Consider the following 283,205-nt stretch of genomic DNA (forward strand, 5'->3'; position numbering starts at 1 on the left):
CAGGTAGGCAGTGAAGGTTACATCGTTGTCTGGGGGTGAATCCCGGGTGGGTGGGGTCTTGCTGGCTCAGGGCCGACCCTCTCCCTGCCAGTTGAGGGGACAGTTTGGGTTCCCATCAGGGGACGCTTTGCCCACAGGGTCTTGCTCCTGAGCCCAGACAAGCTGAAACCAGAACCGAACTAAATCAAAACGCAAGCAGCCGAAGCTCCTCTTGCATCCCCACCCCTGCTGGCCCCGGGTCTCCCCCCCCACACACACACCCAGGCACATGTCCCCCCAGGTCCAGTTCTGGGACAACTAGCTGACTTTCAACTGGGGGCAGAGACCATCCTAAGGACGCTAGTCAATTCCTGCACGCTCAGGTCTTAACATATTTGATCTTCTAAATAGGCCTCTGAAATAGACACTATTTCCTCTACTTTTTTTTTTTTTTTTAAGATTTTATTTATTTGGGAGAGAGAGCAGTTGGGGCAGAGGCAGAGGGAGAAGCAGACTAGACTCTCCACTGAGCAGGGAGCCCGATGCGGGACTCGATCCCAGGACCCCAGGGTCACGATGTGAGCCCAAGGCAGATGCTCAACCGACTGAGCCACCCAGGTGCCCCTACTCCCTCGACTCGACAAAAGAAAGCAAACCCTAAGATTCCAAGGGGCTGTGGAACTTGTCCGGGGTCACGGGGCTGGAGGACGGGAAGCCAGGTGGTCGGATGCCAGTGCCGTCATGCAGGGCGGCTTCCTGCTAGCCTGGGGGCTCGGGTACACGGGCCCTGGGCGCTGGGGGGAAACACGGTGGGAACAGCGACGATGGCTGCAGGAATCCCACGAAGGAAGTGTGGCAACAGACAGTAAATTCAACCACACTGACCTGGGGTCCCGGATCCCTTCCCCGGCCCAGCTGCATGTCCTGCCCTCGGTGTGGGGTGCTGAGATCAGGTGGGGGGCATCCTGATTGGGTGGGGGCTGGTGGCACAGGCGGTGGAGTGATTCACCCAATGCAGAATAAAAGAGAAGCTTGTGGGATACACCAAGGGATCAGAGGGCTCAGGTGGTGATCTTGGGGTCCTGGGATCGAGTCCCTCATCGGGCTCCTTGCGTGGGGCCTGCTGCTCCCTCTGCCTGTGTCTCTGCCTCTCTCTGTGTCTCTCATGAATAAATAAATAAAATCTTAAAAATAATAAATAAAATAAAATAAAATAAAATAAAATAAAATAAAATAAAATAAAATAAAATAAAATAAAATAAAAGGAATAGACTAGAAGCAGTCTGTACATCCTGTGCCTTGGCTGTGGTAAAGCAGCAGCTAAGTAATCTCAGCATCTCAGACATCCATGGTATGACGGCTGGTGGCCCTGCTGAGACTTTCCCGGGGGGCTTCTAGCTCCCCGCCTGATCGTGTTAGGGGCTCAGGGGTGCATGTGGGCTGTGATTATGGTGCAAGTTCCCTCTCCCTCGTGGTCCCTCGGGGGTAACAGGCCCAGAGGGCAGCGAGCGGCAGCTGGAAGTGGCTGAAAGCACAGCCTGGGCCCTGGTGGCGGGGCCTCCGGGCCACAGGATTGATGAAGTTTTGGAATGAGGCGACGTCTGGTGGGGGGAGGTCCGGAGCCGACGACCAAGAAAGAATTCTTGAGACATTTTTGGTGCAAAGTGGTGGTTTTATTAAAGCCCCGGGGACAGGATCCCTGGGCAGGAAGAGCGGCTGCCTTGATGGGTGGCTGATTACACCCCTGGGAGCTGGGAGGGGTTTGAGGACTGAGAATAAGGATTCCTTATTCTCTAAGGAATTTTGGAAGCAAAGTTTCCAGGACCTTGAGGGGGTCCTAGCTATTGTTGGAAACAGGTCACTTATTACCGTCTAATAAAACCTGAGTCATGGGACACCTGGGTGGCTCAGTGGTTTTGCATCTGCCTTTGGTTCAGGGCCTGATCCTGGAGTCCGGGGATCGAGTCCCACATCGGGCTCCCTGCATGGGGCCTGCTTCTCCCTCAGCCTGTGTCTCTGCCTCTCTCTCTCTCTCTCTGTGTCTCTCATGAATAAATAAATAAAATCCTTTTTTTTTTTTTTTTAAAGGAAAGGTGCTACTTGCTACTCCAGCAGTGATTCTAACCACCTCTTGTAGGAAGGGGAACAGACACGAATTGTTTCCCCCCATTTTGGGCGAAGAAAGCGGGTCTGCATGGAAGGGATCTGCGTGGAGTTAAAGAGCAAGTGAAAGGAGGGGCACGCTCTGACCCTGGTCTGTACTTTTGGCCTCATTTCTCTGTCAGCTTTGAGCCAGACGCACTTGTTTAGGGCCTTGTCAACAGGTTATGCAAGTGAATCACCTGAAAACCGCCTGCAGCAAAACACAGCAGAGCCAGTCCTGGAGGTGTTGAATTCTGCCCCTAATTTGCGTCCTGGGTGGAGCTGTAGGGTGCAAGGTGCCGAGCACTCCCGAGCACCCCCGCAGGGAGATTGGGCCTGGCACATCCCCCCCACGCAACCAAATCTTTGTCCTGCCCTTCCCTGACCCCTCCCAGCCCTGCTCCTTCGTGGCTTTCATACCTACCAGGCTCTGGCACTGAGGCTTCTAGAAAATCTGAAGAGACCTCCTTTCCCCTTGGTTATGAAGTTCAGTGGGTGGAGTGGTTTGGCTCAAAAACTTGGCTCTTAAAAAAAAAAAAATCTCATGTATTATTTTTTCCCCACATTTACCCACGAGGGGTCAAGGGAGTTTGAGATTCCCCCCACCCTCAGGCTTTTAGCCAAACCACAGAATTTCTCAAATACAGCCGTCACACGGATGCTGAGGGCATTCCCCGCGCCCCCTATAACTCTATATAATTTGTATTAGAAAATACATTTACGGAGAGATCTATAAAGTTTTCAAAAACAGTTTGGGGATGATGGCATCACAGAGTTACATCGGTTTATCGGGGCTCCTGCAGAGTCAGGAGTGGAAAAAAAAAAAAAGACATTGTGGGGGCAAACCCCATAGCAGCAGCAGCTCCCTGAAGCTGAACCTGCTGGGAGGGTTTCGCAGCCAAGCCCAGGAGGACGACGAGGTGCAGGCGGCCTGAGCTCTAGTCCTGCTTCTGGAGGCTTCCTGGTCCTCTGACCAAGTGCAGGTGCCGGGCAGAGGGGGACAGCGGGGGTGATTCCCAAGTGGCTGAAGACATCAAGGTCTCCCACGGGCTGCCTTGCTCTAGGCCCAACAGCAGGTGGACACAGGTGCCCCCCGCCCTGCGGGGAGGGGAGTCCAGAGGCTTCTCTTCACCTGCCTGGGCCATCGTGATTTATAATAAGAAGCACATAGTCGGTGTTGGTCCTTGATGATGGCACAAGCTCCCAAAAAACCCCTTCGGAATTTCTAACTCCAGAGGAGAGCCAAGGTGTCTTGTTATGCTAACGAGGCAGGCCACCAGGTTGGCAGGAGAGGCCACCCTGTGATTAGAGGTTTGGAACTTCCCTCCTGGGAGGGCAGACAGACGGGATGGAGATTGAATTCTTTTTTTTTTTTTAAAGATAGATAGATTTATTTATTTATTTATTTATTTATTTATTTATTTATTTATTTATTTATGATAGACATAGAGAGAGAGAGGCAGAGACATAGGAGGAGGGAGAAGCAGGCTCCATGCTGGGAACCTGACGTGGGACTCGATCCAGGGACTCCAGGATCACGCCCTGGGCCAAAGCAGGTGCTAAACTGCTGAGCCACCCAGGGATCCCTTGGAGATTGAATTCTATTAGCAATGGGCACTGACTTAGTCATCCTACATAACGAAGTGTCCATGAAAACAGGGTTCGAGGGACTTCCCAGGTGTGTGGACACACTGGAGATTTGGGGAGAGAGACTTGGGAGCCCCGTACTCTCTCCTCAGACCTTGCCCTGTGCATCTCTTCCATCCAGTTATGTCCTTTTATAACGGAGTCATATCCTTTTATAATAAACAGGTACTAGTGAGTAAAATGTTTCTCTGAGTTCTGTGAGCCCCACTAGCAAATTAACGGAAGCCAAGGAAGGTGTCGTGGGAACCTCCGATCTGCAGCTGGTCAACCAAAAGCACAGCTGGGGATCCCTGGGTGGTGCAGCGGTTTAGTGCCTGCCTTTGGCCCAGGGCGCGATCCTGGGGACCCGGGATCGAATCCCACGTCGGGCTCCCGGTGCATGGAGCCTGCTTCTCCCTCTGCCTGTGTCTCTGCCTCTCTCTCTCTCTCTCTCTCTCTGTGACTATCATAAATAAATAAAAATTAAAAAAAAAAGCTTTAAAAAAAAAAAAACAAAAGCACAGCTGGCAACTTGGACTTGCTAGTGGGGTCTGAAGTGGGGGTCCGTCTGGTAGGAGGACTAAGCCCTTCAATCTGTGGGATCCGATGCTCTCTCCTGGGAACGGTGTTAAACGGAATTAAACTGCTGAACACCCAACCGGTGTCAGACACCTGCTTGGTGGCATCGGAAGACTCACAGCACAACTGTGTGCAGAAGTTTAGTGCCGCCTTCAGCCCAGAGCGTGATCCTGGAGACCCAGGTTCAAGTCCCACATCAGGCTCCCTGCATGGAGCCTTCTTCTCCCTCTGCCTGTGTCTCTGCCTCGGTCTCTCTGTGTGTCTCTCATGAATAAATAAATAAAATCTCAAAAAAAAAAAAAAAAAAGAAGTACTTGTTCTACTGCAAGCCCTTTCCCACCGTTTCTGTGGGGACTCAGTCAAAGGGCAAGTTACAGATGCCCTACATGGGACCCGCACCTGCCAGCCACCACCACCCCCAGACCTGAGACTCCCACCTGGGGAGTCTACTGGCAGTTGCAACCTGCAGCACCCCCCACCTCCCACCCCAAGGGCCAGCATTTCCCAACTCAGAGAGAAGGAACAGGTGCTTCACCACCTCCTAAGCCACGAGTGAAAAGCGCAGCTTCCTGGTCCCACAGGAGGCTCTCAATCAAAACCCTGCAATAGGGACATAAAGCTCGACTTTATTATTATTTTTGTTAAATATTTTTTTAAGATTTTATTTATTCATGAAAGACAGAGAGAGAGGCAGAGACACAGGCAGAGGCAGAAGCAGGCTCCACGCAGGGAGCCCGGTGTGGGACTTGATCCCGGGTCTCCAGGATCACACCCCAGGGCAAAGGCAGGCGCTAAACTGCTGAGCCACCAGGGATCCCCTGGACTTTAAATTGAACCAGTCTTTCTCTTCCTTGTTCCTGAAGCCTCTCCCCCTTCCCCCTCACAGTTTTTCTGTAAAATCCTTTGTTCCAAGAGCTCGGGATTGGGATAGACGTTGAGAGTTGGTAACAACACCCCATGGTCAGAGCCAGTGCCAGTCGCCAGGCCACCTGGAGACCTGGTGACCACGGCTCAGAGCACGGCCCAGGTTCCTATCAAATCCGCCCAGATCCTGTATTTTCCTCTAAAAACCCCTCAGCCTTTCTACTCTGGGTGGGCTTGGGGTCTGGGAGGCACCAGCCAGCTGCAGCCTCCTTCCCCCAGCAAAGTGATACACTATCTTCCTTCTTTCCACCCAGACTTGGTCTTCGAGTTGCATTTTTTTTTTTTTTTTTTTTTTTGGCTCCAGAGCACAGAGGGTGGTTTTTTCAACAATTGGAGGTTCTAGCAATTTTCACTTTCAGGACTGTGGGCCGCTGGGGTCCGTGAAGGATCTCAAGATGGCTGGGCGAAAACTTGCTCTAAAAACCATTGACTGGGTAGCTTTTGGGGAGATCATACCCCGAAACCAGAAGGCCATTGCCAACTCCCTGAAATCCTGGAATGAGATGCTTACCTCCAGGTTGGCTACTCTTCCTGAGAAACCACCTGCTATCGACTGGGCTTACTACAAGGCCAATGTGGCAAAGGCTGGCTTGGTAGATGACTTTGAGAAGAAGTTTAATGCCCTGAAGGTTCCTGTGCCAGAGATAAATACACTGTCCAGGTGGATGCTGAGGAAAAAGAAGATGTGAAAAGCTGTGCTGAGTTTTCATCCCTCTCAAAGGCCAGGATTGAAGAATATGAAAAAGAGCTAGAGAAGATGAAGAACATAATTCCATTTGATCAGATGACCATTGAGGACCTGAATGAAGTCTTCCCAGAAACCAAATTAGACAAGAAGAAGTATCCCTATTGGCCTCACAAGCCAATCGAAAATTTATAAACTTGAGTTGAGGAGAAAGCCCTGGCCCTCATATTATAAACGTTGGACATTAAAAATAATGATATGGAAAAAAAATTTTTTTTCACTTTCAACCGATGCGTGAGCTGAGGCTCCTCCTGCACGCCGAAGGGTTTCTAGAGAACTCTCCACCCCCTACCTTGACACCTCAGCCGAGTTCTAGAGGAATCTGGGCCTCTCTTCCTCCCCCAGGGCCCCTGGGTGGCACAGGTGCTCCAAGGAGGTCCCTGACCTCTCCTGCCCAACAAGGTCCGCCTCACTGGAGGCTGCAGACATCTCTTGGGCAGGGCTGGAGAAAAACTCTGCACACACAGAAACATTGTACAAATTAAGGGTTTTATTTACATCATAGGGCAAGCAAAGGATACAAAAGGAGCCTCTTGGTCAAGCACTAAAGGCAAAGCTCTAAACCTCAATCCTCAGTAGGGCGTGGATCCGGACATTTTTAAAAAATCAAAACTGAAGACAGAGAAAAAGGCAAAAAGGTAATCTGCAACCTGCAGGTCCTGTCGGCGGGGAAGCAAGCACCCGGTGACCCTGCGGACAAGCTCATCACTGTACATGTGAATCTGGCTCCCGGGACAATCCCCGCAAGGCTCCGACTGGTGAAACTTCTAGGTTAATTCCTAATCAGACTACTCGGGTTTTAGGGCCTGGTAGTGTCTCCAATTTGGGGGTGGGGTGGGGAAGGTCTCCGTGGGCCAGGCCTTGGCAGCTCCAGTCTCTTCCCTGGTCACTTTTCCATCCCTCTGGGGACTCAGGGGGGCTTCTCCGGGGCGGGACTGCATCGTCCTCCAAGCCCACCCTGAGCCCCTTCCTCCCATCTCCCATCTCCCGTCTCCCATCTCCGGTGGCTGCCCAGGCCCTGCTCTCCCACTAAACTATGCTTGGCTTTTTCTTCCACTGAGGTCTCTTTCCGACACCCCCCGCCCCCCCAAGTCCCAGTGTGACCAGGCAAGCTGTAATTATCTTGTGAAAATGTGCCACTATCAACTTTGATCATTTGAGTTAAAATAAGACCATCTGTTTTCTCTTTTCCTCACAAATATTAATGATGCAGAACGGGATCCAAGTTCATCTTCGACATGGGCCTCCAGAGCGCCTCGCTACCACCTTCTCCTACACGGGGGGGTGCCTTTTTCTTGTCCATCTGTCTGTCTTTCCTACCTTCTCCACTCCCTGGTGCCAGCTGGTTGGCCTGACCAGCAAGGCAGCAGCCCTGAGGCCTCCTGGGCAAGGCCCGGGAAACTTCTTGGGGCAACACGCAGGTGTTGCCACCTACCCTGCAGACTGATCAGCAACGACTATCCAGACTTCTGGATATTCTGGAAACGGGGGGACGGGGCCTCTCACGGGGGTTGGCGGAGGGGTGTGGTAAGAGGAGCCCCCTTGTTCTTTCACCTCCCTTGCCAACGAACGGTCCGGTGGCAGTCCCTGGGTCATCTGCGGGGGAGCATCCAGCCCAGGACCCATGAGGCGCCAGCCTCTGAATCCAAGTGAGATGCGGACAAAGGTTGGCAGCACCAAAGAGGAAGGATGCCACCAAGGCAGCCAGTGAGAGCTCATGGGCCTCAGGGGGGTTTTAAGCACCAGCCATGTCACCTGCAGCCACCCAGCATCCCTGGTCCCCACCTGGAGCCAAAAACCCAGTCACCTAAGAGTTTCCAGGGCTGATAAACCAGGCCTGGTTTATACTTCCTCTTCTCCTCCCATCAACTTTCTCGTTTCAACTTCCAGCACCTCAATCTCCTACTTACTGGGTCCTTGTCTAAATCACACACTCTCCTTGCCAGACGTAGTGTCTCCCTCTCTCCCAAGACAGAGCACCTTTGGTGGCTTGGCGGAGAGGCGGCCAACAGCTGGCAGGAACAGGCGACAGTGGCCCCCCCAGCAGCCAGCCACAGGCGGGCAGCTCCCAACCCCCAGCCAGACTGGGCCGGACTGGGCACGACGGGGGCGACTCCTCCAAGCACCCTCTCCAGCCCAGCAGCCTGCACCTGAGCTCCCCGCTTCCCTCACCGCCAGCTGCACATTCGGGGCCCGGGTCGGGGTGGGAATCACAAGCTTTATCTGCTTTCCACAGTCACACGGTGTCATCAACAGTTTTCAAGGCATCACAACCTTCAAAGAGATTTTCCTTCCTTCCTTCTTCTCAAGCCCATAATTAAACTCCTGGCGACAACGGGGTGGAGGAAGGAGATGGGGCGCACGACAGACGAGCAGCTCTGTTGCTGCCCCCAGAACCGAGGCAGCCGGGGACCAGGAGTGCTGAGCACTGTATCAGCCCGTGATCTTTCCAGAACATAACAGATCATCTTAGTCCAGGTCTAAATCCCTTCTCCCCGCTTGTAAGCACTGCTCGGCGACCCCCCCCCAGAGTGCTCCCATCTGTCAGGTGTCTGCCTCGATGCCCACCCCCCACCCCCCACCCCCTGAAGGCTCCGGTGCTACCAAACCAGAATTAGGGGCCTAACTCTCTGCGGGATTGTCCGTCGGAGCCACCTGTGTCCTGGAGTCGTGCAAAGCTCAGCGGATGGGCAGGGACGTCCCGTTCACAGCACTCATCCAAGTTCAGCAAAGAGAGACATGGTTTTCCTGCGAGGATTTGGTGGGTTCAGGTCGGAGATGGTCCTGGATCCGCGGGGCTCCCATCCTCAGGGTACGTCGGGGCCCGGGCGCAGCTCCATTAGCGGACGAACGAGACCACGCTGGTGGCCACCCCGAATGGGGCGGAGTAGGCGGCGGCGAAGCCCTGCAGGCCCAGGACCACGTAGCGGCAGCCTTTGATGACCACCTTCCCGACGTTCTATTTTTGAGAAGACAAGAGAAAAGCAAAGGGCCGGGTGAGGCAACTCTGATCCCTGCACAAAGGACCATTCCCCCTCAGCCTCTCAGGGCAAATTAGCACATGTTCCCACATCCACCCCACTTCGAGAACATGTGGGGGTTCAGAAGACACATTACCATCTTGCAAAGTACTCTTTCTTTCTTTTTTTCTTTCTTTCTTTCTTTCTTTCTTTCTTTCTTTCTTTCTTTCTTTCTTTCTTTCTTTCTTCTTTCTTTTTTTTTTAAAGATTTTATTTATTTGAGAGGGAAGGAGAGAGAGGGGAGAGAGGGATACTCCCCTCTGAGTAGGGCGCCCCGATGCGGGGCTGGATCCCAGGACCCCGGGACCATGAGCTGAGCCAAAGGCAGACGCGTAACCCACTGGGCCACCAGGTGCCCCGCTGCGAAGTCCTTTCAAGCACTGCCTATGTCCAGGTAGTTGGGACATCCTGGGAACAGTGGTGAGGGTGCTAGCTCTAAAACCAAGCCAGTTGTGTCTTTTTGCTGTTTTCACAATAGGCTCCATGCCCAACATGGGGCTTGAACTTGTGACCCTGAGATCAAGAGTCACATGCTCTAGTGACTGAGCCAGCTGGGTACCCTTGGTTTTATTTTTAAACCAAAGCCTACTCCTCTTCTCTGTTCCAGCCAAGTCACTGCATCATCTGAAGGGGGGTCAAGGGTCCCCTCCTTGACCTTATCCGAAAGCCCACCCTGCCGTCCCTCCATCTCCCAGGACGGACTCGGGTCCAAAAGGCATGTTTGGCTCTAGAGGCTCCCGCTGTTCTCTGATTGCTGCATCCTCCAGCACAAGTATAAACTCCTGAAGGCTGAGGCCTCCACTGTGCTTTCTTGCTACCCACTCCTTTTCTGCATGGCCTGGCTCTGGAGGGGGGGGGGGCATCCACGAGGTTCAAATGGAACAGCAACAGAAGACTCGAGACCACCAGCCCACCAATAGCAGCCGTGCTGCTGCCCACTCAACCCTCCTTCCTCTTCCCACCCCTAACTCCCATCGTCATTCTCAATGTCGACATCCCTGCAGGCTGATCACACACCTTGTCTCTCAGCCCCCCGACTTCTCCAACTCCGACAAGCACCTAGCATCCCTGGTTTCACTTACAATCCCTGACCATGATCACAACCCTCAGAGCCACCACTGCCCAGCAAACCTGTCTGTCTAGTAGGCTGACCCTCCCCCTCTCCCGGACGGAGGGACTTTCTTGGGCTCACTACTGTATCCCCAGCACCCAGAAAGGGCCTGGGACTTTCCATTGGAAACTCTCAGGCTAAGTAAGAAACCAAACCTGGGAGAGAGCCAGGTAACATCTATGGCTTCTCCAAACCCTGACTCCTGGCACGTGGCCTGTCAACTTCTCGGTGGGGTATTAGGGTGCATGCGGAGGGTGGGGGGGGGCGGGGGGAGTGTGATGTTGCCGAGAGACATGTCTATAAATGTGTAGGAAGATTCAGTGGGAGAATTTTACTTACCTCCTTGAAGTAACAAAAGACTGTTCTCTGGGAGCAAGTACTGTTACGCTTTACAGTCCTGTATAAGCAGTACCGCCGGAGTCACGGATGGCCTGCGTTAAACTTGACATTTTTGGCATTTGTACATCCATTTTCCCCAGCGTGATATTTTCAAAAGCTGTGAGTCACTTCATCTTTGCAATTTAGAAAAAAAGCTACTAAAATAGCTCATTAGCTGGAACACTGTCAGAAGAACGCAGGTTCGAGAAAAGTGATAGAAAGAAATGTGAGATGTCCATCAAAGGCCATCTCTGTGTCCTTTGAGGGAGGTTTTGAATTATTTGATGGGAGTCAAGTTTTCAGACCAAATAATCTGTCAGAGAAGCAGTGGGGGACGCAGGGGAGCGTGGGAGGCTGAAGAATGCCCCCCCAATCCCAAGAACCTATAAATACGTGGCTTTATATGGCAAAAGGGATTTTGCAGATGTGACTGAATTAAGAGTCTTAAGGGGACGCCTGGGTGGCTCAGCTGGTTAAGCGTCTGCCTTCAGCTCAGGTGTCGTGATCCCGGGGTCCTGGGATCGAGTCCCTCTCGGGTTCCCTGCTCAGTGGGGAGCCTGCTTCTCCCTCTCCCTCTGCTCTCTCTTTCTCTCAAATAAAATAAAATCTTTAAACATTTTTTAAAAAAAGAATTAAAAGTAATAATGGATAGCTTACGATTTAAGAAAAAACTAAGGGTCTTAAGATGGGGAGATGCTCCTGGATCATGCAGGTGGGCCTCCTATATATTTACACGGATCCGAAGGAGCACAACTGTCCTTCTAAGAGGAGTCAGACAGGAGGCAATGTCACGACAGAAGCAGAGGGAAAGATCTGCAGATCGACGCGGCTGGCGGTGATGCTGGAGGATGGGGACCTCGGGAAGCAAGAAAGAGCAACAAAACTGGTTTTTCCCTGGGCCTCCATGGGAACCGGCCTGCTGACGTCAGCAGGGGGGAGATGGATTTCGGACTTCTGGCCTCCAGACATGTGCAACTGCTGGTGTCCTAAAACCACTGTGTTGGCGGTAATCTGTCACAGCTGTCACAGGATGTCACACTTTCTGGGGGTCCTCTGTATTCAACTAACCCCCAGGGAAGCCAGGGATTCCCTGCCCTCTCCAGTTTCAGAAAAACCAAAACCAAAAATGCCTGGGTGATTCTGTCCGTGAAGCATCTGCCTTTGGCTCAGGTCATGAATCCGGGGTCCTGGGAGGGGGCCCAGAGTCGGGCTCCCTGCTCAGAGGGGAGTCAGCTTCTCCTTGTCCCTCTGCCCCTCCCCTGCTCGTGCTCTCTCTCTCTCTCTCAAAATAAATAAAATATTTAAAAAATAAAACAAAAACCCAAACCAAAACCCATCCACAGGGGGAAGGATCGCTTCCGCCTGAATATGAAGATCACGTCTTGGGTTCTGAGATGTGGGCAGGACGCAGGCACAAAGCTGAGCTCGGCGGTGGGCTACAGACCGAGGTTTTGCTCTGAGCTGCTGAGGCCTGATTAAAAAACGAATCAGAAAATCAGCCGTCCTGAGAGGTCTCTCCTTCACCCCCTGGGACAACAGCCAAACAGTCACAAAGGCCTTGGCACGAGCCAGGTGAGCTCGGAGATCTCTGCGTGCACGAACCCGCTTGCTCCTGCCCGGAACCCTAGTTTTAGCCCATGTCTCAGATGAGGAAACGGAGGCAAAGACGTGGGCCCAGCCCAAGGTCACAAAAGCAACAGGCAGCAGGACGGGGCTTGAGCCGGGCGGCCTGGCTCCAGCGCTCCTGGCCTTACCTGCTGCCACCAACTGAGGACATGCGGACAATTTTTCTCCCTCTTGAGCTAAAGGCTATTATTCCACACATTGTATCCCCCCCTCACCCCCTCCTAGCTGCCTGAGGAACAAAATTTACTTACTTCCCTTATCCACACTGCCCCTGTGGCTCTCAGGGGTGCCTGGGAAAAGCCAGCTCTTCTCTTAAGCTAAGTTTTGGGGGTGAGTCGCCTCAACCCATGTGCTCCTGCACAGGCAGTGCCAGGCGAGACTCCTGCCTCACCCTCCCAGCTTTCCAAGGTTTTAGGGGCGCTTCAGAGGTCCCACACAATGTGCAGCAGAGCACCTGGCATGCTGAAGCAGAACAGTAAACATCTGCTCCCTTCCCTTCCCTCCTCCCAGAAAATGGCACTTCCACGACAGTGAAAGCACCAGGTGAACACTAGTGTCATTCCTGACAAGTCCCCAGGGAACTCAGACGGATGAGCCAGAGGCCAGGACACAGCCCCTGAGCCCCCAGCCTCCTTCCCGAGGCTGGAGCTGCAGGACACAGGGACGGGCTGGGACCCCTGGGCAGCAGGAGAGAAGAAATCCTTTTGTGGCCCACAAAGGCCAAATGCCTTTCTTTAAACAGACGCAGGAAGGGACTTGGGTGCAGGACTTGAACGGTTAACACATGAATAGGAACTGCAAACCCCCTTCCTTGAAGGAAAAGCCACTCGTTAACAATGGGGAGCCTTTGAGTCACTCCTTATTCCACTGGGCCCCGAAAGGGAAAGACTCACCTCCCCACACTGCTAGGGAGGCTTGGCGGTTCCCCTGGATTTTCAGCAAAGAGGGGTGGGCTATTTCCTTCCTCCGTGTTGGAACCTAACCGGGTACCTTCCCCGACACCTCCAAGAACGCGGAGGGGCGCCTGGGTGCCTCAGTGGTTGGGCGTCTGCTGTTGGCTCAGGTCGTGACCCCGGGATCCTGGGATCGAGTCCCGCATCAGGCTCCTGCAGGGAGCCCGCTTCTCCCTCTCTCTCTGCCCCTCGCCCCTGCTTGTGCTTCTTTCTCTCACTCTCAAATAAATAAAATCTTTTAAACTAAAAAAAAAAAAAAATTTCACAAAACAAAAATTAGCCATTTTAAAGTGAAAAATTCAGTGGCATCCAGCACATGGACCGTGTTGTGTGACCAGCACTTTACCTACTTCGGAAACATTTCCATCAGCCCAAAAGGAAGAGCCGCACACACCTGTTACCCACTTGCCCATCATTTTTGCTTCTCCCCAGGCCCTGGCAACCACCCATCTCCTTCCCTCCCTCTGCACTTAACCAATTTTGGATCTTCTTTTTTTTTTTTTTTTTTTTTTTGGATCTTCTATATAAACGGAATCCTACACACACACAGTATGATCTCGTGTGTCTGGTTTCTTTCACTTAGCATAATGTTTAAAGGTTCGTATGAGACAGGGAAATAAAGGGGTCCCATGAAAAAGTGTTCTTTATTTTTCCCGCTTCTATCTTCGCCAGGCCCACACCCTCGCCCTACACACACCTTATAGAACAGATATTGTATGTCGTCCCTGTAAAGGGCAAGCATTTAATCATTGCTTTGGAGTCTTCCAGCACAACAGGTAACACCTAAGGAGGGACCCGACCAAGACCACTGACTCATCGAGATCCCTGGCTCCAGGGTCTACCTGTCTAACGGAGGAGGACACACAAACACACCTGTTTGTTCCTGGATTACTGAGAAGACACTTGCACCAGACCATTATCCTCAGGCTCCAGGCCCCAAGCACAGACAAAACTCCTTTTTCTTCCCGGGTCTCCAAGACACTCTGTATTTATCTATATTCTCTCCATCTTCAATAAACTCTGCTCTGGGGACGACTGGGTGGCTCAGCGGTTAAGCATCTGCCTTTGGCTAAGGGCGTGATCCTGGGGTCCTGGGATCGAGTCCCACATCGGGCTCCCTGCATGGAGCCTGGTTCTCTCTCTGCCTGTGTCTCTACCTCTCTCTGTCTCTCGTGAATAAATAAATAAAATCTTAAAAAAAAAAAAAACAACCCTCTGCTCTCACGACTCTTCTTGGCTCGGGTGTTGAGTGTCATCCTGCACAGAGCCAAGGACACTCCTTGGACCCAGCCAGCCTGCCTCTCACCCACGCTGTGGCACAGAACAGTAGTTCATTCCTTTTTACGGCCGAATAGCATTCCATCCTATGCACACACCACATTTTGTTCATCATTTATCAGCGGATGGACATATGGGTGGTTCCCATCTTTTGGTTACTCTGGGTAACGCTGCTATGATCATGGGACTGTTCGATATGTTCTCTCTCTCGAATATATGTGTGTATACATCAGTGCTTCTTTCCGATTATTTGGGGTGTATACCTAGGAGTGGAGTTGCTGAATCATGGCAGTTCTATGCGTACTTTTTTTTTTTTTTTTTTTTTTTATGATAGTTACAGAGAGAGAAAGAGGCAGAGACACAGGCAGAGGGAGAAGCAGGCTCCATGCACCGGGAGCCCGATGTGGGATTCGATCCCAGGTCTCCAGGATCGCGCCCTGGGCCAAAGGCAGGTGCCAAACCGCTGCGCCACCCAGGGATCCTATGCGTACTTTTTTGAGGAACCTCCAAACGGTTTACCGCAGCAGCTGTACCATCTTGCATTTCCATTAGCAATGGAATTCACAGAATTCCAATTTCTCCATATCCTTGCCAACATTTATTCTTTTTAAGATTTTATTTGTTTATTTATGAGACAGAGAAAGAGAGAGAGAGAGAGAGAGAGGCAGAGACACAGGCAGAGGGGCCCAACGTGGGACTGGATCCCGGGTCTCCAGGATCATGCCCTGGGCTGAAGGCAGGTGCTTAACCCCTGAGCCACCCGGGCTGCCCCATTTGTTATTTTTTAAATAGCAGCCATCCTAGTGAGTGTGAGTAGTACCTTGTCATTTACCTGTGAAACCTCAATCCTCTCTGCCAAGTTTCATGTCACCATTGATTTCAAAATGCTCCTGACTTTAAACCCTCATTCCTCAGGACTCTGGACTATGAGGCTCTGTGGGGTGCCCCGGCTATGCCAGGAGCTCCCCGGGAGGCGTGGACTTCACTAGGGCAGGTGGCATTCCATCTGTTTTTCTACCCCGAGCTGTTAGCACAATCCCTGCTCGAACTGAGCACTTGAAACCCGTCTTCAGGTGTCAGCCCCTGACCTGAGACGTCCACCTTTACTGGTTCACCGGCCAAGAGGCCAACGGTGGCATCTGTGCTCCACTGAGACCAGGAAGAGGATGGTCACTTCCAGCATGACCCTGAGCCTGGAAGTCCCCACTTCGGAGTTGCCGCTAATAGACTGCATCACTGCCGGGGCCGTATATTGCGCCCAGAGCTGCTGATGTGCTTTTATGGGGGATGATGCATGGAATTTTCTAGGCGTGGAGACTGGATGGTTTTAGATAGGATAAGAGAGGCCACTGATGGACACAGATAAGGAGAACTGAATCAGATGAGGCCTTTGGCCAGGACACAATGAGTTCTGTGATCTTCTGGGTGGCCTTGTTCAAGGCCCCAGGGAGCGGGGCCAGAAGTAGCCTCCAGCGATTCCAGGCAGAGGGACCTGGGCACTGCCTTGGGCTTTGATCCCTGCGAAGGACACTGTCCTTTGATCCCATATTCATATTCCCTCTCGCCCCCCTCTACATCCCCCCTCGCCCCCCATGCTCCAAGGCAAAAGGCCTTGCAAGGACGTTGCAGGTCCCAGAGCACCCCGACAGCCAGCTGCCAGAGGGAAAAGTAGATCCAACAAGCGCCTCTCTGTGTATTTGCTGAGCTCCCAGGCCCTGGAAATAACCTCGGGGAACGCGCTTGGGGGGAGAATGACCCACACGGCTCCGGGCGGGTGGGATACCCTGGAGAGGCTGTCGCCGGAGACCCGAGGGCCCGACGGGACCGGCCTGCAGCTGCTCCCTGCTTCCCAGCTGGGTCACCCAACCGCTCGAATGCCTCCGTGCTCCCAGCTGTAAAATAGGGACGCGGCTTTCTGTCCTACCTAGTGCACCTGGGGGGGGGGGGGGGGCTCGCGGGGGCTTGCTGGGAATGTCCCAGGGGGCCGGCTCCCGGGCACCCCCCCCCCCCCCGGGCTCTGGTTTGGCTCCTCTCCCTACCTGGACTTGCTGCCCCGTCACCTCCCGGCGCGGGACGGGCCCTCCTCGGTGCGCGGGGACGACCGCCGGCGGGGGCGCGACCCCGGCCCGCCCCGGCCCGACCCCGACCCCGGCCCCGGCCCCGGCCCCGCGGCCCCACCTTGCCACACTTCTTCAGCTTCTGCCGGTACCTCCTCGCGGGCCTCCCGCCGGGCGCCGGCTCCTCCAGCGGCTCGTAGCGCTCGGGCAGCGCCGCCAGGTGCACCGCGCGCGCGCCCCGGGCCCCCGCCCGCCCCTCGGCCCCGCGCTCGGGCGGCTCCAGGAGGGCGGCCGCCTCCTCGTCCGCCGGCGTCCGCGCTCGGCCCCGGGGCCCGCGGCGCAGGAAGCCGCTCGCCGCCTTGCCCCGCAGCCGGGCTCCCGCCGTCATGATGCTGCGGCCGCTGCGGCCCAGGGCGCGGCGAGAAGACGCCGGGCTCCGCGCCCCGCCCCCGCCCGGACGGACGGACCGACGGACGGACGCGGTGGGGGGAACGCGGGGGGCAGCGCCCTCTGGCCGCGGGGCTCGGAGCTGCGCCGCCGCCCGGACGGACGGACGGACAGACGGGGAACGCGGGGGCAGCGCCCCCAGGCCGCGGGGCTCGGAGCTGCGCCCCCGCCGCGCCCCACCCCCACCGCACCTGGAGACCCCAGCGGGGGACCCCGAAGGCGGGGCGCGCAGCCAAGTGCCCGACACGCCGACCCCGCCCTCCAAATAACGAGGCGTCGTTTGCCACGTTCGGGTCGGCAGAGGCGGTGGGAAGAAGAGGGGTGCCGCCGAGGCCGTGGTGGGGCGCGGGTGAGGGCGCGCTATGCGCGGGGTGCGCACCGGGACGGACTTCGGGGAAGGCGGTCGGAAATTATACACACGGAAAAGGAAAGGAAAAGGAAAAGGGAAAAGGGAAAAAAAGGGAAGGAAAAAGAAAAAAGGAAAGGAAAAAGGAAAAAGGAAAGGAAAGGAAAAGGGAAAGGAAAGGAAAAAGGAAAAAAAAGGGAAAAGGAAAGGGAAAGAAAAGAAAAAAGAGAAAGAAAAAAGAAAGAAAGAAAAAAGGAAAGGAAAAGAAAGGAAAGAAGAAAAGAAAAAAAGAAGAAAAGAAAAGAAAGAAAAGAAAAGGACGCCTGGCTGGCTCAGCGGTTTAGCGCCTGCCTTCGGCTTACGGCATGATCCTGGAGTCTCGGGATCGAGTCCCGCCTCGGGCTCCCTGCATGGAGCCTGCTTCTCCCTCTGCCTGTGTCTCTGCTTCTCTCTTTGTGTCTCTCAGGAATGAATAAATTAAATCTTAAAAAAAAGAAAAAGAAGGAAAGAAATAAAAGAAAGAAGAAAGAAAAAGAAGAAAGAAAGAAAAGAAGGAAAGAAAGAAAGAAGGAAAGAAAGAAAGAAAAAGAAAGAAAGAAAGAAAGAAAGAAAAGAAAAAAGAAAGAAAGAAAGAAAGAAAGAAAGAAAGAAAGAAAGAAAAGAAAGAAAGAAAGAAAGAAAGAAAGAAAGAAAGAAAGAAAGAAAGAAAGAAAAGAAAAGAAAAGAAAGAAAGTGGTTTAGCGCCGCCTGCAGCCCGGGGCGTGACCCTGGAGTCCCAGAATCGAGTCCCGCATCGGGCTCCCTGCATGGAGCCTGCTTCTCTCTCTGCCTCTCTCTGAGTCTCTCTCTGCGTCTCCTCGGGACTCGATCCTGGGACTCCAGGGTCATGCTCCGGGCCAAAGGCAGGCACCAAACCGCTGAGCCACCCAGGCGCCCCTTCACGGTGAATCTTAAACTTCTGGGGAAAGCCTTACTGTTTTATGCCAATAAAAGCTCTCTTTTTAAAAGTCGGTTCCATGCACAGCCAGGAGCCCAAGGCGGTCCTTGAACTTCCCACCCTGGGATCAAGACCTGAGCTGAGATCAAGAACCACCCAGGGGCCCTCTCTGCCAGTAAATATCTTTTAATGCTTAGAAAATAAGAAGTATAAAATAATATGGGTTCTTTATTTCATTAATATTTTAATAGTATTCAAGTGCATGATACATTTAAGAATGATTTGGATATGTTGCTATAACTACATAAAATATTTACAATTTAGCTTATTGGGATATTCAAATACTAGTTTTATGATTCCAACTTAAAATGTATAATCAAGTAATTGATTTAGACCTACACGTTTGCATTCAAAGGATTATAAAAGTAGATTTAATTTACTAGGGGCACCTGGGTGGCTCAGGTCATGATCCCTAGGTCATGGGATGGAGCCCCACAAGCCATCTGGCTCCCTGCTCCACGGGGAGCCTGCTTCTCCCTCTCCGTCTGCTGCTCCCCTGGCTTGTGCTCTCTGTCAAATAAATAAATAAAATATTTTTAAAAATAAATTTAATTAACTATATTTGTAAGAAGGACATAGCCTTGTATACATAGCTGAAATACTTGAAAATTAAATATATTAAGCTTGTAAAAGTCATTTAAAATGTTTAAGATAATTAAATTGGGTGAATGGTAAAAATCCTCCTTACAGTAATTAGGTTAGTAAATAAAACAAAGGTTAAGGGAAGCTAGATTTGTGGATTTTTTTTTAACTAAAGTAACTATTAATTTATATATACAAAAGAAAGAGGTCTTAACAGTCCTTTTTCTGAGTATAAAACTGACTTCAGGGGTGCCTGGGTGGCTTAGTGGAGCATGCAACTCTTGGTGAGTTCTAGCCCCACACTGAGTGTTTAGAGATTACTTAAAAAAAAAACAGAACAAACAAACAAACAAAAAACTTGACTTCAGAAGCCCCTCTCCCCACAGACTGCATATCAAATACAAAGGTAAAATATGCAAGGTTTTTGTTCATACGAAATACTATTCAAATATCACATTTCCTTTTTTTTTCTTCCAAATTTTAATTTAAATCCTAGCTAGTTAACATAAAGTATAATGTTGGTTTCAGGAGTGGTTCATCACTTATATACCACACCCAGTGCTCATCACATCAAGTGCCCTCCTTAATACCCATCCCCCACCTGGCCCATCCCCCACCCACCTCCCTCCATCAACCCTCAGTTTGTTTTCTTTTTATTATTATTATTTTTTAAGATTTTATTTATCTATTCATGAGAGACACAGAGAGAGAGAGAGGCGGAGACACAGGCAGAGGGAGAAGCAGGCTCCATGCAGGGAGCCCGACGTCAGACTCGATCCTGCATCTCCAGGATCAGGCCCTGGGCCGAAAGCAGCACTAAACCGCTGAGCCACCCAGGCTGCCCTCAGTTTGTTTTCTATCATTAAGAGTCTCTGCTGGTTTGGGGGTACCTGTTAGTTAGTTAAGCAGCTGACTCTTGATTTCAGCTCAGCTCATGATCTAGGGGTCCGTGATCAAGCCCCAGGTCAGGTCTCGGTCTCAGTGTGAAGTCCGCTTGAAGATTTCTCTCCCTCTCTTTCTGCCCCTCCCACCACTCATGTGCTTTCTGTCTCTCAAATAAATGGGATAGATCTTAAAAAAAGCGGGGGGGGGGGGAGTCTCTTAGGGTTTCCCACCTTCCTCCCATATGTTCATCTGTTTTGTTTCATAAATTCCACATGAGTGAAATCCTACGATGTTTGTCTTTCTCTATTTTGCTTTGTATAAAACATAGTTCCATCCATGTCATTGCAAATGGCAAGATTTAATTCTTTTTGACAGCTGAGTAATATTCCATTGTATATATAACACCTCTTCATTATCCATTCATCAGTTTTCTTTAAAAGATTTTATTTATTTATTCATGAGAGACACAGAGAGAGAGAGAGGCAGAGACACAGGCAGAGGGAGAAGCAGGCTCCATGCAGGGAGCCCGACGTGGGACTCGATCCCGGGACTCCAGGATCATGCCCTGTGTCAAAGGCAGATGCTCAACCACTGAGCCACCCAGGTGTCCCTCCATTCATCAGTTGATGGGCTTTTGGGCTCTTTCCATAATTTGGCTATTGTTAATAATGTTGCTACAAACATTGGGGTACACATACCCCTTCAAATCTGTATTTTAAAAAATTTTATTTAAATTCAATTAATTAACGTATAATGTATTATAGGGTTCAGAGGTAGAGGTCAGTAATTCATCAGTCTTACATAATCCCCCGTGCTCATTACGTCATGTGCCCTCCTTAATGCCCATCACCAGTCACCCCATCCCCCCACTCTTCTCCCCTCCAGTGACCCTCAGTTTGTTTTCAAATCTGTATTTCTGCATCCTTTGGGTAAATACCTAGCAATGCAATTGCTGGATCATAGGGTAGCTCTATTTTTAACTTTTTGAGGAACCTCCATACCGTTTTGCAGAGTGGCTGTCCCAGTTTGCATTCCCACCAACAGTGCAAGAGGGCTCCCCTTTCTCCATCCGCATCCTTCCCAATCCCTGTTATTTCTTGTGTTGTTGATTTTAGCCATTCTGACAGGTGTGAGGTGATATCTCATTGTAGTTTTGATTTGATGGTGAGCGATGTCGAGCACCTTTTCATGCGTCTGTTGGCCATGTGTGTGTCTTCTCGGGAAAAATGTCTATCTATTCATGTCTTCAGCCCCATTTAATTGGATTATTTGTTTTTTTGGGTGTTGATTTTGATAAGTTCTTCATATATTTTGGATACTAACCCTTTATCAGCTACATCATTTGCAGATATCTTCTCCCATTCTGTAGGCTGCCTTTTATTTTTTTTTAAGATTTTATTTATTTATTCATGATAGACACACACACAGAGAGAGAGAGAGAGAGAGAGAAGCAGAGACACAGGCAGAGGGAGAAGCAGGCTCCATGCAGGGAGCCCAACATGGGACTCGATCCCGGGACTCCAGGATCACGCCCTGGGCCAAAGGCAGGCACTAAACCCCTGAGCCACCCAGGGATCCCCTGTAGGCTGCCTTTTAGTTTTGTTAATTGCTTCCTTTGTTGTACAGAAGCTTTTTATCTTGATGAAGTCCCCAAAATTCATTTTTACCTTTCAAATACCACAACATTTAGCTTGCCTGTTAAAGGAAAACACTGGAATAACTGAAAATTGATCCACAAGTAAATCTCTACAACCAGTGAGCAAGCAGGACTTGAAGAGGTGTAGTCAGAAACCATCTTTACGTTGCTTGCCATCGTCTCTTTAGAGGTTATTCAGTATGGAAAGTGCTTCCTTTGCTCCTGGGTGAGAAGTTAGGCAGTCTTTTAGGTTTTTTGATCACACAGTGGTAACAAAAAGTTCCAAGGTTGCAAACGTGGTCTTGATTTATATAATTTTATTTATTTATTTATTATTAAGTAGGGTTTATGCCCTACATGAGGCTTGAACTCGTGACCCAGAGGTCAAGAATTACATGCTCCTCTGACTGAGCCAGCCAGGTGCCCCTTGGTTTACATAATTTTAAATCTTACAATGTTCAATGCCACGTAATACTCAGAGCCTTGACCTTGAATTTTGTTTTAAAGATTTTATCCATTTATTTAGAGAGACTGTGTGCACACTTGTACACGCAAGCAGAGGGAGGGGCAGTGGGAGAGGGAGAGAGAGAGAACCTCAGGCTGGCTCCCTGCTGGACTCAATCTCAAGCTCTGGACCCGAACTGAAATCAAGAGTGAGATGCTTAACCAACTGATTGAGCCAACCAGGTGCCCCACCTTGAACTTGATTTAAAGTTCATCCCTTAAACGAACTAGGGGTGGTAGAAGGGGAGGAGGGCGGGGGGTGGGAGTGAATGGGTGACGGGCACTGGGTGTTATTCTGTATGTTAGCAAATTGAACACCAATAAAAAATAAATTAAAAAAAAATAAAGTTCATCCCTTCTCCTCCTTCAGACCTGATAGAGGCTCTGCGTGTGTGTGTGTGTGTGCGCACGTGTGCGTAAAGGGGAGTGAGGAAGCATTAAGTTTCTCTTTTGTTTCCCCCACCTAATGCCACTGAGCTCCCCAAGCTTGCAGACTGGTTCCTGACCCTTCCTAGGCCAACACAGAGAAGAGAACAGAAAAATTCCTTCCCTGGCACGTGCCCACGCTGCTGTCTCCGCCCTCTGGGCCTGGCAGGTGTTCTCCGTTCTTCCCTTAGTTCTGCAGGAGCCCCCACTGGGACCATTCTATTCTGCTTCTCCAGGCCCAGCAGGTGCCCTCTAGGCCCCCACTGCCCACTCCCTCCTCAAGCCCCAGGAGTCCTGTGGTTCGTCTCCGGCTTTCCCACCCACCGTATGCCCGTCTGGATGGCCACATGGGACAGAATGCAGCAGAGGGAATTCAGGGCTTCCAAATGACCAGAAGGGCTGGGAGAGCAGGCTATATGCTGGGCCACTTCCAGAGTAACTGCTAGAACAGAGCTGTCACTTGTGCACTGTCAAGGAGCCGGGGCAGCAGGAAGCCATCTGTGAGCTGTTGGCTGCAAGGACACCTCACCCCCCACGGGGAGCTCCGGCTCCAACCACGGACACACCCCCCACACACACCTGTCTCTGTGCCAGACACTGGTCTCTGGCACAGAAAAATCCAACACCTGCAGGATTGTGCTATCAGAACAGCAAAAATAGCAGAAACACAGCTTTCACCCCACTCTGCCTTCCAGAGCTTTCCAGGGTGCACCTGATTGTAACTTGCCAAGTTCCCTCTAGTGCTCAAAACACTCTGGAACATGGCTTCATCTCTTAGCCTCTGCCCAGGAAGAGGGGTAGAAAGGATGCTGAGTGCTAATCCACAGGAATCTTTCCTCACTGATAAAATTAGATTGCCCTCTGGAGAAGCAAAAATGCTGGAGACTTAAGGTTCATGAAAATATATTATCAGTTACTGAGTAAAAAAAAAAATCCTTACAGCTTTAAAAATAACTGCATATTTGTATTTATTTATGATAGTCACAGAGAGAGAGAGAGAGAGAGGCAGAGACACAAGCAGAGGGAGAAGCAGGCTCCATGCACCGGGAGCCCGACGTGGGATTCGATCCTGGGTCTCCAGGATCGCGCCCTGGGCCAAAGGCAGGCGCCAAACATAAATAAATAAAAATTTAAAAAAAAATTTAAAAAGGGATCCCTGGGTGGCGCAGCGGTTTGGTGCCTGCCTTTGGCCCAGGGCGTGTTCCTGGAGACCCGGGATCGAATCCCACATCAGGCTCCCGGTGCATGGAGCCTGCTTCTCCCTCTGCTTGTGTCTCTGCCTCTCTCTCTCTCTCTCTCTGTGACTATCATAAATAAATTTTAAAAAATTAAAAAAAATAACTGCATATTTGGAATAAATTGCAAGATATTTAATTGAAAACAAAGTTTCCATTTGTCGACATATAAAGACTTTGTTTTATTTTATTTTATTTTTTTAATACTTTGTTTTAATCTTTTGTAATGCATGTGTGAATTTAGAAAGAAAGAAAATAGAGGGGGATGGAATCTGTATAGACCTAAAGTTTTACGAATCCAAGTTGTTAAAAACCCTTGGTTTATTTTTACAAAAAAAGCTTAGGCTCGAGAAGAAATGTATGTCTGGGGGCACCTGGGTGGTTCCGTAGGTTAAGCATCCAACTCTTTTTAAAAAATATTTTACTTATTGGGATGCTTGGGTGGCTCAGCGGTTTAGCACCTGCTTTCAGCCCAGAGCGTGACCCTGGAGACCAGGGATTGAGTCCCACATCGGGCTCCCTGCAGGGAGCCTGCTTCTCCTTCTGCCTGTGTCTCTGCCTCTCTGTGTCTCTCATGAATAAATAAATAAAATCTTTAAAAATATATTTTACTTATTAATCATGAGAGACAGAGGGAGAGAGGCAGAGACAGAAGCAGGGTCCCCAGTGCGGACTTGATCCCAGGACCCCAGAATCACGACCTGAGCCAAAGGCAGATGCTCAACCACTGAGCCACCCAGGTACCCCAGCATCCACCTCTTGATTTCAGCTCAAGTCATGATCTCAGGGTCCTGGGATCAAGCTGCATGTCGGGCTCTGCGCTCAGTGGAGAGTCTGCCCAAGGAATCTCTCTCCTCCCTCTGCTGCTCCCCCTCTCTGCTTGTGCTCTCTTGATCTCTAAAATAAAATAAATAAATCTTTTGAAAAAAAGAAATATATCTCTGGAGCAGATAATAACTGGTTAGAAACCATGAAACAGATGTAACAAGTTTAATTTTCCAAGGACTGAACTTGAAACAGTGCAGGAATTTCAGCCATGTCTCAGTTCTTGAGCTGCTCAAGAAGGGAGGATGGTCAACCTCCACCTCTTCTAAGGTTAAAAAACATGTTTTCAAGATTATTTTTACTATTTTTATTTTTTTATTTATTTCATTTCTTTCAAGATTATTTTTAATTTGAAGTCTTCTATGTTAAATATTTTGTAATTCAAAAGGTGATAAAAATAAATGACATAACAGAAGGGAGAAATTTAACGTCTGCATTCATGTTTTATTTTATTTTATTTTATTTTTTTAAAAGATTTTATTTATTTATTCATGAGAGACACAGAGAGAGAGAGAGAGAGAGAGGCAGAGACACAAGCAGAGGGGGAAGCAGGCTCCATGCAGGGAGCCTGACGTGGGACTCGATCCCAGGACTCCAGGATCACGCCCTAGGCCAAAGGCAGGCGCTCAACTGCTGAGCCACCCGGGGATCCCCACATTCATGTTTTAAAGTATTTTCTTTAAAAATATCTACCTGTGGTTATTGTGCAGAGCCCACAGGATGCAAAATTGGGAATTTTTAAATAATTAAATTTTGGGGGGGGATTTTTTTTTTAAAGATTTTATTTATTTATTCATGAGAGACACATAGAGAGAGGCAGAGACACAGGCAGAGGGAGAAGCAGGCTCCCTGGGGGGATCCCGATGCTGAACTCGATCCCAGGACTCCGGGATCATGACCTGAGCCAAAGGCAGACTCTCAACCACTGAGCTACCCAGGAGCCCCAAAATTGGGAATTTAAGGCACATTAAAAAAAAAAAAGATTTTATCTATTTATTTATTCATGATAGACACAGGGGCAGAGACACAGCCAGAGGGAGAAGCAGGCCCCATGCAGAGACCCCGACATGGGACCCCATCCCAGGACTCCAGGATCACACCCTGGGATGAAGTCAAGTGCTTAAGCGGCTGAGCCACCCAGGCTGCCCGGCACATGACATTTTTATTTCCCTTCCGGGCTTGGGTTTCTTCACCAAAGCTAAAGAGCGATGACTCCAGGCAGATACAGCAAAAACCACGGGATCTCCCTCGAAGGATGCTACGGCTGAGATTTGGTACAATCATAAACCATTTGGTATTCATAATCTTCTATGAATAGTTTCTCTTGAATTCTGAAGTCTCTTCCGAAATTTGGCTTTCCCTTTCCCAGAGAGACCAAGTGTTCCCGGGCTGGGGCTACCGCCAGGGGCTGACTCGGGAGCCCAGCAGGTGCAGCGAGCCGGCCTGGGCCCGCCCGCGGCCCCGGTGAGTTCGCCCCCGGTTAGTCCCACACCCCAACTCCTAGGCCACCAGGGTCAAGGGCCCGGAGGCCTGGATCTTGTCGGCACCCAGTGGGTGGGCGGGCTGGGAGCACAGCCTCAGGGTGCGGCTCCGGCCGGGCTGGGGCTGGACCACTGTGCGGGATGCTCCGGGGGCCGGGATGCTCCCTCCTGTCTGCGCGCCCCCTGCGCAGGGGAAGGGGGGCAAGCACGGGGCTGAGCGCTGCGCGTTCACTGAGAGCTTGGCTCTCTTCTCCTCGCTGCCCCGCAGGAGTCGCCTTTGGGTGCCAGGCGAGCCCACACTCAGCTCGGTGACTGGCCCGGGAATGGAAGCTTCGGAGGCTGCGCACCTCCGAGAGCCTGGTCTGTCTCTGGAATGCCACTCCCTCCCCAAGGCTTCCGTGCACCTGCTGCGCCTTGACACCAGCGTAGAATAGGATTGTGTGTGCACAGATTTATATCTGCCTGATGGAGATTGGGGGTCGATTGAATCCTCCTACAACAGAGTCAGAAGTCTCCTGCGGATAATGCTTCAGGGTGACATATATGACAGTTTGAATAATCCTTCAACGCTATGGCGGAATTATATCTAATCTGGTTGCTTTTCCCCAAAAGCCACTGAAGATGGAAAATTAGTTAGCTATTTTCACTTAATAATACTGATAATAGAAAAACGTATGTGTACTGTACATTAACTGGAATTGAAATTAAAACTGAGAAAAAAAAGGAAGATATACGTGTAGATGACTAAGGCCAGAATTATGATCTTATGAGTTAAAAGAATATTTCTTTTCTTTTTTTTTTAAGATTTATTTATTTATTTATCCATGATAGACAGAGAGAGAGAGAGAGGCAGAGACAAAGGAGGAGGGAGAAGCAGGCTCCATGCCAGGAGCCCGACACGGGACTAGATCCCAGGACTCCAGGATCACGCCCTGAGCCAAAGGCAGGTGCTAAACCACTGAGCCACCCAGGGATCCCCTAAAAGAATATTTCTTTTTATTTTATTTTATTTTTTTTTATTTTTATTTTTTAAAATTTATTTGTGATAGTCACACACAGAGAAAGAGAGAGAGGCAGAGATACAGGCAGAGGGAGGAGCAGGCTCCATGCACTGGGAGCCCGACGTGGGATTCGATCCTGGGTCTCTAGGATCGCGCCCTGAGCCAAAGGCAGGCACCAAACCGCTGCGCCACCCAGGGATCCCAGAATATTTCTTTTTAAAAAGGCTTTATGGGCAGCCCAGGTGGCTCAGTGGCTTAGTGCCACCTTCAGTCCTGGGTGTGGTCTTGGAGACCCGGGATCGAGTCCCACGTCAGACTCCCTGCATGGAATGGAGCCTGCTTCTCCCTCTGCCTGTATCTGTGCCTCTCTCTCTCTCTCTCTCTATCTGTGTGTGTCTCTCATGAATAAATAAATAAAATTTAAAAAAAAAGATTTTATTTATTTATTTGGAAGAGAGAGAAAGAATGTAGGAAGAGAGGAGCAGAGGGAGAGGGACAAGCAGACTCCGCGCTGAGTGCGGAGCCTGATGCAGAGCTCGATCCCTTGACCCTGAGATCATGACCTCAGCTGAAATCAAAACAGTTAGATGCTCAACTGGCTGAGCCAGCCAGGCACCCCAAAAGAATATTTCTGACAAAATCTGAAAAACCCACATCAGTGTATATATTGCCCTTTGCCAATAGTATGCCATTCTAATAATACATAAAGAAATATATTCCAGTATGTGTGTATTTTTCCTGGAGGTATATTAAGATATCTGAATAAATGGTATTATATTGAGAAAACAGCAACACAAAACCATCGTGTCTCACATATATTGTAAAACTAAAGAAAGCATCGTTTAGACCCCTGGCGTGATAGGACAATGCTTAGCACACACGATATATGGATCAGAAGGGAAAGCTATCATATATGACTGAGAGAAGAAAAGCTGGCTGGGGCCGGGGGTGGGGTAGGAGGCAGATGATCCAAAAAGCTCTCATATTAGAAGAGGATTTAGTACAATGAAAATCTAATCAGAGACATGAAACTGTAGATTCTAAGTATATTAAGAGAAATTGGACAGTGGAAGTCTGAATAGGCTGGTCCGGCCTTATTCAGAATGCGCATATATAAATCTTGCACTTATAACTGAGTCATTGTGGGGGAGCCAGACAGTGTGAAATTCTCATTTAGTACTTTGAGGATGGAGCTGTTGAAGTATTTCTATTTATCTTCATGATGTGAACTAATAAAATGATCCCTTTTGCCAGTGGCTGAAAATAGAAGCTAAAATAGTGAGAGCTCCGAACTGTCAACCTCTGACCCCTCCAAACTGAAAACGAATGGAATCATTTAGACAGAACTTCCATGACCCAGGAGTGAGGAATTATTTCAGAGTTCTCTGGACCAAAGTAATTTCACTGTGTATCCTATGCTGTATTCTAAGAAAGAAGGCAAGAACAAATACAAATTTGAATTTTATTTAGCAGTTTTATAATAAGTGCTAATACTGGCATCGCTATTTTGGATCTGATTCTTTTACTGGCAAGTAAATAAATCAGTCATTCTGTTAAGTTTGTTATAAATCAAGAGCTTCGGAGTGATGATTACATGTGTCGTCTATGATCAAAGAAAACGAAGTGTAATTATAGTTTAACTATAGGATTAGGAATGTAAATATTGGGGTCTGGAGGTGGGATATAAAAAAGAATTTAAATATTATGGGTGTGATGTACAATTAGGACTAAATTGAAAATGACAATGAACAATTTTTAAAGATGGCTTTATTTATTTATTTGAGAGAGACAGCGAGAGAGCACAAGTAGGGGAGGGCAGAGGGAGAGGGAGAAGCAGACTTACTGCTGAGCTGGGAGCTCGATCCCAGGATCCCGGGATCATGACCTGAGCCAAAGGCAGATGCTTCACTGACTGAGCCACCCAGAGACCCCTGAATTTATTATTATTCTTAAAGATTTTATTTTTGACATAATCTCTACACACAGTGTGGGTGGGACTCAAACTCACAACCCCAAGATCAAGGGTGGCATGCTCCACCAACTGAGCCAGCCAGATGCCCCCCAAAATGGCTATGAACCTATTGTGTGTATTTCCATCTCTGTCCCTGAACCGCCCAACAAGTCACACCATCCCAGTGGCACAAAATCAGATAAACACCCCCCAGTCTTCACAGTTTGGTCTCTAATATCAATTGGGATTTAGGAATCCAGCGGATTGTATTTCTGGGACGTGTCTTGTTACCAGAAAGCGAAGGTACTTAAAAAGAAACGCACAGTTTTGTCCAAAGGCTCCATGGGCAGTTTAAGGGTGGCTTTGGCAACCTATGACATTTCAAACACCAAAAAATAACTAATGATTACAAATACCTGAAACAAATGAACTCGGCAAAAAGCTGTCAGTTCATCACAGTATTCTAATTTAAAAAAGCGTATGGTATAAAAAGTCGGTTATAAAAGACTATGTTATTTTTGGATGTCATTTTAGTATCTTTATGGAGTTTTGGCCCTGGTGGATTCATACAATATTTTAAAAGTGCAAAATTCCATAAAGTTCCAGGAAAATTTATGAAAGCATCGCATTTGGATACGAGGGATCCCATGGCATGAAATTAAGGTGTCTTTGTAGCCAGATGGAAGGATTTAAATAATCCAAGAATTTTTAAAAAGTGCAAAATCCAACGGAAGCAGTGAAGAACATTAGCCCCGAATCCGTGAGTAGGCAGCAGAAAGAAGACTTGCTCTTGGTTAAATCTAGATAATGTGAGCCAGAAGGCAAAGCACTTTTGGGGGGCGAGGGGGCGTCTGCTGTAGGGACAGGTCTTAGGGTCCCCCTGTTGTGGGTGGTAGGCCCTAAGCACGGCATCCAGGGGAGTTTGCTCTGACCTCTAGTGGATCTCTCCGGTAACACCTGGAACTAACAACCATTCCCACTTACCAACAATTTTGAAAGAAATGGTACTGCATTTTGGTGCTTTTGCTTGGGTTTATATCCATGCAGCAGGGCAGCAGGGATTAACTCACACAGACCAGAGTCTTTGATTGATAAATGCTTCATGACTTAAAGGCCGCTTGATAGACCAGACTTTTCTAGGATTGTGTCCACAAGGAGACATGAGAAAGGGGTCGCTGTTGATGAAAATGTTGGCGAGCTCGTCTTCCAGAACCCCAAGTGTGCAGCCTGCCAGGGTCAGACTTTGTCACTTGTAACATCTTTGAAGCCAGCTGCTTCTTCATCAGAGAGATGAGGGTATAAACGAAATGATTTATCAGGCCGTTACCTGTCCCTGATATTTTGAGAACACAAAGTGGACAAGGATTTAAAAATCTTTCAGTCTGGATTCATTTCTCTCTCCCCTTTTTTGAACTACAAGAAAGTATTTATTAAATCTCAAGATTAAAGAAGACTTTTTATGGTTGAGAGTGATGAAGAAATTATAAAGGAAAGACCAGTAATTCAGAAGCCACCATTAAGAGTAATAAAAGACAAACAGCACGTGAGAAATATTTTTTAAAAAATATTGTGGGCAGCCTGGGTGGCTCAGTGGCTTAGCACTGCCTTCAGCCCAGGGCATGATCCTGGAGACCTGGGATCGAGTCCCACGTTGGGCTCCCTGCAGGGAGCCCTCTGCCCTCTCCCTCTCCCGTGTCTCTGCCTCCCAATCTCTCTCTTTGTGTTTCTCATGAATAAATAAATAGAATCTTTAAAAAATATATTGTATTTATGAGAGAGAGTGTGTGTGCACAAGGTGGGGCAGAGGGAGAGAGAGAAGCAGACTCCCCATTGAGCAGAGAGCCGACCATGTGGGGCTCGATCCCAGGACCCCGAAATCATGACCTGGGCTGAAGGCGGGCGCCCAAACCACTGATCCATGCAGGTGCCCCGCAAGTAAGAAATATTGGCAACAAAGAAGAAAAACAGTAACAGCAAACTTCTATTGTATTTAGCTAGCTAACATGACTAGGGGCTTACCAAAGTGCCAGACATATTCTAAGAGCTCTACTTGGTTTCATTTCATGGATTCATTTCTTTCCATAGTTAAGTAAAATCCCTTTAACAAACAGGATCACACTTTTAAAAGAGGACAAAAGGAGACGTTACGAGGCTACCCCAAGGTATACAAATTTGGGGTCACCTATCTTGAAAGAACATCAAAAGAGGCCCACTAGGCGAACCTGCGGACATTGAGTGATAGATTCTGATTGTAGGAAACAACCGTAACTCTTGAGAATATATATGTCCACTCACATTGTCGTGCAACCAGTCTCCGGATGCTCTTCATTGTACAAAAGTGGAAATCTGTGCCCATTTAAACACCAACTCTCAACTTCCCCTGCCTCCAGCCCCCAGCCCACATCCATCCTACTTTGCGTCTCTACAAAATTGACTACGAGCTACATCACTGAAATGGAATCTTCCAGGTTTTTTTTTTTTTTTTTGTATTTTTCTTTTTTTGTGACTGGCTTGTTTCAGTTGGCACGATGTCCTTCAAGCTTCGTCCGTGTTTCCTCCTCTGGAAGGCTACTGTTCCAATGTACGCGTGTAGCAAGTTTTGTTCATCCGTTCACCTGTCAACGGACATGCCCACATTTCGACTCCTGTGACTCTTGGCTGCCATGAGCTTGGATGTGCAAGTGCCTGTTCTGGTCTCTGCTTTCAGCTCTTTTGAGTATGTATATCCTTTGGGGTGGGACTGCTGGATCACGTGGGGGTCCTTCTCTCTTTTCTCTCCCTCACCAGCTTTATTAAAGTACAATCGACAAACCCAATTTAACACACACACATATATACATATACATATATATATATTTAAAGATCTTATTTATTTATTTATTTATTTTTATTTTTTTTTAAAGATCTTATTTATTTATTTGAGACAGTCAGGGAAGAGCAGAGAGAGAGGGACAGTCTCCCCGCTGAGCGTGGAGCCCGACTGGGGGGTCCTCCATCCCATAACCCAAGACCATGACCTGAGCAGAAACAGAGTCAGATAGGTCCTTAACCAACACACCAATCAGGTGCCCCCAATTGTAACATAAAGTGTACGACATGATGATTTGATATATGCGTATTTGTTCTTTGGATTTGACTTTTTTCCTTTTTTTTTTTTTTTTTTTTAAGGTTTCACAGGTAAGTGGTGCGGTGCTGTAAGACTCCCGGCCGCTGCTGCGGGCCCAGCTCTCTGACTCAGACTGCATCATGCTGCTGAGACAGGCCACCCTCCCTCCTGACCCCTCTCTTCTCTGAGAGCTCCCCTTTCTGGGGGGACGCCCCCGGATGCAGCCTGGGCCCCCGCTGTCCAAGCCGAGCTCAGTCCAAATCCAGCGCCGTGGGGGCTGCCCCTGTGCTCCTGCCTGTCCCTCCATCGGGCCGGATCCTCAAGCTCACTCTAGCTACACGCAGAATTTTCCCACGGAAACAGACTGGGGGACACTCAGCAAAATAGTAACAGTAGTTTCTGGATGGCGACGTGTAATTTTGTGTGTGTGGCGTATCCATGTTTTTTTTAAAAAATCGAGATATAATAGGCATAGTATTACTTTCAGGTACACGACGTCAGGATTCAATATTTATATATAGTGTGAAATGATCACCGCAGGAAGTCCAGCTAAAATCCATCACACACAGGGTCACACTTTCCTGTGATGAGAACTCGAAGATCTCTTAGGAACTTTCAAGTACACAGTGTTGTTAACTATAGTCACCGCGCTGTAGACTGTCTCCATGGCTTACATGTTAGAACTGGAAGTTTGTACCCAGGTTAATACATCTTCACCCCTATCCCTCCCACCTGGCAACCACCAATCTGGTCTATGAGCTATTTTTATCTTTTTTTAGATTCCACAAGTGAGATCATATGGTATTTGTCTTATTTATTTATTTATTTATTTATTTTTATGTTTATTTTTAAAAGATTTTATTTATTCATGAGACACACACACACACACAGATAGAGAGAGAGAGAGAGAGAGAGAGGCAGAGACACAGGCAGAGGGAGAAGCAGGCTCCATGCAAGGAGCCTGATGTGGGACTCGATCCCAGGTCCCCAGGATCACGGCCTGGGCTGAAGGCAGTGCTAAACTGCTGAGCCACCCAGGCTGCTCATTTTTTTTCTTTTTTAAAGATTTTATTTTATTTTTTATTTTTATTTTTTTAAAAGCTTTTTTTAAAAATTTTTATTTATTTATGATAGTCACACAGAGAGAGAGAAAGAGGCAGAGACACAGGCAGAGGGAGAAGCAGGCTCCATGGACCGGGAGCCCGACGTGGGATTTGATCCCGGGTCTCCAGGATCGCGCCCTGTGCCAAAGGCAGGCGCTAAACCGCTGCACCACCCAGGGATCCCTAAAGATTTTATTTGACAGGGAGAGAGGATACGAGTTCACAAGCAAGGGGAGCTAAGGAGGGAGGAGCAGGCTCCCCGCTGAGCACGCTCAATCCCAGGACCCTGGGATCATGACCTGAGCCGAAGGCAGTTGCTCAACTGCCTGAGCCACCCAGGCGCCCCGGTGTGTGTCTTTCTGACTTATTTCACACTATTTACACCCCCATTTTCTTTATCCACTCATCCACTGTGGATATTGAGGTTGCAACCTTGTCTTGGCCATTGTGAATAAAGCTGCAATGAACATGTGGGTGCAGATACCTTTTCGAGTTAGTGTTTTTGGTTTCCTTTGGATAAATACCCAGGAGTGGAATCGCTGGATCGTAAGGTAGTCCTATTTTTAATTTTTTGAGGAACCTCCATACTGTTTTCCACAGAAGCTGCACCAGTTTACATTCCCACCGTCAGTGCACAAGGGCTCCTTTGCCTCCGCGTCCTGGCCGGCGTTTGATGTCCTCCTGATAACAGCCATTCCAAGCAGGTGTGAGCTGAAATGTCACTGTGGTGTTGCATTTCCCCGATGAATAGTGGTATTAAGTACGTTTTCATGTACCTGTGCCCCATTTGTATGTCTTCTTTGGAAGGATGTCTATTCGGATCTTTTGCCCATTCCTTTTTTTTTTTTTTTTTCCATCATTAGGAGAGTTTTATTTTAAAAGTGTCACCTTAAACTGCAAGGATGTCCGTTAAACATCACAATTAAACATGCCAAAGAAGAAGCGATGTTATCAAAATGCCCACTTAACCCCCCAAACATCCTCAAACCCACCCTTTGCTGACCTTCTGTAACCCCATTTTTTAAAGTTTTTTTTCTTTTTTTAAACAAAAAGTAGACAGGTACATGTTGGTAAATGCTAACTGTCCATATTCACATAGAGACACAGTGTAATCTCTGAGCCCAATATACAGAGAAAGGAGGGAAAAAGCTAGAATTCTATGCACTACTACACAGGGGCCTGGCATCCTCCAGCTTCCGGCAGAGCTAAGGGAGCAGAAGGTTTTTCTTTTTTCACACAGAGCACGGTGGTGTTGATTCTATAAAGTTTTTGTTGAGACAGGAAGGAATAAAAATGAATTTGGAACAGAAAGGGGTAGAGATTCTTTTCCTGCTGTATTCTGCTCAAAGTATTTCCCCCAAAATAAGTTGAGAACCATGGTATAAAGGGAGAGAAAAGAGACTTCAAAAAACAGGGCGAATGAGCACAAGAGGAGGGGAAAAAAAAGACGCAACTTGCTCCTAGGGACTGGAGAAAATTAAAAAAGGAAGGTTGGAATCCATCAATGTTCCATTAGTCATCTTCTCCTTCATCCTCCTCTCCTTCCTCCCCCCCATCATCATCTTCTTCACCTACATCCTCATCTCCTTCTTCATCAATATCTTCCAGTCCTTCTTCATCATCATCATCATCATCTTCTCCTTCTCCATCATCCATATCAGGAACCAAGTACCTACTGTAATGGATTTGGCCAAATATCATCTTTGATGACGTCTCCTAACTCATCTGCACCTGCATCGGAATGGGCAGTAAAGCAGGAAAGCAGCTCTCTGGTTCCTCGTGCTGTCTCTTCCTGCTGGCTTTATTCTGCGTTTGACTTGAACGTTTCGTCAAATCCATTCCAGATTTCCATTTGATTTCAGTGGGCTTTGAAGATGGATCACCACTCTCATGATGAAATTCTTTGGAGAGAACTTTATTTTCGAAGTGAGGGTTTTTATCAAAATAAAAATCTATTCTGTAACCTGATTTAATATCTTCAAATTCTGTCACTTGGACTCTTGTCAAATAACGCAGGGCCTCTTCATCCTCCTCCCCCAGCAGTGCAGACTTGTGGATGATTGACAAATGTTGTTGCCCAAAAATTGGGGATTTTGGCGATCAATTCTGACCTCTTCTGAAAAAATGGTTGGCGGAGTTTGTTTTATTTCTGTTCTACTTTCAAAATCTCCTCACTGGCTTGTTCATTAAGTGTGTCTATTTCATTTTGTACTTCATCAATATGTTCAATTGCTTCTTGCTGTTCTTTTTCTCCCTTCGGCAAGTGCTGAGAGGTTGACGTCTCCTCTGGCTTGGGGGCCAGAGGCAGCCTCAGTTTCTTCATTTGAGGTGTAAGCAAGGACTGGCGCTTGGGGGCCATGCTGTGAGGAAACTCCATGAAACCAGGAAAGGGGCACGTCAGGAGGAAGCTCTGATTACTGGGTTTTGCCCATTTCTTAATCGGATCTTTTTTTTTTTTTTTTTTTTTTTACTACTGAGTTTATGTCTTTATATATTTTGGATGTTAGCCCCTTATTAGATATAATTTGCAAATGTTTTCTCCCATTCTGTCGGTTGCCTTGTCACTTTGTTAATGCTTTCCTCTGCTGAGTTGAAGCTTTTTAGTTTCATGTCCTCCTTGTTTATTTTTGCTTTTGTTGTCAATTCCGAAAAGTTGTCACCAAGACCTAGGTCAAGGAGCTTACTGCTTTTTCTAGTTTTATGATTTCAGGTCTTAAAAGCTGGGGTTCCAGGTGTGGTTTTCAAACTCTTTGCCTCTTAGGGAGAAGCTGCAAGTGGATTTTTTTCTGACCGTGGGCTGCAGAGCAGGGGGTGGGGTGCCTCGCATCCCCTTTTCTGCCCCATGTGTAGGAGTCACTCAGCTGGGTTTTGGTTTTCCTTCAGAGGGAACTGCTCTTGTGTGTAGTTGCAGATTCTGGGAGTCAGAGGGAGCACTTGAGTGCAGCAGCCTCCCACCTTGCCATCCTGAGCCAGGCCCAGCTTTATTTTCTAAATACTCATTGAACCGGTCATTTTTATAAGAAAAGGAAGAAAACATTTTACCATTTCTTTAAACAGGAGAAGCATAAAGATTATTTTTACTACCCTCCTGTATTATTTTATGACTCCTGGATGGAAAAATCAGTCAAGGGCACAGAAGAGTTCAAAGGATGACATTTCCGAATTGCTCTAAGTGTCCTTTGCAAAACTGAACCAGACGAAGAGGCAGCGACAGACAAAACAGTAAATACTGATGTCTAGAAAATTCTTTGACATGGGAAGGAAAACGAAATATAATTATGAACAATAAGCATGGATTCGCTAAGAAAAACATTATAGTAGGTAACCCTTCCCTCCTTCTCCTTCCGTTTTTGATATTATTGAGTATCATGCAAAGCATTATCTGATTTAAACGAAATATTTGGCAAAGTCAAAACACGGGACGAGTGAACTCCATGATAACACACTTGTCCGACTCATAACTGGCTAAAGGACCTAGAGGCAGATTCATCAACTGTCCACATACTCCTGCTTCAAGCCCCTCCTGCTGCAGGATGGCGCTGCCGGGGTGGGGGGTGAGGGTGGGCTTTACAACAATGATCCTCTGCTCTTGTGTCTGGCCCTGTGAATATTTAGGGCAGGCTGGCCTTGTCCCCATTGCTGTTGAGGCAGCAGGGCATGACCAGTTTGGGGAGCCAGCCGATAGGAGATTCAGCGTCAGAGCAGCCCTTCCTATGCACGGTATTTTGATTTTTGGACTGTTTGTTTTCAGTTACCCTAGGCATGGATAACAATAATTGTACAAACCAGAGTTGAAAAATTTGTCCCAAGTGGGTATAATGATATCAAACTGAATACCTCCTGTAGAAGAATTTAACGATGGCATAAAGAAAAAATAATCAACTTGACAAAACTCAGGTTCCACTTTGATCATAGTAGCTTTTTGAGAATCTGTCAGGAACTTGGCCTTGTTTATATATGAAAAGATGCGAGTCAGACATAAAACGTTCAAGGAAATTTGATTTCTCACAAACGTTAAACAGGTGGGGGTTTCTATTGTTTTTACCTGTTTTACAACTTTCATGGCACCAACTAGATTAAAATACAACTTACCCGAAAAATGATCTGAAACTAGTGTTTCTCAAAAGTCAGTTTTTTTTTCAACTTCATATTTCGGCTTTTCAAAGTGAATATCGCTAAACTTTCTTTTAAAACTACTTTTCCTTAGAAAAATAACAATCAAGATTGAAACATTTCCCCAAATTTGGTGTGTATTTTAAACATGTTAGCATCCAAACCACTGAATGTAAGCCGAGTGAGCTGCAATGATTTAGGAAATTTTATAGAATGTGTCCATTTGCAGTGATCATATGGTAGAGCTGTCATTACTGGGTAGAAATTTTCCTTGTTCTTACATATGATTCCATATGTACAAGTGGGTTTTGGGGCTTATTGTCATAATATGCAGCATATGCTAAGAGCCTTGGAAAAAGTTGAAGTATGTACTAGCTCTATTTTTTTAAAATTTATTTATTGGTGTTCAATTTGCCAACATATAGAATAACACCCAGTGCTTAGCTGTATTTTTTTTGAAATGCACTTTTCCCCCCCAGATAATCCACTCTCATCGTGTTTTCTTCTTTCACGTACCTCTTATTTTATACTCATGAAACTGTACTGTGGTGGGGAGCCTGGGTGGCTTAGTTGGTTGAGCCTCCCACTCTTGATTTCGACTTAGGTCATCATCTCAGGGTCCTGGGATCGAGCCCAAAGTCCAGCTCCATGTTCAGCAGGGAGTCTGTTTCTCCCTCTGCCTCTCCCCCTGCTCATACTGCTTTCCCTCTCTTATAAATGTTTTTAAAATGTGTTCAGTTATATACACAGAAAATGCAAATGATGATAGAGGCCCATGACATGAGTTAAGAAAACCATTTAACTTTTATAGTGCTGACTTTACAAAAAATTATGTCATGTAGACAAGTGTCTATAAAAATACATAATCTAAGTTTTGAGAATAATTCAGAATATTTAGAAGAAGAAAAATATTAAATGATATACTCTCATAAGGAAGAGACTCCATTTTTCATGTTTCCAAACCCACAGACACAGGGTTTATGATTTTCATATTCGAAAACATCTACAAATTTACTTTCTATTCCCCAACCTAAGTAGTAATCATTGAACTGTGATTATATATTCTTTATTTCATTTACTGATCACATCTTTGCTGGTAAAATACCCAAATAAGCATTTACCAGCTTCTTACTCAGGTTACACGTTGTTATCTCCTACCTACAGGACAGCTCCATTCTGAGCCTCTGAACCTCAGCTGGCATCTAAGTTATTGTGCTGAGTTGCGATTTATTGACCTGTGAAATAGAGTGGTTAAGCTTGATGATCTTTAGTCTATGACTTCAGGATTTTTAAGCCTGAAAGCAAACATTATTTTACCTCTAAACCAGGTAGCTCGCCATTCTTTGACCCTTTTAACTTGTGTCTTTATATTTCAAGTAGGTTTTTCTTAATTAGCACAGAGCTCTTTTTTTTTTTCTTTAAATAAAATTTGACAATTCCAGCCTTTTAGTTGGGGCTTGTGGTTGGGGTGGGGGCCAGAGGGGGAGGGAGAGAGAATCCTAAGCAGGCTCCATGCCCAGCACCAAACCCAATATGGGGCTCGATTCCATAACCCTGAGATCATGACTGGAGCTGAAATCAGAAGTTGGACACTCAACTGAGCCAGCTGGGCACCCCTAGGCCATTTATATTTAATGTAATTATTGATATGGTTGGGTTTAAAGCCTCCACTTGCTGTTTGTTTTCTATTTTCCCATCTGTTGTTTTGTTCCATTTGTTTTTCTGTCTTTTGTTCTTTAATTCTAGTTTATCTCCTCTGTATTTCATTAGCTGTAACTCTGTTATGTATTTTCAGTGTTTTTTCAAATGTTTATAGTGTACATCTTTAACTTATTAAAATCTATGCTGAAGTGGTATTTTACCACTATATATAAGGTATAAGAACCTTGCAAAAATCTTCAGATCTTTGTGCTACATTTTCATGTAAGTTTTAATTCTCTGTTACAAATCCTACAACAACATCGTTACTATTTTTGCTCTAAACATAGTTGTTAATTTGGCTCTCCTTTTGTTCCTTTATGTAGATGCAGATCCCCATCTGGTATATTTTTCCATCTGCTTGAAGGACTTCCTTTAACATTTCTTATAGCATCAAGTTGGTTGGTGATGCATTTTTTTAGCTTTTGTGTGTCTGAAAGTATTTATTTCATGTTTGTTTTTGAAAAATATCGTATCTGAGTAGAGAATTCTGGTTTGACAGTTTTATTTTCTCCAGTACTTGTTGTTTCACATTGTTTCTGATAAGAAGTCTGCTGTCATTCTTCTCTTTGTTCCTCTTTCCATAATAGGTCTTTTTTTCTGTGACTGATTTTAAACTGTTTTATCACAGATTTTTAAATTTTACTTTGATTTTTTAAAAAATATATTTATTTGAGAGAGAGAGAGAGAGAACAGAAGAGGGGCAGGGCAGGGGGAGGAACAGAGGCAGAGGGAGAAGCAGACTCCCCACTGAGCAGGGAGCTGACACGGGGCTCCATCCCAGGACCCCGAGATCACAACCTGAGCCAAAGGCAGATGCTTAACCAACTGAACCATGCAGGTGCCCCTATTTTATCATTAATTTAAAAGTGATTAAATTTAACATGCCTTAATACCATTTTCTTCCTGTTTCTTGAAACCGGAATTTGCTAAATATTATGGGTTGCTGATTTATAGTTTCTAGGAAATTGAGAAACATTCTAGCCATTGTATCTTCAAGTGCCCCTTCCCACCTCAACTTTCTCAGACACTCTGCAAACACTGGGCTGCTTGAAACTGCCCTTTAGCACATTTGATGCACTGCTCATCTTTTTGCAGTTGGTTTTTTTGTTTCATTTTGGATAGTTTATATCACTATATGTCTTCAAGTTCACTATCTTTTCTTCTGCAATGTCTCATCTGATTCCATCCAGTGTATTTTTCTTCTCAGAAATTGCAGTTTTCATTTCAAGATTGTCAGAATTGTGCTATTTTATACCACTCATATCTCTTTTTTCCAGCTTTCTGAACATAAGAAATATAGTTATTACAATATATTCTTGTCTACTATATCCTTATCTACTAATTCTACCACCTTTGCCATTTCTGGTGTCAAATGAACTTTTCTCCTCATTAAGGGTTGTACTTCCCCTCATATTTGCATGCAGGAAATCTTTTGAATGGATGCTACTAGATATTGCGCATATTACCATGTTGGTGAATGCACATTCTGTATTCCTCTTAATACTCTCAAACTTTGTTCTGAGACACAGTTGAGCTACTCAGTTATCCTTCTGAGTAAGTTTTGTCATGCAGGACCCAAACAGTTTCCACTACTGAGGCAAAACTTCTGAATACTCTACCCACTGACCCATGAGTTTTTTTCACTAAGACTGGTTGGAAAGGGCACTACTGCTATATGCTTCAATTGTTCTAATACTTCCAAGTGGCTAGAAGAAAACTAGCCTATGCAGTTTTCTCACATGCTTGATCTCTGCAGATCTTTAAGGTTTTTATAAAGCTCTCCCCCTTCCAGACTCTAGCTTTCTCAATGTTCCTGGTCTCTCAGCTCTGGCTTTTTAAAAATTTTTAAATAGGTCTCATTTATTTGTTTGAGAGGGGGAGCGAGAGAGTACAAGAGCAAGGGGAGGGAGAAGCAGGCTCTCCTCTGAGCAGGGAGCCAGATATGGGGCTCAATCCCAGCATCCTGGGATCATGATTTGATGACTGCCTTCATGACTGAAGGCAGACGCTTAACTGACTGAGCCACCCAGGTGCCCCAGCTCTAGCTCCTTAAGGAAGGTGAATGCTAGGTTCCACTTGGGTCCCCTCTCCCTGTGCCACAGCCTGGAAACTCTCTCAAGGGAAATAGCTGGAACAACCATAGGGTTCACTTCATCTGCTTCTTCACAGGATTCACTGTCCTTCCTTGACTGATAGCCAATGTCCTGAGAACATTTCATCAAAATGGAAACACTGTATGCATCTGTTGTTTCATATACTTTGTCCCTTTTTTGTTTGAGGTGAAGGGTGACTCTGGTGCTTGTTACCAATGTTGGATGAAAGTTGAAGTCTTGGGGATCCCTGGGTGGCTCAGTGGTTTAGCGCCTGCCTTTGGCCCAGGGCGTGGTCCTGGAGTCCCGGGAATTGAGTCCCACATCAGGCTTCCTGCATGGGGCCTGCTTCTCCCTCTGCCTGTGTCTCTGCCCCCTTCTCTCTCTGTGTGTCTCTCATGAATAAATAAAATCTTAAAAAAAAAAAAGAGAGAAAGTGGAAGTCTTGATATGCAGGCTGAAACTTGAATCACATGCCGGGAAGCTCTCCCTGCCACCCACTCATCCTTTTATAGTACACATCCTACTCCTGCTATCTTCTTGATACATCTTTTGAGATGTCTCTCAAATATTCTACTTTCACCCTTTCTGACCCTGAAGAGATCTCTGACAAGATCTTCCTGGCTCTAGCATTCAACCAGCCCACAAATTCCTATTCTTTCTGTTTTTTACTGCTCTTTTCCCAGAACCTAGAATCTGGTGGCCCTTAACAAAGCTGGTCCTCAACAAAGTTGATAAATTAATGAATTGCTTTTCTTTAAGACACAATTTAATAGTATCTTTTTTGGCTTGAAAGGCCTCTCTATTGCTCCCCTCTAACCATAAGTAAAGTCCAAGCTGAGGCTGCTGATCTGTGCTTTAACATAACCTGGTATTTTTTTTTTAAGATTTTTATTTATTCATGACAGAGAAGGGGGGGCGCAGAGACACAGGCAGAGGGAGAAGCAGGCTCCATGCAAGGAGCCCGATGTGGGACTCAATCCCGGGACCCCAGGATCACACCCTGAGCTGAAGGCGGATGCTCAACCACTGAGCCACCCAGGCATCCCCAAACCTGGTATTCATCAACCTATGTGAATGCTACCATTCACAGAATAAGTGTTTAAAAAATTATTTATTTATTTAAATAAACTGTACCCCCAATGTGGGGCTTGAACTCATGACCCCGTTGTGAAGAGTCTCATGCTCCACTGACTGAGCCAGCAAGGTGCCCTGCTAAGTGGTTTGTTTTTAACATATGTCTTACAGCCACTACTAGCTGCAAACCTTTTCTCACACGTTCCTTCCTGAAAGATCTTTTCCATCCTGCCTCTTAAATTTTATCCATCTTCAAAATCCTCAAAAGGACTTTCTTTCTCCCCCTTATGCAAAACTCACCTTTCCTTGAATTCCTATGGCATTTGTTGTCTGTGCTTGTTTGAGCACTTTCATTGTTCCTATCAGGGTGTGCATTTTTGGTTTTGTGTGTTTTACACTTTGTCTTTCCAAAATGGACCAAAATCTTGGGAGAAGCAGGAACTACCTTTACAATTCTTTCATCGATCTTAAGACACAGTGGGTACTGCAATTAACTTAAAAAGAAAGGCAAAGACCATTTTGATTAATGGATATATATTCTAATGGGCTCACTTACAGTAAATTGGTGTCTCATGCATCACATTGTTTTTGTTGCCCACATTGTGAAATGAATGATCCTGTTGGTGAAAAGCACTTTACCAAAGGTCTTTTTTAAAAAGTAAATTTTACTTCCAACGTGGAGCTTGAATTCATGGTCTTGAGATTAAGAGTTGCATGCTCCACCAATTGAGCCAGTCAGATGCCCCACAGTTTTTTTTCAGGTTTAAAATCAAATCCTACCTGAGACAATATTACTGGGTCAAGGTTCTAGAGTATATTTCATCCTATTATTTGTCAAATTTTTATTTATCAAATTAAATACTGTATCCCAGCCTCTATAAAATAATTAATTTGATATTAGGGATGTTATGTCAAATAATATTTAAACAGAAACCAAGGAAACCCTGATATCACATAGCCAGTGAATATAACTGGTATTTATTTATGCAAACGTATTGTAAAATTCCTCTAAACCTTCAAAAAAATAGCTATTTGTCATATAAAATGGGAAAATCTGAAGCGAATATCAAGATTTCATTTTCAGTTCATAAAAAAATACTGAAGTAAAATTCCTTGCTACAAACATACAAGAGTTAACTAGAGTGAGAAAATGTAAAACAAAACAAAAACAAAAACAAAAAAACAAAACAAAACAAAAAACCCAAAAAACAATCCCCATCCCCATCAGTTTGCTACATTGGAAAAAGCATGATGGCTATTTTTTTTTTTTTTTAAGTGTTTTGAGGATAGGAATTCCTATAAAAGAGCCAATTTTTCTCGTCATAATGACATTTTGGAAACCTACATAGCTTCACCCCCTACTAAATTTAACACATGAAACAAACTCCCCGTACAGAATACTTTTGTGCTAGAAAACAGGTAATTCACATTCTGATAAAGAGCAGAAGACAAGTGCTTTATTATGAGAACTGTTCAAGTAAAATTTCAGTGTGCACCAGTGAAAGTGAATAAAGATTTGCATCAATTTTTCTGAATAAACACCAGGTTAAAAGGGGGCTACACAGTTTTTTTTTTTTTTCCAAACACCATCCTTTGCTAAGGCAAAAATACACTTCATTTTAGAACAGAACCGTTACAGAAGAAAGCTACGTCACAGTACAGTACAGAATGTAAAATCCACCCTAGTCCGGAAGCCACTGTGGAATGGCACGTCACCTACACGCAGAGCTTTCTCATGTAGGTCAGAATTACAGTATTTATCACAGCTTTATTCTCCTTTAAACTGATAAAATTTGAACACACTTTCTATTTCTCAGGAGTGTGCAGATGGGGCCCATATGTTGATATTACAGTAATTACAACATTAAGTAACATTGCACAGTCAACCTCCAAGGCTAATTCAGTAAAAAATAACAAGTATTAAAATGTACCTTTACTAGTGGTTTTACATCGCATAGATCACTGATCATGAAAGAAAAGGAGGCGAATGCCCAATTACAAAGCTGCACGGTATAGGCGTAACGATGTAGAATAAATACAAGAAAATCTGGCAAAGTATTAAAAACAAACAGGCTACATGGGAACAAACTGAAGGACCACATAAGCATAAATCAATGATACACTGCTATAAATAGTAGGTTTTGCTCAAAAGCCTCCTAAGTACTTACAGGTATTACCGTGTCGGGGGTGGATGAAGAGGACAGCAGGAGAATGGGTGAATGTTCCCAATGCCAGTTAGTTCCTGAGGTGGCATTATGTCTTAACTGGATGCATTGATCAACACTGTGAAGATGAGTTTGTGCTACGAGACAGTCCCCATATTATCATGTTTCCAGAATGACACTGCGGGATTCGGAAGGCAGCAAACCTAAGTGACAGTTTACATTTATAATAGCCAGATGAAGTATTGATTCTTTTTAATTTTGCTGCTACATTTAGCAGTGGGCCAGAAAACACTTTAAAGTTTAAAAGAAATTTGGTACAGGTTGAACTTTTTCCCCAGTACTTCTTAGCTAGCTCAAGGCAAACCTATTTATTATTATTTTCATGTAATTTATTTTAAAAACTCTAAGTGCCAACACTGTAAACATTTTGTATTTTCTCAACTAAACCTTGTCTGAGAACAAGGATAAGAGCAAAGATAAGCAGGAATAATTCTGTGTATATGAATAATAATTCAGATCTATTTATCAGCTTCTGGTTTAAATTTAAATATGGTTTAAAAATAATTTTTAAAAGTCCATGCTACAATTTTAAAGACTATTTCTGTGCACTTTTAATTCTGGACACAATTTTCAAAATTGCATGATGGAGGTAAGAAGTTAAAAAACCCACCAGGATGTAAATAACAGGAAGAACATTTCCAACTGAGAGCATCAAACATACATTTATGTGCAGAAATCTCGACAACTATACAAGTTTTTTAAGCAATCATCTGTTTTATTATACAACTCTATGAACAGAAAATGAACAGAAATCCACAATATACTTACCTGTACATGGGAACCTACTTTTTTAGCTACAGGTATTTACTATACTTCATACTGACTTTAATTGTACAGTTCGTGACTATGTATATCCTTATTGCGTTAAGGGCAGATTCTACGCGGGGAGATCCACAGGCCAATCGCGCTAGGCATCACCAATACATTCAAAAACTGTACCTCGTCTGTGAACGTATCTTCCCTGATCCTGTACGTCTGAGTTTCTTTACAGCTTAAGCTCATTTGCTATTTTAGATGCAATGTTCTTAAAGGCGATCGACGTCCCTGAGATCCGCTTGAAGCGGACCCCGTTCAGTGACAGTCGTGGCAACTTGCAGACTTCCATCTCCCACTGCACGAGGCTGTCCTGCCGAGCATCTCCGTGGACACAGAAAAGCAGAAACCTCTCTTTTTGTTCATAATCACAGTTATTTGCATCTAACACTTTCCGGATTTCTCGCATCATGTCATTGGGGTCCATTGAACTAGTGGTCTTCATACTCCACGTGAATCGCAAAGAACGTGGCTTAGAATCTTTGCCCTCTTCCTTGTCTCTTTCTTTTGGTTCCCCTGATGTACTTCTAGAAGAAGAGGGCAGAGGGAGAGAACGGAAACAAAAATCCCATTCAGCCAAGAAGTCAAAGCGCACACGAAATCTTTTTTTTTTTTAATATAGATTTATTTTTTATTGGTGTTCAATTTGCCAACATATAGAGCGCACATGAATCTAAGGGGTCATCATTCAGTGCCTAATGGAACTACCCCCTTTACAGACTACCTTCAGGTAGGTACAAACGCTTGCGTCCTCTGGCTTTCACACAAACACACCCCAGGACACCACCTGCTTTGGTTTTGCTTGTGGGAAACAAGTTTACAGCTGAAAGTGAAGAACTTAACGCTTTGTCAGTTCCTTCCATAGTTCTCTGTTTAGGCTGCAAAAGTAGCTTCTCCATTTTTCTGTACATTTACAGAAACAAACTGCTAGCATTCTACTTGTACACATCTTTAAAAATATGAATTTCCTTTTCTTCTACCATTTTTGGGTAGGAAAAAGACTGGGGACAAGGACAGTGGTAATGGCTACAGAGGGATCATTGACATCTGATGACGCCGACAAAGGACGTTGTATTGCAATGGAGGTGAAGACGTCAGGTCGTACCACACGTGGAAGTGTAGACGGCAGGCCCTCTCATGCTTTCAGCATTTCGCTGAAGACATCCTTCAAGTAGTCTCCGAGGTTCCACGTGACTGCACTCCCACTCCTACCTCCAACCCTTCATCTCGTATTATCTTCGCCCCTGCTCACTCCTCTCCAGCCACCCTGGCCTCCACACTGTTCCTTGAACTTATGGGGTGTGTTCTTGCCCCCAGGCTTTCCCCTCAGGGAGCTACATGGCTAACTCCTTTACCTCTTTCAAATCTCTGCTCCCTTTCTGTGTGTGGTCTACCCCGAGCACCCCAGTACACCCCCAGCTTCTCCCCTGGAATGGCCATCCCCCCTGACCCTGCTCTATTTTTCCTCTATGGCACTCGCTATATTCTAATATATTTTTCTAACATACCACTTAATTCAAGTACGTATTATGTTCATTATTTGCTGTCTGACTCTACCCACTAGACTGTAAATTCCAGGAGAGCAAGAGGTTTGTCTGTTTTGCTCACTGATCTCTCTCAGGCCTCTAGAACTGTGCTGGGCACACGGGAGCTGATGGACACATGTTTGTTAAGTGAATCGATCTTATTAAATTGTCTTGATGGTAGGTCTCCCATAAACAGTATAGAACCAGAAAACCTATTTCAAATAATCGCAGAAAGGTAAAATAGATTATTTGTGATTCAGAAGACCCTGGAAAATTGTGGAGCAATTTTCCATATATAGATGTTGCAATTTTAACTTGTGAATCTATCTCACTTATTTAAAAGAAAAAAAAATGATATACTTTGAAAAGAGTTTATAACCTACTACATAAACATTTTGTATTCATATATAATACTTTATATCAATATTATCTATAATACATATTCCTGCATATATTTGTATTTATGAATCTTTATGTATATATATATATATATATATATATATATATATATATATGTTTTCCTCTTCATTCTTAGGTACCTGAGCCCAAAGCTCTGCAAACTATGTAAGCTTGAGAAAATCAGTAAAGGAATAAGTAGAGAAACTAAATTTCTAAAGACTATTAGATGAATATGGACAGTGTTTATTTCACTGTCTTCTCTATCATTTTTCTTTTTGCTCACGGACTCTAAGCCACTGCATCACAGGCCTTGGGCATGCAGATCTCATGAGAGTCATTTATCAGAACCACATGTACAATTCCAGTTATGGAATCGGCACGCTAGGCCTGGACGGGACCCAAGAGAACATGTGATTGAATGCTCATTTTAAAACCAGAACTGATGGCTAGGAAACTTACATTACTTTTTCTAAGGTCATAGAGCTAATGAGCTGAAAAGCAAAGACCAGGAATCAGTTTTCCTTCCATTCCACCAAGGTCACCTGGCGACCTTGAGACAAGAGGCATATACAAGACGTTTTTCTACATGTATCTCAAAGACATCACCACTGGTGACATTAACCGTAGAAAGCTCCTGAAAATGTTAATACTAATTATAATAGCAAACATTTATTGGGCACTTACTGTTCCAAGTGCCTAACATGCATTATTTACTCATTTACTCTGACTCCAGAGTTAAGTCGCACAGCTAGGCAAGTGGTAGGACTCAGCTCAAACCCGTGGGGTCTGGCTCGAGAGCCCCTGCTTTTCACCATCACGCCAGGCTATGCCTCTGACATGACAGGACCTCCTGCTCTTTCCTGTTTCTTCTACTGTAGAATGGATACTTTTCACCTGGCTCTTGTGAGAATTGAATGACCAGCTAGTTATAGGTAGTAGGTATTCAATAAGTTTGCTAAAGAGCAAAAAGAAAAAAAAAAAAAAAAAAAGCAAACAAAACCCAACAACAACCGAACAGAAGGGACTCAGAATCCCATGAAAAGGATAGAGTGCCCACAGGTAAGCGGCAGTTATCAGTGGCCACCTGTGCCACTCACTATACTGTTAGGTGTCTCAGAGGGAAATTTAGCGGAAAGGCAGGATGAGACACACACAGGAAGAGGCTCTGAAGTGAGGGAGGGGCTAAAAACAAACGTCCTTCATGCTCATTTTGTAGGCAGAAGAAAAGAAAATATTTGTTCTGCCTCTCTCTGGCTGCCTATTCTGGTAACTCGAACACCTAACTCAATAAAGAAACATTTCAACTACTGGGACAAATATAGTTTGAAAAAAAAAAATATATATATAGGAATAGGAATGCCTAATGAAGGTTTTCCAAAGCTTGTTATGTTTTATATTTCAATTAATTTTAAGAGGTAGAAATTAAATTGGGGCTTGTGCTCAGCTGGTCAAAAATGATTCCTGAATGAAGCCAGGGCATCTGTGTCCTACTGAGGAGCTGCTTGTCAAGGTTCTGTGATTTATATGGGATCCTTCAATGCAGGTGTACATTCCAAATAATTTAATGCCTTCCTTTCTTCAACTTCCCGTTTGTCAATATGAACACACATACTAACAAGTCATTAATGTGGTCCCCTGACCAACAGCATCAGCACCTCATGCCGCCACCCCAACCCCAATCACAATCCCTGGAGGAGGGGCCCAGGCACCTGTTTTGTCAAGCCCCCCACCTGATTCTGATTGGGCTTGCCCTGGAGATTCACAACCACAACTGATTGTCAAAAACCAAGTATGTAAGGCAGGGCGAGAGTCTTAAAATGTGGTCTACCACTGAACACTCACCTAAAATACATTACAAATATCAAACCTTCCTATGTTATTTGGGTACCTCAGTGTTCTGTGTTACCTAATTTAATATCAGTTACACCACTTTAGCGAGAAAAGGATCATTATATTTTAATTCATTACTTCTGCTAGGACATATTTTATAGGACAGGAAGGCTAAAACTTCTCTACAAAGCACACACGTCAAAATAATGTTTAGGAAACACAAATTTCAAGTTAATTAACTTAAACTTCATTAAACACTAGGCAACATTAAGAAAACCCAACCCAATATAAAAATGTAAAATACACATACTATCTAGTTATTAGTTCTATTCAAGTTTATTGGGTCCTGTAAGTATTTCAAAAGCACGTTTCCATACACGGGGACCTAGCAGCGAAGGATTAATAGTGGCTCCTCACCTTGAGGTGTCTGTTCTGCCACTGGCTTCGCCTTCACTTGGATCCCTCAAAACAAAGTGAAGGATGAGATTTAATGATAAGAGTGAAAAATATATCAAGAAAACCTATATCTAAAATGATTTTAAAGTTAACGTGTTAAGCAAACTTCTAGCATGACACTTTCTGTTACTATTCAGTCTGACACTGCTTTGCACGTTTTCATTGTCACCAGCTTAACTGACATTTTATTGAGCGTCTACTGGGTATTGTCAGAGCAGAGATGCTAGGTTGATGGTTTTAGGATTTTTTTTTTTTTTTTTTTAAACAGGATCTTCCAATTCCCAGTCACAATTTTAAAGTCAGAATTTATCTTTTGGTTGAATGCAGTTCAAATCTATAGTTAAAACTATTTAATAATTTTCAGCAGCAAGGTCCAACTTCGTATTTGTTATTAATTGTAATTCTAGTAGTCGCTCAATTTAGAAAATATATAAATTAACCTTGTAGTTAGAAATAAAGTTCAACATATATAAGTGTGTCTAAAAAATAAGTACCAATTTTTAAATAAGCAATTAACTTCAGATGTTACACTAATGATTCATGCACATGGTAAAATGTTATAGCAAACCAACAGCCTATCCAAGCAGGTGAGTGTAAAAACATGAAATCAATCTTAAGCAGAAACATGGATCTTACCTGGATATCCACCTGTGAAATAAAACCAGGAAAACTCTACTAATTGTCCTTCTGTTGAATGTCATGAGTATTTTTTTAGTCTACCAAAATTTTAACTACTCTGTCATTTTCAAATGTAATTAAATACTGACACAGGAGTGCATCAAGCTATATACCAGTTTGAATGCATTAAGAGATGGCATGGGATAGCAAAATACTGTTAAATCGCTGGGAAAAAAATAATCCAACTTACACCCTCAAGTTACTGTTTTCTTAATATTTTAACCATTCCAGGAACATTTAATGTCATTTACATAAAGTGAATGCAATGGGAATAAATCAGTGCCACTTTCCTCATTCCCCAAATTAATGAAACACACCCATAGGCTACATTCTAAAACTTAAACTGGCGGTTAAAAACATGAATGCCTTCTGCATCGTAGAGTCCTTACCTACAGGCCTCCCTTGGCAAACATATTGTGTAAAAACCCTTTTCCTCTCTGAATCAGAAAGGACAGGTAAGATGTATTCTTACACCCAAGTGACGTTTCTTAATTTCGATCTGTACTAACTGGCATTCTCATCGGGAAGTGTAACGATTCAGTGTCTATCTTTATTAGAGCGCACAGACATAAATTAAACATTGAGATGAACCTTTTCAGCCACACGAAGCGGTGCTGACATACCGGAGGGCAGCCCCATCCCCTGGGGAAGGGCAGCGACCACTGCTTCAACGGAGAGGGGCGTGCATCTCATGGGTCTTGTCTGTCCTTTATATTCTGCTTTCTAAGCTGCTGTTAGCAGGCACCTACTCTGCAGCTGCTGAACTTTAAACATTAGGAATGAAACACTCCTTAGGGTCCACCTCTCCTATTGGCTATTGTTGAAATAGCCAGTGACTCATCACGTCGTTCCCACCCTGTTCCTGCCTTCCTGGATGCAGACAGAAACTCGGACTCAAGGAACATCTGCTACCTGGTAATGGATTCAAACAGTCCAGCGGCCACAGAGAGGGGCAGCCGGGGGGGGGGCAGCCAGCCAGCTGGCTGTAACAGTACATGCAGTGTAGCAGGGCTCTTCAACCCTGAACACTTCAAAACAAAACAAAACAAAACCAAAAAAACCTCGGCCAAATATACATAGCAATATATACTCAATTGAACTGATTTGGTTTTTCCCTAATAAGAGAGCTGTGGCTAAAAAAAATCATAAATTGTGATACCATCTCCAGTTTAGACAGTGGTTCTATGGACTATCCAAAGCAAATGGTTCTCAATGCTACTTGAAAGGCCTTTTTTTTTTTTTAAGGCTTTTCAAATAGTACATCTATATCCTCCCTTGATAGAGAACTCTAGTGTAAATCACTTTCCTAATTGGAAAGTTCTTTCCTAAGACCAGAAGACAACTCTCTCATGTGGTCATTTCGGCATACAGCCTTTTTACTGGCTCAGGAGAACTTATGAACTGGCTTCCTCTTTGTAATAATGGTTTTCGAGGACATGAATGATTAACTCTGAATTGTTCCTTATCCTTCCCTTCTTAAAGCTTAACAACCCAAATTCCTTTACTCTTCTCCCTATAAAATCCTATTTTTTTAAGCATTTAGTGGCACATCAACTTAGTTGGTTCTGGAGTTCATGAGGTGTGGCTCCTGCCCTGGAGCACTCCCAGTGGGGTGCTGGCCACTAGGACTGCCAGCATGTGGGTTCCATCTTTTCAGGCATTAGGCATGGGGAAGGGAGGGAGGCAAAGGAGAGAGGGAGAGGGATGGGGGGGGGGGGGAGAGAGAGAGAGAGAGAGACAGAGAGAGAAAGAAAGAGAGAGAGAGGCAGGGCTTGAACCCAGGGTGGCTTTAAGAAGAGCCAGGTGGGAAAGACTGACCGTCTGGGAACTCAGTTGAGAATAAGAAGGCTGGAATTGCTCCTGAACATCAAGAAATTCTCCCAGTTTGTCTCCAAGCCTCCAACCCTCCCAAAAGCTCAAGATGCTGAACATGCAGAAAGATCCATTGCACTTCCAGTCTGTCAACTGCTAAAGAACTCAGCAGGTTCATTCCTGGTATGGAAGCCAACGCTCTGCTTGTCTTCCTGCATGAAGTCGTTTGTGGGATACTCCACAGCCCCCTCTTAGGCTACAAAATGCTGCAGAAGGGAATACTGTGTGCACGGCGGTGAACACAAACATATTTATAGAGCCAAAGCTGTTCACATGGTGACAAGTGACCTCAGAGGAGAACTGAGAATGTCTTCTCTTCTCTAACCAAACCCAGAATTAATTAAAATATGTTAAAAATCAAAAGACACTGAAAAATCCACTGCTGACAAAGGATAGCAAAGAACCTCCTCCCTGGCCTCTTCTCTCCAGCTGCCCCCTCAAACCCTCTATTACAAGACATTGTTCAGAAGTTGATAAAACCATTGTAGAGCTTTAAAAATGTTCCTGTTGGCTTCCCTCAGAGGCCAAACTCAGAACACCCTTAACCCTGGCATAGTCACTGTTTCAGGCCCTGCTTCCTTTACAGCACGTACTAGGATTCATTATAACCTTATTTATTCGTTTACTTTTGAAATTTGTCTCCCACACTACTCAACCATTCATTCCACAAATGTTTACTGAATGTCATATTCTGTGTCACTGGAGGCACTCGATTTGCAGAAGACCTAGCAGGGGACAAGCAGATAAAGTGCGATTCCATCAGGCAGCGTCAGGTGCTCTGGAGAAAGACAAAGCAGGGAGAGGGTGTGCTGGAAGAGGCTCTGATTTTCAAGAGGGGGCCGAGGAAGGGACACTCCACTCCAAGGTGCAGAAGCGGCCAGCCGTGTGGGAGTGGGGGGAAGAGGCTTCCAGGCTGAAGGAATAGCAAATGTGAAACCCTGCAGGGGCGGGCCTGGTGTGCTCGAGGACCCTCAGGTGCCCCATGTGGCCGGCGTGCAGCCAGCAAGGGGAGGTGGGGAGAAGGTGAGGCCACACCATGTAGGGCCTCCGACCACCACGCGGGCTTCAAATTGTATTCTGAGGGGGATGAAAGCAAGCCGAGGGCTTTCACGTGCAGCCCGACGTCACGGAACGCAGGAGAGGACAGGGCCTAAGTGAGGAGCCCTGTTAGCAGGTGGAAGACGAGCAGCAGGTTCGGTGACAAGGCTGTGGTGGCAGTGACAGAAGCAGCTCCGTCCGGGAGATGCTGGGAAGGCAGAGCCACGTCACGGCCCAGCAGGTGTGTGGTCTGAGAAAGAACTCGAGGCTCTGAGAACCAGAAGGCAGGTGTCACCTTTACCTAATGTGCTGAAGCATGAGGGAGGATGGTCTGGGGAAGAGGGCGGGCTGTGTGGGAGCCTGTCACACATCTGCGTGGATAACTGGCCATGTGAGGCTACAGGGCAGAGGTGAGATCTGGGCCAACGACCTCCGTTCGGCAGTTGTTAACGTAAGATGGAATGTGAGGCCATCGGCCTGAATGAGGTCGCCCAGAGAGGAGAGAGAAGGCCAGAGCCGCAGCCCTGGGGCGGTCTGATACTGAGAGGCCAGGGGCCCGAACGCAAGGGAACCTGAAGAGAACCAGCAAAACGGCCTGAGAAGGAACAGCCAGTGGGAGGGGCAGGAGGAAAAGCAAAAGCCACAAGCGAGCAGAAGGTTTCAACGGTGTGCAGTGCGGCCCAGAACGTGCGCCCCGGAGGGGCCCCGTCACCGCGTCAGTCTCACTCCGGGCTGGATCAACCGTGCCAGCGGGGCGCCCTGCAAGCAGCAGGTCCTCACATATTTTTTTTAAAAAAGATTTTATTTATCCATGAGAGACACAGAAAGAGAGGCAGAGACACAGGCAGAAGGAGAAGCAGGCCCCATGCAGGGAGCCCGATGCGGGACTCGATCCTGGGACCCCGGGATCACGGCCTGGGCGGAAGGCAGGTGCTCAACCCCTGAGCCACCCACGTGCCCCTCCTCGGGCAACCCTCCCTCCCAGAATCCCAACAGACCGTCTCCACAGCACTTTCCTGCTCTGGCATTCTGTCCTGACCTCTCGTCCAGGGCTCTTCCCTATGTTCCCTCTAGAATCCACACTTCATTGCAAAGTAAACACAAATATGTTTGTTACATACTGCTTAATGTACAATTAGTAATCAGGCTTTTAAACTCAGAACTATGTTCCTTCACTTCAAAACTAACCCTGGCTTAACCAAGAGAAAGTACCAGCTTTTCAAAAGGGCTTTGAAAAGTTAGCTGAATTCCACCCAATTTTTAGCAGAAATCTAACCAGGACTCTGCGGATGGCCAGGCAGCACCAAGCGTCCTGCTGGTTCTGGGGTGAGCTTTTGGGGCTTTCTCTCTCAAGGTGTCATGCTGCATGGTCGCTGCCCAGACGGTACAACATCACTGCTGACAAGGTTAGAAACTGATGGTGCATTTGACTATTTAAAGTTTTGAATTCAGCCGTGTGATCCTGGGCAAGCTGGTCCATGAATAGCTCCAAGAAAAGGCAAGAGACTAAAGCTGCTTCTTCTCTTTTCTGCATCCATTTTTTGAAATCCTAGGAACATTAATAACCTGGACAATTAAGTATTTAATTAATATTTCTTCAGAGCATGTATAATAAAGCCCACCCCGTAATTTCTTACCTGCTCAAACAACTCTATGGTATGGAGCTTTAGCTTTCCCCCCAATACAGACAGCCGTGCCTTCCTCTGGCCTCCCCCGACATGCTGTCTGAGCTGCCTCTGCAGCACGCATTCTGCTTTCTATCACAGCTGGCTGCTTACAGTCTGCCCCTTTCGGGACTGCATGAGTCTGGAGCACACAGATGCTGTCTTATTCATCTCTGTATCCTGCTGGGCACCTAGCACAGGGCTTTGTACATATAGGATTTTTGCAGGCTTTTAGGAGGACTTGATAATAGATCAAATGGACATCCACCTGAACTGTGTTCAGCAGTTCCTATAATCAATGTGTGCTGTGTGCTTAAGCTCACTTTGGAGAAAAGAGCACAATTCTGCTCTTTGATTAGAAGTTTACTAGCTCGTATTCATTTTGTGTTTGCTGTGTTTTGATGTTAAGCTTTTATGATGTTAAATTATATGTGTAATCTATGTGACTCCAGTACAAAGGCTTTTCACAAGGAAGAAAAAAAGGGTAAACTATATACTACTAGAGAGCGATTTAAAAGTATTCCTTTTTTTTTTTAAAGTATTCCTAAAAAAATAAAAATAAAAATAAAAGTATTCCTTAAAAGGAAGGAAGGATAAATGGTCCTTATTCTGAAGGACAAATGGAAACCCATTATTTCCTTTTTTGAAAATCAAGGCTTTTGAGAAGGGGATAATCTGTTTATTAAAAACACACTTTTTTTTTATGTCAAGTTTTACTCTTTCTCTATTCTACAGAACTAAAAAAATTCTTATCTTGCTCTTTTTTTTTTTTTTTTTTCCTGAGGGAAGAATACTTTATGTCCTCGATTTTCTTCTTCAAATTTCTGTAAAAGAGGAGCTCTAGTGAAATGCCATGAAACCATTTTGGAAAATTATCACAAAGGTGAAAGAAAAAACACGAAGTCTCCTTTGTAATTCCTAGAGGAAACAAAACACCACAGTACATTGGTACTGACCTGCGAACGAATTTGGATGTTATTTTGCTTATTATACCAGTTGACGTGCCCCTCCTGGCATGTGCAAACGTGCCCGTTTCGTGGGAAGGCGACGCGGGTGGCCCGTTGTAAGCAGCGCTGCGACGCTCCCGGAGCTGCTCACCATGAAAAGTGCTTCGGCTTGAGCTCCCCCGGGGGAAGCGGGTTCGGTCTGGAGTGGTGGCACTGATACTGTGAGCAGATGGGGAAGCAGCAGGCACTCTCTGGGTTGCACTGTTGGGACGAATTAAGAGATCTTAGAAGAACGACAGAGAAAACTTGCACTCATTCTAAAAACTACCACAACAAAAACAAAACAAAAATAAATTAAAAAAGTAAATAAAAACTATCAAAAACTTGCCAGAGCTACCTTTCCGAGGTTCTATTTCACCTGTTCCCATTAGAGAGGCACGGGGGGTAACTGTATTTAGGGTATCGCTGTATGGAGGGGGATAACATTTCAGTTTGAAACTAAATGCCTTTTTATAAAAATACAGTTATTAAGACGAAGAAGTTATTGACACCTGGATACAAACACTCTTCAGTATCAGGAATGCCAAACCGGGGATGCTGCAAAAACTAAACCATTCAGCACTGTGTAACATGAATGTTGTCACTCCTCAAAAAGCATCTGAATGAACCATTTCGTATTTACACGCAGGCCTCATGGATGGCACAATGCTACGTGCGACACTACGGACGTCAGTAACAAACCTAACTAAAGGTGGTCCTGAATTTGAGGAATCCTAACGCAGACCAATCCTGGAAAAACAGGCGTATAATTTCATATACCTAAAAGGGTTCTTTGAGATCTTCTCTTTCCCTGATAAACAAAAAGGCTGATTAAAAAAAAAAAAAAAGAAAAAAAAGTAACTGGCAGTAGCTAGGATTACCCAGAGGTCTCCATTCCCAGTCTCCTATATATATATATTTTTTAACCATAAACAAATTCAATTTACCTGAATGACAAATTGGGCAGCAATACTTTATGGATGGATTTAAAACAAAATCCTTAAAGAAAATTCCTCTAGAAAATTATTTAAATCATATACAACATTTTTGAAAACAGGTCGAGTGTGGTGTGTTCAGGTTACAATTCCACCTTTCCCTCTGCTACAAACACCGAATCTTCTCAGAAAGCTCTCGATGTGATGGTGCCTAGCATGTGTTTTTACACGGTGCTATGTTTTTAAACGAAATGCACCCAGCACGTTACCCGGGCCGGTAAGCTTCAGAGCCGTCTTTAATGGTTGGCAGTGTAACTTTAATAGGATGGCCAGAAGTGGACATGGACTTCTGGTGGCGGGGTCGTGCTGAGGGGACAGCAGAAGCCACAGCAGAGCCTGCAGAAGATATGCTACTTGCGGACATCTCCGTAAGGCTTTCGACAGAAAACAGTTGAGAAGACCATAGAAATGTAAAAGAGAAGAGAAATCACAGTTTACTAACATTTAAGAAATAGATTTTTAAAAAACTAAATTGACTACACCTTTCATGATTGAGACACTTAAAAAGAAATGAACACTAGTGGCATTCTTAGTGACTAACAAACCAATATTCTTGCCAAAAAATGTACAGAGTGAATTCATCACCACCTTCCATGGAAAAGATCGCATACGCCCTTGCTCTATAAATGTGAATCTGAGAAGCTATGAAATTAATGATCGGAGGAGACCTTTTCCACTTTCCAAAAGTCGCAGTTTGGTGTAATGTGTTGCTGTGGTTTACTTTCCCTTATATAATAAATAATTCATAATTATAGCAAAAATACTGTCTCTGGGAACATCATCAAGACACTTTCAGCTCGTATTATTAATCAATAGGTTAAATGTCATAGATTAGGACTTGGTATAGGAAAAGTAATAAAGTCAGAAATCAATCTTCAGCTCCTTTTCTAGCCTCAAGGATCTTATGTCTGAGGAAGATATACGTTTACCTTCATGTGCCTTATAGTAACACTTACTTCATGTGTCTATTAATTGGAAGGAAACAAATGTTAAGCATGGTCTGCCCAGTCCACTGAGATGACAAGGGACGGAGCTAAGAAGAGAATTTTATGAGAACAGGCTCCCGGCTGTTTTGTACTATATCGATGAAGAGCCCTTTACAACTCAAAATGAAAAGAAGCTACATTTTTAAAATAGAATATGATTTGTTGTAATTTAAAACATGTTGGGAATTCCATGGTTCCCAATGATCAGCCAAGACAGCTGCCTTTCTTTAGAGGAAGGAAAACAGAACCTTCATGGTTTCGATACAATAATGACTTGATGGGAAGGGGAAGGATACCAAGAAGTGAAGGCTGAAAAAAGAGGATACAAAGGAAGCAGTAGGTATATAATAAGACTCAAATTAAGAAGATCAGATGTGGAAGGTATGATCTGCTTTGTTACAGGGAAACATTTACTATCAGATTTTATTCAGCAATTCTTGGGTTAAGAGATCCTGTTTTCCCAAATATGTTCCCACTCTTCTGTGCTGGTATAGAAGGGAGATGCCCTAGTAAGAATGGTCAGTTGCCACTGTACTCTCGAGTTCCCTTTCCTCTTGACCCATTCAGCTGTTTACAGGTGTTTTAGCACAAGCAGTAATGCACGATGACAACCAAGTTGGTACCACATGGCACTGACATTTACCTGCTGTCTTTTCCATTCTGCAACGCCGCATATCGATCTGTGGTCCTTTCACAGACATATGTGTTCCTTCTTGCCATGCTACCTCCAGGATATACATTGCTCTTTAAAAAGAAAAAAAAATCCATCTTAAAATTCTAACTGTAGTTGTGGAAGGTCAAATAAATGAATTTAAGTTGCAAAGGACTTTGAAAAAAAAAATCCATGATAGAGTTTTCATTTATCAGAACCTTATGTTAACAAGCTCAATCTCACACGTCCCTCCCTCCCTCTCTCTGTTAGATGGCAGAAGTGACTGGCAAAGCATGACAAGCTCATTAAGGTTTTAGCTTGTTGTCCTGCAGGTGCAGTGAGCAGTTGTTTGGAAGCAGCAAGAAAGCTGGGCTTTTATTCTCTCCCCTATGAGCTGGTGGCAGGGAGAAGGGCAGGGGAGTGGTACAGGCAGCTCTATGGGACCAGGAACAAGAGACAACTCCCCAAGAAATATTATCACACACTGGAAACCTGTGGTAGTGACAGTGGTGGCTCCTGGAAGCCTGCAGGCTGCCATTCACCCGCTCAGGGAATCCCCCAGTCAATGGTAACGTTAAGGAGGCTAAGTTCCCGGGGTCAGAGGCATGCCCTGCTGCGGCCACCGACAGGGGTGTGTGGTGCCTCAGGATATTCTCTCGTTGCAGGTCTTAGAGCCAGAGGGCAAGCCAAGTCTGAGAAGCAAGCTCTGGAGTAAGAGAATAAGCAAAAGGGACAGGATCTCCTTATCATGCACACAACAGTGATCTGTATCCCTTGTTGCTGTGCCTGCTGAAATCTGGACTAGTTACTAGTACTAAACTATATAGGAATGATTTTTCTTTTTTTTTTTTTAAAGATTTTATTTATTTATTCATGACAGACACACACACACACACACAGAGGCAGAGACACAGGCAGAGGGAGAAGCAGGCTCCATGCAGGGAGCCCGACGTGGGACTCGATCCCGGGTCTCCAGGATCATACCTCAGGCCGAAGGTGGCACCAAACCGCTGCCATTGGGGCTGCCCTAGGAATGAGTTTTAAAAGGGACACATCCTCCTCTGTTTAATCCTCACTCCAAGAGAAAAACAATTCCTTATTTCTGGCTAATCTAGCTTTCACTGTTCTCTGGAATACATAACTAACTTAAAATTTGCTTACTCAAATTTAAGTTCGAGGATTAGTAGATATATGCCTCGACTAAATTTGGAGGAACAAAAAAAAAAAGCCTTATTTAAAAGCCTTAATTAAACAAAACTGTTTAAGTGAAGATTCAAACTTTTCAACAGTGCAGTTTCCTGGGTGGAAGGAATTTTGTCACCATCTACATAAAAAAACACAAAAACTGTAAAAGTATAGCCAAACAGAGGAATATTATTAAGGATATTTTTTAGGTAAGACACTGTCCATGTTAAGTGAAGGCAAAGAAGCAGGTTTCGTGATGGAGAGATCCATTATGAAACTAGCTTGTGTAACAGTTCTTAAAGAACCTTTACTTTCAATAATTTCATCATTTTGGCTAAATTGTCAAATAAGTAACTTAAATGTGAACAGATTCCTGGTTGATTGTTTCTGGCCATTTTCAGTAGCACTACTTTGCTTCTCAGAGTGACAGGTGACCGGTTTGTCCTGCAAGACTGTGTCTTCTGGGCTCACCACCCTCATGCACCACCTCCCTATCCTTGCCCCTCAGATGCCAGTGATACCAGGTGCAGTAGCCCCCCGGGCACACTTAGGATGTGATCATGCAACAGTTACAGAAACACAGGCTCACTGATCCCATGTGACAGAGGGTCAGCTACAAAACTAACCTTTAGAATTGATCTTCAGTAAGGTTCTGTCTGTTTAGGATTTGGGGACTAGATATAAAACTACCCTTGCAGACCTCTGAATTTTCAGTTTGGCAACTTCCCTAAAGTGGATATACACATTTTCCTGCATTTCCCAAGAAACCAGCCCTGTGTAGGCAATTTCTCTGGGCTAATTTTATACTAAACTGATTGCATTTTATATAATTATACTATAATTTTTATATAAAATGTTTTATACTATAATCATTATAGCATTTTCAGCCTTTCTGAGTTTCCCTGAAAGTAGCAGCAGCTCTTTCCTCGTTTTTTGTTTTTTTTTAAAGATGATCTTTTTTTAAAAAAGGTGATTGATAGTATTTTTTACAGGATACAAAATTTTATATTTTGTATTATTTACATACAATAGATAATATTGAAAATCACATTTACAAGTTTTATTGTCTTTCTGATGAAATAATAGTGTAATATATTTGCATCTTCCAAACTCAACATTTGGCTTCCAAGTTTCTAGGCTAGCCAAGAGCTTATTACCATCAATTCCTACATGCAAAATTTTTGGATGGGAATTTCTTTTTTTTTTTAAAGATTTAATTTATTTATTCATGAAAGACACACAGAAAGAGTCAGAGACACAGGCAGAGGGAGAAGCAGGCTCCTTGCAGGGGAGCCCGATGCGGGACTCAATCCCAGGACTCTGGGACCACGCCAGACCATGCCCTGAGCTGAAGGCAGATGCTTAACCACTGGAGCCACTCAGGCATCCCTGGATGGGAATTTCTTGAAGGGAAAAATATTAAGTTTGTTCTTCCTGCGTATTACTGCAGAAAGAGTCCTAAGATCTCTCACAAATACAAACACTCCCATCATTTAGACTCTCTAATATGGGTGATGAACAATAAAAGAGGTGATTTCGATCACCAACAAATTTCACCAACCATTACATCTATTTAACGACTTATCTCAGAACTCATTCCACTGCCAATATCACCCTTAAGTCATGCGGTAGACTAATGTTAGGTAATACTGTCAATAAATCAAGCTTACAAATAAGAGCTTTTACTGTTGGTTTAAAAAGCCTCCTGGTTTTATACACATTAAAAATACTGTTAAACTATATCACCTACTAAATTATCTATGCATCTTAAGGGTATTATTTATTTTTCCATCAGAAAGTAAAAAGCCATCAGAGGAGAGAGGTGGGTGGGGGATGGGTGAAACAGGTGAGGAGGATGAGGGAGGGCACTTTTGACGAGCACCAGGTGTTGTGGGAAGTGCTGAATCACCCTATGGTACACCTGAAACTAATACTACACTGTATGTTAGCTAACTGGGATTTAAATAAAAACTTGAAATGTGAAAAGCCATGCCACGCTATTCAAGTAAATCTATTAGATCTCATTTATAGACAAGTAATACTCACTGGTAAAAATGTTAATTTTTTCAATCAATATTTTATAACATGACAGAGCCTAGATTATAAATGCTCAAGGTCCTTCCTCCTGGACATCGCCTCAAAGAAAAAGGATTAAAGCTACGTATTTGGCTTTTGCACTTTGGGGTCAGCAAACTTTCTGTGAGGAATCAATGACAAACATTTTACGCTCTGTGGGCCACGCCATCAATGTCACCCACAGTCTGGGAAATGCAAATTAAAAACAAAAAGGATATTTTTTTTTTTGTTTTTTTGCCCCTCAGGCAAAGATTTTAAAGATCGATAATATCCAGTTGTTGATGAGCTTGTGGAGATATAATTACTCTCTAATTATTCCAGCCATTAAAATCACCCTGGCAGTATTTATTAAAAATTTAAATGTGCATATTCCAAGGATACACACTTAGCCAGGAGCATACATTTGCACACATTAGCACCCGGGCTCTGGATTGGGGGGGAAGGGAGTAAGGATGGAGGCTGCACACTCAAGGGGACCATGTGCCACACAAACTGAGGAGTCGGATGAGCCACCTGAGGTGAAACATGTCACCCAGAAACCAAGCTTCTGAGCATGTATTTAACAGAAATACAATAATAGCCTAAGTGTACAAGAATGAATACTCTGAAAAACAAAATTCTGAACACTCCACAAATAATTGAAGAAATTATGATACACAGGTTTATTATTAATATAGATGAAATAATGTGCAAGTTTTAAGACTGTAGGAGACCTAGGCGTTCTGCTGTAAAAGGACTCGATAACATTTTAAGTAAGAAAAATTAAAATGTCATAGATATAGTATGATCTCATTTTTATAAAAAATAAATCTTGTATGATGTATATATTCATTTTTGTTTTCCTTAAAAAGCAAAATCTATAAAGGAATTCATCCCAAATGATAACACTAGTTATACTGGAAGCTGAATATAGAAGGTAAGAGATTAGAAAAGGTAAACTATTAATTTTACTTGAGATACTTCTGAACTGTTAAAATTAAACAAGCTATATTATTTTGGCTTCTCATACTGCCAAAATTAATACAGTAAATTAAGATAAATTTAGTACTAAGTGGCTCAGAACAAAATTTTTCTACCAGAATCTTTTGGTATGCATGCATGCATTCATTTGAGAGAGCAAGCAAGCTAGTGAACAGGATGGGTGGGGGCAGAGGGAGAGAAAGAGAGAATCTCAAGCAGATGCCCTGCTGAGTGCAGAGTCTGAGGCAGGGCTTGATCTCAGGACCCTGAGATCATGACTGACTCTGAGACCATGACCGGAGCTGAAATCAAGAGTCGGATGCTTAACCAACTGAGCCATCCAGGGGGCCCCTCTACCTCATTTATTCATTCATTCACTCATTCATTCATTCAAAGACTTTATGTATTTATCTGAGGAAGAAAGTAAGCGACAGAGCATGAGCAGGGGACGGGCAAAGGGAAGAAGCAGATTCCCCACTGAGCAGGGAGCCTGACTCGGGGCTTGATCCCAAGACCCCAGGATTGTGATCTGAGCTCAAGACAGACGCTTAACCAAGTGAGCCACCCAGGTGCCCCTGAATCTTTTTAATATGAAGTTTTTTCATCTTTCTTTGTTATTATTTCTTCAAATATTTCTACCTCTTCATTGTGTGCCCTGTCCTTTCTAAATCTGTATCATCTAGATGTTTCCAATTCTACTTCCATCCTTCATATATCTTTTTTTATATTTTCTCTTTATTCCTATAAAGAATAGTCTTACAAGAGAAGGCCTCAATCTATCTTCTAGCTCCCATTAAAATTTCTAAAATTTGCTGAGGTTTTTTTTTTGTTGTTGTTGTTTTAAGATTATTTGAGAGAGAGAGAGAATCCTCAAGCAGACTCCACACTGTGTGGGAGCCCGATCATTAGATCATGACCTGAGGCAAAATCAAGACTCAACCAATTGAACCACCCAGGTGGCCCCTACAAATTTGCTATTTTAATTGGATAATGTGAGCTAACTTTATAAATGAAGTCTTCCTTCATTGAACCACTCACTTGAAATATAAAATTAAGTGTACCAATACAGTTTTTAGTAATTATTACAAACAGGAAAAATGAGGCAGGAAAGTTTAATGTACCATTTTATGGTGAGGTTTCTAAGTCTTATTTTGAGGTAAGTGTTATTTTAAGAATTCATGGGGGTTTTTTTGATTTTTTTTTTTTGTTGTTGTTCTTAAAATGCAATCATGAGAAGCTTGGCCTCCTTTGCGTGTTATTTAAATGTATGACTCACTTTAAAATTTTGAAACGTGTTTTTAGAAAAGGATAAAGTTTTTCAAAGATTGTACCAAAAATATCTGACAACAACCACAACAAATTGCAATATTCTGGAGTATTTACTCACACTTGGAATAGTTGAAGATTTCTTCCTCTCTGGCCCCACAAGAGGGCTTGCAGTCATCTCGCTTTTTGAACCAACTGTTGTGCTGCCAAGCTTACGAGCTAGGTCTTTGTCCCACTCCTCTTTCTGTTCACTTTCCACGCTATTAGCCTGAGGCCTTTTGGTATATGATACAGCAGGGGGAATGGATGGACCAGCTATAACAAAATTAAAGAGTATAATGAGCTGAAAATCAACTGACACAGTTTTGCCTCACGAACAAAAACTCTAAATTAAAAATATCTTTATTTGCATATTTTATACCCAGAACTCACATTAAACTGTTTGATTACAAAAATTAGGTCAGTCCCTAAAAAGGGGGTTACATTAATCATGCACTAATATAAATCTGTGACAACGGATGACACAAGCACATAAAGACGTGAGTGTACAATGCTCAGTGAATACAAGTTTGGGTAGTATTGATCTGTCTTTTCACTTATTTGACTTTTCCCCCCACCATGATCACTGAAACGCCGCTGCTTCTGGTTTGCGGAGATGCTCCGCTGGACCTTCAGGTGAGCAGGGGACTGGAGGCTGCTGTTGTTCAGGTCACTGCTGGGCCGTGACCTCTGACACAAGCTTCCGCTGGACAACGATTCACCGCCTTCAAACTATAAGAAAAAAGAGCACAAAGATGTTAAAGTGTTTATGCAAACAATATATACTCTTGATTGATGTTCTAATCTATTCCAAGCCATACAAAGAGAAATCAGCATTGAAAAGAAAAAAAGTTTTGATAGAGAACTGCAAGCTGGCAACCAGGAAGGCAGGGAACTGGCCAGCATGTGCTCCCATGGGTACACGTGCTCTTCTGTGATTTTGTACAAATGGCTTTGGATCTTTAGTTTAGTCAAAACACAGAACATAGCTACCAATTATTGAGTGGTAATTATATGGTAGGCTAAGGTAGCTACGGTAGCTTTCCATATGTTGCTTTGTTTAGTCATTACAACAATGCAATTGTTTATTAACCTCAACTTTATAGATGGAAAGCCTGTGGTGAAGAGAATCAAGGGACATCTTTGGGATTCAAACTTAGGATACAGTCTAAAATTTTAACTTCACATGCATTTTTTTCCTACATTTATGGAGCAAAATTGGATTTATTGGCTCTGATTAAGAAGTGTATCTATTTAGATAAGCATGGTAAATCAGAGATTGATACACTATCCCTCTCTATGTAACACAAAAGATGTTTTGTTGCTGGCAAACTTCTCACTGAATCACTGGCATCCCAATGGAAAATCTAAATTCATATGTAAAGATACTAATGGCAAATAGCAAAGTAATATTGATGAAATTGGTAACAGACAACACAGCACACTGTAATGTGCCAGGAACTGTTCTAAGAACTGTGGAAGTATAAATTCATTTAACCCTCTCGATGACCCACAGAGGTAAGTACTATTATTTTCATTTCATGGACTGGGGATCTGAAGCACAGAGAAATTAAGGACAGCATCCAAGCTGCACAGTCAGTGTCTGTGCTGGGATGGGGGAGGGGTGGGGATTCAAACCCAGTGAACTGGCTCCAAAGTTCAGGCTCTTACTACTTCTAGTAGCCTCATTAGTTTATACTCAATACAATTCAAACTTCATTTTAATTCACGCATGGGCTGGGTTGTATACTTGTAATGCTAGTGCTTCATTTATATTTCAATTAATAGGAAAATTAAAGCTACCAGGAGTACAATCTAAAACCTAAGTAGAAAATCAAAGACTTTAGACATAACCAATTATACTATTTCCAACTTTTTTAAAGATTTTATTTATTTGACACAGAGAGGGTATAAGCAGGGAGAGCGGGAGAGGGAGAAGGAGGCTCCCCAGAGCAGGGAGTCCAATGCAGGACTCTATCCCAAGACCCTGAGATCATGACCTGAGCTGAAGGCAGTTGCTTAACTGACTGGGCCACCCAGGCGCCCCTATTTCCCACTTCTTAAAATTCTCTTGATTTGGTTTCCTTGGTACCACTTCTCCAACTATTAGTGCCTCCATTGAGACTTCTCTCCTCCATTGGAGTAACAGTACACACTTGGTAGAGCCAGAGAGGATGAGATGAATTAATAGGAGTGAATAAAGTCCTTAGAACAGCTGTTGGCATGTTAATGGGTGTGCTCCTCTGACGACAGCTCCCAAATCTATTAATGCTGCTGGAGTCATTCCCTCCAAGCCAGACCTTTAGAAGCCAAATGTCTCCTGAACAGCCCTGCCCAACAGGAATCTCAAGTTCAACCATCCCAAATAGAATGAACTTCCCATTTTCCCCTTGAAATCCACTCTTTTCATATTCTGGGAAATATATCGTATAAAACCAGTCACCTATGCTAGAAACCTGAGGGTCTCTCATATCCTCAGGTTACCACACCCTGTTAATTCTACTGTGGGTGCCTGTCCTTCTCTATGTCCCAGAGGACCCATGCCTGCCCCTGATCAGAGCAGCAGCACACTAAATCACCCTGCTGACTGCACATCTCCCCTCCAGATCAAGGGCTCCTTGAGAGCACAGACTTTCTCATCTTCCTGGTTGCAGTACGCAGCATAGTTTCCAGGACAGAACAGATTCAATAAATGTCAGCTGAATGTACTGCTTTCACTAACAGTTACTATCTAATTAAAAATAATTTCAGTCTATTCTATAAAATGCCTCCCACAGATGTCTAATTGTTAACAAACTGTCCATGCCCTCGGCTCTGTTCTTGACTCTCAATTTATACCTTTGTATTTGTTGTCCTAAAGGATCATTTGCTTTTATGTTTCAACCACCATCTGTACAGTTATTTCCTGAATCTATCTCCTTACTATAGATCTCTCCTGGCCTTGCGAATTCCCAACTGCAAGTATCAAAGCCACCTGATGCTCCCTCTACAAGGTTAAGTGTCACCAAACAACCTTTTCCTATTCCCATTCTTTCAAATCATTTCAAATATATGTTTCGTTTTAAATGCTGTCCCTTCCTCGGTTTCTCTTCCTATATTTCCTGCATACCCAGAGTGACCATGTTACCTTTGGCAGGCCCGTTGCTTTCGGACACACAACTCTGGGGGATTTCATGCTCCAAGACTAGACTGTGTGTGCCTCTCAGAGCTAAGCAAGGCACCTGGTTTGCTCTTTCAGAGCAAAGTCTCCCCTGGCACTTGAAAATGAAATCAGTTCCTAACTTAGCATCTTGAGTTTGAATCCTAAAAGGAAAATGTTAGGGTCTTTATATTATTTTTGATACCACACAGAATAAAGGTGCTAACATTAATTATATCTTAGCTGTCATTTGTCTCCAGAAATAATTAGCATTAACCTTTTTAAAAAGGTAAAGAACTTACTTCAGGTGGTTTTCTACCTAGAAGAATATAAGTAGCCATAACTTCATCATATTTCTGATTTATTAAGGCGTCATTTATCTCATCTCGTGCAAAACCCATGGTGACCATGATGTCTAGAAATAAAAAGAAATTTTCTGAAAATGGGTTTATTTTCATAAACAAACCAAAAAATATAAGGAAGCTTGCCAACATAAAGTCTGAAAACTAAGTTCTGAAATTTTAAAGTGTAATGTTAACTATAAAAAGTTCTGGATTAATATACAGATACTGCATACTTAGATCCTATACATTCAAAGTTTTTCATGCAGAAACCATCTGTATCATGGGACCCATACTCATGCGCCTAGCGTACTTCTCACCACCTAACATGTTCCTGAGTTGAGTGCCTCTGTCCAGCCAGACACACTATCTGTGACACTCCCAAAATCCCTTCTTCTCTCTTTTTGTCAATCTCGTAACACACCCTCAGCCACACATGGAATCATTTCTCCCATCTTTTAACATTTCTGCTTTCTGATCTGAAGGCAGGTTGATTCTTCTTTGAAAGGTTGGATTCCACAGTTGTTGTTCTGCTCGGATTCCTAACCCCCTCGAATACCCTTCCTTGCTCCTCTGCTCTCGAGTCAGGAGCACAGTCAAGATGACTCAGCTGTGAGTTTCTGAGACTTTGGTAGTGAAGAGAACAGGTTGGAAGCAGAGCGCTGGATGGGTGTGGGAGGAAGCACCCTGCCAAGACACTGGGAAATAGGAAGGGGAGCAAAAGTGTTCATCCCCTTGGCTCAAGTGCCTCCACATTTTTGGTTAAAATACACACTATGTTTTACTGATACTTATTAATCTGATCACTGCTGACACTTAAACCAGTCATTCCTCCTGTTGGGGATTGCTGAAAGAAAAGAACAAGGTTCATCTACATTATTTTAATTTTTATATTACTGTTGTCAACAACTGAATTAGATTATAATGTACATGTGGACAAACTTGAAATTTGTAATGTTTGGTGCATATTTATGGAAAGAAAAGATGACAATGCAACTATTTTTCAAATAAGAATTGTTTCCTATTTATATTTCTAAACACTATTTTAGTAGACTACAGGTCTCTTATAGCATAGAGACCGCACATCTCACAGTATTTAAATACTTACCTATTCTCTTCGTGTCATTGAAGTCCGGTTCAGGCTCAGCATATGGCTTTAGTTCTTCCTCTTCATGACCAACATTCATCCACCGATCTTTCATTATTTGCTAGGAAATAAACTTTACATTATGTTTGGCCAATCAGAATATTCCACTACTTATTTTAGGAAATGTGAAATTTTGGTTCACTCAACAAGAATAAGGTTTTCAATCTAAAGTTAGTTTCCAGTTTGATGGGGTACCTGGGAGGCTCAGTGGTTGAGCATCTGCCTTTGGTTCAGGGCAGGATCCAAGGTCCTGGGATAAGGTACCACACTGGGCTCCCCCAGGGAGCCTCCTTCTCCCTCTGCCTATGTCTCTGTCTCTCTGTCACTCATGAATAAATAAATAATATCTTAAAAAAAAGAAAGCAGAGATCATGGGGAGTAGAAGTCAGGGTTTAGTCAATAAAGACAGCTCAGAGAATATGGCAGGGGAGAATGGTCAAAATGGAAGCCTAGCGTCAGGGATGAACAAGAATCTGGGTGAAGATAGAGATTGGTGTGAATTACCAGAGTCAAATTTAAGTGATGCTATAACAAGAGTCAGTCCTACTTTGTTAAAAGGCACCATAGTGGGGGCACCCTATGGAATGTGAAAATATTCACAACCATTAATACTCACAATATGTAGAGTAAATCCTACAACTCAGTAAAAATAAAAACTGTCTGATTAAAAAAGGGTAAAGAACTCAGATATTTCTCCAAAAGAATATATACCAAGAGCCAATAAGCATATGAAAAGATGCTAGCATCACTAATCATCGAAGAAATAAAAACCATGATGAGGTGTCACCTCCTATCTGTTAGGATGGCTACCATGGAAAACAATGAAAATAACAAGCATGGGTGAGCATGTGGAGAAACCGGAACCCTTGTGCACTTGTTGGTATGACTGTAAAATGGTGTCACTGCTATTGTCAACAGTATGGGGGTTCCTCAAAAAATTTAACAGTACAACTATGTGTATAATCTAGTTATTCCATCTCTGGGTATATAGTCAAAAGAACTGAAACAGGATACTGAAGGGTATTTGCACACCCATGTTCATCGAAACATTACTCACAATAGCCAGGATGTAGACCAACCGACACGTCTGATAGATGAATGACACAGTGGAATGTTATTCAGCCTTAAAACAAAATGCAATCCATACATATATTATGGATGAAACTTGAGGACATTTCTCAGTGAAATAAACCAGCCACAAAAAGACAGATAATCATTACATGAGGTATCTAAGGTGACTGATCTCCTAGAAATGCTAAGTAGAATGGTGTTTGCCAGGCGCTGGGAGAGGGGGTGACAGGGAGCTGTTCAATGGTACAGAGTCTCACTCATGCAAGGGGAACAAGTGCCAGAGATCTGCTGTCTAACAGTGGACACACAGGTAACAATACTGTAATGTATTCTTAAAAGCGTAGAGTATAAATTCATGTGTTATTTACTACACATACACAAAGACAACTAGTGGGGAATAATTCTGGGGCAATGATTCTCTATTAATTTGGAAAAATTTTTTATCATTTTATCACTACTGAGTCCTAGGCTTTCATTCAGGAACATTCTAGGTGTTGATATATTGATATTCTTTGCCCAGGCCCTGCAAAGTATATTCTCCATTTTTAGACTTCACTTGCTAATGTTCTACTAAACAGAAAAGTAACATTCCGTACAGAGATCCTTTTGAGGCTAATTGTTTGCCCAGATACTTTCCCCTTACTTAATTATATTTAGTTAAAGTCATTCACTAGAAGACAGACCTCCAGAGTGTGCCTCTAAGAACTGGGATCTCTAAGAACACTGCTGTTGTGGATGGGAGGGATTTTCCAAAGATTCTGGTCATATGATATATATTTCAGTGAAAAATATGCAGATAATTCATATATGTTTAAAATTATGCAGACCTGTAACTCTTAAAAGATCACCACTAACTTTCTTCTTCCTCCCCCCTCATTTTATTGAGATGTAGCTGACATATAAACTTTGTATTAGTTTAAGGTATACAACGTAATGATGTGATATATAAACATATAAATATTATGAAATGAGCACCACAGTAAATTAACCCCCTATCGCTTCATATAGTCATAATTTTTTTCTTCATGATGAAAATTTTTAAGATCTACTCACTTAGCAACTTTCAAATACACCTACAATGCAGTATAATTAACCACAGTCACTATGTTGTACATTAACACCCCTGTAACTGACTCAACTTATAACTGGAAACTTTTACCTTTAGACCACTTTTACTTATTTCATCCACCCACAATCTCCCACCTCTGGCAACCCTCGATCTGTTCTCATTTCTCAATTTTTTTTTTTTTTTTTTTAGATTCCACATATAAATGAGATGATATGGTTTTTGTCTTTCTCTGAGCTAAGTGTTTACTGGCAGATGAATGGATAAAGAAAATGTATATATTCACATTTAAAAAATTAAGTATGTTATCCAGCTCATTTTAATAGAAGTAGACCCATTATAAACTCAAAAAAATAATAATGCTGCCACTAGTCTTTAGTGATTATTCATCAATAAAGGAAAGTATTGGGGAAGGTCCACACTGGGGGAGGGGAAGGGAAAAAGCAGAGCTGCAAACACCAGCTACATGATTTCCCAAAATGTTAAGGTCCTTCCTGTTCCTCAACTCCCCCTTCTCAAACAGTATGTCTGGCAAAAGCCTAGACAACAGCAGTTGGGCCCCAGTATCTGCAGAAGTAAAATTCTGCTGTTGGTAGAATTTCCTAGGTTGGAAGGAGAATATGTAAAAATCTTAAAGAATACAAAGGACTACGTCAGGACAGCTACACAGTACGTGCAATCCCACCAGTACTTGGCAAGCTCTAATCCAGCCCACCTACTCCCTGACACCTAGAGTGACTCACTTCCACAGCTGGACCCCGCTGAGGGAGGCCCACGGAGGTGGCAACTCAGTTGAGGCTTAAAAATGAAAGCCTTTAAACATGTTCCAAATAAATAGAACCAACTCCACCGCGCTCCACACACATGTGCACATGTAAGAGTGAGACAGCAAGTGCGCACAAGTAGGGGGAGAGGGAGAAGCAGACTCCCCGCTGAGCAGGGAGCCCAATATGGGGCTCGATCCCAGGACCCCAGTATCATAACCGGATCTGAAGGCAGACATTCAAACATCTGAGCCACCCAGGTGCCCCACAACATATTACTTTTTAATGGGAATTCTTTGCATGTTTTTTGATACTACGATGAATGAGTCTGGGCAAAGAAGGAAACTAACAGACATCAGCTAGACATAAATTCCTGTTTTTTTTTTTTTTTAAAGATTTTATTTATTAATTCATGAGACACACAGAGAGAGAGAGAGAGGCAGAGACACAGGCAGAGGGAGAAGCAGGCTCTCCATGGACAGCCTCATTCGGGACTTGATCCCAGGACCCCAGGATCATGACCTGAGCCAAAGGCAGATGCTCAACCACTGAATTACCCAGGTCCCCCTATTCTGGTTTTTCAATAAATTCAAATTAAGTCCTCAGTGATGTTCTCAAGTTTAAGATGACAATGTTAAGAGTCTGAAAATAACAACTAATGGAGAGAGATTTATAAATGGCCAAATTTTTGGTGAGTCAGATTCTGGAAGAGTAAGAGTTCATCACTCAACAAGGACCTGGAAGGGAGAGTGTGAGGGACCCAGGCAGAGGGCGCAGCAGGTGTGAAGAAGCCCAAGGGCAAACGAAGGTGGTGCTTGTCTGGGTTGCAGCAGGTTTGGTAAGCCTGGAACATATGTGGTGAGGTGGCTGGTGAGGCAAGATGAGGGGAGAAAATTCACAGGGACCGGAGGGTTTCTTTCAATCACATGAGGGACATCTTTGGAGGGTGCAATTCTGAAGTCTCTCTGGGCAGTGCGCGGAGAGTGGGTTGGAAGGGTTCATCACTGGAAGCCCAGAAGTCAGCTAAGAGGCTTTAGCGAGAATCTAGGAGAAAGAGGGTGCCAGTCTGACTCAAACAAGGCAGTGGCAATGGGAAAAGAGACATTTTCAATATCTGGCTGGTAAAAATCAACAAAACTTTGTGACTGGATATGAGGAGGTACGATGAGGTGAGACAATTCAGAAAAAGATGGAGCCAAGGTTCCCAGTTGACAACTGAGCAGCGGTTGACAGTATTCATTGAGAAAGCACGCTCGGAAGGAGAAGGAGGCCGGATGGGGAAGCACGCGGCTGACTTTTGTGGTAGCTGAGTTCGAGATGCTATGGGTTATCTAAACAGACACATTATGTAAACTCCAGAGAAGCTCAAGGGAAATCTGGGCTGGGGACGGAGATTCAGAAACAGCCAACACACATGATAATGGAAGCTGTGGAGCGGGTGGGATTCTCAAGGAAACCTAATAGAGTCCGAATGAGCGGAAGACGGCCTGATGGCAGAGTCCTGTGGAACAGTGACATTTAAGGGCTAGGAAGAAAAGTAACCCACCACGTCAACGGAGGAGGAAAATCTGCACAGTGGGACCTGAAAAACAAGGTAAGAGTCTTTAGAAGAGGGCACAGTGGTGTCCTGTCAACGCAAGTGACTGCTCAAAAAGCAGGTGCTGTGTTGAGGAGCAAAGAGGAGGTGGCTTCATTGGGGTGGTTGCTGGGGGCCTGGCACTGCTGACTCTAGGCAGAGATGCTTCTTTAAAAGGGCAGAAAAAAATGAGTGGGAAATATCAGAAAGGGAGACAGAACATGAGGGACCCCTAACTCTGGGAAACGAACTAGGGGTGGTAAGAAAGGGAGGTGGGCAGGGGGTGGGGGTGACTGGGTGATGGGCACCGAGGGGGGCACTTGACGGGTGAGCACTGGGTGTTATAAAATATGTTGGCAAACTGAACACCAATAAAAATAAATTTATAAAAAAAATTTAAAAATAAAAATATTTAAAAAGAAAACAAAACAAAAAAGTCAGGGCAGAAAGAGAGGAACAAGAAGGGAAACTGGATGGGCACTGTGGGATTGAAGGGTGTCTTTGTCTAAGTGGAAGACACAAGTACAAAGGCTGAGAGCTAAAGGCGTCAGCAGAGAGGAGGCGAGGAGGTCCAGAAGAGGGAGCTTCTCTGAAGGCCTGAGATACTGAGAGGGCACTTGCATGTCTCCTTCACTAAAGCTGGAGTCCTTGAGGATCAAGACTGTATCTTTCCCAGCACACGTGCCTGTTGTCGCTTTTGAACTGGGCAGTATTTTAAAATAAAGCTGCTACAGGAGTTCTGGGTATAGTGAACTGTTGAGAGGAGCTTAGCAACGACGAGGACTGAAGAAGTTGCTAGAATGCCCGGGACACAGACAATCGCGGGCTGCGGAAATGGAAGAAAGAAAAGCTTGAGGTACAACTCAAAGCACTGGATGACAGGATTTGTTCTGGGAATGAGGGAAAGAAAGGCGGGCATCTAAGAGGGTTCTAAGGATTTAATTCAGGTGTTTGGTAGAATGAATAGGATATCCATGACTTAGGTAAGAAACACAGGAGCAATAACAGATTTGATAGCTGGGCGATAGGCAATTAAAAGCAAACTAAAGATCATCCGAGTTTTCTGAGGTTTCTCGATTACACTGTGTTTATTTGGTGTTCATTTCATGACCATTAGGTATCTGTCCACATCAAGGAAAAATATGTATGTGAATCAAATCCTCTGGCAACTTGTCTTTTATTTGGGGAAATGAGATTTACTCACGAAACCTGAAAAAAATCTGAACACACAACAGAATTAACTATTCAAAAAAGTGTGCTAAAAGAGTTTTTGCTTTGAGGCCAAGGCAGAAATGCCACCCCCCCCTTCCGAAATGGAGGTACTGTGGCACAGGGGCGTGTTCACAGAACCTGACCTGTGTAGTTTCAGGCAGGGTACAAATCACCAAGCCAGCAAACTGCACTAGACCAGCTGAATAAACTAATCCATTTTAGATTTCCTTTGAGATCTCTCTTTCTTTTTTTTAAAAAAGTAATCTCTATGCCCAATGTAGGGCTTGAACTCATAACCCCAAGATCAAGAGTCACATGCTCCACTGACTGAGCCAGCCAGGTGCCCCTGAGGTATCTCAAAATGAGAAATAAGAGGTCAAACAGCATTCCAAACCGAACAAGAGAGAGTTTAGCCAATGAACATAGATGACTACTTGCTGAGAAATTCTATCAAAATAACTGATTCAGATGAATTATAAAGAAATAAACTAATAATGGAAATATACACCCTACACTTAAGGTGCACATTAAAAATTTATGGACTTTAGTAGGATAGCCAGATGGAAATAATTTTTCTTAAATGGTTTCAACCTCTATAAAAGTTCACCATATGCTTCTGAATCTGTACTTAGAAAACCTGCATTAAAAACATTATTATTTTTACTATTATTATTATTATTTGCTTTATTGCCTCTTGTATTTGGCAGACACAAGCAAAATTTTTAAGATCATCTTAGCAGCAGCGGAAGAGGTGTTAAAGCACAAATAAATATTTTTTTGCGGAGGAACACAGATGATGGAGAAAGGGCAATAAAGAGGAGTTTTGCCTTTGCTTCAAATTTTGCATTATTTTGAAAGGTAACATAGTCCACTCCAGTTAAGGACTGCAAAAATTAAAGACATACATAGAGGGGATAGCAGAAAAAAATTGTTAGTTTGTTTCTAACAAAAAAATCTAGATATACCAATATTCCATTAACTAGGGAAAAAATAGTACATAACATAAACACAAATCCTTTTAAAATCATGTGTGATACTATCCTTCCCGTTATTAGTGCAATGAGCACACTTTGCCAGCTTTCATATATAGAACCTGAAAAAAATTATGTAACCGTTTAGTTCTAGAGACAACAGGTCAAGCAAGTAGAATGTGAAACTAATTTCATTCGTTTTATTTTCATGGGGGATAAATAAGGTACTTAATATATAAGGCTTTAAGAAAGACTTTAATAAAGTATGTAGTCTTAATTTGAGAAGCAACAGGAGGATATCTGAGTTAAATCTGAAGTTTAGTAAGATAATAAATAGCCACATAAGATTCTTTAAATTGAATTTCAAATATTAACATGTTATATGGTGAAGAAAGACTAGTAGTGTTTGCTCTCCTCAGTTAACTCTTGATATTCATATATATTTTTTTTAATTTTATTTATTTATTTATTTATTTATTTATTTATTTATTTATTTATTTATTTATGAATGATAGTCACACACAGAGAGAGAGAGAGGCAGAGACATAGGCAGAGGGAGAAGCAGGCTCCATGCACCGGGAGCCCGACGTGGGATTCGATCCCGGGTCTCCAGGATCGTGCCCTGGGCCAAAGGCAGGCGCCAAACCGCTGCGCCACCCAGGGATCCCCAACTCTTGATATTCAAAAAACACTGAAAAAATTACATACAGTTCCATTCTTTTACAAATATAAGAATTGAGAGGAAATATTTCATATTAAAATGTACAAAGCTGATACAGATTTGCAAGGCTGATTAACTAGACTCCATTAGATAAGCAGCTCAGAGACAGAGAGCTTATATACAAAGAAGCAAAGTTAACCTAGTCATTAAAAATATTAAGCATTGTCTCTGATGAAGTAAATACAAATTGAAGCAATTATGACAAACTATGTAACTACCTTAAAGACATCAAATATTAGAAATTATATCAAATACTGATTCAAGCTGTAAAGAATAGAGACCTTCAAATACCTTAGATCACACACAATCTTTTAGCAATGAATACCAGACTGTTTATACCCTTTGATGCACTAATTACACTCTGGAGAATATATCCAAGCATATATCCCAAAGGGGAAAAAAGTATATCACATTATTTTTAGTAAAAACAATGAAAACAACTGAAATGTGCCACAAGCAGGGGATGATACGTAACCCAAAGAAAACAACATTGCTACTGGCAAGGAAGGAGCTCATGCTTATGGTAAAGCAGAAAGTACATAGCCCCAAACTTTTAAGTCAAAAGAAGAAAAAGAATGCAACATGACAGGAAACATTACTACTGTACCAAAATTTACGTTTATACACTCAAGACCAGTGTTTTGAAAACAGCTATTTTTTTAGAGGATTTTTTTTTTTGCTGTATAGTTGCTCCTGAAGTTGGTATGAAAGATAAAAGAAGATTAAAATAATTTTTGACATCATTGCTATTTCAAGGGGAGTTTCTCAAGGTTTAGTGTAAGAAATCTTTCTTCCCTTTTTTTTTTTTTTAAACAGTGTCAGGCTTCTCTGGAAAGTTATTTCTGGGAACTGTGAAGCAGACAGCCTTTGTACGGCCATAGCTGCAATTTTATGATAATATTTCCAATGCACACTCATGGGTCTGTGGCTGGAAAACTTAGTTTTGATAAGCTGGAACAGAAGGTTCCAGACTATATTCAAATACATCAAGTTGAGATTCTGATGATCAAATGTTTTAGTATAATAATTTGGCTTTTAAGTTCAACCCAGAATTCTAATACTTTAATCCTTTGCATTTTAATGCTAAGGATGAAAGACTTAAATATGTGGCTACTGTAAATTAATCATCTTTAAGTGACTAAGTACATCATACTTAGACAAACTAAGAGATTTACAACATCTATAATAATTTTGTCTGTTCTTTTTGTTCTTCTCATGAGTTAGGCTGACGCCTCAACCAAGGACATTTTATTAAGTGACATTCGGATAAACTAGATTCCTATGATAGAAGTGGGTCATAAAGCAGGATTAAGAAAGACTCAGGTTGCCGTAAAATTTGACTTATTTTTTAAATAGTCTTTATTTTTTTAAACTAATAAGCTCTACATCCAACATGGGCTTGAACTCACGACCCCAAGATGAAGAGTCACATGCTCCTCCACCTGAGCCAGCCAGGGTCCCCTGTTGCCATAAAATTTTAGAACTGAAGTGAGAGTCAACAGTTTTAACTTTTTCACTGTTTCACATAACTTCCTATGAATAATGGTTAAAAATAAGTTTAAAAAAGTAGTAACATTAAAGGAAGCTTTTCTTTTTTCACAGGCCTCTCTATGAAAACATTACTAACATATCCTTTTACCCACAAAGGACCAAAAAAAGAAAAAAAAAACCCACAAAAATTATGGGAAGGAACTAACTGCATTTAAACAAATAAGTCAGTAAAAAATAGCCGATATGTGATTCACTGATGTAAAGCATTTAAAATAATCTCCCAGGGGAAATTATTTTATATCACCATCTTTTAACTTCCACCAAAATACATTGTATATTTTAGTGGAAATTATTTGTGGAAATAAAATTACAAAGCCCAAACTAAGCTGAGAGCTCTGTACACAGGGATGGCTCACTACAAGGTTGTCTCCTAACCAGCATGAAGTCTGTGCCAGAAAGCCCCATTGCTACACTAAAAAGTACGGTTTAAATGAGATTAATTCTCTGAATTTTGTACCCCATCTACTAAGGCAAATAAATGAAGACAAAAGAGTACCAGTGAACAATATATGCTGGATCTCTGAATTATCTTAGTATTGGTTAAAATATCATTCTTAGATGGGCGAAATACTTAGAAAGAAGTTGTTTAATTGCAGTGTCAGCAGGAAAAAAGGTTAGATATTTGGGTTGTGTGAACCTCTGATATTATTTGGCTATAACATGTTAGTACCTTTGTAGTATAATAGCAACTATTATAAGACACATGGAACGTAGGTAGACAACAGAACAATGTGTTAAGAAACAAAATTCCTGTTTCTAGTATGTTCTACTTAAATTGTACATTTTCTGTTATCAGAGATTTCTTTAAATTTTTTAAATATCAGCTTCTAAGTTCAGATACAGTCATGAAATACTGGATTAGAACTTCAACTAACTTTTTAAAAAATATTTTAATTATTTATTTGAGAGATGGAGCCCGACAGAGAGAGAGAGAGAGAGCACAAGTGGTAGAGAGGGAGAAGCAGGCTGTCCATTGAGCAGGGAACGTGATTGCAGGACTCGATCCCAGGACCCTGGGATCATGACCTGAGCTGAAGGCAGACACCTAGTGGCTTAATGGACTGCGCCACTCAGGCACCCTTTCATCTGATTTTTTTTTAATCTTCCAAATATCTATACTGCTAAATACAAGGTTCTCATATTGGTGCAAGCAATTTCTCACAGAGGCCAGGTTTTCCCCCTTCTTCAACAAAAAGCCAATTTTATTCCTATTTTCATGTTGTCTTAATTTGGTACTTCATTGCAGGACAAAGAAGGAATAACTGTCTTTAAAGAAACAGACTGTGACAACTTTTGAGTAGCGAAAGAATCATGTTGCCTTCACTAGTTCTAAACAGGTTGCATGACTTGCCGATTTTCCAAACAAAACAAAACAAAAACAAAAAAACGACCAGGGAGGAATTATTGAAAATGTGCTTCAGTTCTTAGAATATTTTAATTGTTGAACTTTAAATCTGGAGTACAAGAAAGTACTTACTTCTAAGCTGCCTCTCTTTATTGGATTCAGCACCAATAATTTCTTCAGAAGATTTTCACAGTCAGTGGACATATAGAAAGGAATACGGTACTTCCCTCGTAAGACTCGCTCCCGTAGTTCCTTAAAAAGGCAAAGGAAGTACTCATGACTGGCTGCTGAAGTGATCACGCCTGGATATAAAAGATTAGCACTGAATTTCACGGATACCTTCAAATTCTGGCCATCAAAAGGCAAGGAGCCACTGACTAGTGTATAGAGAATGACGCCGAGGCTCCACACGTCCACTTCAGGCCCATCGTACTTCTTTCCTTGGAAAAGCTCAGGGGCAGCATAGGGAGGGCTTCCACAAAATGTGTCCAATTTGTTCCCAACTGTAAATTCATTACTAAAACCAAAGTCAGCAATTTTAATATTCATATCAGCATCAAGGAGAAGGTTTTCAGCCTAAGAGAAAAATAATAAGAAGGACAATGTAAATGCCTACATCAAGCAAAATATTAATTGTTTCAGATCAACATATATTTCTTGCTTCTCTCTCTTTTTTTTTTTTTTTGAGAGAGAGAGAGAGAGAGAGAGAGAGAGAGAGAATGCCACTGGGAGGAGTGGGGCAGGACAGAGGGAGAGGGAGCAGGCTCCATGCCCAGCACAGAACCCCACGGAGGGCTCAGTCTCATGACCCTGAAAGCACGACCTGCGCTGAAATCAAGAGTCAGAGGCTCAACTGACTGAACCATCAGGCACCCCTTTTGCTTTTCTTTCTTTTTTATTTATTCAGAGAGAGAGAGAGAGGCAGAGACACAGGCGGAGAGAGAAGCAGGCACCATGCAGAGAGCCCGATGTGGTACTCGATCCCGGGTCTCCAGGATCACGCCCTGGGCTGCAGGCGGCGCTAAACCGCTGAGCCACCCAGGCTGCCCTGCTTTTCATTTTTAAGCATATCATCAAATTAGAAGCCCAGCATGGTGCTTCAATCCATAACTCTTCAGAATCACATCTATATAAGATTAATTTAATTTTATTTTTTAAAGATTTATTTATTTATTTATTTATGATAGACATAGAGAGAGAGAGAGAGAGGCAGAGACACAGGAGGAGGGAGAAGCAGGCTCCATGCCAGGAGCCCGACGTGGGACTCGATCCTGGGACTCCAGGATCGTGCCCTGGGCCAAAGGCAGGCGCTAAACTGCTAAGCCACCCAGGGATCCCCTATAAGATTAATTTTAATGCTATAAAAAGGAAGCTCTCGTTTATAAGGGTATCCTGCAACTATTTGAAAAAAGTTACTTAAAACACTTTTTCTTCCACACATTATTTTTTTTTAAGATTTTATTTATTCATGAGAAACACAGAGAGAGAGGCAGAGACATAGGCAGAGGGAGAGGGCAGGCTCCCTGCGGGCAGCTTGAAGCAGGACTTGATCCCAGAACCCCAGGATTGCAACCAGAGCTAAACACAGACTCTCAACCACTGAGCTACCCAGGTGCCTCCTTCCACACATTACGGTAAACCCATTTTTTTTTTCTTCATGGTAATAAACATCCTGGAACTGTACCTTAATATGACCTATTTTTAAAAATACAAGTTAACATAACACTAGCGCTTTGGGGGCTTAAACCAACAAGTTTACTCAAAAGTCCTCTATTTTAATAGAGTATCATTGGTTAATGCAAAGCTCAAGAGTATACTTAAAATAACTGCCAGTCAGGGGTTCTCTGACTACTGAATTCAATCCTTTGTCTTCTCTTATAGAATGCTTCCCCAGCAAAGTTTTGTTCTTTTAGTAAAACTAAACAATACAATACAGCCTCCACTAGACCTTGTTTAAGTTTCCTTTTGCTGTTCTAAAACTAGATTCTCAAAACAAAAACAAAAATAAAAACAAAGGGATCCCTAGGTGGCTCAGCAGTTTAGCGCCTGCCTTCAGCTCAGGGAGTGATCCTGGAGACCTGGGATTGAGTCCCACGTCAGGATCCTTGCATGGAGCCTGCTTCTCCCTCTGCCTGTGTCTCTGCCTCTCTCTCTCTCTGTCTCTCATGAATAAATAAATAAAATCTTAAAAAACAAAACAAAACAAAAAAAACCCTAGATTCTCTTCTGGAGGTATATTTTGGTAGAAAACAGTGATTTCCACCCCTATATTTTTAGAAGCTGGTTTTCCAAAATCCTGAATCATTAAAAAAAAAAAAAAAAAGTTTTAAATGTGCCTTTTGTAAATACAAGCAATTCAATATAGTCTTTGCTTTTGTACATGTTTTATTCCAAACTCTTTTATAACTGATGGCCTAAGGAATTATATATTATTTTGTAGATATATTTTATGGGGTTACAAAAGGAGTAAAATTTAGCTACAATGAAAACCAGAGTTCTCTCTATTGCTCCAGAGCCAGGCACTCTACCCACCATACAGTTCTTCCCTCCCTCACCCTCCTTTTTTCCTTTTCTAAGGCATGCTAGCTTGGGATATCGGTTTTGAGAAATGGAGGTACATCTAACATCCAAATATATGTGATAATAATGAGGTTCGTTTATGACATAAATAGCACATAAATTTGGGAGATTCATCTTAAATTCTAACACTGATGGGCTGTGTGACAAAACCAAGTTATTTTGATGTTCTGATGTAAGGGCCTGGTCATTGTAAATTTCTGGGACCAAGTGTGAGCAAGCTGGACTTTCCTAGTTTCTGTGATGAGGTCTGGATGGATACTGAAGCACGCAAGCTGCCCTGCAAGAGCTGAGCTGGGAGGGACTCTGGGGTCTGCTCCAGGAGTGCACGGGAAAACGTGTCCCCTGACTGGAGGGAAACTCAGGGTGTTGAACATGATTCATTTTTTCCTCAGATTTCTGTTCATATAGCAAATGAGACGATAGGTGGGTGTCAAACACACAGCCAGGGAACAGTCCTCTCCTTTCTCTTTCTCTGTAGAAGTGATTTCTCCTTAAAATAGTTGCAGGAGGAAACTAAGAAATAGAAAATTTTGGAGCAGTAGAAAATCTGCAACCTCAGAAAAATGGAGCCAAAATACAGGATTAGATTTCTGACAAGTGCTTAAGACAGTCGTTTTTTTGTGTTTGTTTGTTTGTTTTTTTAAGTAGCTCCATGCCCAGTATGGAGCCCAATGGGGCTTGAACTCATGACCCTGAGATCAAGACCTGAGCTGAGATCAAGAGTCAGACACTTAGCCAACTGAGCTACCCAGGTGCCCCTTAAAACTGTATTTTTAAGTAGAATACAAACTAGTATTAGTAACTGACAGAGGTCATGGGGAGAAAAGTAATAAAAGAAAAATAGACTCCTAGGTAAGGAACGATGAAAGTTAAGTTTGGAGGAAGAGAGAAAGAGGGAGGGAAAAAAGACAAATATTTCAGTTCCAGGACTTTTTACTTTTAATAAAAGAAAAAAAAATCACACCTATTCGGTCATACCATTTCTTTCTTTTTAAAATTTATTTATTTATTGAGGTGAGGGGAGTGAGCACACAGGCAGGGGGAGGAGCAGAGGGAGAGGAAGAGAGAGAATTGTCAAGCAGCTCCCTGCTGAGCACAGAGCCTCAGGTGAGGCTGGATCTCCCAACACCAAGATCATGTCTGAGCCGAAATCAAGAGACGGATGCTCAACCAACTGTGCTACCCAGGCACCCTTATTTTATATTTTTTTTAAAAAAATTATATACATATATACTTAAGGTATGTCTCAAAATTATTTTATATACACAGTGAAATAATTACAACAACCAAACTAACTTATTACCTCCTCACTTAGTTATTTGTGTGTGTGTGTGATGAGGGCACACTCATATAAATAAATCTACTGTCTGAAGCAAATTTCCTAGCATACAATATAGTATTAACTTTTTGAATGTGACACCAAAAGCTCAGGAGCCAAAGCAAAAAGAAATGAGAGACTTCATTCAAACTAAAGAGCTTCTGCATAGGAAAGGAAACCATCAACAGAAAGGTAACCTGTGGATTGGGAGAAAATATTTGCAAACTTTACATCTAATAAAGGATATCCAAAATACATAAGGAACTCATAGAACTCAGTAGCAAAAAAACAAACATCACAATTAAAAAATGAGCGGAAGTCCCTGAACTGACATTTTCCAAAGACATACAAATGGTCAAGAGGTATATGAAAAGGTGCCCAACATCACTAACCATCAGGGATCTGTAAATCACAAGCACAATAACACTTCCCACCTGTTAGAATGGCCACCACCAAAAATATAAAAGATAATAAGTGTTGGCAAAACTGTGGAGAAATGGGAACTCCTGTCTAGTTGGTGGGAATGTAGGTTGGTAGAGCCATTATGGAAAACAGGATGGAGCTTCCTTGAGAATATAAAAGTGGAACTACCACATGATCCAGCAATTTTTCTTCTGGGTATAAACCCAGAGGAAATGAGAGAGTACCCTGAAGAGATATCTGTGCTCCCATGCTGACTGCCACAAACTTTTCCTGACTGTTAAAATTTCTTATTCCAAATCTGTTAATTTATACTCATCACATGCGTTTGATGTTTGCAAAATCATTTAAAGGCTCCCCCTGTTTCCTTGAACTTTAACGTAGAGAATGAACTCTGGGACTTACAGCAGACAAACCTGGTCGTATGCCCTACCGTGCTTCTGACAGAATGGGATCTCAGGCATTTTTAGTGGGGACAAAGTTCCAGATTTATCTATTAAAACAAGCTTATTAATGGTGAATCAAATCCTCGAGCCTTTAACACCATATAACTTCTCCTTCCTATTTTCTTTCTTTTCTCAGAGAAAATACTGCCTTTTATGATGTTGCTATGAAGATGATGTAAAAACTCCTTCCTTGGAGTGCTAGGCACAATTAAGCAACTGCAAAGATGGCTCTAATACTAAAAAACATCTGTTCATGATTAAGCTTTTTGTTATCAACTCAGTGGCTTACCTTAAGATCACGGTGAACAATGCACTTTTGATGGCAATACTGCACAGCAGATACAATCTAAAATAAATATTTGGATAAAAGATACATAATTATTTTATGCTAAAAACACTGCAATTTTCCCCCAATGATCATCTCCAATTGAGATAAATTATCAACTTAGATTTTAAAGTAGCACTGAATAGTTCTTAATAAAGTTAAAATGAGGAAAAGTTCACTTTTAAATGTGGACAGTATAGATAAGCAGCATTCTCTTATTAAAACAGTAAAATATTTGTCAGAGTCCATGAAAATTTTTATGGGCTGCTACATTTCTCTACTGACATGGACAAGTGTGTAGTTTGCAGTTCTGATCAAATGGTTTATTCCAACATTGGGATAAGAGCTTTGGCACACATGAATCAGTCTATTTTAGGAATTATTATCAAATGTATTCCAGGCATGTTTTTTAAGTAAGGCCAATTTACTAAGAACTTATCAGTGGGGTATTTGGCATCGTCCTGTATTTGTTCATATATAAAGAAATGGGAAAACTGTTCAGCCTTAAGATGAAACCCAATTATCAAAAAAAAAAAGAGGGAAAAATCAAATTAATATTAAACCTGTTATTAGGTCAATCAGGCAAAGTATTCTTTCCCTAACTAGATTTTGTATGTAATTGTAATTTTTAGCCATTATATAGGGCTCTTTGGGGATAAAAGACTATAAGAGGAGGAACCCAACAGTAAGAGCCAAAGATACAAGTGAGAAATAGATTATAGACACTTTTATGATAGTTGTTCACTACATAAAATACAGAAATTTAAAGAATCAGATAGCAATAAAAGTAAGAACTACTTTGTACATTAATTGTAGCTGATGTACAAGAGGACGGCCATTTTAATGCACAGCAGAACATTCAATCCTGTGGATTCAGTTAAATGGAAACAGAATATGAATTCTGAATTTTGGTTAGGCATTTACAAATGGAGGTAGAAATTAGATTTTTAAAAGTCTAAAGATGATGTGAAGTATGACCATGCTAATAGAAGTGTGGGTTAAAAAAAACCTTCACAGAAGGGAGATTGATAGTTCTGTACAACATTATTCTAACATATATCAAAATAGTTCAGACAGAAACATGAATTCAAAACAAAATCAACACACAATGAGTAATATATAATTCAATTAAGTTCATTTTGATTCAATAGTTTATTGAGTACCTGCTATGTGCAAGAAAATGTGCCGGTCGCTAGTGGAATACAAAATGAGCACTACATGGACCCTGCCCTGAAGGAGCTGAAAGTCTGGTTATGAGAAAACATGTATAGAACATGCATATGAGCAACTATAATACAAGGCAGAAGCAGAGAAGTAGAGGTACAGAGAAGTGAGGGGAATCATATCAAATAAAGAACAATTTCAGTTAGAAATGCTGTCTGGACTAGGTGATATTTGATCTAAGCCATCCTGAATGAGAGTAACATTTGAAGATGGGAGATCGGGTGATGGGGAGGCAGGGGTAAGGTGGTGAAATACACTGAGGTTGAAGCAACATAATATATTTAAAAAGCAGGTATGAAAATGGCAATAGTGGGAGTGCATTCCAAACTAAGCTGGTACTACAGAACCACTCAATGTTTTTAAGCAAAGCAACTGTGAATGTTTATGATCAATCTGAAGTGTAAATTCCCCCCAAACAGCAGAATCTTATGATGCATACTTGTAAGTATTAGCTTTCTTAAGCAATATGCTTTAAAATTCTAATATCCAATTTTCATTAAAAACATTTATTAGCCAAGAGATATATACCCTTACATATAAATATTAACACATCTTAATGAATATACTACAAGGTTATTTTTAGTAATATTGGTTTTCGAATCACTTTGTCTTGGTAACAGGGAAGAAGGCATGCTATTGATATTGATTTGGTTATCAAACATGCATTTCGACATTAGACAGAATGGTCTCCATGAAAGCAGTTCTACAGGCATTTCTGGAATAAAAATCCCCTGAGCCTTAAAACCTTAAGAATGGAAAGATAATTAAGAGAATGCTCTGTATTAAGCACTTTATTCTCCCCAAACTCTATGACCTCTGGCTTCTATCAGTTAAATGTGGTGGCTTATAATATTACTTAACTAGCAGGGTACAATTTCTGCTGTGCAAGAGTTCTCCCTTCTGTCTGACTCACTGCCAAGAATCAAGAATCCCCATGCACAACCTAAATTTTACTGAATTATCCTATGGTCGGATTCTCCTATCCCAAAACATTCTGTACCTCATCAAGTAGAATATAGGAACTTCCTTTATGATTGTTCTTCTATGGATCTGAAAACACGATTTACAATCAACCCTGCACTGACCCTAAAACCAGACCTGTCAGTGTTTTGCCATGATGTGCGAATGTTGGCTTGCTTTACAATTAACTTATAATTGAGTCAGGAATTCCCAAGCTTTAAGGAGTAGTCTTGATATTGGAAGAGTTGAATCAATATTGTGATTTTCTTTCAGGTCCTCAAAACTTCAGGAATGCAGAGGTACTTGTATGGTCCATGGCTGCTGAAGTGCTCTTAAATTGTCTTTGGCTGTATCAAATGTAGAGTCAAGGACATATATACATATGTACTTGCTAACACAGTACATTCCTACTGTTAAAAGTTTAAAAAATAACTTCATGATACAGAGCAAAAAAAGTACACATTTATTGTCTTAAATTTATAAAGAAGAATATGCACCTCAAAGGCAAATTAAAAAACATGACCTTTTGTCAAATGACTACAAAATATACATTTTAATATTTAATATATTTAGTATTTAAATACATTTAATATTTATAATAAAATTATAAAGAAAATATTTCCTATTACATTTTAAATAGCATTTGACACTCAACCTCTGCAACATGAAGAATATTTCAAAAAATAAGTCAGACTTTATTTTCCAAAAAAGCCAATTCATAATTATTTGGGTCTTTAAAAAACATCTGTGTTCCAGCCTCCTCTCCTGTTCCCACCCAACAGAAAAGATGGGCAAGTTCTCTGTAATAGCAGGCACCGTCACCTTCTCTAATTCCAGGGTACCCAACACAGTTTTCTCCACACAGTATGATTTCAGTGAATCAATACAGCCAGCCGACTAAAAAGAACAAGAGTAGTAGCAGTCTATAAAATGTAGTAAGATCCCAGTGGAAATATTTAACGTCGAGTGTAATTTTCACACTGGTCGGCTACTAACTACAACTGCGCGACTGATACCAAGAGAACCATGACATTCAAAGTGATGGCCAGTGCTTCATCTAAGGTGAGCCTCCGTCCCGGACTGCAGAGGACCACACAGTACGTGGCTGAACGCCACTCAGGTCTTCAATGTTCTGAGCTCAGTACCAGCTGCCTTTAGATTTCCGGTATTTTAGGAAGAATGTTTCTACAAATCTATCCTGAATCTAAGGGCTATGCCTATCTTTGGTATAAAGCATTTCATAAATTATGTTCCAAAAAGAATGACTCTATGAGATATCAACAATAGTTTTATCAAACTCACTTCATGATCAATGTGGAGAACACTAGGTAAAAAAAACAGTGAAACAGGTTTTTTAATTGCCTTTCCTCGAGAACTTTCAACTTTTTTCTAATTGTTTATGTAACATAAACGTAATACCTCTTAGAGGAAGACCCTATATCCATGTTCGGTGTTTCCCAAACCTACTGATCACAGATAGATCAGTAGCCATGCTTATAGAAGTACTGAGCTATTTTTAAATGAAATATTTTAAATTCATTAAAGTTTGGACTATAGCAAGTTGCCTGCTGAAATTTTACTTTAGTAAATTTTCTGAACAATTTACAATTCATTATTTGTCACTTCTACAGTAATTTATAAAGTATATTAATTTTAATCACTTCACTCCTAAAAATTAGAAGTAAAATCCTAGATTTTTACTATTTCCTTCTTTCTTTCTTAAAGATTTTATTTATTTATTTGACAGAGAGAGAGAGAGAGAGAGCAAGAGCACAAGCAGGGGCAGAGACAGCGGGCGGGGCTGGGGAAGCAGGCTCCCTGCTGAGCAGGGAGCCCAATGTGGGGCTGGATCCCAGGATGCTGAGATCATGACCTGAGCCGAAGGCAGATGCTTAACCAACTGAGCTACCCAGGTACCCCTTAAATTACTTTTTCTTATTTTATGATTTCTATAACAAGTCATGTTCAATTTGAACCGGAAATATACACATTTTACCTTATTCTTTCACATTTGTAAGGTTTCTTGCCTACTTGACTAAATAAAACTGACCACAGGCTTTAAATCTACAAAGATATGAGTTCTAATACCAAGACGTCCTTAATGACAAAAGAAAATACAATACCATCTTTAAGTAGTATGTGTATATACTGTATACCTGAAGCAATTAATACTTGGTAATAATTATTGGATAAAGGATTAAGTATTTCTTTTCTTTCTTAATCTAGTCTGTATTTCCAAAACTATCAATGAATTAATGAGACTCACCTACAAACATTCCACTATTTATGAACATCTAAAAATAACCATATGCAACTATCTTAAATTTAAATTCAGGAAGAACAATTTCTTCTTCAGTTTCCCATTCTTAAAAAGTGTAAGAAAGCAGGAATTTTTCTTTTTAAAATACCACATACTCTGAAGTCCAGTTTGTGATACTGTCCATTGTATATCACTAAAAACATTAGCAAAACAAAGTTAGAAACTACTTTCCATACCTGCCTAAATTTTGCACGGGCCTCTTTTTCTTTCATTCTTCCATGGGCAACTAAGTAATCAAATACTTCACCTGAATCAGAAAGGTAAAGCAGGCAGTAAAATACACATCGATTAACAATATAAGCAATGTCAAGTTGTGGCCTTGTTTTTAGAGAAGCTCTGGCCCACAATTTTCTGGTAGTTTTACATAAATCACAAACTATTACATGAAGAGAAAAAGGGGGGAGGCTACACATAAAATTGAGTATCCGTAGCAGCTTATGATTTAGCAAAACTCTTTTAAAGTCACAAAAACATAACCGAGAAAACTTGCTTTCTGATTTCAAGTATCACACAAAAATACAGTCAACTCTTTATTATCCATTCTAATAAAGGGAAGCCACAGTGTGAGCAATCAAAAATTACATCTGGCTTTGTATTTGGGGCCTACGTGTCAGACAAAATAACAAGAGTCCTATTACGCTGGATCTCTCTTCAATTCTACTTGTCATGGAGTTATGATCAAATTCCTTCTCACTACTTCCATTCACATTGATTTCATCATCTTTCTTCCTATACTCTGACTATGCTATTCTCATTATACTCATTTCATCTATTTTGGTACTTAACTATTTATACAGAATTAAATCATCCTGTGTACATCTTTCATTACTCCAAGTGAGCTTCAGTCATCATATCTTCCCCACACCCATGACAGAACACAAAGTGGACAGACAATACATACTTGTTGAAATAATTTAAACTAGAAACTATACAAATTTCCTATTAGTTCCATTACTTTAGATGGCTGGAAGACTTTTTTTTCATTTGCCTATAGTCAATACTAGTAAAAAACCCAAATTATTTAGTTACAATATTAAAAATACAATATCTCAGTGTAAGGGAGAAATTTATTTTTTACGCCCTTATAATTTACACTACATAGGTATATATGTATATTAAAAACTCACAAAATGGCTTGAAGAGTTCTTGTAAATACAGGACAGTGGTTAAAAACCTAGGCTTTAGAATCAGACCAATTTTGGTATGAATCCTGGTTTAGCCCTAAGTAGCTACTGGGAGACATTATGAAGACTTAACTTTATTAAGACATACATATTAAGCATAATATGTATGCTGTTTATCGTTAAACGGCATACATATTAACACAGCCTTGTGGTGGACCTTCACAAAAACAGAAGCGTCCACCGATTTTTAGTAGTCTGTAATTTCTCATACCTATCTAGTGCCTATCTCACACAGCTGTTGTAAGGATTAAATGAAATAATGCATGTGCTTATTAGCACAGTGACTGACATATAGTAAGCACTCAATAAATTATATATTTGTATCTATGCATACAGAAAATCATATATATGCAATATCAATCCTATAAATATATAAGTAAAACATTAAAAACCAAATATGTAATGAATGATGTACATCAGATGAAACTAATACATCTACAATGTCAGACAACATATGATATCAAGCATACTTAAATGATTGAATGGGATGATTAAAACAGAATGAGTGGAGCTCTAGTCGACTCATCAATAGTAAATTCTAGATATGTGAATTTAGGCTGGGAAAGATATATGCAAGAGTTCAAAAATATGGACTCCTCTTGAAGTTCTGCCTAAAACATCCACACCCCAGATGTTTACAAGACTTAGTCCTTCACTTATAATGTATTATTTGTTTATGATTTGCTTCCTCAAAAGAATATAATCTTCTTGAGGGCAGGGACATTCTTTGCTCACCCATGTGTTCCTAGCAACTACAATAATAACATCTGGTACAGACAAACATTTAATAAATATTGTTTGCATGAATGAAAAAAATGATCATGAATGAAAAAAAAATCAAGACACCAGAGTAGCCCCAACACCTACTTTTAATAGGCTCTTCTGGATTTAATGTGGTTCAAAATCATATAGGGGTTCCCTGCCTACCTAATCACCAAAGATCTTTTGCCCCATTAGTGAGCCAGAATCAAATGATCTAAATAATACTGATGAAGAGGCAGCTGTTTGACCCAACTCTTCATTCGTGTCAGATTCAATCCTAAAATGTTTAGAAATTTCGGAGGAAAAATATTCAGTGTTGATTACAAAAGTTACCCTGCCATTTATAGATTAAAAAGGCAAGGAAACAATTCTAGATTTACCACCACAGAACCATGATGGTTTGTTAGAGGATCACTGATGGCCAGACTCAAAACCTATCACTAGAAATCAAAATTGAACAAGAGAGCACCTGGTTTGGGCTGAATTCCAGTGTGTATATGCACCTCTGTAGGCTGTACCCCATGACCCTCCCAACTACGTTACTGAAGGAGAAGAGTGATGACACCCTGTGTTCTCTGTGACTCTTAACTATTGCCCCCCTTCATTAGTACCAATAGAGAGTTGACTGTACTTACCATTTATCGTTAAACAGCATACATATTAACACAGCCTTGTGGTGGACCTTCACAAAAACAGAAGCGTCCACTGACTTTTAGTAGTCTGTAATTTCTCGTATCAAAGCATGTATAGCCCTTTTCTTTCTCTAGACTTTTTAGAGAAAGAAAAGAAAGAGTCTAACTGAACTAAAAATAACACCCAGGGTTCCCACGCCGACAAACTGTTACATAAATGTAACTGAAGGACAGAAAAATAGAGAAATAGTTAATTATGTGGTACCTGTAGGTTCACTAATTTTATTACAGAGCTACCTTTTGTGCAAATTCACATGGCTGTATTAATATTTTTTTTAAATCCTGTAATAATAAACCTTGATGACATAGATTTTCAGGTTAAGTCAAAAAACCTACATCAAAATACTTTCAGGAAACCAAACCCACTAAAACTTTCAATCTGCATTAAAATACTTTCAGGAAACCAAACCCACTAAAACTTTCAATCTGCATTAAAAAACAAAAAAGCTATTAAAATATATGTAACATTTGTAGTAAAATTTTCAGAACTCTAAAAACGTATAAAAATACCTAGTTTAGGTACAACAGACTAGAATAAATCCTCTTTATCCCAGTTACATAAAATCTGAATTACCATAAAATCTATATACTTTTATTAGCTAAAAGGAGTCAACACTAAATTCAACTCTAAGTTTTTCTACTGATTAGCAAAAGAGTTAATTAGCCAAAGTGGTTTAAATAATTTCAGCTGCCCTCCCTCTTTTTTAATTGCTTAAATTCTTAATTTTTCAATTGCTGAAAACCTTCAGGCATTCTTTTTTTACTTAAATGATTTATCTCCAAAAAATTTTAAATGTGTTTCTAAGAAAGCCCTATGCTTAACACAACAGTGATTTTGAGCCAATGTACCTCTCGTTTGAGGGAAAGTGCAGAAGATGATTATATACCAATGTTTAAAACTCACTTCCACTTTTGACACCATGCAAAGTATACATTCTATTCTACAAATGCATCTTATTTCTTCTCTGTCAATTCAATCTTCAAATCAATACTTGTTTAAATTCAAACATTTTATGGATTATCTTGAAAATGAATGTATATTGACAATCTGTCATATATGAATCAGTGAAATAAAACATCTGGCCTAAAGCATACTTATACTATAAACTTTATTAAATACATTGTGAATTTGAAATTTCCTCGTAGCCAAGCACTTCTAATCACAATAATAGACTATTTAGATAAGAGAATCAAAACATTCATAGATAAAATGCAAATTTTAAAGTTTAGGAAAATATCCCTAGGCAATTTTTAACTAAGCCAAAAATTCAACTTATCCAATTATAATTGTATTATAATACAATTATTATCCAATAGGTCTTGAAAGTAAACACTGAATTGTATAGAAGATGTATCACTTAAAGGCATTTTATAGATTCATTAACAACAGTGAAGACATAAGTGTTAACAATGAACCTTCAGGTGTTGATAATTCTGTATGTCTCATCAGAGATAACTTTTCCATCCCTCTCATCCTTACCCCCACTCGCGTACTCCATGACTAAATAGAGGGTCTTCTCTGTTTCAATAACTTCAAATAATTTTACTGAAAAAAGAAATTAGAGATATCACTCTGTAACTGTTTAGTGCATACTGGATCTGCTTTAAGAAAATTTAAGGTAACCCTAAGGCAGTGGAAAATCTGAGTATTTACTAAAAATTATTACTTATAATTTTAAACCACAAAATTCTCTCAAGGGTTATTACTATTATGGAAGAAAACTACTTACCACAGAGTCATTTGGAACCAACTGCGGGTCAAAAGAGTTAAGTTTCTGGGATTAAAAAACCATTACTTTTTCTAATGAGAATAATATAATAAAAAGGAAAAGCTTAAAATCAGAACAAAATTTTAACAAAAGCTTAAAATGAGACTGTATTATAATGAACCTATCATAAATTGTTAAACAACCTTGGGTAGAAAAACAAAAACAAAAAATTAACATCTCAAATAAACATAAGATTTTTAAATGTGAAAGAAACAGGTGTTTAGGAAATGAGCAGATTAAAAGAAAAATTATTTTTTACCTCTTATCCAATTACTTCACATAATATACATGCTTTTTAAATCTTTCATACAATGACTTTATATATGTTCTCAATATATTTATTTATAAATACAGGGGAAAACCAAAAATTATGGGAATAAATTAATTAAAACTGAATTCAATTTTATTTTCTTTAAAATTCAAATTATTTATTTTGCCTATAAACTATGGTCAAATCCAAATGCATATTATCAAATTTCTTTTTTTTTTTTTTAAAGATTTTATTTATTTATTTATGAGAGACAGAGAGATACAGAGAGAGAGAGGCAGAGACACAGGCAGAGGGAGAAGCAGGCTCCATGTAGGGAGCCTGACGTGGGACTTGATCCTCTGTCTCCAGGATCAGGCCCTGGGCTGAAGGTGGCGCTAAACCGCTGAGCCACCCGGGCTGCCCTCAAATTTATTTCTTATAAATACCTCAACAGCATGCAATCAATATTTGGAACAAGTGATTGATCCAAAAAATATTTATATGCATTAACTCCAACTCATATATACTATTTTCGTGGAGAGCATAAGACAGGCAATGTAGGAGAAAATAGCCGTCTGCAGCCTTCAATTAACTTATAATCTATTTTTACCAAAAGTATCACTTCTCAGGTTATCACTCCTTTTATATAGAACATCCTTAAAATAGCCTCAAATTAAAGAATATACTTCATCATGTTTATATAAATTTCATACCTATGTTAGGATGATTCAATATCTTCATTATTCGTACTTCTCGAAATAACTGTTAAAGAAAACAGGTAGATATATTTGTTAAAACTATTCATTTGAAGAAATTCATCTTCCTACAAGACACTAGGAGATCCTGGTAATGAGCTAAGAAAGAACAAGAGATTTGTTTCTCAGGTTCAGTTGTAACTTTGCTCACACTTGATTTCCAAGACAATTTTAACAAGATGAATTCAGATGGTTCTTTGTGTGTGTGTGTGAATACACCATATAAAATAAAACTTACATTTTTATTTGACTACTCTTCATTACTGGGAATAAAAGAAAAATACTGTGGAAATGAAACTAAATGATTCTTCACTGATTTTTATCCAAAACCAACATTCCTTGGGGGTGGGGTCCTGATTCTTTAGTCATCTCTACTGGTTGATCAGACACTTTGTGAAAGATTAAGTGCTATAAACCTACACCAACTAAAATTTGAAAAGGAAACAACTATTTTCACAATATTTTTAGGGCAACTTGCATAATAATAGTAAAGGACAATAAAATTACATTTACCACTTTATATAAAACCAAAGCATAGTCACTTTTTAAAATTCCAATGTTAAGAATCCCCATTCTACAATATACAATATAGGGCCCTTTTTTAAAAAATGTGACCTGACATTTTTTTCCCTATGTTGTCTTTGAGTACATGTTAAGCAAGTCAAAATCAAGCACCTAGTTCAAGAAAACAGAAGAATCAATAATTAATGATATTCCAAGAAGTCCATATTGTGACATATGTTTTATCAGAATAAAATCTAAACTTGATGCTTTCAGAGGTGTTGTTTTTTCCAAGGAAGATATACAAAGGCCAGGAAGAACATGAAAAGATGCTCAACATCATTAATCACTAGGAATATGCAAATCAAAATCACAATGAAGTAACACTTCTGACTCAGGATGGCTACTACTAGATTAAAAAAATACAGAAAATAACAAGTCCTGGCAAGGATGTGGTTAAAGTGTATGCACCTAAAAGAACTGAAAACAGAAACCCAAAGAGATTTGTTGTACACTCATGTTATAATAATACAATGGTATTACTCACAACAGTTAAAAGGTCCACTGATGAATGAAAGAGCAAAATGTGGTATATCCATGCAATGGAGTCATATTAAGTCTTAAAAATGAAAGAAATTCTGACATACACTATAACATGAACAAACCCTCAGGACATTATGCTAAATGCAATAAGCCACTCAAGGAAGGAGAAATATTGTATGATTTCACACTAGGTACCTAGAAGTAAGATAGTCAAACTAACAGACATAGAAGATAGCCAGGGCCTGGAGTAACAGAGGCATAGAGATAGATTATTATTATTTTTTAAAAGATTTTATTTATTCATGAAAGACACAGAGAGAAGGTAGAGACACAGGCAGAGGGAGAAGCAGGCTCCCATGAGGAGCCCGATATGGGACTCGACCCCAGAATTCCAAGATTATACCCTGAGCCAAAGGCAGACACTCAATCGCTGAGCCACCCAGGCATCCCCATAGAGAGGTTTACTGTTTAATGGGCACAGAATTTTCAGTTTGGGGAGATGAAGAAAGTTCTAGAGATGGACAGTAGTAATGACTGCACCTGACACCACTGAACTCTACATTTAAAAATGGTTGAGTCAAAAAAAAAAAATGGTTGAGTCAATCTTATGTATATTTTAACACAAGTTAAATACAGAAATATAATGTGTTGATATGCCTCAAAAAACTTCACACCAGTAGGAAAACCTACTTAAGGCTTATCTACCATAGAAATCTTGCCCTAGCCATCCTTGATAATTCACACACAAAATACATGCAGTACAGAAGTCTCTCTATGTGGGTGCACATATATGCACTCATATAAATTTTAATATAATCTATGATGCCTGTAATTTTAACATTTAAAAATTGCACATCAATAAATAGAATGCCGAAGCAAATAAAATTCATGTTCGTCTATGTCATTATTTCAGTCCTGAGAGAAAGAGCACACAGTTTCAACCTTCAGTGTTCAGAACACTGGAGATCATCTCTTTCCTGGCCTCTGCTAGCCTATCCTCCAGACCTTCCTCCTGCCACACTGGCTGCCCAGCCTTTTGTTGGATCCTCTCCTTTCTACTCAATGTTTAAACATGGTGCCCTTCAGGATTTAGCTCTTAGCCTCCTTGTCTTCTTACTCTACATGCTCTTGCTGGGTGATTTATCATGACTTTAAATATCAATTTACTGGTGTCTCCTAAATTTAAATTTTCCAGAGCATTCTCCTTATCCTAACCTTTATATCTAAATACTTAATATTTTCGCAGAAATTCAAACCCAAGACTTGATGTCTCACACCAAATTTGATCTTTGCCCGACTCTCCCCAGCTCTCTATATCCATCTAGCACCTATTAGAGAAAGTTTGTTTTCTTTAAGCCTTTTTTTCTTTAAGATTTTGTTTATTCATGAGAGACCCAGAGAGAAGCAGAAACACAGGCAGAGGGAGGAGAAGCAGGCTCCCTCCGGTGAGCCTGATGTGGGATTTGATTCTAGGACCCCAGGACCGTGACAACTGTGGTTGAAGCAGATGCTCAATCACTGAGCCACACAGGCATCCCAAGATTTTATTATTTTTAAGAACAATTGAAAATATTTTAATTTTTTTATTTTTAAAGATTTTATTTCTTTGAGAGAGTGCACACAAGCTGGGGGAGGAAGAGTGGGAGGGAGAAGAAGGAGAAAGAATCTCAGACAAATATCCACACCAAACGTGGGGCCTGATGCGGGGCTCAATCTCACAACCCTCTGATCGTGACCTGAGCAGAATGAGATGACCAACTGACTGAGTCATCCAGGTGCCCCATGAATATTTACTTAATAATTTAATAAAATATTAAGACATTAATCATTAGAGTTATAACTAGAGACTCATCCCCACCTCTTTTTCCTCCTTCCCACCCTAATAACCATTGCCCTAAGGTTGGCATATAACAAGCTTCCATACTTTTATACTTTTCTATGTGTGTGTATAATAAATAGCAATGTTACTTCTTTGTGTTTCATACTTTATATGAATGGATTCCTACTGAATATATTTCTCTAAACTTATTTTTTCTTCAACACAATGTTTTTTTGTTCTAGTATAGATCTGGTCCACTTACTTTAATTGCTGTGTTCCATTACAAGAAGAAACCACAGTTTATACAGTGTTCTTCTGAGGATGCTTATTTATATATTTTCACTATTTATATATTTTCACAATCAGTGTTACCATGAATATTCTTGACATGTTTCCTTAAATACCTAGAAGCTTAATTTTTTGATAGCGGTGTACATACACCTTGAACTTTATTAGGTCTCATTGAATTTGCCCTCCACTCCCAATTCTGTACATGAAGGCCTAGAACTCAAGAAATATTGAGTGTCTACTCTGCTTGGTCTTTTTTATTTTTGGGCCCCACAGCCCTTAATGACCCTTTGGGCTGTAAGTCTCTGTTAATGATGACTTTGCTGACTGGAGCTTCTGACAAAAGGAAACAATCTCTACTCAGAGGAGGCCCCATAGGGTTTTGGACTCATTCCCTCCCCAAAATGGCTAACAGGTTTTAAAAAGTAGCTATTAGTTCACCACCAGGCTCTTGTCAAAACTGAACACCTGTCTCAGACAGGTGTCCATTGACCAAACTGTCTTACTCAGGTACATGGACCAGGATTAGGTGGAGAATACAGCATCCGAAGTGTGTGTATGTCTATATATACATTCATATATGTGAACATATGGTTTTACTTTTAGGGCAGTTTTAGGTTCACAACGAAATTGAGCAGGAAGTACAGTTACCACACACCTCCTGTTCCCATACATGCACAGCCTCCCCAACCATCAACATCCTCCACCAGAGTGGTACATTTGTTATAATCGATGAATCTATATTGATACACAGTGTCCCAAATTCTGTAGTCTACATTAGGGTTCATTCTTGCTGTTGTAAATTCCATGGGTTTTGACAAATATATAATGACATGTATCCACCATCACAGTATCACACAGAAGTTTCATTGCCTTAAATAGCCTCTGTGCTCCACCTATTCATCCTTCCCTCTCCATAAATCTCTGGCAACCACTAATCTTTTTACTTTCTCCATAGTTTTGCCTCTTGAGATCATATAGTTGGAATCATATAGAATGTGGTTTTTCCAGATTGACTTCTTTCACTTAGTAATGACACATTTAAGGTTCTTCCGTGTCTTTTCATGACTTGATAGAGTATTTCTTTTTAGCACTTGAATAACATTTCATTGTATGAATGTACCAGTGTATTTATTCATGAACCAATTGAAGGACATTTTGATTACTTCCAAGTTTTGACAATTATGACGAAAGCTGCTATAAACCCTGTGTAGGTTTGACTGCTGGATTATACAGTATGTTTAGTTTTGTAAGAAACTATCAAACTATCTTCCAAACTATCAAACCATCTACCATTTTTATTCCCACCAGCAATGAGAGTTCTTGCTGCTCCACATCCTTAGCAGTGTTCAGTGTTCTCAGTGTTTTCGATTTTCACATTCTAATAGGTGTGTAGTGGTATCTCACTGTTGCTTTAATTTGCAATTCCTAATAACAGATGGTGTTGACCATCTTTCCATATGCTTATTTGCCACCTATAGATTTTCTTTGATGAGATGCCTGTTCATATCATTTGACCAGTTTTTTAATCAGTTGTTTGTTTTCCTGAGTCTTTTCAAGTCAATTTTTGAGCCTGTTACAATCTCCAATAAAACCAGATGCCTGTGGATAATAGTGAACATGGATTGTTCATCAAATACCTTGTCGATTCTACTTTGCAACATCAGAGAATGGCTTATTCCCATGAGTAGCCCTGAAGGCCCAAGCAGAGGGAGCCAGAAGTCACATACCCTCACTTCTTCCTTGTAGGTGTCAGGGAGGTGGAGGGTCTGGCCTGAGTGGGGTGGCCTCAGCCACTGGAATCCAGGTAGCTATCCCCTCTCCTTGCCTGGACTTCTGAGGACTGACAGCAGGAGTGGAGCTGTCCGGTGGGATCTTGGGTGTTCTCGGAGGGCAGTCTCCTTAGAACACACTCAGGGTGTAACAACACACATGTATCATCTCATGGTTTCTGGTCAGGGCTTCACTGGGTCCCCTGGTTTCCAACAAGGTATTGGTCTCTCCTCTCGGGGCCTGACTGGGGAAAAATCCATTTCCAAGCTAACCTAGGCTGCAGCTATAGGACTGAGGACTCCGGCTTCTTGTTGGCCCTTGAGAGGAGGCCACCCTTACTTCTTAGAGACTATTCACATGTCCTTGCCAAGCAGGCTTCTTGAACATGGCCATTTACCTTATTATCAAGCCAGCAAGGATAATCTCCAGGGCAAGTTGGCTGGCAAGACAGTCTTATCTAACATAATGTAATCATGGGAATGAAATCGCACCACTTTTTCCATATTCTATTGGTTACAGGTCCTGCAATTCAAGGAAAACGAATTATATAAAAGTGTGAACACCAGAAGTGAGGGTCATTGGGGATTGCCTTAAGTCTGTTCAATACAATTAAACATTACATAAACCAATGAATTAAAGTTTGTTGTTTAACAGAACAAACCAAACTGAATAATACTAGATAAAATCTGCTAAAGAAATTGCTGTCCACTTAAGTGCTGGCAAGATAAATGTCAAAGATTAAAAGAAAATCTAGGGGTTTGCTCTCAGATCATTCCTGGCGGTCTTGAGATTTTATTTATGTTTTATGAGAGACAAAGAGAGAGAGGCAGACACAGCCAGAGGTTGAGAAGCAGGCTCCCTGCAGGGAGCCCGATGCAGGACTCAATCCCAGGACCCCGGGATCACGACCTGAACAGAGGCAGACACTCAACCAGAGCCATCCAGGTGTTCCTTTTCCTGGGTGTCTTTAAATCCTCCCTTTGTTACTTAAAAAACAACAGGGGATCCCTGGGTGGCTCAGTGGTTTAGCACCTGCCTTTGGCCTAGGGCGTGATACTGGAGATCCGGGATCAAATCCCACATTGGGCTCCCTGCATGGAGCCTGCTTCTCCCTCTGTCTCTGTCTCTGTCTCTCTCTGTGTGTCTCTCATGAATAAATAATATATTAAAAAAAATAAAAAACAAAACAAAAACTGGAAATAGTAGCAAATGTGAGTGGTATGGGTGAGATCTGTGCAAGATAAACAAAGCTGAATGTCAATCAACAGACCCAAACTAGGAGTGGGGAGAAAAAAGTTTGGCCTGAAGTGAAAAGACTGGTTAATGGTTATGCATTTTGTTTTATTTAAATGTTAAATGTCAATGTAATTTTTAAATAATTCCTCCTTTTAACATACTTTTCCCATTAACAGTTCTTTACTACATGTGGAAAAGGGCTTTCACACCTTACTTTCTCACTGGCACAGGTACTTCCAGAAGGTGGTCTAGGAAGTACAGCATGAACATGCCACACCAACTCTAATTCCAGCTCCTCTTCCCTTTCTTCTGCCTCAAGAAAACACATCAGACTACAAGAGTGGAGACAGTATTGTCACATGGGTAATCCTGAGCTTATTCTCATTAATTTTTATGCGATTATTGGCAAATTTAGTAGTTTACTCTTGGAAGCAAACTGGCTAGACTACATATCCTTCAAACATTTGTCCATAAATACTGGCTTTTGATTGGTTGTTTATTTCATAAACTGGGTTTTTGAGCGGCACTGAGTTCATGAATGCAGTCTCTGATTGAAACCTAGAATTTAGCCATTCTGTTCTTCCAAGAACAGAGATGAGCTAAAGAGAGGATTAAAATTATCTTGTGAAAATTGGGGTGCCTAACAAAAACGTGCCTGAGTAGAAGGCTACTGTCCTGCTATCTGAGGATAGATGAAGCCAGAGAAACAGTTACAGGAAGGGCCAAAGTTCTCATCAGAAAGTAGTTTTTTATTCTGGTGAAAAAATAATACACAGTCATTGGGTTATTGCATCTCAAAGATGTCTTCAATATATTGTTCTATCCTTAGTTTCCTCTCCTTCAGTTATCACTGACAACGAGTGCGGAAAAAAACCACAATAAGCAAGAGCATGAATGGGTCTGTGTGGGTTGGGTGTGTGTAGGCTAAAAATGATAGGCAGTTGTGGAAAGAGGAAGAGTGCTTGCTGTTGAAGAAGTGATTAGTGTGTTTTAAGGGGCATACTGACCAAGGATAATGAAATGCCAGTAGCCTGACCCACTAATTACCCTTCCTCCCAAAGAAACACTTCAACTGTCAGCTAGATTTGGGTCATTAACACTAAAAATCCAGAGAATTGGGGCCAACTCAACAGTAGCACATGGCTTTAGTAAAGGTCTAAGATGTCTCCTCCTCTTCATGATTCCCTTCACCCCTTCCCTAAACCGCAATATTCCAGCTGGCTCCATGCACACAGGAAAGGGATAAGACTAATTAATGTCAGAGTCTCTGTATCAGCTACAGAGGAAGAGAGAGACAGAGACAGACAGACAGCCAAAGATACATGATCTCTTAGCCCAGAGCAAACTTTTATCAGCAATGGTGCTAATCTTACCAATGTTGCTCTTCCTTAGGAAAGGTGGAGAAGGTTGAGGGAAGAAAGAGAGCTGAAAATTTAGACCATGCTAAGAAGTTTACTTTGAGAAGGACAGTTATTGTTAAAAAAAAAAAAAAAGTCGATTACTGTAGGTATCATACGTCACGTACAAGCCAGGAAAACAGGTTCGCAAATACATGAGGTAGTCCCACACTACTATTTGAATTTCTGATTCTAATTATTAGTTCATTTTTTCTTGTTTGTTTTCAAACTGTGACATCCTGATGTTATAGATGTTAACTTACTACTTCAGCTTTGCTGTGGGCTGAAATTAAGGCCAGAGTTTGTTCGTATTTTGTGTGTTGAATTAAAGAGATGAGTGCCGGGTGAAGGCCTGAGATGAGTTTTCTCTATGAGGCAGGAGGGGCCTTTACTGTTGAGACTTCATGACAGCTATTCTAGTTGTTCAGAGGCCTGGATTGTTTCCTTCTTGGCGTTGTGCCAGGTAACTGAAGTGAGTAAACAAGACAGAGATGTACTTCCCAATTCAGTCCTTTGGTTAGGGCTGAAGGTCAGGGTCAGTCAAACCCCATTAGTGTTCATCAGTATTTGCCTCATTTATGAGCATTTTCTGTTTCTCCTCTTAACTGCTCTTTTCCTTCGTACCTCTTTTATTCCTTTCGCCTCTCTTTTTTGAAGGTGGGAAAATCTGTTCTATTTAGAAGTAGCCATGTGGACATGGCTTGGACAATCCTCGTTCTATTTACACCCAAAGCATCGTAGTCAGGGGCCAGTCAAATGCACATTATCTTCCTTCCACCAGACCCGCTCACCGGGTTGCTCTTGGCTTCATCAAGGTCATAGGACACCTTCACTGCTTGTCTGGCCTTGAAGCAGATGCAGAACAACACTGGGGCCACGGGGAACTTGACAAAAGCAGAGTGTTCAGGCTTGTTCCTGTTGGGAGAGCTCTTCTAGGCTGTCATCAGCCACTGAGAACTGGAGGAGGGTGACATTCAGATCTTCTTGTGCCTTCCCACACAGCCTTCTTGGCCTTTCCAGTGTTTGATTCTGATTTGGGTTTAGTGAGGGGCAAGAGCCCTTCTTTGCCTTCACTGTAATCTCTGTAATAATCCTATCCTTATCTTTGATAGCTGTTTACCAGCCTATTGATGAGACGTGTGGGCACCATTTTACCCTACAAGTGACATTCAGTTCCAAGAGAATGCTGGGTCCACATTTAGATGCCCTCAGAGGTGCCCATCCATTGAGGGATTTTATATATGACATGCCTTTATTAACAGAAACCTATAAATTAAACTTTCAGCTTTTAAGTTTCTAGGATCATCATTTCACTCCTTTTTTCAGCTTTCATGCATCTTATAGACATACCACATATTATACAAAGTTATTGTTAATAGCAGAATAAAAACATAAGTGAATTTCTTAAGTTTATCCTGTGAAATGGTAGTTGGAAAAAAGAGATCTGAATACAATTAAATGAATATATATTAGATGATTTCTAACTAAAATAATAAAATGATCATTCCGTATTTTTTCTCAACCTTGACAACTGATAAGTCAACTGTTTGTTGCAAAGTTAAGAGAAGGATATGCTTTTTAAATTACAAGCTGGGCCACTTTCCCAAGTAATCTATCATCTAGATAGATCACAAGATTATAAGATTCTTATTTCTTATAAACTGGTACCAATTTTATATTGCTTGAGTCCTTCCCAAGGCCTCAAACAATTCTGAGCTCAAGCTGGTGCAAAATAAATGTACTATTTAAGACAGCAAATGATTTCAGACAGAAGATATTAAACATAAAATAGATCAAATTCGAAAATAGTTTAAATTAGAAATGATGGAAACATCATCCATAGTGCATCCATAAGGATGGCAAAAATTAAGAAATCTGATAATATAAGATGTTGGCAAAAATGCAGGGCAACAGTAAATCTCATACAGTTTTAGCAGAAGTACAAACTGTGCAACCACTCTGAAGAACAACCTGACATTATCTAGTAAAGTTGAGGATATGCATGACCTTCAGCCTAGCAATTCTGCTTGGAGAGATATATCCTTTTACATACATCTTCACAAAAAGACAAACACAATAATGATCATTGCAGCACTGCTTCTAGAGCAAAAGTGAAAAGCTATCTAGAAAAAAAAGTGAGACACAAAAACACCAGGAACAATCTACATAACCACCAACAAAAATACACAAACTAAAAAAAAAAAAAAAAAAAAAAAAAAAAAAAAAACCCAAACTATACTGTATCTGTTAATAAGAAAATGGGTAAGCGTAGAATACTTATACAGTGGTATGCAATTACAGTAGTGAAAATAAATGAACTAGACTATATAGGCTAACATGACTAAGACTGTAAGACAATGTTATGTGAAAAAAGCAAGTTGTAAAAGGTTAAGAGGTTTAAAAATAAATAATATAGAAACACACATTCAGATGCAATGAAACGCCGAGACACCTGCACCCCGATGTTTCTAGCAGCAATGTCCACAATAGCCAAACTGTGGAAGGAGCCTCGGTGTCCATCGAAAGATGAATGGATAAAGAAGATGTGGTCTATGTATACAATGGAATATTCCTCAGCCATTAGAAATGACAAATACCCACCATTTGCTTCGACGTGGATGGAACTGGAGGGTATTATGCTGAGTGAAGTAAGTCAATCGGAGAAGGACAAACATTGTATGCTCTCATTCATGTGGGGAATATAAATAATAGTGAAAGGGAATAGAAGGGAAGGGAGAAGAAATGGGTAGGAAATATCAGAAAGGGAGACAGAACATGAAGACTCCTAACTCTGGGAAATGAACTAGGGGTGGTAGAAGGGGAGGTGGGTGGAGGGTGGGGGTGACTGGGTGACGGGCACTGAGGGGGGCACTTGATGGGATGAGCACTGGGTGTTATTCTGTATGTTGGTAAATTGAACACCAATAAAAAATAAATTTATTATAAAAAATATAGAAACACACATATGAAAAGTATCTTTAGTTTGAATGAGAATAAGAAAGATCAAATTCAGAACAGCAGGTATTTCCAGGTAGGAAAATATAGGAATAGAACCCAGAAATAATGCATAAGGCTTCAGCTGTATCTGTAATATTTTATGTCTTAAAAAAAAAATTAGACATGAAACAGTTTAGTCTAACAAATGTCATAAGAAAGCAACTTTATTTTTTAAATGAGAAAGACATTTCGAAGTCCCCATCCAAAAATTATAAATAGTCCAGTTTACTATGTCAACAAACTGCCCAACTTAGAAAAAAAATAAGAGTATGACTCTTCAAATAACAAAATGACAACATGACTTTTAAAACAGCCTAATGGGGGGCGCTTGGGTGGTGCAGTTGGTTAAGTGGCCAATTCTGGGTTTTGGCTCAGGTCATGATCTCAGGGTCCTGGGGCTGAGCCCCATGTCAGGGTCCATGCTCCGTGCAGAGTCTGCCACAGGACTCTCTCTCTCACTCTGCCTCTCCTCATCCCGAGCTCACTCACACACTCTCTCTCAAAGAAATCTTAAAAAACAAAACAAAACAAAAACAAAACCACAACCCAAAACAGTCAGGTGGTTTAGTCTAAAGCTCAGAGGAGATGCAGATTCCTAGCCAATTCCATTTCCAAGAGAAAATTCTTCCGTGTCCACACTTCCATAAATCTTCTGTAGTTTCTTGGGAATACAGAAATAGATGTATTCTTTACATCCAGTAAAGGCCAAGCAATTAGAATAGAGGTGTTAAGAGTCAGAGACAGAACAGAAGCATCAAAAACAACAAACAAATGGGATGCCTGGGTGGCTCAGTGGTTGAGCGTCTGCCTTCGACTCAGGGCTTGATCCTGGGGTTCCGGAATCGAGTCCCACATGGGGCTCCCTGCATGGAGCCTGCTTCTCCCTCTGCCTGTGTCTCTGTCTGTGTGTGTGTGTGTGTCTCTCATGAATGAATAAATAAAAATCTTTAAAAAAAACAAAAATGAGAAACAAAACTACTGTCAAGGGTAAAACAAATAAAAACTAAAGCAATTCTTTAGGAGTAATCCTTGGTTATGAGTGCTTAATTTTAAGAAGGGCAGAGAGATTTAACATTGTTGGGGAGACAGCACAGGAGTCCCTGATGAAAGGTCTCTAAGGGCTGAAACATGATAAATGAATGAGTAAGAATTAAGTGAAGGGGGTGGTGTGCCTTAAGTTGAGGCTGGGGTGAAGAGCTGCAAAGGCCTGGTGGCTGGGATGAAGAGTACGACCAGCAGCAGATGAAAGAAAGTACTGAAGGTGGAGGAGCAGGAGATGAGGCAGGGCAGAGGCTGTGGGGAGCTGGTGGGCCAAGAAGTGGAAGAGGAGGTAGGGCCTCACACATGTTGCTAATGAATTTGATTTCCAGAACACCAAAAATGGAATGCCACCTAAAAGTTTAAATGAAGGTATTTTGTATCCTTGATGACTTTTTAAACTGTGTGTGTGCTTGTGCATGTGTGCGGAGGGATGCAAAACGGATGGAGAAAGACCAGCTAGAAGCCTACTGGAGTAGACCACAGGTGAGAGAATAGAGAGAATAGTAGCTTTGTCTAGAGTGGTCGTGATGGGAAAAGATAAAAGCAGGCATTCTCAAAAGACATGTAAGACAAAATCTGCACATCTCAAGGACAGACTAGAGGGTGAGGAAGAGCAGAGTCAAGAATTGTTCTAGGCTTCTGGCTTGCACAACTTGAGGACACTGTCGTTCACTGAGAGAGGATGCTGGAAGAGCACCAGGTGGGCAAGGTACTGAGTAAGTGGGGCAGAGACGGAGAGTTCAGTTTTGGACATTTAAAGTTTGGGCTATCTTTGAGAGATTACAAGAAAACTTAGGGGAGGTCTGAGTTGAAGGCATAAATTTGTGACTCTGCCCACAGCTGAGACAGCCTAGGAAGAGAATATAGAAAGAAAAGAGGACCAAGCTTTGCGGGGTTCTAACATCAAGGCCAATAAAAAAGACAATGACTCTACACAAACACAAAAGGAGGAGCCAAAAAAATAGAAGAAAATATATGGAGAAATACAATCTTCTTTCAATAAATTCTTGTTAGATTAAGAATTAATGAACACATGAAGCTGGGCTCAGTGGCACTTAGCCTGAACCATAAGACAGTTTCCATTTTAAGTTTTTAAAAAATTTTCATTTCTACTGAGTTAAAAAACCCTAAGTCATGATCAAAGATTGACTGGAGAAAGGAACCAGCATCAGATGATGTGTCAGCAACATTCTAATTGATTACCTTACAAAGATATTTCTCCCTGAAGATTATGTACAGCTCTCAGACAGATTCTAGTCTAGGCTGCTAATCTTATCACACTGAAAAGTTGGAAGACCGGAAGTTTCGATTGGAAGGATAATAGCAAATGGATTCTTAATATGCTTTTTTGATTAGCTTGCTCTGGAAAGTATCTTTCATATTTGGATGCAGCATTTGTGTGTTAAACGTGCCAAATGATTGGTCATTGAGCCTTCTCTCCAATAACAAGAGAGGGTCGACATGGTTTAGAAACATAAAATTTTTGGTCAATGGATTACATGAAACAGTCCCCCCCCCCCCCCCCAGAAAATCTAGTTATCTTCAACAAATTTCTGGCTATACATTATAATTATTGGTATCGCCTTTTAAAGGAAAGGAACACCTTTTCCCTCAAAATCCATCATATTTCAGTTTGAAAGATATACTTTCCACCAATTCTTCACACTGTACACTAAAGAGACATCTTTTAATAGCCTTGATTTCATGATAATCTGTTTTCAATATTTCCTTCAAAGCCAAATCAAGATCAGAGAGGTGTGTTGCTAACCACTAATTTCATGGCAAAAGAAATACTGAGTATTAGGTATAATCTTATTTATTCACATGGCAGTACCATTCCCTGCAGAATTACTGCCCCCATATACACTCTCTCAAAAAGGGCCCTCCTGGTGTTTTCATCATTACTAATTTGAAGACAACTTTTGCAGTCTACAACCCAGCTCACAAAATGCTAATAACTCTTATCACTTAGATTTTCACCAAAACACAAAAGAATTGGTCAAGACTTTTCCTTCAAATGGCCTGCACATGTGAAAAGAACAATAAAGTGAAATATGCAATAAAGCATGCATATGTAACTGGTATTTCAACATATGTCCAGCAGAGATATTTGTTAAGGAATACTGCCAAAGAGCTTCCTCGGTTTTCTCCTTGATAAAAATATGTGTCAATAATTATGTTTGCTTTGACAAGTTTGGTTTCTTGATAATTTGCTAAAAGAATTTAATTCTGAATATTGCTCCCATGGCTCTGTCTTCCTCTCCACCTGTAGTCACCATGGCAAAAACTATTTTGTAGAAGGTCTGGAAAACTTAAGTAGCTTACCAGAGAGGTTGCTGGGCTTTAGCAGAAAACTCACCAAAATTTATTTAATTTTGAAATTTTTTCTAAAGATCCTATTTATTCATGAGAGACACCCAGAGAGAGACAGAAACACAGGCAGGGGGAGAAGCAGGTTCCCTGCGAGGAGCCCGATGTGGGACTTGATCCTGGACCCTAGGATCACACCCTGTGCCGAAGGCAGATACTCAACCTCTGAGCCACCCAGGCATCCTCTCACCAAAACTTAAATAGCTTACGTCACCATTTGACAATATTTTACACAAAAGATAACACACCAGACACTAGGAGTCAACAGATTATCTCATTTCAGACTTTACTACTCAGCAAATCACTTCAGAACCACTAAGCCATTTTTGTGAATTGGGACTATAATGCAACATAGTGAAACAATGGAAAATGTGAATGCAAATTAATAAACAATATGCAGAAGATAAACTGCACCCATATGGCTAATAGCTGAAAGCAGCTAACACAAGACTTTGTCATCCATTTATAAGCTAATGTGTCGAAGTTTAAAAACCTAGTGTAATTTCTGAGAAAATCGTAATTAATCTTACATTTCGAGACATGAACTATAAATAAAATTGCTTCATTGTTTTGCTTTTCTTCCAACATGATTAGGCTGCTTAAAAGATCCTGGGGATCTTTTAAGTTCATAAACCATATCCCAAAAAAGTAATTAAAATGTGAGGTGAGACTCATGGCCCAAAGAAGAAGAGGTAAATACAGCATCGAACTCAAATAATTTTTAAATGATGTAAACTCATTAAATTGGATATCATTAATTCAAAACATGTGATACAAATAACATGGGAATATTATTTGAACAACTTCGAAGACAAATATGTTTAACAATTTCAAAGACCAAACTGTTTTTGAGAGCTTTATAGTTTAGAAGGTTTGAACAGCTGAGGTATCAAATTTAGGTTACTTTGTCTATCACTGATGTTGGCAAAGGAAAGTACTATTTCTTATAAATATGTTGCACACAGAAGAGAACATAAAGGATGGGAATCAGCTTAAATTCAGATTAAATCCAGAGTAAGATTTAATGAAACACTTTTGGAAACGAGATTAAAATGAATCCTTCTTTCAAATATATGTTATCATTATCTGCTTTTTAATAAGTATATCTATGACATGGGCAACATATTTGGTTATTTCTAACCTATAGGACTTCACTGTCAATGCTAAGGAAAACAAACAGATTACTTCTCCTTCCATTATTATTATTATTTTTTAGATATGACTGACTGGGAGATCCTACTGGCCAAATGTTGAATGTTCTACAATGCACAGGAACTAACCAAACCTTGATCTGTTGTTTGTTTATTTTCAAAACTCTTAACTGAGAGCAAATCCATGAGCATAACTGAAAATTATTTTTAAAAAATGACATATACACAGCGTACAGGCTACATTTAGTGAATGTCGAGCTTTCCTTGGATTTTATTTTCATAGATTAAAGAAAACAAAATTGCCATCATTCTTTATATGCCTATTTGGAAAAGCAACACTTCATCAGCAACATTAGCAAAATTTACAACAGAAATTACTTGTCATCAAGTACATTTTTTAGTTATTCAGATAAATAAAGCAACATTCAGCTTCGCATTTGCGTGTTTCAACAAGTGCAACTGTAGTTCTACAGCCTTCTCTGGGCCCCTTTGGGAAAGGCATTGTGGGGGTCATATTACTGTGTATCTAACCAGCAAAACAGGCCTCAAGTAGTTCTAAATGTCACTTAAAATCACTCTGTTTACCAGAGCAACTCACAGATTAATGGAGGAAGAGTGGAAAAGCCAGATGGGCGATGGACAAGGCCACTGGGCACAGTTAAGCACTTTGTGCATTTTTAAAAGATTCTCGGCAGAGGGGTGGCAAAATATGTTCCACTGTGGTGCCAGCCGAGGAAAAAAGAGCATCTTTGGATAATTTATCTGCCCAGAGGGGATGCCTTTTTGTAACTCATACAACTACATCATGATTAGCTAACAGACTGGTGCTAGAAGTTTCTCCCAGAAGACATCCATAAGGTATACGATTTCATAGAGAAAAAGAAGAATCCAGCAAACATTTTGTTCTCCCTTATCAGAAATATCAATGCTATGAAAGTTACATTGATTGTTAAATTTAAAAGGAATCTCAGGAAGTAGTACAAAGACCGATCTTGGAGTAGAAATACATAAAATGAGTTATCTGGCAACTGAGCCAAGTGGGAAAGCCTTGATATCAAAGATCCAAATTTTTAATTTAATACTAAAATCACAGAAGGTATAGTTAAACACATTATACTACAAAGTTCGTACATTCAGATTCTGTTTTAGGAACTCAAAATTATCTGTCACATTTACATATGTGACCACGATCCTATTACAGTCTAATAAAAATCACAATCCTATACTAATTTGTCATATACAAACTTAACATATATGGCCTATGTGTTAAAATAATTGCTTCATTCTTAAGGTACTAAAACGTTTATCTGAGAAACTTTTCCAACATAAATAATGAAGCAATCTGAAATAGCTTTCCCAGGTTTAACTAGGGCAATCTCCACCCTAACTCCTTCTTTTCCTCCTCCTGTTTTGCATTTGCACTCTTTCAAGAAGTGCTCAAATTTTTTACTCTATGTTAGCTGAGGGACTAGTTCCTATGGAAGAAGGAAGAAATGTAAGTGAAGCAATAAAAGGAAATTGCCTATGGACAATAGTAACTATATGTTTTTAAACAAAGCAGAATCCTGAGTATTTAGAAACAGTTGTTACAAAATTTTATTCTAAAAAAAAATTTTATTCTACTGAATTAAAAGGCATAAATTCCTTTCATATGGTGTATGCATTTGAGTGGTAGATACTTCTCAAACTACTTGATAAAAATAATTGATATATTATTAAATATAATTATTATGTTTTATGTATCATGTCTTCATACACTGAGGAAAATTTTACCTAATGGGAAATTCAGGGTAACTAACTTCACAGAATACCATATGTTGATAAACTCAAATTCTAATTACTTACTATTAAAATAATTAAATACCTTTTGTAGACTGGTAGGATTTAGCTGAGTTTTGTCTATTATTTTCACAGCAACCTGAAAAAGAGAATCATTAAACTATATATTTGAGAAAACGTATTTTGACGGATTAAAAACTTGTAAAAAGTCTTCTTCATTCCTAACTAAATGTAATTTAGTTGTCTTTGGTGTTCACATAACTAGATGATAAAGTTGAGACAATCTGGCAGCCTTATGATGTATTATTCCATTGACCTAATGTATTATTCCATTGATGTATTTATTCCATTTAGCATATCTGATTCTTAGTCAATAAAACAACAGCTTTAGAATTTTTTCCACTTCTCTCCCCTTTAAAGTAAAAATCATTGGTATCTTAATCTTTTACTTATGATCTTAATAAGTCACAATTATCAGAGGGAAGAGACCTACAAGCTTTCAGTAGTTTAAATATCATGGGAATAAAATGATTAGAGAAATCAAACACCAGAGCTTGCTTATAGCAGCAGACTAACCAAATGGATTAAATCTAAGTCTCTGCCTAATAAAGCCTGTGTCTGAACAGTTCCTGGAGCCAGAATGGGCAGAGAGGACTAAAATTAACTGGTACAGAGCTAAAGAAAAACTTATTAAAAACAAATTCTAAGTGAGATCTTCATAATGTCTTAACTGGATCCAGGAAACATGAGGTAATATTAACTGTTTTTTAGTTTTTACTATACCAATTATTAAATATTAGTAATAATTATTAAATACACACATTTTTGCTATATACATACACATAATTTAAAACACATGGGATTTTAGAAACCCAATTCTCCTATTGCCTGATAAAAACATCCGTTTTCAACCGTATGTATAATATGATCTCTAAACAGACAAAAGTCAGTGGGTGATTTTATACATATTTATACCTAATTTATCAGAAGCAGTAATTAATGAGAACTAACTCTGGCCCTGTGCTTGGGTTGGGGAACAAACAAAGTCAGAAATGTTTATAGAAACCATATAATGAAGATAGAAGCCTAAGGAAAGTTCATCTGTAGCACATCTGATTTATGAGAGATGCTACATGCAGGGATGAGTCTTTTCTAAATGTTCAAAGGCCAACTTTTTGTCCCATAATATAGCTCTGTCTACAGATGTTCCATTCACACATACCTCAGTGTTTACCATATTTCAAATGTTATTTATTCCCAGCACCAGCTACAGAAAAGATCTGTAACAAGACTCCAGAGAGGTCCAAGTAAATATTAAAAAGCATGAAAACTTACCTCTCTACCAGTTAGGACATGTCTTGCCAATTTCACTTTGGCAAAGTTTCCCTTCCCTATTGTTTTTTGTAAACGATAATTTCCAATGTGAGGCTGCTCGTCTGTTGCTGACGTAATGGAGTTTCTGCACCGGGGAATGTTCTGTCGGCTACTCGATTTGGTAGGCTGGATGTGCGGTTCAGTGTATCCATCCACAGACGTGTGCTATGAGAAAGGTTACAAGATTTCATTGTTAATGAAATTACATTTTAAAAAGGACAGTTAAAAAGACTACAAATGAAAAAACAAACAAAAAAGACTACAAATGACTTTCATTGATAAATCAACTTCAATGAAAATACATTGGGCTACATGATTTGTTTTTTATTTTTTATTTTTTTTTACTTATTCATTCATGAGAGACACACCGAGAGAGAGAGGCAGAGACACAGGCAGAGGGAGAAGCAGGCTTCATGCAGGGAGCCTGATGTGGGATTCGATCCTGGGTCTCTAGGATCAGGCCCTGGGCCGACGGCAGGCGCTAAACCGTTGAGTCACCCACGCTGCCCGGGCTACATGATTTTTAAGTGAGAGGATTCTGTTTACAATTTCTACTTGACTTTCGCTCACTTTGCCGGGGGGGGAATATAACTATCTAAAATGAAATGTTCAGGGGCGCCTGGGTGGCTGTCACTTAAGCATCTGCCTTCAGGTAGTGACCCCGGGGTCCTGAGGTCCAGTCCTCCGTGGGGCTCCCTGCTTCTCCCTCTATCCTCTACTCCTCTCCACTGCTTGCAATCTCTCTCATGCTTGCTGTCTCTCTCTCAAAAAAATACAAGCTTTAAAAAAATGAAATTTTCTTCATAACTTTACAGAGAGAGTGAGCCTGTGTATGAGTAGGGGAGAGAAGGTGGGAGGGAAGAGGCAAAGGGGAGGGAGAGGGAGACAGAATCCCAAGCAGGCTACACGCCCAGCACAGAGCCCAGCACAGAGCCCGATGTGGGGCTCGATTTCATGACCCTGACGTCATGTCCTGAGGCAAAATCAAGAGTTGGATCAACTGAGCCACTCAGGAGCTCCTAGGTATATGCTTTTTTTTTTTTTAAAGATTTTATTTATTTATTTAATATTTATTTATTAGTTTTAAAGATTTATTATTTATTCATTCATTTATTTTATTTATTTATTCTCATGTATCTCTGAGAGACACACAGAGAGAGGCAGAGACATGGGCAGAGGGAGAAGCAGGCTTCCTGTGGTGACCCTGATGCAGACTCAATCCTAAAACCCTGGGATCACACCCCAAGCCAAAGGCAGATGCTCAACCACTGGGCCACCCAGGTGTCCCTAGGTATGAGCTTTTGATTTAAAAAATAATAAAGAGATAGACAGAAGCCATACGGACCATGACTCCTCTAAGGGTGTATCACCCCTTTAAGCTGAGATGACAACACAGCGCAGGACTGCTTCACTAAAAGGGCAGACCGTCTTTAAAGCCAAGACAAACAAGTTCATAAATACAGTTCTGTTTCTCCAAACTGGCCCCATTACTTGTCACACTCACTCTTCCATTTGCTGGAATCCAGTGCAGTCAATCGACCACCCAGTTGCCTGTTTCAGGCATCCTAATGCGCCCCTGCCCAAGCCCCTCACTCAGTTCCCCAGGCCTAACCCAGAGCCTCAGCCCTGCCTGCCCGTGACCTGATGCCCGCTGCACTCCTCAGCGCTACTCTCCAGCAAAGGCCCCCCTGTGTCTCGCAGTCCCACACTAGCGACAACCACGATGAGTCCTGTTCAAGGGCAGGCTCAGCACCTGGAGTCCCACGACCAGACTGTTTCACCAGCTCCGATGCTCCTGCTCTTGGTTCAGTGTTGCCCTCATTCTGACACACAGACGTTTCTAGCAGTTTTTGTGAGGACATAGATTCACACGTAATAAACGTTAACATCTTTCTCCAACTAACTTCTTTAAAATAGCTGAAGATGGGTGGCACAAATTGACAAAAGAAAGGAGTGTTTTTTATTTGCGAGGTAAGTGATTTGGCCTTTGCTGTCCTGCCTACACAACTGTAAGCTTGTCTAAAAAATTTTGAGCAGAAAATTTCTTAAAGGCAGTATTAAGGATGACTCCATATACCAATCTCACGCAAAGCATGACTCAAAGTCATTTTCCCATTTGTTATTATTTAAGGATTTAAAAAAAAAAACAGGAGAAAATCAAATTATGTATGTAAAAGACTCCATAAAACACAAGATCTCCACTTTCAGATTTTTTTCAACTCAGCACAAATTAAAGGGTTGTCTCTGTGTCTTACACACACCTGCAGCCTCAGGCCTCATCGTGAACTAGCGCCTCATTCGTGTATTCTCACAGCAAACTGCTTTCATGTATCTCATCACCCACTCCACTGTACTATCATTATACACTTACTTCTCTGTCTCTGCCACCCTACCACGAGCAATTTGAGGACAGGGATGTTTTCCTTTCATTTTTATATACTCACCACACTGCAGAGCGCCAGACACAGAGGAAAGGCTCAATAAATCAATAAGTCTCAAAGTGTTGTCCCTGAACCAGCACCATCAGCATCATCTGGAAACTTGTTAGAAATGCAAATTCTCTGGCCCTGTTCCAGGCCAGTAGGAAATTCTGGGGGTGGGCCCAGCAATCTGTGTTCTAACAAGTCCTCCGGGTGATTCTGATGCATGCTGAAGTCTGAAAACTGCTGCAATAAATAAGAAGTAGGTAAATACAAAGTTATTCACTGCCTTTTGGAGACTTTTCTATTATCTGAGCACAAACAAGAGATGTTAATTATAATCAATTTCTAAGCATTAACAAGTTGCTATACTCTTTCCCATAAACAGTACTTCTCTATCTGAACTTATTCTGCAGGGAATGTGGACCTGTCCATCCTTCAAGATTTAATTTTATCTCTTTCTCAAAGAAGATTCCTATGTCTTTCCACAAAGCAGAGGTGACTCCCTCTCTCTTCTGTTGCTATTTTTATGTCCAATACAAATTTCTACTACTAGAACTATCACACCATCTTCTAAGTATGTGTCCGTGGTCTGTTTTCACTGTTAGGCCAGAAGCTCCCATAAGCCCCATAACTTAATACAGTGTTTGGCACACCGAAGGCACCTAGTATATAAAAGCTAAATCGAAGGAACTGGGGGCCCTTGTACTCCTGATGGCCGAAGAGAAGAACTTCTGAGGAATGATTCCTTGCAGTGCAGATATTGATGTGTAAAATACCCACCTCCCAATGCTAGTTGCAAGACACATCCTGTCATTAAACTATGACAGCCTGCATTACTGGCCTCAAATTTCATGCCCTTCTGTTGCCATGTAACTCTCCAATGTCCTTCCGCTGAGAGTAGGGCTTAGTTTCCTGCTCTTTGGGGGTTCAGTCACATGATCTGATCTGGCCAAAAGAATGAGCTGGAAGTGACAGTATAGCTAGTCCCAAACTAGTCATCAAGAGACTCTGCTGTGTTTCAGATTGCTCTCTTAAGCTTCTGCCATCACCCTGAGAAGGCCTTGCCCAGGCTGACACAAGAAAGATAAGAAATACATGAAGTAGAGCCACTCGCAGCTGAGCCCAGATTAAATCAACTGGTTCCCCAGATGACCCACGGACTCATGAGAAATGATATACGCTTGTCAGTTTAAGCCACTGAGTGCTGGATGGTCTATTACACAGCAAGGCCAGCTGATACACACAGCTATCACTATTTTTATTTTTTTCTTTTTTTTATCAATATTTTTAAATCCAGAGATAAACATAAAGGAACAATAAACAATTAGGGGATTCTTATCAAACATGTTCAAATTCTAGTACTCTGCAACCATAAAAAAGAGGGGTTGCTAGATAATCAATTCCCTAATGAACTCTTTTTTTTTTTTTTTAAAGATTTATTTATTTATTTAGGATAGACATAGAGAGAGAGAGAGAGGCAGAGACACAGGAGGAGGGAGAAGCAGGCTCCATGCCGGGTGGGACTCGTTCCCGGGACTCCAGGATCACGCCCTGGGCCAAAGGCAGGTGCCAAACAGCTGAGCCACCCAGGGATCCCCCCCTAATGAACTCTTGATCAAATAAGCTACATATGGGTAGACTCCTTAACTTTTTTGTATCCCCAGCAAGTACAGTAAAAAGAGGGGTCAGCAAACTTTTTTTTTGTAAAAAGCTGCATAATAAATTATTTAGGCTTTGTAGACCATATACTGTCTCTGTTGCATATGCATTCCACCCCCCCCCCCCAGCTTCTTAAAAATTTAAGAACCTTTCTTAGTTCAGGGTCATAACAAAAAAACACCAAAAGGCTGGATTTGGCCCCTTGGATAACACACGACCCCTAGTATAACATATATTTTGGGATGCAGGATTAAATTGTTTCTGGATGATCCTACTAACAGAATAGGAGATTCTAGGAAAAGCATGAGTATGGCTATGTCTGTACCTGGAGAGCAGAGGAGAGTATAGAGGGCTTATCTAAATATATTATTTTTTCTCATCCCACCACCTAAGTTGGAAAAGGTAGCATATTCTCCAAAATCCTTTTTAAAAATAAATCTCTTAACTTTCAACATTAAGCATGATCATTTTATGAGCCACCCAACTAATTCAGAATGCATTTGAGTCTTAAATTATAAGTTAAAATAGGATATATAGAAAATATTTTATATAATTTTTTTAAAGATTTTATTTATTCATGAGACACACAGAGAGAGACACAGAGACACAGGCAGAGGGAAAAGCAGGTTCCCTCTGGGGAGCCTGATGTGGGGCTTGATCCCAGGATCCCGGGATCACGACCTGAGCCAAAGGCAGACGCTCAACCACTGAGCCACTCAGGTGCCCCTCTTATGTAACTGATTATAAAACACCCATCCAAAAAGTACCTCCCTCAAAAGCCCATCTTTTCTTAGGATTGCCACAGCGCCACTCAGGAGCAAACTCTTTCCCTGAAGAAACTCTTTGAAGAATAATTTGGAATAACTGATCTTATTCCTTTCTATCAACAGCTTAACTCTCAAATAAAAAACCTGGCAAGGATATGAATTCAACTCATGCTGGATTAAACAGTGAGTTTAAGAACTATCTCAGCCCCAGGGCTACTAGGTATAAGAAATTATGTTAGCTTGATTATAGAATATCTACAAGTTTTGGTCCCCTGAAACCACAAGTTTAGATCTTGGCATTTCCTTCTTCAAATTGTCCACTCAAGCTTACCGGAAGTGTGCAGCATATTCAAAGTAATTAAAGGTCATAGTTTCATTAGCTCTTCAACCCTATGTCCCATGGATCCACATTCCAATTCTTCAATAATAGAAATTCTCGTGCCCTCAATATCAACTGAAATGACATGAATTTTTCTACTCACTAGCTATGCATTCTTTGGCAAGCTGTTTAACCTTTATGTGCCTGTTTCCTTATCAGACAAACTGCTAGAAATCATGTCTTTGGAGCAGGGAGGGGGAACCTTAAGGCAGCCACAATATATGCAAAGGAATGACAATGCAAATGGCAGCTCACTTTTCATTAGGAACAATGGAGGTCAGGTGACTGTACAAGATTTTTGACGTGCTGAAAAAAAAAACCAAAACCAAACTGAAACCCCCAATTCTTTATCCAGTGAAAATATTCTTCAAGAAAGCAAGCAAAGACATTTTTAGATGAACAAGAGCTGAAAGAATTTGCTGCCAGAAGACATACAGTAAATGAAATGCTAAAGAAAGTTTTTCTGCCTAAAGGGAAATGACCATAGATGGTAACCTGAATCTACACAAAGGAACAAAGGAATAAGAGATCTGGAAATAAGGAAATATGAGGGTAAGTATAAACAAGTATGTATTTTTTTTAATCTCTTAATTTCTTTAAAAGACATATGACTGTTTAAAGAAAAAATTATAACACCATATTAATGGAGTTTGTAGCATAAGCAGACATGAGTATATGTGAAAATAGAAATACGAAGGTAAGGAGAATTAAAATACTCTACAAAACTTACATTTTATCTGAATAAGTACAATATTAACCCTATGGGGACTGAAATACTATACGAATGCATTCTTTAATCTCTAGAGCAACCACTGAATAAAATGCACTAAAAGAAAGGCAGAGACATAGGTAAGAAGTCAAAGAGGAATTGAAATGGAATACTAAAAAATACTGATTAACTCAAAAGTAGTCAAGAAGGGAAGAGAGGAACAACACAATGACAACAACAAACAGATGGGACAAAAACAAAAGAGCAAATTATAGACTTACCAAACAGATCAAGAATTATATTTAACATAAACTGATTATTTCAATTCAAAGAGATTATGAAGTGAACTTTTGAAAAAGGCCCAAATGTATGCTGTCCCCAAGGGATGCACTGCTAGTATGGATACACAGAAAGTAAAATTATGGGGGAAAAAAACACTGTATACGCAAACACCAAGCAAAAGAGAAGTAGGGATGCTGTAATAATGTCCGACAAATCAGACTTCAGCGTTGACAAGGAGTATTGTTAGCAACGAAGTAAAAAGACACACCACCTAATGATAAAAGAGCCAACTCATAAAAGGTAGACATAATAATCTGAAATATAATTATGCAGGTGCTTAATAACTGGAGTGTCAACAGGCAAAGTGATGGAACAAAGTACACAAATCCATGACCATGACTAGAGATTTTAACACCACTCTCTCAAAAGAACCACACACATACATGTCTTGAGGTGAATTTTCATTTTCAAGTGGCAAAATAGTGAATGGTTTCAGTGAAAATAGCAGCTTTATGAATGACAAAAACTTTTAAATAGGAGAAAAAGAATGCTTATTGAAAATGGAAGGCCCGTGGTTTCTCTTCCTGTGTTCCTACGGCAGCCAGGACATTTCTTTATACGCACTTTATATACCGTGGTTGCCTTTAAAAAAACAAAACAAAACAAACTACTTCCTACTAAATCTGTGAGCATCTAAGTGGTAAAGCACTATATCTTTTATATTTCTTAATCAAACAGTGGTTACTGCATGGAATGGACCCACTTGGTGTATTATCTTTTATTGTAAATATCCCAGCTAAATTACAAATAGAAAAAAATCTATTTTATCTCACATATTAAAACCTATTTCAATGAGATGTCAATTGATTTGATGAGAGTCATTACTAAAACAAAATGCCTCCAAAACTTTGATAGCTACTGTCTAATGCATTGCATCAATGCAAAGGGCAGAGCTGCACAGTATGATGACCATGCCTGCCCTGAATAAGTAACTGCATAATTTTTCAAACTTCAATATTATAAGTGATGTTTTAGCTGATTATTTTTAGGAATGGGTATGATTTTTTATTACTTTTTAAGATTTATTTTTTATTTTTAAGATAAAAATGTCATTTTTTTGTGTCATGAGAGACACAAAAAGAGGCAGTGATATAGGCAGAGGGAGAAGCAGGCTCCCTGTGGGCAGCCTGATGCAGGACTCCATGCCAGGACCCCGGGATCAGGCCCTGAGCCAAAGGCAGACACTTAACCACTGAGCCACCCAGGCATCCCAAGATTTATTTATTTGAGAGACAGAGAACATGAGCTTGTGAGCAGGAAAGGGGGGTAGAGGAGTAGAGGGGGAGCGGGGGAGGGGAAGACACACACACACACACACACACACACACACACACACACTCCCTGCTGAGTCAGGAGCCCAACTTGGGGATTGATTCCAAGACTCTGAGATCATGATCTGAGCTGAAACCAAGAGTCAGAGCCTTAACCAACTGAGCCACCCAGGTGCCCCCCAAAATAGGTATGATTTTTAAACCTTAAAAGGATGATACCAATGAAAAAAAGCGGCCAATACAGTTTATTAACAGAGGTCTAAGGAACCAAAAGACTATTTTTGCCAACACCACACAACATATTAAAGAATTATCATTATAGTCAATTAGGGATATGACCAGAAGGAAAAGTTAACTATATGAGAAAAACATTACACTTTATCACCAAATTTGAAAAACACGTAGTACTAAGTGATATGCCTAAAAACCAGAAACAAGGATAGTCCATCAAACATTCTTGCACTCAACATGACAGTAGTGCTAAATAGACCAGTAGACCAGCAATGCCTTTTTTTTTTTTTTTTTTAAGATTTTACTTATTTATTCACGAGAGGACAGAGATGCAGACACATAAGCAGAGGGAGAAGCAGACTCCCTGTGGGGTGCCTGATAAGGGACTCAATCCCAGAACCCCAGGATCATGCCTGAGGTGAAGGAAGACGCTAAACCACTGAGTCACCCAGGCGACCCCCAGCAATGCTTTTTAAGAAGAGGAAAGTATACAAAAGAAAGATTTATATGTGTCATCTTTCCACCTCTGCCATGAATATAAACACAGAAAATGCAATAAATCAATAAAGCATCTTTTGGAAGTAGTGCTTGAGTTTAACAAAGTTACAAGAGAGAGGAAACATCCTTGATAACTCCTGACTTTCTGCAGGAATCACCTGGTGTGTTGGAACTCCCCCTTTCACATTCAGCTTAGACATTACCTCCCAGGAAAAGTCCTCCAATCACATCAATCTCCCAGTCTCCAATCAGCTAAGCTAGGGTCAAAACTAAGCCCATTTCTGGTCTTTCTAGTTATTTCTAGCAGTGCACTGCCCCAAATTTTGAAATGAATTTTTATTAAAATGATATAGGCACATGGTCAAAAAAGTAAAGGAACCCTAAGAGGTTACTAAGAAAACATCAGTCCCCTGCACCACCCTCCAAACTCCAAGTTTGCCTCCTAGAGTCCTTCCTTTAGCTTTTCCTTCCAATTTTTGCTTCGATGTTTCTAAACATACTGCTTTCATTGCTACTTCTTGATTCATCGGTCACAGACATTCTCTCAGTTTCCTATTAACGGTCAATGAGGATTAAGATCTTTTAGCTCTCCTTCCCCTCCTGTCATCCTCCTAATGCAATATAATCAAATTTTCAGTTAAAAAGTATTGTGTTTACATGATTAGGATTTGTAAATATGAACTCACTGGGAGCCAAGTATTATATTACACCGCTTTCTATTAAATTTCTTTTTTGTCAGCTTCATGGCGATATAAATAATACACAATTCAATTCACCAAATGCAAGCATACAATAGTTGTGACAAACATGTAAAGTCACAAAACACAACAATTAACATGTAAAATAGGTGATCATGTGAGAAGTTCCTGTGCCCAGCCTGCCCTGTCAATGTCCTCCTCTCAGTGATCTTTTTGATATTATACTTTTGTCTTTTCTAGACTATTAGGGAAATAGGTCATGCCGCACAGTTTAACCCTTCAAGTTCATTGTTAACTACTGACATATTTGGAGTGTTTCTAAATTTTGTTTGTGTTTGAAGTTTAATTTAATTTTTCCTATATTCATCAGATTTTCTTTGTTCCTTTATTTTCTCCTGTGTCTATTCCACTGGTGGTTCTGTAAAAAGTGTTAGGGGTAAAAGTCAAGGTGCAGTGGGCTGAGGGGCCAATGGGGAATGATACGGAGGTAGTGAGGGCAGATAACGCCCCTGACAAGGTTGACCTTGAAGACAGGGCAACAGTGTGACAGCTGGGGAAGAAAGAGGGTGCGCTCCAGGGAGGTTCTTGTTTATCCGCTTGTTTAAAGATGAGAAGAGACTGGAGCATGTTTCAATCCCAAGGGAAGGATCCAGCAGAGAGAGAGAAGCTGATGAGGCAGGAAAGTGGAAAGATTCAGAGCACATGGAGGGACTGCCCTTAAGCAGGAAGAAAGACACTTCTTCCCTGTAACAAGCAGGAAGGAAGAGAAACCAAATCTAGATGTAGAAACGCTCAAACACTGGATGGTAGGAAGTTGAGGGAGTTCCAGTCTGACGGCTTACTTTCTCTCTGTGCTTGGAGGTAAAGTCATCTGCTAGGAGTGAAGAGAGGCCACACAGGTTTACAGAGAGTAACAAAGATCTGAAACACTCTGTAGAAAGAGGAAAAACGAGTCACCCAAAGAAGCCTAGAGCGGCTGCTGCTGGACAGTACTGACAGTTGAGATGAGAATGGTACCCACAAATTCATCGTGGCTCTCATCTGCATCTCTGAGTCTTTTTTTAAAAAAATTATTTATTTGTTTGTTTGTTTATTTATTTATTTATTTATTTATTTATTTGAGAGAGACAGAGACAGAGAGAACATGAACACAAGCAGGGGGAGTGGCAGGCAGAGGGAGAAGCAGGACCCTGGGGGACCATGACCTGAGCTGAAGGCAGACGCTTAACTGACTGGCCACCCTGGTGCCCTGCACTGAGTCATTTTCTCCAACAATACCAAAATGTCCACAGACTGGTTACTGAGGAGGCAGACATATGAGTTCATCCTGGTCTGGAGTTTGACAGACACGTATCAACAGAGAGAAAGCAGCAATGTGAGTTCAGTTATTGGTGAGTTACAGAAGTGATGGCCCATAAAATCTAAGCTGGATAGTGAAGGGGAAGACAAAAAAAAGAGTTGATGGATAGGGAGAGGTAGAGGCCAATATACTGAAAGGCTAGATGAGATCAGAAAATGATTAAGGGAAGGCCACCAAGAAGAAAGCCGCTCGATGGCCAGGTACTTGCAGTCAGAAGTATGGGGGGCTGGATTAGTGATACTGGAAGGACAGCTGCCAGGTGCAACTAGCATAGGATGTTTTATTAAAAAAGCACCAAGAATTGTTCTGCCTTTTTCCCCAAATATGTTCTTACATGTGCCTGTTCTATTTTTTTAATGTTTTAAAGGAGTGTGCACTGAGCTTCAAAACCACATTATTAGAATGATCTATGATTTTCATTGGTTACGTTATTCAATTAAAGCTTCTTACACCCCTGTATTTCTTTTTTTTTTTGAACCCCTGTATTTCTTTCTCAGATTTGCTTTTATCTAGTTTGCAAATTTTTCAGGTAGGTGTGCATATGATGGACTTTCTGAATCACTGCAGCTCACACTTCTTTAAGTTCACATATAAAACAGCTGTATATAGAATAGGTACAAAGGAACATTTCCCCACTTCTTTCTAGACTTGTTCTAGAAGGCTATGAATCATGATTTACTGATAAGCAGAAAATCATTATAACTAAATTGCGATCCATGGATGACAAAACAATAAAAGAGAGAGGAAACTGTACCGAATTTCCAAGTGACAAAATTTTACCAAGATTTAGCTAAGGAATAGACAGATACAAAGGAGAATTAGTGATACGTCAATGCCAATGTCAATCTCTCATGTCAATAAGGAAATAGTGGTATTTTAACAGCAGAAACAAGTTGGATCTCTAGGAGTGATGCATCACTCCCTACACCAAAATAAATCTTTAAATGATTAAGGATATAAATGAAAAAACAAAAAACACAAAGAAGCCACAAAAGTAAGCACTAGAGAAAAATAAATGATAAGCTAGCAGCTATTTTTATAGTCGGGGAAATGCTTTCTTTCCTGAGAATGACACACAACAGAAGCTATAAAATTTTTTTTTGTTGGGATCCCTGGGTGGCGCAGCGGTTTGGCGCCTGCCTTTGGCCCAGGGCACGATCCTGGAGACCCGGGATCGAATCCCACGTCGGTCTCCCGGTGCATGGAGCCTGCTTCTCCCTCTGCCTCTCTCTCTCTCTCTCTCTCTCTCTATCATAAATAAATAAAAATTTAAAAAAAGTTTTTTTTTGTTAAATTTGATGCCATAAACTTAAAGAACAATGCACTGGACTCTTTTAAAAACTCTCCTTAAACCAACTAAAGAGATAAATAGATGGAGTAAAAAAAAATATTTGTAACGTGGCAGATAAATGGTTAATTTTTAAATACTAAAACCTTTGACAAACCAGCAAAAAAATATTCATGAGAAAATGAAGCAAAGAATAGATATCAGTAGTCCACATAAAAGGAATATGCATGACTTTTAAACATATGAAAGCATAGTCCATCATAAGTTAAACATAAATTAAAAGTACAATGAAATACTAATTTTCATTTATCAGATTAGCAAAGATTAGAGTTTGACACCACTGGTTAGTATATTGTAGTACAAGTACACACACTCATATATCATAGATCAAAGTGAAAACTAACACAAATTCTACGTTAAAGGAGTTTGGCAACATCTATTATTAAAGAAATTCCTATAATCATTGGGCTAGAAATTTACTTCTGGCAATTTACAGAGTCACAAATGAGCTTAAAAAATAAATGCATACAAAGATATTTACTGCAGCACTTTATGTAATAGCAAAAGACAGAAAGCATAAATGTCCATCAGTAGAGGACTATGTATATATGGTATGCTCTTTGTCATTGTGCATATGCTTATGTGTGGAAGCATCACAGATTTCAGTAAGCATGAGCATAGAATATGTCCAGAAGATTACCTAAGAGACACAACATAAGTAGTTCTGTCTAGGGAGGGAACTAGGGGACTGGGAAATGTGGAAATCAGAGTAAAGGGAACAATGTCTTTTCCTAATGTAACTTTTTAATATTTGGAGTATTGTTCTATATGCACATATGTTAAACATTCAGCATAATGAAACAAGCATTTAAGACATTTTACCTAAGAGAATAGGTGAAGGGTAGTGGGAAGCAGCATTTACTGAATGTCCACTATGCACTATAAATTGTTAGGCTGGTTGAATAACTTCCCCAAAATTCAATCTAATAATTAGTTGCATTATTGGGATTCACCCTCAGGTGTTTATTACTATAAACATAGAGACATTTTTAAGAATTCATATCTGAAGTACAGCTTCGAGGACAAATAGAATGACAGCGTAACTCCTTCTGTAGAACTCACCACAATAAAGTTGAAAAGAAACAAGTTATAGGGGACGCCTGGGTGGCTCAGCAGTTGAGTGTCTGCCTTCAGCTCAGGGCGTGATCCTGGGATCCCAGGATCGAGTCCCACATCGGCTCCATGGGTGGAGCTTGCTTCTCCCTCTGCTTATGTCTGCCTCTCTGTGTGTCTTTCATGAATAAATAAATAAAATCTTTTTTTTAAAAAGAAACAAACTTTAGTATTTATTAATGTAGCCACACCCCATTCTTCAAACTCCAACTTAAATTAAATGATAACTGGCCAGTTTCAGAGGGGTCTTATTAATAGACCCTAAGTAGGAAGGATGATGACCAGATGCCTAGGCAGACCACAGGAGAAATGGCAAGAAGACTAATATTTGGTGCCTGAAAAAAGAATCACATGGTAAGATTACCTTAACTTTTTCCAACTCAACTTCCTAACTAGTAAAAAGCATGATAAATCTGCTCATTCCTAAAAGACCAAAATCCAAGGAGCATCCCCCTATGGGCTAGATGTAACTCCCAAATCCTTAATACTCAGTAAAACTGTTCTAAGAAAAATACACCCTACCTGAGGTCACCTGTTCCCTCCTGCCCCGCTGCATCACAGTCTCATCCCCTAACCACTCACCACCTCCCTGAAGCTGCTGAAGACCTGAAAAGGGACTGTGAACCTACGAACACTTATACCTAGCTGTCAATTCAAGCTCTGTTTCCGAGAAATGGAAAGGTGAATCAAGGGGAACCCACCCACACTATTCTTGAGCAAATAGAAAGTCTAGATCAAACTCCCCATTCCAAGGATGAACTATAAATACAAGGTTGCAACACTGTAGCTCTGCTTAGACCCCGGAGAGTAGAGGAAGGGAGGACCCCTCTAGGAGCTGAGCACTTACAGAGAACGTGTCCTCCTCACCCGCTCATCATTTACAGGGCAGATTCTGCTCATGCCAGAGGGCCATGGTTGGTCAGTCTTGCCAATAGCCAAAAGCAAGATGCCAAGAGGATGAGATCAAAGTTCTGAAGATGGATCTTCAGGACACGGACAAGGAGAAATCCCACTGGTCTCTTTTCTCTGTGACATGGGCATTTGCCTCCTGCCACTCCCAGTTGAGCTTTGTTGCTCAAATACCCCTCTGCAGTAAGACCCAAGACCAGGGGCTCACCAAACCTCACTGCCCAGAGCAAACACAAGCACTCTTTCCTCTTTCAGGGTCTCCTTCTATTCTCTAGAACCCTGAGGACAGTGCCAACAAGCCAAGATTGTGGGTCGTTCACCACAAGTATTAAAGTCGTATTCTCCAGATATTACCAACGGGGCTCTGGTGGCTCCCCAAATGACCTCACTGTTGTGGCATCAACTGCAACCAGTTGTTGGCTGATCAAAGCCATTCACAGCCTCTAGGTGATGGTCACTGCTAAGAAAACTGATCATCTACCCTATGGGTTAAAGGAGCAAGAAATGGAAGACTATCTGATGAGATTAAAATGTCGTAATCTGCCCCGTGAATTATACTCATTTTTTACATCTACTATTCCATTCCTGATGCAAGAGCTGTTGCAAACAATATCTTATCGATCTATGAAAGCCGAATAGTACACACTTGGGATTTTATATCCTTTTGCACAAAATAGCTAGCTTTGTACTGACCTAAATTATAATATAAGCAGAATTATCCTCTTTCCAAAACAAACAAAAAAGCCAAAACAAAACAAAACACACCACCCCACAACCTTGTAAGGAAGACAAAGAGAATTAAAGAGGAAAAGTATTTTGAAAATTTCTCCTTTGGCATTTGAATAAACTGTCTTGTAGATGAAAAAAATAGTACTATCTCAGGAATAAAAAGACGACACTATGGTTCCACATTACACTGTTAAGTTTAATTTAACAAATACTGATCGATAACCTGTCAATTGATAAATATTAATTGCTGAAGGGATAAACATAATTATAAGAAATGGCCCTATATATTCAAGGTTAGTAGGAAAAACTAATACAGCTTTGCTATGACACGGCAATCACTAAGATAGGTATACTATACAGGGTGCTACCTTTCCATCAGCTAGAGTTGTTTCCCAACATAAATGGTTCTTCTCGGGCCACCCGAGCTGTAATTAGTAAATCTTCTTTTACCCACCTTGTACCATATGGGACCTATTTAGAGAATATATGTAGGAAACAATTTGCATATACATCTGGACTTTCACCTTTCCAACAATTATCACTATAACTAAATAATTAGTTGTATGTCCCCCGAGGGTAGAGAAAGTGCTGATTTATCTTATCCCAAGCAAACCACTTTGTATGGGAACCTGGCCTACAACCGGCGCTTGTGTAGAAGGAATGAGCGAACATCCAAAAATATATAGGCCTACGTCTGGGCTCCCTTGATCTGGTCACTGACACTCTTCCAACTACACACAATCTTTAGTTAAATATAGTTTCACTCTGAGCTACAAAAAAAACTTCTGGACAAAAAAAAAAAAAAAATCAAGAAACAAAAAAATTCTAAAGTATTTGTATTAAATGAAGACCATAGAGAATAGAGAGAAATTAAATCCCAAGGTAATTTAAAAGCCATTTAATGCCATGGTTTCTGCTCTGTCCCTCCTCAAGCTAATGTTTTTTTAATTAATAAGCACATAATCTATTTTACTTGGTAGTCCTTCTCTTTTCTGCTGCTGTGCTCTAAAAGAAGTGCTGATGGACAATGAAATGACCAAAAAGATCACACAATGAAGGAGAGCACTCAGTCTACCTAAATAGGATTATCAGTGTTGCTTTTTTTTTTTTTTAAGATTATTTTTAAGTAATCCCACACCCAATGTGGGGCTTGAACTCACAACCCCCAGGCCACGAGTCACATGCTCCACTGGAGCCAGCCAGGCACCCAGGATTATCAGGTTTTTTTTTAAAGCAAAAAATATCTGGGTTCAAATAAAACATTCCCAGTGAAAGCATGACTTGCTTATTCCTTTCTACAGCCTTCAGCATGGTGATTAAGAGAAATGGTTCTAGAGTCAGGCTACCTGGCTTGAATCCTGGCTCTGCAACTTAATGGCTGTGCAACCTTGGGCAGATTGTTGAACTTGGGTATTCTTGGGTCACCACACATGGAAAAAGATGTGATGACAATACCTTCTTTAAAGAGATAGTTCAACTGTCACCCAACCACACAGGGGGCATTCTCTGAGCACCATTTCTAAAAGAGCTTCTTTTGGGTTTCTCTCCACACTTTAACTCTACTTTCTTCATATGGTTTTACTATCTAAAATTATGTTATTTTTTAAAAATAGTACCGTTTTCATAGGACTTCCCCTGTAACGGCAGAAATGTGTCTGACTCACTGACCTCTACATCCCATGTGCCTAACTAGAAGCAGTACCCAGAATAACCAAGGAGGAACTCAATACATATTTGTGGAGTACGTGGATGAATAATACACAACATTGTGAGGTACTCTGTAAGCATTCAGTAAATGTAAGCTGTTACTACTCAGGTAATTAATTCGGGTAAATAATTCAGGCTTTTATGTCATCTCTTTTAAGTAATTTTCCTCATTGTATTTACAAGTTTTTTTTTTTAAAGGATTTTATGTATTTATTCATGAGAGACACAGAGAGAGAGGCAGAGACATAGGCAGAGGGAGACGCAGGCTTCCTGTGGGGAGCCCAATGTGGGACCCAATCCCAGGACCCCGGGATTACACGCTGAGCCAAAGGGAGATGCTCAACCACTGAGCCACCCAGGTGCCCCATGTTTGCAGGTCTTATTTACTACTCAGCAAAATCAAAAAGTGCAACACTGCTTGAAAGGAAAGGATTTTTCCTTCCACTGTTAGTTGTCATTTGGAGAAATTATTTAAGTTCATCTCAGACATTTAGTGAGCATCACACTATGAACCACATTCTGCAGGCAGAGTATTGAACGACTGTCCAAATTAACCAAGACATACGTACATTGGCCTCATGTCTGCCTCTGGCCAAGCTACCTACTGAAACGCAGTGGAAGGAGGGATATGGATCCATACAGAATGTAACTGGATTAGGGGAGGTGGGAGTTTAGAAAGGATCCTGACCATCTAATGGAAATCCTCACATGGCTCTATCATGTGGCCCTTCAAATTCCTTCACTCATTATGTCTAAAATTCTACCTTAGCTGTTGTTTTTGTTGATAACAGTCTCACCAAAAGGCACAGGCCTAAGTCCTCCGAAGCCAGGTGTTTCTGAAATGTACCCACATGGTGGAGTTTTGCACAGGTCCTGGGCAAACTCAGGAAAATCTATTTGGGTGTGTACATAAATGCCTGTGAGTGTAAGACTGACAAACATTCTTTCAAAGAACCAACCGTTATTTTGAGGTCATGTCCTTGTATTCATTTGGTGTTGAGCTGTCCTTTTCTTTAAGTAATTATGCTGATGGCTCATGGTGAGTTTTCCCCACTTACTCAACAAAAAGGTTGGCAATCTCATTCCATTTCCAAAAGGTTTTTCATTTATTTATTTATACAAATTTTATCAGAGAATTCTGAAATCTAGAACATCCACATGTAAACAGAACATAATTAAAGCTGCTTGGCCAGGGACACCTGGGTGGCTCAGTGGTTGAGCATCTGCCTTTGGCTCAGGTGATGATCCCAGGGTCCTGGGATCTAGTCCTGCATTGGGCTCCCCATAAGGAGCCTGCTTCTCCCTCTGCCTGTGTCTCTGCCTCTCTCTCTCTCACAAATACATAAAATATTTAAAAAAAAAACAAACAAAAACAGCTACTTGGTCAAACTCCAAATGCAGAGTACTCGTTTATCCATTAATACACTGTCTCTTCCTCTTTACCCACGCCTGATTTTCATTAACCACTTGTCTGTAACTTGTCTATACTATTCCAGCAGATCTTAATTATAACTCAGACAATATTAAGAAAAATTTTCTGACCACATGTTTAAGAATAGTATGGACCTTTCCAGAAAAAAAAATTTTTTTTAGATTTACTTATACATGAGAGACATACAAAGAGAGGCAGAGATAGGCAGAGGGAGAAGCAGGCATCCCCTTCCCTGGGGAAGCCTGATGTGGGACTCGATCCCAGGACCCCAGGATCATGCCCTGAGCTGAAGGCAGATGCTCAACCACTGAGCCACCCAGGTGTCCCCCAGAAAATATTTAAATCTTGTCATGTGCTGAAATAAATACTATAATCAATCCATGCTCCTTTGTTCTTTGTGACTTTTTTACTTTTCAAGTATCCTTTCTAAGTAGAAATGGGCTCAGAACATTTAGCCCATTTATTTGACACAGTTAACTCTTGTCCCCAAGTCCCCAATATCTTGCACTGGAATATTCAGAGCTTCTTCAACCTTCAAACCTCTGATCCACTAGCCCTCCCCAAGCTCACTACTACTCACTCCTGCCACGTCCTCTCTGACCTCCTTAGGCAGGGGTGCGCCAGGATCCTTTACTACAACCACTGCCTTGCAAGCATCCTCAACTGCCCTGCTTTCCCCTCCCTCTTTCCTATGTGCTTGGCAAGCCCTCATGGCCGTGAAAGCCCTCCGTGCTCCTGCTCTACACCTGCACCTGCACAGCCCTCTGTCAGAGACACACACAAGTGGCCACTTGATTTCACTTACGTTTTTGGCCTCCAATCCCAAACGAGGACTCAATCTTTTGACAATCCTCTATACTCTGAGTACACTCACCTTACCCTTCTCTAAAACTTCATTTCATGCTTTCTCCTTCTTCTCCCATCCCCACTTGCCAAATGGTGTTCTGTTTAATAATAGTTCATTAATAATACAGAAACAACTGCAGAGATGCTTATGGTTCCATCCACATCAAAACTCCAGTCCTTCCATATCCTTCATGAAATGGCCCTGCTGTTAGCAAAGACCAAAACTGCCTCCTATGCTCTGGCTTCCATTCACATACAGGACGTCTGAATCATCCAGGCGAACCGTTTCTCATTTTAAAAGAGAAAATTCTCCCAGGACCATAGGTTCCTCACTTCCAACTACGATTCTATTTCTTTGCTTCCCTACACATCAAAAGTTCTTAAAAGAAGGTTTTAGGGGCACCTGGGTGGCTCAGTGGTTGAGCTCCTGCCTTTGACTTGGGTAGGAATTTCAGGGTCCTGGGATGGAGTTCTGCATCAGGCTCCCTGTGGGAAGCTTGCTTCTTTCTCCCTCTGCCTATGTCTCTGCCTCTCTCTGTGTCTCTCATGAATAAATAATTTTTTTTAAAAAGGTTTTGCATATGTAAGTTGCTGCCACCACTTCTCAATCTTTGCTTCAACCCACTCCAACCAGGCTTGTTTCCTTTGTTTCCCTGGGACCAGACTTGTCAGGGTTACCAGTTATGTCTTGTCAGAAAATCCAAGTTGCCTGTGACACAGTTGACCCTTTTCTTTATTCTTGTGGCTTCTGCAACACAACACTCTCCAGATTTTCCTCCCAAGCTACTCCCAGTGCCCTTTGTTCCTCTTCTCTAACGCAAAATGTTGGCACCCACCAGCGCCCTGTCCTCAACACCCCTTTCTAGCTTATTCATTTCAAAGAACTAGTTTTTGGTATTACCGATTTCTCTTAGTTTCCTTTTTTTTCTATCTCATTAATGTCTGCTCTAATTTTCATTATGTCTCTCCTTCTATTTTCCTTATGTTTAACCTGTTCTTTAAGTTGCAAAACTGACCTGAACCTATTTAGTTTTCTTTCTAAAACTTGCTAATTAATTCTTAGCTCCTTATTTTCTAAAACATGCAATCAGGGTTATAAATTTTCATCGTAATTGTACTTAAGCTGAAATAGTCTATGTTCAGAGAGGGGAGTATATTCTGTCTGGAGCACTCAATTCTATAGGGGTCTACTGAATAAAACCTACTACATCTGTTCAATTTTTGTTCTAATTTTTTATCATTACAGATGTTTTTTAAAAACCATCTATTTATCTATTTTTTAACATAGCAGTTTTGGGGGGCTTTGTGTATTTGAGGGCCATGTGGTTATATACTTACAGATTACTGAATATAGCTCATTAACATTATCTTTGATGATTTAGGGTACTTAGCTTCTTTATGTCTAACAATGTTCTTCATCTTAATGCTCTGATATTAACATTAGTATAACAAATTTTTATCATCTTTTTCTTCCTTTCATTGTCAAACAGCTTTACTAACTTTTAAATAGTTGTAGTGAGGTTTTATTAGTCTTATCAAGTTATTAGTTATCAAGCTGAGAAACCCTTTCTTTTAAACAGGAGATTTTAATCCTCTTATATTTATTTTGTGATTATTTTATCTAACTTTTGTTTCCCTTTCTTTTCTTCTGTATTTAATTTACTTCAATTTCCCTCCTTGCTCTAAGCTGGCATATATTCTATTTCTTTTAAATTTTAAAATGCATAATATGCTTTAAATTTTAAAAATAATCCACTTCCCATCCTCCTCTCCAGCAGCCCAAGACAAGACCTGGGAAGTTTCAGCACCAATGTTTCTCCTGCCATTTTCCATGTTACTCATATCTATCATTTCTGTTCTCTTTTCTCCCAAGATCCTAAATATAAGCAATTGCTCTTTGTTAGTTCTACAGTCAGTGTTTATATTTATCAACTTGGAATGTCTTTGCTTGTTCTAATCTCTTACATCCAACTTCTTTCTTCTATTTCCTTCTTCCTGAACTACATTTTTTAGCGGTTTAAGAGTATATAGATAGAAAACTCTTGGCCTTTTTTGTCTGAAAAAATCTTTTTTCGTTGTTACTCTTAAAGGATTGTTTAGTTAAGAAGAGGATTTGAGGTTGATATTCTTTTTTGCCAAATACGATAGATGTTATATATTTAACATATATTTAATATATTTCTTATTGCTGATGAGAACTATACTGTTCATCTAACCATTGTTACTTTGGAAATCATGTTTTCTTTTTGACTGCTATTCAGATTTTCTTTCTATTTTGAGTTTGCGATTCCAATGGATTTCTTTTTATTTATTCTGTTAGATATTCAGTGTATATCAATCTGAAGACATATATCTCTTTAATTCTGGATAATTTTCAGCTATCACCTTTTCAAAGATTGCCTCTCAAAGATTTCCTTTCTAATCTCTTTCTGGAATGCCTATTAAATGTAAGTTGTACTTTTTCATTCTATTCTCCATGTTTCTTAATTGGTCTTTAGTATTCTCCATGTCTATTTCTCTATGATTCATTCTAAGTCATTTCCTCAGATCTACATTCCAGTCCATGAAGTCCGTCTTAGGTATAATCTGCTGCTTAGCCATTCTACTGAGTTTTCAATTTTAATGACTATGTATTTCATTTCTAGAATTTCTACATAGCTCTCTAAATAGCTTATTTTTTTTTTTTTTTAAAGATTTTATTTATTTATTCGTGAGAGACACACAGAGAGAGAGGCAGAGACACAGGCAGAGGGAGAAGCAGGCTCCATGCACGGGGAGCCCGACGTGGGATTTGATCCCGGGTCTCCAGGATCACGCCCTGGGCCAAAGGCAGGCGCTAAACCGCTGCGCCACCCAGGGATCCCGAAATAGCTTATTTTTTGTATTTGTTCATGATTTTTATTCCTGCCTTAAAAATTATATTAAACCTATATTCAGATTGTTCCATTATTTTCACTTCTTAAAGTGTTAGTTCTCTGTTTTGTTGGGTCTTTTCTTTTCTTTTCTTTCTTCTTTCTTTTCTTTCTTCTTTCTTTCCTTTCCTTTCCTTTTCTTTCTCTCTTTCTTTCTTTTTTTTTGTATTCATTAACTCTCCGAAAAGATGGTTTATTCCTCATGTCATCCATAAAAATTTTTGTGTGTATGACACTCCTATGAGCTACAGATTTTGAAAGCAGTTCTGCTAAAGCACTTTTTCATTGGTTTCTACCAGAAGTCTACCAAAGATATGGAGCTATTTTTATGTAAATTTCTCAGTCTGAGGTTTCTAATCCACACACAGCACAGAGTTGTTTTAGTTCTTTAGAGTAACCTTTTCCTCCTTAAAACTTCAGGCGTCACGTAGATGGCAGCTCTCTCAACCAGGAATAACATTTCTTCCTAGTTCTCTTTGCATGGAGATACAGCTATCTAGGTAGGCTTTGAGCTTCATCTAGGAGGCTCATTTCCGGTCCCTTTGTACAGGTGGTGTTGATGCCACATTTCTAGTTCTCATGAGGATTCTGGTACCTTATTTCACAATGCTTACAATGGATCCAAAACCCTGAGGACTGTCATGCTGTTGGCTTATACTCACCATTCTGGATTCGATTTCTCTTCCTTTTTGCCTCCGCTCAGTTAAATAGTTAATAAGCTTTCAAAAAATTGTATTTAAGCCAATACATATGTTTGAAGCAAGAAGGGAGGAAACATGTCAATTCAGTGCACCGCAGTATAGGTATTCTCCTTTTTTTTAGCTACACATTTTCTCTAAGTGAATTTACTCAGTCATGTGACTTTCAGTATTATCTGTATCCTGAAACTCCAAATCTTTTATCTCCAACTGTGACCTTTCCTTGAATTTTAGACATATTCTCTGATAAAAAAAAATACCCAAAATATATTTTTATAAACTCCTACACACCAAGAGCAAAAAGACAGCCAACCCAAACTTAAAAACAGGCAAAAGACATGTACATATACATCAGAAAAGAATATATACAAATCGCATCATAAATAAGCATAATAAAAACTGCACATCATTAGTCAGTAGGGAAAAGTAAATCACAAATCACAATGAGCTACCACTATATACCCACTGGAATGCCTAAAATAAAAAAGACTGACAACACCAAACGTTGGTGAAAAACAGAACTCTCATATATTGCTGGTGGGAGTATGAAATTTTATAGCTGCTTTGGAAAATATTTTTTTAGTTTCCTAAAAAGTTAAAAATATGCCTCTGCTGTGACCCAACAATTCCACTCCTACATGTTTCCCTGAAACAAATAAAAATATAAGTCCAATAAGACTTGTACAAGAATGTTCATAATAACTTAATCCCTAGCAACCCCAAACTGGAAACAAGCCAAATGTTCATCAACAAGAAGGTGGATGAACAAATTTTGGTATATCCATAAAAAAAGAATACTACTCTGCAACAAAAAGTAATAATTTATCAATATATATGACATGGATGAATTTGACAGACAAGATAAAGAAGTAAGAACAATGCACTACTTGATTCACTTAAATGAAGTTCTGGAACAGGCTAATCTGTAGTAATAGAAACTAGCAGTGTTGAGTGTTTAGAGGAGTGTGCGGATGAGAAAAAGGCAGAAGCAAACTTTCTGGGATAATAATGTAAATGTTCCTTATCTCTACTGGGGGTGATATGTACTTTAATCAAAACACACTGAACTGTGCTCAAAAAAATTCTACGCATTTCTCTGTATGTAAATGTTACCTCAATTTGAAATGGGCCCTGCCAACTGTTTACCTAACTGTAACTTAGATGTCTGGTTTTCATGTGACCATTACATGCTTACATACTAAGGAAATTAATCACACCACAAAGTTCAACAGTGAATATACTCAATTGTTATAAACATTCATGTAATAAAATATATAGATATTTAGCTATTTTTTAAGAAGAGGGAGCTTGCCAAAACTGTTTTGAACACTGCCCAAAAATTTAGGGAAAAAAACTCCAATGTGCTATCTAAACAAATTATACAATATTACTTCCTTGCAAGAGTAGTTATTAAAAGCCACAACCTTCTAAATGCACATCACCAGTTAACATTCTGATCTGATCAAAAAGAGCTCAAATCATCAGAAGCCAGGAATATCCTTGTCATGTGTTGGTCACACACTGAGTCACATGTTAACCCTAGCAAGGCTGCTGTGTTGTGCAACCCCGGGGCACACCTTATATACTCTAATCTATGTGAATGGTGCTCCTGGACTTGTACACAATTACACTTAGTGGTCCTGATCTCAGCTATTCCAAATGAGTAATAAATTGAGGCAGTAATTGATGGGTATATATAAGCAACATAGATTGATTTGAAAAGTCAAATTACTCGTGATCAACATGAGTAATTTGTGCTCAACATAACTGTGGTGGCTTGGTACTGTCAACTTAGCTAAGCTGCAATGTTTCCCCCAAATTCCCTTCCCAATATGGTTCTGAGTTACTGGCCATGAGAAATTTGTACAAGATTTGGAAAATGGAAATGTTCTGCTCCAGGTCTAGGTCAGGTGCTTTTACAGTTCCCACTGTCACTTAAATTAAAACATAGTCACAGTCCCTCAAAAAATTCCCAGAGCTGAGTTAGTTCAAAAGCCCAGAAATCCTCGAATGGTCTTTGAAGAAAGACAATCCTAGTTACCCCAAAGTGCAAACTACAAATCCTCCTCCTAGCTCTCCCTCAAAGGGAACTGTGGCATCTTACTAGTGAGTATGCATTGGAGGATGTGGGGGGAAAAAATCCAAACTGTCTCCAAACTAACAGTAATTCCTCAAGACCCAAAATTCCACTGTTAAACCAGTCAGAGCAGGAGCTTAAGGAAATCAGATGGCCAATGAACTTTTGGACTGGGCCCATTTCACAGTGGAACCAGTGGGTCCCCAAATCCATCCTGTGGTTACTTCCCCAGTTCTGGAATAGCCAGTTGGAATTTATATATTCAGCACCTGCCAGAACCTAAACCCTGGTTCCTGAGCCTGTGAATGAATGTAAGGGCTAAAATGCCAGGAAAGGGCAAGTGAAAGAGAGCAGAACTACATGGTCTTGGCAAAACAGTAAACCAAAAAGCAGGACTGCCTTATGGAGGGGCCACAGAGATTAGTACCACCATGAAGATGCAGTGAGGCCAATTCTCACATCTCCATTCAAACTCCTCTCTCCGGCCTGAGCGGAAGACAGATAAAATCTCAGAAAATGATAATGAATTATCAAAACCTAAGCAGTTGGTAATATCAATTACAATTGCTACTCTAGATGTGGTTTCCTTGCTGGATCGAATCCATGAAACCCTGGCACCTGGTATGCAGCCAGTCACTGCGTGGGTGAATGCTTTTTCTCTGTACCTGTTAGTAAAGAACATTTGAAGCAGTTCGCAGCCTCTTCACTATGCCACCGCAGGGCACTTCAAACTTCCAGCCTCTGTCACAGTCTAGTCCAGGGCTTCTCATCATCTTCATCTCATCTCACCACAGACGTGGGCCACATAACCCTTGTTGCATGCAGGGCTCCGTTCTGTGCATCATGGGGTGTTTAACGGCACCTTGAGCCTCTATACACCAGATGCCTGCCCCCGAGTGGTGACACCAAAAATGTCTCTGGACACTGCCAAATGTCCTCCGGGAGGCAAAACTGTCCCTAGTTGAGAACCACTGACCTACTGATCAGGGGCTTTAATTACCTTTACTTGCACAGGACATCACACTAGTCTATTATATTGATAATATTATGCTGGTTGGACCAGCTATGCAGGAAGCTAACAACTACTCTAGACACCTTGATAAGATACATGTGCGCCGAAGGGTAGGCAATAAATCCCACAGAAATCCAGGGGTCTGGCTCCTCAGTGAAACTTGTGGAAATCTAATAGTCTGGGATCTGTCGAGATCTCTCTCCCAGAGTGAAGAGCAAATTGCCGCACCTGGTCCCTCTTACCTTTAAAAAAACAGACACCATGCGTATGAATTTTGAAAACAAGATATACTTCATTACCAGTATAGGTAACCTGAAAGCTTGCCAGTTTTTAATAGGGGCCAGAAAAACAGGGCTCTGTAACAGGTGCTGGGCTGTCATCAAGCTACTCTATCACTGGAACCCAGAAAACTCACTGGTGCTTGAAGACTGTGAAATCAAGTACTGAGCCCCAACATGTAAATCACAGGGCAAACTTTCAACATTTTGGAGCAAAGTTAGGCCATCCTCTGTAGATAACTATTCTCACTGAGGGGACCTTCTGGCTTGCCATGGGGAGGCAGGAAAGACTGAACAGAGCTGGTCACAGGCTACCTTTCAACGTGAACTTCCCGTTATGACTTGGGTGTTATCTGATTCATCAAGCCAATAAAACCTGGGCTCGCACAGCAACATTCCACCATCAAATGGATGTGCATCATATATTAGACAGGGCTTGAGCAAGTTCTGAAGGCACAAGTCAAGTCGCATGTGCAAGTGGTGGAGCTGCCCCTTGAACCACACTACTGCTACATTGCTTATTTTGTCTACAACCCCATCTGTGGACTCCTGGGGAAACCAGTTGATAAATGTAATAAAAACGTCCAGCTTAGTTGACAGTTGGATATGCTGGTACTACACACTAGTCAGTCACTGCAGCACCACAGACCCACTCTGGGTGGCACTGAAGGAACAGTGGTGAAGGGGAAATGCCCCGGGAGGGGGCGGGTGGGACTAAGCATTGCACCTGTTTGTTGATTTTGCCTACAAAGGGAGTGTAAAGTATGGATCTACAGATTTACAGACTGGCACTAATGGCTTGGCTGAATGATCAAGGACTTAGCAGGGACAGGATTTGAAAATTAATGACAAGGAAGAAGGATGTAAATAGGTCTCCCTGAATGAGCACAGAGTGTGGAGATAGCTGTGTCCCCTGTGAATACTCACCAAAGATGACTCATGCTAAAGATATCAGCCCCTTTCTCCTGCCGCCCATCTTCCTAGTAACATGGACTAACAACTCAACCAAGGCTAATCAGCCAACTGCAGAGAATATGACTGAGCTCCCTGAATGACACCAAAATTGCCAGGAGGAGGGGGTGATGTTAGCCAGTTACCTGGTGTGGTGGCAGGTCGGTTGAATTAGACCACTTTCATCACAGAAGGGGCAGTGTTTTGATCTCAGTGAAATAAATACTTGCTTTGGATAAGAACATGCCTTCTCTATTCAAAATACTTATGGCAAAACCACCATGGGTAGACTTACAGCACACATTTCCACGATCATGATATTCCACACAGCTTTTAGGCAAGGAACTAATTTTATAGCAAATGAAGCATGGCAATGGGCCCACGGTTGAAGAATTTACTGTTCTTATCATATCCCCAATACCCTGAAGCAGCTGCTTGAGAAACCAGTGGAAAGGCCTTTTAAAGACTGTTATGATGCCAGCTGGGTGGCAATACCTTGCAGAGCTGGGGTAACATCTTCCAGGATGCAATATGTACACTGAATCAGTGACTAAAACATAGGACTATTTCTCCTATAGCCAGGATTCACAGGTCCAGGGATCAAGAGATAGAAACTGGAGCAGCTCCTCTCCCTGTCACCCTTCATGATCCACCAGAACATTTTTTTTTCTTTCTAGTCTCTGCAACTTTGTATTCTGCTAGCACACAAGTGCTAGTATCTGAGAGGGGAATGTTTCCACGGTGTCACAGCAGTGGTCCATTACACTGCAAGTTGAGACTGCTGCATGGCAGTGTGAATCGGTAGGCAAAGAAGGGGGTTATTATACTGGCTAAGGTGAGTGATCCTGACTATCAAGAGGAAATTGGGTTGCTATTACATAATGGCTTAAGGAAGACTATGTTCAAATACAGGAGATCCTCTGGGGCACCTCTTATTACTCCCTTGTCCTGAGACAAGTCAATGGAAAATTACAATAACCCAAAAGAGACATGATTTCTGATGGCCCAGACTTCAGGAATCACGTTTGGAGTTACCTCACCAGGCAAGGAACTATAATCACTCAGGTGTTTGTTGAGGGCACAGAGAACATGGAATTAGTAGAAGAAGGTAATTACAAATACCATCTGTGACCATGTGACCAGCTGCAGAAACAAGGACTGTAATATTTAAGAGTAGCTCTTAATTTGGTATGAATCTATGTATAAATTAACCAATTCTTTCTTTCTTTTTATGCCCTTTCCCCATTTCCCTGTCACCTAATGTTGCAGTGTTAACATTAGCTTTGTATTTCAATACTGAGGTTACAAGGTACAAAAACAAGAGTGTGACTCAGAAGAGAAAGGACCATACTCAACAATGGATAAAGGAACTTCATATCTTCTTTTGAGGAGAGGGTTAGCCTATTTTGGGTATACCTAGGATGGGTGCATCATATTGGGTAAAAGCATAATTTTGCTATTATCTTCATTTGGAAGTTAACTATGGTCAAGAGAAGTGTGGCCAAATCCCATACTTCAAAGGGATGGCCAAGGTGACATGGGGTGGGCTGCGATGCCTTCTGGTATGTGATTTTAGCTAAGCTGGAATTCTATTTCCCAAAAGCCCCTTCCCTCTATGGTCCTGGGTTAATACTGGACACAAGAGAAACTTGCACAAAATCTGGAAGGCAGAACTAAAACAGTGGCCGTTTATATGCTCTGAAGGTCAGATTGCCCAGCCAGACACAGCTGCAGCTCATGCCTGGTATAGATGATCTGTTGGCACGTCTTGTGAGCATGGAGCAGCAGTCAGGTTTCATAGCTCTCCAACTCCTGCTGGAGCACCTGCCTCGGCTGCTGTGAGCCCCGGTCCAGATGCTCAGGCAGCTCTGGGATGAAGGGCATCAGCTTATCCTGCAGGTCACCAGCTCAGAGCTTGGAAAGCAGCGAGAGATAGAAACGAGTTCCCTTTCATCCTTACAGACTCACCATGTCCTGTTCTCTCCCACCTCACGTTCATCATTCCTTTCTGACGGTGCAGTGGATTTCAGCCTCTTAATACCAGACTCCAAAGCAGCAATCATATACAGAATACTAAGCCATTGGGTAACTTTATTGTGTAACTTTAATCCTATAGTAAAAGCCTTAATCTATACTGCTCACAGGACTCTGCTTCCCCGATTGAACTCAGATGTAATAATATAGGTAAAACTGCAATGTTCTTTCTTTTAAAAGTTCATGAACACGGGACTGTATTCCTAATTTAACAATGAGGGAAACTTGACTAAGTGAAATTAACTCCTCTGAGTTAAAAAAAAAAAAAAAAAAGACCCATCAAGTATTATTTTTAGAAGAAAAAGAGAAATGTGTTTTCCTTAAAAGAAAAGGAGGACAAACACAGAATTAGAAGTACTTTTCTTAACTCCGTCAAAACCTTGCTCATCGAGCTATCTTCTATAATTTGTAAGGGGCAAAAATATAAGCACTATGATTCAGAAAAGACAAAAGAAGACACTATATTCCGGCATACACGATGACATTATCAAAATTATCTTCAATGTGTAAATGCCTGATTTAAGACTTGCCTTCATATTTGGGTTCAGTAAATTCAATGCGGTCTCAAGGGAGAGATTCCATTAGCATGTTTAAAGCAGTAATCAATCCAAGCATATTTGTACTCAGCTTGAGGAATGAATGTATTGACAGGAAGAAAATGGTAAGCATGGAAAAAAGGGAACCCCAGAGAATGTGAGTTTAGTTGTGCATTTTAGGACCATGGGGTAGGAAAAAGAATCCACCCCCATGAGCAAATGTGAACTTCCTCATTTTGAGTCTTTGTTTCCTTGGTAACATCACTGACCACCTGCTATTACAAAGTATGTAATGTACACCTGATAACTGAAAACCAACAACCCACCCAACCAGATACGTATTATTCTCATTTTACAGATAAGGATATGTGCATAATAGTTATATTCCTTATAAATGAATAAGTTGGAAATAAATCAACCCCGGGGATGTCTTGTCTACAAGCTGGTGCTCTTAACATTACACAAGCCTACAGGTATGTCTGTTCTCCCTGAGAGCATCGATGCCGCTACACACCTATTCTCCGCTGCACCTGCTCTGATACCTTGTTCACCAAGACACCTGCAGATAGTCTGGCTTCCCACTTGGGTTTCTTATATGAATACAAGCATTCCAGCAAACCAGAAAATTATACTGCCCATTGTAAATTTATAGTTTTAATACTTTTTTGGTATAAAAAAGGAATATAGACTCATGACTTAAAATACAGAAATTCAAAAAAATTAAAATCATGTATACTCCAGTAACCCTGAGGTGAACACTTAAAACTCTGGCATACTTACTTCTTTTATGTAAAAGTAGTAATACTTCTAATAACAGCAGCAGCAAGAGCAGCTAACACTTACATAGCAGTGTCAGGCACTGTTCTAAGGGCATTAGACATAGTCAATCATTTAAACCTCACAACAACCCGAAAGGTAGGCCCTGTTATTACATTTTCCAGATAAAAACCCCAAGGAATACAGAAAGTAAGTGGCTTCCCAAGATCACAGAGCTCATAAATGGCAGTGCTGCAACTTGAACCCACCTAGTCTGACTTCAGAGCACATGCCCTTAACCCAGAAGTTCTATGGCCTTTACATCAGAATTGGGGTACACAAAGGGCAATCGCTCCCCTTCAGGAGGTAGACAGGGAGTGGCTGAGCCTGTATTTTATTTCTAGAGGCACTCCTTCCAGAGATACTCCCCTCCCCCCCACCAAAACCTCCTCTGGGAGGTCTTTCACTACTGCTTGCCAGAAGATATTAAGAGCTAACACGACTGAGCCCCCAGGGGATAAAAAGAAAACATCTGCTTAAATTATATCTAAAAATAAGGTATTAAATTCTTTCAGAAACTTCCTAGTTCTTTCACTCCCATGAGCACAAAAACCTAACAGCAAACTCATGCCAGAAATTACAATGGATGTTTGTTCTTTAAATCATTAGATTTGATTTAATTTAACACTCTAGTAGTCAAAGCTTTATTCTAAGACCTTCGGGTTCTAATATATTTAGAAAATCTAACAAAATCCAGTAATTATTCTCTAACATAAGCTAATAATCATATCAACTTAAATGTCAATACACTTTCTGCATAAATTTTTTAAAGTACAATAAAAATTTAACTGACGACTTTAAGTTATGAACATGAATACCAGGAGTGAAAGGAAATCTCCCTGTAAAACCCCTCAGACGTTCATAAGAAAAATGACCAGAATGTAAAAAGCAAATACTGTATCTACACAGCACCATCTCAGATTCTTAAAGTACTTCAGAATTTTCCAAAGAATGAGTGAATCTTAATTGTATATATTTACTAAACACCCATCAAGCAGCTATTACATGCACAGGACGGTGCTAAAGTACTTAAAAAGGGGGGAATGCATTTTACTGACATTTTCTTGCTGTTTTTTACGTAACACAGCAAGCAGTTCTGAAAACTTCTGAAAGTCAATTATGCCAGATATCGCGGCTGGGTTGACATGGGAATCAGTACCAGGGTTCTTGGTCTCAGGCAGTTTGCAGCATAATATGTGGGACAGGTTTTAGGAAATCATGGTACAGTTTTAAAGTACTGTCACGAGATAGAACCAGTAGCGTGGTAAGGAATCCACCTGTGACTGAACAGAGAACAGAGTCTCCTTCCTTCCAGACATACTCTTCCCTCCCCTTGATTTCTCTCCCCTCCTGGAGAGGGAGGGAAAAGATAAAGGCAGAGGTAATCAATCACCCAAGTTGGTATCAACCTTCTTTCCTCAAGGCTTCCCTACTTAGCATGTCCTTTGGACACTCATGTTTAAGAATTTACTGAAGAGTGATTTCCCCGGGTTTACACAAGTGGCCACTGGTACATAACTTATTTCCTTCTAGTTTTTGCTATTTAAGCAGAAATCAGAAAGAATTTAGAGTGGCCAGGAGGATCTGTGGCATGATTTAATAGTGCTTGCTGTTCAGGTAATAAATAATCTCTACAAGAAAAGAGCACTCCAGGTTTATAGGTAAGTAGCAAAATGAGATGTACCAGTAATCATCAGAAGGAACAGAGAGAGGTTAAATGACTGACCCAAGATAAACTGGCTAAATAATCATCCCCCTCAGGTCAAATGCAGTCGCCACGTCTATCAAAATCACAGACAGGACAGCATGAGAGAATAATGAATCACCACCCCCAGCCTTTGCTAAATCCCTGTCCTAGTCCCTTTATGTCACACTATCCTTCTGCCCTAAGTCTGGAGAGGCTCTACTTTCTGCTCTACTAACACTTTCATGGTTACTGTGGGCTTCTCTCACCGCACTCCCAGTACATACCATCACAGCAAACTGTGTTTGGGATTTCACTACGAGACAGGAATCTTTCCTTAACCGGCGTTAAAGAAGTAATTATTCTGACACTTGCTAAATGGTAAGGAAGGCTCTATTTAAGATTATTGCAACAGGTATTGAGATCGGGAGAGAGATTAGTTCTGAATCAGTGATGACAGCTGGGGACTGAGCGTGGAGGCACCAGGCAAGGAGGGGAGTGGATGGAAAGTTCCTAAGACGAGCCCGCAGAGTCAGGGAACTGCTGCTAAACTGGCCTACGAGGACGCTGGCTGAAGGCAGGCCAACAACCTCGACAGGGGACACCAGCGAGGGGGGCGATCAGGAACTTGATTGGACACCCAGGTGGTCAGCCATCAGGGAGCCGGGGCTCTCCCTAACCGACTTAGAATTCCTGGCTGAGACTGGGCCTGCAGCCCCTTCGAGGACAGGGCAGATGCGTGTCTGAAGGCCAAAGTGAAAACCTGGTTGGGGACAAGGCTCAGAGGAGCCTACCAAGGAGGGAGTCTTGGGCACTGGCATCTTCCCTTTGCTAAGTCCTTCTCCTGAGGTGCCAGACCACGTTTGTATAAATACCGTACTCAAAGCTCTATTGTGGATCTTGCGAATGCGGGAGACAAAATTTATTTCAAAGTTGTTTTTAAAGGTGTTATTTTTAAGTAACCTCCAAAACCAGTGTGAGGCTTGAACTCCCCAATCCCAAGATCGAGGGTCACACGCTCTACCAACTGAGTCGGCCCAGAGCCCGAGGTCACTAAATTTAAAAACTAGCATGTTTCTAAAACCCTCAAGCACATACACAATACAAATCTAATCAGGTTGGCCCTTAAGTGTCTAAGGGCTACCCCCCCCCCCCCAGTTCTTGCTGAGGCTCACAGTCCCTGCCTGGTCCTCTCCCTAACGGCTCCCCCTGAGGCTACAACCCCCTCCTCTCAACCAATGACCCCCCCCTCCCCAGCCTCCGTGCATGATATTCCTTCAGTCCAGTATTCTCTTCTCCTTTCCACAGAGCCACCTGGCAAAGGAGTATTTATCTTTCAAGTCTTAGTTCAAAGGCCGTGAACCTTTCCTGAGCGTCCCTTCCCCCTCCCCTTTCCTTCTTTATTCTGTGTCCTGATCACTCAGATTGACAAGGACTGTAACTTTCTACTGTGCTGGTTTGTCTCTGCGTCTATCTCTCCGGTCAGGCTCTGAGTCCCTCCAGAGCAGGAACAGGTTTCATTTGCCTTTGTATCCCTCTCATCTCCAATTGAAATGAAGCAAATAGGAAAGGAAATAAAAGCAAACTCTCTTTTGAAATTGTGAAAGTAGCACTGTTGATCACAAAATGAAAGGTGGGCATGCTTTCAAGATTTAAAATAAACCTATTACTATAACCTTTATAGGTAGTTCATTAAAACTTTGGATTGTTGCTCAACTTCTGGCTGGTTTACAACCTGAACTAAACTGATACAGTGGTCAAAACAGTAGTAAATACTACTTTCTCAGAAGAAAGGGCACCGTACTGTGAACTCTGATTTTGCTGCCACCACCTCCCTCAATATGGTTTAACCACATAAAGCCAGAAAAGGAACAATATGAAATTCCTCATTACCTCCTTCCTCAATCTTACACCTACAAATGCCACACACGTGTACCTTATTACCTCTGAGACAGACAATTCCCTGTTGTTTCCTACTGCTGTCACCCCCCACTGAAAGGACTGATGGATCACTTCTCCCACCCTACTTTCTATGATATTAGCGGGCAAAAGGCCTTTTTTTCATTTTAACCAAAAAATGAGATTTATTATAGTGCTATTATCATCATCATCATCACATAAATCAATGTTTTTTTCCAACGCCAAGTCAGAGAATAACTGCGAAGAGAAAAAAAAAAGAATTAACTGCAAGGTTGAAAAAGAGAGACTCCTGGATCTCACCCTAGAGAAACTGAGTATCAACAGAGTGGGACAGAGGAGGGATTAGGGAGGGTAAATTCGAAATGGTCTCCCAAGCTGGCTCATAAACTCACTAAAGGATAAATGAATAAACTAGATCTTGATTTATTAAATTGCTGAATGCCAAAAATATGCTAAATACTATGGGAAGTAATATAGGATACGCAGAAATAATACTGAAAGTAGTTCCTGACCTCAAAGTATTTTCAATTTAGGTAGAAAGAAAAAGTTTACTCACAGAGAATTCTAAAACAATGATAAATTCTGTTGTATAGAATGGTCTCCAAACTTTAGACCAAGTACCCTCATCTTTAAAAGTTTTAAGTATGGGCTACTACAGGAATACTGACATAAATTACACATGTATTCCATTAAAACACATAACATTAAAAAGATGAAAATTTTGGAAATATTATTAAATTTCAATGGTACAAACTTTTTTAAAAAAGATTTATTTATTCATGAGAGAAACAGACAGAGAGAGAGAGAGAGAGAGAGGCGTCGACACAGGCAGAGGGAGAAACAGGCTCCACGCAGGCAACCCGATGTGGGACTCGATCCTGGGACTCCAGAATCACGCCCTGGGCTGAAGGCAGGCGCTAAACCACTGAGCCAACCAGGGATCCCTCAATGGTACAAACTTCTCAGTGATTAGTAAAACACCATTATGCAATATTAATATATTTACTGATTTTTAAAATCTTGGCTTAACTTGTGATACTGAGATCTGAAGGGCTGATTCTAAGTTCAGTTTATGTTGACACTCGACTTCAAGGGCTGTATTCATATTTCAATCAATCCACCATTTATGTGAAAATTTTTTACAAAAGTCATGTCAGTAAGGGCGCCTGACATGGCGTGGCTCAGTAGCTGAACATCTGTCTTTGGCTCAGGTCACAATCCCGGGGTCCTAGGATTGAGTCCTGCATCAGGCTCCTCATAGGGAGCCTGCTTCTCTCTCTGCCTATGCCTCTGCCTCTCTCTTTGTGTCTCTCATGAATAAATGAATAAAATCTTAAAAAAAGAAAAAGTCATGTTAATAGGCACCTTCCTGAGGACAATCAGCAATTTCTGAAAACTAACCATTTTAAGAACCGTATCAAATGGTTTCCAAAATCTACTAAGATTTTTGATCTAGAAGATTTATACACAAGTTAGAAAGTTGTCCACATTTTTAAGGGTGCAGATGAGAAATTCAGAAATGATGTATAATTTAAGGTAGTAAAATCACATAAGTATGGATGCTTCTGGATACCCATTTTATTCTAGGCTTTCCATAGTAGACAAGATAATGTGAAGGTTCTCCAAAATAAGACATGCTTTTTAAAAGTTTACTGCTGGGCTTGAAGAGAAACATCCAAGGGGAAAATAAACACTAAAAAGCTCCAGCTGAAAACAACTACAAAATCCAGTACTGCCCTGGGATCCAAATACTAAGCTTTGGACTCACTACAAGGTTGGAGAACTTAAACTCCTTCGTTGACTTGAGAACCCTTTAGGAAACTAGAATGTCCCAGGACAGGGGCTCCTAGCTGGCTCAGTCAGTAAAGTGTGTGACTCTTAATCTTGGGGTTTTAAGTTTGAGTCCCACATGAGGAGTAGGGATTATTTAAAACAAATCTTTAAAAAAAAAAAAAAAGTCCCAGATCAGTAGGAGCAAAACAAACCCTCTCTGGAGGAAGGTGTCCTCAATTTAGACCCCCACATTTCACACAGATAAAAATCAGGCAAATGTGAGTTTACCCACAAAGATCAGCAAATACAGCAACAAACAAGCCACAGTGAATGAGAATTAACAGATACAAACAGTAAAGCTAAAGCCCCAGGGACTCCATATAATGGAATTTCCAGATATAGGAAGTAAATAACTATATGTTAAATGCTTAAGGAAATGAAGATGAAATCACAAAAATAAACAAAGACCAAGAGACTATAAAATAGGTCAGACTGGTTTGACAGAAAGAAGTTAAAACTTTTAGAAATGAGAAGTAAAATTCATGAAATTAAAAATTCAGCAATGGAGAAAGAGAAGAGTGGAACATGCATCCAACATACTGCTAGTTTAGTGCAACACAGGGTGCTGATGGGAACCTCCATTTGCTAGGTGCCTGGGGTATGCTAAAAACAAAGCAAGCTGCTCAGTGTGCTGCTCCTTCAGAGAAACCACAGTACAACAGGCAGATACCAAAGGAAGCAAGCAATTATGGCTCCTAAAAAATGAAACCAGGAAATCCCTCTACTCAGGAATCTACATGCATGTGTCCAGAAAAGACTCAGCTATAGAAAAGGTTTGAGAGCCCTGAGACTCTCCAGCTGGACCGAATAGTGACAATCTTTCCAGAATGAAGCCAGTGTAGAGAGACTGGGAGAGGTAGCCTATTTTTTTTTTTTTTTTAATGTGTGGACATCAACACAGTTATAAGGAACACAAAGAAACAGGGGATTCCCTCTTCCGAGAAAAAAAAATGACAGTGCTCATATTTGACATTTGCGCATTGGACTCTTTTGAATGAATAAAAAGGAAAGGGTTTGGTATAAAAAAACAAACAAACAAACAAAAACAAAAAAAAACCCAAAGAAACGGGAAATGTCCCAACTGAAGGAAGAAATTACATTTCCAAAACCAACACTAAAGAAACAGAGGTATATGTATTACTGGTAAAGAATCTGAAATGATTGACATAAAGATGCTCAATGAGGTCACAAAAGGATACATGAGCAAAATGAGAATTTCAGCTAAGAAACTGAAAATATAAAAAACAACCAAACAAAAATTTTGGAGCTCAATTTAAGAATTTAATTAGGGAGGTTCAATCATAGGCTTGATCAAGCAGAAGAAAGAATGAGCAAATGTGAATATTTATTTGAAACTGTCCAGTCACAGGAACAACAATAACAACAATAAAAGAAAAAAGAATGAAGAAAGCCTAAAGGAATTACAAGATACCATCAGAAGAATAAAAATATGCATTACGGGAGTCCCAGAAAAAAAAAAAAAAGAGAGAGAAGGAAAGTTTTTTTTTTTTTCCCCAAAAAATGAAAAGTTCCCAAATACGAGAAAGGAAAAAGTCATCCAGATTTCCAGATTCAAGCAATTAACAGGATGAATCCAAAAATGTCTACACCTAAACACATAATCAAATAGTCAAAGACATAATTTTGAAAGCAGAAAGATAAAAATTACTTGTCATGAATAAAGGAACTCTCATAAGCTTATTAGCAGATTTTTCAGCAGAAAATTTACAAATCAGGAAAGAGTGCAATAAAATATTCGAGCTGCCGGGGAGAGGAGGGGAGGGAACTTGCCAGCAAGGAATACTATATCCAGCAAAACTATCCTTCAAAAAGGAATAAATTTTTATTCACAGATAAATAAAAGCTAAGAGTTCATCACCACTAGACCTGCCTTACAAGAAATGCATAGGGGGAGTCATTCAAGTTGAGCAGAAAGACACTAAACAGCCACATAAAAAGCATATAAAAATATAAACTTCACTGCTAGTAAGAAATATATACACAAATACAGAGTACTAAAATAATGTAACAATGGCATGTAAGTAATTTTAATTCTGGTAGGCAAGCTAAAAGATAAAAGTATTTATAAAACTATATAAAATGTTAATGGATACACAGCACAAAAAGATGTAACTTGTGACAACAACAATACAAAGTGTGGGGGAGGAAGAAGTAAAAGCAGAATCTCTGTATGAGATTGAAGCTGCTATCAGCTTAAAACAGATTGTTATAATTGTAAAATGTTTTATGTAAAATGCTACCAGCTTAAAACAGAATGCTATAATTGTAAAATTAGTAAGCACAAAGAAAATACCTAGAGAAGATACACAAAAGAAAATGAAAAAGAAATCAAAGCATGTCACTATAAAAAAAAAATCAACACACACACAGGAAGACAGCAAGAGATTTAAGAAAGACAAAACAGGGATCCCTGGGTGGCGCAGCGGTTTAGCGCCTACCTTTGGCCCAGGGCGCGATCCTGGAGACCCGGGATCGAATCCCACATCGGGCTCCCGGTGCATGGAGCCCGCTTCTCCCTCTGCCTATGTCTCTGCCTCTCTCTCTTTCTCTCTCTGTGACTATCATAAATTAAAAAAAAAAAAAAAAGAAAAGAAAGGCAAAACAAACAAACAAACAAACAAAACTACAGGACAGGGAGAAAACAAATAGGAGCATTATGTAGTGATAAAAGGGTCAACTGTCCAGGAAGATATAACAATGAAAGAAATTTAAAGACCCAAATCAGAGCACTTAAAATATATGAAGCAAACAATGACAGAAGTGGAGAGAGAAATAGACAGCAACACAGTAACAGTCGGAAATTTCATTAACCTAATTTTCAATAATAGGTAGACCATCCAGACAGGTATCAAGAAGAAAACCAAGGACTTAAACAACACTATAGACTGAATGTTCCTAACAGACATATTTAGAACATTTCACTGAAGAGCAAAAGAACACATTTTTATCAAATGCATATAGACATTCTCCACAATAGAGCACCTGTCAGGTCACAAAACAAAATCTTACAAACTTAGTAATACTGAGATCATATTCAGTATCTTATCCAGACTAATCTTATGCAACTAGAAACCAGTAACAGAAGAAAACTGGAAAATATGTGAAAATTAAGCAACATATTCTTCAATAACCACTGGGTCAGGAAGAAATCAAAACAGAAATTAGAAAATATCTTAAGACAAATACAAACAATATACACTCCTCTTTCCATTGGCAGTGGTGGCAGATTGTGCAGAAATGGCCAAAATCAAGACTCAAAACCTCTGCAGCATGATAAAGGAGGAGTTGCTTAAACAGGTGGAAGATCTGAAGGTGGAGCTGTCCCACTTGTGCATCATCAAAGCAACAGGCGACATGGCTTCCAAACTGTCCAAGATCCAAACTGTTCGCAAATCCATTGCCCATGTCCTCACCTTCATCAGTCAGACTCCAAAAGAGAACCTCAGGAAATTCTACAAGGGTAAGAAGTACAAGCCCCTGGATGTGTGGCCCAAGAAGGCCATGTGCCATGTGCCTCAAGCTGAACAAGCAGGAAGAAAACCTGAAGACTAAGAAGCAGTAGGGGAAGGAGCCACTCACCCTGTGTGGTAGTACAGAGTAAAAGCCTCAGCATCGATAACACACACACACACACACACACACACACACTCTGGAGAAAAGAAAGAAAACAATACACAAGAACTTACAGGATCCAGCAGAAGTAGGACTAAGTGGGAAGTTCATAGCAATAAAAACCTACATTAAAAAAAAAAAAAAAAGGGAACACTCTCAAAATTCCCCTCAAAAAACTACAAAAAAAGGGCAGCCCGGGCGGCTTAGTGGTTTAGCAGTTTAGCGCTGCCTTCAGCCCAGGGCATGATCCTGGAGACCCGGGATCAAGTCCCACGTCAGGCTCCCTGCAGGGAGCCTGCTTCTCCCTCTGCATGTGTCTCTGCCTCTGTGTGTGTGTGTGCACATGTCTCATGAATAAATAAATAAAATCTTTAAAAAAAACTACAAAAAAGAAAAATCTAACCCTAAAATTAACAGAAGGGAATTACAGCAGATTATAGTAATAATAAATGAAGTAGAGAATAGAAAAATAGAAAAAAGTCAATAGAGTTGTTTTTTTTTTTTAAATATCAACAAATGAAAAAATCCCTGCTAGACTAAAAGAGAGAGAGAGAGAGAGAGAGAACCAAATTAAAATCATAGGTAAAAGAGGAAACATTACAACTGATGTCACAGAACTAGAAAGGATAGCAAGAAACTACCTTAAATAATTATATGCCAACAAAGTGGATAACCTAGAAGAAATGGAGAAATTCCCACGAACATGCAACCTACCAGACCAAAAAGTGAAGAAAAAGAATCAGTAATCAAAAACTTTCCAACAAAGAAAAGCCCAGGACTCGATGGCTTTCTCATAAATTCTAATGAACACTTAAAATAGAATCAACCCCAAATGACTGACCATTTGTTAGACTTTTCCAAAAAATGAAGAGAGGGAAACTGTTTGTATGAGGCCAGCATTACTCTAATGCCAAAACCAGAAAAAGACACTAAAAGAAAATCACAGGGCAATAACCTTGATGAATATATGTAATAATCCTAAGTGAAATATTAGCAAACCAAATTTAATGGCACATTAAAAGGATCATACATGATGACCAAGGGGCATCCTAGGATACAAGGATGGTTCAACATAGGTAATCAGTAAATCAAAGGTAATCAGTAATCATAGGTAATACACCTCATTAACAGAACAAATGATGACACAGGCTCATCTCCATTGATGCAGACAACACATCAATATCTTTTTATCATAAAAGAGACTCAACAAATGAGGAATAGAAGAAACATAAGCAATACCGCATATGAAAAGTCCACAGCTAACATCATACTCAGTGGTGAAAACTGAAAGCTTATCTTCTGTGATCAAAAACAAGGCAAGGATGCCCCCTTTTGCTTTACATTCAACATAGTGCTAAAAATCTTAGCCAGAGCAAGTAGGCAAGAAAAAGAAACAAAAGCCATACACTATGGAAGGGAAGAAGTAAAAGTAGCTCTGTTTGCACATACCATGATCTTATATGTAGAAAACTCTATGACTTCTACCAAAAAATTCCCCAAAATTGTTAGAATTATAAATTAATTCAATAAAGGTACAGGCTACAAAATCAGCAAACAAAATCAGTTGTGTTTCTATCCACTAGCAACACATGATGTGAAAAGAAAACAATCTTCATTTATAAGCGCATCAGAAAGAGTAAAATATTTCGGAATAAATTTAACCGATGAAGCAAAAGACTTGTACACTGAAAACTACAAAACATCGCTAAAAGAAATTAAAGAAGACACATATAAATGGAACGACATCCTGTGTTTATGTTTTGGAAGATGTAATATTGATAAAATGTCCATACTACCCAAAGAGATCTACAGATCAACATAATCTCTAACAAAACCCCAATTCCATATTTAACTGAAACAGGAAAAAACAATCCTAAAATTCACATGGAGCCACAAGGACCCTGAATAGCCAAAACAATCTTGAGAAAGAACAAAGATGAAGGCCTCACACTTATGACTTTAAAGCATATTACAATGTTACAATACAAAAAACAGTATGGCACTGGTGTAAAGACAGGCATATAGACCAGTGGAATAGAAATAAATCTTTGTATATATGGTCAAATGATCTTTGATAAGAGTACCAAAAATACACAAAGTAGGAAAGGATGGTCTTTTCAATAAATGGTGCTGGGAAAACCAGACCTCTGCATGGAGAAGAATGATATTGGACCTTTTAGCTTATATCATACACAAAAATTAACTCAAAAGTGCATTAAAGACTTAAACATAACACCTGAAACTATAAAATTCTTTAAAAAAAACATACGGGGAAAGCTTCATCACATTGATCATGGCAATGACGTCCTGAATATAACACCAAAAACACAGGCAATCAAGACCAAAGAAGAAAAATAGACAGATGGGACTACATCAAACTAAAAAGCTTCTGCAAAGCAAAGGAAACATTCTTCACAGTGAAAAGACAACCTACAGAATGGAAGAAAACATTTATACCATATACCTGAAAAGGGATTAATATCTGAAATATGCAGGGAATTCTTACAATTCGGATTTTTAAAAATGGACAAAGGACTTGATTAGACATTTCTCCAAAGGAAATGTATAAATGGTCAACAAGTATATGAAAAGATGCTTGACATCACTAATCATCAAGAGAAATGCAAATCAAAATCACATTGAGACTATCACTTCACATGTATAAGGATGGCCAACATCAAAAAACAAAACAGACAATAATAAATGTTGACAAGGATGTGGACAGATTGGAACCCTTGGGTACTGTTGGTTTGAATGTAAAATGGTGCAGCCATTATGGAAAACAACATGGAGGTTCCTCCAAAAAATTCAAAGTAGAGCTAACATATAACATATAAGTTATGTTATAAACATAACATATAACATATAATCAACTTCCAGATATTTATTCAAGAGAATTTAAGTCAGGACCTCAAGAAGATATTTGCAATCTCATGTTCATTGCAGCATTATTCACAATTGCTAAGTCATGAAAACATCCCAAATGTACGTCAATGGATAAAGAAATTTATTATATACATTCAATGGACAATTTTTCTGCCATAAAAAGGAAAGAAATTGTGTCATGCTTTATTATGGATGAACCCTAAGGATATTACACTAAGTAAAATTATCCCATCATAGAAAGACTGAATCGCATGATTCCACTTAAATGAGGTATGTAATGCAAACTTATTAAGAGCAGAGAGTAGAACTGTGGTTGCCAGGGGCTGGAAAGAAAGGAAAATGGGGAGTTGCTATTCCCTGGTATAAAGTTTCAGTCATGCAAGATGAAAAAGCTCTAGAGATCTGCTGTATGCCTACAGTTAACAACACCTACTGTATGCTTAGAAGTTTATTAAGAGAGATTTCATGCAGGGCAGCCCTGGTGGCGCAGCGGTTTAGTGCTGCCTGCAGCCCAGGGTGTGATCCTGGAGACCTGGGATCAATCCCATGTTGGGCTTCCTGCATGGAGCCTGCTTCTTCCTCTGCCTGTGTCTCTGCCTCTCTCTCTCTCTCTCTCTCTTCTCTCTCCCTCTCTCTCTCTCTCTTTTTCTCTGAATAAATAAATAAATAAATCTTTCAAAAAAAAAAGATTTCATGCTATGTGGTGGGTTTTTTTTTTTTACTACAATTTAACACAAATTTGACAGAGGAATTAATAGTGATTTAAATACAGCAGAAGAGATTTAGCCAACTGAAAGATAAAATCTAAACATTACATACCATAACTGCACTGCAGATTATACTATACATTGTAGTACAGAGAAACAATGAGATGGGGGAAGAAATGAGAGTTTAAGACATATGTAGGGTAGAATGAGAAATTTTAACGTATCTAATCAGAGAACCGAAAGAAATTAATATTTAAAGAGAGAATGACTGACTGTAGAACTGATGAAAGAGATAAATCCACAGATTATAAATCAAACAAATCATGCAGCTTGTAGTACAGACAGGCAATGAACTCATGGGAAAAATGATTGAGAAGTTAAGGCACATGGAGGAGTTATGGCCTAACAGAATTGAATCAGAGTCCTCAAATGAACCTCTAAATGAGCAGAAACAAGGTTCAAAAAGATAATAGTTGATAAGTATCTAGAACTAATCAGACAGGAAATCACAGACATAAGAAGCAAGAAGGAAAAAAGGAAATCCATCACAGGGCCATGTGGGTGACTCAGCTGGTTAAGTGTCTAACTTGATTTCGGCTCAGGTCATGATCTCAGGGTTGTGAGACCAAGCCCTGTGTGAAGCCCCTCCTCCCTATTCTATTTCCCTTTCTTAAAAAACAAACAAACAAAACAAAACAAAACAAAAACCTAAATACACTGTATTGAAAGTCCAACACCTAAAGAAAAACCAGAATCTTAAAAAGACAGATGGAAAAGATCACCTAGTTAATGGCAGATGACTTCTGAACAGAAACCATGGAAATCAGCAGACCACAGAATACTATCTTTGGAACAATGAATGAAAATAGCTGTCAACTTAGAATTGGAGACTGAGCAAAACTATCATTGAATAATAAGGGCAAAATATATTTCAGATTTAAAAAAAGAAAGTTTATGACTAACAATCCTTTACTAAAAGAACTTCAAGGCATTCATTGGGCAAAGGGAAAACAACCCCCAAAAGAAAGTCTGAGAAGGAGGAAGAAATGGTTAAAAAAAAAAAAAAATTTAAAAACCATGTGGCTAATTCTAGCTGTTATTTAAGGGGAGGAGGCAAGCTTAGAGTCCCCCTACTCCTCCACCATCTTAATCCCCACCACAGGGTTGATTTTAACAACCTGGGCCTTAAAAAGAAGAAGAAAGAAGAAAGTAGTAGTAGTAGGAATTCATAATAGCATTTTGGCCAGAGAGAAACAGGAGGCAGTGATGTTTTTCTCACAATGGATTGTCCTGCACACTCACCTTGGAGACCAGTAGTGTGGGTCATACAAAGACAGATGTTCAGCTCCAGCACACAGCAGTACTTGCTATAACCAATTCAGAATTTTTCTTAGAAAGATGAGTCACACCATAAAGGATTTGTGAGTTGGGGATAAGGGGGAAAGAGCAGGGCACTCCAGATGGACAAAATGGCACAGGTTCAAAACAGAGATGAGCACAGCATAGCCTGTTCTTCCTCGTACCATTTCGGATATTCTTTTAAAATTTCTAAGACAGGGGCACCTGGGTGGCTCAGTGGTTGAGCGTCTGTCTGCCTTTGGCTCAGGTCACGATCCCGGGGGTCCTGGGATCGAGTTCCTACATCAGGCTCCCTGCAGGGAACCTGCATCTCCATCTGCCTATGTCACTGCCTCTCTATGTCCCTCATAAATAAATAAAATCTAAAAAAAAAAAAAAGATAAATAAAAAATAAAATTCCTAAGACAAAACCAAAACGAACCAAAAATGCACCTCCAAGAAGCAACAGTGGAAGATGTCAGAGATGATAACCACTTAACCTTCTGAAGGCTTCTCCCTTTGCTTGTAGCATGCAATGCTTACCCTTCCCAGTGTCCCTAAGGTATTTTGATGATAAATGAAAAAAATCCAAAAGGGGAATGTTCTAGCACTGATGTGTTACACATTACTACCAGTCACTGTGCTGGGTGCTGGGGATACAAAATAAACGGGACAAAGTAAGTCGGCGATTAGAACACAGTGTGATAAGTACGCAGTGACCTGTGTGGCACACACAGAGTCCTGAGCAACCCAAGGGTAGTGGCAAAGGCACGCTTTTCTTCTGCCTTTCACATCGTGAACACCGATTCCCATAGGACACAGTACTGATGGCCACCGTAGATCCACTAGCACTTGTGATAGTCATCAGAGGTAGTTTCAGATCAAAAGAATCACCTTCAAGAGTTTTATTATTAAAAGATTCTCAATAAATTTAACCAAAGCATCCCAAGAAGGGGTCAAATCAATTTTCTTCATACTGATTAAAATTTCGCCACAGAAAGCTGGTCTGGGCATTTTGGATCCAGAAAAAAAATCGGCGTAACGAGAGTTTTCCTAAAACACGGAAAAACAAGTATATCTTGCTTCATTTCAAAGTACCTAAGAGTAATGGTAATATATTATCCACATTCACGCTAGAACTATCCAAGTATAATCTAAGAGAAGAAAAAAAAATTTCAAACATCCATTCTTTCTCTGGACTCTTTACAATCTGACATCAAACACATTTTGCATAAATTAATTCTATGACCTGTAACGTATCTTTTCCACCTCTTCTACTTGACCATGAAGTGTTTATTGCATTATCATCATCGGTTATTCTGTGGGACTTAGCCGATTCAGGCCTATCAACACACAAATCCTTCATCTCATAACTCCTGAAGAAGTGCACACAGAATGTTCTGAAAGAAAAGCTACTACTACATACCGCAGTAGTAACAGGAGATCAGGGCTGAACACTCCTCTTTTGAAAGCCCTAATGTATCCTCAACATATATTAGCGACATATATGGGGGGTATATACATTCCCAAGGATACAAAATCCAAATACATTCACATAAACAAAATTTCATATTAACTGCAAATGATAATACAAAGATGGTTTTGTAGAGTGCCGTATCTGCTTAAGTCAAAACACTTCTAGCAGTGTTAGACCGTTTTTAGTTATGTCCTTGATATTACAAAGGACCTGGAAGTCTTTATGGTCATATGAATATAAATTTTCCCAACAATCTTTAAAACTGTCACTTGAACTGAAAACGACCACAAACAAATGTACGTTTTGAATGCCATACAACTGCATTAATATACTGGCAAACAAGCAGGTGTGTTCTTTATCTCACTGATGAGAGGGTAAGTCAGAATGGATTATGACATTTACTGCTAACCCGAGGATAGAGAGAGACACCAACAATGACTTAATGGTCATCCCTGGTGGTCCCTCTGATAAACTCCTATGGCACTTACAAACCAGCTTAGCCCTATTTATGCAGTTTTCTACTGTACACTGTTTGTTTGGGATTATGTTTACTTTTCCCGTGACCTCCTTGAGGGGAGAGGCCTTATCTTAGATAATACTTCTGTGTCCCTTCCAGCTCAAAAACAAAGCTGGGTGCACATTTACTGATGAACCAACAGCCACAGTGTAGTAGGTGCTTCCCCAAATTGGGAGGTATCAGGCAAGTAGGAGAAAATGAGAACTGGATAGAGTAAGCTACATGGAGATACAGTTCACGTACAACCCAAGGGCAGGGGACAAGACCATCAAAGTGACTTTGAAATAACACGTTCAGAACCAGAGCAAATGAGTTTCTACGGCATAATTATTTTCGGCAGGTACAACAAAATTTATCACACGGTTATTGCTTAGCTTAAAAATCCACCGGGTTTTTTTTTTTTTTTTGAGGGGGGGAGGGTCTTACACGTGATGCTGCATTTTGTACTACTCCTCGATGCCTATTCCTATCCTGTACCTCATATCCTTAAAAAGTACCTTATTCACGCAAGTATGGGAAGAGCTCTACTATTCAAAACCCCCAAAAGAAAATAAAAACAATGTATTTTTCCACTCTTCCTAGGTTAACAACACAAGTGTTCCGCTAATAAAAACATAGGTCATCCTCCCTGTTACTTTTCATTCACACCGAAATGACACACTGAGGGGGATCTTTTCAGAGTTGCTGATGCAGACCTTCTGTTTCAAAAACTCGACTTTAAGATCAACTGCCACCAAATTTTTCATCTTTTCCCCTGACCGACCTTCAACCTCTCCGTCAAAATTACGCATCCATGATGTATTAAAAAAAAAAAAAATACACACACACACACACACAGTTTGGGCTGCAAGACCAAGTTGTAATTCACGCTCAGGCAGCAGCTGCCTCACACTGTGCATTTTCCATGCACGATACCAGGGAGGACAAAAGCACGCTCTGAAATACCTTCCCAGCTCTTCTAACAATAGTCTCTTACTAGGATTTCTTCCCCCTTTCCCGTGATTATATTGAGTGTCTGCGTTCCCCTACTCGCCCGAGATGAAACAGTCTGTTTATTCCAGCCGCCGACGCTTCAGAGGTGAGCTGCTGCTATCTTCGCCCTCGTACCTTTTGTCTAAGGACGCAGGAGCACTTGGGATCTTATTTTGCCAACCCTGCGACGGGCACTGCTACACCAGGGGCTGGAGTCGGAGCCAACCACACAACCAGCCGGGGCTGCACAGCCCCCCAAACTGGGTACCCTCCAGCTCCTTCTAAACCCGCTCGGAAAATCAGCCCAGGCCCTATGCACAAGTCAAGAGGGTCAAAAAAAAAAAAAAAAAAAATAGAGGTGGGGGGGGACCTTTTCTACAAAGAAACTCACACACTCACACACACACACACTCTTGTACTTTTCAGAAGGTGGGAATACAACCGATCCCGGCCTCCGAGTTGAACCCCCAGGGGCATCTGCATCCAGATAAAACAACTCCGGAGGGCAATTTGATCAAAGATGCAGAAAAAGCCTTCCTTCAAAGAAACGCACCGTGTGACACTCGGAGGAGGGGGGGGGGGAGGAGGAGGAGGAGGAGGAGGGGGAGAGGTGGTTAAAGTAAAACCTGCCCTGAATTGTCAGCTCCGGCTGGAGGCAGAGGACGGGAAGGCGCCGGCCTCCGCGGGCTCCTGGGCGTCTCCGCCCGACCCGGGCCGCCGAGGCCGTCCGGGGACCGCCGCTCCCGCCGCTCCCGCTCCCGCCCCCCGCCCCCCGCGGAGCTCGGCTGCACCGCCTCGGCCCCGCGCGCTCCGCCTGCCCCCGGCGCGGCCCGCGACCCGCGACCCGAAGTGGGACACGGGGCGACAAAGAGCAGAGTCACGGGGCAGCGCCGGGGGCCGGGGGCCGGGGGCCGGGGGCCGGGGGGCAGGGCCGGGGCCGGGGCCGGGATGCCCGCGCCCTCGCCCTCGCCCTCGCCCTCGCCCTGCGGGCGGCCGGCGGCGCGGACGCGGCTGGATGCGCCGCGGGGGCTGCGCGGGGCGCGGGGCTCCAGGTGCAGGCGGCGCCGCGGCGCGCTCGGGGCTGGGGCTCGGGGCTGGGGCTCGGGGCTCGCGGCTCCCCCCGGGGTGGGGTGGGGTGGGGTGGGGGGCGGCCCCGGCTACTCACGTTCTCCGTGTCCCGCTCGTTCACCGTCGGCAATGGCGTCCGCGCCGACATCTTGGGCGGGCGGCGGGGTCGGGCCGGGGTCTCGCCGGCCGGGCCGGGGCGCGGGGCCCGCGGCGAGCGGAAGGGGGCGCGGGCGCGGGCGCGGGCGCGGGCCGAGCGGCTCCCGCAGGCCGCGGGGCGGTGCAACAAGCGGCCGCGGCGGGCCGAGGGCGGAGGCCGCGGCGGCAGGGGAGGGGGAGCCGCGTCCCGCGGCGGCGGCGGCGGCGGCGGCGGCGCCGGCGGGGGACGCGGGCGGCAGCGAGGGCGGGCTCCGGGCGAGGGCGGCCGGCGGGCGCGGGCCGGGCGGCGGGGCGGGCGGGATGCGGCGCCGAGGGGCGGGGGGAGCGGGAGGCGGGGAAGGGGCGGGCGGGGAGCTCGCCCCGCAAGAGCCCGCCCGGCGCGCCCCGGGAGCCGCGGCCCCGGCGGCGCCGCCCCGCGCCCCCCGCAGGTGTGCGGCGCCGCCCGGCCGAGCCGCAGCCACGCGCCCGGGGCCCAGCGGCGGCGGCGGCGGCGGCGGCGGCGGCCCGGCTCCCGGCGCGCCCGTCCCGGCTGCTCGGCGCGCTCCCCGCCGCCCTGCCCGCCCTCCCCGCCCACCCGCCGCCGGAGGAGCGGCCCGAGCCGGCAGCGCGCGGAGCGGCGGGCGCGGCGCGCGGCGGCCCGAGGCACTGGGCGGCCGGCGGCGGGTGGGCGGGCGCCAGCCGAGGGGCCTCGCCATTCATTCCCTCATTAGGGATGCGGGGCCGCCCCGCCCCCGCCCTCCCCGCCCGCCCCCGCCCCCGCCCCCGCCCCCGGGAGAGCTCGGCGGTCCGGGAGCCTCCGGGGCTTGTGCGTGCACTGGGCTCGGGCGTGGGGGCTGCCGGGCGGGGGCCGCCCCTTTGTCCGTCGCGGCGGCGAGGGCGGGTGCATCGCACCTCGGGGCCGGCCCCGGGCTGACCCCGCGCTCCCCGCCCCGCCCCGAGCTGGCCCCACCGCCGCCCGCCGGGCCCCGGGGCTCGGGGGCGCCCCAACAGTCGGGCCCACGGCGCAAAAGCCGCCCCCCGGCCCCGGAGGCGCCCGCAGCCCCCGCGGGGTGCACATGCTCGGGCCGGGCCGCCCGCCGCCTGGGGAGCGGGGAGCGGGGAGCGGCGGCGCTGGGGGTGGCCCGGCGCCCCCCGCAGCACCCCCGGGGCGCTGAGCCCCGGAGTCCCGACGTCTACACTGACGGATCGTCACTTCCTGGGACACAAGGAAGCGTCGCCGAGGCGAGCTGCTTTGGGGAGGGTGGGGAGCTGCCTTAGGTTCTGGCCCAGCCCCTCCTCCTCCTCCTCCTCCTCCAGGTGGCTTCCTCGCCCTTCCGCCCACCTGCCACGTTTATATCCTTACACATCCCCGCGCGAGGCGCTGTCCAGGGCCCCGGAGCCCTCGAAAAGGCAATGCCACTTCTCCCTGCCTTATCTGGGAGCTTACATTTTGCACACTCAGCCTCTAGGACCAAAAAAATAAATAATTGATTTTAAAAAAACCAACCCTTATCATCTCTCTATTCTTCTTTCCAGTATTTCTCATTCGCTTCCTTGCAAGGCTGGGCAGAGAGGTAAAAGGGGCAATAGACAGAAAAGAGGTACAGCCCAATTTCTGAGCTGCTTCCCTGAGCCTCCGATGGGAATCTTAAGATGATGGGAAATTACCCGCCCCCCTCGCCTGAAGTTCATCCATTTGAAGAATCCCTGCACCAGATGGTTTTTATCCTGACTCATTAAAGGTTGTTTCTGCAAATTTAACACTTGACCCTTAAAACATGTTCCGAAAAGACCCAAAATAGCAAATACAAAGATACTCTGAGGATTGAAAAAAAAAAAACAATCATCTGGTAAATATTCACCTCTTGAACACCATCTAGGTATTTATTTCTGTAGCAGTGTGTCTTGTAAACACTTCCCAATTTCGCAAAGCAAATAAAAATCACAAGATCCCTTTGGTGTTCTCTCCACTACTCAAATAAGATTGAGGCTTTGGAACTGTAAGGCTGCATCCTGAATTATGGTGTATAACTGAGGATGCCAAGCTTGCACAGTCCCTCTGCGGAGATCCTGAATCACCAAGATGTACTGAAGTTGCCAGGGCAGAAGCCTGTACTTTCCTGATCAACTAGAGCCACTGCTGCCTATAGGGGTTGCTGATGCAGTGTCAGCAGCACCGTTGACTGCTGCAGCCACTGGAGGACCTTGTGTTTCGATAGTCCCTGTGTCAACGTGGGAATAAACAAGAATCTGTGAAACAGCGCTCAACCCCATTGGGATAGGAATCATTCCTTCAACTGCTAGCTTGGAGTTTGCTTTTCGATGTCCATTCACATAGTATCCTGTCTTTATCCTGGTATTAGCTCAGACAGACACTTGTTTCCATGTTAAAAAAAAAAGTCCATATGTCTGACTTCTTTAAGATCATAGATGCACCAGGTTGATGGTGTATAGAAAAAGAAAACTGGAGTACGTGGTTCTGTTCAATCACGTGCCAGTTACGATACCCACAGGTCCACCTCCATAAGGTTCTCTATACCTGTAAGGTTTAATGGCTAATTAGAGACAGAGCTCAAAGGAGAGGCCAAGATTCTGGCACAGTGTCTTGCAAGACTTTAAAGCGTATGTTAAAAGTCATGGGCAAATCCCTTAGCTATGTTTGCTATACTGAGCTGTATATTGAGACTTACCGAAAATTATATAGTAATAGTAAGGGATACTTATTTTTAAAATCAATCTGTAGGACACCAGGGTGGCTCAGTTGGTTAAGCGCCTGCCTTCGGCTCAGGTCATGATCCGAGGTTCCTGGGATCCAGCCCTGCATCAGGCTCTCTGCTCTGAAGGGAACCTGCTTCTCCCTCTCCTTCTGCCTGCTGCCCCCTCTGCTTGTGCTCTCTCTGTCAGATAAGTAAAATCTTAAAAAAGATAAGTAAAATCAATCCATAAAGATAGCTTTTTTTAACAGTGGCACTACATTCAAAGGGAGTCTTATCAGGTCGATAGCTCAAGTCCATAATGCTGGCTACCAAAATAGACTAGAAAACCGTGCTATACCCCCCAAACGGCATTCAAATAATCCTTATTCCTGCCTACAATTTTAGGCTTGGTATATGATGAAAATCCATTTAGCATAGGTTAGAAAAAAGTCATTGAGGCATTGAGTGTGTGCACCTATATGGATTATCCTCCCCCTAAGCTGGCAGGAGGCAGTATTGTGGATAGATTACAATTTATTTAGGTACAGTCCTTAATAATGAGAATGCTCATGAGCAAAATTTTCTTGTGTCACTAAATATAGCTCCTTGTGCCTGTCACTATGAGGAAATGACAAAAGGAATATTTTAAGGCTTTAAGTAATTTTCTTTAGGATTATTAACCAACCTTTAATTTAGAGGTTTCTGACCTCAGTTGCCCTAATACCTGAAAAGGTTCCAGAAAAAAGTTAGAAGTACTGAGAAAGCAAAAGATAAATAAGGATCTATAAGATTCTAAACCTCCACTGAAATGTGCTAAAAGAGCATTGTCCATCAGCAGCCTTATGGGGTGCAATTTTCCAGAACTATACAGTCCTATACAGTAGATATCGGCTACACATGGCTATTGAACTCTTGATATGTCACTAAAGTGGCTAGGGAACTGAATTATTATTTGATTTCCCTTGTAATTAATTTTAAATAATTTAAAAACATATTTGATTCAGTTATTGGTGAATTTTAAATCTTTAAGAAAACACTTGGATATACAAACCTGCCCTTTCAACTAAATACTTTAAGAAAAAAAGATTTTATTTATTTATTTTAGAAAGAGGGAGAGAGTACATGCATGAGGGGGGATGGGGCAGAGGAAGAGAATCTTCAAGCCAACTCCTCACTCAGCACAGAGCCCCATGCAGGGCTTCATCTCAATCTCCCAACCCTGAGATCACTACCTGAGTGGAAACCAAGAGTTGGACACTTAACCAACTGAGCCACCCAAGGATCCCTCAATCAAATATTCTGAAATCTAAATGCAGCTCAAGTATTTCTTTTTTTAAAAAAGAATTTTAGGGGAACCCTGGGTGGCTCAGCAATTTAGCGCCTGCCTTCGGCCCAAGGGGTGATCCTGAAGTCCTGGGATCGAGTCCCACATCGGGCTCCCTGCATGGAGCCTGCCTCTCCCTCTGCCTCTGTCTCTGCCTCTCTCTCTCTCTCTCTCTCTCTCTCTCTGTGTGTGTGTCTCACGAATAAATAAATAAAATCTGGATCCCTGGGTGGTGCAGCGGTTTGGCGCCTGCCTTTGGCCCAGGGCGCGATCCTGGAGTCCTGGGATCGAATCCCACGTCGGGCTCCCGGTGCATGGAGCCTGCTTCTCCCTCTGCCTGTGTCTCTGCCTCTCTCTCTCTCTCTGTATGACTATCATAAATAAATTAATTAATTAAAAATATAAATAAATAAAATCTTTACTTTTTTTAAGATTTTATTTATTTATTCATGATAGACACAGAGAGAAGCAGAAACACAAGAGGAGGGAGAAGCAGGCTCAACGCCAGGAGCCCGACGTGGGACTCCATCCTGGGACTCCAGGATTGCGCTCTTGGCCAAAGGCAGGCGCTAAACCACTGAGCCACCCAGGGATCCCCTAAATAAAATCTTTAAAAAAATTTATTTCATGTGTTTCTTTCTACTTTTCCAAATGTGAATACTGAAAAATATAAAATTACATATGTGACTTAAATCATATCTCTTTTGGACAATACTTCTCTATAAAGCAAAAATGGAAAATAAACAGGTTTAGTTGCTGAAGAATCCAAAGTGTCAATTAGAAACTATTATATTAAAAATTCCCCCCTTGGACCCAACAAACATTATATTAAGTACCACCCTACCACATGCCAAGCACTATACAGTTCAAAGGAAATATTCTTCACCTAATAGTTACCAGCAGTTCATGTTTTTACAGAGCTCAATGAAAAATATGGTGAATTCGTACAAATGAGCGGTAACAGATTACAGTCTTTTGTAAACAAAGAATTTATCCAATATGACAGATTTGGCAGAGTTCTTAATAAATTCATAACACTGTACATTTCTTATATCACATGCTCTAAATGTATCTAATATCTGATAGACTTGGCCAATCAACAGGTATTTACTATTGAGAACCTACTTTGTTTCAGTAGGATACAAGGCTATCTACAGTCTTTCCTTTAACCCACAGAGCAGCTCTGTAAGGTAACAAAGAGTTGTCCCAGCTAAAGAGAAACATGGTTAATGTCCACCAGGAAAAGAACAATCCGTTCTTAAATCAATCAATCAATCAATCAATCAATCAATCAAAGGTCCTGATTGTTCTCCTGTGGTTAACAAGGTGAATTTTGATCCCATGTCAACCATCTACCCATAAAATGTAGACTCACTGAAATGGAAATGGACCTCAAGAGAAAAGATGGATTTGATCTTAACAACAGTATAAAGCTGCTGCCTTTTCCGTTGTCTATATGGTCATAGAAGGTTTGAAGAGTCCTGGGATTCTACACTCTAGGCTTGCCTTTATGGCTGTCCACGTCAAGCCCCAGTCATCTCAGGGGGAGTTTAGGTTGGGCCACTCCACATCTCACAAACATCGTCTCGGTCTTCGCAGTATTTAACCTCTTGCCATCCCCCAAGCACTCTAGGCTGGGCAACAGCACACTGGAATTCCCGGAACATACCACACTGCTTGACTCCTCTGCACTTCTGTGTCATCCGTTCTCTCTTCTGGGAATGTCCTCCCCTCTTTTATCTCTGATGGACTCAGATTTGGCCTTTAAGAACCTTCTCTTGGAAGGCTTCCATGATATCCCTGCCCCTCCCTACACCTACAGAGTTAATTAATCACTTGGCACCACCTCCAAACTGTGAACATCCTTCTGCTGGTACTCTCCTGGCTCTGTGTACCCGGCTGGTGCCCCATCCAACTGTGAGCTAGGTCAAGGAAGGGAACATGTCTTTTTTTTTTTTTTTAATTGTATTTGAGCATAGTTGACACACAATGTTACATTAGTTTCAGGTGTACAAGGTAGTGAGTCAACCTCTCTGTATGCTATGCTCACCACAAGTGTAGCTACCATCTGTCACCCACACAATGCTTTTCTGTATCATTGACTATATGCCCTAAGTTGTGCCTTTTATTCCCATGACTTGGGAATATAGTCTACTTAGCTCTCTTTGCCCAGGGCCTAGCACAGTGCATGGCAATTAGTAGGTACCCGGTTTCCTAAATGACTTTTATTGACTTGTTCTATGCTGTAAATTTTCCTGCCCTTCTGCATGCTCTTGAATCCTAAGAAGCATCATGTAGGAATTGAAAACAGAGTATAGGAGAATCACAAAAGTTTCCACCTATGGGCTATCAGAGCAGATAAGAGGTCACACAGTATATAAAATATCTTCCCAATAAGTGTTATTGACTGCGTAGCCGTGACTCTGTTCTGTCTGTTGTGTAGTAATAGCTTAACACAGGACTGCTAATTTTATTACCCTGTGATTTTACTGCAATCATTCGTTTTTATCCATACGTAGGAGTTGCCGATCAGTGCTATTTCAAGAAAACAGTCTTTTTAAATGAGTATCTGCATAAGCCAAGGTGCAGTGACAGCAAGGACTCAGTCAGGAGAAAGCACTTCACAGGTAGGTGAAAAAATTCAAGGTGAAGGAGTGCCACAGCTGGCCCATCAGCCCCAGGAGGAGTCAAGAGGAATCAGGTGGCTCTTCCTCCTAAGCAAGAGCCTTTCAGCGGACTGAGCATTACAGCATCACCTGGCAGTGCAAATTGGGACAGCAAAACAAAGGACAAGACACGTGGAAGTGATTACCGGTGGTGAGTTACACATTGGTCTTTGGCAACATTGAAAAAATGCAGATAAAAATCAGCGTTACCAGTATCATGTTCGAATAAAAGGACACTGGTTACGTAGAGACTCATATAGGTGTGCATACACCCACTTTGCTGTACCTTCCAAACTACAGTTTTGCAATGTCACACGGGAAGCAAAACAATCCTTTGAAAGTCCTATGGGAACCACCCTAAAGTAAGAGTTGGGTTCTTTCCCTTGATATTTGCATCTGCAAATTGAGCATAATGCAATCAACACCCTTTTAAACAACTTTGTAATTTGATTATCTGATTTCGTGGACAGCAGCATACTGAGTGAACTGTCCTCTTATCTTATATTTTTGTACCTATTTCGTTAGTGTTAAAACATCAGTTTTATAAATTTCTTTTCATAAATGTAGTTTATTTAATCTCTTCAAATTGTTTCTGCATTAAGTGCTACACGATATACATTTTGATGATTTTCTTCCTTTCCGACAGCAACACTGACACCATTTGTTACTTTGCTTTTCACTCATCCATTCACTTAAAAATATTGAGCCCTGCTAATGCCTGGCACTATTCTTAGCTCTTCAGAAAGAGCAGTAGACAACATAGACAAAAGTCCCCACCCACATGAAGTTTACATTTTGGTAAGCGCTTTCAGTGTCTAGGCAGTTCAAAACCAGAGGCCCCCATAATACAAATAACATTTTATGCTCTGCGTTGGTGATTTTTCTCCTTTAACAAACATAAGCACCCAGATTTAATTTTTTTTAAAGTAATGAATTGCAGTCGCTTGGTCTTTTCTCCAATCCACAGGTAATTGCTTTCTCTCTTAATATATTGGCCTTTCTCCAATAAGCTTTTATATAAACAGCTTCAACTGGTTCCACAAGTAGGTTGGGTACTTTAAAACCATAATAAAGATGCCTTCCTGACCGGGTGACTTGTATTGGATCTACATTCTGTAATATTATCCGAGCTTTATTATATTGACACCAGTATACCTTCTACATTTCGTCATTATGAACTACTTTACCTTCAATCACTACTGCTAGTTTGCTTCCTATTTCCATTAACCCCAGACCAACTGTCAATATTTTGGTAGTTCAGCAAGGACCATGTAATAGAGAGGAATCTATATTTATAATCATTTTAGTGATTTTTTTTTTTCAGGAAAAAAACAACGGTTTTGGAAAATGTCTTTTCTGTCTGTCCTATAAAACTTAAGCTCCCTATTACTCACTTGGGTGGAATATTCCACTTTTCCTGCAGAGTTCTCATAATACTGAGAGAGGCCCTGGGAGCTGTCTTCCCAGTGCTCTTATCTCCAAGGCCTGCTATAGTGCCTAGAAATGGGAGTTACTCAATTAACAGTAATTGAAGAATGAAACAGAGATTTCATAATTTCTCTGAATTTGATTGTAGGTTTTCAGACCCCCAATTTCTTTCAGACAACCTTTGTATTCTGCTACTCATTAGTGAAGGATCCAGGTTAAGTGTCCCTTGATCTTTCCAAACTGGCTCTCCATTGTCACCCCTTGGGCATTTGCCACACATTGCTTAGTTGCTCAGTTGACAAGGCTCCCAGATTAACTTTTTCCACTATTTGCCAATATCCTCTTTTTCTCATTCTAAAGCAAGGATCCAAATTCCTAAAGTTATAAACATCTCTTTTAAAAAGTATTTAAATCGTGGAATATGCATCTCAGATTACCATGGCTAGAATCTGGGTTTACCTATATGTAAAAAAAATGTATTTCCTTTGTAATATTTTTAACTATTCTTTTGCTGTCTACTGTGTCAGATCAAACCTTAATCCCACCTAACACTAAGCCACAAATCAACTGCATATTTTTAAACACCTACTGTGTGCTTAGTGCTAGTCTAGGAGGAGCTATGCACAAGGTCTGGCACTAGCCTGTTGCAATTAATTTTTGCATAAATACAGCAAAACTTAAATTGCAGAAGTTGAGCTGTACATTTCCAGTGATCACTGAGAAAGTATATTGTGATATTATGTTATGCTTCTGGAGCTTCTCTTTTATAATGGTCTACAGAGTCTATGGCACATGTTTTGTGTATTCTCAGAGGTGGTACGTCTTTGTCTTTTGGGGGTTTATTTTTAACAAAGACTCCAACTGAACTTTGATAAGTAGTATAAATGATTAAATTAATCTCACATTTTTTATCAAAAATTAAGAATGTAAGAGTGGCAAGAATATTTTCTTGCCTTCATCAAGGTGGGTCGTGCTTTAAAGAAGTACTTAAAACATTGAAAGATGACAGGCTCTCTACAATAAGCACAAAACCTTGAATAGCGGGACACCTGGGTGGCTCAGCCATTGAATTGAGTATCTGTCTTTGGCTCAGGGCGTGATCCCTGAGTCCTGGGATGGAGTCCTGCATCACAGGCTCTCTGAAGGGAGCCTGCTTCTTCCTCTGCCTGTGTCTCTGTCTCTCTGTGTCTCTCATGAATAAATACATAAAATCTTAAAAAAAAAAAACCTTGAAAAGTAACTATTTTAACAGAGGCTTTCATTGTTTTATAATCACTTCCACACATGGTCATGTGGCTCATGCAGTTAAGGAACATGCATCTTGATAGAATGACATGAGGAGTTAAGGAAAAAAATTTAGTGTTAATTGTTAGGTGTCCAAAGGTCCCTAGAGGCAGACAAAAGTGAAAAAGAAGCTTCAAAGAGGAGCATTAGTACATATCATCATCAATTTCATTAAGAGCCAAGATTTACTGGCCAACAGGTACATGAAAATGTGCTCAACATCACTACTAATCAGGGATGTCCAAATCAAAACCACAATGAGACATCACCCCACACCTGCTAGAATTGCTGTTATCAAAAAGACAAGAAATAACAGCATTGGCTAGGATGTGAAGGAAAGGGAGCCCTTGTGTGTTCTTGGTGGCAATGTAAATTGGTGGAAAACAGCATGGAGGTTCCTGAGAACATTAAAAATAGAACTACCATATGATTCAGCAATTCCATGTCTGGGCATTTATCCGAAGAAAATGAAAACACTAATTGCAAAGAAATATACACCCCCACGTTCATTGCGACACAATTTTTCAGAGCCAAGATATTGAAACAACTGAAGTTGTTTCAGATGAATGAATAAAGGAAAATACACACACACACACACACACACACACACACACAAAGGAATATTATTCAGACATAAAAAAAGAAAGAAATCCTGCCACTAGCAACAACATGCATGAAACTCGATGGCATTATGCCAAGTGAAATAAGCCAGACAAGAATGAAAAATACCTTATGATCTCCTTCACATATAGAATTTAAAACAAAACAAAAATTAAATCAAAAATCAAAACCAAGCTCATAGATATGGAGAACAGATTGGCGGTTGCCAGGTTCTGGGAGCAGGGCCCAGGGGGTAAAGTGGGTGGAATCAAAAGGTACAAATTTCCATTATAAAATAAATGTCATGGGATGGAGTCATGGTACAACATGATGACTATAGTTAATAATACTACATTGCATATTTGAAAGTTGCCAGACAGTAGATCTTAAAAGTTCTCATCACAAGAAAAAAAATTGTCACTACGTATGATGAATGTTATCTAGTCTCTTATTGTGATGATCATTTCCCCAATGTATACAAAAACAAATAATTATATAGTATAACTGAAACTAATATAATGTCATGTTATATCTCAACAAAAATAAACAAAGATAAACTATATTACAAGGAGAATATGTTGGGACACCTGGGTGGCTCAATGGTTGAGAGTTTGCCTTTGGCTAAGGTCATGATCCCAGGGTCCTGGGATCAAGTCCCACATCAGGTCCTCTGCAAGGAACCTGCTTCTACCTCTGCCTGTGTCTCTGCCTCTCTCTCTGTGTCTCTTATGAATAGATAAATAAATTTTTTTTAAAGAAAATGAGCCTATACTTACGTGTATTTTCTAAAGCTTTTGTCTATATTATCTCTTGGAATCCACACTAAAAGTCTGGTAAGCAGACAAATATTCTTAGTTCATTCCCCAAAAAAGAAACCAAGCCTTAAAAGGTGAAATAACTCAAAAAAAAAAAAAAAAAAGGTGAAATAATTGCCTAGTAGCATATATTTTGTGACAAACCTGGGCCTTCCAACCCTGAACCCTGGCCTCCTTTCATTCATCTATGAGTCTCTCGCATGTACAACCTGGACATCTACCTAAGGATCATTGGTTCCCCTATCCAGTCTCTCATCTCTGCTCCATCTTACCCTTCCTAAAAACCATTGTCAGCCTTCCAAGTATGAGAACATAAGTCCACCTGAGACACGGAGGTGAGAGTTAAGGACAGAAAAATTTGTGAATAACTGTTGTGAATTGATTTGCTATAAATGTGAAATAAAATCAGGTCTGGCCCTAGAGGCAGGATTCAGGTCAAACTGCATTATGTAGCTTATTTGATGTTTTTATATGGATGAAATCAGTTTAGAGTGAAAACCAAGGGCAAACTAGAATTAGGAAAGAAATAATAAAAAGATGTAACTTATAGCCTGGAGGCTGTGTGTGTGTGTGTGTGTGTGTGTGTGTATGTGTAAGCAGGTAATACAGCAGGACACCCATATGCAGAAATGGGGAGAAGCTGCCCAGATGATGATTGGGAGAGAGCTCTCAGGCTAAGTATATTGTTAGAGGCATTGTTTTTTTTTCTCTGAGTGGGAGGAGGTCAGATTGCTTAAGCAATGATCATGCTGGAAATGATGCTGTGTATTGACTCAGTGCACACTTATAGACACCACACCACACAGAAATCCCACCTAGAATTGCTTAGCAGTTAAAGTCTGTGGAAGTTTGAGAAAATGCTTCAGTCAGTGCACTGAGGAAATGATGGCAAGGGTGGGCCAACCTAAAGATTTAGGGACGATTTGGTCCTCTTTGGCAATGGGACAAAAAGAAATAAACTGCCCCAATTAGGAACCACAGTACCTTGGTGGTAGGCAGGGCTGGCTTTGTGGGTTCATGACCCATGGGGTCAGCCAGTGCCCTACACTCCTAAGAGTCCCGTGTTTGGTTTAATGCTCTGCTTTCACCACCCTGAAATTATGAATGATTGTTAAACAATGGGACTTGCCCGGGTCCCATAATTTCTGTTCTAGTCCCTCTCACAAAGTTGTTCTGAGGATGAATGAAATGAATACACGTAAAATGCAGAAAACAGTTCTAAGCATTGCAGTTGTCTCTTGATAATGTTATTTATTGTTTCTTCTCCTCCTCCTTCTTCTTCATCTTCATCTTTGTCTTCACCATCCTCCTCTTCCTCCTCCCCCTCCTTCTCACCAGTGATTATACCCTAGTAATGCTGGGAAAGGAGACAATGACCTCAAGCTGTGTAAGCTTCACTAACCTCATCGTCACCTACCCAAGAGGGTAAGTAGTTAATGAAGGACGAGGGGTGTCCTGAAGGCCAGCGTCAGTTTGAATGACCATCTATTCATCTCAGAAGAGTAAATGTGGGCCATTTCTATCAAGCAACCCCAACAGCCACTGCAACAACAACAATCAGCAGTCAGGAAGTGAGATCTCACAATCTCACATACTAAGCCTTGTACTATAATCACACACACACACACACCATTGAAGTCTCCTATTATTTAACACCTACTGAGCACTCTGCAGTTCCTATACATCATTTTGTTTCATCTCCACAATAATCCAATGGAAGCTGCCCAAAGTCACACAGTTATAGAATATGTGAGACTCCACCACACTGTGATGCCTGCAGAATCACACACACACACACACACACACACACACACACACACACACACACATTCCACAAAGCCAAAGGCACCTATAAAGAAAAACAACTGTGTAGAAATACAGTACAGAATGCATCTATTGGAGCCATGAGGAAACAACTAAATGGGTCAGAGTTACATGGGGTTAATTTGAAAAAAGAATGTCTGGGAAGCAGAGCTTTCAGCTGTATTTTTAAAAGACAAAAGGACCCATGTAAGTGAAGAAGAGTGAATCAGGCATCCCCTGAAGAGAATGTAATGACGAATGCATGGAGGCAAGAAGGAACACGCTGTGGACAGGAGATGACATGTAGGTTTGCTTGATGGCCACAAAGTCTTAAGCAATCCAAAAGAACCATTCACGTCCAAAAACATTTAAGGACTCAACTCAGTGTACTTATATGTGAAAAGTTGTCTGTCCCCGAATAGAACCACGAGCCTCTGCTGAGACAGCTTTAAAATAATGCTGGGAACCTCAGCTTGCTTTTTCCAGTTCCTTAATAGTTTTCTCCCAGTGGGACTGTTCAATTCTCCTTGTCTTTGGTCTGCTCTGAATTCTAGCAGCCTCACTCCCTTGGGTCCACAGACCCAAAAAAAGAAAAGTCACAAAACTTTCTATTTCCCTGAGTGCGGAATACAATGTTAATTTATAGTTGAAATGTATTATTGTGTGTTTTCTGACATTCTTTCCCAAAATAATACCACAACTATTTGTACTGAAAAAAATGTTTTGCAGTTCAACATGTGGCAACTCATTTTGGTGAGATACTTTAATGCATTACTGAAGGGACATGTTTGCTTTGCTGCCTGTTATTTTTATAGACACATTTATTTGTGATAGCAAGAGCTTTTACCAACAAACAATAAATGAACACAATCCCTACCCCGCCCCCAGAATCTCCTCTGGGGAGGAAGTGGGAGCTGGCCATACCAGGTGGAAGGGATGGTTGGAACTCTGGCTCTGATTGCTGCTTTCAGCATATTTTACTGATGTTTATTTTCTGTGCCTCGATTTCTTTACCTTTTAAATGCTCAGTGGTTGAGTATCTGCCTTTGGCTCAGGTCATGATCCCAGGGTCCTGGGATCAAGTCCTGCTTCGGGTGCCCTGCAGGAGCCTGCTTCTCCCTCTATGTCTCTGCCTCTCTCTGTGTGTTCCTCACGAATAAATAAATAAAATCTTTTAAAATAAAATAAAATGAATGGAGATAGTAATTTTCACTTCCCAGTAAATGCTTATAAAATGTATTCAAAGTCCTTGTGAAATACAAATAGAAATAAATATACTTATATAAATACAGGCATGAGAGTACTCCCTCCTGTTTATGGTAAAAATACAAAACCTCTGTGATGTCACAAGTCCTCAGAATAGAGCGTTGATCGTTCTCCCCAGCCCTCCCACGTGGCAACCAAAATGCCACTGAAAATTGTATTCACTTATATATGGCTCAACTCTGAGGGAGGAGTCATTGCTCTAGTCTTTGAATTACTCTCCCAGGCTTCTGAGCATGTGTATTTTGCTCTAGAACAATGCTTCTCAAACTATCACGCTAAGGGGCCAGGTTTTCCTCCCCCAAATTTCAAATCTGTCAAAAAATGTCATTTTAATAAAATACAGTGAAAATAAATTCATAGAAAAGTTTAAAAATTTAAATAAAAAAATAAAAAAATAAAAAAATGTAAACATAGACATACAAAAGTTTAAACTTAGTAGATTCAATAGACATAAAATCACTCTAATTCTATGTGTCTTTTTTTTTTAAGATTTTATTTTTAATTCACGAGAGACACAGAGAGAGAGAGGCAGAGACATAGGCAGAGGGAGAAGCAGGCCCTCTGCAGAGAGCCCAATGTGGGATTCAATCCCAGGACTCTAGGATTACTACCTGAATCAAAGGCAGATGCTCAACCATTGAGCCAACCAGGTACCCCAAATTCTATATGGTTCTGAGCACTGTCAGTTTGTACTTAGGTCATCGCCAAAGGACAATGAACAATTTGAGGTTTGGTGCCAGGGTGTGGAAGGACCACACTTTGAAAGTACTACTCTACAGAGCTTCCCTCAAGCTCTCCTTGCACCACTCCTACGTGTGCCCACCCAAACACACTTCTTCATTAATGTTGACAGCATGACTCTCCATGGACGAGTCTGTAGTTTAGTGTTGGGGTTCAGAGACAGCATCTCCCCAGGCATTTTCTCCACTTGAAGTCCCAAATTGCCACCGAGTAGTTCCTCAATCACTGGGAAGAGGCATAGCCTTCTTGTAAAGAAAGCGAAATATTCTAGGCTTGCCCAAGCAGCTCCAAAGTCTCAACACCACTCTTGGACTATGTCAGGGATTCCTGAAATGTGCTGTGGTTGTGCTTAGTCAGAGTCCAACACACCCAGGGAAAATGCTAGATCCTCCACATCCCCGTTCTTGGTCCAGAACATGTGGGGCCCACCTGAGTCAGGGACCATAGAAGTCTTTTCTTCTTCCCATCCTTTGCTTTTGGTGACCTCTGCCACCATGATAATGACCGCTGCCTACTCAAAAAAGGAAATATCCTTCGGGTCAGCCATCCTTAGTCCTTGGCAAACATTTTTCTCTAATGACTGCATTCCCATGATATCAGATAACTAGAGAATAAAGAACAGCCAATGGGCATCAATCTTTATGACCTTGAGACTAAAAGGAAATAAACGGCTGGGACTTCAAGCCCCACCCCAATGACGTAATGATGGGAGGTTGCTCACCCTTTTACTCTTGCTTCTGCATAGAGCTACAATTAAATTAAGGATGTTTATTTAGGGATCCCTGGGTGGCGTAGCGGTTTGGTGCCTGCCTTTGGCCCAGCACGCGATCCTGGAGACCCGGGATAGAGTCCCACGTCGGGCTCCCGGTGCATGGAGCCTGCTTCTCCCTCTGCCTGTGTCTCTGCTTCTCTCCTCTCTCTGTGTGACTATCATAAATAAATAAAAAAATTATAAAAAGAAAAAGGATGTTTATTTGGAGCCTGAGGAAGACGGAGATCCAGAGACTCCCTGGAAAGATACGTGAAACGATGCATATATGTGAATTGTTCTGTAACAGAGGGCCTTCGTTTTAATCAGATTTTTAAGAATCGCCTAAAGAGAAGTTTCAAACCTCTAAGCAGCCCTAAATGCAAGAGTAGCTCTTTTTCTACTTCGATTTCTTACAGTGTTAGACTCAAGCCTTCGGTAATATTTCCTGTGCATCTAGACATTATGTTTTCCAAAGTACGAGTTGTGATCTAGACCGTGAATCACAATGAGCATTAAAAAAAAGAAATTAGAACAGAATGAAATCCTCACCAGGGCCTCACCTGTGGTAAGGTAAAGGCTCTTTTGTGACGTCTTTGTCGTGCGTGTGTACTGCGTCTTGGTACGAAATGTATTTTGTACACAGGCCGAGTCAAAAAGAGTTGCCAGCCACTGAGGTACAGCTTTCCTCCTTAGGCGTGAGTGTATACAAGGATCATGTGGGCAGTGAGCAAAAATGCATATTCCCAGGCCCTGTCCACAGAGCCTGCTTATGAGAATTCTGCAGGTGCACATGCTCGGCTGGGGGTGTGATGGGGGGAGGCCCCCGGCACCCTCAGATGAATACTCATCTCAGCACAGGCTGAGAACAAAGGCTTGGGAGTCACACAGACCAGCAGGGCAAGACCAGCTCGAGGGCATGGAGGATCCTGGCAAGTTACTCTGTGAGCCTCAGTTTCCCTATCTGTGAAACGGCATCCAGTATCCTACCACATGGGGCAGCTGTCAGCCTTACAGGAAACAGTGCGTGTACCCACAAGGGGATACGTAGGGCCCAGAGCAAAATGAAAATGCAAGGGCACCTAGTTCAGAAGTGATTCAGAGCATTAGGGCAAGTGGGGGTCTTTCTGAGCCTAGGGTCTTGTGCAGCTGCACACCTACAAAGCCAGCCTTGTGTGTGTAAAGCTCCCATCCTGGGCTACACATCTAGAAAGCTCTCACAGAAGGGCAGCTGTATCTAGCCAGAGTGGATGTAGGTATACATATGAGGCATCTTATATAAAAGTGTTTTATTTTTATTTATTTATTTATTTATTTTTAATTTTTTAAAAATTTATTTATGATAGTCACACACAGAGAGAGCGAGAGAGGCAGAGACATAGGCAGAGGGAGAAGCAGGCTCCATACTCCAGGAGCCTGACGTGGGATTCGATCCCGGGTCTCCAGGATTGCGCCCTGGGCCAAAGGCAGGCGCTAAACCGCTGCGCCACCCAGGGATCCCTATAAAAGTGTTTTAAACAAAAGCACCCCAGTATAAATAGACCAAGGCATTACCGGCCCTTGAGCTAACTATTATGATGCTGATATGAGTTGATTCGAACTTTCTTAATTAGGTTCCAGGATGCTTTGGTCTACAGTTTGGTGGTTTGAAAGAACAACTGTGTAATGACAACGGCTGGATCATTCCAGGCAACTCCCAGGTGTGTGGCCTCTGTGGGTGCCCTGCACCCCTCCCCCGTGCAGGGTCGCAGGTAGCCGGGCACCACATCCCTTCAGCCGGGGCACCCTGAGTGTGTTGGGTGGGGCGGGGGTTGGGGGGGAAGGCACCTCCTGCCCTTCCCCTCTATCAAAGCATCCCAGGAACTGTTCAGCAGCCAGATGAAAGCCCACTCCTTTGACCAGTATAGGATAAACAAAGCACTTGCAAGATCTAAGACTAATTCTCAGAGCTTCATATGGAGTGGAAATCAAGTATTATTAACATCGATTTAGCGATGAAAAAATAACACGTAGGAAAACGCACCCAGAACCTCTGGGTGACTTCTCCATGTGCTTCGGTTGTTGGTACCTCTGTGCTTCCAACTCGCCAAATTACGTTCCCACCAGGCCACTCTTACGTGATCTCCCACCATTTCCACTTAAATGCCTTAACCTCAAACGGGTGCAGAACCAAATGTGGCATCTTTGTTCCTCACAATTGCCTCTTTTCCTCCTGACTTTCCATTTTGTGTTAGTATCCCAGACCAAGACCTTGGAATGTTCTGTAGTTTATCTTTACATATACACCTATTAGACCTAACACATTGTTTGGATTATAGTTATTTGTGTGTTCCTCTATTGCCCCTACTGAATTCAAGTGCCCAGAGGGCAGCTTTGTGATTCATTCTTTTCACAAGCCCTGCCAGCATCAATAAAAGTCCTTCCTCCGTTTCCTTAGTGATAGAGGGTGGAGGGCACTTTCAGCAAGCCTTGATTGTATAACAACACCAGTCGGCATCCCCATGTCCACCTCCCCCTCCTCCATACTTGGGACCCACAACAAATGTCACAATTTGCAATTCTTGTGTTTCCATTAAGAAATAGTTACTGGGATGCCGTTGAGGTGTATGGGTCTTCTACTTACTCCATTGGGTAACAGGGTAACACTTAATTTGAAAGTACTTAAATTTAAGTAAGAACCTGGGACTGGTTCTCTGGTATATCAATCAGTCAACAGGCTTAAGAATAACATACCAATCAATCTAATATGATAGGGCAGGTGCTGATACACTATTCCAAGGCACAATTCTTGACTTCAAGCTTCAAATTTGAATTGAAGAAATTGTCAATGAAATTTGAAACAAATCAAGGAGTCCTAATGGTTGAAAGAAGTCTTCGTGGAGGTGAGTTTGGGCTTGAGCTTTGAAAGATGAGAAGGGTTTGAAAAGATAGAAGGGAGATAAGAGAAGGCAGTTGGGGGAAACAGCAAAGAGTAAGCAAGGCAAGTCTAATAATGTTAGCATGTATAAGAGATTAGTAAGGAAATCAGCCTGTTTAGGGAGAAAAGGTTATATTTGGGGATAGATATTACCTGAGTTTGTATGTTTAGGTAAGCTTGGAACATAAATCTTGGAATGATGAAAGGACTTTGAACTTAATCTAATAGATGATAGAAAAGCATTACAGACTCTTTTCAAGGAAGCTGCAGAAAAAGTACGGGCATAAGAATCTGTCATTGGAACAAAATCTTTAAAAATGTGGGGGGAGGGGGGCGCAGCCCAGGTGGTTCAGCGGTTTAGCACCACCTTCGACCCTGGAGATCCAGGATCAAGTCCCACATCAGGCTCTCTGCATGGAGCCTGCTTCTCCCTCTGCCTGTGTCTCTGCCTGTCTCTCTCTCTCTCTCTCTCTCTCTCTCTCTGTCTCTCATGAATAAATAAACAAAATCTTAAAAAAAAAAAAAAGAATCTGTCATTGGTGTATGTGATGATTTGGGAGAATGAGGATTTTGAGGAGGGCAGGTGGGTAAAGGTTTTGTCATAATCCACATGTGAGATGATGAAAGGCTGGCCAGCATCAGAGGTAGGTAGAATGGAGGGGGGGTAAAGGTAGAAGCGATCTGAGAATTGTTGAAAAGCCTTAATACAATCTCCAAGTACCTGCTGAGTGCTTGCTAAGTGCAAGAGCTTCTGGTAGGCCCTGGGAGATCAATGGTGAACAGAACATGCATGGCCCTGCCCTCCCAGAGGCTGTCTTCTAGTTAAGGAGGCAATCAAAGAAGCGGACATTGTACAGCATTGTAGGGATTCCAACGTGAAGGTGGGGAGTGTTCTCCACGGACACATACAGAATGGCTCCCAATCCTAGTGGGTCAAAGGCAGTGGGGAGAGTCAGGGAAGACATTTAAATAAAATGACATCTGATATAGGAGGGTAGGGTTGAAGAAAAAAAAAGTATTATAAGGATAGGAAATTACATGCCAGAAAATGTTAGTCACATGCTCAACACAATAGACACAGAAAACAATATGCCTTAGAAGCATCTCTCAATCTTCAAATCATTTCTCCTTGACTGGCACTGTGCTAGGACCTAGAAGGGATGCAAAATGACAATGTGATGATAGGACCTTGGGGTGAAATCTTCTTTTTGGACTTGAAGCTAACAGGGACTGATCAGGTTTGTATTCCTGCCCTTTTCTCTGAAAATATAGGAAAAATATAGGAAAAAGATATCAAGATCCTTGATCTAAGCTGCTGTTGCCTGAAATACACTTCACAATACCCTTCAAAATATGTAGAGAAACAACAAGTTTTCGGAGAATAATACGTACATTGTAGTTGTTATAACTACAATGATATCCCATTATCTGCTTAAGGTTGGAGACCAAAATTGTTTCTATGGTTACAAAGACTCACTTGAAAAAGGGTGAAAGGGGGATCCCGGGTGGCGCAGCGGTTTGGCGCCTGCCTTTGGCCCAGGGCGCGATCCTGGAGGCCCGGGATCGAATCCCACATCGGGCTCCCGGTGCATGGAGCCTGCTTCTCCCTCTGCCTGTGTCTCTGCCTCTCTCTCTCTCTCTCTCTCTCTCTCTCTCTCTCTGTGACTATCATAAATAAATAAAAAAAAAATTTAAAAAAAAGAAAAAGGGTGAAAGGGAGGATGGATGCAACAGCCTGTGCATTCATGGCCAAAGTGATGGCAGGGCAGGTAAAGTGTATGAAACAAGCTTATGGACCATTAGAATTGATGGTGTCCTCCTTACTTAGTAAAGGGAATACTGGAAGAGAAGCAGATTTTAGGATGAAGGTAACGAGTGCAATCGAACACAGTGGGTTTGAAGTGCCTATGAGACCTCCACTTGGAGATACCCAATTTGCAGATGAATCTGGAGCTCAGAGGAGAGGTCAAGACATTTTGTACAATGAATACTTTCTTTAAAAAGAAAAAAGATCTGGAGCAAATATTGGGAAGTGTTAACATCTGTGAAGTTTTATTAGTGGAGATATATGAGTTTGAATCACCCAACAGAACAATTTTCCTGAGTTAATTTACCTTTTGATTAAATGAAGTATTCCAAACATAAGGAAACAGTAATGAAATCATTTAACAAACATACCTATCAATCATCTGCAGGCCTGAGCCTTTAAATCAACTTACCCAGAGACCATGAAGGCCAGCAGATGAAAAATCCACTCTACCTCCTCTCCCCCAACCCTTACCCCAGTCTCTCTTCCTTACCTACTTTCTCCTCCTTCCTATTTTGTCCTCCCTTCTCTCTCTCTTACCTTCTCTTTTCTCTTGACAATTATTCATCATCTCTAGCTGGTATAGGTCTTATATGATGTACCTTTCCCTTCAATAAGACTAAGTTCACAACGTCTCCCTCTGTATCACCCGAGCTTTCCACAGCCCATGATAGAGTCTGAGAAAAAGATGGTGATTTGTTCACAGAATTCATTTACTCAGGTGCTACCTCCTTTCCTCTTTGAAGAGGCTCTAGCCTCCAAATACAATTTGTGAATACCGCTCATACCCCCAACACAAAACACTGCACTCCAGATTAGCCAAGCTTCATCCTGTAGCTCTCTTGCTGTGATCCTCATGCTGAGGTTGCTCTTACACTTTTGCTCGCCCCCTCATTTCCTCCTTGGCTTCACGCCTGCGTTGAAGTCATTCAATGTGGTCATAAGAGATCAAACATTATTGTCAGTGTGGAACCCCTCAACATCTAAAGACTGGGATAAATATTTTAATCCGCCTTGACCAGGAACAGCATGACCAACACCGTATGCAAGTGAGCACTCTATTAGGAGGTCTACTTTCTTATCTTTGTTCAACTTGAAATCATTTTTTCTGACCCTAAAACACCTAATCTTAAATCTTAAATCCAACTTCTTGAAATCTTCTCTGGTTATTGTAACTCACATTACTATTTTTCTTTCCCCAGGGACCATAGCTACTATTAAGTCAACACAATAGGAATGAATCATGTACTTACTTGTGTTGTGCTTACATGATTTCATCTGAGACTTTTGTGTCCCCTCTAGATCCTAACACAGTGCTAATCAAATTGCAGTTTGGTTGACATGAATATTAATCCATCCTTATATCTGTGTTGGGAGTGGAGAGAAGAAAACTCAGATATGATAAAGGTCGGCCAGAATGTCAGCAAGTTTTTATGTGAGCACTAGGGAGTGACAAGACAATTATTATGTCCTCATCAGCCTGCCCATACATCTCACTGCTGCCATACAGCTTGTCAATGACATGTGCATTATCGGTCACTTAGTCCTTGAAAAGAACACGGACTGGGACGCAGAAAGGGCAAAATAAAGCCCTCCTTGTACATCTACCCTGCAATTTCTTTATAGAGTTCAGGTTCCCAGTTTTACAATTCATCTCCCAAAAGGTATTCATTTCCTGCAGCATAAACTATTAGGAAAGCATATAAGTAGTGTTATCTTTTTCTTAATGAAATTTATTTTTGTGCTTTTCAACTGAGGCTTCATTATGACCTCAGTGAGAGCAAATGTGAATTTAAGCGTAAGGAGAGGAACTATAGGTGATCCTGCTGTGTCTTTAAGATGGGCTAAGGGATTGGGTTTTTGTAAGATAGATAGGTCGGTAGATAGATAGATGATAGTTGGTTATTATGTGTATACAACTTATTGTGTATTTACTCTGTGCCAGGTACTGTGTTAAATCTACTTCAAAGATTATCCCATAGAGTGAATATGCTATTACTCTATTTTAGAGGTGATGAGATGAAGTAATAGAGGCTAAGTCATTTGCTCAAGGTCAACATCTAGAAAGTCATAGTATCAGCATCTGAAACCAGACAATTTGGTTCTAGATCCATGCTCTTAACCCTTCATGCTTAATGTTCATTTGGATATAAAGATGAATTTCAAATCTACCAAACTCTTTCTATATTTTTACTTTATTATCAGTAAAATATGTGAGAATGCCTGAAAAGTTCTTTCTCAGGGATGTTGCGTATGAAACTTGGGCAACAAGAGGAGTGTGAGTAAACACGCTCTAGCATCTCCTCCAACTATAAAATTATCCTAAAAAGTTACTGCATAAGGAAACCAAGTTTCTTTTTTTTTTTTTAAATAAGATTTCATTTATTCATGAAAGACAGAGAGAGAGAGAGAGATAGTCAGAGGGAGAAGCAGGCTCCCTGTAAGGAGCCTGATGCGGGACTCCATCCCAGATCCCAGGATCATACCCGAGCCGAAGGCAGATGCTCAACTGCTGAGCCACCCAGGCATCCCGAGGAGACCAAGTTTCATTGGTATTTAACTTTAAAACTAAAAGATAAATATAATCCTTCTGGGATTATTTTTTTAAGTGCTAAGTAGCTAGAATTATATTCAGAGTATTTGAAAAATGGCCTAGCAAAATCGGTATGTTCGGAAGACTTCTAACCATATCCCTTCCACCCACACATAAGAGCCAAACACACATATTCATGCATTTAATTTCTCTTTCTCCTTCAAAATCTCTGCTCAAGGATAGTCTTCCCTGGGAATCCCTCTCTGACTGCTCCTACCCGGCCAGCCTCATCCATGTCCATTCAATGCATGCTTTTATCATGAGATTTATGACACTGTCCTTGTCATCATTGATTTTCTTGCCACTCTCTTCTGCTGAACTCTATGGATCTTAGGGACTATAACCCTGTCATCTTTGTATATTTGTTTCTAGTGCAGTATATGGTCCAAAAAGATATTTGGTATACATTAATAACTAATAAATAAGCTATAATAATATAGAGCCCATACATCTGAGAAAAGGACCTTGATCTTGTTGTAGATGGCTGGTGGTTGAAGCAGGCGCACCTGTTTCCAGCTTGTGCAAAAGTCCAGTGCAGTCAGAGAAATCCCCAGTTTGCAAAGCCTTCTGATTTTCAGGGCAGAAGACCATGGAGAGCACTTGTTCTCACCTGTCACTTTGAATACAAAAACGAACATCACCAGATTCCCAGGACCTGCTGCTGTTGACAAGCACCATCATGAATGGTTCCTCCCCAAGTCTTCTTGCCTGCTGAAGACTGAAGGGGTCCGAGGTCAGAAAGGTCTGAGAAAGGAAGATGGCCTTGCTATCCTGTGTGCCCTCAGCATAAGGCTTTCCTGCCACATACTTTAAGGAGAGATTTTAGTCTGAGATCATAAGAGTAACTGCTGGATGTAGAAGTTGAGTTTTCCTCCCCTCAGGCTCTCCCTTCCTACCAGATGATCCTAATTCATCCCTCAAAATGAGCTCCGCCAAGAAGCATTTCAGCGACCTGCTCCACAGTCACATTTAAATGCCCTCCTCTGTGCTTGCAGGGCCCCAGTCAAGCTTCCTTAATAGCACTTATTACCCAGGTCAGGAGAGGGGCTGGTCGGCTGCTCTGTTTCCTCTACTAGGTTGGCAGCTGTAGAGGGCCAGAACCATGTCCCACATTCTGAGACTTGGCAGTTGCACAAACAGACTGACCTTGCATCACTTCTCTGTTTCTTCGGGGGAAGGGTGTGAAGGGAGAGGGTACTCGAGTCAATACCCTTTGGGGTCCCTCCTTGTTCTAATGGGCTGTGCTCTGGATGAGGTCCATGGGTGGGTGTCCTGCTGCTGCAGAGAGCAGAAAGATTTCAGGGTCGCTTCACTGTGTCAGAATGAAGCCTGATGATGACGGCAGCCTAATTAAACTCCTAGAGCCTTTCCACCTCCAGAGATCTAAAATGGAATTTCATTAGATGCCACCTTCCCTTCTCCCTCCCTCAAAGCCCTGGTCCCCTGCCCAGCCTACATTTGAGAAAACAGAGCGCCCTGAGCTGAGCAGCCATCTGAAGGCTGATGTTGTAAACACTCCCTGGGACTTCATAACAGTTGGGAGGGCTGAACTGCTGTCGAATCAAAGATGAGTCCAGCTGGAACAACCGTTATAGATTTTACCGGCAGTGGCTTTCGACAGACTGGAATCGAAACGATAATTGGTGAAGACATCTTAGAGGTCACTAGTGAATAGGAGAAAGCTCCCTGGCTCTCTATAATAGCAGTCTCTGCCTGGGCGAGATAATAACCTTGAGGAGGGTACCTTGAAAGATGAATTCATGTGGGGAGAAATCTGGGAACACCTCTAAATAGCAGCTTATAACCTTTCAGAAACAGTGCTGTAATGAGAGTGAAAGATTTCTCTTTACAAAACCCTTTGCTACCAACTAAGGTAGCCAAATAATTGCACCGCTGTTTTATCAAGAAACTAAAGTCCCAAATTAACAAATAAGCCAAAGTCATTAGCGAGTATGTTTAGTAATGAACGTAACGTTTCTTAGTGAAGTAGAGAGGATGGAGAAGGTAGCTTTTCCTTCCTGGCTGCAAATGACCTTAAAGGCACTGTTAAATAATAAATGTCCATTAACTAGTCTTGAAATAATTGCATTTAAACCAATTTTATGATCATCTAGAACCACATTTTATACCATAGGGCAACAAGATAAAAGTGCTCTGTAGTGCAGGTATTAGCCAATGACAGAGGCAGTCTTGTGAGAAAGATTAACTTTCAGGACATCAAAAGACTCCAAATGTCCCCAGGATATGGCCTCGCCAGTCTGTGGCATCAATCTTCTGTTCTCCCATCAAGGGATGAATTAGGAACCAGATCATATAGGTGAGAAAGTTGTTCAAAATGTCATTCTTAAAAGGCAAATACGTGAGTCGACGGGGAAGAGAGACTCTTTCTCCAGCCTCTGTCACAAATGCTGGCTTTCCCAATGAGCTGTTCATCGCCTTAGCTGGTAGAGGAAATCTGCTATTATTTGTCAGCACCCTATGTATCAAAGAATCGAGCTGTAGAAATTTAGGGTATCATTCTATTATTGGCGGTCTGTCAGTATCTTCTCTTTGCATGTCACTTGTGACATCTATCGTCATCATTATCACATGAGTTTTCATGTCCCTTCAAAGTGTTCTAACATGGTGGCAGTGCTTGGGGTGAAGAACTCAAGAGAGAAGCCCTCCCTTCTCCCCTGTCTGTATACTCCGAGTTGAGAGAGAAAGAAGGACAGGGAGAGAAATTGAGATTTTTATTCTAAAATAAGAAATTGTAGTTTACATTATTTGAAGTAAGAATTTTTATCCTTTTCAGGAGAACCAGGGAAAATATCCATAGGGAGAAACCTAGTATGTCATGGCACCATGGACGGTCCTATAAAGAATTCAAAATAAAGAACTTATGGCAGGTATAACCAAATATGGACAGAATTTCAAATATACCAGTTGCTTTGGTGATAGCCCAGGTGAGTATGGAGTGTACCTGTCTGTTATCTGATGCTCTACCTTAATGAACTATCATTAGGACAAATGTTCCTGTGTGCTCCTATGATGCCATAAACAATAATAGTACACTATAGGCCAGGAGTACAAATGCTTTGAAAGAAAAATGCTCCTGCTTTAATGAGAATGGTCAATAATTGTGAACCCTCTGATCTAGTCAAGGAAGGTGGGATAATCGGCCAGGAGTCAAGCCAAGAAAATAAAATCAGTCAGCAGCTTTCTCTTTCATATTTTGAAGTTTCTCCCATTGCACCCCTACATACTTATAAGAGTCCAGAACAGGCTGTGGACTTGTATTTTTTATTTTTTTTATTTTTTTTTAATTTTTATTTATTTATGATAGTCACAGAGAGAGAGAGAGAAAGAGAGAGAGAGAGAGAGAGAGAGAGAGGCAGAGACACGGCAGAGGGAGAAGCAGGCTCCATGCACCGGGAGCCCGATGTGGGATTCGGTCCCCGGTCTCCAGGATCGCGCCCTGGGCCAAAGGCAGGCTCCAAACCGCTGCGCCACCCAGGGATCCCTGGACTTGTATTTTTTAATATCAACTCTAATTTCAAAGGACCTGCTCCCAAGAATGACAATGAAACACTGACAAAGAATTTTTCAGAATTGCTGGTGCATCCGCCCAAAAGCAGTGTTCCTCCCAGATCAGCAGAAGTCTCCATGGTGGCATTAGTCCACGTTGGCAGTAGCTAAAATGGTTGTGGCCACTCAACAGATGAGCACATTCTTTTTATAAAGTAGCCTAATTTCATAAGTATGTGAGGAACCCTTGCTGGTCTACTGTAAACTATAGCCAATGGTTTGGTTGAAATGTGTGTAGGCATGGAAACAGCCTGGTACTACTGACTTCTAGTCCATTTCCCACATCTATGGGACAAGAAGTTCTTAGGATGAGTGTTCAAATTAATTAGGGAGATTTTCAAAATACTCTCTGTACTGCATAGATTCTGATTTTGTGTGCTTTGTAAAACCTAGTGGACTGTGATGTATACACCAGGTTAGGAACCATCTACCATCAAGATACCATCAGTCTTGAATAAGGAGCTGCTCAGGATGGGATAGGACTTAACTTCATGAACCTGTCTTCACACATGTACAGTGAAGGGAGTTATGCTTACCTGTCTCATGGGGTTGCTATGTGCATTGAACGAACATATTAATGTAAGGCACATAATACACTGCCTGGCACTTGTGTATTCTTTTTTAATTAATTAATTAATTAATTAATTAATTTATGAGACAGGGAAAGAGAGACTGAACATGAGCAGGGGGAGGGGCAGAGAGAGAGGGAGAAGCAGGCTCCTCACTGAGCTGGGAGCCCAAAGTGAGGCTCAATCCCAGGAGCCATAGTCAGACACCTAACCAACTGAGCCACCCAGGTGCCTTGCACTTGTGTATTCTTGATAAACATTAGCCTTTGTTGTCTTTGTATCTGAAGCTGCCTAATTAGAAATTGGAGAATCCAGAAAAGCTGTTTCAGTGAGAGCTGCCTGGAAAGGGGCTGGGAAAGTACAAGGGAAACAAAATTTCTAGCTCCTTTTAAAGTCCAGAGAACATCTGGGCCTTCTCCTATGGTTGACCTCTGAGGATTGATATTTCAGTCATTCACTTTAAAAGGGTCAGCTTAAGGCAGGATCATTTAATATCCATAACTGATCAATTGATGTCATTCAGAAGAACCAGCATTTGCTCAAAGAGAGAAAGAGGAAAGGAAAATATCTCCTCTGTAATTCAGATTTTACTTGGAAGCCCCTGGCTTCATGAATATCCTTATAAAAACTGAAAAGTTCTCAACATTAATATTTAAATTCTGACTTAGAACTCAAGTCAGGATGGTGTATCTGTTACCTATTACAAAATAAATAACCGCAACATTAGTGGCTTAAAACAACCCACTATAACAACATCTATTATCTCACAGTTATGTGACCTAGGAATTCAAACACAGCTAGCCTGGGTTCCCTGTTTCCAAATCTCTCGCACTGAGCTTCATTCAGTTGTCAGCCAGCGCTGGGGTCCAATATAAAGGCTCAACTGGGGAAGTCTCTGCTAGCAAGCTCACATGGTTTTCAATAGGATTCAGTTCCTTGTTAGCTTGGACAGAGGCCACATTCTCCCTATACTGCCATTTGGGCCTCTTCAACATGGCTTCCTTTATTAAAGCCAGCAAGGGAACGTCTGCTAGAAAGACAGAAGTCATCATCTTACGCATATCTTAATCATAGAAGTGACATCTCATCAACTTTGCTGTTCTCTGTTCATTAGAAGTAAGTCACAATCCTACCCACACTCAAGGGGAGGAGATTACACAAATCATGAATCCCAGGAAGTAGAGATCTTCAACGTCCATGTTAGAGTTGTCCTGGCCTAGAAACATTTCCCAAACCGAGTTTCCTGAAACACTATTGTGCCTCAAGACATTAACCGATGCTCTAGAAAGCAAAGTAAATTGGACCAATGCAAGTGGTTGTTTTTCATCTAGATGTTCTGAGAAAGAGAAATGGCAAAACATGCTTTTATATAATCGCTCCAAATATTATGTAATAACCTAGCTACACCCAAGAAAACTTTCCTTGAAAGATTAATACTTAAGACTGTTCACCTTCTATATTCAGGAACAAGCAGCATAGAGTTGTTTGATCCATGTCATCTCTTCAATGACAGCTGCTATATGCTATATATCTTGTCTCAAAATTTCAACATAAATTAATATTTAATGTTTCTTATATATTAAATATTTATACTACACAAACTCATCCTCCAAGATCTGTGGCTACAAGGATGTTTTCAAACAAAGAGAAGAGTCTTGAGATTCTCAAACTGTGCCACAATCAAATAATCAAAGTAATAACACATCAAAATGACGGTTATACCTTTGCTTTCTAAAAATGCCTGGAAGCAAGGTATCCAAAGTAAAACAATGAATCATCATGGAATAATCTAAGTCAAGAGTACTGAGATTTTGCAAAAGATGCAATTTGGGTTTTTCCTTTTCTCTTGACACATGTGTACAATAGGAGGTATTTGCGATGAAAAGAAAATATAGATTTAATGTTGCACTTCACAGTTGGATTTTGCTTCAATGTCATTCCTACAATTAAGACAATCTATGAAAAAAAGACCCAAAACATGGTCTTCATTAAAAATGTTTGTATTTTAAAAAAGATTTTATTTATTTATTTGACAGAGGGAGAGAGCACAAGCAGGTGGAGAGACCGAGGGAGAGGGAGAAGCAGGCTTTCCACTGAACAGAGAGCCCTAGAGGGAGACCCTGAGATCATGACCTGAGCCGAAGGTAGATGCTTAACCGACTGGGCCATCCAGGTGCCCCAAAAATGTTTGTATTTCTTATGTCACATTTTATATGGACACATAAAATAAGATTTTTCTTTGTTTTCTTTGTAAATATTCCAATTTTCTGATTTTTGTTGTGAAAATTTTATGAAAGGGACAAAAATATCAAAACTTAAATATTCTCTCCATCATCATAACATTCTAAAGAATATTCCTCATTTTATGTTTAGCCCCTTGTATGTTTGTTGTGTTGATGGAATAAAAAGGTGGAAGAAGCTATGAATAGCTCAGTGAGTTCAGAGAAAAAGGTCACAAAGGAAGGAATGACACAGAAATTTAGAGACATAAGTCATCAGAATTTCTGAAAGACAGAGAAGAGATCTGGGAACAGTACCAGTGAATAATGTAGCTTTGTATTGAGAAGGATGGACAAAAACTTCCTGGTTTTCATCTATGCTTTGCACTGTAATTCTATCTTTTGCTACTTCCTCAAGATAACTTTCAATGGTAATCACGATTCATCTAAGGCTCCTGAAGCCAGATTTGTGTTCCCTTTAGATGTGTCACTGTGCCTTCCAGCAGGCTCTCAGAAAGTTCCCTCCTCTGCAGCATCTTCTATGTCAGTCCTCGGCCATTACTGACAAATTCTTTTCTCAATTTCCGTAATTGAAAATTCACTCAAAAAAAAAAAAAAAGAAAAGAAAATTCACTCAGTGGGGCATTAGTGTGCTAGGGAGATTTGACGGAAGATTTCGTGGTGGAGAGCAAGGAGATGGCCCTTCACATCATAGATAACTTCATTACCATATGTCCCTTGGGACCTTACTCCCCAAGATGGTCTCCTGGTCAGCCAGCTGCCAGGTGTGCTTGTCTCTGTTTCTCCATCTGCTTTTCCCCTCCTTCTTCTACTGTATGTCCCCCCAGAACTCTAGGTCTTCCAGACTGCCTACCTCTACCCTACGTTGCAAACAAAATACCCTCCCTAGCAATCCATGTAGAATTACGTGTGAATGTTTTTCACTGTCACATAAAGTTAAAAACCATAAAAAAACCTTCAAGTTGATCACATTTTAATTATTTATTATAGCATTTGTTTCATCTGTCATTTTTCTGGTATAAATACCAACCAGGTCCCCATTATATCTCCTGACCTCCTGCCAATGTTCTATCAATACCTTCTAATTTTATTTTTTTATTTTTATTTTTTTTAAAGATTTTATTTATTTATTCATGAGACAGAGAGAGAGACAGAGACACAGGCAGAGGGAGAAGCAAGCTCCCCGTGGGGAGCCCAATGTGGGACTTGATCCCAGTACCCTTGGATCACGACCTGAGCCGAAGGCAGACGCTCAACCACTGAGCCACCCAGGCATCCCAATACCTTCTAATTTTTTTTAATAAATTTATTTTTTATTGGTGTTCAATTTACCAACATACAGAATAACACCCAGTGCTCATCCCATCAAGTGCCCCCCTCAGTGCCCATCACCCATTCACCCCCACCCTCCGCCCTCCTCCCCTTCCACCACCCCTAGTTCGTTTCCCAGAGTTAGGAGTCTTTATGTTCTGTCTCTCTTTCTGATATTTCCCACACATTTCTTCTCCGTTCCCTTCTATTCCCTTTCACTATTATTTATATTCCCCAAATGAATGAGAACATACACTGTTTGTCTTTCTCCGATTGACTTACTTCACTCAGCCTAATACCCTCCAGTTCTATCCACGTTGAAGCAAATGGTGGGTCCAATACCTTCTAATTTTATTTTATTTTATTTTATTTTATTTTATTTTAATTTTATTTATAAATAAATCTTTTTTAAAAATGTTTATTTATTTATGATAGTCACACACACACACACACACAGAGAGAGAGAGAGAGAGAGGCAGAGACACAGGCAGAGGGAGAAGCAGGCTCCATGCACCAGGAGCCCGACGTGGGATTCGATCCCTGGGCCAAAGGCAGGCGCTAAACCACTGCGCCACCCAGGGATCCCCAATACCTTCTAATTTTAAAGGGGCTTTGATGTCTAAATGGTTTGGGCAATTTTACAGTAGGATGTAGGGCTGGGATTGGCAACCCTAAGTCCAAGATAGATGGGAAGAAGGTCCAGGAAAAAATGTGGGAAAAGGTGTTAGTTTGGAAGGATGAGTCATCTGTAGAGGGAGAATCTGGAAGTTCCTTCATTTGCCAAGTGTTAGTTTTACACCTACCGTGAGCCAGATATGAGCTGGGTGCTGGGGCTGTGATAGTGACCAAGATGGACATGGTCCCCGCCTTCAAGAAGTCTGTGGTCAAGTGAGGGTGATGATTAATCAAACCAGGAAAGTGAATATCGTGTGCTGAGTGGCGGGGCAGTACAGAGTGAACTAGGGCAAACTCTAAAGCCACCCAACCCATTTAGCCACTTATCCAGGGCAAATGGAGAAGGGGAGGGTGAGTCTTTTGAGCAGAGGTAACAGCAAGTGCTGAGGTGAGGAGGGAGGGGCAGCTTGAGTGTCAGGGAAGGAGATCACTTTGGCTGTGACAAGAGGTGTGTGTGTCGGGGGGCAGGTATAGTCAAGAAGAGGCTGGAAAGTTCTATGTTTGGTTCCCACACCCTCAGGGCTGTCACCCTCTGTAATGAATTCGGTTTCCTTCCTTTTCCTTGTGCTCAACTGAAATCTAAGCCACAATCTATGCTTGTGCTTTGCGTCTCTTTCTCCCTGGAGTAACCAGGCTTTCTGAGTCAGAAGCATGCATTTGAAAAGTGCCCCTTGGCATCTGACACCAACGCTCTACAGTTGGCACATGTAATCCAATTACGGTTTAGTTTTACGCTCCTCACCTTAATCACATGCCTATCAGAAAAAGAGGGAAAGTTAAACAAAATGGATGTATTTTAATGGTACAAAAGAAATTAATTTTAACAGTTTTTCTGAGCATTTCTTCACCAACCTTTAAAATAACAACAAAAAAAATGTTAATGTATTATGAATTGGGTTTGGGATCCTTTTTCCTTGATCTCAGTGTTAGGCATTTGGGGATGAAAATAATTAACACAGCATGGAATGAATAACTAGTCATAGCCGTGCCCTGGGGGTACTTATGAAAATGCATCTTCAAAGTGCCCACAGTCTAGGAAATATACAAAGAAAAACCAATATATTCCTGTGATAAGGAGAGAGGCAAAGGGTATCATTACAACCCAGACCTGGAAGGCATCGGGTTAAAACAGTCAGTGGCCGGGAAAGGCTTACAGAGGAGGTGATGGTTCATATCAGGGCACATTATTTCTCTTTGCCCTTCTTCCCTTTACCCCTATTGCTTGATTATTGCTAGTTACCCAGCTTTCTGGGGCCATGTGCTCACTTACCACACCAATGTAGTAATTAGGTAAAAAGACTCTGAAATATAAAGTCATTCTGGACATGGACATAGTCTCTGTCTCAAGCCCCTCCTCGCTGCTGTACCTTCCTTCCCCCTATCTTGTTGGCCAGGGAGGTCTCCTGTAACCATCAGGCAACTGGATGGTAACCTACACGGTTCCTAGATACTCCAGCACTTGTCACCCCAACACAGGAATTGCTGTCTGGAGCAGACAGAAGCTAATTGGAAAAAACCCTCAGGAAGGCATGTGAGCAGGGACCAAAATATACAGACTTAGCAGACATTGGTCAAGGAAGCCACACAAATCACATGAGTCTAGGCATGGGGTATCCTACACTCCTCCGCAGACTTTTAAACACTTGGTTTCTGAATGGAGAATGACAATAACACTTGGGGGTAGTGAAGAGAATCAAATGGGGCTTTGTTTCTCCTCATGCACCTTGTAGCCACACTGACACGGATTTACCCTTTGAGCATTGAATAGGAAAATGTGGACACTGTAGGTAGGCTTAGTTTTCGGCAGTGTCTATCTTTTTCATTCATTTGTTCATTTATACAACGCAAATATATAGAACCCCTACTATATGCCATATACTTTGGATCCAAAGTACAGATAAGACCAGGTCAGTCTAATGGTGGACATAGCCACGCATGGTACCATGACTCCAGTACAATATAAGCATCATAAAGGGCATGCACCATCGTTGTCATTCAGCATTCCACCCCTAACACTTACTGCAACTCTTGCAATGTAAGAGGTGCTCATTAAATATGCACTGGGTGATTTGCATGTGTGTCAAATCACAGCGTGCTATGATAGCATGGAAGCAGGACACATCATGGGACAGGGATGGACAGCGAGAAATGTCCAGCTGCATTTGGAGACCATATCTAGAGCGGCACTGCCTGACGGGATGATCTTGGGCAACAGTGTTCAGCTTCTTGCTTATGAATGGAATCACTGGATGATTTGGATGGCTTAAAAGTGAGTTTCAGAAGGCAAAAGATTTAGGAGCAAAAAAGCAAAGAGGCCTCCTGGAGAGTTGGCTCAAGTAGTGAAGCATGAATTTTAGAATGGCTAGGGAAAGGAAAGCAGCTCGCAGGGGATGAAAACAGTGTGGTCAAAGAACCAGAGGCCTCGATGAGGTTTGAAGATTGGATAATGGGGCGAAGAAGAGGAAACAGAACAAAAAGGGAGAGATGAATGTACAGATGACCCTTGAACAACACGGGGGTGAAGGACACTGACCACCACCCTCTCTGTGTAGTCAAAAATCTGCATATAACTTTCAACTCCCCCAAAACTTAACTACTAATAGCGTACTGTTTCCTAGATGCCTTACTGATAACATTAATAGTTGATTAACACATATTTTGTGTCCTACATGTATTATATATCGTATTCTCATAATAAAGTAAGCCAGAGAAAAGAAAATGTTAAGAAAATCATAAAGAGGGGATCCCTGGGTGGCTCAGCGGTTTGGCGCCCGCCTTTGGCTCAGGGCGCGATCCTGGAGTCCCGGGATCGAGTCCCGCGTCGGGCTCCCGGCATGGAGCCTGCTTCTCCCTCTGCCTGTGTCTCTACCTCTCTCTCTCTCTCTCTCTCTCTGTGTCTGTCATGCATAAATAAATAAATAAATAAATAAATCTTTAAAAAAAAGAAAATCATAAAGAAAAGAAAATAAAGTTATAGGATCACATTCTATTTTTAAAAATATATGTATATATAAGTGGACCCAAGCAGTTCAAACTACTCTTGCCATTGTTCAAGGATCAACTGTATAAGGATGGAATACTCATGTGTAAGATTTCAGAAATGGAGCAGTGGGGGGGTCATATCAATTTCCAGTAGGGATGTTGAGGTGGAGTGGAGGCCATTTAGAAAAGAGCAAAGCAATGTCTACAGTTGGAGCAGTGGACGGGTCATCCTCATTGTGTAGGACCATGGCACCAGTAGCAGTGTAGGGACAGAGCCAGAGGTCAGAGACATCCACAAACCACTGTCAGGGACATGAGTAGGTGATGGCATCAGCATAGGAGAGCCCAGACAAAATAAGCCTCCAAGAGGAGTTCTCAGAAAGCAGAGCTAGACTGAAGGGCTTGCATGCAGTTGGTTGATTTTGGAAAGCCATCTTAGGGAAAGCCATCCTAGGGGTGGAGAATGAGGAGAGTTAAACAGGGGGTAGAGAATGAGGAGGGTTAACCAGGGGGTAGGAAAAGTGCAAGGGGATACTCTTGAGTGGTCATCTCCGTGGGCAACAAGGGCTTGATTCCATCTTCGAAACTTCTAAGAAGCCACATGGAATGAACTTCAGAAGGTATCCCATGGCATCTTCCTCCCATCAGTCAAGGGTTGCCTTGTGGGGCCTGACCTCCCACTTCTTGAGGTTGCACCAGTGTGAGTGCCAGCCAGGTTTCTGCAGGTGGCTCATTTTAAGGCCTCCCAAAAGCCCCAGGTGAGATAAAAAAAAAAAAAAAAAAAGCAAATGCAGCTGAGGCAATGTGCCGTCAGGTTTACACCTGCCTGAGGTTGGTTGTCACAGCTGGGATAAAAGGTGGCTGGAATAAAAGGTGGGCAGAAGGAATGTGAAGTGGGGCATGAGGTACCTGTTGCAACGGGCAAAGGAGTCATTGTCCGTAAGCCGTAGGTGGGAGCAAAGAGAAGGCCAGTGCAGGCACCAAGGGTGCCACAGATGGATGGCATTCGTGCCCTCAGCAGTTCTGTCCCGGGACCCCAAAGGAATGTGGATGAGAAGCCATCCTATGCCTGAGCAAGACTCCGCTCCGAGGAAGTGGGCCAGGTGGGAAGATCCATGCTCACCTGGGCTTCCAGGTGTCTACCGGGCTCCAGCAGGTTTAACCAGATGGAGAAATCTAATCAAGTCCTGGCTGATTATAACAGTGAGCTGTGACCTAATCAATGGAATCATCATACCAGGAGAACAACATTTGTGCTCCCAAGAGTATGGTCTGAATGTGGAAACGTGTAAGATACGTCTCTAGCTCTATCTCTAGCCTATCCCTCTGTCACACGTACACATATATTTTTTTTTATGTGTGTGTGTGTGTTTGCTTGAGATTTTTCTGGGGAGCAATTAGAAGGAGAAAAGAAGAAGCCATTAAACCCAAAAGCTCCAACTTATAAAGATGTAATTTATCTGATCCACTTGACAGTTTTATTCCTCAAGGTAAATTAACAAATTAGCATTCTGATCTAGATATAACCCTCTTGGGAGTTTGTTTAGCCAGTTAAGCTCCCTGGAGCTTGAACAATTCTGGGCTTGCCAATAAATCAAGTCTACAGACCTCCAAAGCAGATCATGGCTTGGAACTCAGTGATCACACCAAAGAACGAATGCCTGGGGACCTCCTACCTTCGTGTCTAGCTCACCTCTCTGTCTGATATTTTAATTTTCTGACCTCAACATACTACGTCTGTGACCTACCATCATATGGAAGTAAAATTACGTCTCCGAGGCATTAGTTAACTACTGCTGCATAACAAATTAACACAAAACTCAAAACAATGCAGTTACTGCCTCAGAGGTTCTATGGGTCAGGAATTCAGGCACGGCCTTGCTACTGCCAGCCCTTCGGGGTCAGTCACAAACTGCTCTCAAGGTGTCACCTGGCATGCAGTCATCTGGAGGCTGGACTAGGTCAGGATCTGTTTCCAGGCTCTCAGGGCTGTGGGCAGAATCGAGGTCCATGTGTGGTGTTGGAGTGAGGGTCTCAGTTTCTTGCTGGCTGTTGGCCAGAGGCCACCTTCAGCCTCATATCTCAAGGGCCTCTCCAACATGGCAGCTTGTATCATTGAAGCCAGCAAAGGAGAGGATCTGCTGGCAAGAGGGAAGCTAAAACTTTTTGGAACTTAATCCCATCATCTTTGCCATATTCCATTGGTTAGAAGAAAGTCACTAGGCAAGCCCACATTCAACAGAAGGAGATTACACAAGGTGTGCATCCCAAGAAGCAAGGATCAGTGGGGGCCATCTTACAGGCTGCCTAGCTACCGCGTATCATCGAAATGGGACGGTGGCTCCCTTAGGGTCCAAACTAGGCTGCTGCAACAAAGAAGCTCAAGTGCAGCGACTTACATGAGACAGAAGTTTAGTTTTCTCTCACAACACAGCAGAGGTCAGCAAGGCTTCCAAGATGGAAGTGGCTGTGCCTCTCCATGGTACAAGGATCCAGATTCCTTTTATCCTGTTGCTCAGCCAACCCCCAGGATGCCATTCTAGTCCCCAGTGGGTCAAAACTGGTTTACACTCAGCTTCGTTCTAATCCTTGGGAATGAAAAAGAAGGGAATAAGAATTGGATCAAATTTATTTCAAGGATGTGATGCAGCAACGAGGTTGCACGGACCCCTCCTACTTGCCTCCCATGGGTGGGAAGTTGGGCACGTGGCCAGATGTAGTTGCAGGGAGGCTGAGAGTTGTGGTCTTCTGCTGGTCAGCTGTGTGCTCTGTCAGTGCTTGAGAAGGGGGTTCCCACAAAGGAAAAGAATGGATATTGGGGAGCAGTGAGCAGTCTCTACCACAGTGGCCAAGGATGAGTGGAGGGTTGAATATTTGTCACTTTCAGATCAGGCAATCGATGTTTACTTGTCTTGGGTCTAACAGACTAAAGCTGTGATGGTACCTAGAAAGTGCTGGATGTTGGCATGGAATGGCTGCCAATCCTGCAAGAGCTCATTTCTGCTTGCTTAAAGTATGAATTCCAGGCCAAATGAGGGGCTCGAGGGAGTGTTCCTTGAACACCTCTTCCCAAACGAGCATGGAAATGTAAGTGCTTTACAGTTACTGCAAACATTATATGGTTATACTTTTATTAATCTATCTTAAATGCTAAGATCCAAACACATGAAATATTCAAATTATTGAGTAATTACTAACATAAGAGAAGGATTCTAATTTTGTATACCTTTCGTCATCGTAGTCTAATAAACCAAGAGAGCCCCTAGTACATTTCATTTATTGTAAGAGATTAATTTCTTTAAAAAGAAAAACTCTATGTGCCCCTATTGACATAAAACAAACCGGTGCCTCATAAATTGTATTAGAAATATGAAGACTGATTAAGTTTTGATTGCCACATTGTCAGTGTCATTCCCAGACACTGGTAGTGGACTATTTCCAGCTGACAGGAGGAGATCCGGAAGTGTGCCCAGTTTTTCTGAATTCTTTTAATGTGTGTTATCTCTCAGTAACACACTTTACCATGTGTGATTTCTTCCCTGTTGTGAGAAGGATTCAAGGCTTTTTTTTTTTTTAATGAGGTTTCAGGGACATGTTTTAACTTAAAGCATTCCCATATGGCACTATTTGCTAGTGTCAGTTTAGGTGACTGGATGGCAAACAAATCCCTGTGGACTTTAACTGTCTTAAACTCTTAAGAGAACCACTGGCCACTGCACAATAGAGGAGCAAATAGGATCCACTAGAAAGTTAGGATAAATTCCTGGGCCGAATTTGTCAAACCTATCAACGCCCCAGCTGCCAAATAGTATCCTAGTCTGATGGTATTTTGCCGGACATATTAAGAAATTTAGATGCATCTGGGGTCTTTCACCTTGTTATTGACAATTTTGACCTGCATCTCAGATTTCTGTCAAATCAAAATAGAGCTAGAGTGGTACATCTTTCTTTCTCTGCCTTCTATCAACAGGGATTCCGTGAATCTGTTCTGGGAGTTCCTTGAAACTTGTGGAATTGTGTATCATTTGTGTTTTTGTGCAAACACTCAGAGTAGGGTCTTTGACACTAAAAAGGTTAGGAACCTTTTCCAGTGGTTGGATGACACAGTAGAAAAATAAAATCTAAAAAGGAAGAATATGGGCACGTGGGTGGCTCAGTGGTTGAGCACATGCCTTTTGCTCAGATCATGATCTTGGGGTGGGGTCCTGGGATCGAGTCCCTCACTAGGCTCCCTACAGGGAGCATGTTTCTCCCTCTCCCTTTGTCTCTACCTCTCTCTCTGTGTCTCTCATGAATAAATAAAATCTTTTAAAATCAAAAAAATTAAAAAATAAAAAGGAAAGAAATAATTCTCATTATTTGAAAGCAAGTCCTGCATGTCAGGTATTATGCTGAATGCTTTACATAAAATATAACACTTTATCCTCCCAACAGCCCTGTAAAGTATATAGCAACATTCCCATTTAATAGAAAGAGCTCCCAGGAGGGGCTCCTGGGCGTCTCAGTCAGTTGAGCATCCAACTCTTGGTTTCAGCTCAGGTAGTAATTTCAGGGTCTTGAGTCTGAGCCCTGCGTCGAGCTCTGCACTCAGCATGGAGTCTGCTTGAGATTTTCTCTCCCTCTCCCCTCCCCCATTCTCTATCTCAAATAAACAAATCTTTTTTTTTTTTTAAGATTTTTATTTATTTATTCATGAGAGACACACAGAGAGAGACTGAGACATAGGCAGAGGGAAATGCAGGCTCCATGCAGGGACCCTAATGAGGGACTCAATCTCAGGACCCCGGGGTCATGACCTGAACCAAAGGCAGATGCTCAACCACTGAGCCACCCAGGTGCCCCTATAAACAAATCTTCAAAAAAAATAGAAAAAGAAACAAACATGATCTGTATTGGGAGCGGCACATCAGTACAGAGCCAGGCTCCACAGATAGATGGGCCAGGACTAAGATTATAAAGCCGTACTGCAGGTACAGGTAGTAGAAAACAGATGCTCATGTAGGTCGACTGTCACATGGCTAATAAATGTCAGAATCCAGATTTGAACTCATGGTGGTCACACTTCGAAGCTTGTGCTTCTAATTTGCATGAATCTTAACATCATGTTGGGTTAACAAGTGCATGCAGAATCTGCCATATGCTGATGTGCAATATTCACATGAAGACGAGAGGTCAAAGACAAGATTAAGAGTTGGGTTTATTCGTTTAGGCTTAGAATTGGGGTTTTGTTTGTCATTTGTTCATATATATATATATAGCCTTGATGATTGATGGGCTATGGAGGTGGAGAGTGAGGGAAGAGGCTAGGATGACCCCCAAGTGGTAGGTGGTGACTAATATAGTAGGTGGTATATATTATTATATTATATTTATATAATTATAAGTTATAATTATATATTTATTATATATTATATTTATTAATAATTTATGATTATATTTATATAATTAGAAATTATAATTATATTTATGTAATTTAATTTATATGAAATATAAATATTTTATATTTACTGAGCACCTCATGTGTGCTAATTACAATGTTAAATGTACAGACCTCAAGATCAAAAGGCATGTTCCTCTTCTCAAGGGGGTTTCTAAGTTAGTGGGACATAGGCTGGCTAACCCATGACGACAGTAGAATGTCAAGGAACTAAAATGAATTTATGAACAAGCTACAATAAGAACACAGGGGAAGGGCACTCCTGGGTGGCTCAGTGGTTGAGCATCGGCGTTTGGGTCAAGTCGTGATCCTGGGGTCCTGGGATTGAGTCCCGCATCGAGCTCCCCACACGGAGCCTACTTCTCCCTCTGCCTGTGTCTCTGCCCCTCTCTCTCTGTGTCTCTCATGAATAAATAAATAAAATCTTTTTAAAATAAAAAGAACACAGGAGGAGGCATACTTAAATCTCCCTGGAAGAACCAGAGAGGGTTTTAAAGGTGAGACTTAAAAAGAAAATTGAAAGGAGAGTAGTTTTTAGGAATGTAAGCATGGAATGATACAGATGAGAGAGGAGAGAAGAAAGAGAAAACATGATGTGATGGGGGAGCAAACCTGGTTTGACATTATAAAGCATGAGAAGTGAGTAGGATACAGTGGCAGGTTGAGGTAAATTGTAAGGCCACACAAGAAGGGATGGCTATGAAAAGCCTCAGGTGCCAAGTACATACAGGGTACAGTGGCACTGACACTGAGCAGGAGAGCGACATGGTTCCATTTTCATGTTAGAAGGATCACTCTGCTAGCACTGGGAAGAAAGGACTGGGGATGGCTGAGATGAGAGTCTGCTGTACCTCCTGGAAAGCTACGGAAATCCAGATGTTGCCCTGAACAAGGACAGTGGCAGTGGGGTTGGATTGTGAGATGATTGGAGTGTCGTCAGTAGGCCTTGATGATTGATGCGCTATGGAGGTGAAGAGTGAGGGAAGAGGCTAGGATGACCCCCAAGTGGGTGACTTATATAGTAGGGGGTAGTGGTGACATTCCCAGAGCAGGAGCATAGCAAAGGGAACACATTGGGTGAGTTTGGTCTGGGACATGTTGACTGTGAGGTGCCTGGGAGTAATCCTACTGGGAATGTCCAAAAGGCAATTCCTTCTCCTTCCTGAAACCTCAGTGTCACGGTGGTGTGTGGTGGCCTTGGGGAGAAAGGGCCTCCCCTCTATTCTGTGCCTTTGCCAATTAGGCCACCAGAGCAAGGCCGCTTTTGCTCTGAATCCCAGAGTCTCAGGTGAATTAGCTCCTTCAGAACTGATCATATCTAACCACCCCCCCTTTTTTTTTCCACAGTGGCTCAAAACTACTCAGTGGGACCCAGGAAAGCCTCATGTCTCTTCCCCCCAGGTAAACATGAATCGTGTCTTCCCTCTTCCTTCACTCAGAATGCTGAAGTCCCTGGGTATGTGGATAAGAAAACATACTAATCTATGTCTGGTCGAGGGTGAGATGTCCACATACCCCATCTCCACTGAGGGACTCCCAGCCCTGCCACACTCATGTTTGGAATGAAGTCTAGGGGGACGCCTGGCTGGCTCAGTGGTGAAGCATCTGCCTTCGGCTCAGGTTGTGATCCCGAGGTCCTGGGATCAAGTCCCACATCAGGCTCCTCACAGGGAGCCTGCTTCTCCCTCTGCCTGTGTCTCTGCCTCTCTCTGAGTGTCTCTCATGAATAAATAAATAAAATCTTTAAAAATAAAGTCTAGGATGTGAGTGAAAATGTTGACAGTGGTCAGCTCTGTGTGGTTGGGTGATAGATGGTTTTCATGTCTTTTTACTGACCCTTATTTTAAAGGTTTTCTATTTGTCCATAAAAGATGTAGGATTTCTCATCTCCTGTCGCTAATTTTTACTGCCTGTGCCCACGGAGGCTGTCTCTGCGATGATGATCCGAGCCCATCCCTGGATGCCAGCCTCTGATCCTGCACATGGCTTTTTTCATTTCTGAGCAGCCCCTACTCGGGATCAATGGAAAATCACAGGTCCAGTGAAAGGCGAGCCCCACGTGAAAGAGAACTGATCGCTGTGAGCATTAGTCGTATGGCAGGGTGTGAAAAGGGCACTGTAGCCGGTTGTAATCCGAGTAAAAGGAGAGTCTAGTCTTCATCAGCTGTGACATCATCGCACATCAAATGGAAACCATGGCAATGAGTTAATAATGCGAAACGGTAGTCCCTCTGCTGCTGCGGAGAGAAAGGTAGAACAATGGAAGAGTAGCTGGAAGGAACAGTCACGCAGGACAAGTGTGAAACACTGGATCCTGGTGTCAGTAAAACTGGGCCCCGGTGTGTCCGGGGGTGGAGGCAGGGGGGGCACATGGCACAGGGTTACAGGGGTGCCACTGCCCGGGGGCATTACTCACCTGGTACCTGTCAGCTGACACCCTAGCCTGAATGGGAATATTGTCTGACACCATAGAAACGTATCCTCTGATTCAGTCCTCACCAACCGGGAAGTTAAAAATTAATCGTTGCACTTACACACCCCCCTACACACACCTGCAGACTTCAGAAATGTCTCCTAGTGAAGGCCTTGTAGGTCTGCTGGCATTGCACCTGTTGTGTGGTTGGGCTTTCATTGTTTCACCTCAAATAGCAACACTATTTCTAAACTGTGGCCGGTTCTAGAGGGAGGGTGACTGGGAGGGCCAGGGCTGTCCTTTGCGCATGTCACAGGGCTCTGGAGTATTGTGACGGCACTGGGAACAGAGCAGCCCTTCAAGGCACCTGGCTTCTGGAATTTGCCTTGGCTGTCTCCAGCGTCCCTCTTCTGACCTGGGTTTGCTCCTTTGGAGTCATTTCTACTTGTAGGTGAGGGTGTGAATTTGGGAAACACCAGGAAAGTCTGTCTAATTCTTCAAACACTTTGACCATGCATGAGCTCAGGCCTAAAATTCTATCATTAGAATCATTCCTATCCTTTGACTGTTGTTAAAATTCTAATCACTCTACAAATAGAGGACAACAAGGTGAGTGAAGGCAGTAATGCCTTCCTCATGAGCACTGGGTGTTATGCTATATGTTGGCAAATTGAACTCCAATAAAAAAAATAATAATAATTAATGCCCTCCTCTTCTTAATCCAGGTCCCACAGGTTCTGCTGCATATGCAGTTCTCCAGACTGTGTGGCCTCCCCGACCTCTGAACTCCTACAGGGTCTATCATTGTGCACTAAGCACCTAGTACCTACCGATACACCTGGATCGTTCTCTGGCCCAGTGATTCTCAAGTTGGGGCAAGTTTGTCCTCCAAGGGATATTTGGCAATGTCTGGCGATTTTGATTGTCACAACTCGGGAGAGTGATACTATTATCTAGTGGGATGCTGCGAAACGTCCTGTAGCACTCAGGGTAGCCCGTACGATGGCGACTTACCCAGCCCACTATGTCACAGTGCTGAGGTTCAGAGACCCTGCTTTACTCAATGGATGTCACTCCTGCATTAATACTGTTTTTAAGAAAGGGGCATCCATGGGTGGCCCAGCGGTTTAGCGCGGCCTTCAGCCCAGGGCATGATCCTGGAGACCCAGGATCAAGTCCCACGTCAGGCTCCCTGCATGGGGCCTGCTTCTCCCTCTGCCTGTCTCTGCCTCTCTCTCTCTGTATCTTTCATGAATAAATAAATAAAATCTAAAAAAAAAAAATCTTAAAAAAAAATAAATTCAACCAGTTCTCCAATGGGAGTAAGTATTAAGCCTTACCAGTTACCTACAGGTGTAGCGTGAATGACTTGAAGAGATCCTTTGTGAGAGCCGTCTAAAAGGGTGGAAGTGGACTATTTGGAGACTGGTAGAGGTAAGGGGTGGCATGAGTGGGTGGAGATTATTCAAAATTGAAACTCCAGAGGAAATTTTGCTTTCCTTGGGACACGTGCTGAGGGGTTACTCTCTGATATTTTGTTCTTTTCCTCTTACATGGTTGCTAATTAAATGGGATATATATATATATATATATATATATCCCATTTAATCCCATTTAACATATATCCATATGTTATGTATATGTATGTATGGATAGATAGATAGATAAATTAGGTAGGTAGGTAGGTAGGTAGTAGGTAGATAGGTTGATCGATATCAAAAACCCTTAGCGAGCTTTACTCAGGCCCCATCCTTAAATTATGCTTAGAGTCAGGCCTGGGCCTGTATTTTTCAGGGCGCCTTGTATGCCAGAATGTCCCCTCTTAGTTTCAAGCCAGTGTGCTTGATCATTAGCCCACATGGCATGACTACGCTAGACTTTGTTTCTTAAATGTGGAACTTCCACTTGAAAACAACTAACTGGGGCAGCCCAGGTGGCTCAGCAGTTTAGTGCAGCCTTTGGCCCAGGGCGTGATCCTGGAGACCTGGGATCGAGTCCCACATCGGGCTCCCTGCATGGAGCCTGCTTCTCCCTCTGCCTGTGTCTCTGCCTCTCTCTGTGTCTCTCAAATAAATAAATAAAATCTTCAAAAAAAAAAAAGAAACAGCTAACTATTTTGAAGAAGAATTTGAGGTGGTTTGTTTCTTTGTTGTCTTTGCCTTCCTTCAACCTTGGAATTGACTACTTTTTAAATTGAGATATAATTGACATACAGCATCATATTAATTTCAAGGGTACAATATAATGATTCCATACCATAAAATGATCATCACAATAAGTCTAGTTATTATCTGTTGCCAGACATAACAATTTTTTTCTTTGTGATGGGACTTTTTTTTTAAAGACTTTTTAATTAATTAATTAATTAATTAATTAATTTAATTTAGCTAGAGTGCGTACACAAATAGAGAGAGGAGCAGAGGGAGAGGGACAAGCAGACTTCATGCTGAGTGTGGAGCCCAACTCAGGGCTCAATTCCACAACCCTGAGGCCATGACCTCAGCCAAAATTAAGAGTTAGATGATTAATCAACTGAGCCACTCAGGTGCCCCCATGATGAGAACTTTTTTTTTAGATTTTTAAAATTTATTTATTCATGAGAGACAAAGAGAGAGAGAGAGAGAGGCAGAGACACAGGCAGAGGGACAAGCAGGCTCCATGCAGGGAGCCTGATGTGGGACTCGATCTCAGATCTCCAGGATCACACCCTGGGCTGAAGGCAGTGCTACTGAGCCATCCGGGCTGCCCGAGGACTTTTAAAATATATTTTCTTAGTAACTTTTAAATATGCAATACAGTGTTATTAACAACAATCACTATGCTCTACATGACATCCTCAGGACTTATCACTGGAAATTTGTACCTTTTAACTACTTTCACCCATTTTATCCTCTCTGCCGCTCCCCCCACCCCGGCCCCCTAAAACACCACAAATCTATTTTCTGTTATCTGTGAGTTTGCGTTTGTTATGTTTTGTGTTTTAGATTCCAAATGGCCTAATAATTCCTAGTACATTTTGGCGTACTATTAATTAGATTTAAAAGGATAACTTACAAAATTATAAAATTTCACAGGGATGATGAAGTTGTCATTCACAAAATATCCATTTTACTTATGTGTAGTAACTGTAGGCTGGAAAGAATATTAAGGGCATGCTTTCATTTTTAACATTATGCCATATAATTTTCAAAAACTGAATTTATAAAATCACAATTTTAGATCTAAAAAAATAAAGAAAACCAACAAACCCAAACAAAAGAACAAACTGTGACTTTTATGGTTTATGGCTCCTGTAAATTAAGATAGAAAGGCCCTTCTTGCCTGGGCTTGAATCCTCAGTCCTGAGAGATAATAAGCCCCAAGGGCCATCTCTGCTGGTTCTGCTACGAGGCCCTGGAGTAGAGATGGTGTTACCTGAAATACTACTTCTGAATCCTGAACACTAGACCTGCAAGAAAGGAAGAGCAGCTACGCTGAGCCCTTAGTAGCTTTTTCATTATGCAAAGAATCAGAATTTCAAAGCAACTCATTAGCCCTTAAAAAAAAACTGTATCCTTTTATTTATTTGCTCACTCATTCCGTCAATCAGGCCAACATCTGTATTTGAGACTGCTTGTCCATAAAATTATGCCATGTGTACTTGAGATGGTGATATTATAAAAATAGCTTCCTTGGGGAGCTTCAATCTATTAGGGACACAGAACAAAAGGAAAACCGCATAAGGATGGAAAACAGAATAAAACAGAAAATACTTTAGACTCTGTCCAACAAGTCATTAATCTCCTTTTGGTCTCAATTTCCTCATCTGTATAACAAGGAGGTTGGATTCAATGGCCTTCAAAATCCCCTCCAGCCTTCAAATTCTCTAAGTCTGTCATGCTATGAATGTGGATCCTGAGTGCCTGTGTCCTCCATGATAGAGCCATAGTCACAAAAGGATGTCATAGGACAGGAGAAGCCTGCAGGAAATCACCTCCTGCTTCAGGAGATCACCTCCAAGGCTCATCTGCGGCCATCGATCTCTGTCAGCACTTGGGGATGGGTCACGAGCATCCTCCTGTAACCAAAGGCCTTACCCCCGGCAGTTCCTGAGTTACTTGTGTCATGACAGGAGATAGTCTATAAACCTCAGCTTATCTACTGCTGGGGTTTGGACTTCATTGGTTCTGCTACCTTGGACCTATGGGCTATCGTCATCCTGAGCACCTGCACACCTACCTAATCCTGGCCTGCCCCCCAGCTCTGTATTAGCTCTCTCTGGGCGGCTTGGCTTGACTTCTGCTCTGTTTTCTTCCAAGCGTTCATTTAACAAATATTTATTAGGTCCGTGTTCATGTCAGGCACTGTCCTTGGTATGAGATACGGATGTAGACAAAAGCCCTGCCTCACAGATCCCATAATCCAGCTCTGCCTGGCCTGACACCATTGGGTCCCTGTCACTTTCTGTTGCTTGTACCACTAGCTGCTGGCTGGAATCCTGCAGTAAAGGAAATAAATGTCCAGAAACTGATGCCCTGGGGCCTGGCTGCCTCACCTCATCTGTGAATTGGACCTCTGTCCATAGGAGTGCCTGCCCACATCTCAGACTAGCGTGCACTTCTCTTTTCTTCTGGATCCTCTGCGTGGGCCTGTCTCTTTCCATGTGGCCCACTGACCTCTCCCGACTCGGGGCCCTGTCTGGTCCTGCCTTCCTCCACCAACTCACTGTCCTGTTCTTGAGATACCAGCGGCAGCCAGTTCCATCTGAGTAAGGACAGAAGAACCATTGTCACTCTCACTGCCTTGGCCATAATCAGGGCATAAAAGTCACATTTTTGTCCAATATGCTCTGAGAGCATCTTCCTTGGGATGTGTCACCACAGCAGGAACCTCTTAAGCAGATGGCTGTATGGTTCATGCAGCAGTGGAACATTAATGGCATTGAAGTGATAGTTAAGAGTGTTACGCCAAACACTAGCATCCAGAGTCATATTTTGCAGAAACTGAGTAATCGGAAATGCTCTGCCAAGACTCATCATCAGTTTGCTCTTTCTCTGCAGTCATGCTGCCAGTGCAAGGATGATGCTGGTGACGGCCTGAAGCCAGCTTTCCTTGGAAACATCAATCCAAAGGTTTCTGCTATGTGTCTCTCAGCATTCCCCTTCCCTCACCACCCTATCCCAGTAGGCGTTGAATATGCAGCACATATGCGCTTCTCTTTGGCTAAGGCTGGGACTTTGCTCTGGTACCCATAAGACTATCTTGCAGACATATGGGCCCACACTCCCTCCCCGGCCTAGCATCCCCTACGGCAAGGAGCAGGAAGGCAAGGCAAGCTGCCACCATATGGGGGTGTTCATCCGGAGTCAGGTGCCCAGACACCACCCTAACCTGCCAAATGCACTGTCAGCAAAAGGTCAGGTTTTCTTTAAGAAAGGAGATTTTGAAGCAGTTTCCTAGCCTGAGGAATTCCAGAGGAAAGTTGCAGTGGAAATCGCTATGACCAATGCAGTGAGCTATAAATAACATATTAAAGTCCTTGAGCTTGTCGCCACCTGCTCTTATATCACGTCTCTCAATCCCCACCGTCCTGCCCCCTGCCAGATGGGTACAAGTTCAAGCCATGGGTTGATAACCCAGGTTTCTTTCTCCACTGCTGAAGGTCACCACAAAGACACAAGGCGCTGATAAAGACGCTGTACATAACTACCTCCCTCAAACTCCCAAAGTATATTCTAAATTCCAAGTCAACCCTGGGTGTCCTAGAGTGAGGAGAGCCAGCTTTCCAAACGGCCTTTAGCCAATTGTGCCTCTTTTGCCTCCATTGGCAAAATGAGATCCACATTACCTGCCTGTGATAAAAAAAAAAAAAAAAAAGTTAACTAAGAAGTCCTCTGAGATCACGGGGCAGGTGGGAGCTGATGCTGAGCCTTCCCAGCAGCTGGGGCATCAGCCAGCACTTTGCCTGCGGGACCTACTAATCTTCATACTCGCTTTAGACTTAGAACATTATCCCTAATTTTCACATGAGGAAATTGCATTTTAAAGACCCTAAGCATTTGCTTCCAGGTCACATCATTGGTAAACCGCTGGAATACTAACCCGGAATCCTGTGGCTCTGAAGGCTAATAGCTAAAATATTGTAATTCCCTCTAAAATCTGGATATGTGTGTTTATAGATTGATGTATTCAGTAAATAATTCTCGAGCATCTACTATGCGCCAGATTTTTGTGGTAAGTCAAGAACAAATTAAACAAAACTTCTGGCCTCAAGGAGGTTACACTCTGGTGAAAGGGGTGCAGAGAGAAGATAAAATTCCCAAATGTGTATTGCTATTGAAAACACAAATAGATCCTATGAAAAATATGGCATGAAGAAAGGAGCTGAATTTATTACAGTGATCAAAGCCAGGAAATTCAGCTGTAAAGATAAGAAACCATATGAGCAAAGAAATGGATTTCCATTTCTGAAGGCATTTGTTTAAATTCTGTAGCATCAGTCAGCTATGGAATGCTGTGCATACCTAACAACTTATTTTTTAAAAATTGGATGTCTGATTTTTTTTGCCATAATATTCAATTTCTACATTTCTACATGCATTTTATAGATAAGGAAACTAACTCTCCAGGTGATGAGTCGCTCAAAGTAATTCAAAGATAATTCCCATAATGACACAATGCTGTCCTGAGTGGAAAATAAAACAATTGATTTACCAGCAGAAATGTGAGAGAATTTAATGAATGGTACAGGATATGCTCTTAATCTTCCATGCTTTACGCCAATAGGAGTCGGCATCAGTGGCATCCATGTGAAGATCCTATCAAAGTCAGTACCACACATGGCTCAAATCTTGAGTCTGCCACCTACTAGCTGTGTGGTTTTGGATACATTTCATAACTTCTGTGTATCTCAGTTTCTCCATCTGTAAAGTAGGGATAAAATGGTACCTACTTCATAAGGTCATTGTAAGGGTTCACTGAGTTAATACATGAAAAATATTGAGTTGAGTCACATCTGGCACTTGAGTAAATTCTCATGAGAGATATTATTTAGGATTGTGTGTCTAAGAACATAAAGACTCCTAACTCTGGGAAACGAACTAGGGGTGGTGGAAGGGGAGGAGGGCAGGGGGTGGGGGTGAATGGGTGACGGGCACTGAGGGGGGCACTTGATGGGATGAGCACTGGGTGTTATTTTGTATGTTGGCAAATTGAACACCAATAAAAAATAAATTTATTATTATTAAAAAAAAAGGATTGTGTGTCTACATGGACTAGTAGCCTAACATTCTGACTCAGCCCATTTGTTCTAATAGCATTTGAGATTTCTTTTCTTCAATGGTGGTTAAGGCCATGTAGAAACAACTTCCTGCCATATCTAAAAGATCATGACATGGCTGACAAAGCTTCTTGGTCTATCTCAACAACAAAATCCGAGTCAAACTATCACACTGTCTGCTAGGTTGCCCAGTACACAGTCATTCACTTAAATGGTTGAATATTGAATTTACCTTGGCCACTATGATTGCCCTGTCTAGACCTGATCTAAGAGTGGCTGACATCCCATCATGATGCAGACCAACAAGTAATGCTTCCAAAGGGGCAAAAGAACTAAATATTAATGAGAAGCACTCTAACTCAACCTGAAAACAACTGGTAAAAGCCCTTTTACCTTAATTCCTGGTGCATATTTCATGTCAGAAATTGAGTTAAGAAAGGACATTACACCAGATAGTTATGATCCAGAGTTTCAGTTTGGGAGGAAAGTAATGATATGAAGTATCTTTTTCTCAGGGGAGATTATCTCTGGCAGCCTTTTGAGTGATTTGCCAAAACAGAACACAAACCAAAAGATGAATCCAATAAGACTTCATATTTGTTACAAATGGGGCAAGTTATAAATTGTGAAGTTAGCTAGTGCTTTTTCACATGTACTTGGGTAATAGTGCAGGTGTCCTCAGGGCAAAGAAGGAAATAGATTGATATTGTTTAAGGAATATCTTTTTTTTTTTTTTAATGTCATAGCCTAGGTTCCAAATAATGACCTTGGCCACAAAGAAAAAAAAAAATCTCCCTAGCACTTTTATCTTGAGCACTGAGCTAATTGAATAAAAGCCTTACTTGGCTCTGAGAAAAAGCTTCTCTTTCTAGCTCAAAACCCATGTGGGCAAGTAGATCAAGATGCTTTCTTATGGCCCTAAAATAAGATATGTCCATGTGGCTGCCCTCACTGCCTCGACTGGAAAAAGGAAAGCAAATTTTTCCTCCTTAGGTCACCAGTGAATAAATCTCTCAACAAAGTTATGATAGTACTGTTTTTTTCTTTTTCTTTCTTTTTTTTTTGTTAAATTGAAGTATAGTTGACATACAACATTACCTTAGTTTCACGTGTACAGCATAGTGATTCGACAAGTCTATACATTATGCTGTTACGCTGTGCTTAGCACAAGTATAGCTACCATCTGTCACCGACAATGCTATTACACCATTGGCCATGTTCTCTCTGCTGTACCTTACTCATTCTGTAAATGGATGCCTGTATCTCCCACCCCCTTTCCCTTTCCCCCATCCCCTAAACCCCTCCCCTCTGTTAACCATATGATAGTATCTTATTGGAAGACTTGTGAAGTGGGCTAAACATTTAGGGCTAGAACAGACTAGATAATAAAAGGTTATATATATGCTATTGTGTATATTAAAAATTAAAGCTACCTCTTAATTTCAGAAAAATGAATACTTCTGCTTAGGCATCAGAATATTTCAATTCAAAATATTTTGGGGACCACATTGTTCACAAAATACCCTCAAATAGCATCTCCAATTTACTAAGAGAGAATCTAGTTCTAAAAATGTATAGAAAACAATGTATAGAAAACTTCCTAGACTTGTTTCAAAAAAAATTTTTAATGCTCTGTATTTGCTCAAATTGCTTGAATGCTAAAGAAACTTAAATATCCCTGGTGGGCTTTAGGTTACTATAATCACCAAAAGATACCTGTGGGTTTTATTAAATGCCTGATGATACCATTTGACTATAGTTTTTGAAATACCAGGAGTCTGAGTATAAAAATTACTATGACGACAACTACTACTACTGTTAAGCAAAGCACCTATCTTTATTTAGCCATATATTTGTTTTGTTTGTTTGTTTGTTTGTTTTTTTAGCCAAATATATTTGTGATGTGACCCTAGCATAAGGCAAGAATGGAGTACGTTGCTATCAGCAGTGGGTGGACAGAGAGGAAAAGAAGGGGTCAGGTGGACAGAACCACGTAGGAGAGCAAGAGCATAAAGACAGGTCTTGGAGCAAAAGGATAAAAAGAATAAAGAAGTAAAGGAGTAAAGGAAGATGCAAGCTCACTTACACGTGTTGGAGAGCTCCCAAGCATGATGTCAGCCCCTGCCCAGGTGCTTCTGTAGACTGCAGAGCTGGGGCCATGTACCAGCACAGGTGCCTGTTCTGAACCTGAGTTTTGGAGACCCAGGGGCTGGGCTTGGCTGAAGTAAAGCATTAGATTGACTAACACTGTCTCAGAGAGTATCTGCTTGTCACCACGGCGATAGGTCGAGTCAGTGGGTTTAGCCAAATAATCAGCTTATTTGGTGTAAAAATGTCAGTTTGGTTGTTTGAAATTCATAAATCAATCCATTCAAAGTGAAGGACACTAGAACCTGTATAAACTGTTACAAACAGGTTTTAGGTCCAGTAATCTGGATAAAAGAGCTATAAAATTAATTGAAAAGAAATAAAGCATATACAAATGTCAGATATTATTACTATGCCATTACTTAACTGCACCTCATTATTGGATTCATTTATGTTAGTATTATATTTCCAATTTGGGCATGAAAGCTAAATTGCTATATTCTAGAAGATGTACATTTTGGTACCCATGCTGAATTTTTTTTTTTTTTTTTTTTTTTACCATGCAAATAAATCCTATTAATTGCCCTTGTTGGCAGTCATGGATTTCTTAGGCCCTTTTATCTGCAACCAAACTAATTGGCCTTGAATCCATTCTGACAACATTTTAATTATTCACTAGTTAATAATTCTTAAAAGCAACTTCAACATTAAAATGTCTCTAAGAGCATGTACTGAATTGTTCAATCCCATATAATAATTTCATACAATATTCATATCAACCTAAATTTTCCCTGAGATCTTTATAAATGTGTGTAACATATTTTTATATTCAGAAGATAACTTTAAAATTCTAATGACTGTGAATAATGTCCTTTGCATGATAAATAAGCACATTCTCCAAACAACTTGTTTCTTCGTATAGTTTGAGACTACCTGATGTCAGTTTTTAAGAATCCATTGTGGATGCCTGAGTGGCTCAGTTGGTTAAGTGTTGGACTCTTGATTTCAGTTCAGGTCAGTGATCCCATGGATTGTAAGGTCAAGGCCCACATGGGGCTCCACACTTAGCAGAGAGTCAGCTGGAAGTTTTCTTCCTCTGCCCCTCTCCTGACTTACTCTCTCTGAAATAAATAAATTAAAAAGAATCTTTAAAAAAAAAGAGTCAATTGAGAAAGCAGTAAAAAAGTCTACTCCCTACTGTGCATAAAATAATATCATGGGGAATATGAAGAAGAAAAAGAATTGCACCCAGTGTCCTGCTTATATCTCAATGGAACATTTTGCTGCACCCCTCGAACATGGGAAAACAATTGAAAATAAGAAAAAATACAAACATTATACTCTAATAAAATAAGTTTCTGTCTCAGGTTGGGATCCTCAGATGAGGATTTGTGTGTAAGTAAAGGTAGTTTGAGGCCTGGAGAAATGGAGTCAGAAAGAGGAGTCCCATCCAGAGTATGGTTCCATCTTACAGGAGAGTTTTGAAGACTTCTATGTCACGAGCAAGGGAGCTGGAGTATTTCTATCTCCTACCCATCAGTCATAGGTAATAGGGCATTCTGGATGGAGGGTGGAGAGTAGCAGGGGACTCATAACTTTCCAGGCATTTCCTGCTATCTTACTGGCAGGCAAAGCAGATTATAGCTGCTTGAAAGCAGCCTTCTGACAAGGAGGCATAGAGACTGGCTCCAGGGGGTGGGAACACACCGGTATGCCATCAACGTTTTGAACAGTGTGCCTGGACATAGCCAAGTGTGCTCATAGCACGGGAGTCGAGTAGTGACAACATCCGACCATCTCAACTATGGTGGCATTGGGCTGTAGAGATTTGCCAAATTATTTTATACAGGCAATAATTGCTGTAATAGATCATAGAAAGAAGAGATCCTCTGGTCATAAAAGTATCAGTTATGCTCCCTTTACTATAAATTTTATAGGCACAGACCTGCCCCAGTTCATTGCCCCCTATGACTGAGGAAGGCTCTCTACTCCTGAGACTCTCTTTAAAGAAGCCACTTTCCCAAGGACAGATAGCATTCTTTACAATAACACACTATAAGAACAAAAAAGATTTTTTGATCTCCACTTATTTTATTTGCATTTATTTTAATTAGTTCAGCACTCAGAGGGAGAGATGAGGTGTTACTTATTGGCCCTTCTCAAAGCTTAAAAATGTAATAATAGCTAACATTTACTGCACGCCAGGAACAATTCTGAGCACTTTGCAGAAATGATCGTATCATGTCTTTTCAACAGCTAAATGATGTAGGTCATGTTTACACATTTTATTGTGAAAGCTGAAGTACAGACAGGTTAATGATCTTGCCCAAGGTCCCAACCACTGCAAGTAATAGGGCCAGGATTTGAACACAAGGACAGTCAAGTTACAAAGTCTGTGCCCTTAACCACTAGATTAAAGACAACTGAATTGACAACCAGAGGAATTGCCAAAGAACATCTGTTGCACAAGCACAGTGACTGGATCACAGAAACCACAGGGTAGACTTAGTGAAGGTTGTGATGGAAGGTCCAGGATCAGTGAGAGCAGAGGCAGACTGACATAGTTAAGTGAGAACTACCGGGTCTTAAGGCAGCCTAGAGAGCAAACCAGTTCACTGGCCACATCTCAGCAGACACAGTGTAAAAAGACTCAGAGACCAGACCGGGTCTTGGCATCAGAAGATCATTTGGGAGATCTGAAAGGTTAGTTGGACAATCAAAAGAGGCCAACCTCCTGTCTTCTAACAACACAAGATCACAGAGGACTCACCGCCCCCAATAAATTCAGGTTTCACATTGGGTGTTTTACTGTGTTTTAGGTGTAATCATTTATCCTGCTTTGGAGTCACAGGGCTTTTTGAATCTGTGAATTGATGTCTTCCATTACTTTTGGAAAATTCTTAGTCATTATCTCTTCAAATAATGCCTTTTTTTAAAAAAAAAAAAACTCCATCTTCTCTCTCTTCTTCTGGGACTCAAAGTGTTTTAAGTTTTCCTTCCCATGAATCTTATTATTTCTTAAGTTCATCACTAATTACTTTTTGTTATTGTAATATTGGAAAGGTTTAAACTCCATGATAACTTCTAGGTGGCTATTGCTGGTGGATCTTAAAGATCTTTATGTTAATTTTGTATTCTACTACCTTACTATACTTTCTTATTGTTTGTAGTTTTTCATTTGATTCCTGTAAGTCTTCATATTGTCTGAAAATGGTAATAGGCCTATTTCTTCCTTTTCAACTTTATACTTCTGATTTTTTTTTCTATTTGCATTGGAAATATCTTCTCTACATGGATTATGGGCATCCTTGTCTTTGTCTCTGACTTTAATGGAAATAATCTCAGTTTTGGGGTTGAGATAGCTTTATTTATTCATCTTATGAAAGTATCTATCCTGTCCTACTGAGTGGCTTTTTTTTCTAAGTCAAGATGGTTGTTGAATTTTGTCAAAAGCTTTTTCAGAATCTATGGAGAGAATCAATAATTTCTTCCTAACAACTACTATTTTGATGAATTATATTAATAGATTTCCTAACCTTGAACCATTCCTGATTTCCTGAATGAGCTAAACACTACTTGTTATTTTAATGTTCTTTCAGATTCTATTCTCAAATATTTTATGTAGGATTATTGTGCATCAGAATTTAGAAATAGGATTTATCTTTAGTTATATTTGTCTTAGAGAAAGTAAAAGAAAGGATGTTCTTTTCCAAAGCAACACTTTTTGAAAGCCATTGGAATTACCTGCTCTTTAATGGCTTTATCAAATTCACCTGCAACACTATCTTGTCCTATTGCTTTTGTAGAGTTGTAGCTCTTTGACAATTGTCTCTATTTCTTCTACAACACAATCTACAGATTGTTTAGATTTCCTAACTCCTCTGGAGTCACTTTTGGTAAATGTGGTAAATTTCCAGAAAGTTATTCATTTTTATCAAGCTTTTCAAATTCATTTGCATAGATTTGAGTCATCTGTAATGGTTTTTTTAATGTGGTTATTTCTTTTTTTGTCATTTTTAATTTTGTGAATCTGAGTTTTCTCCACATTTTTCTTAAACATCTTTGTATATTTTTCAATGTGGAATGTTACATGCTAAATTTCCTTGGAATATGAAATTGTAACTCTTAACCAATGTCCAACTACAAACCCAGGTATATATAAATAAAAGCTTAGTTTATGATAAAAGTGACACTTAGAATCAGTTGGAAAAATGGACAAATTATATCATGTGAAATAATTATTATTGTATTTGAAAAAAACTTCACACCTACTTGCACTCACTGGAATAAGCTCCAGATGAATCTAAAATGTATGGCAGAAGAAAATGTTGTAGAATATTTCTCCAACTTTGGGGGTAAAGACATAATTTATAAAGAAGGTCAAAAAAGCCATAAAGGAAAATAGTGGTAGATTGGTCCATTTAAAATTTTTTATACAACAAAAGACACCATATATAAAATATGTCACAAGGAGAAAAGATTACAATATATTTATTAATATCTAACATATATTAAATCCCTATAAATTAGTAAGCAAATGCCAAATAGCCAATTAAAAAGGAGCAAGAGATAGAAAAATGTATACAAATTATAAACAATATATATTCAAATTTACTATAACCTGAAAAGATTAATTAAAAATGACAGTGAACCAGATTTTTGCCTATTAGATTGTTAAAAACTAAAATAATTGAAAGTGTCAAATGTTTGACCAGGAACTGGTAAAGGTAGTAAATTAAAAAAAAATTTTGATGGTATGGACCTGCCTATATGTATGTAGGGAGCAGGTGTGATGAAGAACAATTATGTGTGACCCATTTTCAATCAGGATACCCTTTTATATTTCAGTGAAATATTTTGTGGTTCAGAACAGATCCTTCAATAAGAAACAAATATATTTAAATCCTTTCTGTCTTTACTTCACACACATAAAATAAACATACACAGACACATATAATGTATTCCCCAAGTGTTTGTTGACTACAGACCTAATTCTACTGGTCTTGTAAGTGTGAAATATGGCACTTTCTCATCGCCCTGTACAGGTAAAAATTTGCATTTTCTCAAACTTTCTGGGTCACCATGCCAGTTTGTAGGTCAGCAATGGTCTGAGGATGAAGGTTTTCAGACAATCTCTGGTAAACTGTTCTTCTCTATCCCACACCCATCTCAGACTCCAACAGTCTAGATGGAGCAAAAGGAGGCAGGGTTGGAGGAGAGGAAGAGGTATCTGTAGGAAGGTGCTTGCAGTTGGGATATTTTGATTTATAATAAATATATATATTTGGTCTTTGTCCCTGTTTCTAGCACAGGGCTCCTAAAATCCTCAGAATGTCTTAAGTCATAAGAGTGAGAAAGGTATCTTTTATTAATGATGTGATTCATGAGGGAGAAGCGGACTCCCTGCGGGAGCCTGATGCAGACTGGATTCCAAGACCCTGGGATCATGCCCTGATCTGAAGGCAGACTAAAAAAAAAAAAAAAAAAAAAGATGTGATTTATGGACCACACCTAAGGATGGGAGCTTATTGGCAGCAGAACCACCCATGTGATTAGAACTAAAAGTTCCAGCCCCATAACCTCCTGGAAAGGGTGAGGGACTAGAGGGTTGAATCAATTGCCAGGGGCCAATGATTTAATCAATCATGCCTATGTAATAAAGCCTCCACAAAAACACAAGAGCATAGAGTTCAGAGAGCTTCCAGATCGGTGAACACGTGGACATTTGAGGACAGTGGTGTACTCAAAAAAAGCATGCAAGCTCCATGTCTTTTCCCTGTGCTTCGCATCTAGCTGTTCTTGGATGATATCCTTTTATAATAAATTGGTGATCTAGGAAGATGTTTCTTGCGTTGTGTGAGCTATTCTAGCAAATTAACCTAACCCAGGGAGGGGGTCATTAGCACCTCAAATCTATAGCCTGTTGGGGGTTGGATGGAGGAGGAGGAGTCTTGTGGGAGTGAGCCCTTAACCTGTGGGATCTGATGCTATCTCCAGGTACATATTATCAGAATTGAGTTGAACTGTAGGACACCCAGGTAAAGAACTGTTCTTTTAAAGAACGGTTCTTCATGTTAAAGAACTGCTTGATGGAATTGGGGGTGTGGAATTATAATAGTATAGCCATCCTACTTTAGCTGTAGAAAGGAACTCGCCAGATAAGTGTTTATGTACTTATTTTGTGTGTGTGTGTGTGTGTGGGGTAGGTAGTGGGTTATCACAAGAAACAAACAGAACATGTGACCAACATAAGATTCGTCTTAATGTATTTTCCACGGGGGTGTCTATAGCTTCTATAGAGGGAGCAGAGGAGAGGACACCAAAAAAGCAGGCAAAGATGGAATGACTCAAGAAAAGCAGAATCTGGGGCGCCTGGGTGGCTTAGTCAATTAAGCATCTATCTTCAGCTCAGGTCATGATCCCAGGGTCCTGGGATTGAGTCCCGCATTGGGCTCCCTGCTCAGAGGGTTGTCTGCTTTTCCCTCTTCCTCGGCCCTCCTCCCTGCTCATGCTCTCTCTCTCTCAAATAAATAAATAAATAAAATCTTAAAAAAAAAAAGAAAGAAAAGCAGAATCTGGAGAACAGCAGCAAAGGTGGGTCATTTTCCCTTACTCAAAGGAAAGAAGCTAATTTAAGGAAAAACTAGACAAGTTCAGAGAAAAGACAATAAGGGGCCTTAAGGTGCTGGGTTCAGGGTGAGACAAAGACTCCTGCAAATCTAAAGCACTGAAAAAAGATCAGAATGTACTCCAGTGCCCTTCCCATATACATCATTAAATAAAAGCAGTACTAGTGCATTAACTAAGTAAAATATAGGAATTAGCAAAGTTTTTCACAAATATTTGTCTTTTTGTTGGCCCACCGAGCGTATTCATAGGCTGCTCATTGGGTCATCTGTACCCATTAGTTTCTACTGTGAATCTTGAGCTGGATAGAAGCCTGAGAAAAGTCTTGTCCTCAGGACTGAGAAGGCTGAGAGTCGTTGGTTGAAACAAGGTTATTCTCACACGGCTGCAAAATAACATGGGCACACCGAAAGTGGGGATGATGGGCATTGTAGTAACACTGAAGAACCACCATGGTGCAGGGGTTGGGGGGAGGGGAGGGGTAGGGGTGGAGAGAGCCGTTCACGAGGATTATTTTACAGGCAAGACTATGAGGTGGCAACGGCTACCAGGAAGCTCACTCTGGGGTTCTGTGAGGGGTGCATTAGACTCCTTCTAATTGTCCCAAAGACATTGCACATGTCATCTCTAGGGGCGTCAGAGGTGTCATCCGGTTCTAAAATCTGTGCTTCATGTCTCTATGTCTCCATCCTTAATTGCTTTTCTGCAGGTTTTCAGGAGGCTTGGGACACACTGATCACAACAGCAAAAGGGAACATAAGCTCAAGAAGCAACTTCCCAAAAAAAAAAAAAAAAAGAAGCAACTTCCCTGCGTTAGTCAACTCAAGGTCATCCTTAGGCCATGCATCTTTCCCACGGTTGCTGCCCTCTCCTGGGTACTTCAGCCAGGCATGACCTGGAGACCCCTGGAATAGCCCACCCTCACGTAAGGTGGCACATGAGGTGGTGTTGCCTACCACTTCCCCACACAGGTTCATTTCCCACTTATCAGACATGGAGGCTCAAAATTGTTTCTGCTGTATTGGATTCCCAGTTGCCGGACTCCCAACTCATCTCTCTTTCTTGATAATGGTCCATCTTTCTTGATGATTGTATCCTGGGAATTAGTAGTCTCTAGTGCCTACCTCCTGACTCCGGGCTTAAAAACCAGTGATATCAGGGCTCAGTCAGTTAGGCATCCGACTCGGGATTTCACCACCAGGTCATGATCTCAGGGTCCTGGGATCAAGCTGCGCGTTGGGCCCCCTGCTCAGTGAGAAGTTTGCTTGAGGATTCTCTCTCCCTCTCCTTCTGCAGCTCCCCATTCCTGTGCTCTCTTTCTCTAAAATAAATAAATAAACCTCCAAAAAATTCTATTGAAATAAATTTAAAACACAGCTCTACGATGATATTTGTTCACATTAATAAATCAAACTCACTGTTTTGCTTGTGTTTGTAGCTCCAAAAAATTATTTTCAGAGCTTTACAATTCATTCTGGCACACACTTCTGTTTTTTTTTTTTTTTCAATTGGCTCAATCTGAGGGATTTTAGCTCTGAAGCAAGCCACTTTTCTGCATTGAGACAGCCTTGTTTGCTAACCACAAAAGGATCATTTCCTTCAGAAGTGAGTTATATTTCTGCACATGTGCCTTACTTTTTGCACACTAGTTATACGTTGCTTGAATTCCAGAGAGTGAAACCGTTCTAGTCTTGTTTTTATTCAATCACATTGCATAAGAGAAAGAAGATTCTATTAATACTGTATTAAAGGTCAAAATCTCAAGGTAGTCTCTTTGCCAGAGAGATGTATTTGCAAAACAACCTGCCCCTGGCACTCTGACGAGAGGCAGATTCCAGCCAGTAAGGTAGCAGGGGAAACTAGCTGGACCAACAGGAGTATTTCCAGTCATCGGCTACGTATCCTCTAGAAGTTTGGTGTTTTTCTGTGATACTGGATGGGCAAATGTAACAAGCTTCTCTCTGCCTCCACCTTGATTTGCTTTATTTCTCCAAATATGTACCTGATAGTCTCAAAGAAGTTATAATAGATCCAAGTGATGTAGAGTAAACTGTATGTATCATAATGGGCCTAAGTCATAGACAGTGAAATGGGCCTGATCTGGGAAGTTTGGACAAGACACGCAATAAAACATATTATATAGGATAACCTTGAAGTTCAAAATCTATAGATGGGTCACTCTGTGGACAAGCAGTGAACACCTGAATTTTACATTTTAATTTATTTAGGGGGTACAGATGAATTTAGTCTGGCTGCATCTAATGGATGGAATTATATAGACTCTTGTGTTCATAGCATATAATCATCAGTGATCTGTGCAAAGCCTTCTTCCTTTATATTTTTTTTCATTCATTCAACAAATATATACAAAGTACAAACTACATGCCTGGAACTGTCCTAGGCAGCAGGGCTCTGACCATGAACAAACAAAGATCCTTGCTCTTGTGGTATTCACATTGCAACAGGGCTAGACGGACAAGAAATAAGAGAATAAATACAATGAATAATTATGCAGTAAAGTACAAAATGGTGTGTGTTATGGGAAGTTTATTTTCCCATATAAGATGCAAAGTCTAAGATCAGAATGTTGGAGAGCCAGGAAACATACCTTTCAACTGGAACCACAGACTTGGCTGCATAAAGAAGTCACTTCATTCTGAAGCCCCAGGGCAAAAGTACATAAAAGAGAACGAGTAAAGACAGAGGTAGAAACTTGGAAAGACAGGTTATGTTTCAGCAATTCCTAGAGCTCCAAAACATGTTAACAGTTCGTCTAACCCCGCTCCGGGATAATCTGAGAGGGGCATTGCCTACTCATCGACTAAAGTTAATTATCTTTTATACCATAATGTAATTTTTTCTCTTCAAATGAAAGCCAGACAGCTTTAACTAAATCTTAAGCTTAAATTCTAGACCACTCTGCCAGACATGAAAAAAGCCCATTTTAATTGTTGTTAAATTCAATGTTAACAGAAATGCAGAACAGAAAGCCTTTTTTTTTTTTCTCATACCCTCTACTATTTAATAAAGAACCTTCCATGTGCCTAGCAAGCCTGATAACGAGCACTTATTCTGTGGTCTTATGTTATCTGTCTCCCCCACTAGCTTTGAACCCCTTGATAGCAGGAACTGTTATTTTGGATTTCTTGAAATCTATCTCAGCACTTAGCATAAAATAATCAATTTTTAAAATATTTAAAGAATGAATTAATGAATATTGTGTAACGCTGCTAGAACCATAGTCATTGCTAGGAGTGATATAATTGAAGAGGTTGATGATGAGTTAGTTTCTTGGGGTTTTTTTTTTTTTTTTTTTTCTTGGGGTTTTTTTTAACATTTAAAATTTTTTGGTGATTCACCCCTCTTTAGTTTTATTCACCTCATGCAAATCTTTTAAAAAGTTTTAACCCAAATTCCAGTTAGTTAACATATAATGTAGCATTAGTTTCAGGTATACAAAATAGTGATTCAACACTTCTATACAATACACGGTACTCATCACAACAAGTACACTCCGTAATCCCTATTACTTATTTAACCCTTCTCCCCACCCTGGAGTTTCTCGTTGTTGTTGTTTTTTTTTTGTTGTTGTTGTTGTTGTTTTGTTTTGTTTACAGACTCCCCACTGAGCAGGGAGCCCAAAGCGGGGTCTCCATCTCACAACCTCCAAGATCATGACCTGAGCCAAAACCAAGAGTCAGATGTTCAACCAGCTGAGCCACCCAGGTGCCCCAAGTTTCTTGTCTAAATAGAGCTATATAACTTAACTTATCTGGCCCCTGAATATTAGATCTTTCAATCTCTGCTTTTTAAAGGTGATTTTTCTTTTTTTGGGAGGGGGGTATGCTCTCTGGAGTCTATGCTTGTCTTGTCTTTCCCGCTCATCTGTAAGTAGAAAAGGCTTTCATCCTCAACATCCAACCCTACCTAGTGGCTGACTCAATCCTGACTAATGCTGGTTTCCCATTTTCAACAACATGTGTTTGCGTATTGAGGCAGAAGTGAGAGAAGGGTGAAAAGGGAAAATATGAATTTAGTCTGGCTGCATCTAATAAACTGAAATGAACTATGGGTAGTAAGCTCTCTGTCCACCAAGATGCCATCTAGCTGGTTCTTTGAGCTGGACTCCTACCTTAGATCCTATAGGGTGGGCCATCCAGAGCCTCCTTTGGAGAATTGCCCTTAACCACAGGAAGCTGCCTTGCCCAAGATTACAACCCTTCTCTGGGGGTTGCCCAGAGGCAAGAACTGATCAGTGTGGAGGTAAAAGACCTGGACCCTTGCCTCATCTGGGATATTTTTGAATGGCCATTCAAGTTTTGAAGCACCGTGTGAGACTGAGCGAGACCTTTGTTATAATGATATCACAGTTTCATCCTCCCACCCTTCCAGGCATTATTCGCAAGAACACAGTCCAATAAACTGCCTGCATGTGAATCTCCATCTCGATCAGTTCTCCCTAATATGCAGAGGTGAGATAATGGGGAAATGGAGCACAAGCAGCACCCTCTGTGGCGAGGATGAGGATCCAAACACTGGACCTAAATATCAGAGAAATTCACTCTTGGTTTCAAATTCCAGAATGCTGGCAGGAAGCTCTGGCGTCACAGGAGGTGGCATAAATGGAGCCTGATCCTCTAGTGAAGGATCCTCTATTTACCGAGCAGAACCCAGCCCACTGAAATAGCAGCTTCTCTTACCCCTACTTTTGTAAAGAATCATCCAAAAGACTCTTCTAGGTCTACTTCCCTTCTGCTGCTTCCAAAGCAAAAATCTATTCTGATCCTCAAGAACAGTTGGTGCTTCCTGTTGCCTGGACCAGGGAAGAAAAGATTATGCAATTTTGCCTTTCCTTTAGAATTTCCGTGAGATAGGCACACCACGCTGGAATAGGAGTCTTTACGACCAGAAGATTGGAATTGCTAATGTTGAGTTTTTAGAGGTAAATATATGTCAGGTTTTATAAGGAAGGATGTCATTTGCTCAGGTTCAAGTGGTGTTGAAAGGCAAGAAATTTGGAGCCAGATCAAAGGTCCTTTCTTTGGATTCTAGGTAGGATTAAGAACAAACTAAAGAGAAATTTGGAGCTAGGTCACACTAGGAAGCTTCTGCCACAATATCTTAGTATTTGGAATGTTAAGAGAATTCTGGTTGTTCTTAAAACTCTGCTGAGATGTTTCACAACAGTCCTTGGGCTTTGCTAACAACAGGACCGGATATTTAAGAGCCACAACTGAACAAATTAGAAGATTGAGAATTAAACCTAAATGAGTTATATAAGCTACTCTCTGGGAATTTCGGAGGGGAGAAAATTGACAAAAATAATGATGTAATTGTACGAAACTTTTTTTTTATTCGCTTAGTTCTACTAAATTTTTGATATCTTCTCTCTAAAATTTTGACTCAGTTTCTGCTTCAGATTCCAGCGCTGTCTCATGATTCATGCAGGAATCAGGTAGTTGGTTCATTTGCCACTTAGTTCTCTTTTTCATAACAGTGGAAGCAGTCCCTTGCCTTTTCCAAATCAAAGAATCTTTGCTACATCTGACTAAGGAGTATTTTTCTCATTAAAAAAATATACATGGAGTGTGTAGTTGGTTCGGTTGGTAGAGTGTGCAACTGTTGATCTCAGGGTTGTGAGTTTGAGCCTCACATTGGGTGCAGAGAGGACTTAAAAATAAAATCTTTTAACAAAGTGTGTATATATACACACACACAGAGACACACATATTTGGCTTGGGAAAGTTTTATTCCAACCGATTGCCAATAATATCCATTGTTAGCTGTTTTCTATCAACATCTTTTTATTTTGTTCAGATTCAAGTTCCCCTCAGCCTGATGAGAATGGTTAGCCTCATTTTAAGTAGATCCACATTTTCCTACAGAAGAGGGCCCGCCACGGCCAGGCATTGTTGGTGAAGTCTACAAGTAAGGTTTCTTGTCCTTGCTGGAGGCAAACCCACAAGCATACAGACAGAAACCACCATGCCAGGCAGAGGGCAAGAAAGGTCATAGGTGCATTGGAGAAAGAGATCTCAAGCATTGTAGGGAATGTGAAAAGGCTTAACGCAGGAAGTGACATTGGAGCTAAGTTCCCAAGGATGGGCAGGGTTTCGAGGAGCAGAGATGGAAGGAAGGGCATTTGAGACTGCAGGAGGGAAATAAGCAAAAGCAAGCAGGTAGAAACCAGCCTGTGTACAGAAACAGCTAATAGTTTGGTCTGGCCGGAATGCAGACTATATGTCAGGAATCAGTGAGAGAAATGGCAGGAAGAGCAGGAAAGACAGGGTAAGTTTGAAGAATACCTATAAAGAGATTCTGAAGAGCCTGAGGACTCTCAAGTGAAGTGATCTCAGGAAGGGAATACTGAAATAGGATGATTAATCAGTTGCTTCATATCATGTTTACAACAAGACAGGATGAGAGAAAGATGATTGGCAACTAGAGTCGGGAATAAGCAACTTCCACCCAAGCAAGCACGGAGCAGGTACTTCATGCTAGTGCAAGGATCTGCTCACCTGCAGTGGACGCCTCTCCTGTGGAGCAGAGCTCCAGGCTCCCAATCCCCCTGTGACCCTGCAACTGTTTCCACTCATTCTGACTCCATGGTCACTAAGCAGTCTTACTATGTCACTTTTCCAATGTTTATACATCGCCTGTAAAATAAAACCCAAAGTCTATAGCAAGGCATATGAGGCCATGCGCACAGAGTCAAACCCTGTCTATCTGTCCATTTCTGCTTTTCTTTCTTGTCTACCAATAATAAACCACTTACAGAGTTGGGGGATGCATGAAGGTTTGATCTGACAGCTACAGAGCTGTCCAAGGGAGTCCCAAAGACAGCATCAGAAGTAAAACTAGAATCTAAATCCAACCAAATGTCCATGAGGATGGGCAGAGAGACAGAAGACAAACATGGAAACTGCAGTTCCTCAGGCTGATAATATCATAGGTAGGAGGGAGAACCTAGAGAAATTCTAAGGTTCTGGAAAGTCCATCATCCCAGGGACTCCTTTATATGGGGTATCTAAGATTTGGGGATCATAATATATCAAGATAGCACACAGGGATGTTTGAGGCTCCAATAAATCAAGGTATGTGGATTGGCTATGGACAGAAAGGAAACTATCCATGGAAAGCAATTAATTCTTGGAAAGTTCTTCCAAGAATCCTTACTCTCACATTTCCCTCTCCCTGCCATGCTCCCCTTCTTCCCCACCTGGTTGTCAAGTTCTTTTCCCTTCTAGTCCAGATGTAAAGTAATGTCATCCTTGAAGCCTTGCCTGATTCTCTCTGCCAAATGAACTATTTCCTCCTTGGAGTTCACAAAGTACGTTGTACATAATCTTAGAGCCAAAGAGATCATCCTTCCAAACTAAGAATTAATGTATATATTTTGACCAGAAATATGGGCAACAGAGTATTTTAAATGGATACTTTCTAGGAAACTCAAGGTCATGAGCACACTGGATTCATAGCATTCCATCATATGACGTCTTAGTTTCCTGTCTTTCTCCCTCAGTTCTGTGCTTTGAAAGAGCAGGAACTAGATCTCATCTACCTTTGTAGCTCTTCCCACGTTAGCAGCATGCTCAACAGATGATAGTTTTCTTGGCTAACAAATATTTACAGAACAAATTATTTTTTTTGAAGGAATAGAAATACATTATTCCATTTCCTAGTTTGTGCTTAATGCTATACATAATCTACAAAAACTTTTCTTTTTAATCCAAAATAATCATCCTTTTAAAGTCTGTTTTATTATACTGGAGTTTTAAGCAGATAGTTTTTCTTCATTCATGAAGGGTTTGGTGCTCTTCCCTTAACATATTTTTTCCTTAACAGGAATCAAAGTATATGCCCTCAGGGAAAAAAGTGTCAACTTTTGCACATCAGCAAAGTTACCTTTCTAGAGGCAGAACTGAGTGGGAGGAGGAACTAAGATAAATTGGCCAAACCACTCTAGAGGGGAGCTAAGGTCACAGATGTAGAAATGGATCTCAGTGTGAGCTGCAAATACAAGCAGAGAAAGAGGAAAACAAACAGTAGGGTTGACAGCAGGATGAGGGGAGAAGTAGGATACAGTTAAATGAGAGGACCTGTCTGAGAGACATGGTTTAGAAATTAATGTCATGCCCCAATTTTGTATTGAAAGCCTCCTCTTTTGAAATGCTTATTGTTTGTTGAGGGGAGAGGAGCTCTGCTGGGCTGGACTCTCACCTCAATGAACCTGGAATCATCTTTGGGCTGCCTCTCCTCCCTTTGCAGAACCTACAGGATGTAGCCAGTGGCACATCAATAATTATTGCTCTGCTCTTTGCATAGTTGGAGGCCAGTTTGGGCTACTTTCTCTTGAGTGCTTCTTTAATGATATCAGAAACCAGGTCCCAGGATACCACTCTATTAGTTAGAATAGCAGTTCAGTTGCTAGAATGAAGGACAAAACAAAAATCTCCAAGAGGGATGACATTTGACCTTAGAATCATTTTTTTCTACTGTCTATATTTTGCCAAGATCATCTCATGAGAAAGAGAACAGAATTAGAACAAAGGACAGTACACATGAAAATGCTATTCCACAGAACCACTCTAGTTATTTAACCAGAAACCCCTTCCCACCCCATCCCTTGCATTTTCTGAGGGCCAACACTTATTTCTGCTTTTCCCAGTATTTACTTTCAGAACTGTGTACCTGATGCCAAGCTACTTAGCCTCACAGCTCCACTGCGTTCTCTGACTAACTCACCTTCCTCACTTGTCTCACTCCCTCCTCTGCCACCTTTTGTGAATTCTCAGAATTTCCTGGACCAAGAATAGCTTTTTTTTTCTTTTAGATTTTATTTATTTATTCATGAGAGACACACAGAGAGAGGCGGAGACATAGGCAGAGGGAGAAGCAGGCTCCTCTCAGGGAGCCCGATGTGGGTCTCAATCCCGGAACTCCAGGATCATGCCCTGACCTGAAGGCAGACGCTCAACCACTGAGCTACTCAGGTGTCCCAAGAATAACTTTTTATGTTCCTGGGTGAATTTAGTCACTGACTGTTGGCTCTTTCCCTCAGTCCATCACTCCCTGTCCACTTCTACCCACCATCCTGAAAATAAAACTCAAAAAATATAGATGTAGGTCTTATGTAAATATATATTATTTTAGACTAGGTCTATACCTGAAAAATGACCAATCAATTTGGGGTATGAGAGAGGGAGAAGACTGTGGCACTTCTTGTTTTAATAAAAATACTGTTTGACTGAAGCTTCTACTTCTTTTTCTATCATTGCACCATCATTGAATCAATAAATATCAATCCTTTCCTGAAATGTAATGATAGGTATTGAAGGGAATAAAAGGATTTATGAAACAACATCTTTAGACTCCAGGAGTGTGTGGTCTAGATGAGGAGGGAACACGATTAAAAGACCATATTGTGACTGGCTTTCCTACAACAAAAAAACCCAGCTCCATTTGATAATGCTAAAATGAAACCCCTGAAAAGACAACCCTTCCTCCCATCATGGACTTTAAATCAATATTTTAGGGCCTTACTTGTAAGTAGCAAAGATCCCCACACATTTGAAAATCTCCAACAGAAGAGAACCCAAAATAAACAGAAGAAACATGTATAAACTCTGAAGGAACAGAAGAAAATGTCGAATGCTATTTAAAAGCTAAAAGTATAGGGGTGCCTGGGTGGCTTAGTCAGTTAAGCATCCAAGATTTTACCATCAGGTCATGATCTCAGGCTTCTGGGAGTATGCTTGAGGGTTTCTTGCCCTCTCCCTCAGCCCTTTCCTTGTTTGCAGACTCTCTCTCTCTCTCAAACAAATAAATCTTTAAAAAAATAAAATAAAAGCTAAAAGAATATATTACTTTCCTAAAACAAGAATACAATGTTAAGAAACAATCAGAAAATTACCAGAAGTTCTCAAAAGTAAAACATGAGCCTAATTAAAAAAAAATCCAATAGAGGAGTTGTATGATATAAACCAAAGGAGTTTCTCATAAAGTAGATCAGAAAAAAAGGTAAGAAATAGTAGAGATAGGAAACATAGCACCAGAAGTCGCAGAGAGAAAATGGATAAAATGGAAGGGAGGAGGGACGCCAGGGTGGCTCAGTAGTTGAGCATCTGCCTTTGGCTCAGGGCATGATCCTGTGGTCCTGGGATCGTGTCCCACATCGGGCTCCCTTCAGGGAGCCTGCTTCTCCCTCTGCCTGTGTCTCTGCTTCTCTCTGTGTATCTCTTATGAATAAATAAATAAAACCTTAAAAAAATGGAAGGGATGAAAGTATCTAAGAAAGAAAAGCTTTAAGAAAAATTTCCTGAAATAGACCCCCAACAAGTTCCTATAAAAATGAATGAAAAGAAGATTCAATAAAGATACATTATCATGAAATTTCCCAGTACTAAGGTTAGAATCTCCACAAAACTCAAAGATTGGTCACTTCCAAAGAACCAGGAATCAGGATGGCACCAAGTTTCTCAATGGCAACGTTGGTAGTTAAAAGACAGTGGGCATATATGGTCAACTGATTTTTAACAAAGATTTTCGACAAGATCATTCAATGGAGAAAATAGAAGTCTTTTCAACAAATGGTGCTGAGAAAGCTGGGTACCTTTGTGCAAAAGAATGAAGACAGACTCTTTATACCATATATAAAAGTAAATGCAAAATGGACCAAAGACCTGAATGTGAGAGCTGAAATTTTAAAAATTTTAGAGGGAAACAGAGTGGATAATAGTCATAATATTATATTTGGCAATGATTTCATGGGCATAAAACCAAGAGCATAGGCAACAACAACAAAAATAGATAAATAAGTCATTAGGGGCACTTGGGTGGCTCAGTTGGTTGAGCTTCTGGCTCTTGCTTTCAGCTCAGGTCATGATCTCTGTCCTGGGATTGGTCCTGTGTCAGGCCCCCTGCTCAGCAGGGAGTCTGCTTGTTTCCCTCTCCCTCTGCTCCTGCCTCCCACTTGTGCTCTCTTTCTAAAATAAATAAATATTTTTTTAAAAAGTTAGACGTCATTAAAATGAAAACTTCTGTGCAAATGATACTTATAGGAGAGTGAGAAGGCAACAGAAGGGGAGAAAATATTTGCAAATCATATATCTGATAAGAGATTAATATCCAAAATATATAAAGAACTCCTGCAACTCAAGAACAACAACAAAAAAAACTCTGACCAAAAAAAAAAAAAAAAAATAGGCAGTGGGCTAGAATATACATTTCTCTAAAGAATATATGTAGATGGGATGCCAGGGTGGCTTAGGGGTTTGGCGCCTGCCTTCGGCCCAGGGCGTGATCCTGGAGTCCTGGGATCGAGTCCCACATCGGGCTCCCTGCGTGGAGCCTGCTTCTCCTTCTGCCTGTGTCTCTGCCTCTCTCTCTGTGTCTTTCATGAATAAATAAATAAAATATTTTTAAAAAAAGAATATATGTAGATGGCCAATAAACATAAGAAATGTTTGACATGACTTGTCAATGGGGAAATGTCTATCAAAACTACAATGAGATATATTTCATATTAGCATAAATAATATGTTTATCCTAATATATTAATATATGTCAGCTATTAGTGGGTCTAAAGTGCTATCTCATTGTGGTTTTGATAGATTTTTTTTAATGGAAAATAACAAATTTGTGAAGATATGGAGAAACTAGAATCTTCATGCATTGCTGGTATAATGGTATAGCCACTGTGGAAAACAGTTTGGTGTTCCTCAAAGAATTTCATATAGAATTAAAACGAATCAACAATTTCACTACTTGGTATATCCCCCAAAGAATTAAATACTGCAACCCAAACAGGTATTTGTACACCAATGTTCATAGCAGCTTCATTCATAGTAGCTAAAAGTTTAGAAGCAAAAAAAAAAAAAAAAAAAAAACAGTTTAGAAGCAACCCAAATGTCCCACGACAGATCAATACATAGATATAGATAAAATGGAATATTATTTGGCCTTAAAAAGAAATGAAATTATAACACACGAATGAATCTTGAAAACATCATGCTGAGAGAAATAATCCAGGCACAAAAGGACAAATATTATATGATTCCACTTATACGAAGTATCTAGAATAGACAAATTCAGAGAAACAGAAAAGGGAATGGTAGTCACCAGGAGCTGAGGAAAGAGGGGAATGGGACGTTATTGTTTTATAGGTAGAGAGTTACTGTTTGGGATGATGAAAATGTTCTGGAAATGTATGGTGGTGATGGTTGCACAACACTGTAAATGTACACAATGCCACTGAATTGTACACTTAAAATGGTAAAATCTCATGTTTTGTATATTGTACCAGAATAAAAAATAGAAAGAAAATGGAAAATGCCTACATTTCTAAAAGCTGTCAAAATAATGCTCTTTCAAATCAAACTATCATTTAAAAATGAAGATACAATAAATACATTTTTAGTCATACAAAGATTTAAACAATTTATCTCCCATAAATTCTCTCTTAGGAAGCTTTGAGAAGACATGTTCCAGAAAGACACAGGAGGACACTGGGGAACAGAGACACTAGGAACCATGAAATAGAAAGTCCACCACAGGAAAACAGAAAGAGGGAAGTTGAAGATGAAAGGAATTTTTTGAAGACTACTGGGAAGAAGGCAGTTTGGAAGAGGAGGGCAAAAGTCTCCAGGATAGAGTCTCCAGGAAAAGCACATAATTTCTAGATTCTTTAATATGTTTGACCATTTGTAAAACCTTATCACAGCCTTATAAGAAATAATAAAAAATGATGTTTATTGAGTGAATTTAACTCCAGGACTTGCGGTCTTAGCCACTGATATATATCTCCCCCTGTTATCCCAGATCTAAAGAAACAGGTAGGAAAATCAAGCTGGAGACCTGGGAAATTAAGGAAATGAATAAAAAGATGCATTTAAAATCAAATTTAATCAAATTTTTAATCAAAAAGCAAATTTAATCATAGCACACAATTGGACTACTGGCAAAATCTCACATAGTTGTAATAACAAATGTAACTGATTTCATAGAAAATGGTGATATCGGCTTATTTAAAGGATGGGGGGGGGGTGAAAGTGGAGGTAGTCCTACAACAGGTCTGCATCCTCACCTGCCAAAGAAGGAAACGAGTATACAATGTCTAGCACTGATCATCGAGGAACGGTAGTAAAAACCTATTGCTTAGAAATATGGAAGTAAATCACCAAAAGTGGTGGATGAGAGAATCAAAAGCCTCTGGGGGGAGGGCAGCAAAGAAGGGTGCACAGGGGGCTGCTGTTTCTCAGGATAAACTCTTCACACACATTGTACTTTGTGCTTTGGTTCAAACAGTAAAATTATTCAGTTCTAGGTTTCACACGCTCCTATGAAGGGCGCAGGCGCGGTGTGATTCTGTGCCTCCAGAATGAGGGCAGCTCCTGTGGGAAGGCACAGCAGGGCAGGTAACAGGCTAACTTTTCCCCAGAGAGCTCTATGGACTAAAGGATACATGATTCTTAGAGGGCCAGACCCTCTGAAAACAGTAACTCCTCTGAGAAACCTGCTGTGGCCCCGCCCAAAACCCAATAGGCCCTCCTGCCACACCACCGTCCTAGCACCTACCCCATACCTTGTTATAGCACTTGTCCCCTGTGTCATACTTTGTACGTGTAGGTCTTCCTTATCAGAATGTGAGCTCCTGGGGCGCCTGGGTGGCTTAGATGGTTAAGTGTCTGCAGTCAGCTCAGGTCATAGATCCTGGGGTCCTGGGATCGAGCCTGCATTGGGGACTCCCTGCTCAGTGGGGAGTCTGCTTCTCCTTCTGCCTCTGCCCCTCTGCCCTGCTCATGCTCTCTCTCTCAAATAAATAAATAAAATCTTAAAAAAAGAAAGAAGAAAGAAAGAAAGAAAGAAAGAAAGAAAGAAAGAAAAGAAGAAAAGAAAAGAAAAGAAAAGAAAAGAAAGAAAAGAAAGGAAAAGAAAGGAAAAGAAAAGAAAAGAAAAAAAGAAAAGAAAAGAAAAGAAAAGAAAAGAAAAGAAAGAGAAAGAAAGCTCCTTAGGGCAGGAACCGCATCTCATTCAGTGCTCTGGATCCAGGCCTTACCATCAAGCCTAACATACAGGAAATGCCCAATAATTATTTATTGACTGAATTAATGCTATTCAAACCCCTAAGAGTTCCCTAGGATAGTCTGGCCACTGACAATCATAATTCCTCCAGCGAGAGGGACCTAAATCTCTGAATCTATCATCCTGCTTTCCAGTTCATGATGGTGGACTAGCCACACATATTTACTTTCCCAAAACTCACTGAAATAAGATCCTGGACGTACAAAAGGGAATAAACTCATAAGAGTTAAAGATACGAAGGGGTGGACGGAAGACAAATTTTAACTAGTTTCTAGAAGATGGAAAACATAACAGACAAAAAAAGGAGAAAAAACTGAGAATATACTGTAAGAGGATTTCAGAGAGGTGGGGGCCGATCTTGCTGATAGACGCCTGGGGAGCATCCGGCCACAGGGTCAGTTGTCTCTAGAGGGCAGAGGGAGAAGTTTTTGGAGTGGGAACTGGCATCTGGGATGGCTGTGGGGACGGGAGTGTGAAAGCTAAGTTCAATCCCATTTATCTTACTTTTTAATTAAAAGTTTTTAAAAATCCTATTTATCTTAAAACTGAAAAGTCTTCTAGTCCCTACACCCTGCTCTACCCTACCCAGAGCTCCAAACTAGAATCTGCATAGCATCATAGGAACCACGCACCAGCTAATCAGCCCTGGCTCTTCTTTCTTAAACAGAAAGGAATGAGGACATCAGTGTTTTATCTCTTGTAGGATATGAGAAAGCAGCATGGATGCAGACGGCCAAAATAAACACGTACAAAAACAGACCCTGGAGATGGCACAGATAATTCAGAGAACAGAAAAGAGCTAACAACTACTAAACTCTTCCACTTCATATAGTCAGAGAAATTTGAAAAGATATTATATAGTATCTACAGAGTAATCAAATGATATGAAAAAGGGGAATATAAAAATTATTGTCACCATACGAACTGCAAATAAAATCAAGCAAATCTCTCAGAACAAATAGCTCAAGGACGATCTAAAAAGTCTGACTAGATGACAGACTCAAGAATTTTAGGAAAAAGGACAGAGAAAATGAAGGAAAGGACATCTTTCAAGGAGAAATAAGTTGAAAATTTCTAAAGTTAGAAACTAGATTCTTGGCCAGCCCAGGTGGCTCAGTGGTTTAGCGCCGCCTTCAGCCCAGGGCCTGATCCTGGAGACCCGGGATGGAGTCCCAAGTCGGACTCCCTGCATGGAGCCTGCTTCTCCTTCTGCCTGTGTCTCTGCCCCCCTCTCTCTCTGTGTGTGTCTCTCATGAATAAATAAATAAAATATTTTTAAAAAAGAAATAAAGAAAGAAACAAACAAACAAACAAACTAGATTCTTTAGAGGGAAAAGGCTGATTGAATGCCAGCCCAGCTAAGGAGAACAACACAAGTCCTTCTACTTCTATCCATTGATATGGCGAAATTTTTGGACACCAAAGACAAAAGAGAGATATTAAAACTCTCAGAGAAAATAAAACAAGTCATTTAAAAAACGAGAAGAATTGTTGGCCATCAGGTTTCCCCAGAATCATTGGATGTTCAAATGTTTGTCTTCAAAATAGTTTTTAACGTAGAGTTGTAACCACAACATATTATGAAGTAAGTGTGAGGGGCAGAATAAATATTTTCAAGGATAAAAAGTTCATCCCCCTTAAGAAATTACTCAATGATATATGCAGAAAACAGGAGGTAAACCAAGAAAGAGATGACATCCAGATGCTCTCTCAGGCATACAGAGAGGAGAATCCTGAGACGTCAGCTATGAAGCTAGCCTAAGTTGGACCAAGGACTTGAGGGGGTGGGGGAATATCTCTGAAAAAAGATGCTATAGAGTAGAGAAGATGAGTTAAAGATAAGACCAACTTGAAGAGATGATGAATTATGAGAAAAGGAACCAAAACTTAGCAACTCCAGGAAAAACAGAAAGCTATCCAAGAAAGACATGGATGAAATATTAAGCAAACAAAAACATCTTGAGATTTTAAGCAACTGGTACAATGTAAAAAAGAATCTCATTTGACCTTGAAGCTAGGAAGAGTTTGAGTTAGCTCATAGATCTTTCCACGGGGGTCCCAAAAAGAAATATAATCCCAGCCTTCAGCATAAAATAGAGCAATCAACATACTATAAAGCATGTATTGATTTTTAACTTTCTTTTTTTTTTTGATTAAAAATGTTTAAAGAAAGGGCACAAGAGAAACGATTTTTAACTTTTAGAGTCAACTAGGGACTCGGCACAGATTTGGTTATTGTGGTGGGAATAAAAGTAAATATTAACCAACTTGACACAACGTAAAAGTAGAAATGTTTGGCCAGCGTGGGAGATGAAATGGGGAGAGAAAAAAATAATAGGAAACATAAAGGAAATACCTTCATTTTATGAAATGGAGAATCAAATGACATAATAAGAAGTAGAGATTTTATTTTATTTTTTTAGAAGTAGAAATTTTAGATTACAGAGTCACATTTGAAAGTAACTGACGAAAGAATAAAAATAATAAAACAAACAGTGATAGGAAGACAAGGGGAGAAAATAGAATAATGTTAGCGAGTTCAATATTTAACTTCCATATAGAGGAGTCAAGAGATATAATATGTAGATAAATCAAGAAAAAGGAGTGTAAATACATAATTTAGATGTTTGGATATATCCAAAGAACTAAAAATCGAAATAATGAAGAGAGCTTGCTCCTGGAAAGTAGGGTTGTGGATGGAGAGACCATTGCTTTTTACCAGAGGCTCTCTTGTGGGTTTTTTTGGGGGGGTTATAAAAGAGTAATTCTGGTCCAAAAAAAGTGATGGCTCCTCTGAGGACTTTGCCCCCTTTTCTAGGGCATTTCCGATGTCCTGCTGATGCTTCCCATGAACTGCCTGCCTGAGACCTTTGGCGCTCCACATTGACTCCTCTGTCAGAGGCAGGGGAGATCGGCTGCCCTTGGCAAGTGGCCCACCACAGGGAGGGGTATAGAAATCCAAAACAAAACCCTGACCACTCATCTCAAGAACCCAACTGTCTTTCAGATCAACCCACACCCCAGCTCATCTTCTGATTCAGGCTTTAGCTCCATCCCTCTTGGTCGGAGCACTTTCACGATGGCAGTTTTCCCAAGCATTTGACAGTCCTCTGTTTTCCTGGAACTTGCCCACCGGTGTCCTTGGGTCCACAACGGTGGCCTCCTAGTAGTAAACACTGCTGCTCGACCTGTTTAGTCTTCCTGAAACACACACAGCAGCACACACACACACATACACACACACCTTCCTCACTACCATAGGTTCTTTCATTCTGCAGAGGATATAAGAAAATGCCCAACGATGTTTGGGCTCCTTGTTAAGGGTATATCCCATGCTCCTCGAACCCCTTCTCCCCTTTATCTCGCTTGGTGACTTATTGATGAGGCTACCGTCAAGCTCTTTGGGTGCCTCCTGCCTTTTCCACACTGCGCCCTCCATGTGAATTCCCCTCCTCGCTTTCTCCCTCCTGCATCTTAAGATGTAGCCTGAGGCCAGCTTCTGACTCCCCTTTTCCGCAGGCAGGTCCTCTGCTTCATTATCCTTTTCCTGCTTCCCTTTGGGCCTGGAGTCCCCTCCCCTTCCTCCCACCAGTAGTCCCTTCCTTGGCCTTCCCCCACCACCCTTGCCTGGCTCTTAGGCATAAACCCAACAAAAATATGTAAATAGCATTCAGGCAAAGAGAAGGGGTGTCAGAAGGCGAGACATGATTAATTGCCAGATGTATTGTGCAGACGATAATTGCCATAGGAGTTCTGAGGAGACAATGTGAGCATGCTAATGAGCCTTTTCTTTTCCTGACCAGCAATTCTCTCACTCTGTCTGCTGTCTCTTTATTCATCACTCTGGTTCTCAAGATGTGGTCCCTGGCCCAGCAGCATCAGCATCTCCTTGTTGGAAATGCAAATGCTGGGGTCCTGCCCCCACCCCCACTCCTCCTCCCCCTGGGCCTGCTGAGGAGGAAAGCCCACACTCTGCAGTTTAACAAGCTCTCCAGGTGATTCCTATAAACGCTTCAGTTTGAAAACCACAGGCCCACGCTTGAAAACACCAATCCAAAAATATGTATGTATATTAAAAAAAAAAAAAGAAAAGAAAACACCAATCCAAACTCTTACGGCAAACAGTGGTTTGAGTGAAAAGAATGACAATAATTTTTAGGAGTGAAAATAGGCAACAAATTATTTAATATCTTAAGGCTCAAGGACGCGGGTTTCACAGCTGTCACAAGCTTATCTTGCCACTCAAAACCGACCGCTTCCCAGAGGCCGAATGATGCTCATTCCTTGCTACTTTCCAGTTAGGGGATTCCTTTTCTCTAACTCTAAAACATTTGAAAACAAAAATCAAACCCCACGCCAGATCTTTAAAGACAATAAACATCAAAGTAGATCCCGAATTTCACCTCCTCTGAGCAACTTCCCATTGTTTCATTCTTCATGGAGAAGAACCGCATGACGGGCAATTAGAGGCCGCCTGCCCACTAACCACTGTGCCAAGGGCCCTGCAAAGATTCTCACTGAATCCTAATAACAATTCCGACTCAGGCTCACTCAGCTGGGAAGTGGCAGATTGAGGATCCGAGGGTGACCGGAAATGATAAACCCGATGGTTTGTTCTCATCCGTTTAGTTACATGTTGCTTTGGAACTACTGACTCCTAGTAGGTAGACACCTTTGATCTCTCATCCAATAAATTAAGGCAGATCAAGGGCAGAGCACACATCAGTGTCTGGTTTGGGTTCTAATCATCCAGACAGTCCCTGGGCTTTCCAGGGAGTACACGGAGGAGTGGGGACCCTTTGCCCTCTATCACTCTCTCTCTCACACCACTCCATGGAATCGAAGACAGGCCATTAGGGATCATTTGTGCTTGCAGAGGTAGTTGGTGAGTAGCGAGAATCAGGTGGAGCTATGGCCTTCTAGGGTCATCCCACATGATTACAGAATTAGGTTCACTGTTCTCCTCCCCCCCGCCCCATGCCCATGCACAATACTGTAATGTTCTGTATGGGTTTGTATTAAGGGTTCCCAAGGGAGGAATGGAAGCTGCATTTATTTCCCCTAATCATAGCTCACTCTCATGCCCTGATTTCTTGACCCGTCTCCTCCCCCTCTCCCTCTGCATCTATCCTTCCAGTGGAGCAGATAACTGCTTGGGGGAATATGCAGGGAAACTCCATGCATACTGGATTAGGGAAATGTCATTGTCAGGGTTTTCCAGAGAAATAGAAACAATAGGATGTGTGTATGGACACAAAAAGAGATTTATCATAAGGAAATGACTCACATGGTTATGGAGGCTAGCAAGTCTTAAATCCGCAGCGTGGGCTGGCAGAGTGGAGACCCAGGAGAGCTGATGAGCCAGTTCCAGTCTGAAGCTGGTCTGCTTTTGAACCAGGAAGAACTGAATAATGGGGATGAAATTTGAAGGTAGTCTTCTGAAGGAATTCTTTCTTGCTTGGGGGAGGCTGGCTCTTTTGCACTATTCGGGCCTCGGGCTGACTGGATGATGCCCACCCATATTAGAAAAGGCATTCTGGTTTCCTCAGGTTCCACCAATTTAAATGTTAATATCATCCGAAACACCTTCACAGAAACACCCAAAATAATGCTTGACCAAACATCTGGGCACCCCGTGGCCCAGCTACATTGATGCATGAAGTTACCCATCCCAGGAACATCCAAGATTAGGCTGGAATAAGAAAGCAAGTCTGCAAGTAGAATCCATAGCTGGTTTATCCTGAAGGCTGTGTCATTCTGATCCATTAATTTTGTCCTCATTGTCTAGTAGAAGCCATACCACATAACAAATGAGAAACCAATATTTATATTGGTTGAATGAATGAAATAAATATTAGTCCAAAATTAATGAAAGCTTCCTGACATCTAATGGAGAGAAAGGTGAGATACATTTTTAGTGCAGTTCCTTGCCTCTAATCAGACCTTGTCTAAGGAACGCTCATTCTCTGGACCTGAAATTACTGATCTCTCCATAAGCTCTAGCAAGACCTGGAGAAATGAGTGGAAAGACCAAGTGATTGGTTTTAGGTTGATCTCTGCAGATGGGAGGCAAAAAACTTCTTTCCCCCCTCCTTTTCCTTTATGACTGACCAATCAGGTGCCATGATCCACAGTTGGGCATCATGTAGTAATTTAGAGAAGATAATTCATCACATCACACCACCCACAGCAATGACCTATTTCTCCTGCGGGAGAACTCAGCCAGCTTCAGAGGGGTATTGATAAGTTAATAGATTGACCAGTTTCTCCTCTTGGGCCCAATTACAAGATTTGATGACCAGCTATGCTCCAAGTCAGGGAGAGACGATTCCTAGGGTCCTGCTGCTTAAAGCAGTTTATCCCCAAAATGATACATAAGAATCTCCTGGGAAGCCTCTCAAAATCATAGGCATTTTAGCCCTACCCCCAGAGATCTAAGAAACCTGGGGTGAATCTGCATTCTTACCAAGCAGCCCCAGGAGACTGACATATGAGGAATCAGGGACACACACACACGTGTCTGACTCACATGAGGGAGAACATTAGCTTGTTTCTTTCAAGGATCAACTCAGCTCATACAGAAAATGGTCATATATTCTGAGAAACTTATTACACTATACTATACTTTATACTTTCTTGTTAATATTATTTTCATTTCAATAACCTTTACTGTTTATGTAGCACTACTATTTACCTATGATGTTGTTTGATCCACCCAACCACCCTTTATGAAGTAGGTAGAGAGAAGTATAATTACCCCCCAGGAGAGACTGATAAGAGACTGAGACTCAGAGAACAACCCATTAGGATGGTTCAAATGGTGAGAATGTGCAGCTAATATGTGGCAGAATGATGACAAATTATTTGAGAACACCAGAATAATTTTTATGTGGTCCCAAGAGTGAATATTAGTCGAGCTCTGGTATTTCCTCTTACACTTGAACATTATTTGTCATTGTTTGTACAGCGTGGATGGTACCGCATCCTAGATCCTTCAGAAGGAGAAGCACAAAATCTGTTCTCAGAAAATTAGTCAAGATGGCCCTTCCTTCATCCTTGATCTGAATCCTGGCTCTGAACTTTGCTCATTTTTAGAGATTTCTATCAGGATTGTTCTCACCATTTCCTACTGCTTGTATTTATTACGATGTGGGGGGTTCCCGGGTCTGTGTGAGCAGCTGTGGATACCCTCCAACTCTTGAAGACACTCTAGTATTATTGCAGCAAGTATCTGGGGCTGCCCCTCAGGACTTTTCTCCTGAATTCAGCTTTGCTCCTGGTTTGAAGGCCACATTTGTCCTACGCAGGTGGCAGATAGTACTCTCTAGAAAAATTGAAAATTCTCTTAATGGGAAATAGCATTTTTATTAGCAGAGAACACAGCTGCCCCATCTTTTGCTCTCATACGTGAGGGCTCTTATGTGCCAGTTTTCCTGGGAAAGTCTTCTTTTATGCCTGGTTTCTCAGGGTAATTATTAATAGCTTTCCTTTTCACTCTCGGAAGTGTCTCTCATTGGACAATAAATTGGACGGCCATCCTACTCATTTGACCTCTCTTTACAGGGATTCAGCTTATATGTTTTACAGTAACTGTAGGCATTTGGTGCTCCTTAACATTTGTTGGGCAACATTGCCCAGGGAGCTTGTTAAAAATAGATTCAAAGTCCTTCCGCTCCCTTCCACCCCACCTCCGAAACTATAGAAGCAGCACTTTTGGAGTAGAGATGAAGAATCTGTATTCTGAGAAAATTCCCTAGTGATTCGGATCATGTTCTTCTACAGATCTAAGTTTGGAGCTTACTCCTCAATTGCATTTCTGCTCTAGCCCATGGAAGCTGTGTGACCTTGGGCAGATTACTTAATTATTCTTTTTCCAGCAGTGAGAGTAGGCAAATGGCTTAAAAAAAAAAAAAAAAGCACCCTGAGAATCTCAGTGACTTACCACAATATAGGTTTATTTCTCATTCATGTTTTAGTCCAGTACAGGTTGGAAGGGAAAGGGGTTCACTTCACACAGATACTCAGGTCCAGACTCCTTCTATCAGGCTCCATTGTCCCCTCAGAGTTCTCTGCTGGATCCTCTAAGCCATGGTGGCAAATGAGGGAAAAAAGGAGGTTTGGAGGATTGTGTAGAAGGTTTTTATGGGTCAAGACTGGAATGGCATACATGACACCCATCCATAGTCTACTGGACAGACTTGGTAATATGGTTGCCCCAGCCATAAAGGAGGATAAAAACATCATGTAATTGTACACCCTGAGAAAAGTGTTTGGATGAACAATTATTTAGTCTTTTCCATAGACTCGCATACTCTCTCACATGGGCAATCCATAGGGGACGACCCAAAGCCCAAAGCTCCATCCAGTCTCTGTACCCAGCTTAAGGCTAAGATCTCCAGAGGATGCACATCCTTCCGTATCAAGTCCAGGTGCAGCCTCTTCTAGGCTATAGATCTGGGACTTTAGATTAAAAAGTAAACTTAGACACCTCCCTCCCCAATACATGTAATGGGTTAGGGGAAGGATATCCTCAATAGGAAATCCTATTTAGAAAAGAGTAGAAGGGAGACATGTAGCATTTGCTCATAGCTAGACCAGCACCAAGAAGGCTCCCTCCCCTGAGGTAGGAGAAGTATTTTCATTAGACCCTAATTTTGCTTTCTGGAAAAACTCCTTTGTTCCTCATTCTCTGTGACCTCTGACTCTGCCATCTGTGGTATGTTTTTATTTACTTATTTTTTTTCCGATCAATAATCTGTCCATGTCTGAAGGGAACACGGGGGTATGTTTCCCTTGGGGGTTTTAGAGGAGTCTACTTCCTACTGAAGCAAGTTTGGAAGCCCAGTGGGTGTTTTACATTTTGGAAAGACTAGCCTCATGATTTCTCTGGCAAAACAACCTTTCAAACACTTCATAGGCTCCTGGTGTACTTGTCACCAGTCAGTTCCACAAGCCAGTAGCCACAACCAGTGTCTTAACTAGATATAATCCTCAAACCTGATTTCCTTCTTTCCTTCTTTGCCTCCATCCCCCTCCCTCTCTCAATCTCTCTCTCTGTCCTATGGCGACTACCTTGACATCATCTGAGACAATAAGCATGAAGGACGCACCTGACCTGATTTTTGTCAAATGGCTGAGTCACTTTGTTCAGTTGAGTGTCACTAGATCTTTGTCACTCGTAGGTTTTTTTCTAAGTGATCTTACCTTCTAGGATCTAGTTTTTCTCAAATCCAATGCCCCAAATTCCTGGACTTCTTCTACCCCCCTTTTATTAGCTAATAAACTGGCTAGTTGATTCCTGAGGTTTTGTTTTGTTTGGTTTGGTTTGGTCATACCTTGTTGAAGATAGTCAATAATAGTGACGTTTTCACTGACACTTTGGTATTTTCCAACAATTTCCCCTAGAGCTACAGTTTCAGTACGCATGTCAATTGCCTTCCAAATTAAGGGAGGTGACAGTTTTACCAAGTGGTTCATCACTGAATAACATGGGTTGCCACCTTTCCAGTCTTTGATATCAGTTTCCTTGCTACCCATTACCTAATTTATAAGCCAATGTCAGATATTTGGGATATTTGCCAAGCAAAACCCCCACTTTAAGGCACCAGGGTAAGTATGCTAATATAACAAGCAACTAGAATAAATATTTTATTTTCTGTGTATGTCACCAGGGTGTGCTCTGCTCCCAACGCTCATTCAAAAACCCAGGCTCCACCTATTTAGTGGTTCCAACAAGTCTTTGGTGCCTTGGAGTTATCGCTGGATCCTTTGCATTCATTTAACAGATAAAGAGAGACAAGTTGCAGGATTGGGTGAGTTTTTATAGGCCAATGGTACATACCAGGTATGCTCACACCCCTCTAGCTATCTCTAGTTGCAAAAAGACCTGGAAAAGATAGCCTAGCTCTACATTCAGGCAGGATAGAGATAACTAATCGGTAACTAACAAGTCTTTGCTTACCTTATCTGTGAAATGGGAATGATAACAGTACCCATTTCATAAGATTGTTGTTGGATTACATAAAATAATTCGTGTAAAAGTTAGTCAAGCATCAGACTCACAGTAAATGACCAATATATATAATATTTATTATTTTATTATTATATACCTTTTCAGTGTTGGCAGAAATTAAACATTCTGTGTGAAATGTTTCTGCCTCACTTGAAATGATTAAACTCTCAACTACTCAACCATTCCATTACGAGAGAAAATCCACCAAAACCAGATTCCTGCCTCAGAGATCAGGCTATTGTTGGGAGTTCACAGATAATGGACACTAAGCACTTTTAATAGAGAGGGTCACACAGGCAGGGACCCTCCACAGAAAGTCCTCAAGGGAGAGGAGCTAGAAGAGAAAGTGAGAAGTGGTCAAGAGTAAGGAAACAGATGTCTGGAGAAAACGTACAAACTGCTAGAATTCTGAGCTAGCCATCACCTTAGGGAAGAGGACTGTCTGCAGTGCAGGAGTCTGGAGCATGCCCTGTGTGCCCCGACTATGACCATGGAGGCATACGACAACAAGCATGAGCTGCCACTGCATACAAAAAACCTGGGACCCAGGATTTCCATATGTAGATATTGTTTAGAAGGCATTTTTCCAGAGGAAAATGGTATTAGTAATGGTTTGTTTCCCTAGGCCCACCCATGAACCCCTATCTTGCTCTCCAGCAAGGAATACAGTTTAACAACCATACATATGGGTAGACTTGGAGGTGGATTCACGGGCCTGGGGAAATCTGAAGCCCTGTCACACAATTTATGTATGACTCTTGTCTTTGCATCTGTTTCTGACTTCAGGAACCAGAGAGCAGGGTAACAAACAAGAAAAGTGAGAGGTTGGGTCCTGGTGGCATCAGGCAGGGAACTCGAGATTCTAAGCCCAGCCTGGCAGGATTGGGGCAGACAGTTCAATGACATAGAGAAAATACCACCCCCACCCCCCGACCTGGTGGCATTATGTGGTTATTACTATGATCAGAATTAGTTCCACCCTCTTCTCCATTCTGATCACCTGAAGCGTCCAGTCTGATGTTTTGTTTTCTCATTTTGAACAAAAATCAGAGTCACAACTTTCCCCTATTCCCTGAAGCAACACATATTAGGCTTTTCAAGTGTTTGTATGTGTAGGAGCTCCAGAAAATAGTCATAAAAGCTTATCCTCTATGTTGGTTTCCCTTATTTAATCTTTAATTTCCCACATTTAGATCTGGCTTCTTGTGTTTATGGAAGCCTGAAATGAAGTTTATTTCCATTTCCTAGGGAAAAGCAGAAGGAAGGAAACCATTCTGTGCATTTCATCACAAGAGCTGGGATTGGTGGGAAGGAGAAAGAGGAATGCTTTTGGGAAATTCTTGCTGTCTTTATTTTTCTTTTCTGATTTTTTTTTTTTTTTTTTTTTTTTTTTTTGCTGTCTTTCTACTTTTGTCTTCCCACACCAGACCCATCAACAAACATCCTGTCCTTAAATGGCTGCATTCGTCTCCTGTAGCTGCCCCACAAATAACCACAAACGGGGTGGCATACAGCACCAGAAGTTTATTTTTTTTACAGTTCTGGAGGCCCGAAGTCTGAAATCAAGGTGTTGGCTCGGCTGTGCTCTCTCTGAAGGATGCAAGCAAGAATTCTTTGCCTCTTCCAGCTTCAGGTGACTGCCAGTGTTCCTAACGTGTGGCTGTGTCATTCCAATCTCCCCATTGTCACGTGGCCTCCTCTTCTGTCTGTGTCACATCTTTTTCTGCCTCATTCTTTTAGAGATACTTGTCATTGGATTTAGTGACTACCCAGATAATCCAGGATGATCTCCTCATCTCAAGATCCTTAACTTCATTACATCTGCAAAGACCATTTTTCCAAACAAGGTTCTGAAGAATGGGTGTGGACATATCTTTGAGTGAGCTCCATTCAACCCACTACAATGGCCAACATGAAGCGTGGGGTGAGGCCATTCCTCAGCAAGTGTAGGCAGGGAGGAAATGGAGGCAGTTGGGTAGTGAAAATCTGAGCAGTTGCATAAATTTATCTATTAAATAATGAAGGATGGGGCACCTGGGAGGTTCAGTCAGTTGAGCATCTGACTCTTGGTTTCGGCTCAGGTCCTAATCTTGGGTTCATGGGATCGAGCTCCACATTGTTGTTGTTGTTGTTGTTGTTGTTGGATGCTATGCTCAGCAGGGAGTCTGCTTCTCACACTCTCCCACTCTCTTTGCCTCTCCCCCTACTCATATGCACTCCCTCTCTAAAATAAGTAAATAAATTTTTAAAAGAAACAATAAAGGATATAGATGGGGGAATCTATCTTGTTCATCTCCAAATAATGTTAAAATAATAAAAGCTACTATTCATTGAGTACCTACCTACTAAGTTCTAAGTGGTATGCTGAGTGCTTTACATATATTATCTAAATTAATTCCTTCATAACAATTCAAATACATAGTTACTATCTTTGAGCTTATTTTATAGGTAAGGAACCTGAGGCTTATTGGAAGTCACGTAGCTAGTACATGATAGGGTCTGGTTCAAGCCTGGATGCCTGTCTCCCTTGGAGCTGTGCTCCAAACACTATGCATTACTGCCTCATATTGGAATGTCCGAGGTATGTGAAATAGGCAATCCCCACTCAAGCCAGGAAGAGAGACTGCCTCCAAAATCTTCCCAGTGCCTAGACTTTTCCAATACCATACAACTACCGATTCACTCCGGTTCATGCCTCCACTCTTCCCCTATAACCACTCAGGACCACACCTCAATGTATATGAAAGGCTGGGATCCACCACCTTGCCCATTAACCCACATTAACATGCCATCAGTTGTCAGGAAATCCTTTATCTAACATAAATCCTTCTGGGTCTAGTTGAAACTCATTTCTCGTTGTATTCTTTGTAGTGGAGATGGAAAACAGCCAGAAAGTCAGTATCCTCTGTATAGAGCCCTGTATCTTCTTCAGATCATCATTAAGTTAGGTTCACTATCTATCTGTCTGTACACATGTACACACACCTTTTCCAAGCTTTCTTTCATCACAATTATTTGTTTTTGACCTTTTTTCTTTACTTAAGTACGTTCTACACCCCATGTGAAGCTTGAACTCATGACCCAAGATCAAGTTGTTGTATTTTGTAAACTTCCCCCCAAACCCCCAAATCTTTATTCTACACTTTCAACTTCAAACTGCTTTCTTAAAAAAAAAAAAGAAAAAGAATTCTTGGAGTGCCTTGGTTGGCTCCATCGGTTGAACAACTAATGCTTGATTTCAGCTTGGGTCAGGATCTCAAGGTCATGGGATCAAGCCCCCCCTCCCCCATCAGCCTCCACCCTCACTGGGAAGTCTTCCTGAGATTCTCTCTCTCCCTCTGCTCCTCCTTCTGCTTGCACTGATGTGCTCCCTCTCTAAAAACAAATATATCTTTAAACAAAATTCTTGATTAATTTATTAAATTATTTTTTTATAATGCATTTCTTCAAAGCATTTTCTTTTCTAGAATTAACATTAGAAATAAATTGTAGGGACGCTTAGGTGGCTCAGTGGTTGGACGTCTGCCTTTGGCTTGGGGCATGATCTCAGAGTCCAGGATCGAGTCCCACACCCGGCTCCCTGCAGGGAGCATGCTTCTCCCTCTGCCTGTGTCTCTGCTTCTCTCTCTGTGTATCTCTCATGAATAAATAAAAAATCTTTAAAAAAATAAAATAAAATAAATTGTATTACATGGAAAAGACATTGATTCATGTATCCAGATCTGGATCTACCAGATAAGGTCATTAATATCTGGAAAATCTGACCTAACCTGATCTCTCTCCATCCATGGTCATTTAAAACCCGTGACGTGCTCAACTTTCTAGTTGACAGTCATTCTACCCTAAGAGGATGACATTCCTACCTCTGACTCTCCTAGGTCCCTCTTCCCCACAAGTTTGCTGACTGTCACTGTGATTCTGGAAATAGCCCGGCTGCTCCCAGTACTCACTTTCTTTGTGTGGTAATACATAGGAATGATCCCACAGCTTTTGGTTAATGGGAGTCACTCCAGCTTAAAGGAGGCCTTGGGCCTTGACAGATTTCATTTAACTAAGCTTTCACTATTCCCCTTTAACTTTGAAGAGTAAGACTCCATTATTTTTAACAGGTGGATAGAATCTTTCCTTCCGTGGTTCTTCATCATCAATACTTTTTTCTTTTGTTTTCAGTGAGATTTATCCAATTAGATTTAGATTTATGTAACTCTTGGTACATTTTGAGTCTTTTGTTTTCTTTTTCTTTTTGTTCAAAGTTACTAAATTTGTTGGGACCTCCAATTCCCGGTAGGTGCCCAAGGTAGGGGAGGCTGCGTGGCAGGTCTTCTGCTCCTGCCCCACTTCCACCTGAAAAGTACAACTTTTTAATCTGTCCTATATATCGAGATTCTTCTATGGATTAAATATTTATCCTCTCCTCCACCACCAAATCGGTACGTTTAAACCCTACCCTCTATTGTGATGATATTCGGCGGTTGGGCCTTTAGGAGATAATTAGGCCATGGGGGTGGTTTCTTCATGAATGGAATTAGTGCCCTTAAAAGAAGACACATATGAGAAGTGACCTGTTTTTCTGCCATGGGAGGACAGCAAGAAGGCGACCATATGCAAACCAGGAAGCAGACTCTCACCAGACACTGCATCTGTCAGCACTTGGTTTTGCACCTCCCAGCCTCCAGAACTGTGAGATATATATATTTGTTGTTTAAGGCACCCAGTGTATGGTATTTTGTTATAGCAGCCCAAGCTGACTAAGAAAGGTTCTGAATATAGTTTGTTTATGGGGGAAAAAAAGAGTTGCATTTCTTTAAAGGAGAAGTCTAACAATCAACGTCAGGGTAAGACCTCTCTGAGAGACTGAAAACATAGAGGCGTATTATAGACCTCAGGTCTGTTGATACGATTTCCTATTCTGTTATCCTTTATCCTCTTAACATTGTGTTAAGAGTTCTTACTATGAAGAAATACAGCTGTTTTGTAGAGTGCATTTTTCCAGATTTCTGACTCTAGCTTGTATAAAAACCTATGTAACATAATTGAAGAACACTTCAACCCAAAGATGACACGTAATGAACAAAAACCTAAGGCAATAAGGAGGGAGATAATGCTAAGAGCATCCAAATGAAGATCATGTGCACATTTTCCCCTATCTTCCTTTTCTTTCTCCCCCAACACCTGCAAAAGAATTTGAGCCACTTATTTTATATCTTCCTTCTTGCCTATAATCTCCATAGGTTTGCAACATTGCCAATTCTACAGTAATCACGATGAGGTTATTGTTCCATAATAATATTTCTTTAAAGCAACTGCCAAAAAGCTTATTATGTTAGTTTCTGTCAATGGGGTTGGAATTTTTTTTTTAATCTGTTTCTAGCCATGCTTCATTTTGTTTGCCTCCCAGTATCTGGAAACAATTCTTGAGAAATAAATAAATAAACAATGGAACAAATTGAGAAGAAGTAATAAAAAAAATATGCTAACAAAAATGTGAATGCAATTTAGGAGCTGAGGCTGTATTTAAATATAACCTGCTGATTAAGGTTTAGTTTTCTGAGCAGTTTGGACAGATATTTGCTAGTACCACAGATGTGCCAAAAGGCTTCTCAAGTAAATATTGACTTCAGTGGACAAAGCCTAACATTTCCTCCAGCTTCTCTGACACCAGTAAGACACTTGCTACATAGTATGTGCACGAAGGTGGAAGGGTAGGTAAGCAAGCTGTTGGCTGTGTGGAGGAAAATAGGCAATAGTCCACAGAGGATAGAACATTCCTCATTGCAGCGGTTCCCAAATCTGGGGCAGGATTTTGAAAATATGTACAGGTTCCTGGCCAGGTTCCAAGTCAGAAAGTTTGGCAATTGTCCAGGAATCTGTATACTTTTTTAAGCCCCCAGGTGATTCTGATATACAGGCAGGTTTGGGGAATTACGGATCTCAAGGCTCCTAGCACAATTACAACTACTGGTCTAGCACCTACCTCAGCAGGACTCGTGGGGGCCAAGATAGAATGATGTGAGGATGCATTAACCTTATGTTCTACAGAGAAGGTCCTTCAAGGTTAGGGCTGGAGCACATGGCCACTGTGTCCATTTCTTGCATAAATAGCGGAATGTATCCTGCAGGCTGCCAATTTGGCACCCATTTGGAGCATTAAATTCACTCAGCAATTCAGAAAAGGAGGCTTTTTAAAAAACATCATTTCAGTTAGGGTAAACTTCAACTGAGAATGCCCATATGCTCTTTGTTGAAGACAGCTGTGCTTGCTCAAACACTAACAACCACACATAACTACACCTTGTATTTTCAATATCAAGGATCTGAAGGTTCTTGTGAAAATCAATCAACTGTACTTAGAAAATGCCAACCACAGGCAGAATAATAGGAAAAGCACTGGAGTTCATCAGACGGGGTTTGGACACAGCTCTACCTCCTTACCGGCCATGACCATGGGCACAACAGCTTAGTCCCATTTCTTCAGTGCCCTGCTCTGTGTAATGGAGGTAAAAATAACAGTACTTCAAATATAAAGTTATCATGAAGTTATAATAACATGCTACAGGTAAAGCCCCTGTGTCCTTGGCTGGCACAAAGGAAGCAGTCAAAAGTGTCAACTCATAGAGTTATTATTATCATTATTATTATTATGTCTGACACATAGCCAATACTCAATACATCATCATGATGACTATGATGATGTCAACTGAGATTATTTCTCCAACTCCTCATGTCCACCAGCCACCACCCCTGAGGATTTAAGGAGAAGCAATTAGACATGCCGCTCCTTAGTGTCAAGTTTATATAAGAAGGGTTGTGAAATAACTCAGCAGAGAGGCAGCCATCAGTTCTCCCTCCACATGATAAAGCTGATGAAACTATTTCACAAGAAAGAGCATCAAAGTTATGTCAATGGAGAAATAACAATTTCTCCCGAAGACCAAAAAGGAGGAAATCATTTTTCGTGATGGTGTTTGATTTTCAAACCTTCAAGGCAACTACCCACAGTCTGGAGAAGAAGCCCTGGGATTTCTACCTTCCCATACATGGGACTAGATCCTGAGGGACAGGCAAACACAGAGATGGTCCCCCATCCCTCTGCCGTTGACTTTCAGTCATGAGGCTGTGGAATTTACAAGACCTGAGAAAGAACTTGCAACTTGATCTACAGGGAAGGCGTTCAGAGGGCAGGTGAGGACACTGGAAGTGGGAAGCAGTACAAAGGAAAGGGCTCTTAGATGAGCAAGGTGAGTGGAATGTTTAGGTTGAAGCAAAGACTGCAAGGCACCCTCCAATTGCTTAGTAACATCAAGGTAAACCCCTCGTAGCAGTGAGAACGTGACCCCAGAGGGGCCAAGAAAATAACCTAGAGAAAATGCCAATTCTCCCTCCATCTACTCCAATGTGTCTATGTTGGGGTGGGAGGGTTCTCCACACATGCAAACAATTCTTGGACACAAACTGGTGTCCTACAATTCAACTCAACTCGGACACTGTCTACACAGAGATAACATCAAATCCCACAAGTGAAGGGCTCAGTTCCACATTTGTAGATGCCAATTGCAAGTTCAGGGAGTCATCTGTGCTTCTGACTGGCCACAGATTGGATGTTGCTGTAACCTCCTCCTTACTTTCAATTAATTTCCTACAGTGACTCACAGGATTTAGAGATACATTTTACTGTGAAGGGATGTATCAGGCAAAGTATGTGGAATGAGTGAGGAGCCTCCAAGCCCTCTCCAAGTGTGCCACTCTCCCCAAATGTCCATGTGCTCACCAACCTGGAAACTCTCCAAATCCTATCCTTTGGGTTTGTATGGAGGTTTCACTACATTGGCACAATTAATTAAATCATTGGCCATTGGCAATTGATTTCACTTCCAGCCCTCTCCCCTCCCCAGGGTGAAAGGGTGGGCCTGAAAGTTCCACCTCTCTAATCACATGGTTGGTTTTTCTGGCAACCAGCCCTAACTTCACACGTGGTGTCCTCGAAGTCACCTCATTAACATTACAAAAGACATAAGACTTCTTTACACTCTCATCTCTTAGGAAATTCCAATGGTTTAAGGAGGAGCTCTTTGCCAGAAATGGAAATGAAGAACAGTATATATATATATATTCATTTCTTATGATAAATCGCAATATCACAATCTTCTTTCTCTATGCAACTTTAGAATGATCACTTAAAGCCTTTCATTAAAAATGTCTTATGCTTTTATTGAGGTCCAGTGTGAGGGTTACTTCAGGGAAGGTCAGGAAGACCCGTGTTTCTTCTCATTGTTCCAAGGGTGCAACCCCCTTTGTAGGCCGGGGGATAGCCAGATGTCACCATTCATAACCTATCACCCTATACTGTGTTGGGCCCCCAAAAAGTTAGAGATGCTCTTATGGACAGAAAATGGAGGGGCTAATTTATAGTCAGAGTTGAGCTGGTAATTGTTTTGGTAGGTACTGTAGGACCTAAAGGGAGTACAAACCATGTTACAGGCAAGGCCTTTCCAGGATTTAAGTAATGAGCCATTTGAGCATACTACCAAAGATGGTTGTGAATTTTCCAGAAACTTTCTAAATACATAGACCAGCACTTTGCATGGTTTGATTTGCATCTTGGCATGACATAAGAAGCTCCACCAGTTGACCCCTCAGATATGAAGATAGGTTAAGCTCTTTCTGCTTATATATTATCAGCAGAAAAAAAAGCCATATAAAAGGTGACAAAGAGTGACAATGCCCAAAGTAGTTTCCCATCAGTGTCTCATTTTTGTCTTCAGAACCTCATTATCACCAGCAAATGAAGAAATTGGGTTCGACGGAATTTCACTTGATCCAGGTCACAAGGCTGCCCTAGAGTGATGGACTCACACTCAAGGCTCCTGATTCCAGTCTCATATCCGTTGGCTTTGCCATTCTGAGCCCCCCTACCAGGGAGGGTCAGCAGTGATCAGAAGTTGTCTCATCTCCCAGAAATACTGGGAGAAGAGACCACTGTACACAAACTGGTCTATAAGATTTTAACATATTTGATGTAGAACCTAAAAATTCAGCTTCTCATAAAAATTATTTTTTTACATTTCTGTTTTGTTTTCCAAGCAAATAGTTATTGAACTCTTATTTACTCAATTATTTCCTGACTCTTCTGAGTGGAGCACAGTGCTGGATGCCCTGACACAAGGTAGATGTGGACCACTGCACAGAAGGATGGGTGCTTGGCTTTCAGTTGGGATCCGCTTGCACTTGGACAGAGAAAAAGTGTGGCCGGACAGTTAGACTTAGTTTGTGTCACGGTCAAAGGAGAACTCAAGCCTTGACATTCAGGATAGCATGAAAAGCAGAGAAGCACCACACCGACCCGAAGCCAAAGACTGGACAGCCAAGTAGGCTTTAGCCACTGAGTTAGACTGAACCCATGTTGCTCTGACCCTAACATGAGACTCAAGTCAGTGATCCCCAAGACCTATTTGGTTAAAATGTCTTTTAAAGTGGGACTAGCCCACGACATCCATTCTGCTTCCTCAGCATGGAGCGGGTTCTCCCCTTAATTATTGGTGCCTGATGGTATTGCCTTGTTCTACAGAAGTGTGTGTGTGTGTGAAAGAGAGAGAGAGAAATGGATGACCTCTCATTGGGAAGTCCAGTCTCTGCATTTCCTCCAATCCCAGGGCCTGAGCACCACAGAGAGTTCCAAGATTCATCCTTGACTCTAGAGTCCTCATAAATATCATATGTACTTTGAAATGTGTAGTTGCTGCTTTATAATAAACAGAAATAGAAGGATTGTGTAGGAGAGTAATGAAAAAGAAGATTCGAAAGATAAAGTTTGGGCCAAAGTATAAAGACCCAGTATGATGGGCCAAAGGAAGGTTTTAGGAAACTGTTTTTTTCTTTTGCAATCTATCTGGATGTTTAGCCTCTTGTAAACCAAAGATATATGTAGCTGACTACTCTTCAGCCAAAGATTTTGATAGCATTGAAGTGTTGTTTTTGTACATTCGCCACAATTTATGCAAGGAATGCATTCCCCAAAGGTTGTGTTCGAGTCACATGTTGCAAATCAAATCATATTTTACATGTACTCAGAGACCTTGCTATTGAAAAAAAACAAACCCTTGTAAGCAGTTTATCTACTATGTGCATATCTCAGCGTGTCTATGTGAGTGTGTGTGTATGTACATATATAACCACTTTGTCTTGGCTTAAAATTGTGGTTTACTCATCCACTAAATTTATCATTTTTTAAACTCTTGCTTTTCTGTCCTCTCCAAGAAGTTAATAACCGCCTGAGAGAGTGAAGAAATACGGCCCTGAGTATCTGCCTAATAGTCAGACGGGAAGAACCAGTTCATTGTCACTTACTTCGTGCCCACCACAAGCTACACGAGGTGTAAAAATGCCTAAAGAAAGTGTGTTTTATGTTCAAGGGTCTAAGAGGGAGGAGAGAAAGAACTGCCTGGAATCTCCCCAGATGTCTGTGTGGAATATTGTTTGTCTGTTTTGAAGGACACGGGGAGCTGGTGAGATGGGAAAGGGGAGGGAGAGGCTGTTTGAGGCCATGTCTGTGACAGGAGGAGTAGGAGGAGGAGGAAGAGGAGGGAGAAGAGGGAGAGGGGAAGGGGAGGAGGGGGAGAAGGAGGGGGGAAGTGGAGGAGGGGGAGGAGGAGGGGAGGAGGAAAGGGAGGAGGAGGAGGGGGAGGAGGAGAAGGGGGAGGAGGAGAAGGGGAAGGAGGAGAAGGGGAAGGAGGAGGGGGAGGAGGAGAAGAGGAAGGAGGAGGAGGGGGAGGAGGAGAAGGGGAAGGAGGAGGAGGGGGAGGAAGAGAAGGGGGAGGAGGAGAAGGGGGAGGAGGAGAAGGGGGAGGAGGAGAAGGAGGAGGAGGGGGAGGAGGAGAAGGGGGAGGAAAGGAGGAAGGGGAAGAGGGGGAGGAGGAGGGGGAGGAGGAGGAGGAGGAGACGGCTAAATCCAGCTCCAGAAACTCCTCCACAGATCAAAGAGCCTTTTGGCTGAAGCAATGCTCCTGGACTTTCTGGACCACTCAGCTCAGCCAGACCAAAATGAGCCTGTTGCTTGAATGACCCCCCTGCTTGCTCCCACGTCCCCACTTGGCTGGTTGGCAGGGACCTTACTCCCACGGAGAAGCACCACTCACATTTGCACCCAGGAGCCATCTGTTGGCTTTCCAGCTGGCACCTGCTGGCTGGGACCTTCTCGGAATAGTTTTCTGGTCACCCTGAACCCGAACAAGCCCTTTAACCGGCTCCCGGCTCAAGGCCCTTTGTCCCAAGACCCACAGTTCTGGGATGACCCGTCCCGGGGCAGAGATTAGCGCTGTGCCAGGGTGATAAGGGGGCTGCGGGGGGTGAGGGGGGCCGGCACCCCCACCTGCCCCACTGCGTGCTCACGGCCTCCCTCCCCACACAAATTCACCATCCATCGCACATCCTGACCCGCTGGGCACATGGGGCGTCTGTCTGATAATAAGTGTACAACTGGGGCTGGGTTTGTCGACCCTGAAACGCAGGCATACCAAGTCTGAGGGTGTATTTATGTGGTTTAAATATGCATTTAATGCAGCCCAAATGATAAGAATTTCCGTTCATCATCTAAAATTCTGTCTATGAGTTTGACCACTTTTTTTCGCAATTGCCAGACTGTGGATTGCTGGGCTGACACTTCTTGGGAGTAACCCGTTCCCCAAAGACAGGATTTTCTTCTCCTTCCCAAATCCAGAGTACCCTTGTGGGGGTTAGGGAAACCACAGTAAGAACCTCAAGATCTAGGGAAAAAGCAAATGGGGCGAGGAGTGACTTTGAGGGGTGATTTATTCTTTGTCTTTTGCAAATGTGCTCTTGGCATCAAACCATCAGAGTTTGAGGACAATGACATATGAAGAGGAGCGGGACTCCATGCACCAAGCAGAGATGAAAGTAACCGAAATGTCCCCCTGGAGTACTTGTACGGTCATCTTCCCTTCCAGATAGTCGTTCCACCACTGGCGCTCATTCATATCGGTCCCCCTGAGATTTCCCTACTTAAAGCCACTTCTACCAGTATTGTATAAGAAAGGAGTCTGACCTTTTAAGAATTCCCATATGATCTCACACAATTCATAAGGAAGATCATAAAAATGTCTGCTTTTGATTTTATTTAAAATTTTTATTTGTATTTATTGAATGCTTACTAAGCGCCAGGCCTTGTAATGAGGATTTTGTAAACTTTATCTTGTTTGATTAATCTGCAACGCAACCCCTCTCAGATCTGTATTTTCATTTCCATTTCCCAGAGGAGGTAACTGAACCTCAGTGTGGTAGACGTGCCCAGTTTTTTGTCTGGCTCTGCCCTCCTTCCTTTGTGCACCAGCCTTTCTTCCACTCTGAAGGCTCCTAGGGTTTAAATCCCAGCCCTGTCCAATCACAGAACCACACAGATAGGCACGGGACTAAGACAGGCCAGTTGGAATCTCCATCCTGAGAACTTAGGATTCTGAGTGGATGTACATTCCAGAACCCAAGGGCAGTTATGGTGGAGTTTTCAGAGCCCAGTCCCGAGAGGCAAGAGGCTCCATGTCATTGCCAGGGTCCCAGGAACTGCACTAGATGTTATCCTTCCTAGGGCCTGCACTCCAGCTCTTCCCTTGGATTCTAGGAATGATCCCATTCCCTCTCAACAAATTCATTTGGGGAGTGCTTACGTTAGCCAGAGCTGGTTTCTATTCCTTGTAGCCCAAGAGCAGCAACTGACACACTTGAGAGTGTCCAGTCATAGCTCAGATCTCACAGGTACTGAGCGGCAAAGTGGGGATTTTCACGGGGCCTGTATGACCACCGAATTCCACAAGTAGCCATGAGTTGTGCTGATTCATTTACCCCGTGCCTCCTTCACCTCACAGCTTTTATAGCTCTTGTACCAACAGGTTTTGTGATTTTTGCTTTTCTGTTTAAAATGTTGGCCAGTTTCTAACTAGTCCATCATCTCAGCCAATATCAGCGTTGTTTTGTTTTCTTCCTTAATTTTTGCCAGAAAGCACCTTAGTAATACTAGTTCTATAATGTTGGATGAGTTACCTCACCTACCTGGGCGTCTGCCTCCTTAACCATTTATGACATAAAAGGGTGATGGGAGGGATCCTGGGTGGCTCAGCAGTGGTTGGGCGTCTGCCTTCGGCTCAGGGCGTGATCCTGGAGTCCCAGGATCGAGTCCCACATTGGGCTCCCTGCATGGAGCCTGCTTCTCCCTCTGCCTATATCTCTGCCTCTCTCTCTCTGTGTCTTTCATGAATAAATAAATAGATAAAATCTTTAAAAAGGGGGGTGGGCAGAGGGAAAGTCATATAATGACAGGGAACCTGCAAAGGAGGAAGGATGCCAATAATTGGAGGGTCTTCTCCACTTAGCAGAGGTGATAGAGATGGCCAGGTGAGCTTCCAGTTGCTACGATGCAGCCAAACTACCCAGAGGCCTCAGGGAAGATGATCCACGGCCTTGAGGATGATGGGGGACAACTGAGTTTAATCATTTTTCAAACTTCCGTTCACATTCTCACGTCAAGCTTTCCTGAGCATGCACCTCCCAACATAGTTCATTATTTTTGTAAATAATAAAGTTACTACTGAACCATTATGTCATGTTATAAAACATACACAAAAAATAAAATTCAAAAGAATACATTTAAAAGCATGAATATGTTATCATATTTCATTTCTGCATCTGCACGGTTAGGGTACCCACATCTACTTTGAGCACCACAGACTTAGGGGGTCCAGAGACAGAAATCCTTGTAATAAGTCTAGATAAATTCCCTTGGATTATGATGTTGATGAAGGATTTTTTTTTTAATAGTTTTGTTTTTTTTTTTTTAAACTTTTATTTATTTATGATAGGCACACAGTGAGAGAGAGAGGCAGAGACACAGGCAGAGGGAGAAGCAGGCTCCATGCACCGGGAGCCCGACGTGGGATTCGATCCCAGGTCTCCAGGACCGCGCCCTGGGCCAAAGGCAGGCGCCAAACCGCTGCGCCACCCAGGGATCCCAGATGAAGGATTTTTTTAAAGGCCTCCCTTATCCCTGGAGTCTGCATAAAAAAATAATGTTCATGTTGCTAATTTAGCACATGAATGAATTCAATTTTTTAATTGAATTGAATTTTTTAAATTTAATTTTAATTTAATTATATTCCTATCAAATTGTGACATTCTTCGGGTGCCTGGGTGGCTCAGTCAGTTAAGCAAGCATCTGCTTTTGGTTCAGGTCATGATCCCGGGACGCTCTGCATTTGGCTCCCTTTTCTCTCTCTGCCACTCCTCTGCCCCCACTGGTGTGCGCTCTCTCTCTCTCTCTCTCTCTCTCTCGATCAAATAAATAAATAACATCTTTTTTAAAAAAAATTGTGACATTCTTATGGGCAGGAGCTATGTCACACTTACCTTTGCGTTCCCAATGTGTGGCCCTAACACAGTGATGTGACACAAGGACGTGCCCAATGAACAGTGTTCAATTTAATAGAACACTGCCCCTTGGGTAACCTTCCTTCCAGAGTTGCCAGGCCACACATCTGCACTCCTTCATGTTGCTCGGGCAGGTGCTGCTGAGGAGGCCCTTGGAGCATTTGGCTACGGTTCCAAGCCCAGCAGCTCTGCTCTGAGCCCAGTGCTTTGCTCATCAACAGCCAATAATCAACACGTTTAAAACAAACCAAATACAGAGAAAGAAGGAAATCTCTAAAATAGCAATATATTAAAAGCTAGCTTTGCCTTTCGATGCAATCTCTCTCTGTTGGAAGAACAGGCAAGGTTTCCAATATGGACCTTCTGAGTTTAATGGAAAAGACACTCCTACGTGTCTCTGGGTTCTCCCCGGGAGCTCTTATGAAAGAACCCAACATGACATCAGGATCCCTCCATGGTGAGTTACATTTCTTGGGTCTGTAGTTCTTTGGTTCTGGAGGCATTTAGATTTCACAATCAACGTCTTTAATTGTGCTCAGGTCAGGAAATCACACACATGTTTCTCAGTGTCTCTAATCCCTCGACTCTATATTATTAGTTTATGAAGGCGTAGGTTGCATCTCACATTTTTGTGAGATTATGCAATTCAGTCTTCCTTGGCATCCCAGAAGAAGCCTGGGAAAACTCACAATTTCAAGCTTTTCTCTTTCCCTGAGGAGGAAGTGGAGCTCCATTCCTTTGTCTCTGCTCTTTCGCCCCCATGGAGGACAGAGCTGCAGAGGAGGACAGTGGACCAAGTAAGGTGCAGCCCTCACCTCCTTGGGGAGGGAGCTCACTAAGGGGGGAGGAGGGCTATTCCCCCCCCCACCCCCACCCCGCATTGACAAATGATGAAACGAAGGAGTATCAGCCCACATTCCCTGCCTGGTGAATGAGGTAGAGCAACATGCAGCAGGAAGGAAGAGAAAGAGACAAAGTGAGCCTGCAGAAATCAAGGAACGAAACATGCCCAAGCTGCCATCCTTCACCGAGCAAGTTATTGAACCTGACATAGAGGCTATTTCTTTTGAGATGGTATCTTAGTCCTAAATCCAGAAGGCTCTCTTCATGGACCCTCCAGCCCAGCCCTACGAAGGCCAACAGGACAGCTCCAGAGGATTTATTCACCTCTCCTCCAGCTCAAATGCTGCCTCAGCTGTTTGTGGCGGGCACTTTCAGATGCAAATACAATGTTGGTCACTCGATGCTAATCTCAGTTGCCATTCTGGTTGCTCCTCTGTCCAGGAGAGAACAGCAAGGCCACTGCCACCGTGCAACGTGCAATGATGCAATGTCACGTCTCCGTGCCCACTGCACTTAAAAAGATAAAAAGAAAGAAAGAAAGAAAGAAAGAAAGAAAGAAAGAAAGAAAGAAAGAAAGAAAAAGAGAAAGAAAGAAAGAAAAAAGTCCTGATAGCATTTCCCCCTCCAACAGAGCCAATTAGTTATGGGCTTTCTTTTGGCTCAATGCTATTCAGTGGAAACCAACCAAACGGAACCCCCAACCCTTCCCCTCCCTGCAGTTCCCCAAGAAATTCACAATGCACGCACCAAGGGAGCGTCTTGCCTGGGTTGGATTTTTCTCTCTGAATCTGTGGGCAAAATATTACTGTAGCATTTGCGTTCCTGAGCTCTCCTGTCCCTCTCCACGGAAGACATTGCCTCCTTCCTTCTGAGCCTGGAAGCCAAGAAAATGTTCGCCCTTGAAATGTTTGCAGTTCTCTCCTTGCACTGGGCTTGGTCCCCATCGTGGCCAGATTTGCAACATGAGATTGAGTGGTCTTCAGGGCTGTCAGCAAAATAATATCACCCCTTTGTGGAGGGGTGACAGGCCATACAAAGAGTGCGGCTCATTTTATCTGCTCACGCTGGTTGCCAACTTTGTAAAAACGCAATTGAAATATTTTCCCACAGCATATATGCTAATTGAAGAAAATGTATTAAACATAGAGAGGCCAGACTTAAAGGTAACCACCAATCACACTTGATGTGTACATCTTGCTTCTTTTTTCCCCCCTGTACATTTTCTTTTTGACCCAAAAAGAAATGACTGTGCGATGTACTGCTTTTTTACTAGACAAGATATACTGTATATTGTTCACATCAGATACTGTTCTGAAAATTCGTGTATAAAGGGTTTTTATGGCTATTTTGTAATTTACTTAACCAATCCCCAATTTGGGGAAACACTTTTTTATTGGAAAAATTATTTGGATCAAATCTGTGTTTTGGAAACATTTGTGACTGTTTCTTGAAGATCAGTTGCTAGCAATAGAATTGCTATTTCAATGATAAACAAAATGACAAATCTTTTGACGCATTCCCCAAAAGATACCAATGTACAAGGCTGCCAGCTATGTGTATAAAGTATTTTTAATCTCCAGCATTTTGATAGGCACCTATCAAAATGTGTCCATTATTGTTTTAGTTGGCATTTGCTTAAATAGATATTACACTAAGCATTTAAAAAAATGTATTACTCATTTGTAGTGCCTTTTTTGAGGCTACTCCATTAATGACTTTTATCTGTCTACCAGGAACTGAGTATTTTCCATATTGATGAAGAATTATTTTCATTTTTTAAAAGATGTTATTTATTTGAGAGAGAATTTAAGGAGGGGGAGCTGCTGGCAGAGGCAGAGGGAGAAGCAGACTCCCCAATGAGCAGGGAGCCGGATACCGGGCTCAATCCCAGGACCCTGAAATCATAACCTGAGCCGAAGGCAGATGCTTCATGGACTGAGCCACCCAGGCTCCCCAATGAAGAATTTTTTACAAATTGAATTCTAGAAGGCAATCCTCTACATGCTGCAATTCTTTTTCTTAGTTTAATATTTGACTTTCAATCTTGTTGATTGTGTGGGGCAGATAAAATGAGTTTTCCTTTTTATATGTTTACTAAAAACATTTAAAAGTGCAGAGAAGCAATAATATCAATAAAATACAATCACCTAAATATCACTACCCACAAATAACCAAGATACGCAGAAATTTTCACTTTTAGTGTAATGTAAGTGTTTTCTCTTATGGTTTCTACCTTTCTTGTTATTCGTAGAAATACCTTTCTTGCTCTATAATCAGCTGCATTGTCTTTTATTCCTTTTTAGTTAGCAGCTCAATCTTTAATTTGGCTGTAATAGTTTTGGTAGAAGATAAGGGTGTAGCTCTATGGGTTTCCAAATTCTCTTTCTTCTGCCCAGGGTATTGCTGTCTATAAAATAGAGATATTTCGTTCTTTTTTTTTTTTTTTTTTCTGGAAATAGTGAGTAAGCCAAGTAGCTCTGGTAAAAGCAAGGAACTACACCAACAGCACTAAAGCCTGATCAACACGTGTGGTTACATACACTAACCACGTCAGAAGAGGATCCTACGATGGGTGGTGCAATGATGGGCTAGCCCAAGATTGCAAGAGGTGAGCTGGCTCCTTTTCTAGCCCTCTGCCTTGTTCTCTTCCACCACCTAGCACTCCTGCTTCCACCTCCTGAGAGGTGAAAACACAAAGATGAGATGGCATTGAGGCATAATGAAGTAGGTGAACCCAACTGGGCAATTTGGTGACCAGGACTTGATGGCCATGAGGTTGGACAGGTTGAGACACCAACGAGGACGTCAGACTTCCCTCAGTGCCAACTCTGGATGAGAGTACATAGCTACGGTTCTATGTATTTGGAAGAATGTTAGTAGCCTTAACATGAAATAACTCGCCTACCCCTACTCATTACATGAGAGTTACAGTTTTATGGTTTAACTTAGATTATCCGCTCCAAACTCCCCGCTGCCCATGTCTCTGTTGGAAGAACCTGGCTTACGTTAGCTGCCCTCATAAGGTGGAGAACCCAGGCGGGCTGGCTTCTGCTTATTTGTCTCCCTGTTAATGCCCTGCCTGACCTGGGCTAAGATAAATTTCCATTAATCTATTTTGCTGCTTCTACACATCAGCTCCTCTGTGCTAGGTCTCAGGAAACACTCCCTAGCGGCCCTCCATCTGTTGGGTGGGCACCTTGAAAGCTAACCCTAGGCTGTTTAATGGGAAGCTATGTCTATACTAGTCTCCCTGGGATAAACACAACTGGGAATCCGTTCTTGGCGTGCCTTCTCCACTTCGGGGCGAACATACCGCAAACTGCTGCTCACCGGACTGGACGCCAGGCCTGATCCCAAGCCTGGTCTTCCTTGCCTTCTGGCCTCCCTGGCCTCCTGGCAGCCACGATCAGATGTCAACCATGGCATCTTTACTACCAAATTATCTGTCACTCACAATGAGAATTCCACATCAGTTAGAATAAAACCTTGAGTTCGTGTCCTCACTGTAGAAACTGATAATAATTTTTTAAATGCTTGGTGAAATAATGGTTTTCCTCCCGAGTCTTTTGGCTGATTCCTTTCTTTGGTCTCACATGTGTTCATAATTGCTCAGTGAAGCAGTTCTTCTTTTTATAACGGCTGCTTTAAAATCTTTGTCAGATGATTCGCACACTCCCGTCAGCTCGCTGTTGGCATCAATTGTCTTTCTGCATTTGAGTTGAGATCTTCTCAGCTCTTGGTGTGATGAGTGAGTTTTGATGGAAAGCTGGACATTTGGAGCGTTGTGTTGTAAGACGCTGGATCTTACTTAAATCTTCTGTTTTAGCCAACTTCCTCTGACACAGCTCCAACCTAAGAAATGCAGTGGAGTAGCAGCTGGGGTCCCCCTTGCCCCCACCCCTTGGCCTCTGTTGACACTGGAGGGCGTTACTCTGAGTTAGTGCTGGGCAAGGCTGGGAGTTCCAACTCCCTAGTAGGCCCCACTGATCCTCCCTGGCTGGGAGGCATTAGAGGGCTTCCCATGTGGCTTCCACTGAGGGGGGTCTTAGTATCAGTGGGCAGTGGTGAAAGTCCACTCCATGAGGTCTCCTCTGACTCCACCCCAGGGAGGGGAAGCATGCCTGAGTACTACCGAGGAAGAATGGAAGTTCCAGTTCCCTAGTGGACCTTGTGGGACATTGCTCCCATTGGAAGGGCAGGGATTTGGAGCACCCAGTCATAGCTGTGAAGGTGGGAAGCTGGCCTCCCCTCTGGGGCCTTTGCTAATGTGGGTGAGGTGAGGTGAGGCCACCGTGTTTTCCGTAGTGTTGGCAGGAATTAAGCAATGATTAATTACTGTGTAATGGTTTTCTGCCCTGCTAGGTTGCCCTTTTCCTGGTCCTTTGGCTAGAGAGAGTAGGCTTTTGTTAGGGCTATTTTTGGCCTGTACCAACTGGTGTCTGGGGACACAAGCTTCTTGAGATATTAGGCCTAGAAACATGAAGCACAGAGAAAACTCGCCACTCTGTCATTTCTCAGGTCCCAAGGTTCTTAACAAGCCCGCTTTCTTGTCTCTTCAGAATCATCTTAGAGGGATGCTTGGGTGGCTCAGTGGTTGAGCATCTGCCTCTGGCTCAGGTCGTGATCCCGGGGTCCTGGGGTCGAGTCCCACATTGGGCTCCCTGCATAGGGCCTGCATCTCCCTCTGCCTATGTCTCTGCCTCTCCCTCTGTGCCTCTGATGAATAAATAAATACAATCTTAAAAAAAATCATCTTGAGTTGTTTTTTATCTAATGCCCAGGGTTTTCATTGTACTTAGTGGGAGAGCAATACCCCAAAGTATTTCTACTCCATCATTCCTGCTATTCTCTTTAATCTTAAAACAAATAAAAGCAGTAATGTAGATACATGAAAATATATATCCACGCATGTGAAATATATATATTTGAAACACATATACACATATTAATGCCTACCATGGGAACACTAAATCCCATGCATCTTTCATCTAGTTTAATTTGCCTCAGTATTTAAGTAAATATAAGTGATTTGTGCTCAGAAAGATTCTCTACAGAAAGCGTCAGAATCAGCTAAATATGGATTGTCACTTTCGTTCAACATGTAATTAAACTCCTCACTGTCAATCCTTTCTTGGTTACAAATCAACAGTAGTTCTTATAATTATATCTTTGTAAGGAAAGGCAGTCGTTCTTTCTGATGCCAGCAGTTTGGAGCAATATGAAAGTAAGTTAAGGTCTTACGTGGGACTTCTATGGAATATCCAGACTGTATGTGTGTGTGCGCGTGTGCGCGTGTGTGTGCACATGCATACATATGTATATCTACATCGACATTTATCTATCCTTAATAAGAGCGAATGTTTAAAGTCATGGCAAATTTCCTTGAATGTCCTTTAAGAAAGAAGCATAATTTGTGTCTTTCTGGAATTAAAATTGAGAAATACAATGTAGAGATGTCTCCTACCCAAGCACTCCTGATCAGCATAGATCTTATCCAGAAAAGCAGGTGGAGTAGTAAAATAAGTGTCCAACTGAAGGTCAGGAGTCTGGACTCGCTATTAGAATCACAGTTAAGGGGTGCCTGGCTGGGTCAGTTGGTTAAGCATCTGCCTTCGGTTCAGTCATGATCTCGGGGTCCTGGGAGGGAGCCCCTTACTGGGCTCCCTGCTCAGTGGGGAGTCTGCTTTTCCCTCTCTCTCTGCTCCTCCCCCAGCTTTTGCACTGCTCTCTCTTACTCTCTCTCTCAAATAAATAAAAACAATCTTTAAAAAATAACTACTAAAAAACCAAAAAGAATCACAGTTAAATTTGTCTGACTTAACCAGTTGTTGGCCTGCACTGCTGAGCTTGGGTATCCTAGACCTGGCTTTTATATCTGCCAGGACTCAGGCAAGGGGTGGGGGGCGGGAGAGAAATGTCAACATGTAGTGACAGGGCTATAAGGTAAATCCAAGAGGGGCCATGAGTCTCCCCACAACTGAATCACCAGACTTGCTTTATAAGCGCCGGCTGCCTCCGTGCTGCACAGCAGAGTTTTCTCCCCATGTGGCCTCACCCTCTCTCTCTTGGGATCCAGGGCAGAGGCCCCCATCTGTCTACACTCACTTGGGAGACTCCGCTCTAGGAAACTGAGAAATCTTTCTGTAGCAATCAACACGAGTTCATCTCTGATTGTGGCAGTGGCAGCTTCGTCCTCCTTGTAGAGAGCTTCGACAGCACTGGGGACTCTAGGCTTCCCCTATGTGGCAGATGAATCCAATTTGCAGCCCTGACAAATCTCAATGGAGCTCAGCACTGGGGGAATGCTTGCACAAATGTGGCTTATGGGAGGCCCCACTGGATGTCTGCCTTCATGCGGCCTTCTTAATTCACACCCTCAGGCACCCGCCAACCCATAGAGACACATTCACAAACACAGCCCAGGAAAACCCATCCCACCCTGCCTCCAACAGCCCAGGAAAACCCATCCCACCCTGCCTCCAACACCACCATCCTGCGTAACCCTAAATCTATCGTCGAGGAAGCTGATATTGCTTGCCTTGCGGACTTGAGTTTTGCCCATGGCTGCCAGGGTTTAACATGCAACTCCTTCTAGAAGACCCTGAATGGTTTTGCCCTCCTGGCTCTCCAGCTACCTTCCCCACTCCCACCCCCACCAGCGCGGCTTCAGATAGGAGAGCTCCCAGCTGTCTGAGGACATCCTGACTATACGTGGCTTCTCTGAACCTCAGTTTCTTCATTTGTAAATGATATGTTATGTCATGTCGAAGGCTTGTTGAAGGCTTTGATGAGATGTTGCGTGCCAAGGATCTAGCATGGCCCTTGGTGCCTAATGTATCCTGTCCCCACATCTCTGTCTCTGTCTCTGTCTTTACGTCTCTGTAGCTCTATCATTTCTCTCTGTCTTCAGCTTTGGGATGGTCTCAGGAGAATTATGCTTAATCCTAGGCACCACTCACTTGCAGAAGGGCATTGATAAATAGAGCATCCAAAGGAAAATAAGCCCCAGATGGAGAAAACTGTGATAGTAATAACCATTATTGAACACCAGCGTGTCAGACCCTTGAACTACGGAACTTATAGTCATTTTTGTCAATTGTTCTTGACAAAAGTCCAAAAGGTAGCTACTATTATCCTTATTTTCCTACTAAAGAAACAGAGACAGAAAAAAGTCCACTAATATCAGAGTCCAGAGGGGCAGAAATGGGATTCAGTTTTCCAGCTCAATCCGATTCCAAAGTCTTTCCACTACATGCCTCTGATTCCCACCATATGATGTGAGGGGCAGATGAGGGGACTGACAGTATCAACAGGCTGTCAGAGAAGGAGGGAGGAGAAGGAGGAAGAGGAGGAGAAGGAGAAGGAGGAGGAGGAGGGTAGGACATCCAGAAGTCTTTATGAGCTTGTCCTTCTCCAAGGTTCTATGATGTAATGACCACTAGGAGATACGACCAAACTAGAGGAAACTGTATCCCGTGGTCCTGCTCTGGGTGAGGGTCTAGCTCCAGCGACTTGACTGTCAGTGGATTATTTGTTTGGGGGGGGGAGGGTTTGACCACCACCTTTACCTTTTTCTCTATATGCCATAAAAGGAAAGTTCTCTTCTTCCCCTAATACACGCTCAGTACATTTATGAGGTGCTGATTTTCAGAGGAAATAGGTCTTGTCATTAAGAATTGCTAGGAAGCCTATAGGTAGACAGACCCGCTGGTCAGACAGACTAAGGAGGAACAAAGCAGCACCTGAAATGGCCCCTAGTAATACAGATGATTGCCAATGTGTGGTGTGGTGTGTGCTCACTGCGCACCAGTCCCCCGTTCCATGTACTTTACATGTATTGGCTCATATAATTCTCATTACAACCCCACAGCAGTTTCTAAACAATATTCTGTGCTTATGATTTCATGGATTATAGAATATTCTTGCCCTGGGTGTATGATTTTTAAGCTCAAATGATACCTCTTTTTTAAAATTAAGACAAATCCTTTCACACTTATTTTTTTTCAGTATGGCCTTTAACAGTGTGGACTCTGAAGCCAGCAATGCCTTCTGGGTTTGAATCTCAGCTTGATCACTTCTCTGTACGACTTGAGAATAACACAAAACTTACCAATAAGGTTATTAGGAGAAGAGGAAATTTAAGTAAATTGCCCAAAGGTCCACGATAGTGATACAGCTGGGACTTCAACCCTAGTCGAGTTGTCTCATGTCTCTGTTCTATAATGGGACTGTTGGTGTTAGCTTGGTCCTGATGGGATGTCCTCACAGAAAAACCTTTTTCCTTTCTACCTAAAACCAAATGGAAGTCCAGATCCACAGGACTTTGGAAGCCTAGGAAAGAAGGTTGGTTATTTCAGTGAGTGAGATGGGAGGTCAGTACAGTGTTTTGTGCAGAGAAGTGATGTGGTTGGCTTTTTTTTTTTTTAAGATTTTATTTATTTATTTATTTATTTGAGAGAGAGAGAGAGAGAGAGAACGAGCAGGGAGAGAGACAGAGGGAGAGGGAAAAGTTCCCTGCTGAGCAGGGAGTCCCACTAAGGGCTTGATTCCAGGAGCCTGAGATCATGATCTGAGCGAAAGCCAGACACTTAACCTACTGAGCCACCCATGTGCCCTTAACTTTGGTTTTATTATTATTATTTTTTAAGGATTTGATTTATGTGTTCATGAGAGACAGAGAAACAGAGAGAGAGAGAGAGAGAGAGAGAGGCAGAGGGAGAAACAGGCTCCCCACAAGGAGCCCAATGTGGGACTCGATCCCAGACCCCAGGATCGTGCCCTGAGGCAAAGCAGATGCCCAACTGCTGAGCCACCCAGGCGTCCCCTGACTTTGGTTTTAAAAGACCATTCTGGTCCCTGTATTGTAATTGGACGTAAGGAGAGAAGCAAGGAAAAGAGTTTGGAGACTCTTAAGATAATCCCAAGAAGGATAATGGTTGCTTGGACCAAGACTGTAGCAGCTCCGGAATTGAGAAGTGATCAGTTTCGGGGAGAGACCACTGAATATGCTGAAGGGCCAGATGTGGGGTCTGTACAGAAAAGATCTGTCAAACATGATGCCTGAGTAAGCATAAGCCTACACCTTTAGGCTAGCTGAGACCTTAGCATTCAACCATTCCAATCCATACATTCACTGTTTTGTGAGAAAACAGAGACCCAGAAAGACGAAGTGGCTGCCCTGGTCACATAGGAAATTTGACTCTAGAGTAGGGTTTCCTGGATCCCAGCCCTCTGCCCTGTCCTCTTTCCTTGTTGGCATCACCATAGTTGTCTTCATCCTGGAAAACTTATTACAGGCAGTATCCCCTGATGCTCTGACTGCAAAGATATGGAGACTAAAAATTAGGAAATTAATGAATTTGCACTTTTTAAAAAATGGTTTCTTCATCTTTTTTTAATATTTAATTTATTTATTCGAGAGATCTTGCATGTTCTCTCAAATAAGGGTGGAGGGGCAGAGAGAGAGGGAGAGAGAATCTCAAGCAGATTCCCAGCTGAGCACAGAGCCTGGTGCGGGGCTCAATCTCACAACCCTGAGATCATGAGCTGAGCTGAAACCCAAAATCAGGCACTTAACCAACTAAGCCACCCAGGTGCTCGCTCCTGTCTTCATCCATTTTTTGAATAGTTTTTTAAAGAATAGTTTTAGTTTTAGAGAAAACTAGAGTTCCAAATACCCTACACCTAGTTTCTCCTATTTGTAGTCCCTTATATTAGTATGACAGATTTGTCACAATTAATAAGCCAAAACTGATACATTATTATTAACCAAAGCTCATATTTTATTAAGTTTTCCTTTGTTTTCCCTCATGTCCTTGTCCTATGCCAGGATCCGACCCAGAGAACCACATTATATTTGGTTATCCTATCTCCCGAGACTCCCTTTGGTTATGACAATGTCTCAGACTGTCCTTGTTTTTGATGACCTTGACAGTTTTGAGGCATACTGGTCATGTATTTTGTAGATTGTCCCTCAGTTGGAATTTGTCTGACATTTTTCTCATAGTTAGTCTGGGGTTGTGTTTTTAGAAGGAAGACCACGTAAGTGTCATTCCATCACTTTGCATCAAGGGCATATACTATCGGTATGATTTATCGCTGTGGATGTTAACCTTGACCACCTGGATGAGGTATATTTAATCAGATTTCTACCCTGCCAAATTACTCTGTTATTCCCCCTTTCCATATTGTCCTCTTTGGAAGGAAGTCACTATATGCAGCCCACACTTGAGCAGAAAGTTGTTCTCTACCTCTCAAAGGTCGAATGTCTACATAAATTATTTGGAATTCTTCTGCATTGCTTTGTCTATTCTCGCCCTACTTGTCTATTTATCTAATTGTTTATTATCTCTGTATGGACTAGGCAGGACACCAACAGTGTCTGCTACATTGGATGCAGAAAACAGATGGATGAACTGGTGGACGATGAAGGCTTTTTTATGGTTGACAAGAGAAGTTGTAACAGCAAGCATATGTCCACACAAGAATTTATACATGAGCACTCACAGCAGCATTATTTAGAATAGCCAAAAGGGGGAAACCACCCAAATGCCCACCAATTGTTAAATAAATACACAAAATTTGATATAGCTTCGCAATGGAATATTATTCAGCCATAAAAAGGAATGAACAACTGGATGAATCCTGAAAACATGCTAAGTGAAATAAACCAGTCAAAAAAAATCAGATATTGTAGGATTCCATTCATATGAAGTGTCCAGAACAGTAAAAATCTGTAGAAACAGAAAGGAGATTAGTGTTTGCTTTGGGCTGGGGCAGTGGATGGGATAGGGAGCTAGGGAGATGATAGCTAAAAGATACAGGATTTCGGGCAGCCCGGGTGGCTCAGCGGTTTAGCGCTGCCTTCAGCCCAGGGCATGATCCTGGAGACCTGGGATCGAGTCCCACATTGGGCTCCCTGCATGGAGCCTGCTTCTCCCTCTGCCTGTCTCTCTCTCTCTCTCTCTCTCTCTCTGTCTATGAATAAATAAATAAAATCTTTTTTTAAAAAAATAAATAAAATCTTTAAAAAAAAATAAAAGATACAGGATTTCCTTGTGAGGTGAAAAAATGTTCCAAAATTGACAGTGGTGATATATTCACATATCTGCGAATATGCTAAAAGCTGCTGAGTAATATACTCTAAGTGAGTGAATTGTACAGTATGTGCATTGTATCTCCATAAAGCTTTTTTTAAAAAATTGTAATCCAATGCAAGTTAAGAAACAGAATTTGATCTCCTTTATTCTAACATGAAGCTAGATTGCACTTTAATTTGGATTCCTGGTTATCTTTGGTGTGGAAATGAACAGAAACAGACCCTTTCAAAATGCTGGACAACAGTTCAAAAATACCCATACTTGGTTCTAGAAAACATTAAAGTGATTTTGAGATAGTTGATTCCTCTTTCTAATTCTGTCCCGTATAGGTGACAATATAAATTTACCTTCCTTGCCTTCATAGACAAGAAACATACAGTGGTGAGGTGGCTGTGGAGATGGAAAAGACATTTTCTAAGTGGAAAGTCAACTAGAGATAAAATGTGCTTCAAATAATTCACCAAGAGGAAGACCTATATGTGACTAATGGACAGTTGAACACACGTACACGCATACACACCACAGCACAAAATGTTTCACCCTTAAATTCAGCTGACTCTCCTTCCTTCCTCTGTCTTCCTTCATTAGCTTGATTACCACCTCAGCGATGAATAAATGACTCCACACTGAGCAGCCTAAGGCTCAATGAATGGGCCATTTAAACATTAAATGGAGCCAGATAGACATAAGGGGAGATACAGCTCTAAGCATATGAATTTGAACTTTTTGGCAGATTCTGACCAGCAAATACAGAATGCTCTTACTGAGGAGAAATTAGCTCATAATTTGTCTGTGGAGTTGGCCCAAGGCAACCACTTATTTCCAAGTTCCATCTGCAGCCCTGCCATCCCCGTAAAATGGGGTTGGCATTCTCCCAGTCACAAGTTTTCCAAGAGGACTCAAGGAATTGCCTCCAGTGATTCACACAACCTGGTGCCCGGCTCCTTCCTCAACGTAGGACTCACGTAAAGGCAACAAAAACTTTCTGCTGGGCTGGGGAGTTGCGCGGAGGGAAGCACTCCACTGACTGAGCCAACAAGGGGGTGACGGAGGTGTGCAAAAGGAAATATTTTCCCTCTAATCAAATCATATGCCGCAGAGACAGGAGGAGAGAGAAGCTGGTTCCAGTGTCAACATGAGGGGCTGATACGTGTCAGAACACTTGAGAAAGAGAAGGAAATCTTCCAGGACAAACAGAGTCTTGTTATTCCACAAGAAGACAGGCAGCTGTTGGAGGCTGGTGCTCCATTTCATGGGGCAACATCCCAGGCTGGACGCTCTGTTCTGGGCTCTGATATAGTGAGGAAGTGAGGGAGGGAGAGCTGTGAGGATAAGCTAGGTAATGAGTAGTTCCAGGCCCAGTTTTCTGGACCACTGTTCCTGACTAGCATCTGCTGACTTTTCTTCCCTTTCTGCTCTCTTCCCAATCCACCCTTCCCAACCCTTGATGCCACTCAGACTTTCCAGACCAGTCCTCATTTCCAATACTCTAGGCCATGACCCCATTAAACAATCAAAGTTGCTGGAAATTCTAGCCCTTTACCACCCAAACTCCATCTCTTAGACTATTTCCTGCATCTGGAAATGGATCAGAAGCCAGCAGCATATTGGTACCACACACCTCTGCTTGGAGGACCTGGAAATAGACAGAAGGGAAGTATGCAAATGAATTTTGTCTCCTACAGACTCCTTTTTCTTTGGTGTCAGAGGAATCTATCTGCTTGCTGAGCAGAGACCATGGTCATTGTGAATGCTGGGTCATGGAGGAGAATGGGAGGCTAGAATGAAGAAAATAAATGTTGAAACTCAAGAAATGATAGTTTTAGAGTATCAACACTCTCTCTATTGGCACATTCAATTAAAAAAAAAAATGTAAGTCATGTGGGCAGTCTGGGTGGCTCAGTGGTTTAGCGCCGCCTTCAGCTCAGGGCCTGATCCTGGAGACCCAGGATCAAGTCCCACGTTGGGCTCCCTGCGTGGAGCCTGCTTCTCCCTCTGCCTGTGTCTCTGCCTCTCTCTCTTTCTCTCTCTGTGTCTCTCATGAATAAATAAATAAAATCTTTTTAAAAAATGTAAGTCATGTGCAAATCCAGAATAACCTTTTCCTGCAACTGATCATATTCTAAAGTACTTGAACATCACTCTTAGGAAAACTTCCAAGGGATACTCTTGCTCAAACTCACCACTCCCATCCCCTTCCCTTAAACCCAACACTTGGCACTATCCACTTCATTAAATGGCACTTCCTAGGAGTTTGGCAGATATTTCTGCTCACTTACCCTAGGAAATCCATCTGCCAGGTGCTGTGGCCTTATTGACATGACATTTTATTAGAGAGCTTGTCACTGACACAGAAAAACATCAGTCTAATATGTAAAACAAACAAAACCGCCACAGAGCTACGGAATCCCCAGTTAGTTGTTTGGTAACCTAACAGTTAATTCAGCACTTTCTTCTCTTTTCTCCTTTTAGAAAAGTTCTCCATATTTCGTAGCAGCTATTCAAGGCATTATGTGACTGTCCCTTTCTTACATTCCTGGCTTTTTTTCCTACCACTCTCCCTAACAGCAAGTGCTGTGGCTAAGCTGGGCAGCTCAGCATTTCCTGAGCATGCTCACTTCTTTCTCACCACTGTGCCTTTGTGTATGCACTTTCTTCTTCCCACAAGGAGTGTCTTCTTTTCAAAATCCACCTGTTAAGATCCTACCTATCCCTCAATATCCAGTACAAACACCAGTTCATCCACAAAGTCTTCCCTGATCTACACTCCCCAACTCTCTACTACTTTAATGAACCTCTCTTTCCCCTGTGGCCATATCAGTATACATGATTATCAAATTCTGCCTAACAGCCATCCATAGTTAATTGCCAGCAAGTATCTCTGTCACTCAAAACATACATTTAAGGAACTTTAAGTTGTCTATCTCTATAATTATCATGGTACCTGGAAAGTCACCTTGCCTAGAATACTTAGCAAATTCATGTGATAAACTGACAGTCGGTAGAACTGCACCTCCAGATTTTGTGAATATTTAATGAGAAGGGATGAAAAACTGTGTATAAAATTTGTAGAATTTGTATAAAACACCTTCTTTTCTTTCAAACCAATTGACTCCAGCTTTGTGGCTGTTCTGTTGGGGGACACAGGATTAGAGCATATTCTCATGGGGAGAAGTGAAAGATCCTTGAAAAGAGATAAACATTTCGGTTGTTTCATATTGGGAAATGAGAATAATTCTTGGTCAGGGAATGAGGAATAAGAAGTCTGGCATGAGGGAGAAAAGCCCCTTTTCTTTTGGAGCCTGAAGAGAGCAGGGCTCACACTTGGATACGGAGATGCCTACAAACAAGTCCAGTGGTAGTAGGTGAGCTTCCCACGGCCACATAGATGTTAGCTGCATGTGAGGCAGACAACAGATCTGATATAGACCCTCCCAGACATTCTGGCCCTGTGCAACGTGGTTATTTCCTTTCCATTATCCTCAAACTTTGATACATTTTTATTACCAATCTGCTGCACAACATAAAACTAGAAAGAAAGCCAATCTCACACCTGAGATTAAGAAGACAGAAGAAGAGCAATACCTGTGCCCCTAAGTCAAAGGAATGATTACAATAGTGGTAACTCAGCATAGAAGTGATTCCAGGGGAAATACAGGGTGCTAGAAGAGGTAATGGAGTACATATAGACAGTTGCATGCTAAAAAATATGTGATATTACATACTTTGTAATTAATCACTTCCTAATTAACAAGTATGCTGAGCTTTTTATATCAGGTGTTCTCAAAATGTTTGATAACTGTAATTTATTCAAGCTACTGTGAACACACATCAGAAATTAGCACAAGTTGTGAAGGTGCCATTAAACATAAGTACCCAGAATGATTTTAGTACTTTTCTTCAGGGAATATGTTACTTGAAAGAAAGATGTCTCAGAAGTCAATACCAGATTAGGTTAAAGATAATTAATTGCAAAATGTGTGCAAAAGAACAACTCAAATCAACTTCTGAAATTTATATGCCAAAAAATTGAGTATCTACTGTGGGCTCTGACCACACATTGAGAGATAGATCCCTTAGATTTTTAAAACACACTCCTTATTTTGAGGAGCTTGTAATTTAGTGAAGAATATGGGCTCCTTAACAGATAATTAGAAAATAATTTGGAAAAAAAATGATAATAAAAAAGAAAAAAGAGAAAAAAAAAAGAAGTTGGTAGCTGCACTGATTGGGATATGTGAAGGATTATATGAAAGTTCCAAAGGAAAGCTAGCTATTCAATACTTTCTGATGACAAATCTACAAAACTCCTTGCTTTCATAAATTTCACACTATTCATTTTTAAGTTATGTGAATAGACTTTTATTAAAGATGATAGATAGATTGATTGATTTTAGAGAGTGAGCACCTGAATTCGCATGTGTGCGCATGCATGTGGGCTGGGGGAGGGACACAGGGAGAGAATCTTCAAGCAGACTGCTGGCTGAATCTGGAGCCCAACGCAGAGCTCAATCTCATGACCCATGAGATCATGACTTGAACTGAAACCAAGATTCAGAAACTTAAACCAACTGAGCCACCAAGGAGCTCCAAGTTATGTGAATAGACTTTTTTATCGCTTGCAATTATTTTGCTACCATCCTAACCACTAATATACTTGCCTTTGTGGCTGGAGTTTTCTTGTAATTGATTAAATTCCAAGTATCATATGGAGGGGCTAAGAGACCTGGGCACTCCCAGAATGGTTGAGTGAGGACCTTGGTAAGTCTTCCTTTATAAAGCACTGATAAGACAAAATTATCTATAGCAATGATATCAAAACAACAAGAATATACAAATTGAAAAGAATTTACTGAAGAAAACTCCTAATCCTCAGTAAGAAGAGGGGGCTCTGTAGCACTTTAATTTGGAACCCTATCTCCCAAGTCCATGATACAATTAACTAAGAAGACAGGCAACCTTACTGCTATAGAGAGGGCTGATTGATTTGAAGCTCCCCAGAAAAATCCCGTACCTTAGGGCATTGTCAAAAACAATAGCAATTAGTAGCAAACAGTTGGAAAGGCAAATACTGTAGCTGCCTAAGGCTATAGTACTGGTTAGGAAAAGCAAGAGATCAGACAAAAATTTAGAAGGGATATTTAGGGAAATGAGACAGTCATGGGGGGGGGGGTTGAAAAGCTCCAACATAAGGGATTTAGAAGATTATGCACATGTATAAGGATGCATGCACACTCAGAAAAGAGGGTCCCAGGGCCCCTAAATGAAGAAAAAATAGAAAAGTGATAGGTAAAATGGTGAATCATCTAAGCTTTTCTTTTTTAAAAAGATTTTATTTATTCCTGAGACACACACACACACACAGAGAGAGAGAGAGAGAGAGGCAGAGACATAGGCAGAGGGAGAAGCAGGCTCCATCTAGGAAGCTTGATGTGGGACTCGATCCCAGGAATCCAAGAACATGCCCTGAGCCAAAGGCAGGCGCTAAACCACTGAGACACCTAGGTGTCCCCCATCTAAGCTTTAGATGTGTGCACCTACCCACACAGATCCCTTGGCAGTAGGTGGAAACCTTGCTGGCTCAAGACGTTTAAGGTTAACTTCCATTCAATCATTAGATAACCACTCAGTGATGCTGAGCCAGAATTGACTGCTAGGATGCCTGGCTTAAACATAAAAACAATAGTTGAAAATCTCAGTGACTTTAGTGGCTACACATTGAGCAGACTCTATCAGTTCAGGAAAGTCACTAAGCAAACAAACAAAACAGCAAAAATAACAGCCCCATGGGAGGATTCAAAATCCAAATGTTACAATATATTATCTAAAATGTTGAAACAGGAACAGGTAACCCATACACAGGAAAATAAGCAGTGAATAGAAACTGTCTCTAAGAGAGCCCAGATGTTGGACTTAGTAGGAAGAGACATCAAATTTGCTGTTATAAATCTGTCCAAAGAATGAAACCGTGTTTAAATAATTAAATGAAAGTATGATAATAATGCTTCACCAAGTAGAGAATGCCAATAAAGTAATATAAATTATTAAAGAAAAAGAGCCAAATAAGAATTCTGGAGTTGAAAAGTATAATTAAAAAAATGAAAAATTCACTAGAGGTATTCAAAACCAGATTTGATCTAGTGGAAGTATCTAAGCACATGAACAAACAAAACAGTGAACCATCTAAGCTTTGGATGTGTGCACCTACCCACACAGATGCCTTGGCAATGAGTGGAAGCCTTGCTGGCTAAAGACGTTTAAGGCAAACTTCTAACCAATCATTAGATAACCACTCAGTGATGCTGACCCAGAATTGACTGCTAGGATGCCTGGCTTAAACATAAAAACAATAATTGAAAACCTGATCTTTGGGACGCCTGGGTGGCTCAGTGGTTGGGTGTCTGCCTTCGGCTCGAGGTGTGATCCTGGAGTCCCAGAGTCGGGTCCCACGTAGGGCTCCCTGCATGCAGCCTGCTTCTCTCTATGCCTATGTCTCTGCCTCTCTCTCTCTCTCTCTTTAGGTCTCTCATGAATAAATAAATAAAATATTTAAAAAAAGAAAACCTGATCTTAGAATGAAGAAAAATATACCAAGGATCAGAGACCTGTGAGATACTAATAATTAAACCCATCTTCACATAATAGGAGTTCCCAAAAAGCTGGGGAAGGATTATGTAGAGAGAGAGAGAGAAAGAATGAGAGAGAGAGAGAGAGAGAGAGGCTGAAAAAAATACTCAAAGAAATAATGTCTGAAAACTCCCAACTTTGATTTTAAAAACATTCAATCACACAGCCAAAAATTCAGCAAATCTCAAGTATGATAAAGTCAGAAGAGAGTCACACCTGAACACCCCATGGTCAAACTATGAAAAGACAAGGGCCACTCAAGAGCTAACAACTGTCGATCAAAATTCTATATCCAGCAAACCCATCCTTCCAAAATGAAGGCAAATCAAGACATTTCCAGACAAGCAGAGACTAAGAGAACTAGCAGACCTGCCTTACACAAACTACTAAAGGATTTGCTTTGGGCAGAAAATAAATGGTAACTTGAATCCACATGAACCACTACAAATAATTATGTAGGAAAATTGAAGAGACAATATAAATACACTTTTTGACTCTTAACTGTTTTGAAAGACATTATATGAAATAATGTATATAAAACTGAAGAAAATGATGATTCCAGTATCTTTCCTTTTCAATCTCCAATGAGGATCATGGCTCTGGTGTAGATCTGGGTACCCTTGCTGGTGGGGTTGAGACCTATGAGGTCAAGGCTACCCAAAGACAGCAAATAGTAGAAATAGTAAGGATCAAAGTATCTCTGCTTGAGGCTTAGAACTTACCTACATTGCTGTCCACCTGTGGTGTCCTCTCTAACCTCATGGGACATACATGTTTCACTTTTCCCCAGAAGACTTCTCTCCTTGGAACCACATTCTTTCCACAATCTCCCCTATCTGACCCTACTGAGCAGTTAGACTCCTAGACTTGGTCAGTTTGGTCACCTTGGTCACTTTGATGCCTTTATCTTGGTTTGACAGAGATTATTTTAATTCCCAAAAAACCAAATAGTTGCGGAGGAAAAGTTAAGATACCCATAGAATCTCAATGAGAAGTTGTCTGTTGTGTTCCTCTCTGTGTATTTGACACATAAAGTTGGAATGAATATTTGTTGGCTGAAGAAATAAAACTCAGACAGTGAAGAAGTCCTGGTGGTTTACTATTATGGGTTTCTCAAAAAATAAAAATAAAATAAATCATAAGCTTTCAGTGATTATGGACATCTTGAGAAGCAACAGTAAATGGCAGTCTAAGACCATCTTTCTCCCTGTTATCCTTCCTTATCTTATCTGTTACCTTGCTCTTATTCCACCTGTCAGTCATCAGTTAGTATCATTTAGGTCTGTGGAGATGACAGGACAGAAAAAGAAAAGCAAGTGGGTTGGGAAGGAGGGAGAAAAATTGGAAGGAGAAAATTCTAGAGATTGCTAGTTCTTTCTGTTGGAGAACCTGCAGTTTTCCATTGTCTGCTCTTTCTCAAAGGTATCAGAACCTTCGGCCTCTTGAGTTCTACTGTCCAGCTTGAGAAGCATTATTTTCAGTCACTGCTGCTAGACATTAGAACCATTAATGAAAGCAAAATAGATTTTTCTAGGAGAGATGCCAAAAAAGAAGAAAGAAAGAAAGAAAGAAAGAAAGAAAGAAAGAAAGAAAGAAAGAAAGAAAGAAAGAAGAAAGAAAGAAAGAAAGAAAGAAAGAAAGAAAGAAAGAAGAAAAGAAAAGAAAAGAAAAAAGAAAAGAAAAAAAAGAATACATACTATCAAAAGCAAGGTAAAATCTGACCATTTAATTTGGATTTTTTGTATTAAATAGTTATTGGCGATTACACTGCAGTTACTTTTCAATGCATCTATTGAAGATTAATTGCTCTTAGCTCCTATTTCCTCTACCCTTTTCATCTCTGCATTTAGGAGGTAGCCGCCTGGAGTTGTTACTCTAGTTGCTGTGGCAACTGTTCATCAGAAGCTGGTGCTGAAGACCCAGGGAACAGGGTAGAAAAGGAGGAGCAGTGGTGGCTGCAAACTCTGGGGTTATCAGTCCAAAAGATGGCTGGGAAAGAGGCCTCAAAGGAGTCTGTTAGAGAGGCAGTATTTCTCCAGGGAGAGCAGATACTCCCTCAACCTCCCACAGACCTCCAACACTTAAGTGCTTTACCATGACCTAAAGGAATTAACAAGTCAAAATAACTGAAATGGGGAGTGAGAGGGCCAGCTGAGAGGGAATGGTTCCAACTTCTCTTTTTGATGTAAACTTCTTCAGAATGACTGCTACAGCAAAGTTTCCTAGAACACACTAGGCCTGTTCCGATGCCCTCTGAAATGTGAGACATACATATGCAAGATATGTCAAGGACAGGGCTGTGCTCTGTGCTCAGCACCATCTGGAGGCATTAGCATGAGTGAATCCACTTGTCTTTTTTGTCCTTTTGTGAATTCATTTTCCAAACTTATGCATCCTGTTTCAGGCTGTTCATGCACAACAAATTTGACTTTTAGAAAAATCTAAGACCATCCAAAGCTGTACTTCTCTCTTCACACTCATGTAAGAGAAAAAATATTAAACTTTGACCTAGTGACAGAGCCATGACTCTGTGCACATGACTGTTTTGATCACTACAATAGTCAAGAAAGTCATTTGACTTATCTTTAACCTACTAAATTTTTACAAAGATTTAACTAGTGGGCGAAAGCATATGTGTCTTACTAAATGAGACCCATAAGTTCCATTCTTCTGCTTCTGCTCATCGCCAATATGGACACCCCTGGTTGGTGAGTACGAGTCTGGGCTCCACAAATAAGTATTTCTATACAATATGAAACAAAAACTTCACTCAGAGCAAAGAATTTTCTAGTGGATACGCTGATCCCAGAATTTATGGTACCACCATATTTAAAATCAGTCCAAAGATTTGATAAACCATGTGAAGAACTTGAAGATACTTTCTATGCTTAGGAAGAGATTGTGTTATTAAGGAACATTAAGGAAATTAAATGCTGTAGCTTGTAGGGCCTTTTTTGCTCCATTCAAATAAAGGGATGAAATGAACAAAGATACTTGGATCTTTAATGTCCACCACTGGGCAGAGTTTGGGAATGCACAGAACTAGATGCTGATTTCTGTGATTCCTCTCTGTTGGTTTGTGGCCCTAAGAAAGTTGTTCAATCTCTCTGAACCTCAGTTTTCTGAGCTATAAAATGGAGATGATAATAATAGCACCCCCACTGCAGGAGGATGTAATAAGAGCTGAAGAAGATGGCGTTTGTAAGAGGCCTACGGGTGAGCAGCCGTTACTGGCTTGAGAGAAACTGGTCATGCATCTCTTCCCAAGTCTTAGAGTCAAGTCTTTCCAACTTTGGTAGCTTGACCTTGGCCATAGTGGGGGCATTTATACCGTGGAAACTGGCAACACTACAAATCAGGGCTTGGGTTTTAGTTTCACGGAGGCAGTTCACTGGCACATGACCGGATCTGTCCCCACAGTATATGCTCAGTTGCAGCTGCTTGTCACACACTGGTGATGGTCCCCAGTAAGTGTAAAACACCAAGAGTCCTGAGCTAATCCATTTAGCCCTGAACATGGAGAAAAACAGCTGTAAGTGAACTCAGTCAGCTTCCTCAGACTGGGTGGCTGAGCTGGAGGGTGGTAACCTCACTAATACTGCCAGTGATCACAAAGGAGATTGAAAGGGAGAGCATGTGATTTGTCAACATAGATCCTTTAGAAGAGAACAGTGATGCCAGTACTAGCCATGCTTGCACAGGAGTGGTGGCCTGGAAGATTAGTCAAGACTCGGATGGTGGAAATTTGACAGTCATCTCTGAAGAGCACAGTTTCTGCTTCTATCTTAATATAATGTTAAGCAAGACAGTTTCCCTCGTAAACTGAGAGTCAAATTGTGTGTGCTCTCGTATTTGTACTAAAAATAAGAGACTTCCTGAAATCGCAAATCTTGGGAAATAGGTCTTATCCCCAGTATTGATCCATACAACCTTCTGCAAGCAAAGCTGGCCTGTTTGCAGGGAGATTATCAGTTTCTGAGTTCATGATTGACCACATCTGTCTCCTCAGCTCCTTTACCGGTAGTTACTGATGAGGGTGAGTTACCAACCAATTCTCTCACTCTTCTCTCCTCTTCTGTTACATCTCTTTTCTTTTCTTTCTTTCTTTTTTTTTTTTTAAGTTTCTTTCCAAATCTAGAAAAGAACTAACTAGCAGAGAGAAAGTGATGTCCCCACCTGGGTGAGGTGGGCATTAAGGCAGCACAACCAGGGAAGGCCAAATCCCAGAGGCCTTCAGGACAGCAGGAGGTCGGGACAGATGTCTGAGATGTTGGCTAGACTCAAGAGGTCTAGCAGCGAGTAATGAAGACCCAATCCCGAGCCCTGGTAAAGTAAATTGCAGGTTCCAGGAGAAATGTGCTATGGGAAGTAAAAGGCAAGAAAGGACCCTCTCTCTGAGAAACTAGGTTATTGGGCAGGTTTCAAGGAATCAGGGCAGCATTCTGATGTAGGGAGGTAGTGAAGGAAGAAACCTCTTGCTGGAAATGCAATGCGAGGCACAAGGGGGAACACAAGTCAAAATACCAGAAAAGAATTGGCAAAGAGATTGGCCCAGGAATCTTTGACAATCAAAGCAAAATTTATATAGAAAGTTGCTTTGGGGTGCCTGGGTGGCTCAGGCGGTTTAGCATCTGACTCTTGATTTCAGCTCAGGTCATGATCTGAGGGTTGTGAGATCCAGCCCCATGTTGGGCTCTGTACTCAGTGGGGAGTCTACTTCTCTCCCTCTGCCCCTTCCCCTGCTCACACTCTCTCTCTCTCTAAAAATAAATAAATAAATCTTAAAAATATAAAATTGCCTTGGTGGCACCATCTACTCTGAAAAAAATGTAGTGATACAGAGTTAGGAAACCAAGTAAGTTATTATAAGACTTAGCAGTATGTCTACGTAGAGCCCTCTGATCAAAGGTGCTTTTTAAGCCACTGAAATAACCCAGCTTTTTCAAATTACAATGATTAAATCAACTCTAAGCACTTTGTGTAAAGGCGGCAGCTACCCTGCTTTCAGTAATGATGTTGTTCTAAGGAAATTATCAGAATTTTTATTCTTGAATTGATAAATATCCGTTTACGGATGACCACTGTTGATTTAATATGATTTCCAACTGAAACATTTATGTTATTCAAGTCACAAATAATTGAATTTCACCAGAGACAGATCTCCCAAGATGTGGGTGATTCAGACTGGTCTTTACAAAGCATACATTTGCCAGCAGGACCAAACTTACCCATAAGTAGATAATAGCATTCATTTGGTGAAATCCTTCTCCAGTCAGCTAAATTCCAAGACTTCAAGCTCTTGCTGTTAGTTACTGACTCACAATTCATGACAATATTTATTGAGCACCTACTATAGGCCACATAATGAGCAAAACTCTGGCAACATAAAGACAGATAAGCATTGGCCCCTGCAATTGAGGAACTGAGTTGAAAAAACACACTCCTCCTGTGTTTCTCTCCTTCACTCACACACTCACAACACTTCTGACACCAAATGTGTGCATTTTCCCCATATAAGGCAATTCTCTGTGACACCAGCTGAGTGTGATTCAATTCACTTCAATTCCAACACTAACCAGATTTAGTGCAGACTGCATAGGTTAAGCATTAGTCCCACAAGACTTTCCCCCTTCCCTGAGACACTTGCCTCAAGTCCCACCTTGTCAACTGTACTTTTGATCAACTGGCTATAAATTAGAGGTTCCCATGACTTTATCCTTAGGTTCATTTATTAGAAGAGCTCACAGAACTTAGGGACACTTTTTTATCTTTACCTGTTTAGTATATAATACAGGGTATGAGAAAGAATACAGATGCACAGCCAGATGAAGAGGTACCTAGAGTGAGTTCTGGAAGGGTCCCAAGTTCAGCAGCTTCTGTTCCTGTGGAGTGCACCACTCTCCCAGTACAGAGACTTTTACGGAGGCTTCATCACATAGTCATAATTGGTTATTAACTCTACTTCCAACCGCTCTGCAGAGAAAGGGAGATGGGGCTGAAAGTCCTAAGCTTCTAGTCATGGCTTGATGTCTGTGTGACCAGTTTCCATTCAGAAACCTACCAAGAGTTGCCTCATTAGGAGAGAAGACACTGCTATCCACTTAGGAGATTACAAGGGTTTCAGGAGCTCTGTGCCAGAAACTGAGGACAGAGGCATATATACATATTCTATTATTCCACAGTAACCCAAGTGTGAATAAAGAGTATAAGTGGGTATTGAGTGAGTAGTATTTTAGGAAGCAAGGAAGAGGAGAGAGCCCTAGAGCCCTGGATATCTGAATTATAAGCCAGCAGAAAGGGAGGGAGGATCAGGACCAGGTTGTGGGCCAGGGTGGGGGGTAAGGGGCAAGTCAGCAACAAAATACTACGCAAGTGCAACTTTGCACATTCACGTATCTATCAAATACTTACTAAATTATCTATTCTGTCTGCGGCGACTGGGTGGCTCTATTGGTTAAGCATCTGACTCTTGACCTCAGCTCAGGTCTTGATCCCAGGGTCTTAAGTTCAAGCCCCACATTGGGCTCCATGCTGGATGTGGAGCCTACTTTAAAAAATCTATTATGTCCAGTAGGAGTTGGAAGTGCAAGTGTGAAAAATCTTCCTCATCTCATGAGAAGGCAGATTACTAAGAGTAATAATTGCCATAGCAATAACACAAAAAGATAGAGAGGGACAATATAAGTATACATGGCATTTACCTTTTTTATTTCGCTAGAGTATTCCCAGCACCTAGACCAGTGTCTACCATATAGTAAGACTCAATAAATACCTTTTGAATGAGTGAATAAATATAAGGAACACCTAATCTAATTGGGAGTGGGCACTGAGTGTCTGGGAAATCATCCAGCAGGAAGCCACATTTCAGATGGGACCCTCGAAAAGGAGTAGGATATAGATAAAAAGGAGCTATGTTCCAGGAGCCAGCAATAGAAAGTTGAGAGAGAGCCTTGCAGGTTTGAGAAACTCTTACAGATGAAGTATAAGAGTAGGACAGAGACACCAGCTTAAAGAGTTTGTACTTTTTTCTGCGTACAATGGGAAACCATTGAAGGATTTTAATCAGGGAGAGATACCATCTATTTTTGATTTTAGAGGGATTATTCTCACTACCATGTGGGAGACATAAGCTTGGAATCAGGGAGGCCAGGTGGCAGGCTGTTGCAGCCGTCTGGATTAGGGTAGTATCTGCAGAGACAGAATGGTGAGTGAACTTGGCAAATATTTAAGAGATAACCCAGGGCTAACCCTTACACACAAAATCTTTTGAAAACTCACATTGTGGAATCAGTCCATCAAAATGAGAACAATCACAATTACTTAATTTGTTTGTGACGGTTAAATTTACGTATCAGCTTGAAAGGTGTTTTGGGATGAGGTTAACATTTAAGTTGGTAAACTTCTGGTCAAGCAGATTGATGTCCATAATGTGAGTGGGCCTCATGCAATCAGCTGAAGGCCTGATAGAACAAAAAGATTGGCCTCCGCTAGGAAGAAGGGATTCTCCAGCAGACTATCTTTGGACTTAATCAGCTCTCTTGGGCCTCCAGGCTGCCAGCCCACACTGCAAATTTGGACTTGCCAACACCCATAATCACACGAGCCAATTTCTTATAATAAATCCATCGTCTATCAACCTGTCTATCTATATCTATCTCCTCCTATTGGTTCTCTTTCTCAGAGAACACAAACTAATACATCTTTGAATCAAGAACACAATAAAAAATGGTATGGATTGCTCAGATGTTTAATCTCAAGAAGCCATCATCAAAATCCACTCTGGGCAACATATGATCTCAATATATACTAGAAATTCAGCCAAATGCGAATATGAAATTGTATCAAACTTTAAAACAAATCCAAAGCCGATGATACCAAATGGTATCTCACTTTCACTGTGACTCTGATTCATGACCTTGACAGCACACTTTTTAGAAATTAAGTATGTGATTGTCAGAGCTGGGTGAGAATTTGCAGATTGTGTAGCCTGACCCTATTATTTTTTAGCTGTGAAAATTGCCTAATTTCATCAGCATCCATGAGCACTGCCCAGCATTAAATAGCCGGTAGGAAGCTCTGGAATGTTGCTAATGGCCAGCTTGGAAGAGAGTGGTAGAGCACAGCCCTCCTCAGCTAGATGTGTGGGAAGGAGGGACTCCCAGAAAGCATGTGTATGGGGTGTGCTATCCATGGCTGATTAATTAGAACAGTTCAAACACAATATTAATGATGCCAGTGTGATGGGCTTAAGTCTCACGAGCTAATTAACATCAGTTGTATTATTTTGTCACAGTCAGAGTTACGAGGCCCAATTCATTTTTTCCCTCAGAAATATGTGCTATGGATCACAGTTTGCAAGAGAATGTGGCTGATGCAGAACAAGTTCATGCCACCACTCACAGAAATAATTACAGTGGAAACCTGTAGAGTTCTACTTTCTCAGCATCCTATCTGGCCTCATTGCAATAGGCAGCATTCTTTACTCAGAGGAATGCCCTTCCTGTTGCATGAAGTTCCAGTGGGGCCACCCATCAGAGTCCTCATCCACCCACAGGCATACATATCCAATCCTAGCCAATGAGATCTTCTTTCCTGGGGACACGGATC

The 283,205-nt window shown here is 41.7% G+C and overlaps 2 protein-coding genes, 1 long non-coding RNA gene and 1 pseudogene across 8 annotated transcripts; all 4 read right to left on the reverse strand.

Annotated features, from left to right (window-relative positions):
- Positions 1–6,465: 6,465 nt before the first annotated feature.
- Positions 6,466–16,821, reverse strand: C38H1orf115 (chromosome 38 C1orf115 homolog). Its single transcript, XM_077887006.1, has 2 exons — positions 16,540–16,821; positions 6,466–8,954 (listed from the first exon to the last, which is right to left on the reverse strand). The coding sequence occupies exons 1-2, from the start codon at positions 16,804–16,806 to the stop codon at positions 8,835–8,837; spliced, it is 387 nt and encodes a 128-aa protein (XP_077743132.1). The 5' UTR covers positions 16,807–16,821; the 3' UTR covers positions 6,466–8,834.
- A 17,518-nt stretch (positions 16,822–34,339) lies between these two features.
- On the reverse strand, positions 34,340–35,302 carry LOC144307242 (protein SET-like; annotated as a pseudogene).
- An 8,057-nt stretch (positions 35,303–43,359) lies between these two features.
- Positions 43,360–159,764, reverse strand: MARK1 (microtubule affinity regulating kinase 1). Of its 5 annotated transcripts, XM_077886935.1 has the most exons (18): positions 159,616–159,763; positions 111,710–111,913; positions 110,460–110,513; positions 93,438–93,486; positions 92,186–92,251; positions 88,244–88,314; positions 83,528–83,584; positions 78,814–79,050; positions 78,607–78,726; positions 68,159–68,258; positions 67,012–67,124; positions 64,149–64,302; positions 63,653–63,846; positions 58,036–58,136; positions 56,616–56,780; positions 55,382–55,633; positions 49,135–49,179; positions 43,360–45,489 (listed from the first exon to the last, which is right to left on the reverse strand). In XM_077886935.1, exons 1-18 carry the CDS (start codon positions 159,664–159,666, stop codon positions 45,135–45,137), a joined length of 2,388 nt encoding a protein of 795 aa, XP_077743061.1. In that variant the 5' UTR covers positions 159,667–159,763; the 3' UTR covers positions 43,360–45,134. The 5 variants fall into 5 exon arrangements, with proteins under 5 accessions (XP_077743061.1, XP_077743063.1, XP_077743062.1 ...); XM_077886937.1 differs by lacking the exon at positions 56,616–56,780 and having other exon boundaries at positions 159,616–159,764; XM_077886936.1 differs by lacking the exon at positions 49,135–49,179.
- A 96,531-nt stretch (positions 159,765–256,295) lies between these two features.
- LOC144307014 (uncharacterized) lies at positions 256,296–257,915 on the reverse strand. 2 transcript variants are annotated; one of them, XR_013373974.1, is made up of 3 exons: positions 257,620–257,915; positions 257,197–257,384; positions 256,296–256,802 (listed from the first exon to the last, which is right to left on the reverse strand). It is a non-coding gene; the product is annotated as an uncharacterized LOC144307014 (long non-coding RNA). The 2 variants fall into 2 exon arrangements; XR_013373973.1 differs by having other exon boundaries at positions 257,197–257,379; positions 257,620–257,911.
- Positions 257,916–283,205: the final 25,290 nt, after the last annotated feature.

This window comes from Canis aureus, chromosome 38, assembly GCF_053574225.1.
Source record: "Canis aureus isolate CA01 chromosome 38, VMU_Caureus_v.1.0, whole genome shotgun sequence".
NCBI lineage: Eukaryota > Metazoa > Chordata > Mammalia > Carnivora > Canidae > Canis > Canis aureus.

Excerpts from the sequence above, each read along its gene's own strand:
- C38H1orf115 (XM_077887006.1), bottom strand. The coding sequence starts at position 16,806 with ATGACGGCGGGAGCCCGGCTGCGGGGCAAGGCGGCGAGCGGCTTCCTG. Across the intron at positions 8,955-16,539 it reads AGCTGAAGAAGTGTGGCAAG|AACGTCGGGAAGGTGGTCAT; the intron begins GTGGGGCCGCGG and ends TCTCAAAAATAG.
- MARK1 (XM_077886935.1), bottom strand. The coding sequence starts at position 159,666 with ATGTCGGCGCGGACGCCATTGCCGACGGTGAACGAGCGGGACACGGAG. Across the intron at positions 64,303-67,011 it reads TAGGTAGAAAACCACCTGAA|TTTGAAGGCGGTGAATCGTT; the intron begins GTAAGTTCTTTA and ends TTTTTCTTATAG. Across the intron at positions 58,137-63,652 it reads AATCTTCAACTATTCCAAGT|AGCAATGTATATCCTGGAGG; the intron begins GTGAGTAAATAC and ends TTCTTTTTAAAG.